Source organism: Apostichopus japonicus, chromosome 22, assembly GCF_037975245.1.
Source record: "Apostichopus japonicus isolate 1M-3 chromosome 22, ASM3797524v1, whole genome shotgun sequence".
Classification (NCBI taxonomy): domain Eukaryota; kingdom Metazoa; phylum Echinodermata; class Holothuroidea; order Aspidochirotida; family Stichopodidae; genus Apostichopus; species Apostichopus japonicus.
This window is the reverse complement of record NC_092582.1, coordinates 17,494,701-17,783,058: the sequence shown is the minus strand read 5'-3', so window position 1 is coordinate 17,783,058 and position 288,358 is coordinate 17,494,701. Positions and strand designations below refer to the sequence as shown.

General features: G+C 38.0%; 11 protein-coding genes, 3 long non-coding RNA genes, 2 other non-coding genes and 1 pseudogene across 30 annotated transcripts; 11 read left to right on the top strand and 6 right to left on the bottom strand.

Moving 5' to 3' along the window:
- Nucleotides 1–1,884: 1,884 nt before the first annotated feature.
- On the bottom strand, nt 1,885–20,944 carry LOC139964266 (glutathione S-transferase theta-1-like). 3 transcript variants are annotated; one of them, XM_071965733.1, is made up of 8 exons: nt 20,805–20,944; nt 18,309–18,428; nt 15,177–15,260; nt 10,740–10,874; nt 9,935–10,016; nt 9,264–9,414; nt 3,260–3,427; nt 1,885–2,231 (listed from the first exon to the last, which is right to left on the bottom strand). In XM_071965733.1, the coding sequence occupies exons 4-8, from the start codon at nt 10,855–10,857 to the stop codon at nt 2,094–2,096; spliced, it is 657 nt and encodes a 218-aa protein (XP_071821834.1). In that variant the 5' UTR covers nt 10,858–10,874; nt 15,177–15,260; nt 18,309–18,428; nt 20,805–20,944; the 3' UTR covers nt 1,885–2,093. The 3 variants fall into 3 exon arrangements, with proteins under 3 accessions (XP_071821834.1, XP_071821833.1, XP_071821835.1); XM_071965732.1 differs by lacking the exons at nt 15,177–15,260; nt 18,309–18,428; nt 20,805–20,944 and adding an exon at nt 12,352–12,504; XM_071965734.1 differs by lacking the exons at nt 15,177–15,260; nt 18,309–18,428; nt 20,805–20,944 and adding an exon at nt 12,352–12,504 and having other exon boundaries at nt 9,264–9,399.
- A 141-nt stretch (nt 20,945–21,085) lies between these two features.
- LOC139964263 (uncharacterized) lies at nt 21,086–29,329 on the top strand. The gene is made up of 2 exons (XM_071965722.1): nt 21,086–21,370; nt 24,138–29,329. The coding sequence occupies exons 1-2, from the start codon at nt 21,344–21,346 to the stop codon at nt 26,076–26,078; spliced, it is 1,968 nt and encodes a 655-aa protein (XP_071821823.1). The 5' UTR covers nt 21,086–21,343; the 3' UTR covers nt 26,079–29,329.
- Nucleotides 29,330–32,834: 3,505 nt separating this feature from the next.
- LOC139964265 (L-fucono-1,5-lactonase-like) lies at nt 32,835–43,677 on the top strand. Of its 7 annotated transcripts, none has more exons than XM_071965725.1 (8): nt 32,835–32,903; nt 33,723–33,805; nt 36,499–36,663; nt 37,586–37,662; nt 37,906–38,063; nt 40,553–40,714; nt 41,765–41,831; nt 42,046–43,677. In XM_071965725.1, exons 2-8 carry the CDS (start codon nt 33,763–33,765, stop codon nt 42,259–42,261), a joined length of 888 nt encoding a protein of 295 aa, XP_071821826.1. In that variant the 5' UTR covers nt 32,835–32,903; nt 33,723–33,762; the 3' UTR covers nt 42,262–43,677. The 7 variants fall into 7 exon arrangements, with proteins under 7 accessions (XP_071821826.1, XP_071821827.1, XP_071821830.1 ...); XM_071965726.1 differs by lacking the exon at nt 32,835–32,903 and adding an exon at nt 32,922–32,974; XM_071965729.1 differs by lacking the exon at nt 32,835–32,903 and adding an exon at nt 32,930–32,952.
- A 489-nt stretch (nt 43,678–44,166) lies between these two features.
- Nucleotides 44,167–55,259, top strand: LOC139964162 (uncharacterized). The gene is made up of 2 exons (XR_011791862.1): nt 44,167–44,310; nt 51,684–55,259. It is a non-coding gene; the product is annotated as an uncharacterized lncRNA (long non-coding RNA).
- A 7,519-nt stretch (nt 55,260–62,778) lies between these two features.
- Nucleotides 62,779–141,092, top strand: LOC139964160 (guanine nucleotide exchange factor VAV3-like). 2 transcript variants are annotated; one of them, XM_071965536.1, is made up of 25 exons: nt 62,779–63,436; nt 96,838–96,954; nt 97,530–97,588; nt 99,970–100,035; nt 100,781–100,913; nt 102,059–102,142; nt 104,631–104,699; nt 106,215–106,415; nt 113,301–113,396; nt 113,958–114,029; nt 116,555–116,628; nt 118,012–118,101; nt 119,164–119,230; nt 122,774–122,794; nt 128,584–128,664; nt 130,356–130,483; nt 132,472–132,573; nt 133,482–133,588; nt 133,897–133,916; nt 134,481–134,596; nt 135,840–135,947; nt 136,311–136,398; nt 137,105–137,192; nt 137,898–138,064; nt 139,106–141,092. In XM_071965536.1, the coding sequence occupies exons 1-25, from the start codon at nt 63,224–63,226 to the stop codon at nt 139,151–139,153; spliced, it is 2,415 nt and encodes an 804-aa protein (XP_071821637.1). In that variant the 5' UTR covers nt 62,779–63,223; the 3' UTR covers nt 139,154–141,092. The 2 variants fall into 2 exon arrangements, with proteins under 2 accessions (XP_071821637.1, XP_071821638.1); XM_071965537.1 differs by lacking the exon at nt 122,774–122,794 and having other exon boundaries at nt 62,784–63,436.
- Nucleotides 139,680–162,823, bottom strand: LOC139964161 (uncharacterized). 5 transcript variants are annotated; one of them, XR_011791858.1, is made up of 31 exons: nt 162,709–162,822; nt 161,560–161,599; nt 160,669–160,722; nt 159,925–159,984; nt 159,109–159,211; nt 158,538–158,641; nt 157,822–157,863; nt 156,968–157,080; nt 156,322–156,398; nt 155,533–155,563; nt 155,042–155,069; nt 154,575–154,618; nt 154,094–154,135; nt 153,010–153,095; nt 152,430–152,481; nt 151,751–151,813; nt 151,219–151,271; nt 150,406–150,453; nt 149,548–149,596; nt 148,635–148,681; nt 147,692–147,760; nt 147,134–147,195; nt 146,581–146,705; nt 146,150–146,179; nt 145,464–145,493; nt 144,876–144,957; nt 144,391–144,431; nt 143,304–143,415; nt 142,595–142,656; nt 140,343–141,356; nt 139,680–140,243 (listed from the first exon to the last, which is right to left on the bottom strand). It is a non-coding gene; the product is annotated as an uncharacterized lncRNA (long non-coding RNA). The 5 variants fall into 5 exon arrangements; XR_011791857.1 differs by lacking the exon at nt 139,680–140,243 and having other exon boundaries at nt 140,825–141,356; nt 158,527–158,641; nt 162,709–162,823; XR_011791859.1 differs by lacking the exons at nt 139,680–140,243; nt 145,464–145,493 and having other exon boundaries at nt 140,825–141,356; nt 162,709–162,823.
- LOC139964417 (small nucleolar RNA SNORD24) lies at nt 155,254–155,331 on the bottom strand. Its single transcript, XR_011791964.1, has one exon. It is a non-coding gene; the product is annotated as a small nucleolar RNA SNORD24 (small nucleolar RNA).
- On the bottom strand, nt 155,888–155,965 carry LOC139964415 (small nucleolar RNA SNORD24). Its single transcript, XR_011791963.1, has one exon. It is a non-coding gene; the product is annotated as a small nucleolar RNA SNORD24 (small nucleolar RNA).
- Nucleotides 162,824–170,176: 7,353 nt separating the features above from the next.
- LOC139963414 (endoplasmic reticulum chaperone BiP-like) lies at nt 170,177–177,253 on the top strand. Its single transcript, XM_071964155.1, has 10 exons — nt 170,177–170,337; nt 170,974–171,145; nt 171,402–171,633; nt 172,048–172,152; nt 172,430–172,572; nt 173,058–173,212; nt 173,877–174,112; nt 174,367–174,604; nt 174,817–174,984; nt 175,353–177,253. The coding sequence occupies exons 2-10, from the start codon at nt 170,985–170,987 to the stop codon at nt 175,925–175,927; spliced, it is 2,013 nt and encodes a 670-aa protein (XP_071820256.1). The 5' UTR covers nt 170,177–170,337; nt 170,974–170,984; the 3' UTR covers nt 175,928–177,253.
- On the bottom strand, nt 176,933–197,088 carry LOC139963415 (glomulin-like). Its single transcript, XM_071964156.1, has 15 exons — nt 196,927–197,088; nt 195,345–195,470; nt 193,398–193,517; nt 192,444–192,543; nt 191,319–191,575; nt 189,850–189,893; nt 189,317–189,455; nt 187,989–188,185; nt 186,866–186,950; nt 185,362–185,493; nt 184,751–184,912; nt 184,005–184,111; nt 182,015–182,205; nt 180,753–180,838; nt 176,933–179,212 (listed from the first exon to the last, which is right to left on the bottom strand). The coding sequence occupies exons 1-15, from the start codon at nt 196,960–196,962 to the stop codon at nt 179,123–179,125; spliced, it is 1,872 nt and encodes a 623-aa protein (XP_071820257.1). The 5' UTR covers nt 196,963–197,088; the 3' UTR covers nt 176,933–179,122.
- Nucleotides 197,089–197,095: 7 nt separating this feature from the next.
- On the top strand, nt 197,096–207,069 carry LOC139963412 (anaphase-promoting complex subunit 2-like). 2 transcript variants are annotated; one of them, XM_071964153.1, is made up of 11 exons: nt 197,096–197,262; nt 197,808–198,038; nt 198,580–199,022; nt 199,664–199,796; nt 199,998–200,295; nt 201,020–201,137; nt 201,875–202,056; nt 202,529–202,902; nt 203,460–203,579; nt 205,132–205,270; nt 205,731–207,069. In XM_071964153.1, exons 2-11 carry the CDS (start codon nt 197,868–197,870, stop codon nt 206,183–206,185), a joined length of 2,433 nt encoding a protein of 810 aa, XP_071820254.1. In that variant the 5' UTR covers nt 197,096–197,262; nt 197,808–197,867; the 3' UTR covers nt 206,186–207,069. The 2 variants fall into 2 exon arrangements, with proteins under 2 accessions (XP_071820254.1, XP_071820255.1); XM_071964154.1 differs by lacking the exon at nt 197,096–197,262 and adding an exon at nt 197,352–197,499.
- Nucleotides 207,070–210,739: 3,670 nt separating this feature from the next.
- Nucleotides 210,740–218,188, top strand: LOC139963763 (dimethylaniline monooxygenase [N-oxide-forming] 2-like). The gene is made up of 7 exons (XM_071964879.1): nt 210,740–211,044; nt 211,851–212,017; nt 212,200–212,488; nt 213,695–213,750; nt 214,517–214,907; nt 216,511–216,755; nt 217,545–218,188. Exons 1-7 carry the CDS (start codon nt 210,930–210,932, stop codon nt 217,854–217,856), a joined length of 1,575 nt encoding a protein of 524 aa, XP_071820980.1. The 5' UTR covers nt 210,740–210,929; the 3' UTR covers nt 217,857–218,188.
- Nucleotides 218,189–231,316: 13,128 nt separating this feature from the next.
- LOC139964291 (uncharacterized) lies at nt 231,317–239,961 on the top strand. The gene is made up of 3 exons (XR_011791939.1): nt 231,317–231,897; nt 233,020–233,269; nt 234,277–239,961. It is a non-coding gene; the product is annotated as an uncharacterized lncRNA (long non-coding RNA).
- Nucleotides 239,962–240,516: 555 nt separating this feature from the next.
- LOC139963761 (flavin-containing monooxygenase 5-like) lies at nt 240,517–250,790 on the top strand. Its single transcript, XM_071964878.1, has 7 exons — nt 240,517–240,745; nt 241,628–241,794; nt 241,968–242,256; nt 247,665–247,720; nt 248,454–248,844; nt 249,330–249,574; nt 250,247–250,790. Exons 1-7 carry the CDS (start codon nt 240,631–240,633, stop codon nt 250,556–250,558), a joined length of 1,575 nt encoding a protein of 524 aa, XP_071820979.1. The 5' UTR covers nt 240,517–240,630; the 3' UTR covers nt 250,559–250,790.
- A 4,752-nt stretch (nt 250,791–255,542) lies between these two features.
- Nucleotides 255,543–255,619, top strand: LOC139964405 (U2 spliceosomal RNA; annotated as a pseudogene).
- Nucleotides 255,620–256,384: 765 nt separating this feature from the next.
- Nucleotides 256,385–261,771, top strand: LOC139963478 (ubiquitin-related modifier 1-like). Its single transcript, XM_071964285.1, has 6 exons — nt 256,385–256,569; nt 257,648–257,718; nt 258,157–258,238; nt 258,737–258,785; nt 259,656–259,747; nt 260,280–261,771. The coding sequence occupies exons 1-5, from the start codon at nt 256,523–256,525 to the stop codon at nt 259,722–259,724; spliced, it is 318 nt and encodes a 105-aa protein (XP_071820386.1). The 5' UTR covers nt 256,385–256,522; the 3' UTR covers nt 259,725–259,747; nt 260,280–261,771.
- Nucleotides 261,772–261,781: 10 nt separating this feature from the next.
- LOC139963477 (syntaxin-binding protein 1-like) lies at nt 261,782–285,388 on the bottom strand. The gene is made up of 17 exons (XM_071964284.1): nt 285,295–285,388; nt 283,301–283,356; nt 281,177–281,258; nt 279,229–279,305; nt 276,680–276,758; nt 275,895–275,998; nt 275,458–275,606; nt 274,724–274,808; nt 273,769–274,001; nt 273,034–273,094; nt 272,383–272,448; nt 271,428–271,647; nt 270,839–270,948; nt 269,905–270,006; nt 268,956–269,047; nt 267,646–267,806; nt 261,782–266,382 (listed from the first exon to the last, which is right to left on the bottom strand). The coding sequence occupies exons 1-17, from the start codon at nt 285,320–285,322 to the stop codon at nt 266,321–266,323; spliced, it is 1,767 nt and encodes a 588-aa protein (XP_071820385.1). The 5' UTR covers nt 285,323–285,388; the 3' UTR covers nt 261,782–266,320.
- Nucleotides 285,389–288,358: the final 2,970 nt, after the last annotated feature.

The following is a 288,358-nucleotide window of genomic DNA, read 5'->3' as shown; positions in this document are numbered from 1 at the left end:
CTATAGACTAGAAGAACTTATTTTTTAACAAACCACAAATATATCCCTATAGTTATACTGCTAAAATACTAGTATGGAAATATGAGAAGCCTCGTTTAAACTGTTCACATTAATTACAACCAATCGGCTGGGGAGAATATAATTAAATCCATTTACGTATGTTATGAAATTCTCTCCCTATATATATATATAGTGCCTGTGAACTGCTTTGTCAAAATTATAATAAATCGGTAGCTTTTGCTTTGGTAAATGCTTTTGTAACAGTCATTGTGCGTTATGTTATAATCTATGAGTTATTACACGAAATGAACAAAACTTTCAGTGCACTTGAAACTTATTTTTCATATGCAAGTCTTCTCTAGAAAATGCAATACAGAAAGGAGCCAAACTATTACATGTGGAGGACACTTAAAAATCAGTTTATTAACACCAGTGACCTTTTGACCTTACAGTGGACGGAATTAACTATTACTAGTATACATAAACGTATATCAATACATTCATTATCATACATGATCAGACGTAACACTATGTTGTTAATTGAAGTAAAGATAGATAACAGATCCAGGGGCGTATCCAGGATTTTCCAATAGGGGGAGCGCCAGGCATGAATGATCGCCGTCCTGGGGGATGGGTCTAAGGGGAGGGGTGTACAATTTTTGCTTTCAAAGAAGGGCTGAAATGCAAAATGGTGTCATATGCATGGGCGGCGATCCGTACTTCCGAGTGGGGGGATATGTCCTTGTTGACTATCTAAGCGTAGCGCCACCATGGGTTGACGCGAAGCGTACAAGAAAATTTTGGGATTAACAAACCCTCTAGATGGCCGGAAACGGCACTTCCCGAGGTTTCCAAGCGGCATATACCCAACTTTAAAATAGGGATGTCATGTCCGAAACATCTCATAATCAGGATCCAAAATACTTTTTTTTTTAATTTCGGGTGTTATTTTGGGAAAATTGCCCTGTCAATCTTGTTTCAGGCGCAACGTTAGAATGTACGAGAGCTCTGTTACATTATTCGATGAAGAAAATGGCCTCATGCAGGCTATTATAGGCCTATACACATGCAATACACAATTACACATAGTTACATTCCTAGGTACCGATTGCTAGGGCATCCAGGTGAAACGTGTATTAAGCATTACCCTGGTTACATGAGATTCTCAGCTGTTCGAGGGAACATGTACGTGTGTAGGCCTTCTATAGGGCCTATATGAATACTATGAGGGTGCATATATGTACTATATCAATACCGTGGGCGCAATAATACATTTTGTTGTTATAGGGCCAATGAAGCCTACAGTCAACTATTTTTGCTTTATAAAGACGCTTTATTTGAAAAGATCGCACTGCGTTTATGGTAGGCGAGAAATGAAGCTAAAAAAGAGCCGTACATTAACGAAGATGCATAAATGTAGGCATGAAAATATTCTTATCCCTGGCATTTGGTGGGGGGGGGGGATATGGTGCATTACATCCCCTCCACCCATTTTCATGGGGGGATATATCCCCCCTCCACCCAGGATCGCCGCCCATGGCCATATGTGATCCATTTTTCGACCTTAATAATAAGCAACATTTCCAGTAAATATGGACACAAAATGCACAATTTAGTATGGCTGGCATGTCATTTAGTGTTTATAGTGATAATACAAACACAATTACTATCTATGTTTCTAAAACTATTATGCCGCCGAACTTCGCCAGAACCTTTTTTGGCAAACAAAAAATAAAGCATACGGGAGGGGGGGGGGGGTTGAGCGATCACCGACATCTCACATAAAGGTCGTCATCAATTTTTTTTTTTTTTTTTTTTGCTAAACTTTTTTTTTTTTTTTGGTGACGGCCAATAGGGGGGGGCGCGCGCCTGTTGCGCCCCCCCCTGGATACGCCCCTGAACAGATCAGATATAACTTTGGTACGATAGGAAACTAAAAAAAATCTTTATAGAGTTGACAAATAGATTTTGTAAGTGTTAGAAAACGAATCAAATGAAACAGCTGCTGGGAAAGACACACATATGAAGTAGCTGAAGGCATTCTCAAACGGGTGTTTGCTAGATAGACCTAAACGATCGCGCAGTAATTCTTTTTACTTCGTTAAAAAATCGTTAAATGGCTTGAAGACTTCGTCGAAATACGGTGTCGCAGCCTTGACCTTGTCGACGAGTGCTTGGGTCTTTGGATGTCCTGCGAGGAAGTCTGTACCACCCATGGCAGCTTGAAGAATCTGGGTAAAAATGTTATAAAAATAAAATATAAATATATATTTTGAAAGCCAATTTTTCGATCAAATGGGATGGCAAGTAATTTTCTGGATTTATAAAAGGGACATTTTTACAGTGTTCTAGAAGGTGAACAGGTGTGTGGTCGAACAGGGTTTTGTAGAATGGAAGAAGAGTCAGTCAGTGACGTCACAGCTAGTTTTGAGGAAAAAAAAGTTACTAATTTCATTACGTAGAAATAACAATCAAACTTCCTTTTAACAAACCGAACTCACTATTTGATATGTCGATAATACTAATATGATGGGTGACCACATATTAATGATGTATTGTAATTCATCATCATTAACCTTGAGTTACTACACTTGAGAAAATGGTTCACAAGAAAGTCCTCAAGTTTGTATACCTTCCGAAGATTTTGACTCTGAACTCTATACGCCACACTGACAATCCTGACCCGCGTAATCTCAACACTGTTACAACCGTGGCCTATTAGCAGGCCCGTGTAAATATTGGATAAAGGAAGTGTAAAAGGGACCGTAATATGGCTGGAGGGACGACATATTAATGATGGAATCGTATTGCATGATAGTACAGTAGTACTAATTAACACTCACAAGATCCACATAATTTTGACAGGTGAGAGCAAGAAAATGGTTAACCAAAGTCCTGAATTTAATGGGCTACAACGCAAAGCCCATTAGTGGGCTACAACGCAGAACCCATAAGTGGGATACAACGCAGAGCCCATAAGTGGGCTACAACGCAGAGCCCATAAGTGGGCTACAACGCAGAGCCCATTACTAGGCTCAGGGAAATGTGTGACGAAGAAGAAAGTATAGTGCCGGTGACAATGTCCCCCGAGCTCCAACCTAACTCTGATAGGTTGCACACTACACTGGCATGGTGTCACTGATTGGATAAATCAGCACCATTGACTTGCCCCTCCCCCCTTTATCTCAAAGATGTCAGGGCCATGGGGTTTGGTACCATCAACTTTGTTAATAATTCATAAAAGAATTAATTCGATTACCTCTGAGATTGCAAACACATCAGCAATACTGACTTTATCTCCAGCGATGCACGACCCATTCTTCAAGAAGTAACCTTCAAATTTGTCCAAGGCCTTATCAAAATCCTCGAGGACTTGTTTCCTATCTTCTTTTGTACATGGTTTTCCACTTGCCATGGGTGTGAGGCCCTGCGTGTAGAACCATATGAAGACAACTTTTGTCACTGTTTACAATCGTGAGGATAATCATGAACAATGACGTCACAAACTCATTCCAACTGTTCGAAGATATTTTGTCGATGATATTAAAATACTTTATAATATTGCAAAGCTGGAAAATTAGTTGAGCATAATGATGTTCGTTATTGCTGTTGTCTTTTGTGGTTGAGGGGTTTCGCAAAATGTTTACAATATAATGAAAGTATACTTTGACAAATTAAACGTTTAGTGATTCCAAGTTTGTGAAGTTCATTTGAACATTTTTAGTTTTGATGTAAATTATCAAAATAATTTCCAGCTTCTAAAGATCGGATGACTCTTAAAGCAGTTGACAGTGTTTCAGTAAACTTAATAAAAGATACAATCTGGACTAGATAGGATCTTCACGACCCACTGTATACGGTTTCTAATGGTTCACAGAATGGTGGAAAAATAAAAGTCTCGATAATCCTTCCGAAGCCAAAAATAACCAGTACTGAATTATCCAATGTAGACAGTTGAAGCAGGCACCTATATCAGTGGCGGATCCAGGATTTCGCCGAAGGGGGGGCCCAGATGGGAAATGCCTAATCGTCGTCCTGGGGGAGGGGTCTAAGGGGAGTGGGTGCCCCCTCCCCTTTGGGAAAATTTCACAAAATATGGAGGTCCTCGGTGCAATCTGGTGCTACTTTTCGTGAAAGTTTGGAGTAAAATTTATTTCCAATAAATCATGTATTCATGGTTTGCCGGGCATATATTTGCAATTTCGAGCAATGAGCTGGGATTTACGTCTTTGGGGAGTAGGTGGTGATGAAAACTACTTTTTACCAGGCTACTCCAGGCCATTTCATCTTGGATGCCCCCTTCCAGATGGAGACTATTGATGCAGTCAGAGTGCCCCTCTCACCTTCACTTTATCAGAATGATGGTGTACTCTTTTTGCAAATTTATTTTACAAAAAATTACACGCACAGTGGCGTAGCTAGGATTTTTTGAGTGGGGGGGGCATGGGGGGCTGTTCTTTCTTGTGGGGGGGGGGCGGAGTTTACTATCTAAGCGGAGCGCCACCTTGGTTGGCGCGGAGCGTACAGAGAAAATTTGAGATTTCAGCACCCCCCAGATCGCAGGAGATGGCACCTGTGAGGCAAAATAGCAACCAAAATGATGTGCAACTTTGGTGACAGAAATGCAAAAAAAGTTTTTTCTCTTTCATGCTGACTGGCCTTGCCAACTCAGCCAGACTTTAAACTTGAGGGAAGTTGGCATCATTTGTCGTTTCAAGCTGTCAAGGCCTTTCTCCCAACTCAAACCCCTGTGGGCTACCGGTAGATTTGCAGGATATGCCCACATGTGGACTTAAATAGCATTAGAGGAAGGGGGTGGAAGACTAACACGCATCGATGTTTCGGTAATGGTCCACATTGATGGCTCGGTGCTTATTAGGCCATTTATTGGGTTTCTTGAGGCAGCTGTCATCAGAATCTGGCTTTTTGTGCCAATCGATGACCGATAACATGTATTGGTATGTAAATTTCTTCTTCATATATCTAGCAACACTCTAAAAACAAATGAGTGGATTTCATTCCATTGGAGTGATCACTCGGCGCACTTCAAATTAAGAGTAAAATTTAACTCTATTGGAGTTAACCCTCACTCCTAATATGAGTGAACAGGCGCGTATCCAGGATTTTCTAACCCGGGGGGCGCGAATTACTATCTAAGCGGAGCGCCACCATCGGTTGGCGCGCAGCGTACAAGAAAATTTCTGGTTTTGATACCACCCAGATCACCGGAAATGGTACTTCTCGGCCTTGAAATGACCAACCAGATGTATTTCCCAATAGTTTTTTTTTCCATCCATAACCTGTTTGAATATTGTCACCAGTCACAAATCATGTTCGACCTCATCGCATGACCTGTGGATAATTGCTTTTGTAGGTGATTCTACGTCGCGGTCCATGCCACGAATCGCCGTCCTGGGGGAGGGGTATAAGGGGAGGGGGTGTCCTCCTCCCCTTTTGATTTTTTTTAGAATCTTGGTGATGCCTACATGTGAAATGGTGGCACTTAGAAAGGCTTTTGACACCAAAAATTTTCTGAGAACTATGCATTTTTTTGTGTGTAACATCAATAAATTGAATAGTAGGTGATAATTCATTCTTTCCCGTGGCATGAAAATGTTCGCTGCTCGCCCCAATGAAAAGAAATAGAGGCTAATTTGAGGTTCAAATGATGCTGTAAAGGAGGTTTTATACTCTATTATGCTAAATGCTTAAGAAATGATGGTTGCTAAGTCAAACTTTAATGCAATTTTTTTTTTTTTTATGTATACTTGACAATTACAATGTGGGTTTTTCGGAAGCTTTCGCGGGTCAGCGGGTTTGGGTGTTAGAATGCGGGTCCAACCCGCGAATTGCGGGTCAGTTGGGAGCTCTGAAATTGCACGAGTAGAAGGAAGTGTGATGAAGAATGATGGTCAGAAATTTTCGACAATTCAGACTCAGTTAATTTATTGGTGTACAAATATTAAAACCTCTTATAACGGCTATTATAAAACTCCGAAACCGGACACTACACACATAGGCGTAAGAGGCGAGGGGTGCAGTCCCTAATTCTCCATGACTAATGTAAAATATAGTTTTGACATAATTGGACCTCCATGCTTTTTCTCCATCTGCATAAGACATTTCGTTGTTTACATTATCATCCCGACGGACCGTACGGTACACGATGGCATGTAATGTAGGCTAACAACCGCTGCTTGCTTATATGATATTGACATCAACATGTTGAACGCGCGCGGAGCGCGCGAAAATTTTTGGTTATATTTTTCGGGCAAGTCGGACAGTTTTGAGGCTGTTCATCCTGGAACGCCATTTTCATGCTCACTGATATGATGTGATATCTGCTGTTTGCTTTACAAATTCGAACACCGGGCGCGTAGCGAGGAATTTGACAAGGGAGAGGTGATGCCTGTAGGCAAAGTATCTAAGTGTTGCGTCACCATAAGTTGGCGCGAAGCGTACAAGAAAAGTTTGGCCGCAAATCCCTCCCAGGTCGCTGGAAATGGCACTACCCAGGACCATTTGTTGGCGCGAAGCGTAAAAGCAAATTTTGCCGGAAATGCCTCCCAGATCGCTGGAAATGACACTTCCCATGCCTTGTAAGTTGCATCTGAGCACTTTCAATTTTGAAATTACTAGCAATATCATAAAAAAAAATATGCTGAAGGGGGGGGGGCGGTCGCCCCCTTCCCGAAATGCGTAATGTTCCCCGACGACACGGTCGAGTTCGAGACCAGCCACAGTTGGTTTCATAACACAATTCTACAATTGTTTAAGGCATATATACACACACACGCGTTATGGTAGACCATATATAGTATATTGATCACGAGTGAGAGAGGGAAAATGGAAACGTCAAAAATGGAGTTGTCGGTGTAAGGGGTAAGATCCGTCACTACGTACCCTGTGTATATAATAGGGATCAGCGCTGTAATGATGTCACTGTTCCTCTTTCTCTTCCCGAGATCTTGGCGTTTTTCTTATCTCCCTCCTTTTCTCCCTTTTCTCTCTTTCTTCTTTTTCCTTTCCCTTCCTTCCTCTCCTCCTCCTCCTCTTTTTTTCCCCCTCTTTTTTCTTTTTTCTTCTCTTTTTTTCTCTCCTCTTTTTCTTACCCGGGGGGCGCGCGCCCCCAACGCCCCCCCCTGGATACGCACCTGGTGAATATAACTCTATTAGGAGTTAAGATTTACTCCAATGGAGTGGAAATTCACTCTTATACCGGAATGTGCTCAGTGATCACTCCCATGGAGTGAAATTCACCTATGTTTTTATCAGTACAGTACAGTGCATATCATCATAGACGTACGTACGTACGTACTACGTACGTTCGTATATCAGACGCACTCGATACCCACGATACGATACGGTCCTGGAGAAACTATTTCCACTCATCATTTTCTAAGGCGATACAGTAGTGAGTATTGAACAGGCACAGCCGCATGTTTGCAGGAAATTCAGAATTCCCAATATTTTATATCTCTACCAGTAGTGAAAATCATGTTTCGACAGTTTCGTGGACATAAAAAGTTGTTTTGTGGAATATTCAATGACATATCAGGGGCGGATGCAGGATTTGTGACAGGGGGGGTCTGACTGGTCCAGCCGCGCCTGAACGTAAGACTATCTAAGCGGAGCGCCATCATCGGTTGGCGCGGAGCGTACAAGAAAATTTTTGGCGTTACAAACCCCCCAGATGGCCGGAAACGGCACTTCCCGAGTATTCTAAGCAGCATGTACCTAGCCTGAAAATGTGGATCTCATGTCTGCAATTTCAGGCCCCCCGTAGCTACGCCACTGATCACGCATGGGGCACTTTCCCTCGAACGCGATAAAAAAAAATCAAAAAAAAAAAAAAAAAAAATCAGGATTTTCAAAAAGGGGGGGCCCGGGCCCCCCGGGCCCCCCCCCTGGATCCGCCCCTGTATATGGGTCGCAAGTCTAAGAAACAAATACAGGCATTCTATTTTGGGGTTGTGCTTACAAAATGGGAGACGTATTGAGGGGGCGGGCGGGGGGCGGGAGGAGGTGAAGAGCATGTACATGACAATCTATAGGTATTAATTACTAGAAACAAATTACTTTACATCTGGGACCGGGCAAGAGCCGGTCGATGTAAGAGAGGTGTTAGGATAATACTACCCCACCCCCACCCCTCAGTATCTAGGGTTCGAGAGTATATATTCTTTGAGTTGAAGTGATTCCATGCTTACCGTAAAGGAGAAAACATAAGATGTTTAATGTGATTTTTTTCTGCATGTTGCAATGTAGCACCAGTTTGTTCATGGATGAAATATGCCATGTAGGCTAATGAATGCAAATGACAGTGATAGCTGTTCAAAAACGTAAAACGCACATAACGTATAGAAAAGGTTGAATTGGAAGCCACCCGGTGTGAAGTTGTAATCCATTAACTCTTTCGAGCTAATCCCACATTCGTGGTCGCAAAAATAACTGCTGCATGGCCTGTTTTTATTTAGCCCCATGATGGTCTGGTCGGCATAGCAATGCATTGGTATGAGATGTGCATACTGTACATAAACCTCTCTGTTAGATAGTAGTACTGTACTAGCAGTGATACCGCGGTTGCTTTCTTCTCGACTTAATCCTTCTTTTATGTTAGGTTTTATGACCGGACAACTATTTTCATATCATAGGACCTTAAAAAGGTGATTATTGCTGAATTGAATATATAATAAAGAAGGTAAGTCAGTGTTCCTTCGATTAGCTTCGTCGAATATCAGTTGGAACTTGAGCTAACTGTTTGTAGAATAGGTCTTTGTATTATATAGTAGTAGCCTAGTCAGATACCTAGTTGTAATCAAGTTACGCGTATAGGCCTAGCCACTACGATGTGCGACCATAGGCTAGGTTTTGCACATGTATTACTGTTTTTACTATTCTGATATAGTCGCATCGACGATCAGCTGTTTTCTCCGAGCAAGGAAAGCTTCGTTGGTTCTGAATATTCACTACAATGCGTTCTCTCATTGGCTTGTTCAAATCAAGAGGCGTGGAGTACATTTTTGGATACTTTCGATCATTAATTTCTTAATTAATTTAAACGTTCTTTTTCATAGTTTGTCAGATAAGTGGCTTAACCAAAAATATTTTTTTTGAACAACATTTTTTTTTGTATTTCCATTTTCGTAAGGCACGGAATTACTTTCAGCTATAACATTAGTATAGTAGTTTGAACTCTTTAGGTCTTTCTTGTTCATTCTCAGTCAAATTATTGATATCTGCGTAATAAATATTCGGTTTACACATTTCATCGTAATATCTAATCCAGCCTTCCTGATGGTGCCATGGTGATAGGACAGGAATTCATCCACTCGGGCCCTCTTCTTGGGGTCGGTAGGGTACCAGTGGTCTGCTGCTTTACCACTGTTAAGAATGTACCTAGCGATAGCCACGCTGTGGCAACAAGAATAAACGTAAAAGTGTAATATAGGACACTTATATATAGAAACCGGTTTGCTCATAACGCGATCAACAACAGAATATGGGGCTGATCCACTATTTGATAAACAATGTGTTTGCCAGTGGGGTCTCTGAAACCGATCTCCATGTAGGGGTCCGAAGTCCTCACCCAAAAAGACTCTCAGACGTCAAATATTCCTTGGTGAAGCATATTTCGACTATAAATTAGGATATATAATTAGGTAGAAAATGCAAGGTTGCGCTAATAACTGTACTTTTTTTTTGCGTGGTTGAAAAGGGTGGAGAGTATACAATCCACTCTGCCCCGCCTGGATACGAGCCTAAAATTACCCACCATATCATTTCTGACCATTCGACGTTTTGACCATTTACCATTCGACGTTTTGACCTCTTATATTAAAGGAAGATGTTAGGCCTATTCAGAACGTCACAACTTTTGATAACTGGAGAATAATATTTCTTGATTTCTGCGATGGATACAAACTAGCTTTACCTCTCTGTAAGAACAAAATCGCCTTGTACCATGACCGGTACATTATTAAACGGATGTGGGAAGTCGGGTTTCTTGTGTTCACCTGCAAAGGAAAGAATTAACCATCAGTGTTTTTTTTTTTTTGTAGGCGATATTTCCAAGAGTCACAAGGAGAAAATCAACGGTGATATACGCGTTCAAAAATACATAAATTGATACATTTTCCAAATGTCTATAGAACGCGATATCCAGGCAAATGGATGACTGAGATGGTGCAGGGCGTGGAAGTGGGGTGCGTGGGGTGGGAGTAGGAGTGGGCGTGACCTCCCACTTCCTGTATATTTTCACCGCCTGTAATGACATCACAACGAAGTGAAAATCTTTCAGTGGTATCAAAATTGTTTGGCGAGAACACTGGTTCCTACCACCCTACTCCCGATTGTCGAGGCTAATATATGCTTATTATGAGACGCTATGTGGATAATCTGTGGTAGGCCTTATTATGTAGTGCCTAATCGTTAACGTTTCTTCAAAGGAACTGTGTCAATGTACAGTAGGGTAATGAATCTTTATAGAAAGGTCAGAGGAAAATAGCTGATTTTTTTAATAAAGGATTGGGGGTGGGGAGGGGGGGTGGATATGGGTAATCCAAGGGTCCTTGAAGTACACTCCCATGTGGGGGGGGGGTGCCGAGGGGTCCTCCCCTAGAATATAAATTTATTGAATAAGTTTAAACTCATGTAGTGCATTCTGAGGTATATTTAGACTATAAATTAGGTAGGTCTATATGATTAGATCGCAAGGTATAGTGCTACTTAATACTCACCCTTGAATATGTCCACATGTTTAACTACATGAGGAGTGTTTGTAGCCTTCAATAGGAGCAGAATGGACCGACACGGCTGGGACACAGCGTGGTGATAGTGGTGAATTTGTTCCGGCATCTTTGAATGTTAATTGACTGCATTGAAAATGACAAAATCAACAGATTAACGTCAAATCTCTGACGTAGTAGCATAATCTGATCGATTCAATATCAGCGTTGTTGTTAATCCCACCTACCCACCACTTCTGTTCCCTTTTGTTTTCACACTAAGTAGTTTATTGTAAGACTTTTAAGGCCATACATGGAAGTCCTCAACGGAAGTACATTGTTATCAAAATAAATTAGTCTGTATTAAGGCTTAGAAGCAAAATTCCATACAGGGATATGTTATGGATGAATAAACAACGAAGTATTAAGCCTTTGAAACTACATAAGTTGCCTGTAAGTTTGATATTGTCTCGACAAGTTGACACAAAACCAATATTTTACTAAACTATCCTTTATGAAAAAAAAAACCCACTTATATTCTAATTAAATCACTTTCTTGCGACACCATGGCTAATCTTAACCCAAAGGGTATTCACCAACTCACACGTCCCATTTTACCTTCTATATACGTAACACATTACTCGGAAGCTCTGTTGTGGTGAAGTACCAGGTTGGTATAGCCTACTAAGGAGTCACGGGAGAGGTATGTATATAGAGAGGCTGGGAACTTACACTGCATGAGGTATTCTACATAAGGTTGCTCCTCGGGCTATCAGTGTATCACGGGCTATCAGTTAACATTAAATATGTATCAAAAGAACCACAATACGCGATATAAGACACTGCATGGTTGTGCACATCATTATAGTATATAAACAAGCTATGCAGGCCTCGTGCACATAACGGTAAATGGAATTGCAGCTCACAAAGTCATTCGTCTACATCATTCGTAAATTTACGACATATGCATGCCACACCCACACCTTACCCACATGCCCACATACCCACACCCATGTATGAGCGGCACCGCAGTTACCAAAACCACATCTGTGTATGGAAATTCGGTCTTCGGTCGGCTTGCGGCTTTGATAAGCCAATGAGGCTTCTTCGCGAGTTCCTGCTTGCAGGAGGATCTAATATACATACATACATTAACCGATCCTAATATAATAACTAAAACGTGCAACGTTAGTTTTACGGAAGTCGGTAAGTACCCTGCATAGCAAATAGTAAACAGGCTTTACTTACAATTCTATCTATCCCATCTAATTAGTTTCTGACACGTTATTCAATCCGAACAAGTACAGTCTTACGTAACCTAGGTTACGTAAGACTGTTTACAATAGTTTACCATACATTAATAAAGATTTCTATGAAAAACAGGTGTTTAATATCATCCAAGAGAGCTCTTTTATTTATTTCCAATTGTTAAATAAATTTTTTGATTGGAGATTTTAAAATTAATGAAACAATTATTGCCTAATATTAACACTTTAAATCTGAATTGATTTAGCCGTGAAGGGCCATTCCCAAAGCTTCTTGGAGACTGGTACCATGTGATAGTGAAGACTATACAATTTCAGACTGACAAATAACTGTTTCAATTTTCAATGTTGCCACTTACCTTGCACCTGTAGTTAAATTCTGAGTCTAGGCAGTTCTACTGTACCTTCTTCTGATGGTGAATGGGAATAGGGGTATACACTTATAGAGGTTTCAGCTTTTATAAGAGGAGGTGCGGGGACCTTTGCTCAAGAGGATTATATAAGTGTGTTAATGAAATGCTGAGTCATGCAGATCTATTAATTATTATTATAAAAATATTTCTGTAAACAATGATACTCTCAGTCGTATAGACATGGTCTATACAGCATTGTTTAGTTTGCTGTCTGCTCTAAGTAGACCTGTTTCCCTGGTGACGCAACCAGGCTATAACTGGTTGATTGTCTAGCTCATTCTACTAGATAAGTAGGCAAAACATATGGTAAGCATAGGCGTACGGGACCATTTCAGTTTTTTTTTGGGGGGGGGGCAGAAACTTTTGTGCCCGAAAGTTCCCGTGACACTATCTAAGCGGAGCGCCACCATCAGTTGGCGCGTAGCGTACAAGAATTTTTTTTGCAAAAATATGCCTCTCACATTGCCGGAAATGGCACTTCTGAGGCCTTGCAAGTTGCATCTAAACATTCTTTATTTCATAATCTCTCACGTTTTAGAAATTTACACTTCCCCAAAAATGTGGTAAATTAGAAGAAGATAAAATGGTAACATCAGTTTGAAGGGGAAAAACAAAACGCTCTCCACGGAATTGTCGGGTAAAAATTTAAAAAAGATTCGGGCAAGCTACTGCATATTTATATATATTTATTTATTTTTTCTCCTCTTAAGCTGCCCGAATTTTCAGGACTTCCGCAGAAAAAAAAAATCAAAGTTTAGACCTCAAATGGTGCTTTCGGTGCATCTATATACTTGAAGAAATTATAAATGGTTAAAATTTATAACCCACACACTGACACTACATTATGCACGTGGCATGATTTGCTGAGTCATGCTGTACCGCATTTTACATATAATGGTGTTTGCCGAAAGTATTGATGTAAATAATGAATGCTCTTATCAGCATTGACATCATCAATAGTTTGTTTATATATCTTCTGTACATGAATATAAAGTGCTTGTTCATGGTCTAGTTGGAACTAAAGCCTGTTTCTTTGGTGATGCACCCAGGCCGATACATGATTAGTTCATGTTGCTCCATTCAAGTAGCAAAGTGCATGAAGGCAAAATTAGGTAAGGCTTTAAAGTATAGATTACATAAGAGAAAGAATAACTTTATTGATCCTTATGAAAGGAAACTACAGTGCTCGCAAGTCAATGAAACATAAAATAATAAGAAGTAAAACTAAATAGAAAGAAAACATGAAAAAGCAGCAGGCTGTTGTACAGAAATGGCAAGAAAGAAAATCTAACGTTTAAAATCAGTATTTTGAATTTTAATAGACTGAGGAATGTAAGATAAAGAATAATGGGGGTTTTGGTAACAGAAGAATGCTGCCTGAGCCTACCACTGGGGGGGGGGGGTTACTTGTCTCACAAGGTGGACATGAAAGGGGTGATTACTGTCAGTCCAAAGGGACCCCAGCTTGCTACGTACAAGGAGTGTCGGTAAACCATAGAAATTGAGCTGAGAAGAGGGCTGACACACTGTATGGCCGTGTGTTTAAGCACAGAAGCCTGGAAATGTAAGTGCTCTCTGCGTTGTATTGCCGCGAAAAGCCAGATCATTTGTACGTCTTTATACATTCATTGTGCATTCGACTTTGAAATTGAATTTTATTTTACCCGTTGTTTCGAAAGAGTATAGTTTACTTTCCACAACAGGGAACTGTTATGACGACCAGAGTGGTAAGCACCATATTCCTGACTTAAGAATCAGCTTTGAATACTTCTTTTTTTTTTGGGCCTCTAATGACTCGAGCAAGTGAGTGTCTTATGCAACTTTTAATGTCTGGAAAGTGTCATTTCCGGTATCCGAGAGGCACATGGCAAACATTGAGATAGTGTCATAGTTGTCCCTGGAAATTGCTGTGAAAAGGCAACCCCCTCCCTCCCCTCCCTTCCCACACACACCTATACTTTGTGTAATACTTCCATATTAGTCTGCATGCAGTTCTCAGTTTAATGTTGATGTTGCAAAGTGGGTAGTATAGTTTATGCAGGAGAACATATCCCACCTTATTAAGTGAGAGTGAGAAAAGTTTGACATATATAATTTACCCCCATTATTAAACCCATAACCTTAATTAAGAGTGCCATGTGTTACTAATTGTAGGGAATATGTTAATGTTGTCAAGGGGAACAAACAAGGCCAGCAGCAACGCCCATGTACCGTGCGCCATCTTTTGAAATCCTCATTTTTCCTTAGGAATTCCTACATTGTAAACAGGACAATGCTCACTTCTTCATCCCATAGTTTTCCGGGGACCATTACTTGGATCCGGGAACCGTGTTGTAACACCCACTGAACACCTGTCTCTGCCTCGACAGATAATGCACTATGCGGCACATCTGATAAAGCCTATAGGGAGTTGCACGACGGTGAGGTCGGTTAATTCGAAATCTGGGAGATGTTGTGTACTTCAAGTATCACCTATTCTGCTCTTGGTTTGTGATACGGTCCGCATGCGCAGTGTAATTAATCAAATTGATAACTTATTAAATATTATAGATCAGGACGTTGTTTCATGATAAATGATGCAAAATGGGTGTATAAATTTGCGCTTTCAGACATGAACACACGCCGAAAAGTCTTGTGCAGTCCAGTGACTAGAATGAAAGTATACTGAAAGCTTACATCACATATGCCGAGACGAACTGCAATATCACGTTTGAATTTGAACGTGTCGGCTAGCGTATTTTTACATATACAGGGCATAGTGAAGTGTATACCTTTCCGTGAGGACGAAATCTCCGTGTACAATCGTAGGTATACTCTGCCAAACGGGTTCGGAAAGTCTGGTTTCTTGTTGTCACCTGTAGGGAAAGGAAATCATTTGTGACTGAATCATAAACGAAAGACACGGGAATAGTTAGTTAGCGCAATAGGTTTCATCGCCCCTCCCATGGCTGTGACGTCAGGAGAGCCCGGATGCATTAGGCTGGGATTTTGAAGTCTTCATTTCCCCTAAATCAGATTATGAAAACGATCATACATTATTCTTTACCACTTGTTTCCCCGGGCCCGGACATGTAGTTCCTCGCCCCCACTCTCTTGTCAGGCGACCCCTCTGCACCCCAAGCAGAATAGGTCTGCCCACTTGCCCATGAGACCGCGTACTTGCGTCTTTTCACTATAACGTAACGGTAATAAGATCGACAAAGCATAATCGAGTCAAATTTAAAACTGTGTCCGTTTTTCATCATCCTGGACGGATTAATGATTTTCGGAAAACCAATCAGGCGCGTATCCAGGATTTTCAAACCCGGGGGGCGCGAATTACTATCTAAGCGGAGCGCCACCATCGGTTGGCGCGCAGCGTACAAGAAAATTTCTTGTTTTGAAACCCCCCAGATCACCGGAAACGGCACTTCTCGGGCTTGAAATGACCAACCAGATGTACACTTTTTGCCTGAGAACCAAGTATTTCCTAATAGTTTTTTTTTTCCATCCATAACCTTTTTGAAGATTGTCAACTCGGCACACATCATGTTCGACCTGATCGCATCTCCTGTGGGTCTTTGCTTTTGTAGGTGATTCTACGTCGCGGCCCACAATACCCGTCAGCCCCACTTTTCAAGGTTTTAAGCCCCATATTTGTTCAGAATTTGAAAATTCACATTTCTGGTGAATAAACTCACTTGAAAACATACCCATAATGTTGTACAAAATTTCATCTATGGACAACCAATATAGAAAAACTTCCTTCAACCCCTAACAGACCGGTCAAAATTGCACGAGTAGAGGGAAGTGTGATGCAGAATGTTGGTCATAAATTTTCTAAACAGACACAGTTAATTTAGTGGTGTAGAAATATTGCAACCTCTTATAACGGCTATTATAAAACTTGGTTGAAGGAAATGAAAAAAATAGCAGATATTTCCGAGAGCGAACACTACACACATAGGCGTAGGAGGCGCGGCTGCAGTGGCGGAGCTAGGGGTATTGGTCAGGAGTGGCGAGAATGGTCTGTAGGGGCGCTTTCGACACTATCTAAGCGGAGCGCCACCACTGGTTGGCGCGTAGCGTACAGAAAATTTTTGAGTAAAGATACTCCCTAGATCGCCGGAAATGACCCTTTCCGGGCCTGGCTAATTTGCAGATAAACGAAGAATAAATAGGTGTCATCGCCAAATTACAGCAACAAAATGTGAGAAATGTCAATAAGTAGATGAGAGCGCAATAAAAAAGTCAATAATCTAGAATAAGTAAAAAGTGGTAAAGAGCCGAAAAAGGCGCCAGCAGTCCATTTGAGTCGGTCAGGGGGGGGGGGGGGCATCGGCCCCCCTGACCGTATGGACGCTCCGCCACTGCGCGGCGGGGGTGCAGCCCCTAATTCGCCATTACTAATGTAAAAGAGAGTTTTGACATAATTGGACCTCCATGCTTTTTATACATCTACATGAGACATGTCGTTGTTTACATTAGCATCCCGCGGTATACTGCGCAATTTGAACGGACCGTACGGTACATGATGGCATGCGATGTAATAACCGATGTTTGCTTATATGATATTGACATGAACACGTTGAACGCGCGCTTCGCGCGCGAAAATGTTTGGTTATTTTTTCAGGCAAGTCGGACAGTTTTGAGGCTTTTCATCCTGGAACGCCAATTTCATGCTTACTGATATGATGTGATATCTGCTGTTTGCGTTACAAATTCGAACAGGCGCGTAGCGAGGAATTTGCCAAGGGAGGGGCGAAGCCTGTAGGCAAATTATCTAAGCGTAGCGTCACCATAGGTTGGCGCGAAGCGTACAAGAAAATTTTGGCCGAAAATGCCTCCCAGATCGCTGGAAATGGCACTACCCAGGACCATTTGTTAGCGCGAAGCGTACAAGCAAGTTTTGGCCGAAAATGTCCCCCAGATCGCTGGAAATGACACTTCCCAGGCCTTGTAAGTTGCCTCTAAGCACTTTCTATTTTGAAATTACTTAGCGATATCATTTAAAAAATGCTGAATGAGGGGGGGGGGGGAGGGCGGGCGGTCGCCCCCATCCCAAAATGCGTCATGTTCCCCGACGACACGGTCGAGTTCGAGACCAGCCACAGTTGGTTTCAGAGCACAATTCTACACACGCGTTATGATAGACCATATATAGTATATATATAGATCATTAGTGAGAGAGGAAAATGGAAACGTCAAAAAATGGAGTTGTCGGTGTAAGGGGTAGGGTGAGTCACACTTTTACGAAATCATTGATCCGTCACTGGCTACCCTTCAGCGCTGTAATGATGTCACTGTTCCTCTTTCTCTTCCCGGTGTCTTCGCGTTTTTCTTTTACTCCCTACTTTTCTCCTTTTTCTCTCTTTCTTCCTTTTCTTTTCCCTTCCTTCCTCTCCTCCTCCTCTTTTTTCCCCTCTTTTTTCTTCTCTTTTTTCTCTCCTCTTTTTCTTACCCGGGGGGCGCGCGCCCCCAACGCCCCCCCCCTGGATACGCACCTGCCAATGGTCTCATTTTTTATTTAAACTGTCTAATAAATGTAAGCAATAGAACACTAATTCTTCATGCATTGTCAGGTTATAAACATGCCCTAAGTGAATCACCCCCAAAATAGTTTTTTTACCTTTCTCTTAAGGAGCTGTACTATAATGGTATTTTATATATACACAATAGTTAGTTCAGTCACTTACAGTGATGAGCTTCTGATTTTAAATGTTTATTGCTCAAAAATATAGAAAAATATATAACGTTTAGAGATAACAACACCAAACAGTTGACGGTGTCATGGGTTATCATGGGGACGGTGTCATGACGGTGTCATGGGGAAGGTATCATGGGTTATCATTATGGAACTCATCATATCTGGTAATCCGTTTGGCGTTACACAGCTTGTTGCAGATGTACTTTAAAAACCTCACCTTTTCTAAAGTTGACATGGTGAACCTCATGTGGAGCATTGGTCAGTTTTAATATCATCAGTACACTCCGGCAGGGCTGTGACAGGCCCACGTGATAATGATGTATATTAGATGGTATAACTGCTGGTAAAAGCAAAGTAATACAATAAATACAATTTAGCTTAAGTGGAATTGAAGGTTCGGTCGTATGGCAAGCCGTTTTAACATTTACCTCGTGCGGAGAAGTGGTTGGTCTGGGGGCAATGTTTACATGGGTACCATGCCATGTGGTACTACTACTACTGCCTGGTGGTATGTCGTGTTGTAGTCGCTCCCTTGCCCTCAAAAGTGCCCTTCCAAATGCATCAGCAGCAGTTTACAACGATTGATTGGCTGGCTGCATTTTCCGAATGTCTAACGTTCAGACTCAGCCTTATAAACATAGCTTTGCTTCATTTGCTAAGGGTAAGTATGGGAGTATGGGGGCATGGCCACAAATAGTTATACGTAACTAGTACGTCTTGCACGTGACTCTATATGTCTCGCACCACAATTAATTGTTCCATTGACTTACACACTAATTTCGTCACTTTCAAGACCTACCAAAGCATAGATAGAAGTTTTCAACTGGTATATCCTACCCACCACGTGATAGCTGAGATCTTGGCCTATCATGGTACTTGCTCCTCTTCCACATCATGACCGTTAAGATTTTGAGCTAGAAGAGGAGCAAGTTTAGCGTACTGAACCCCCACCCTTCCATCTGCTCGTTCGGAGTAATATCAACATTAAACCAAAGATTTTCTAAAATGGTATATATCGCCTTCGATCCTCCCTATTTCCACACCATCTGTACATTTAAATTATGCTCTTTCATATAAAGGCAGAGCAAACGATGACAGTAACTGATAACATGCTTAAACAAGCTTTACCTTAGGTACTTTTACCTCTTTTCTGCCTTTTGAGCGGATGAACACTACTCTAATTGTGGTGCGGTACCTATAATGGTATACAAAGTCGGACTTCGCGGCAAGTACAGTGACGAAATGAGTAAACATACTGATTGACCAATCACATTGCACTTAAGCTTAATCTTATTTCACTTAAGTGAAATAGATTGACCAATCACATTTCACTTAAGCGTAATTCTATTTCACTTATGTTAAATGCAATTTAGCTTAAGTGAAATTGAAAAGCCATTTTCTTAAGTAGAATATGCATTTTGCTTAAGTAGAATTGTATTTTACTTAAGCTTAATTCAATTAAGCTAGCTTAAGCTTGAAGCTTACTTAAGTAAAATACGATATAGGCAAAAACCGTTTGAACTTAAGCTAATATGAATTCCGCTTATACAATTAAGCTTAAGTGAAATGCAATTCTGCTTAAGTGCAATTAATTTCACTTAAGCTTAATTGTATTCTTCTTAAGTGGAATTAATTCTACTTAAGTAGAATAGCAAGGTAAATGTTAAAACGGCTTGCCATACGACCTTCCTGGAAACAACAACCGATCATGTTGTAGGCAGCTACCTCTGTTTTGCCCTTGACAATTGCTAAAGCATCGGGTGCTATGGGGGGGGGGGGCATGTTTTTTTTTAGTAATGGATACAATGCCCCCCCCCTTTTTCCCCACCTTAAACACACACGCACGTCTATGGTTTGCAACACTAATTTAAGGTCTCAAAAGGACTAATCCGTCCCTCCTTTGGTTGCTTAACCATATTTTAGTAATAACATGCACATTTATTGGGCTTTCAAGAGCCACCCATATTTGCCAAGGCTCATGCATGCCTACGTACAGTATCCCCCCCTGTTCCGCAATCTCAATTTGAGAAACAAATCGACGCCCGTGGGACAAAACTTTATATATCTCGCTAGATGTTCGGTAGGCTAACATATAGTTTGCCGCCCAACTTTATTTTTAGAATAAGTTGAGTAATGAAGCGTATTTTACAGGCCCTGTAGACTGCATCCTTTCTACTGGTCCGTTAAGCGATATTATTCAAGCTCACGATGGCATACACCACATGATGTGCTGATGACATACAATAATTGTACTTGATGTTAAAACCATCTCAGCGTTACGAAGGTATTGGTGCCCTCGAATAATAGCATGTGTTGCTTACATATCCACCTGGGCCATCCACAATAACAGTAAATGACTCGAAAACAGCACATATCAGAAATATATGCCACAAAATTGGTGGTATCCGCGAATATTGGGAACAGCCACCAACTGATCGCTGAATACATGTTTTTGTTTCTTCGCATCTTGACTACACAGGGGCGTCGGACCAATATTCCAAAAAATAGGACTAAGAAAACAACAATGGCAAAAAATAGAGAACAAAAGTGAAACATACTTCAAAATGTGTTTCAGAAGCTTAATCTGGTGGCAGGGGTCTTGTTTTCAAGCTCGTGAAGTGCCATTTCCTGCAATCTTGGAGACATTTTTTTCAAAATTTTCTCCATTACGCTACGCGCCAACCATTGTGGCGCGTAGCGTAGTTTGACCTACCAAACGTACGTCCCTCCGATAATTATGATAGATGGCCACACTCTGATCTGCCGTACCAATCCAAAATAGCTTCCGACGCCCCTGTTATACCGCCATATATTTTTCTGGGTGACCGCATCACATAGAAGCATGCGTAGTTGCGCCCCTATGAAGTACAGTGCATACACTGAGTCCATTACGGTAACGACCGTAACGATCAAAATCACAAAGCTACTTAAAAAGTCATTATAAACCGTGTTGTGACTCAGGCTACCCCACTGACACTGACAGATCAAAAGAGAGCGGTATCAGAGCAGGATAAGAACTCTATATCCTGTATGAGGATTATGGATCAGTCAATGTTCCTGAATGTGTAACAAGACATACTATAGAGAATAACTCGATAACTAAATGATACGATATCAATACCATTAAAATATCACAATGAAATTGGCGCCACTCTAGCAAGACGATTATTGCATATAAATTCCGTTTCGTGAATCCTAAGTATTACAGCATATCGTTCTCTTATCATAGCATTGTCATGAAACAGCATTGTTATGGATAACGAAACACTGTTTTCCAAGGTTGGTATCTTCGGTTAATTCATTGCAATGTAAAATTTTTATTCAACCAACTTTAGACAATATTTGGTAATATAGCCTAATAGTAAAACTGCATGTGTCTGATTCGCTACATAGATTACCCAAAGGCTACTGTGGTTAGGCTGCTACAACTAGGCCTGTGTTAGGCAAGGGTCAGCACACGGAGGGGAATTCCACGAGAGAATACCTTTTTCGTGATGGCCTTCAGTATGTTTATGTTAGGGCTATACGTAGCCTAAGTATGATCCACCAAACCTAGCCCTGGCCCATAGCCTTGAATTTATGGCGCAATATGGAGAGATTTCAGTGATTAGAATTTCCATGCAAAATGTTTGTTGTAGATAGACGACACAAGACTGAGACTTATTATTAGCCTTGGAATCTATATTTCCACATTTGGATTACACATTTCTGTTCATCCTGTCAGTAGTTTTACATTTATAAAATTATAGTTCATTGCTTAAAGAACACATTTAATAAACATTTTTTGATTGAGTTTGCGTATAAAAAGTGTCAAACATTGAATTCATAAATAGCCCCCTGCTGCCCCCAAAATAGCCCCTAAAAATTGTCACAGGCTTTTCTTGGGGATGGGGGAGAGAAATTACCCCCAAAAATGTGAAAAAAAGGTGTGAGAACCAGATGCAGAACCACTAGTACTAGCAGCACATCTGCCCATGCAGACCTGTCAAACTGTTTGACCCCAAAATAGGGAGAATAAAATTTTACAGGGCCAAAAAATAGGGAGAATATGGGGAAAATAGGGAGGTTTGTAATTTTCAACTGAAATGATATAAATACTCCTAAATTAGTAGTCTACAGCACCGCTCATGTATAACTGGACATGTGTACACGTACAGGATCGTACAAAAAGTATAAACAAGTACAATCGTGTATAAACTCGTTGACAAACAAATTGCTGCGTAGACACCTCGTATAATCCCTGTACGAGTTTATACGCAGGAAATGCTATTGTGCTCAATGAATAGGGATTAAAGTGGCCAAAAGAATTGGTGAGATGTTTGAAACAGCCGTTTTTTAAATCGTAGTTTAAGACGTGATATTCACCTAGCAGCAAAGAGGACGCAGGTAAAGTGTTTGCCGGCATAGAACTGAACTGTTTTTTGTCGTATACAAATAGCCTGCATGCAAACTACACACATATGGTATGCCGCGCCGCGTATACAAACAAGTTACAACTTGTGTATATATTCACAGTGCACGCCGTACTACTGTACTGTATTCAGGACTCGACCAAGGCCAACGCACAATAACAACCTTGCGCAAAGTCCGAGAACTGACAAAGCAGCCTGCTATTCATGCACAGCACTGTGTCAGTCGTAACTTGTTTATAAACAATCAATCTTTTTTTAGATTACACTTATTACGCGTATAAGCATATAAGACTAACTGTTGGCTATTTTCAGAAATGTCGCAAGTGATGAAATATTAAAAAATCGGGAGAATAGAATATGAAACTGGGAGGCCGGGAGATGCGGGTAAAACCGGGAGTCTCCCGGTAAAACCGGGAGAGTTAACAGGTCTGGCTATGTGCAGTTCATTGCCAGCATGGTGGCTCAGTTTTGACACAAATAAAACTTTGAACTAGCAACTGTTTACATGTTGTGAAAATATTATTTGCTGTAATACTAATAATTCAATAGCAAGCTTTTGCAGTTTTTTAGCAAGATGCATATAAATCTATCGTTTACATATTTTGGCAAAATATTGATGAAAATGTTGGCAATTTTTATAGAAGTATCGTTGTCATCAACGGCGAAGATTTTTTACCTATTATTGTGTAATGTACTCGAAACAAGGGGAATGCATCCACAAGAGCATCCTTTGATGACATTTAGCACCACTTATTTGTCCAAGTGACAGAGTTGTAATGCATTGTAAAACTTGTTATTTGAGGCCATGCAAGTACAGTATATTGTTTTCCTATTGCATGGATTTGTATTGCATCTTAGTTATTGGCCTAGTGGTCTCAGGCTTAGAATTTCACAATTTTGACCACTGGCTTGAAAAAAATATGTACTGGCTAAAATCCAATTCCCATTTGCATGTTCCTTAAAGACTGGAGTTAATCTATTAGGAGATTAACTCCTAGAGACTGGAGTTAATCTGTTGGGACAATCAACTGCATTAAATATTCAAGCAATGTATGGTACTATAGGGTTCATACACATGTATATATATCAATTAATGTGCAGTAATATTATTTTGAAGCTCCTTAAAAAAAAAAACATGCAGTACATTCATCCTCACTTGAACATATTACATTGCAGAAAACCACTTTATTATTATTTTATTATTATTATTACAGTTAGGAAAAATGCGTGGGTGTTGGATTAAAAAGCGACAACGAATTTCTTGTAATCAAACAAGTACAAGCTACAGGATACCGAGAATGAACTTAGGTTTGAGTACAATGTTCGGAGTACAGGTACAAATCAGTCAGTAACACTGTGAGTTACATGACTTTTGCACAGTACGAATATGTGCACAGTACGAATTTGCACAGTACGAATATTGCGCAATACGAATACAGTACGATATGTGCACAGTACGATTTTGCACAGTACGAATATTGCACAATACGAAAACAGTACGAATTTGCACAGTACGAATATGTGAACATGTCCATGAGTACGAGTAGTAGTGCTAACTGACTTTTGACTGCAACAGAATGCAAAAAGAGTTGCATTACTTGTTAAAGTAGCATTTTTTCTTTCTTTTTTAACAGTTTCAAGAACTGTGTAAAACTGTATCACCATCGAGCAAAAGGGAATTAGTCGACAACTCCTGTGCCAAGCTTCAGCAGCATTATGACGTAACAAGCTCTGAATTTCTGAAATCTGAGGAGTTTGAGGTCATACTAAAAAGGCACTTGAACATCCTGAGTGGTGATAATGGAGTCAAGTCCATGTTTAAATGTATCTGGGACCTGAAACAAATCCTGAAGGTACGTGAGAGATCCAAAACCACCACCACCACCACGACGACTGTTCAAAATGGAACAAAGGAGGTAGTAGCAAGCACCAGCCATGACTCATCGCAAACTGAAAGTGACTTTCAGCAGCCTTCTCACTCTAAGGAATCTACCATCAACAACAGGCAGGGGGCAGCACCCGACTCTCAGGATACTTCCAGGAATGATAAAACTCAGAGGAGAATCGAAAAATTGGAAAAGAAACTGGGAAAGCTTCATCGTGCCATTCAGAAGCTCTCAGAGAGAGAGTTGACTCTAGATGAAATGGAAGATGAAAGATCCATACACATCCAGGAGCACAGGCTCAGGAATAGGTTTGTGAAAGGGTGGGACATGCTGTGCAAGTTAAAGAAGATATCAAACTCTGCCGGTCGAGCCAAAGAGGACCGCTTGTTTTATCGTTCTTCAAACTACAGGGAAATCAACGTAAAGATAACGAAACTGATGAACAAACCAGACTATTTCCCAGATTATCAAGACGTGTTAACTGTGATCCAGAAAGCGAACGAAAAGCAAAGCTTAGGAATCGACGAAGTTGAGGTTGGAGTTCTGGCCAGGGAGATCTTTGTGGACATTGGTGGCGAGCTTAAGAAACGCAGACAGGCGGATCTGATTCAAAGTTTTGGGTATGCTGATTTTCAGCGAGCGGAAAATGATCCTGCCAAGGAGAGCGAAGAACTCAGATCGAGACTGCAAGCGAATCAAGAAGTCTCTTCTAAGAAGTTAACAGAGGAGATGGACAAGTTTTCTCAGGAGCAGAAGGTGAGGGAGGCGAGAGGCGAGGACTTAGAAGCAGCGTCGACAGACGAGGAAGAGGAGGAGGAGGAAAATGAAGAGTGGGTGCGGGGAGGAAAGGAAGATGTCGGGAACTGCAACAGCGACCAAGAACAACCGCCCACCAAAAAATTAAAAACTGTCAAGGAGGTCTGTGAAGACGGTACTCATTGCGGGACAGACTCTGAGACCTCGGATCACGATATTGGGAAAGTTTCAGAAGCAGTGGGCAAGGAGGATGTGGAATCAGGAGCATCCGACATCGACATCTTTCTTCAAAACGACGAGACTGAGGCGGTGCTGACTTCAGAAGAAGAGAGCAGTATGGCGGAAGGTGGGGAGGACGGGTACGAGGAAGAGGAGCAGAGTGTCTTGTCGTCAGTGCCGAGTGTCGTCTCACTCTCTGACGACGACATGGAAAGTGAAGAGGATGGCGCAAGTATCATCGAGAATAGAACGGTTGTTAATAATGATATATCCCAAAGTAACAGTGTTCCTTCTTCAGAGTCGGAGAGTGGTGGTGCTAAGGGATTGAACGGTTTCAACCGACACAATGAAACTTCCTCATTGAAAGAATTGGAGGTGGTGGAAGCAGCTCTCTCCTGTAGGGTCGACAACGGTAGGCCCGTCTCTCCACCTGATACTTCAGATAGCGACCCAATCGATAACCTCGGCGTGGAGGGTCTGGTACCAGTCACGGAATGCCACAGCTATGCATTTGTTCAAATCAAGCAGGGCTCTCAGTCTGCCGGAACATCGGGAAACGGAAAGATCGGTAACGGCGAACCGTCTGAAGACAGTAGCGATTACATTGAAATTCTGGACTCAAGTTCACCGAGTCCGCCAGTATCTGGAGGGAAGGACAGTGAGGTTAGATCCCAGTCGGAGTGTGATGTCGTCATCATTTCTGACTCTGATTAAAATACCTCATGGTTCCTCATTTCAGGTTAAAAGGCAAGTGAGAGAGATTGCAGGGTCTCATAACAAGTACAAATATAACATCAAATTTCAAATGACCCAACTATATCTGTGCACAGTTATGCGGTTACTGATCTATATATTTATATGTATATATATATATATGTATATATATATATTTGTATATATATATATATATATATATATTTATATGTATACACATATATGTATATGTATATATATGTGTATATATATTTATGTATATAATATAATATATGTTTCCTTGGTGGTTTGCTAAAAAGGGGAATGTTATAGGTTTGAGGGAAATATCAAAATATCAAGGAGTGTCTTATTAGTGCATTAATAGTCTTCCAATTTTCAAACAGATTCATTGGTAATCTTCGGATGTCAATTGATTGGTACAGGATCGGAAAGCCTTAGTTGTTATGTAACATTTGAGTCCTTTCATAAATTAACTTACACATGGATAAAATCTTACTGCTTCCCTGAAGTATGAATGATTCCTTAATTTATTTGGATTCTGAGAATTGAAGATGTTTTGGCATCTTGAGGACAAATTTGTTCTTTGTATACTGATTCTTGATATTCTGGAAAGTTATGACAGTGTGGGGGTGGGGGATGGTGAGAGGAATAGGGGATGGCCCCACCAGACCCCTTTGACACTCTCTACATGGTAACAGTAACAAGGGTGTCCCGATTTGATTGAATTTGATCATATTTTGAACAGTAGTCTTGTTTGCTGGAGAAGAAAACAACACAAAACCCTGCCAATTACACAAACTATGGATCATGTGTCCGTAAATCAGTATTATAAATTTGTTTTGGCACGTGATAGTGCTTAGGTATTTGAGTAGCAGTTTAACTGGCTCTGAATTTGGTCACATATAAATTAGTATAATTCCTGTGTAAAGAGAGAAACTGCTATTTCATGTTTGCCCTTGTATAGCAATTTGAAATCAATACTGGATAAATTATGCACTGTAAGTGATTCACATATAGGCAAAATTAGAAGAAAATAATGTTATCACATTACTCATATTTACTTGTTTTGGAAATACATCAAGGCTAGGAAGAAATTGATTAGGAGCCATAGCCTCAGTGAGGTCGTTACGTTCCTCGGCCTGAGTCATCACTGCTTGCATTGAGTTGTCCTATACCGTTATGTTCCGAGTATTTTAATGTAGGTTTTTGCTGCCCAATTTCTTGAGTTATGAAAAAGCATTTTTTGCCAAATAACTAAAGTGGGCAAATGTGTTATTGTTGATACACATTCGTTATGGATAAATTTCGGATTTGAATTAGGGATATTCCGATGGCTGAAGTTGATTGCGTAATAAAAATGTTTGAAATTCTATGTATCTTCAGGTCAAAGCCATAGCCTCATAGCATTTTGTATGGCGAAGCTATGAATTTTCTTTCAAATTTGGTGGTATTTGTGAATTTTTGCATCTGGCAACAGCCGAGCGAATGATGTCATTCCGGCAATTTAGAGAGCTCTGGAATAGCTCTTTGTTTTTTTCTACTTAATTTAACTCGCTTCGTCACAGAGGAAGCTAATATTTGTACAAAAAAGTTTCATTTTGATGAAATTTTACTACGTATTGACATTCTTTAGAGCTGAACGAAACATTCCAAATGTATCAGGTTTCAAGGGTTAAATCAACAAGAAGATTATAATACAAAAAAAAAAAAGGAGGAATTGATTTTGGCAAGTTTGCTGTGGGCAAAATTCAAATGAAGTTAATGAACTCCATAACCAGTTACTCTTTTTTCTGTTAATCAATTTTGCTCAATGCACAGTAACAACTTTGAGATGGTTATTTTGTCATAAAATAGTGGAAATTGTAACAAGTCATTTGATTTTGCAGTGGAGTCATTACTACTCATTGCTTCTATTGGGAAAATACTTTTTGAAATATAACTTCACTTTGGAAGTTTCGTGATTTGAGTTATGACTTGTTTCACACTGTAACTTCATAAATCTATATGTTACCAGGTCAAATGTACTCTGCTCAGAGGATTTCCAGAGCCTGTTCAGTCACCTGGGGCGAGTACCTCAAATGGCACCCTTCTTTTGGCCCTTGGCTATAGCCCCACCTGCCCCCCCCCCCCTCTAGTTGTCTTGACCCTGTTAACATATAAAGTAACTTACATGTATGAGTAACTTGAATTCAGATTTGAATCAATGCCCTCTGCTCTTCCTGATTGGGTATCAAGTCCTATACTTGAGTCACTGAGTTTAATATCCTCTATGGGATAAAACTTTCGAAAATTTCAGGAGTAACTTTGACTTTTCATGATTCCTTCCAGCACTGCAACCTAAACGAATCTGTAAGATACCAGGTCAAATGTACCTTTTTTCGAGAGCCATTTCAGGCATCCCTATTTATAGCCTGACCTCCCTCACTGTAGCCTGACCCCCCTCACTATTGCCTGCCCCCCCCCCACCAGACCTGTCCGCCCCCCACCACTTGGTCGGACCTGACCCTATGAACATATAATGTAACTTGTGAACCAAATTTCAATTGGATTTACATATATCCATGATGTATTTTACATGTTTTTTATCTCGGATATGACACTTAGTAAACCATTTAATTTCTGCCATTATCTATTTAATAAAAATGGAGATTGAAAATTGTCATTAAAAAATTGTTTTGAATCTATGTTTTTGAATAGCAAAGATATATATGTATGATCATGTTTTAACCGGTGGTGAGTAAGTTGACAATTACATTAGTGTAGATGTTGTTTTTACTGACAGTTTGACCAACAGTCCAAAACAAATTGTTGGAAAGCAGAATTAACAAATGTTAAAAAAATAACAAAACTTATTAACAGGGAAAATCTATGAATAAACATTAATGCAATGATTAATATTTAATGTTATATAACATATCTGTGTTCTCCGTAGTAAGTGCCTTAACAACTCTGGTGTCATCTAAGTGTATGTCTCAGTTGTATATTTATTTAAAGCAAACTTGTATGTATATTGTGATTCATGCAGATCTTGTATTGACATTTTCATGCTTTGTGACAAGATTTTACAACAAAAATATTGGATTTCATTTGCAGAAAGTATATGTGGTAAGCTGAACTAGCCATTGAATCATTAAACATGGGTACTACAATGATCTGCATACAGCACACTTGTAAAGACTTTTTTTATTAACATGTGAACATTTTTTGTCAGGAATGTTGAAAGATTAAAAATGTGAACATTTTTAGTTTAATCTTCGGATTTGCCTTTTCTTTGGATGCCTTCGGCAACCATTCTTCCTTTGTTTATTGTGGTATATGCAACATGCTTTGATACAGGCCTCAAAGCTATTCCCTGGCTAAAAGCAGGTGGTATTTTTCTCTAGATAATTTCCAGAAAATTTTTATCATTTATGAACTTTGTATGTAAATTGGAAATTTTGAAACTTGTTCCTTGAATTTTTGTTCCTTTTATATTCACCAAATTCCATAGAAAATTAAGCAAAAACAAAGTGGAAATTAGTGCAAGTAAATAGAAAAGAAGTTGACATTTTGGTTAGAGAAAATCAAAATTTTGAGAGAAAATTGTTCATTTCAGGTACAAATTGTGAATTTTTAATTTGTCATGTGAACAATATTTTGAGGCACAATTTAAATTGTTGATATAAACCTAGAAGTCAACAGGCTTAGGGATTCCTTGCTGCATTATATTTGAGAACATTTAATATTAACAGTGCACAAAATGGTCTCGAGACTGAAGCTTTACCTTACTGCTATTACAAGTTACTGCTGTTACAAGCTTTTTAGACTTTGACCTCAAAGGAACCTTAACCCAAGAAAATATTACTATTCTTGTTCTCAGTAAGGTGGACCAATATGTCGAATGTGGGGTTTATTCAAGTTGTACTTTTTGAGCTATCATGTTTACAACCTTCAGACCTTGACCTCTGTCTTTGACCGTTAACGACTTTTGACCGGTACCAAAATGGAAACAATTCTCAACAAGGTGAATCCATATAGGGCCTACCTTGTGTGAAGCTAGTCCAAGCTGTCCTTTAACTAGTAAGTTGTGTTTCTTTACCTTTCAGACACTGACCTCACTTGACTTAAAATGACCTTTGCTCTCCAAAGTCGACTATATGATTCTTCAATGCACCCAATAAGGTACCGTACCACGTATACAGCATATCCAAGGTTTACTTTTCAAATGAGTTTGACCTCTTGTAACCTGCAGAGACCTCTGACTTCTAAAAGATGCAATATGGCACTTACACTCAGTAAGTTGACATCGCTTATCATGTATGACATTCGTCCAAGTTTATATTTTTGGTTTCGATGATGATCGTAACCATTGCATTCATGATGGTGTGTGTGTGTGAGTGCGTTTGTGATGCCCAGCTTGTAAACACGATATCTCAAGAAGGAAAGGTCAGACCAATTTCATACGAGGTGCCACATTGAGTACAAAAGTCTAGTGTTTTTGGTGGAGTTGAAAGGTCATTTGGGGTCACCAGGGGTCAAATTGTGAAAAACTGGAAGCTTGGGCTGACCTCAAATTTAGTGTGTAGAAGATCCACTTTGAGTTAAAGAAGCCTATTGTTTTGAATTTGAATTTATTGTCCACAATCGGAAATTCGGCTTACACAGGTCGTAAACGAAAAAAGCCACAAAAAAAGCAACAGTATATGTATCAATAGACATACAGTAATACAACAAATATACAGCAAGTCCTACAAATAAGAAACTTATCTTCTCACTTCTCACTACCTTACTGGGAACGGGGCTAGCCCGAGCTTTATCGAGCCCCTCGTGAGGTGGGGTTAGGACTATGGAACGCCGAAAGGGCAATGTATTATGTTGTTCACTTCTATGCTGTCTGTTATCATTTTGTTGCCTCGTTTGATGTTGTTCTCTCCTTTATGTTGTTGTCTCCTTCAATGTTGTTGTCTCCTACAATGCTGTTTTCTCCTTTTGATGCTGTTGTCTCCTTCAACGTTGTTGTCTACTCTGAAGCTGTTGGCTCCTTTGATGTTGTTGTCTCCTTTGAACTGGTGGCGCTGTTCACTTTTATGACGTCAAAATACGTATACAAATTCAAAGAATTTAGTGCTTTCAGAACTAGCCAAAGTGTCCGAGAGAGACCGACTAGCCTATATTGTAGGGCTAGGTTATGCGAACAAAATAAAAGCAGAAATGATGGAAATCTCTGTATAAATCGGTGAAGAACCTACGAAAGTCTTTCAACCTAAGAAAAAGAGATATATATGGTCAAGTTACAGACACGGACCTAGCCTAACCGGTGTACAATATAGCCTATAGTATAACCATAGTAGTATTTAGTATATTATTATTAATAAAATATTAGTTAAGGTGCAACTGCAAGGAATGTGAACCATAGTGCGCAGGCCTACCAAGTGAGATGATGGCATTTTGAGCCAGCATGAATTGATCGAGTAACAAAGGTCGAATGTTCTGTATAGACCTACAAAGCCTAATCGATAAGCTGAACTTTCGTAAAAGCTCACCAAAACATACGTTCACTACGAATATTGCTGAACTCTGTATTAGAAAATAATAACAGGAAATGTGAAAAGATATACATGTTGCTTCGATAACTACTAAAAACAGATTGGCTTATTCGAATTCTCGATTACAATTTATAGCTTGAGATCGAGTGTAAAGCCCAGGCTACAAAGGTTGTGCCGCGATGACCGCAAAGCGTTTAGTCAGGCTATACGCAATAACATCTCTGATGCAATATTAGCAAAATACACTGATTGTGGAATTTTTGTTGGCAGCTTGCCAAGAAAAGTTTTACATCAATGTCAAGTAAAATGGTACAGTATAAAGCAGGTGCGGACATTGAGTTGCAACAAATCATTTGCATATTTTGCCAGAGTTGTTGGAACAATTTTACGAACATAAAGTCGGCATATCTGCTAGAATAATACCTTTATTTTAAGGTTTTCCATTTTGTTTGCTTTCAGTTTGGAAACTATGAACGATTTTCTTTTGACTTGAAGGATTTGTTTACGTGACCCCCGCGACAAGTCGTACCACCCAAAATATTGCTTTTCAGAGACGAACAATCTTTTCCCTGCACAGTGCTTTGTCTTTCCAAGGTTGTAAACGTAGACTGTATCGGGAAAGTCCCGGTAGAAAATAGTACGCGTGCGCTACTTGCATGGATGATGTATGCACTTGCCAAAAAAAGCCATTGCCTAGCTGTCGATCGCTGCTCGTGTTCTCTGATGGAGTAATCTATTACAATTGTGTAACTATATTCTCTGTAAGATCGTGGATTTTCTGCGATGTTTTAGCTTTGTCACGGTCTGTACTATATGAACGTGTTAAAAATTTTCGCCGAACATGTAGTCATACAAATACAGAAAATGCAAAATCCTTTGCCAACACTTGCAATCATTAAATTGCGGAAAAAACATGGTATTTCAACTAAGCTTTTTATCGACAATTGCAGTCATTGACAGCAAACGGATGCTACGGGTGTGAAGACTCGCGAAAAAAGAAACGTCTTAATGCATCTCGATAAAATGTATATTTCCAGAGTAATGTCACTTTGATGATCGAGTTGGTATGATGTAGTCAAAACGTCCATTTTCAGATTAGCAATTTTGACGAGGTGTAATTGTTCAGTTCAGTTTATTTTCTCCACATAACCTCATTGAGGTATAAGAGACATGTACACGGTACATTTCAGTAACGATCCAGAGATCTCATGAAAACGTCAAATCACATGTCCCTGCTGGGCTTCCGTACACGTACGAGTGTTCTATCTGGATATATCATGTTTGATCTTTGACAAATTACGTACGCACGTAATCATTCTTTTTATCATGTACCCTTTGAGCTGAGTAATGTACGGATGTGGCTTGTGGAGAGTGAGGCGCACTGAATCTGGTCGACATTAGATTTAGCTGCACATAACTTAGACGGACATGCCTAATGCAAAATGGAGTTTATCAACAATAAACATTAGATTATACCTACTAGTACTAGTACTAGCTTTCATAAGGCCTAGGCTGGCAATGTTCAAAGGCAAACTAGCATGTGAGTTAGGCTAGTAACAAAATTTAAGTTAGGTCTTACTATCAAGTATTACTGCTTATAGTTACTCTAGGCTACTGTAGTACCACTACCAGGTTTGTTATCTGTTTTGTGAATGACTGATGGTACTGTAACTGTTCAGTGAAACCCCAAGGTTTGGATGAGAGCATTATAGCTACATGTATGATATTCTAATATAAACGTTTCAAACTGTGTAACCCTCAGATCCATCCAACCAGTCAATAAGGGTGAATACCTGAAAAAAAAAACTACAGCCAAGAATTAAAAAATGTAATAGGCCTAGCTATAGCTACTGTGTAACCCTCAGATCCATCCAACCAGTCAATTAGGGTGAATACCTGAAGAAAAAAAACTACAGCCAAGAATTAAAAAATGTAATAGGCCTAGCTATAGCTACATTATAGGCTGTACCCATTCTGATATTAGTTTTAGATTTGTCATTGAAGTTCTGTCATTGAAATTTAAATGCATTCATGAACACTGTCAATCTCATTTGCTGATGCAACAATTATCCTTTGTAAGATTCAGTACTTTCAAACAGTTATTATTATTACTTTTCAGTTTGAATTGCATGGATGACCTATAACTACAGAAATCAGAGATGAATTCACTGTTTAGTGCTCCAGTTGTGGATACGCATGTCCGTAAGTGAATAGTAAGCATTGTAAAATATATTTGGAAATAATGATATCTGTATATTTTTGCAATTAGCAAAACCTGTATTGAATTTGAGACTGGTAGCTGCCATAGTTTGGTCAGATGAGTAACATGCATGCAGTGCTGCCAAGTCACCCGCTTTGGGCGGGTGTCACCCGCATTTTCGGGTCGTCTCCCGCCCACCTGTCCGAATCTCCCGCATTTTTGAAGAATCTCCCGCATTATAGGCTCACAGAGTTTTTCCTGTGAAAGTGTATCATTGCTAGCGTGAAATTCATTTTATCACACCAAAATGCGAATTATCTCAGAACCGCCAGGATCGGAAATTACTCAAAGCCGATTGTGCTAAATATGCCCGGCTGAAAGCAACGTTACCTATACGATTCGTGAAAAATAATACCGTTACGACACACGTGAACGCAACAGCGTCCGCGAAGTCATTGAATGCAACCGAATGAAGTACGCGCGCTACTGCCAGAAACTACCGGTAGCTGTTGTACACATGCACACATCACCGCTGTATACCGTAGGCCATGCTGGAGTACTCCGGCCGGGAGGAGTTCAGTTCCTTAGGAATTTGGAATATCACATTCAAATTCAGCTCAGTGCTACTGCCCCAAAATACAGGAAGTGCTGTTTCCTGCCGCGATCAGGGCCGGGTCTGTCATACAACAATGATTTCCCTGATTGTACGCTACGCGCGCCAAACCGGTGGTCGCGCTCCGTCGTCATTTTCCACCTCTAACCTTTTGGCCCCCATCTCAAGTATTGAGGACACAGTGCAAAATTTCAGAGATTTTTTTTATTTCAAGATATTTTTTCCTCTGGAATGAAAAAAATATAGACACAATACAAATATGGAGACAGTATAGATTCAGCTTAGATGACCCGGGAAGTGATGTTTCCGGCCATCTGAGAGGCCGTAAGATCCCAAAATTTTCTTGTACGCTTCGCGCCAACCCATGGTGGCGCTCCGCTTAGATGGTGTACTTATCCAACAGCACCAGACAATTTTCACCCGCCTAAAAAACATCTGACCTTGGCATCTCTGTGCATGTAATATGGTGTCTGTAAATTTACGATAGCAAGGGCATTGTTAATGTTCTTTTAATGGATAGCAGTGATTTAATGAATAGCAACTAGAGTGCAAAGTTACCATACAGGGAATATTTTATCTGGTATAACACTGCTAAATGATGTGCATTGTACAAACTGAGAAAATTACTTCAAAACCGCAACAATGTATAGCAATTTCTGTACTGATGCATACTATTTTCATAGGGAATAAGTATACGGGTGTGAAGACTCGCGCACAAAGAAACGTCTCATGACGGTAATCTGACCTAGTTTCGAATGAGGTGTAACAGAAGTATTAGACACCACCTTATGGTGCAATACCCACAATACAGTGTGCTTAGCAGTGATGGACATCTCAGGTCTAGATAAAAGGTAACAAGGTATCACGTTTCATTACTGTCTGCATTTTGTAGCGACACGAACAAAACGTCACTTGCAAGCAACGGAAAGTTAACTTTTTCAGATGGCCGCACACGGTTTGGGGCGAGTCTTCAATGCCCCTTTAAGTCATGAATGTGATAACTGCTACACAGAATGTAACAATATGTCCTAACTCCTAAGTATTCCCAGAACAAAGTGACGTCATACCAAACTGGGCTGTTTATTACATGACAAATATAGTAACCGGCCTGTACATCGAGTGTTAACATTACGGATCAGACTAACCCTGCACACTCGGGTATTCAACACAGACATCAACACAAGGTCAGTTGTTTCTAAACCTCTGTGCATTTTCATGAGACTCTGTGCTCAGTATCACAATCTGTGCTTGTGATCACTGAAAATAGTCGAGCTTTATTTACTAGAATAAAAAGACAAGAAACCATAAACATTGTGATATGAAGTGCTGAACATGAATGCCTGTACTACAATTCACTCAAAATTACACGTTCCCTTAGCTAAAAAATACTCCTAATACTAGTATTGGTAAATGGTCAATTGCTATACAAGTGCAAGACGTATAGCTGTTTTTTTTTCACACAGGAACCAGAGTATTTTATAAGAGACAAAACTCAGGGACTTCAAAACTGCACTACACATTATAAGTTAAAGGCATTAAAGACTCGCCCCAAACCGTGTGCTGCCCTCTGGAAATTAACTTTCCGTTGCTTGCAAGGGAAATTCTCCTCTTGTTGCTATAAAATGCAGACAGTAATGAAACGTGATACCTCAAGTGTTATCTTTTATCTAGATCTGAGATGTCCACGCTGCTATGTACACTGTGTTGTGGGTATTGACCGTAGCAATAAGTATGGATTGACTGTACACTAGTGTCTAATTACCGACGGTAGCAAGCTGTGTGTATTTTCTGGGATCGATGGTGGTGTCTAACACTTCTGTTACACCTCATTCGAAACTAGGTCAGATTACCGACATGGGACATTTCTTTGTGCGCGAGTCTTCACACCCTTTAAACACTAAATTATTCCTTGTAAAGCTGTGTATGGTGCTTTAGATATTTCTGGTCAACCAAAAATTGTATCCGAAAAGGATTTATGTGGGCTTGTCCCATTTTATCACAATAATTTCATATAGCAGGTCCAATCTTGCCAGGGATTAGGCCTATATGTTCAATAATGTGTCATTTGTCTTGTTTTTGTAGATTTTTGGGACTTGAAGAAATTTCAGTACCAATGGCCAACATCAGAGATAAAAGAACTGTACAGGAATTTTCTACCGGACGATTATCTTGATGCTGTCAAGGAGGTCCCCGATATAAAAAATGCAATATTTGTCCAAGTGCATAATGGCACAATCAAGGAAAATGGTAAACTTTTGCCACTGTCTATATATATATATATATATACATGAATTTCTAATTGTTGAAGTGAATCGGTACGTTATTGTGATGTGATAGCTGGTGACCTGGTTTTAGAGCAGTAGAGTGTATACTCTACAATGGTGCCCCCCCCCCCCCCCGGACTGAAGTACAGGAATTGAAAGTCTGGGAAAAGGTAGGGAAACTGCAAAACCCTCTTTTCTGGGTCATGTAAGTCCAATCTCACCAAGGAGGAAACAGTAAAGGGAATAGGAGACCAATAGTACCCTGTTATACTATCTTGCTCAGTTACGTATGATAAATTATGATATGTCATAAACCGGTGATTGCATAGGTCAACGATGGCAGTCATACCTCAGTGCTTGCTCATAGAACCACAATTAATGTCTAAGAATCTTAATGCTCATTTATAAAGAAATTTAAAAAAGTCAACGGAAGCATTTATCTTTTTGAAATTTCTCGCCACAACCCCCAGTTATGTTGATTAATGTGTAAAATGTATGAAAGATCTCTTAAGAGTAAGAATTTGGGACTTCAAGGAATTTCAGTACCACTGTCAACATTAAGCATGCTAAAAAAATTAGGTAAATTTGAACCTTGAATCGGATAGAGAGACCTAATTTTGACCTTCATTGTGGCACATTTTACGGTCGCTGAATAACTCAAAAAGATTAGGTTCCAAATCAGAAAATTTATAGTTGCTTAATGTGTTTCAAATGGTTTGGTGTTTCCTGCATTGTACTTACTATTACAATTCACAATTATTTTTGATGTTAGTATGGAGGAGTTGTATAGTTTGAGAAGCCTATTTAGACAAGGGAAACTTGTTTTGAAGGATCTTTCTCGTTATTAATGAATATCTAAATCATTGGTAATACCTCCTGATATTGTGATCATCTTCTCTGCACAGATTGGGTGCTGGAGTTTGTCAAATCGCACAAGTGGATTGTGGGAATGGTTGGATGGGTAGATCTCACTGACCCTGATGTAAGTTGCTTCAAATCTCTTTAAATAATAATACTATAACATAAGTTATACAAATAACAACAAAGGGGTAATACCTAAATGAGCTATACTATAACTTGTTCATCTCTGTAAAGTATTTCTACACAACAATCTGCCATACTTGAAATTGCATTATATGTCCAAAACTAATTTCTATATGTATTATGGACTATAATTATTCAATTATATTGAACTAACATACCATTTAATATTCCATACTGACAGGTAGAAGACATTTTAGTGCATTATGCACAGAGTGATCGCTTTTTAGGAGTTCGCCATATCACAGAATTGGAGCCTTCGGATTGGCTGGGCCGAGAAGATGTCCACAGAGGATTGAAACTATTGGAAAAGCATGGTTTGACCTTTGACATCCTGTTAAGGTAATCAATTGTGGTCACACATGATAATTCCTCGCAGAGTAAAGTAATAGTTTATCGGTGGCATAGCCAGCATTCTATTGTTAGGGGGGCAAGAATTTTTTTAAGGGGGGCAACCCTGTGATGGTTGATGGTAGGAATTACCACGAGTGGCATCATTGGTCGCTGAAAATGCACATGGGTTGCTAGCGTTAGTTTGTAATGGTTATACAACCGGCCAAATTATTGGCGCTTATTCTGTAGGACAGTATTGATCAACTGTCTCCGTATGTGAGTATGATGAAGGCCCAAAATGTGTAATATCTTGGTCTGATTACCAAGTTCTGACCTTATATGAAGTATGAACATGAGCCCTGAGGTATGAATAATTGTGATCAGAACTCGAAAAAATGTAAAAAAGAATTATTTTGAATACATCACTGGATTTCATTTGGGGGGGGGGGGCAAAACTGTAGCATAAAGCAAATTTGGAGGGCATTGCCCCCCCCCCCCCCTGGCTACGCCACTGTAGTATACATTGCATTATTCCAAGTTTTCAGCCGGGTTGGAGAAGCAACTAAAGTTAAGACTAGAACAGATTTCCACCTCCTGACTGAGAAGATCAGTGTTATAAAGATGTTTCTGGGAATTTTGTTGGTTTTTGAGAATCTTAAATTTAAGTCTTGATAGGGGAAGCAAACATTTGCTTCCAGATTGGAGATTTCATTCAAGCCTTCCAGGTGTGACCAAGCAGGGGGTGGGGGAAGTGATAACACAACAAGTTTTCTTCCTCATCTCTATCATTTACTACTATCCTGGTGTTAACCGAAGTGAAACCCCTCTCCAAAGCACAACCGGTTCTCTCTCTACAAGGTCATCTCTGACTGGTAGACACTTTAATTGTCATAAAACAATACTACTGACAGTAACCATTGGCAAATGCCATAAATCTTGAGGTTTGACTGGATTTCATATGCTGGTTTTATTTTCTTTTGTTCAGTTAGAATGAGATAATCACAAGGCTAAAAAGAGGGCTCACTTCATAAATTGCAAATAGAAGAGAGGTGGTTAAGAAATATGCTTTATGCAGGTACCTATGTCACACAGGGTTTGTTAGCTTTTAACTTGTAAGGCTTTTGTGTGAGATTTGCGGTTTTTTGGTTACATAAATAGTGGCATTGACAAGTGCAGCCATATCAACATAGAATAAAACATCAAAGTGATATCTTTTTTTTGTATTAACTATTTTAAGGTTATTTGACAGCTTGAGCCTGTCAAACACTTTGCTTTTATTTGGGGAAAAAAAACAGGTCAAAACATTGACTTTCTACACAACAGACAGCAGAACACAAAAGAAAGGAAAATAAACTTACTGAATAGCTTTTCCGACTGATTAATTAGAAGGGAGGTTGTGATAAAGAAAAAAAACAAGTTTCTGGATTCTACAAAAACATTAACAGAGAGTGACTTATGACAAATTGTCTCTGTGGCTTCATATATGTTACTCTCTAGTCTCTATTAATGTATAACACAACATTGTGATCTTAATATCTACCGTGCTATTTCAGTTTTGAGATATTGTAATGCTAGACAGCAACATGGTTTTCAGCTCACTCGGCATAGCCAGTGGCCATCTATCTATATATCCATCCATCTATCTAATCCTTCGATCCATATATCTCTGGGGTGGGCAACCCGCGGGCCACATGCGGCCCGCCAGTGATTTTTGTGGCCAGTGAGATGTCTCAAGAAAAAGGAAACAAATCATCTATTTTACATGATCACAAAAAATGAGGTTCTTAGAATTTATCAGCACTAATGATGCTGTCAGGTAGGCCGATTATCCCCATTAATTATCAACTGTACTGTATCGACAGTATGTTTCTGTGAATACAGATTAAGTACACACACCTATTGCTGGAAAGTTGAAGTTCATATATTTTATATAAAAAAATTAATTTTATGGGATTCATTTTTTTTTTTCATGTTTTTCATGTCCTGCTTCAAATGAAATTTTCTGCCAGTATGAATATCTCGAAGTGTTATAACCGTCAATATTTTTTAGTACAATTGCTTAAAAGCATGAAATAAATTACCATATGTAGACTTATACTGTATCAGTGTTGGAAAATTGTCCCAACAGTCTGTTCTGCTTTCTCAAGAATGCATGAATATTCAACAGGTTTGCCCAGATTAAGGTATTAATGAATTTATGCCCATGAAAAAATCCATAGAGAAATCATATTTCTATTTTTCCCTCTTTGAAAGTCATCTTTTAAGATAATTTTAATATTTACTTCAAATCTCAAGAAACAAGTCTTATGGTCTCTCTCTTCTCAGAATATTAACATTTTTCTAAACATGGATATTTCTAATTGAGGAATTGGAAGTGGTATGGAAAGGGGTTGGAGGAGGGAGGAAGTGTGGTATGGTAGGGGTGGGGGGGGGGAGGTACATGTGTATTCTTCTTGCGTCATACAAGATGTATGTTTTGACACGTTTTCTTCCTTCAGACCACACATGATGGATTTTGTCCCCCAGCTTGCTCCAAAATTTCCCAAATTGAGTTTTATTATCGACCATCTTGCCAAGCCAAAAATAAAGGAGAAAGAAATTGAAGAATGGAAGACGAAGATGACCCTCGCCGCTTCGTATCAAAACGTCTATTGCAAATTGTGAGTGTTGGTTCCTTTCTAATAACACGTCTGGTTTAAACAGCTTGAATTTTTTAAAGGGAAGGTATCTACAGCCTTCGTTATCCTTCAGTGGGTACAGGAGATGGAGGACAGCTATTTTGGAGATCTTTTAAGATACTTTTGTCATTTTGAAGGTAGAATGTCTGGTTGTTCAATACCTTGGCAAAATAATTTTGCTTTGATAAAATTTCATGTTTGACAACTGCATCTGTAATGTTACAGGATGTGATCCTGTTAGGATTTTAAAAGATGAGGTTTAGCAGAATTTTAGGCTTGATATGTCACAGCCACATGAAGAAGAAAACAAGGAGACCTTTGAGTGCTAGTAATGTCCGTACAGCTATTCTGGTGATCAAGATATTCAGGTTGAAAATATGATATTAATGTCCCTGGAAATGCTCCTTTAATGCTTAAGTTATGTTCAGCTTCTCAGTCCCACAAAAAAGTGTTAAACAGCAGGTCTCATTGGATGGCATTCAACACTATATCTCCTAGACTAATATAGAATGGATTAGAAACATGATATCGAGGCCGTAAATTAAAACATTGCATGCTAGACTAAGAATTCAGGCACTTTAATCAATGAAACTCTGTCCTTAAAGCGCAAGTTCTCAAATGTTTTTTTAAATGGAATAGAAATACATCCTGGAAGGAAAGCAGTGCCCTTTAACAGTCTACAACAAATTGAAGTAAGATGTGACATGTTTCTATTGAAATAAAATAAAACTGTTAGCAAACTTCTTATCCACTAGAGAGCCTGTGTAAGAGAATGTGTAAAAGTAAGTTGGCCTGACGTTTCTATCCCACCAGGATCTTCTTCAAATACACATGTTTCTATTGGTATTTGGTATGAATTAGTTAACTAATCAGCTCAGCCATGTCTACAGATATATCAGCTTTTGCTTTGCCATGAGAGCCCTTCCATGTTATATATTTCTCCTTACTTACCTGTCTTCTCTCCACTTTTGCACACTCACTAACTGGTAGTACAACAGCTCATATTTTTTTATTCATTTTTTTTCTTTGCAGATCTGGTATGGTTACTGAAGCAGACTGGGAGAATTGGAGTATTGAAGATCTGAAACCTTATGTGCAGGTAAGAGCTAGCTTTTTCTTTTCTTTTGTTCAATTTCATCATTTTTTTGTATTGAATATTTTGTCTGTTTTACTTGAGTGAACAAACTAGTTGAAAGACAAGTGTTTTATCAAAACCCAAATTTTGGTCTAAATCTAATTTTTGCTAGTGATGATCTATCTGTTCTTGTACAACCCTGCAAACACGACTCTCTTCGTTCTCTTCTACATTGCAGCACTGCGTGAAGGTCTTCGGTGCCGCACGATGCATGTACGGGAGTGATTACCCAGTCTTCTCGCGGACTACTGCCAAATACAAAGATGTCTTCAATGCGTTAGTCAAGTGCCTGGAAGACTGCACCAGTGCAGAAGAAAGGGAGGACATCTTTTGTAATAATGCCGTCAGAATTTATAAGATCAAAGCAGAATTGAATAAAGAAAGTCTTGCTTAATAGTTATTCCGGATCCATTAGTATGAAAATTTAAGTAGTTTCTTGCCATTTTCATAACCTTGTTTTACACTCTTTACCAGATTCACTCAATTAACTATCACAATGATGTTTACAAAGTCAATGACATTTGACCTTATTGTTTCCTTAAAAAAATCACAATTTTCCTGTTGTTAGCCTCATTGTAAGGGTGCCTCCAAGGAGGGGTGTCACCATGGTGTAGAAAATTCCCTAAATTGAGGAAAACTAATGCTCTGTTGGGACTTGCTCTAGAACCCTTTTTTGGTAACCTTTACCATGTTTTTACGAAGTTGCAACAAATCTGTTTACTATTGTCATAAACTGATTTGACTGTGTTTTGTGCAAGAACATGTTCTAAAAGAAATAATCTTGTCAAGTGTAAAGTGAATATCTTTGTTAAGGAGGTCTTGAAAGATACCACAGCACAAGTCAATTTTTGTTTTTATCTCTGTTGGTGTCGTTCACTGACTGTAAGCGATTACATTTCATGTTATTTCTTCCAGGCATAAATATGAGACTACTCATAAAAACTTGACTTTTACAATGAAGCATTCCATTCGTCTGTACGTATTTGTTTTGTAATAAAATACGATATTGAGGAGTTGTTATATGTCGCTTAACTTAACAGTCGGGTCCGGTTGTCACCATCTATCTACCTCAGGAAGAGGGAGGGGTGGGGTGGGGGGTGTGGAGGGATTGCCAAACATTTTTGATTTACTTTAGGTTTTGGACTTATCAGTCCTCACATTTTTTGGTAACTTTTTCATCTTCGTATCCATGTCTTAATAATAATTATTTGTGACTTTCATGATAGCAGAATATGGTGCTTTATAGTATTTTGCAAACATATTCCTTTTCGATTTCTTGATTCGGCTACAAATTTTATTGATGACACATTAAAATTATTGATTACAGAATATGTGATAACTTCCTACATTTTTAGAAATTTGTATGGTAATATATAGGTTTAAACTAAAATATGCTTGCAAATATACTTATTAATAGCTAAAAGGACTATATGGTGATATATACAATGCTAGGAATGCTAAGCTTCCCATAAAAATTTCTTAACCTTCAAGCCAAATTTTACATTACAGATATCTAAGCATTCTCTTTTGGCAATGAGGTGTACTAAATAATCATGCAATCTGGACAATGTACTTTTATGCCAATTTTTTAACAGATGTACTGAAATCGACAGAAAGTCAAATAAACGTTTTTTGAGTATTGGTGTGTATCTTGGTCATGATTTTGTGCTCACAAGTTTCAGTATGATACTGGTAGCATAAACTTAGGAAGCTGGTCTTTGCAGAACTGTCATGTCATCAAGTGATGCTCATCTTTACTTTACTCTATGGTATGTGTACTTGATATTAAACAGTAAATAGTTGAAATTCCTTTCATCAGATACACCAAACAAGAAAAACATTCCAATTGTTTGCTCTTTATATAGATGCATTACACCTTTTTCTGTAGTTGAAAGTGGAATAAATAAATGGTTAAGGGAGCTCCCTCAACTCCTCCTCCAAACCCACCCACTTGCTCTCCATGTTTTCCAACATTCTGTACGTCCTTTCAGTTCTAGGGTACAGAGTGAGTGCAAACACTAGTGATGGTTCAAAAGGGAATTTCCCTTTCCTGAAACTTCACTAGCGTAGAAACTGGTTACATGACAACTTTTTGGAGTATTTCCAAAACGCGCCTTTGCTTTACATATAAAGCCTCTTTTGTTGCCCATGCATGCTTTCCTTTTGCAATTCTTGATGCAATTTCCCACTTTCGAAACGAGTCCTTCGACTTTTGGGAAATTCCCCGACCACAATTGGAAGGTTGGCATTTTGTTCAGCATATAGTTGTGTAGCAATATAACCATACCATGTAGCACAATTAGCTTGGAGATGAACAACAAACACCAATGTACACAGCAACAATAAAATTCGACCGAACATCCAGATTTCCGAAGTAAAGGTCGTAGACGAACAACTTGATGAGATCGTAAAAGAACTGGTTTACTATTCAATTTCTAGTATAGTAAGTTGCCTTTAGCCATATTGCTTTTGTCCTTTTCTGTGTACATACAGCTTGGATTTACAGTACACACTGAGTTCTTGTGTACAAATTACCACTGGCCTATGACTGAGTAGACAGTGCAACTAGTCTAGCCTATAAACAACTACAAGATGCATGATAAGCCTAGCCTAGAAGTAGAACCTATACTAGATCTATGTTCAATTTAAGACCCAGTCCTAATTTACATTGTTACAGCAGCTTCATAGCTTAGTAATGCCAGTCATACCAAACAGTAGCCGTAACCCATTTAAAATCAATTTAAAAATTACCACAACTGGATGCCATTCAGCTATATTTCTGCGGTGGGCTGGAAATTACTTATTTTTTTTGTCTGATAGTGATAGTTTAACTCAGTGTAAAACTATACAAAACTCTTCTGACTTTGAAGCAAGAGCAGCGTACCATACCTAGTGTATTTATACAGTCTTGATCAACTACTGGATACTCAAAACACTAGAAATATGGCCCTTAAATGTCTTACTCTTAGAAAATAATCAATGAACTAAGTTCTATAGCGTATGCACACTACAAATCACAGCTGTACAGAGGGTAATTCACTTTCTAGAAGATGAGAGAACAAATAAGGAAGGAAACAAGGAAGGAGAGGATGACAGGGATTGCCCAAAGAGAGCCAAACTATTCAAATTTATTTTTCATATGCTTTACAGTAGTACATTACAAAATGATAAGAAAATGGTGTTATAACACATACGATGGGCATTAGAAAAACAAGAATGTTTATCAAAGCTAGTGACCGAGAGAAAAAGAGGAGGCCAAACAAAAGAGAGAAGAAAAAAGGAGAAAATATCGAAATCACATAGCAGGGGAAACCTGGCTAGAAAACATTACGGGTAATACTGATTCATTAAGTGTCGTGCAAGTTTTTGTTGAAAAGAACAGACTTTTACAAGATTTAATTACACTGGAATTTCTCCCCAGATTTTACAAAAGTAGCCGTATTGGGTGTTGTGTCGGGTTCATCGCAAACAAATTCTGCTTCTGCTTTTGTTAGATACTCGTTAAAAACCCCTCTCGGGAATCACAATGAGGATGTTGGTGTGCAGCAGTGCTAATAATAATGCGTGGGCAATCTTGTCTTAAACACCTCAAGACTAGGGCTCTCTTTAACAGCCAAGGATTGTGTATTCCAGTCTTTTGTAGTCCTAGGATAGAAACTATACTGAAAAGCATGATGATTATGTGGAATTTGTATATAGCGGCCACGCCTCCCTGGTTTCAAGAAGGGATTAGTCTCGTTTGGGATTGCAATTAGGCCATTAATAAATTGGTAAAAGAGCATAAGTCTGGTCCTTTTCCTTCTTTCTGTGAGGGGTTCCCACTTCAAAGTCTTCAAGATCTCAGTGACGCTGGATTGCCTACGGAAATCCCAAGAGCGTGCTGCCTTCCTTTGAATTTTTTCTATTTTAGTGAGAGAAGGTATTATTAACTAATATACACTGTTTTCAAATTAAAAATATTATAATTGCTATTGTTATGCACTCTAATACAATTGGATATATAACAGGCGGATGTCATACCATTACAATACCCATAAATTATGCTACAAACACAGTACGTATGAATATCACTGACATTTAACAAATTATATTCCCAGTAAAGCAAATTAGTGGAAAAGTGCCATTGATTGCCAGTAAGCAGTTTAATTAATCTATTTTGCAACACAAAATACCAGTGAACTTCACCAGTTAACAAAGGTGATTCACTTGATGCTGCCAGGATAGACAATCATCAATAGTTAAACCTAAATATTTTATACTAGATTAATCATTGATTTCAATTCCATCAAAACCGAAGCTCTCACAACAAGCATGGTGCTTATTGCTGCCATAAAAAGAATGTAGTTGGTTTTAACAACATGTATAAAAGTTAGTTTGTTAGACATTAAACAATTCAGGCTGGCTAAGATAATGTTTAAAGGCATTGAAGACTCGCCCCAAACAGCCTGCCGCCATCTTTAAAAAGTTAACTTTCCGCTGCTTGCAAGCGAAGTTTTTCTCTTGCCGCTACAAAATGCAGACAGTAATGAAACATGATACCTTGTTATCTTTAGCTGGACCTGAGATGTCCATCGCTGTATAGTTTGTACACTGTGCTGTGGGTATTGACCGCAGCTGTATGTCCTGACTGTACACTAGTGTCTAATTACCGGCGGTAGCAATCCATGTGTGTATTTTCTGGGATCAATGGTGGTGTCTAACACTTCTGCTACAGCTCATTCGAAACTAGGTCAGATTACCGGCATTAGGCGTTTCTTTTTGTGCGAGTCTCCACACCCTTTAACTGGATTGAATAGCTTAGTACAATCCTTATCAAAGAGAAATACATAACTATCAGCAGCAAATAGATGGGTTGCAACATTTGAGACAGATCTTTGAATACTATTTACATAGATAAAAAACAACAAGGGTCCGAGAACAGAATCTTAAATAGACATTTAAATAGTGAGAGAAGGTATTCTTAACTAATATACACTGTTTTTTCTCATGCAAGTAGCATGAAAGAATATCATTATGAGAAATTTTCATTAAAAGAATGGAATGATCAACTGTATGAACAGCTCTCTTGAGATCAATGTATAATCCAAGTACATTGTTTCCAATATCAGGGGTTCGAGAAAATTGCGTTCTGGTTTCAAATAAAGCATGACAAGTTGAATGACCTTCTCTGAAGCCAAACTGGTAATCATAAATAGAATGGTTATTGTTTACAAAATGACAAAATATGCTTTTCAACGAAGTTCTCTAAAAGCTTAGTAATGCACAAGAGCAAACTTACCGGTCTGTAATTTTCTGGTAAATTTTGACCCCCCTTTTCAAACAGTGGAATAACTTGAGCAATTTTGAGGGAATTAGGATAAATGCTAGTGAGGAAAACATCATTAAAAATATGAAAACGAACAGGAGCGACTATTTGGGAAACAGATTTTAAGTGTGTGGCTGGAATACCAGCATCTACACCGAGAGCTTTATCAGACTTTAAGGCATCAATGAGTTTCAATACTTTAGGCAACAGGCAAATGTTCATGTTACCATGTGCATGGATAATATTGAATGACACAAAAAGTTGAGTGCCTCAATCAGCTTAAAGGGTGTGAAGACTCGTGCAAAAAGAAACGTCTAATGCCGGTAATCTGACCTAGTTTTCAATGAGGTGTAACAGAAGTGTTAGACACCACCATCGATCCCAGAAAATACACACACAGCTTGCTACTGTCGGTAATTAGACACTAGTTTACAGTCAGTACAAACAGCTGCGGTCAATACCCACAGCACAGTGTACAAATGATATAGTGATGGACATCTCAGGTAGCATACGCCAATTAAAAGCCCCATTGACTTACACACTAAATCACAAAAGTAATGTGGTCTCTAAGTCTAGATAGAAGTTTTCACTAGCTAAACGCTACCCATCACTGGATAGCTGACAAGTTGGCCTTTCATGGCACCATCAATTTTCCGTACCATGACCGTGAAAATTTTTTGCTATCCGAGCCGGAAGTTTTCGTCACTTGTAAACAAACCTCTTCACTCAGTGGTAAACAAATTTCCAACGCTGCTCCTGGGAGGCCTAAAGGGGTCTAAAATTGCCTCAATTGACCCAATTTTCTCACCACATGTACTTCCATTCATGCTCTTCAACATGCAAGCCACAAAAAAATAGATTATGATTGATAACAGGTCACAAAAGATGTTCTCCTGCTGCTTTTTGGCACTTTTCCTGATGGAGAACAATCGAGCCGATTGATATAGACTCTAATAGGAGTATGCCACCTTAACTCATGTCCAGCTAAATATAACAATGTATCACGTTTCATTAATGTCTGCATTTTGTAGCGACAAGAGAAAAACCTCACTTGTCTTCAATGCCTTTACATATTTTAAATTTGATTATTTAAATGCTCTGAAATTACCAAATAAGATTTTATTAAAATATTGCCACTGAACTGAGGATACCTTTAATTTATTGTTACAAACAAAATCACAACGGTACAAATAATTTCTTCACTTGAGTATGCAACAATTGGCTGAAATGGTAGGCAGGTGAGTGGTTACACAAAATCGCACGATTCCAACCCTGGTAGAAGTTGGTGGAGCAATTAAACGAAAATGAGAGCCACGAAACTTGCAAGTCCTTTAATAAAAAATTGCCATCATATATATTAACTTTTCAATATTTATTTATTGTCATTCACTTAGGAAATACTGAGGCTGAATTTGAAGTTTATTACATAAATTTGATTGCAAGATGATAGAGAGTTTCTTGGTTTATATTCGAAATGGAAGTTTTGTGCTTTTGTTGGGCTCATGTTGGATTTTGATTCAACTATCAGGAATTTTTATCAGATTCATAGGTTGTTGTTTTGTTTTAAGTTTTTTGTTTTAAGGATGTTAGCTAACGGAACATCAAAAATGTCAAAAAGACAGTAAAACCAAAAATGAAAATGGATTCTGATCATCATATATTGTGTTTAGCATGATATTTGATGTAATGTTTGTACTGAAATGCATTGCAAGCACCCTGCTTTGCTGAAAGGTACAAGCTTTTAAATGCCAAGTGCTATGTCATTTTGACCTGGAAGCAATGGGACTTGTATAGTTAAGTACTGTAAGTAAATAACAATAATGATCCTTCATGCAATATGATCTGTGTTATTGTTTAAGAGAATGTCAAAACTAACATTTGTTAACAGTGTAAAGGAGCTTCTGTTCTTTAAATGACTACTGTGTGCCCTGTATATATACCACACCACAAACCCCCCCAAAAAACCATTTATTAATTTGATAAATGGCATGTGAAAATATCACAAAGTCGATGTATATAAAGACCTGATTTTGTTCAAACAAATCCAACATTTGTTTTTGGTTCCTTGCTTTAGCAAAAGGAACCTATGCAGTCAGGTTGGCATATGTGTGTGTGTATGTATGTATGTATGTATGTATGTATGTATGTGTGTGTGTGTGTGTGCGTCTGTGACACTTGCTTGGGTACGCTCTATCTCAATAAGGGAATGTTGGATTGAGGCCAAACTTGGACTATAGATCCGCCATATGGAGAAGGTGTGCCCTATTGTTTTTGGTGCCCACAAAGGTCACCAAAGGTCAGTTATGGTCCAAAAACCGAAAATATTAAAACTGCAATAACTCCCAGTGCCAATGTGCGACAAGATTGATATTTTGGGACAAGTTGTGAACTGGGTAGGGGAGCATTTTCAAACTTAACGGTCATGTGATCCGAGGTCACCAAAGGTCGATTAATGATAAAAAACTAGTATTTTTGCAATAACTTGAGAACGAAATGTCTGTTAGGGTTGGGAGTTGCCTCAATGTAATCCAATTGTCGACCCGCATCTGGGTGACCCTTGACCTCAATTTGACCTCTGGTGACCTTTTCGTGTTTTTTGGATTTTTACAGTTTCGATGCTATTTTCAGATGTCAAAGGTACCTTCTGATCATGAATGTCAATAGGTTGACCCCGTGTGACCTTCATGTGCGAAGTTATATGGGGTCAAAGTTTTTCGGTCGGAGTTAGGATGGTTGTACAGACTTTTGGTTTTGTTTTTTGGAATCAGGAGATTAAACTACATCTGAAACCAAGGTCAAAAGGTCAAAGGTCACATTAGAAAAAATGTGCTTATTTTGGGAGGAAACGAGCAAAAAAGATAATGTTTGGTTTTGATGCTAGATTTGGATATCAAAGGTACCTTCCGGTCAAAAATGTCAATTGGTTGACACCCGTGTGACCTTCGTGTGCGAAGTTATACCAGGTCAAAGTTAATTTTCAGACATTTAATGCAACAACTCCCAGTTCCAAGGTGTGACATGGTTGATATTTTTGGACAAGTTGCAAATGGTCTAGGGGAATATTTTCAAACTTAACGGTCATGTGATCCGAGGTCACCAAAGGTCAATTAATGTAAAAAACTAGTATTTTTGCAATAACTTGAGAACCATATGTCTGTTAGGGTTGGGAGTTGCCTCAATGTAATCCAATTGTCGACCCGCATCTGGGTGACCCTTGACCTCAATTTGACCTTTGGTGACCTTTTTAGTGTTTTGTGGATTTTTACAGTTTTGATGCTATTTTCAGATGTCAAAGGTACCTTCTGATCATAAATGTCAATGGGTTGACCCCTGTGTGACCTTCGTGTGCGAAGTTATATGAGGTCAAAGTCAATTTTCAGACATTTAATGCAATAACTCCCAGTTCCAAGGTGTGACAAGGTTGATATTTTTGGAGTAGTTGCAAATGGTATAGGGGAATATTTTCAAACTTAACGGTTATGTGATACAAGGTCACCAAAGGTCAATTAATGATAAAAAACTAGTATTTTTGCGACAACTTGAGAACAAATTGTCCGTTAGGGTTGGAGGTTGCTTCAATGTAATCCAACTGTCGACCCGCATCTGGGTGACCCTTGACCTCAATTTGACCTCTGGTGACCTTTTCGTGTTTTGTGGATTTTTACAGTTTCGATGCTATTTTCAGATGTTAAAGGTACCTTCTGATCATAAATGTCAATGGGTTGACCCCCATTTGACCTTCGTGTGCGAAGTTATTTGAGGTCAAAGTTAATTTTCACACATTTAATGCAATAACTCCCAGTGCCAAGGTGTGACAAGGTTGATTTTTTTGGACAAGTTGTAAATGGTATAGGGGAATATTTTCAAACTTAACGGTCATGTGATCCAAGGTCACCAAAGGTCAGCTAATGTTCAAAAAGTAGTATTATGGGGGGAGAAAAATGGCAAAGAAAAAATGTTTGAATTTTTACAGTCATGCTCTATTTAGGTCTCACCGATCAAAAATGTCAATTGGTTGACCTCCGGGTGACCTTTGTGTGTGAAGTTACATACAAGTTCAAAGTTAATTTTTTCACATTTAATGCAATTAAATCTCAATGCCAAGGTGTGACATGGTTGATATTTTGGGACAAGTTGTGAATGGGGTGGTGGAACATTTTGAAACTTAAAGGTCATGTCATCTGAGGTCACCATTGTTATCATATCTGTTGACATGCTTGTAGGTCTCTTATATTTCTTACATTTGCGACGCCATATTTAGATCTCAAAAGTGCCTTTTGATAAAAAATCCGATCACATTTTGTGATCACAAAAGTGTTGGCTATAGTGTTGGTTACTTTATGGGAACATGTAGGACCACTGGACCACAATTACTTGGACTATTTCAGCCCAATCTTGCTTGATAATATTATGTGTATTGTCATATACCCCAAGCAAGGAACCACAGTGCCCTTGGGCTCTTGTTTAATTTTCTTAATTAACATTGCCCATTTTATTCTTGTCTGTTTTAGGTGGACATGGATTAGCAAAATAGTGTCCTTGAGCAAGAGAGGGAGTGACAGAAAGGAAGAAAAGAATGATGATGAAACATTTAACCACACCCTATGCATGAGAAGCAGACAGAGATTTTCACATCGTGAAGAACTGTTATTCAGCTGAAGTCTCAACTTTCCATCACCATGTAGCTTAATTTCATCTACTCAGGATTCCAACACGTTTTCTTAATGAGCAAGAAAGTTGGAACTGAGACCAGCATCTTCATTAGGAACAGATACAGAGATCCGGCCGTTCTCATACACAGGGACCTACAGAAGAGGTATCCTGAACCTGCTCCCCAAGCGTCATCCGGTCGATTGACCCCAGACACGCACTATCGGTACAGCCGATACGGCAACGAACCGATATTGGTCAGAAAGGAAGGTCGTCACATCACGAAGAGAAACGTTCAACCTGTCCAGTCTGCGATTTGTGTTGTCATGTGAATTGGGGAAATGCAGGCATCTGTTGAAACCGAATATAGAGACCGAAGATGGAGGTGAAGATTAGAGCTGTAGGCAAACACCATGTAGGGTAAATGAGCCTGCCGAAAGTCATGAATGATGTGTAGTAACGATTCCGATCAGTCCTTTACACAATCACCGGTCGTATATATTTTTCCTGATACCTTTGTAAGCACTTCAGTATATACCATGTAACTCTGTCTGCTATTTACTTGTGACACATACAGAAAGATACATAAAATCATCAATCTCAGGTACTTCTTTGTAATTATTTTATAGCACAATGAAAAGATAGATCGGATTTAGGGAGCGTATCCTGTCCCTGTGGAACATCTGGACATTTCAGAAACTAACTTTTTTAAGTATCTGTCCTTTGCTTTTGTTTTATTCTGTCTCTGAAGTAGATCCCTCCAAGATCGAAATGTCAGTCCCTCTAACCTTCATACATTTAAAAATAAATGTTTTCAAAATTAATAATACAATAAAAGGTCCTAAACTTGTCCAAAAATTCTATCTTGGTTAAAAGTAAGTTTTGTCTTGCATCACTAAATTATATGGCAAATTTATCCATAGCACAAAATTATTTTTAATTAGTATCAGGTTTACCGAAAAAAACAAAACAAGAACATTGTTGCGCAAGAAGTCTTCCGCAGTTTTACTTAAATGTCAACAGCCAAGTCAGATTCTTTGGAATTCTGCACGAGATCTGACGACCATGTTGATACAGTTAAACCTGCTCCTGGATACATCAGTTATAAGAAAAGGTCTGGATTATCACCTTCCCCATAGTTTATTTTGAACAGGCTGTACATACTTACAGTTAGGTAATTCCTAACGTGAAATAAAGTAAACTGTGGAATCATGTTACTCGTCTGTTCGTTCATATCAATAATCTGTAACTGTGTACGTACTGTTAGTCAAACTTTTAAAAAATAATGTGAAGATGACACATCATGTTATAGAGAATGGATCTATGTCAGATCTGGATAATTCATGATCCAGATAATGGAGGATAATCCACTAAGGATCATCTAGGTCTTTACTGTACAATTAACATGTTGAGCTGACTGGCTCATCTCTTATGATAAATTGATAGTATGTTAGCCTAGCCAAAATAGCAATAGCAGAACAGATGGCTCATTTGTGGTCACATATGGAAGTATGAAAGGAGCATGTCTGATCTCACAGTAACATTTTAGTGTCAGTTTGTGATGCTTGTTGGTTGGGCAGAACAGGTTGAGGGAAAAAAGTACATGCAAACATGTGTAACAGATTAAAAGTATATCATTAGTGTCAATTTAGTTTCTTATATATATGTAGGTCTATGATGACATTGCATGATAGTATGTGTACAAAAGTGACACTATTTTCTTATCTTAAAGCAGCCAGCTTTGTTTTATATCACTATTAACCTTGCAAAGAGAGATATATATGTAGGTCTGTGACGACATTGCATGATAGTATGTGTATAAAAGTGACAATATTTTCTTATCTTAAAGCAGCCAGCTTTGTTTTATATCACTTTTAACCTTGCTAAGAGATTCACATTACAACTTAACTGGAGCAATTGTCTCTGCAAAACAGTACAAAGTGTTTAGAACTACACCCTAGAGATATAAATTATCCTCAACAATTAATAACAAATACATTATCAAAATTTCAACCCAATTCTCATATGTAAGGTATGCTAAGCCATCTGTTGTTCCAACATCCGTGGAGATATCATAGGGTTTAGGCCAATTGCTTGTGTTGATGTTTCAAATTAAAATAAAAGTCCTCTCCCAAACTGGTAGCTGTGGTAACATTAAAGCAACAGCCTAAAACATACACTGCACAGTATCTTCAAATGTAAATTTGATGGTGAGAGAAGTTATGCTGCAAATTTAAACCTGTTGCTTTAAGCAAGAGAACATGCTACTCTGACCCTGCTACATTATCTTCACTAATTTCACAGTTTATTTTTTATTGTTTTAAATTTAATTTCTCACTGAGGTGTACTAATTATAATGTAAATGATCTTCATTGTTTTTACCACTTTGTTGAGTGGAGAGTGTTATATAGCTTTATAAACGATCACTGCCAAGGTGTTTCTTGCCACTTGTTTCGAACAAGAAAGTATTCTAAGATATTACAATAGCTGCTGCCTTACCATACAGTATCTGAATGACAGGCCGTCTTGTTTTGTTTTTTTGAAAGATTAACAGGGGCACCTGCTTTGATGCTAATGACAGCAGCTGTAATAATAATAAATAATAAATGAGACTTATATAGCGCCAAATCAGTCACTGCTCAAGGCGCTTTACAAAGAAAGTAAATTAATTTACAAAAGAACAAGTGACAAAATGGGTCTTAAGTAAACTTTTGAAAGTAGAAAGTAAGAGACAAAGATCACAATTGACAAACATGTTTATGTTCTTTTTTTTTTTGTATCCTGAAGGCATAAGATATGCAATAAGTTACTAATGGCATAGGGGGAAAAGAAGAAGATGAGGGGTAGGGTGGGCAGGGGGGGGGAGTGGTGAATGGTTGTAAAACTTTTATGTTGTGCAAGGAAGACCTGCTTACTATTTTCCATTTTGTATTCAAGCAAACTGCCTCGACTATTCTTTCACCGTCCTTCCCCTCCCACCCAAGAAGAATAAAAGGACAAACCAAAACGGATATCATGTCAATTGTTGATGATCTGCTACAATAGATGTGCACCTCCTCCTAAAGATTTCTCTGACTCATCCCTATTTTTTGATTGGCTTTATTATTACTAGACAATCAGATAATAATAATAATAAACAGTTCTTATATAGCACAACTTACAATAAAGTCTCGCCATGCCGGTAACAGTAACATTTAACATTTAAGATGACAGTAACATTTAATTAACTTTGTCGCAGTCACAGGCTTTTCAATGTGATGCGTTGGTATATCTATTTCTGTATAGCTTGTACGAGTAAAGAACTTCTGGTCACTGCCTCTGCGGTTTCTGACCTCTGGACACACATAAATGTCCAGTAGGGAGTAACCTCCCTATCTTCTTTTGAATGCATTTTCATTTTCGATTCAGTTGTTTATTTTCATTTTAAATGTGATGTATATAAAGAAATATTCTGCACCGCTTTGCACAGTTATAGCCATCTATATGTACTATATAGCTATGGTAATTGTAACATAACACAACCTTGTTTGCTGAAAAATTGCGAAGTTTTATATATCACAGTTGTAGCATGACCAGAACCTCAATACGTTGGTTTGTTTGTGCCAAGCAAACTTTTGTAAACAATAAATCTTTCATGTCCTGTGTCAACATGAGTAAAGTCAAGACTCAAATTGAGTCAAGTCAAATGAGGACTCGTGAGTCAAGTGAGTTTGTAGTCATGTACGGGGGCATGAGTCATGTCGAGTTGTGTGGCATCCAAGTCGTACCAGTCAAGATAGATTGACCATCCCAACATTTATCATCATAACATTTCTTTTAACATTTGCAATTTTACTTAACCAAACCCTTTAAAAGGTCTTCAGTATTTGCCTTCACTATTATCATGCTATGCATTTCTTAAAGGTATTCAAAGTAATTTCTGGAAGTTACTGACTCTCCTAGGTACACATGAGGAGACAACTAAAGGAAAGAGACAAATAAATGTCTTTGTGGGGAAAAAGTGTTTTGATGGTGGCAGTAAGATGCCTCGTGAACGGTTGATCATGAGCGACCAATATTAGACATTCTAGCGTATTTCGGGCAATTTTGATGACCTCCCTGGCCAACTGGTATTCATCATCACTGCAAAAACCGTATACATCATCACTGCACAAACCGTATTCATCATCACTGCACAAACCGTATTCATCATCACTGCACAAACCGTATTCATCATCACTGCACAAACCGTATTCATCATCACTGCACAAACCGTATTCATCATCACTGCACAAACCGTATTCATCATCACTGCACAAACCGTATTCATCATCACTGCACAAACCGTATTCATCATCACTGCACAAACCTTATTCATCATCACCGCACAAACTTCATTCATCATCACTGCACAAACCGTATTCATGATCACTGCAAAAACCGTATTCATGATCACTGCACAAACCTTATTCATCATCACTGCAAAAACCGTATTCATGATCACTGCACAAACCTTATTCATCATCACCACACAAACTTCATTCATGATCACTGCACAAACCGTATTCATCATCACTGCTCAAACCGTATTCATGATCACTGCTCAAACCGTATTCATCATCACTGCACAAACCTTATTCATGATCACTGCACAAACTTCATTCATGATCACTGCACAAACCGTATACATCATCACTGCAAAAACCGTATTCATCATCACTGCTCAAACCGTATTCATGATCACTGCACAAAACGTATTCATGATCACTGCACAAACTTCATTCATCATCACTGCACAAACCGTATTCATCATCACTGCACAAACCGTATTCATCATCACTGCACAAACCGTATACATCATCACTGCACAAACCGTATACATCATCACTGCACAAACCGTATTCATCATCACTGCACAAACCGTCCAAACACTTATATTTGACTCTTGGTTTTGTTTGATATATATATGTGTGTTTTACGATCCTTGAAAATTGCACACAGAGTGGATGTGCTTTTACATGTGCAATTTCTCTGTATTAACACCTTGTCATTTTAAATTAGCCATTTCATGATTCCAACTGTATAGTGTTTATGTCGGAGTTGCTGGTCAGGTCAAAATGGTGAACACACAAATACTGACCAATTGTAACCATATTTTTGAGTGTAAGTACTCAAGAAAACAAATAGAGTTTTTGACCAAAATGCCCTAATGCATACTTAAACCTTCAGTGCAACATTGTATATTGTTACATTAAGTGACATTCAGCTCAGCTTCGTAGTTCAATGTTTCATGGGCTAATGTAACCAGCCATCTTGGAGTGAGGGGGATGGGGCAGCTAAGGAGGGGCCAGAAGTTCGGACAGAGGAAGGGAGCATATGTTACAGTATAATATTACATACATGCTTTGCATTGGCTATACCCCAGCATAATGGTGGTTCTTTACTATATATATATATATATATATATAGTGTCTAATCCTTTCTGTATTACAATAATACGGACAATTCACAAGTATAACAAGACGTGCACACAATTGGTTTTGTTAACACCACAGCTCTGTTACATTAATTGGTAGATTTAAGTTGCCCTCCCCCCTAATCTTATATAGGGGTATTTGTTAAAATATTTCTGTGAACTTATTAATTGGTGTATCAAAGTTTTCCCTCTCCTATTTTCTCTTCCTTTTTATACTTTTTATTTATTTATTTGAAGGAGGGGATGGGAGGTTGAGAGCAGAGATATCTATCCCATGCACCCCCATCCCTGCCGATTACCCCAAACGCCTCATAACACTGAAGGCAAGTTTTCTCATTAGTCTCTCATGGAATAGTTTAATCGCTCTCCTTATGAACATGTGCAGTTGGCATCATGATATGGCTAATTGTTGTTCGCTTACATATTTTATTAACCATATTTTAAACAGTTTAAATTTTAATTAAAATTTAAGATAAAAAAAAAATGTTATTTCTCTTGTTTTCATTGAATTTGTTGTTAAGTTATTGTTATATTAATTTTTGATGTCTGTTTTTTAAGGGAAATATATGGGTGAGGGGTACATGAAGAAGACCATATTCTGCAAACATGCTTTCTGTTTCATTCATTAGAGGCAACAATTGAATCAACTCTTCAATTATTTTTACCATTAACGGATGAGCCCTTTATGTCTCTCAGAAGTGGTATCAATCCAGTGTCTAAAACCAGAGTGAAGCTACATTGCAATAAATTCTCCCCCGCCCCTCCCCTCCCCCGCCCCACACCTCCCCCCCCCTTCAAAAATCTCATCTGGCAACATTAGCATGGAATCCCATTTTATCAGCTAAAATAAACAGCGTAGTATCTCTTAATTTCGGTCTTGTTTATTCAACAGTTGCAAACCTGGCAGGGGACAATATTGCATCAACTTTAGTCTCTGCCAAGACTAGCTCAACAAAAAAATAGCAACTTGAGTTCAAACTCTGTATAATATATCCATGACCATATCCCTATTTGCAGAATTCCTTACTCAAATAGTAGTGTAAGTGGCATATGCGTTGATGTTGCAACAACAACAACAAGTCCCCAAATTGATATGAGGATTACAATACAAACAATTAGCCCATGACAAAGAGTTTACCGCTTGGTTGATCCGGGTACGAACTTTAACAGCAAATACAATGCTCTTAAAAGCCTCAACACACTTCACTTCCTTTTCGATTTCAGTACCACTATTTATTCTATGCGTACGTGGTAGGTACGGAAATTCGGCAAGTATCCCGTACTTCCTCAAATGAAATGAAGTTTCTTCAAAAACAGATAGCTCAAAACGCTAAAACGTTTCTTCCAGCCAACCGCATGGCTCTAAGTTTTTGCAAACTTAAAAAGACAAGAAACCCGCCGCCTTATCACTTCTTCTCTTAAAGTTTACCAGAAATGCTTATTTGAACCTCTCGTAATGAACAGGATTACGTAACACAAGTTATTGAATCATTTTCCGAGGCACGGGCGTTAAATCTGGGTTGTCACGAACTACTTGGGGCAGAGGGACAGGTGACTTTAAAGACAAACCACGGTTCCTCAATAGGCAAAAACCACAACAATGCCAGTAATGGAATCTTTTTTCAACGATATGACATTTTCTAAAATACAAATTTTCTAAATAATAGGGCAATTTCTATTTACATTTCTTTTAAGGTATATGTCAACAAAAGGGTACATTTTAAATAACAAAGGGGCAATTTTAACCACAAGTGCCCCTGGCTCCTTATTAACAAAACAAAAAATATGAATAGGAACAGTTTTGAGGTTTGTCACAAAACTGGGGAAGGAGAACATTCAACTGTCTATTTACGAAAATGATGACAGTCACTGCAAATATGCAAAAAGTCACCCCCTATAGCCTCTTTAAAAACAACCCCCCCCCCCTCAGCTGAAGATCGAGAAAGATCAAGGGACTGTCATCAAATTATTAGAGGTCAATTACAGGCCTCAGGAGATGGGAAGGGGGTGGGTCCCGGGGCTGCGGTCAATCAGAGGGCCGTGGGAAATATAAAGGACCTGGATAAAGAACTGAGTGTTATTCTAATTTTCATAATATATAAGTTAGTAAAATGAAGAGTGCAAAAACTGGGGCCCGGTGACATTATTGTTCCCCAGGGTTTGAGCTAGCTAGCGCTCGACGTCTCTCGGTGCAGCATTTTTTACTAGCGTGGATTATATCATGTGAATGTGTCTGCTGTTCGAGCATCTGGTTACATTTGTAGCTTTAAAGGGTGTGAAGACTCGCGCAAAAGAAACGTCTAATGCCGGTAATCTGACCTAGATTCGAATGAGGTGTAACAGAAGTGTTAGACATCACCATCGATCCCAGAAAATACGCACACAGCTTGCTACCTTCGATAATTAGACACTAGTGTACAGTCAGTACATACAGCTGCGGTCAATACCCACAGCACAGTGTACAAACGATACAGCGATGGACATCTCAGGTCCAGCTAAAGATAACAAGGTATCACGTTACATTACTGTCTGCATTTTGTAGCGACAACCAGAAAACTTCATTTGCAAGCAACGGAAAGTTAACTTTTTCAGAGTCTTCAATGCCTTTAAAGCACAACTATTTCTCTTTTTTTAATATTTTTCGGCGATGCTTTACCAAACTAAAATTTCATAAATCTGTAGGTCATTTGCTCAGGCGCGTAGCGAGAAATTTGCCAAGGGAGTGGCGAAGCCTGTATACAAACTATCTAAGCCTAGCGCCACCATAATTGGCGCGATGCGTAGAAGAACATTTATGCCGAAAATGCCTCCCAGATCGCTGGAAATGGCACTTCCCAGGCCTTGTAAGTTGCATCTAAGCATTTTCTAATTTGAAATTACTAGCGATATCATAAAAAATACTAAAAATATGCTCGGGGGGGGGGCATGTAATTTCTAATTTAACATTTCTTAGTCCTCAATGTCTGGCAAGCATATAATTATTCGCTTTAGATTTGACCCCCCCCCCTCCCCAAAAAAAAACACCATTGGTCTTCGACGTTTGACTACTTTCAAATATGAAGCACGCCACTACTTGATTACATACCCTTGATTGGCAACAGGGAAATTAAAGAATGTTAGTGAAATATATACGGCTCCTAGCAGTCTGTATATATATCCGCCAAACGTATAAATACCCTGCGTGCATACCACTGCATTATAGCTAATTCCCTTTCTTTATTTGCAGTCCCTCTTACAAGGAACAGCTGTTCTAGGAGTGCCTACCCTCAGAAGCAGCTTAGAGACTCACCAGTCGCAGATCTATCGAAGATACGAAAAAAAGGGTGTAACTAAAACGAATGACAATTGCGTTACACATAACGAATGACAATATGTTGTACACACTAAAAAAAATGCGTTGACTAAAACGAATGACAGTAATGACAGCACAGACATTTGTTTCAACCGGATATCACAGTTCAGACTTCGTGGGTATCTAGATCTAGTAAAGTACGGACAAGATAGAAACGCACCTTATAGTCTGATTTTGAAAAGTAAATTTAACGTCATTTTTCCGATATTAATTGTTAGAAACTAACAATACTATAATCTTGAAACGGCTTCAGTTATCTTTCTATATAAATCTACAGAGGTAAAAAGCACAGCACTCAAGCGCATTCTCACACAAAAACTTTCCCTGTTGTTTCTATCCGTAAATTACACCAAAACCCTGCAACCACGTTATATGCGATTTTACTCAAATCATTTTTGCGCAGAAAACCAATAACCGCATTTAATCCACTCCGTTAATCATTCCATCTCTTCTCAATACTGTCCTTCGTTGTCATTCGGTGTCATTCACGTTGTCATTCGCCTTCATTCGCTGTCATTCGCAAATGATAATTAACCCTGTACAAAGTCAATTGTCATTCGGTCATTCGCTGTCATTCGTTTTAGTTTGTCCCGAAAAAAAAGACAAGGCTGCTCAGTATAGTTCCTTAGTGTATACTTTATCATGCATGACGTACTGCAGAATCACCAGCTGAACCCGGATTTTTAAACTGGAACTCTTAACATTGCCACAGATCAATAAACACATTATTTGACTGTTCGTGTCAAGCACAAGTGACAAAAGTCTGTTCTGCGTGTCCCTATTCCTTTTATACTTGCTTTTATACTCTTGTGGTAAAAAAGGGAGTTGTTATGGAACATAACAACTCCCTGGGTTAACCTACTAAAACAGGTCTTCGACAATTTTTGCCTATAACGTTAGCTTACTGAAGTTAATGGCGGGTTCTGACAAACCACAAGTTATCCTCAGACAATGTGGAGAGTTCACTATAAAGAATAATACCTTCCATAGGCTATCTCAGTGAGGGTGGAAATACTTTGGAATCGGCTTATATTTAAACCACTCGATCGCCGGTTTGAAAATCATGAGTGACTTTTAGGCGAAGTGATTTTTTCTTAATCATTTGGCAAATTTTGAGTGCAAATATGATTACTGATGGCATTTCAGACTATTATGATTGTAAAAGACATCAATCACACAAGCTTCAAAATATGCTAGATTGTAAAATATATCCCGATCATTCATGTTCTGCTCTACATCGTTTTGTGTACTAGGCCTACTGAGACCGCCTAAAACTGGTATACATCCTCTTATTGGAACATCTAAACCCTCAATTGCCAAACTGTCGACTGATTGCATAATAAGTTATGTATTTACTTATGTATATTAGATCCTCCTGCAAGCAGGAACTCGCGAAGAAGCCTATTTGGCTTAACAAAGCTGCAAGCTGACCGAAGTCAGTCTCTCACATTCATATTTAACGTCCATGATTATGAATTGTTAATTGTCAACAACTCTGTAACTCTGTAACTGGACGACATACATTAATCTGGGAGTGACTCGAACCATATAGAGACATCTAAATTTGCTGTTCGGGTTTGGCCCTAAAGTTTCATACAGATGTTGCCTTTGAAAACTTCATTCAACTGACGTGCAACCACCGGGGCATTTTTTCATTGGTGGGAGGGCGTTTTAAGCATGCTGCGACCGCTCAAACTCACCACCCTGTTAAAAGGTTTACAAGATTTTCAATGGCTTTGATAACTTATCGTGTAGGCTACCGTCCATTGACGGCGTAATGTGATTTTTCCAATAGTAGGAGGCTAGAGGTTATCATGTCACAAACTTCTAAATCGGTTCCGTGTTTTCTCGGAGAGTATCGAAGGAATTATCATGCTTGGTTTGCTTGAGATGGTAGTGCTCTCGAAAATTCCCCAACAGTTTTGACTAGAAAAGTTGCAAAAGAATGCAAGCTTGGTTTCGGTGCCAGCTTTCCTCGCATCGTGGGTCGGTCCTTGAAGGCATAAGAAAAATGTTCCTCCAGGATCCTTTTAGAGAAATTAACTCCGAGGTCATTCGAACAAAACCCCGGTGTTGCTATGCTACCACCATCTGAACATCTGAACATTTCCTTGTTGGAACACGAGAAGCAAACATGATTAAGGTGCTGCATGGCTTGTGAAAAGCTTGTCAACATTTCCGTATCCAAATTCGATATGGGCACATGCTCACTTTTCAAACTGCTAGCTCTTGTGAAGTTGTGATCGCGCTGGCAGCCCTCATAACTTTTCCCAAGTGAATCGAGCTACACACTTGGTATGATCACTCAGTCATTGGTTTTTTTCTAGCATCGAAAAAATTTACAAAACGATATATTTAAACAACTAGCCAGAGCGAACGGACCGGAAACATTACAGTTGTAACAAGTGAAATATGTCCCATATGCCTCGTTGATTTTGGCTGTGTGACGTGTTATCATTCTGAGGGTTAGGCTTTTGTCAGTGTGTCAGCTTGCCCGTTTGTCAGCAGCGTTTGCTGCGTTACATTTCGTGCTTAGTACGTTACAGACGTTTGTTATTGCTACTCCTGTGTGAGACAACAATCGTGGACTCAATATGGATGATTGGAAAAAAGCTGCCCAATGGCTTCTCCAGTTAGGGGTGGTGATGCCAGATCACAGGATTATGAGTACTTCTGCGGATACTATTGATCTATTAATGAATTTGAGAGACGGAGTTCTACTATGTCAACTTCTAAATCACCTTCACCCAAGAGCCGTGAATCTTCTGGAAATAAACTACAGTCAAGGCCGTACTCAAATGTCACAGGTACGAACCACGTTAGGCTTCTGCCACTGGAATGCCTAGAACTACATTTCGAAATATATCTTATGAAACCATGAATGTAGCAGCAAATTCAATTTGTTCATGGCAATATTGGCTTGTTGCTATGGTGTTTTAAAATTTAAAAAAAAATCAAATTTGTTGTGTCGTCCCACAAGTTCTTTAGTACGGTGGTGTATTTTTTTTCAATACTGTGTGTTATTTGCCTTACTCTTTTTCAGAATCTTACTTCCTGGTTCGTATTAACAATTTAGCAACTCGGCTAAAGACTATGAGACTTATATTGGTGACAACATGACCCCATTGTAGAAAAAGGCTTTGGAAACAAATGCAAACTTTCGGACCGAAATATGCCCAAGTACTCAGTTGGTTCAATTGTCAGCGAATATGTAAATTTAAAAGAGAGTAAGAAACTGTACTAGCCAGTACAGTAAGCCTAGTCTTTACCATACATAACCTTAGGCCAAATGATTAGGCCTATGTAAGTTCATTTGGGACCCATGCTGCATAGGCAATATTTGATACAAGTTGCCTGTTATTGCAATTTTTAGACTCTTCCATCAAGTTTTGCCCACTTTTACACGCCGCCAAAAATTATTCACTGTTTTGTGAATTGTAGTTATTTTCTCCATCGCTTGTTGCATGAGAATGACATTCTCACTAATCAACCCAATCATCACAGTCCATGAGCGGAGCGACTACCACGCGCCATGAATACAAGTATATTCCTTGAGTCTTCACTGATGTGCTGAAAGAAATAGTCCATCAACACAATAGTGATAAGTTCATGTTAGTGTTTACATCTTTTACTTTTAGTGTTATCTCCTACATTAACTAAATTGGCAAGTGAGTGAGTGAAACAGTCATTACATGCATCAGTGTTCCAACAAATTAGACAACAACAACAAAAAACACTACAAAGGAACAAATAGTTGCTTATTTTATTCTGATCTTATAATTCAGTCAAGTGTCTTGATTTAAATCAAGTTTTGTTAACGAACAAAGAGATCATGTACACAAAAGCAATATTTATCAAAAGCATATGGATTGATAACAATCAATATGTTAACAATCCTCGGTTTTGCTTACCTTTGTTAGCATGTGTTATTTTTCACACCTGTGCATGGTATTAATTATTGATTTTGAAAGCAGTCAGAGTAAAATTCCATATTGTCCACTGGGGGCGAGAGAGATAGTTACTGAACATGTGCTTTATACAAATCTTGTAAAAGTATGAATGTATGAAGGCAAAGGATGGTATGGACATAACCAAGCTTGTCTTTGACTTGATGTCTGATAAGTAGAATGTGAAGTAGAAAAAGCTTTAAAACGTTACTTTTATCAATGTGGACAGATACTGTATGTGTTGCTCATTGCACACAGGTAATATTGCTTACTGTGTACATGCATGTACACACGCATGCAAATTTACATCTGGCAATGGTGAAAGACATCGGTAACAGGTATAAAAGTAAAATTATTTTTCATAAATTCATGTACTAAGAAAGTCCTAATCTGTGTTGCCAAAGTAAATTTATGCAAATCTATACATGTATAAATTATTGATTTTTTAACACAAAGTAGTGCAGTAATTTGTGTACTGTAGAGGAGAGGCTGTTAAAATAATCTAGCATTGAAGAGTTTGTTACTGGCAACTTACGACACATATGCACATTTCCTCCATACCCATATTTATTTTAACCCTGTGACAGCAATAATGTCCACATTTCAGCGCAATAAGCACGCTCTTCCTTAAAGAAAAATCTTGAACATAAAAAATATTTCTCGTCCCACAACATTCTATTTTCTGATTACGAACAAATCTGTATTCTGAGTCAAATTATTCAGTCCTGTTGGTTGGTATAACACCTGCTGTCTTAATTAATGTTAATAGCTCAGCACATACCTAGAGTGTGTATCACAGTACAGAAGTTATCTCTGTCTAACTATGCATATGTACGCATGTACATTTTTCTCTCTGGCTTTGCAAGGTGAGAAAATTAGAACGGAGCTAGAATAGGTTGAACACTTTATTTCCTGCTTAACAAGATTTTCCTTATCTAACAGTACCACTGTTCCTCTCCTTCTCTGTTTGAACTCCTTTTTGTAGCTCTAGCAAAGGTTGTTTAATAACACATTATATGACACTTATTTTGTCTTGTCTGAGCTATAACAGGTAGGATGTGTGATTTTGCCCATAACCCAAATTTCCCAAGTTCAAGCCCATCAAAGTAGTGAACTCCATGTTAAACAGTATGTTGACCTATAACCTACAGTATATATAGCACACAATACCAGTACTGTAGATGTATGTTTCTTAGTGTGCCTTTCCTAACCTCCCAGAGTGTTTTATGCACAGACGCATTTAAATATAAACACATCAGTACATTTAATAACCTTAGATAGTTTTGAGGTAAATAATATTTCTGATACAATTTTTAAAAGCGGAATATAATCTAGACACAACCAGGTGGTGGAATTTTCGTTCAATTCCTAGTGGCAGTTTTGGAGATGTTTTTCAAGAATCATTCCAAGTTGTACCAGAAGTTACCTTAAGTAGCAAACAAGGGAGATGACATAGCTGAAAAAAAAGTTAAAAATAAATACATAATAATAAATAGAACATGTACTTTATGTTCATTGTTATTGGACTGAAGTTGGAACTGTACCTAATTCAAGATCAAAACAGTTGAAGTATAAAATAAAGAATTTAAAGAAAACATCTTTTGACAATGTGCATCTCTGACATCACCTGCCTGCTTTAAAGTTAGCGCATTTGAGTAAATAATATTGCAAAGGTACCCAGTAGTCAAATCTTATCAAAAAGTAATTAATTTAGTTTTGTTTAGTGAAGTTTGATCTCAAATAGTGAAGCAAAAGTCAAACACCTTAACATTTTTTGGGGAAATTTGCTTATAACATGTGTTTTATATATTACTGTACTGTAAGAAAGCCGTCCGACCGACGAAATATGGAGGATTGAATCAAATGCATTACTTACTCATTCAATGACATTCATTTCGAGAAAAAAAATCTCGAAGGATGTCTTACATGTAGTATACGATAATTGCCATCAAATGTTAATTTGAAATGCTGAGCATTTAAGTTACCGTTTGGGTACAAAATGGGAGCACCTTGATCATTAAAATCTGAAAATTTGGCATGTAGAATTGTATGCAAATTCCAATTAGATACTACTTAGTTCCTCTTTTTACAGTCAAAAAAATAAATTTTACCACTGGCATATTCTAGTAAGCATTTACATAGAGCTGCATTTTGCATTGAAATTTCTACTTGACAAAGCCATGTAAACAAATGGTGTATTAGATTCACGTGAAGTATAATACAAGCGTGTCGGTTTCTGTTGCCAGCTTGCGAAGAGTTGCTGGTATATCGGGTGACTTTTACGAGGTGTCGATAATGTCACAGTGCTCAGGCAATTTAATCTGATTCATCTTTTATTACTCAAGTTTTGGATTGCTGACAGGGGTCGGTACTTCAGCGGGATTGTGGACGCATGTACTTCAGTCATTGCTTATCTGTCTCCACTCCAAATAGTGTCGATGCACTCTAACCATCCCGATCATGGATTTAGGTAAGAGTGCTTGTGATACAGGAGATGAAACCCTAATCAATGTAGAACTTGATTTATATTAGAAAATGCCGCTGCAATGCAAGGACTTGTTGGATTCAAGTGGATGAAATATAAATGATGGAAAAAATACAGATTAGTACTTCATGGGAGTAACAGTAATATATTGGAAGATGTGGGGGAGTGGGTGGGTGGGATCGGGGGGGGGGACTGGTATGGCACAGTTCCTGTTTGTTACTAGTTATTGAACAATCACACAAAGACACAAATGGGCAGCACTCCTCTTCCTTAGAACCCTGGACCTGTCCCTTGTAACATTTTATTAGGTTAGGGTACTAGTAGAATCCTCGTTAACTCAAGAATGCTTGGGCACATAAACTCTGTAAAAGTGTAATAATGATATGTAGAAAATCAGATTGAAGGGCGGCAACACAGTGTCAGTTGGTACTTCCAGGAAACTGTCGGAGCAGAGAACTCTAGGTACTATTCATGTATTCACCAATGCAGAAGAGAAGGAGGTCGGAGTTCGTAAGCAGGCTCTTAAATGTCAAGTATCAAATTTCAATTTAAGTTTACATTTTCATTGATAGCTTCCTCTTAGATGAAAAAAATATAAACTTTTGTGTTGATTCAGTGTGGTATGTCTGTGTGTTTGTCTGTGTGTCAGTATGTATGTATGTGTATAGGTAGGTAGGTAGGTATACAGTAGGTAGTCAGGTATGTACACTGTACAGATTGGGGTAAACGCACACATTTGAACAGAGCTGCACATACCCTGGACTTGTGGTCACATTTCGTAGACAAGCATTAGGCAGCAGGTTTCATTGCAGATAGCTATATATGTATAACACTCGATTTTGCTGTGCACACTGCTTGGTAGCTGGCTGTATAAAAGGAACATGTATGCAGTAACTTCCTTGAAATACCTAACGATGTCACTAGACCCTAGTAGTACATCCTTTACTATATAAACATTCCACTTTTATCAAACTGTATAAAGCATTGAGTGGATGTTTATACAGGCGCAAGATAAACCAAGATAGTTCCTCAAGGGATGGCTTTATTCTAACATAAAACTGTTATCTGAACGACAAGGTAAAGGTACAACATTCTGATAATGTGGAAATCCCTCACATGTAGACTGTAGATTCTGAACAGTGATATGGCCATGTATTGAAATGATTGATAATTGATATGATTCCACTAATTTACTGCATTCCTCTTTGACCTGTCTCAATTCTACTTAAACATATATACTTTATATACTTAACTTGAAGTCCCTTTTTCCATCTACCTAGCCTATTTAAGCTGGTTAAGATACAAACTTGCTTCCCGTTCAACCCCATCTTCTCTTCCTTATGAATCAACCAATCACAGTTAACAGCCTATAAGGGTACAAGCAATTTTCTATGTACACTGAAAACTTATATTCAGCTGATGGAAGCCATGTTGTTGCTTTGCAATTGTTGTATGGACATGGCAGCTGGATAGTGATACCCATCTTATGTACATCAGTTTGCAGTGAGATTCAGAAGAACATCTTATTCGCATAGCCATTTGACATGCTGTGTACTCCCTCGTCCCACTCCTTCCCCTTCCCCTTCCCCTTCCCCCTCCCCCTCCCCATTCCCAAAAAAGAAAAAGAATACAAAGAAAGATGTTTGTACCTAAGATGTAGGTTTTCCAGGCTGTGAAGTTAACCATTGATGAAGACTGATACCTAATGAACATCATCTTATTGGTTTCAATTGCTCATGAATCTTATTGAGTACAAGACATGTATAGTGTTTGGTGCTCGTTCAAAGGTTATGTTTTTTTGATTGTCATAGTTTCTTAATGTCTAAAGTTAAACTCTAGTGTAAATTTATCTAAACATGAGAATAGTTTCTACAGTTGTTTAGTTAGATTTAGCTTTTGGGTCATTTGACCTCGATAACTACTTCTACTATATACAGTATGTCATGTACTGACACAGTAACTGTTGCCATCCAAGTAATCGTTACTCACGATATTTGTTACAGAATTGTCAGACAGACAGCGTAACACACTCTGCATTATATACTTCACTCGAAGTCACTTACCTGTCTCCAAACAACAACTGTACTCTACCTGTGCAGTGTCTGGAGCATCTGGTAACCTTCATCATCGCCCTCTACTATAGATGGGCCCATTCCGGTCTACTGCCCTCCTCATTCCACCATCCAAAGTGTCAGGAAACTATTATACTGTAGGTGTACCAGCTAGTGGCCCAGTTCTTATTAAACTCTAAAACTCATCTTTAACTTTTCAGTTGGTCTTGTTCTTCCGTTAGGGCTGACAAAAGTAAGGAGACATACACGCAAATAAAGAAAAGTGCTCTCATTGACCTACTATCTGTCACTTGGTTTAGCCTCTTGTGAGCAAAATCTGTCTCACTTATTGGGTTTGTAGTTTGAAGTAAACATCCTAATCAACCATTTGGGATTTCCATATATCTGTACTGAATTCCATATTAAGTATAAGGTCACGGTCATTTGAAAGGTTGTCTTTGGTGACTGTATCCTTTTGAAGTTCTATCGTTGTGTAAAGATTTTTGTTGTTGTAGTTAATTAAGGTCAAAAACAACTATGAAAGGAAATGGTCATGCTTAAAGCCATTCTCTGCATAAATTGCACGCCTAGAATTTCACAATTATTTTTTATCTGTTTAAGCACTTGCTAAAAAGTACTACTTTGTGCTTAAAAACATCTACCTGCTAAAATCAAGTTTTCAGTGGCGTTTTTCCTGAATATAACAACACAGAAACGGTATAGGCAATAATATCCAGGCTGCAGTCATGGTTTGCTGAATACAGTAAGTGATACTTTATATTGCTCAAGTTAAGGCATCTTTCAAACGAGTAATCAATGAATTTGATTGGCTCTTCAACATCCCCCCCTCCCCCCCCCAAAAAAAATCATACAAGAGTAAGTGTAAATTAACCATATTTTGCAGTTATTGCCAAAAATGCAATTTTGCAAACTTAAGCATATTTTGCAAAATTGGAAAGTTGCAAACTTAAGCAGTTTTGCCAATTTTTCTGAAGACTTTTACTGCCTCCTTTAAAATGAAAGTTGAACCTAGTCAATGAAAATGACTACATACATCCTTTTTAGTACATGTATAAATACTCAAAAAACATGGTAATATGTCCCAAAATCAGCTGAACGATGTTGCTGAAAAAAGGGTTGAATAATTTTAACAAACAGACAGTTCAAGCTGTTTCATGTTGGAAATGTCATAACATAGAATACACATGTCACAACATAGATTAATGTGATCCAGCCTCTATTTTCAAAGATAGTGTCCGTCTTTACCCTCCGTCACACAATCTGTGTGTAAATTAGCACTGTACATTCATTACATGTTGCACAATCATGATCTCCATTCACCCCAAAAAAAGAAGAAATTATTTATTGGGAAGGCAACTAGGTTATGTGAATAATCTATGTGTAATTATTAATTCTGAAAGTAGAATGTGGCTATGTTTTGTTTCTAAAGTTATAATTAGCAATATTTCACTTTCACCGAATTCTCCAATTTCAGTGCTAACATGAAACAGTGCTTGTACTTTGTTGTCTTGCTTTCTTGATTTGGTTCTTGCTCTGAAGGTCAATGTAATTGGCAATTAAGGTATTTACACTTCATTATTTAAAGGCAAGTCCAAGCTATTCTATCCACGAAATCAAATATTAAATTTCATTGGAATAGTGAGTAAATGGTATCATTTTGGAGCTGAATAATTTTTCAATTTTTTTTTTATGGGGGGGGGATGGCGGAAATTAACCATATTCTATTAATTACAGGTTGCTAATTTGCATAATTAAAATATCAGTGTGACGTACAGGACATTTGAAATTTGATCTAACAGCCAGCAGCATGAATCAGTTGAATATTTGTTGTTCCAAACACAAATGTCCCCGTACGTCACAAGTTTGTAGGCTTTTAGGGATGAACAACGTTTCTTTTAGATATTCTGTGAAATTTTTGCCGTTAGTCGACAAAACCTCCCAAATTGTTTTCTAAAATAATGCTTAGCAGCTACAGTAACTACAATTATATAATCAAAGAACCGAATGTGACGTACGGGACAAAACGTGACGTACGGGACAAAATGTGACAGGTGCTTCGATGGTGATTTCTAGCGGAAACATTTTTCCCTTTTCTGGTTAATAGTTTCATGTACATTAAATGGATACTTCAACTGCACTGTGGGCTGTTTAAATTTTGTGCATGGACTGTACTGCGTAGAATCTGATGAAGTCTTAACATGCCCGAAAAGCCAATTTACGTAAACATCATAAGAAATAAAGTATCGACTGATTATCAATCTAGATTTGGATATAAATCTTCCAGGAACCAAGTTGTAGGTGGCAGTAATCTAAATCAGCATCTAAATCCTCAACGTTGACAGTAAATGAAGTAAATTTTTTAGAATGTGGAATCCACAGATTTAATACTAAATATTGTCAACGATGTGGAATCCACAGATTAAATACTAAATATTGTCAACTGTAATGCTGTAATGCTAACTCTGCACCATAGTAGACGTACAGTACAGTAGCTATGTACAGTAGTTCAGATGATAATTGGGAAAGTTTTTCCATCTCATTTTACTAAGCTTCGAACCGGAACATTTTGTAAAGGATTAATTAGTTTCAGTGTTATTTGATGATTTTGTACCAGTGTTTAATAGATAGAGAATATATATTTGAACAGTTTATCATGCTTTCCAGAGGGAAGCTATGGGCTTTATATGACATTGTTTCAACCATGATGTTTTAAGTAGAGTACTAGTACTGTATGTCAGAATATCAGCAAGTAAAGGTCGCACTGTGGGAGTCTTTCCAGAAGGATCTTTTACCTTGAAACATGCATCTACCTATTTGTTCCTCAAAGAGAGGCTCTAAGAGTCATTAATGTACATGGATGTTTAAATGTACGTATATTTATGCAGATTTTTTTTTTGTGCATAATGGTCGTTAACTTGTGCACCAGTTCCCCAACTGGAGCCGCTTTCCCTTTCCCCATCCCCAAATTATGAAATTATTGCACACAACAAACATTGGCATTCTAGGAATAGATCCAAATTCATGTTTTTATTGAAAAGACAAGTTCTTTATAAAGTCATCATCCAGAAATAATAATGTTAAATTTTCATAGTCGATTTGTTTAAGTGGAAAAAAAATGATATATCCCTAAGTATGCACATATCTTGTACGTCACAGGTTTTTTTTATCGATCGTGTTGTCACTGTACCACAATCACTTCACATTTTTTTTATTAATGTCATTTCAACATTGTACTTAAATGTTTAGGCTATACATCAGTGATATAAATGATTGCTGCACTTATACTTTCTGTGTGTTTTTAGCATTGAGGCTTTGAGTGGAAGAAATGAAAAGGGTTTTGTTCATCCTGTATGTCACGCTACATATTAATTTAAAAGATATAAAATTTTATCCAATTCATAGAACGGTATAATGTTATGATTTGTTTTGCCAATAAAGTGTTAGTTATAGCAACCAAAAGAGATTGTGGAATACATCTTTCTCGTAACCTTGACACACGTTTGGATCACTGAAATGTCCCTTTACGTGACAATGCAAATATGGTTAAATAATTGGCAAATATGTTTATAGTTGGTAAGGTAGAAGGGGCAAGTAAGTGTTTTTTGCCATTAAATACCAGAAACCAGGGAGTTTTCTGATAACTTATGAAGAAGGTGAGAAAAGTTTATAGGAATGTTCAAAGATGACTTGGACAAGAAGTTTAGTCTTCACAAATGTATGATAAGGGGGGGGGGGGGGGGGGAAGAGAAAAGAATACTAGGTATTTTTCTGTAGCTGTTCCAGTTTTCATGATATTCACCATTTAAACATATGGTAAATATATGGAATACTCTTTCAAGGCTTCAAATTGGTATTGCCTTGTTATTATATGTCATTTGAGGCCCTTATAAGACCCCCTCCCCCTCCCCGCCCCTCCCCCTCCCCTCCCCCCTCCCCCCTCCCCCTCCCCGCATCATATAATTCCAATTGAGATTTGTGTTGCATCTGAGGAACTGACCTAATGGTCTGTGTATGAGACGTAAAAGTCCTGGTTTTGAGTACGGAACAAACAAATTCCATTAAATGTTAGCTCTTTTATTTTTTAACAGATTCAAATTTCTTAAATTAGCTTTATTTCCTTTGATCAGTATAAAAACTGAACGGTCACTGTAGTGTACAGTAGGTCAGTTCCCAAAGTCATCCTTCCAATTTTAAGGTACTGTAAAGTAGATGGGGAAAATACATACATAGAACGAAGATTGGTACCTGGAAGTGAACACTTGTTTTAATTACAGTCGTATTTAATTCTCCATATTTACTTTGTTCCTCGCTTACCTGTCTCCTCACAACCTTAGCACCCCCTTCTACCATGCCTAGAATGAACTGGTAACCTTTTAACACTGTGCGCCCTCCATGACCGGACCCCCCCCCCCTGGTCTATGCCCTTCATTCTCATTCATTTCTCATTCTTGTGTTTTAACTTTGTTCATCTCTCGCCTTTCTGATCTTTAGTACGTACTTTGCACTATACATGCGCTTTGGTCTACATAGCTAACCAAAATTTGGTAATGTCTGTACCCCCTTTCTACACACTGCTGGGCCATATCCACGCTTGTTCTTCCTTCCTATAATCTGCCACCGGGAAACCCGTGCTCGTGACAATTTTCGTCAAACTCCAAATCATGACGTACAGGCCTACGTTTCACCTACGTGTGCTCTTTGAACAGGAAAGTAAGAGCTGAAAACCCAGCGACTCTGTTTTCTCGCAATCGTGGGTTCACATTTGCACAGTGTCTGGTTTGTGAACAACTTCACTTAGCGATGACCCAGCGTTCTTTGAGCGGCGGTTGTTTACATAAGACTTTGAAGAGATCTTTTACGTTGCCATGGAAGATAACAGAGACGTCCAAATACGGAGGCTGAGCATCTTGGAATCGGCAGCATTCAGTGCAAGTACTTACTGACTGAGGCATTTCAATTAAGAACAGAGCAAGTTTTGCTCGTCTCTTGTTTCCAGATCAGCTAAATTGCAATTTATGATCAAATTCTTGATATATATACATTAGCAGTGTCTTCTGGAGCTTTTTTAGGTCGTAAAGTCAAGTGTGTGAAGTTTATGAAGTGATGCATTTTATCTTTTTTTTGCTGCTCAATCTATTGTGTCACTTGGAAGCAGCATTCTCTATTGTTACTACCAGTATAATGAACAGTACAGAACAATAACAGATGGGGAAGCTAAGAGGCAATTTCACTATTGGCAGTTTTATAGGTTTCATGCCACCTTTGTTTAGACATACAGTAAGGGGTTAGTAATAATGTGTGCCACAGTAATAGTATAAACAATTCGTTTAAGACAAGTGCTGCGGTGTGTCATCCTCACGTGAATATCACGTTGCTGGTTCCCATGGCGACTGATGATCAAAGATCTGCTGCTTTCATCGTTCATGGAAAAGAAGTAAATTTACTTCTGGTCCTCGCTTACCTGTCTCCTCTTAACATCTGTTCTCTTTGCTCCATCTCGTCTAGAGTTGACCCGGTAACTTTTTCTAAATCGCAAGTAGCATCAGAACCCTCCACAAGAGGGAGATCCTTCTTGCGCCCTCAAATGTGAATGAAGGATAAGGATGTCCTATGATAGCTGGTTCCCTACCGCCTCATTCTATCACCCAGAGCAGGTCTCCATGTGTGCTCTAAAGAGCTGTTGGTATCTAGGCGGTTTGTCACTACTTTCTTCCATATTTTACTGCACACTTCAGATGTCGAAGTCCAGGGGAGAACTGCTCCCCAGCATCCTGTCAGATTTTGTTTATGGTCATTTCTATGTTATATTGTAACAATTATTGACAGTTTTGTGCAAATCTGGCATGAAAAGCTCTCCTTTCGTTAACATTTTGGCGGGGGAAAGCTCATTGCTGTAATTGTCATAGACCATAATTTACAAAATTTCAAATATCAGTTTAATATTGAGAGGGACTAAAGTTCCATATGATGCCACTTTTAACTTCAAGAAATACTCTTATGAGCTTGGGGAATCCAAAACGAGCATTGAAATTGAAATTGGAAAACTTTTATTTTTTTCGGTTCAAATTCATGCATGGGATCGGTGGCGCCCTTCTGATTACCTACCTGCCAGTCAATAATAATCCCATAATCCTTCCCCATGTTGAAAAAAACAGACCATTTTTATGACAAAAATTAAAATATTTAGAGGGCTTGAAGTCCATAGGATGCCACTATTAACTTTAAGTAAACACTCTTGTGAGCTTGATGAATCCAAAACGAGCATCGAAATTGAAATTGGAAACTTTTATTTTTTGGTCGATTATTTGGTAAAGCTATAGCCTTATGATTTTATATTATTCTTCGGAAATGCCAAATTTAGCAATATCCTTTTTGTCTTACTTCTAGAAAAACCTCCCTGAATTAATGGTTGGTAGAATGGAAAGGAAAAACTGTAGTCTGTGGGAGCAAAGAGAGAAAAAATTATGAAAATTATGCAAATTTAATCAAAATGTTCTTCTCTCTCCCATAAAAATGTATTATTATTATTATTGTTATGATTATTATTATTTATAACCCCTTACAGTATGAGCCAGATGCTACCATTCTAAATAGCTCTAAACTTACTTTATAACATTAGTGTTGCTAGTGGTATTAGTGGTGGTTGTCGATTGGTACACCTTGGCCTCTTCCCACAGGGAGAAAAGGTATGTGGGGTATCTGCTGACTAATTGTTACTGTTTAATCCAGCTGTTGTAGACAGAGATGCTTTGAGAACTTTTTACAGTTATGGGAAACAAATATTACAGATATTCATAGATAGCTTGGCTTCAGAACACAGGGATAAATGAGTGATTTATCACTGTTGAATGATTTAAAGCTCCAAGTTAAAATTATTTACTTTACTGTGAGGTTGTGGGTAGTGCTAAGATTAACCATAATAAACAAATGAATAATTCCTGATTGGTTGAACAGGTGCAGAGTTCCATTCTTGTTTATGGAGCAGCTCAGCTCTGAGCTATTCTGACTGTGAATGGGGTCTTCCCTCATGGTCATGACACGCTGTATATATATATCCAGGGCTTGGAGACTCCATTTAGCTTTCTAAATATACGTTACGTGGGGTAAATGGATGTAGGCAGTTTGGTTAGCTGTCAAAAGTACTGTCAGTGGGGGAGGAGAGGGGGAGGGTATATGTCTTCCCCCTCACTGGATTTTTATCCATCCAGGGGGGCTTATATATCTGGGGAGAGAGATAAGGCTCCCCCCCCGAAGTATACACGGTTGTGCCCCTGTACCTGTCTCCCGTCGAAAAACTAATATAAGCACTCTTGCTACAGGAATACTGTGATTAGAGTGAATTGGTACAATTTTTAGCACCGTACATCCTTTAGCGACCTGTCAATACCGGGCAATGACACTTAAAATGCTGATTTTGTGAGGAGATAGGTAAGCTTATTGCTTGTAAATATATCCAAAAACACTGTTTTGGAATTTCTGCACTGTAAAAGCAGTGATTTCACTGCCCACAGCTGTTTCTTTACATACGTTACTGTAAAGCACTACAAATCTCCCCCCTTCCCCTTGGTTAATTAATCTAGAGATTAATTTAAGCTGTAGAGATCTCTTTGTTAAAGGAGTTCATTGGGGGCCAAAGGGTAAGAATGTGAACAGTTGTTATTGGTAAGGTAGATAGGAGTGCATAGGTATAGAAGACAGGTTTGTAAATACCAAAACCAGGAAGTTAATGGGGGGTTTCCCAATGGTTTCAAAACTCTTCAGGTCAAAAACAGCCTAAGTGTCTAACATTTGGAGAACAACTTTATACTTTTTCACTCCTGAGAACAGAGTTACCGAGTAGTAAAATGCTACCCCTCTGCAATTTTCTCCGTGCGCATTTGTTGTTTGTAACTACAGCAACAATCTTATAACTGTCATGTTTATTTTAATGCAAGGAGTAAATGTAGAAATGATTCATTTTATATGTTATCAGTTTGCTTCCTAAGCAGTCTTTAAGGAAATGTTTGGGATGTTTGGCAACAGGGTGACACTTACTAAGGTTCCGAAAGTATGTTTTTAGATGGGTCTGTATGTACTAATTAAAGCCGCCTAGGTTGTGATAGTTAATGGTCGTTCTATAAATAGCGTACAGTCATAAACATGTTTGTCATCAAAGCTCACTTTCATTTTCGAAGTCATGAACAACGTTGTGGCATTGTGGCTTGATTTCGCCTTGAAATGTGACATTAAAATCCTATAGCAACATGTACTGACGTAGTTGATTTAGTTTGACTAGTCAATTTTCATTTCGAATATGAAAGTGGAAATTGCAAGATTAGGAAATCTTTTTCGGTATCTCCAGTTTGTCTTTTCAAGTTTAGTAATTTCCCGATCATTTTCTATTTCACTATATAATATGAAACTTTTTCTAATGAAAAAAAAATGAAAATCTTCGTTATAGAAATAAATTTTCGTGTAAAGTAGCATCCGATAACTTTTTGAAAATCAGCATAAAAAAAAAAAAAACCGTTTCCAGAGAGTTCCGGGTATTAATTTAGTCTTTTGAATTTGGGTAGCAATTTTGAAGTTTCTGAAGTTTTTCCACTTAGAATATAATATAGTTCTTGTGTAGAAAAGTGCTGACATTTTTGCTCAGTTCCGTACAAGATTTTTTCGCCGTCAACGAGAAGACGATCAACGACCAAGCTAAACACGCGGGCACAGGTTTCTTACCCTTTTATTTCATACACGTGGAGTGACTGAACCACCATGAAAATTATAAAGAGCAAAAAAAAAGATCAAAACTAACATTAATATACAAACATTTTGGCAAAACATGAAATCATAACATATTACAGAATATGATTTTCCCTTATAAATACCACAAAAGGAATAAACATAACAAATAACAATTTGGTCAAATGAAACACACTATAAAATCAGAAAGTAAAATGGACGACAATTACAGCCTTAATAATAACAACATTCAAACTTGACAATCGTTGCCGGACAAAACTACCACGGACAACGAACAGCGACACACGGGGGGGGGGGTCATTCAGAGGTTTACTGTTTCTTTCTGGAGAATGTACAGAATACCAACAAAAAATGTAATGTAACCTCTGGAAAAATATACTCTTCAAAGATAGTACTTTAACTCAAGATAACCTTACACAATTTAAGCAAAACTAAAAATACACTTAAAGGCAATAAAGATAACAGGCATATGTAGAAAAAGCACATTAAATACAAATCCCCAAAATGTGATGATATTCAAGTAGTCAATTACGAGATACTACCTTCTACCTTATTAGCTGTCAAGGTTGATCAATCTCTGTTGAGATGGGAGAGGCTAGCCCTTGAACCTCGCTCAGTCGTATTTTTGGACAGATTCTGAAATTGTCTTGAAAGTACACTCCGAATGATAGCCGAAGATTTCATTCTGTACATGGTAGTATAAATTAATAAGATAGCAATCATTGATCAAATCCAAGTCAAAAATGCTCATTTAAAACTTTCAAGGTGGTTTTCAGAAAATATAAATTTGGTGTAGCAATTTTGAAGCCTAAGGCTTGTATGCCGCTCATAGTTTGCCACTCATAAAATTCTATCGTTTATATGTTTTAAAACAAAAGGTGCTATATATACATCTTTGCAAAAAACAACATTTTCAACATTTTTGATAGCCATTTTGATACGGAATGAACTTATTCTTTGGGTTTCATTTACATTAATGTAGCTGACAGTATTACAAATACTTGTTCGCTTTGAAATTAAATCTATTGTGTTAACCGTCGGAATTTGAAGAAGGATCAAAACTGGAAATTCTTGAAATAAATAAAATTGGTCCATGAGTCACAAATTCCATGACAATAGCTCAAAACGTTAAAATGCCAGTGCAATCAGTCAGTGTGTGTGTGTTTACAAGGTTACATAAATCTGACTTTACATGAGATCATGGGAAAAAAAAAAAAATGTTGGACAGGAAATAAAACTACAAGTCTCACTCATATCCTGAAAAACAATATTCTTTAAACAATAATGTGTTTGTAAATTTTATCAGCTCTGTTTGTAGATTTGAAAGGGTTTCTATTTACATTATTCCAGTGCAGGTGCTGTGTAAACAATTCAAAAGACCTTTGACATTGTCAGAATTAGCGTTAAGGAATGTTTCTTTATTATGGCAACCGAGTGTTTTGTACCTTAGAATGTACTATTAGAGTATATATACATAATAATATACTATCATGTCCTGTTTCAATTAATGTAACCGGACAATCTTTACTGTCATATATATGTCTAACGAGTAGGGTGGACGCAATATGGGATATTTCATGGATGTATATAACCAAAAGCCACCACCCCCCCCTCCTCATTTTTGGAGTAAATTCCTGTCACAGTGACCTGACTCCATAGTGCATGCACAATGTACCTTCTAAAGGTAGCTAAAATTTACTTCGTTCCCCACTTACCTGTCTCCCCACAACCTATGCACCGCATTCTACCGTGTCTAGAATGCCCTGGTAATCTTTTAACACTGTACACCCTCACTGGCCCAAATGGCCTTCCTTCATTTTTCTACCCACAAAGTGTCTCAATGTGTTTTTCGGAGTTAGAAAAATTTTCGCGAAATTCGCCCGGATTACCTTGGATTTATACTCTAGAAGTTTCCTATCAGGACTTCTGCACTTCCAAGGATCTTTTCCAGCCTGATAAGTATCCTTTTCTTGTAGGGAAGGGTGTTTTTGGGGGCTGTTTTTAGTGTACACTCTCGCCCATGCGTTCGTTTTTTCTTACGTAACGTTTTTAGGGTAACAGGTAGTAGCTCTGCGAGACTACTTCGTTCGTTGCCTATACCGCCGTGTTTACGCGGATAGGCGTATATTTTCGTATGTACATGTTTCAGCTTTTCTTACTTTAAAAGATAATATGTTTTGCTTGTTTCATGTACCTTCGTTACTTCTTACGCTTTTGTGTGGGTTTTCCCCTTGTAGCGTAATTTGTAGCGTTGCCTATACCGCCTTGTTTACGCGGATAGGCATGTTTTTCCGTATGTACATGTGTTTCAGCTTTTCTTACTTAGCATAAGATGTTTTGCTTTCATGTACTTCGTTAATTTTTACGCTTTCAGTGTGGGTTTTCACTTTTGTAGCGTAGTTGTAGCCACGTTCCGATATCTCCTAACTAGTCGAGATAGTCGGCTCGTTTCGTTGTTTTTCATGTTAAGACGGGAGTATCCTTGATTTCATATATTGTTGTATATTTTCATGTTTCCTCCAGTTGTTGCTACGTGCGCTCCCTGAGTCTCATGACTTGGGGTGTACCTCGTAGCCTTGTTCCCCCCTCCGCTGGTTCGCGGTTAGGGGGTTCTCTCCCTTATATACATGTTTCGTCCTTTTTACAAGTTTTTCGATGCAGGTAAGTGGGTCACTCGTAAATATATAAACCAGTAAGTTTTATAATATCAGTGTCATTAAGACTCGTTTGTGCACATCAGTTTCTTATTTCTGACCATCCATTTTCCCCCCAATTAGCCTGGCATAGGTTAATTGAAGAAAAAATACTTCAGTTTTACAAACATCATGACCGGTGCAAATGATATTACCACATAATCGTAATCATCATCATCATCATCATCATATTTTCCCTGGTATGATTCATTGTTTAATTACTAATATAATTAACTGAAATAATTAACCAAATGCCTTGTTTCGAGTTCGTGATCATTTCATTAAATATTGCGGTAACGTCTCTAGGTATCTTCGGCAAACAATATATCAGGAATCAATCAAACACCTGAAATCGATTCATGTCATCGTAGGTATTAATAAATACCCCACTAATACCAGTAGAGAGCACTCGATGCCACAGTGGATTTATGTCACCAGGTGAGTTAAATTCTCAATGTGACGGTTGTTTTCCTCCCTACGAAACCAACCGTCCGACACTGCTCAAGGGATATGGACTAATGTGCTGCGCCAGTACCCTACGGTGAGCTCAAGGAAATCCCTGCGATTTAGCTTTGTACTCTTGGACGGCGACTTTTCCGTGATACGTAATATATACAGTATGCTTAGAGAGACAAGGAAATAGAACCCATTGGTACCTTAGACGTACACAGTGTGAAGCACTTCTTTGGGACTTCTTGGAAGTGTTTAATCTCTATTAGAGTAATACAAAAGGCAGAGGGTATTCAGTTGAGTGATTCACAAACTGGTAATTTAGCAAGGTCACCTTGAGCATTCCAATCGCATGGCCATTTTGTAGGTTTGTGTGTATGGGGGGATTTGATATGTTTGGAAGACTGAATACATAATGCCGATGCAATGTGATGCAACAGTCCCTCCTATCAAGCAGACCTGTTTGAAATAAATACATGTATATATGTACAGTATATATGTAAGTCTGTACGTAGGTCTGTGGCAGGAAGGTCCGGAGTGCGGTCCCTACCTTCGACTGATGAGTCTCGAAAAGGACGGAACTGGTCGTGAATTTTGCTGGTGTATCTTTATTGATTTGAAATATATCTGTCATACCACATGTGACACATTCAGTATCGGTATTTGTATCTATATTTTATAAAAGTTTTACCAAAAGTAAATACTTAGAAAAAGGAACAGAGATGAAACGATTAATACAAAGTTGACAAACATTTGTACTCCTTTCGTCTTTTTTCTAAGAATTTATTTTTTAGAAAAATTTTACATTCAGGAGTAAAACATGGAATATCTTCTTACTTAATGATAGCGAAATTATTTTTTGTTTATTTTGTTATTCCATGGAGTAGAAGAGAGTGTACAGTGAGTAGGTACTTAACTGTAGTTTGTGGTGATGGTTCTTTAAAAGCCTAATTTTTCTGGTATTTACACTTTTGTGATGTGGTTGTTAGTGGTGGAAAGCAGGGGAGAGGGGAAGGGGTGGTGGGGAGTGGAATGGAGATAGATCTAGTATTTCTGTTTTAAACCATTTTGTGAGAATATTTGGTAGCTGCCCGTGTAAATACTGTAGGTAAGATGCCCTAGGTGCCTACCTACTTTTAAGACTGTAGGGAACAAAACTGGTTAATGTAAAGTCTCACAGCTTTTAACTGGGTACTACTGTAGCATATATATCCACATATTAGTTAGAGGACACAGGTATTCTAATAAATTTTGTGATAACTGTCATACCTTTAGTGGCCTTGTGGGATGTGAGTTACAGTGTATGTGCTCAATTGACCTTGGAGCATTTGTTGTGTGTGATTACTATGTGACAGATAATCCTGTACTTTTAACATTTACACAGGTTACTGAAAGTATGCGCCTGTTTAAATTGTGGCCATACCTCTTGTTTAAAGGGACAGATTTCATTCCAAGCACCAAAAGAGAAAAGAAAAAAAAAAAGCATTTTGAAATAATAGTGTGCTCTATATATGTAAACATGGTTCATAGATTTACCAATAAATGTGTTAAGTAAGAAGCAGGACTGGGGAGGCAGAGGCTATTTTGAAGTTTTTATTGGGGGGGGGGGGCACTGGGGTGAGGCTGAGACCAATATTTCTTGAACAGTGTCCTCTGTGCAATAAACACACAGAAGGTAATCAAGGCTTTTATAGAGGCAATGGCACTGAAAAAATGTTGATAATGATTAATATGCTGCAATTATTAGTTGATAGAGATATTCTTTTATCGATATCAATCATTTGGAGTTATTCAGTGCTAATTTTTCAATTTGGCAAAAATGTCAGGGAGGGGGAGGGGGTTGAGAATGGAACAATTTGTTTCCTTTTGTAGGATAGAAAATTAAAGGGGGATGGACAAAAGAAGAAAAAATAATCATTCAAAAGTTAAGGTAAACTACTAGAGAAATTGAGGTAAAATTGACCATAAATTTACTAAAAATCAAAGCAGTGAGTTGTGGGATATATATATAGTACACACTTTAATAAGAAATAATTGTGCCACATACAGGAAACCATCATCATAACAGCTAGCAAGCATCTGGGTGCACAGTACTACAGTATCCTGCATTGCGGTTTGGAGGTTACAATATGTCTGTTAATTCTAAAGTCATCAAATGTCTCAAACTAGAAAATAGTCAAAATCAATGCCAAAGAACTGTTGTTTTTTCAGCTGTAATTAATGATCTGATTTCTCCAAAGTTGTCATTTACAACAAAGTCAGGTGATATGTTAGACATTGATTTAAGGTTTTCAGAATAAATATGGAATTGTCATAGAAGGTGAACATTGTTGTCAGATGGTTAGTGTTAGTTCCACGGGGGGGGGGGAGGTTTAAGGGGGGAGGGACTTGTACTATTTGGCAGGAGAGGCTGTCTGGTTCCATAGTAAGGAGAAAAGTTGGAGGAGAGGTGAAACAAGAATAGCAAAAAAAAAGAGAAAAAAAAGGGTTTTACACAAATATCTTGAATTTGATGTAATGAAGTAGTTTCATCTTTACTTCGCTCCCTCGTTTACCTGTCTCTTCACAACGAACAGCACTCTCATTCTTAAATATCCAAACCCTGGTTAGTTTTAGTGGAAAGAAAATTAAGGTCCCTGAAAGATTTTCTGTTTTCTTTAGTTGATCCTCTCAAAAACTTCAAAACAGAAATTATTTTATATAGGCAGAAACCTAAAAAGGTTTGCAAATGAAAATTTAATTGTGGGACACAAAATTATTGTTGTCCACTGTCCAGTGACAGGTACTGACTAATCTTGGGATCTAAAATATTGGATATCGGTTAATCTATTAGCGGATATTGACAAATATCAGAACAGTCAATCTCATGGTCAGAATGACGCTCACTGGCAACCAAACATAGGTAATTATCAAAGTATAATATTTCTTTCATTTTTGAAGGATGTCAAAATTAAAATAAATTCAATGAAAAAACAAAACAAAAACCGAAACATAGAAATTGATTTGTGAACAGTCTCCATGGAGTTGCTGAGTATTACTACTCATTTAAAGAGTCAGAGATTCAGTCTTATCAATAAATCTTGATGCCACTTATGTCATCTCATGAATGTCACATCTCAGCTGCTAAAAATACTTCTTCCAATAATTGCCTTTCTCCTCTTCTCCAAGACAGAGAGTGAGAGAGAGAGAGAGAGAGAGGCAGACTGCTTCAAGTGGCCGACTTTGAGCAGAATCATATTGATTCTATCAGGAGCATCTCTTACAGGTTAATCTAGCCGTTACAAAATTCAATCAGGATTCTTAAATTGAACTAATATTCTTGATTGAATCAGCAATAGTGTGTACCGTGGGATAAGAGTCAGGCTGCTGCTGCTGCTTCATGCGATGTCAGTTTCCTGAGAGATGGTGTAATCAAGAAAACCTTTGCAGTGGTTGAAGCATGAGAAGGAATCTGTGGGCTGTTGGACGTCAATTCAGTGACCGGACTGTGTAGCGTAGATGATGCTAGAAAGTATTCTAGATTCATGGTTCACATGCGGTCTGGAATACAGGCCAGGTTTGGGGGAAAAATAAGGGAAAAGGAAAAACCTCTTTACTAGCCCTTGAAAGTCCTTGAATTTTAGTCTGGGGAAGAGTGAGGAGGCAAAATCCTCATTTAAATACTTTTTCTCATATATGGCTTTCGTGAGGAAGCTTGGTGTTTAATGAGATGTGAGATAAAGTTAGAAGTATATTACCAAGCTGTGGTGAAGAGTTATGGCTACAGCTCATGTTTGAGGTTCATTGATTGCCTTCCTACCCCTCCCCCCTACCCGCTGTACGGAACTAAAAAAAAAAACGGTTAGCATAGGTTACATTTTGCAAGTGTTACGATCGTGTGGCCTACTGTAGGTAGTGTAACATTAGGCCTTCATTAGTGTGTAGGCTGCATTAGTAAACTGTAACAGACATGTTTTAGTCAGATTGTGAAAAAAGACTGGAATTTCACTAATTGATTCAAAATGTGGGAACTATGAAAATGATGCCAGACCTAATATTTGGTGGATTAGTATTGTGGAGATATATGATGATGATGTTTAGTTTTCATCATAAATCCCTCTTCTCCCCTCTCCCCCGCCCCTCCCTTTGCAATGAATGAATGAATTGGCAAACAACTGTTTACACATGCTCATTTGCAGTATTTTTAGTAAATTATGGGAACTTATTTCAAGACTTTGATGCAGATCTGTGTAGTAAAGTGTTGTTGTACTGTAAAGAAAACGTTATACCTCATTTGGTCGAGTGCTGTTGTTTGATTTCACCATGTGAACCCACTACGAACAAATATTATTTAAAGATTTTGTAACTTGTGTACATATTCTGCCCCTATGCTTTGTTTATGCCAGGGAATGCCCCTCTATACCCATTGTTACTATTTCCTTGTGTGTGTTCACAGATTAAACAAACTTCATATCAGTGTTATAATAGTCAAAGAATATACCAAACAAACCCACATACCTAGCATCCTTTTACACTGTATAAACAGCCATGTCATCAGCCTTGTCCCCAAATCTGCTAGAAATTCAAAATTATGCTCAGATTTCAACAATCACTTTTATTGTCATCTTTGACATATTTGACCATACTGAGACATGTAAAATAACTAATATAGCACCCTCTTCTATGTTTGGTAATGATACAAAGGATCAGCTCTTCTAGCAAAGAACTGTACTTTTGGAAAACAAATTTCAGGGTGATAATCTTTTAGTCCAATTTATAACCTGTGCAGGTGAGGGCTTAATTAGGGAGCGGTTGCATACTCTCCCTGAAATAATTAATTAAAAACTGGATTTAAAAGAAGAGGACTCAAGCACAAACTATTCTGTTGACAATAAGAAGATAAAAGAAAAAATATTGAAGTTGGTTTCCTTGGGGAATTACTTCCTGACATATAATCCTTTCTTTTTGTCCGTTCACTCTCCAGATGTGTGTCTTTTCAAAAAGTAAAAATACGTCTTAAAAGTAATGTAGCTTTTAATATAGATGTATGGCAAAGCCAAGGGAGGTATTAATTTAAGTGCATACTTTTCACCATTTTTATTACAACTCTGGTAAGCCTGAAGTGCATATAAATCTATGTAGGTGGCCACAAAATAAAAGGGGGGGGGGGGAAGGGAATCCCCCCATAAATGGAGTTACCTACACAAATAGGTACAAAGGGTGACAATTTTATTGCTTTTAGAGGTTGACAGCCTTTAGTTATGGTAAATGACAAAGCTTCTGTGGCTTACGGTCTTGGTTTTTTAATAATTAGTCGTGTAGTTTTGTGACCACAATTACTTTGTATAAACTGCTTAAAGGCAAGTTACACTGTACGTAGAATAGTTATATAAACACACAGTATATCTCATGCCAGTCCACTGCAGTCCATTATAAGTAGGGTTCTTATTGTATGGACAGTTTTTCAAAAGGAACCTGCTGTATTTTGTCACTTTTCAAGGTCAAATGTAATTCAAGGAATTTCTAATTTTGGTAGGTGATTTGAAGACCCTTGCATTTGACTTTCTTTAACCAGTGCAGTTTAGTGGGCTTCTCTTTTATCAGTCGGCTTTCCCAGCTATCTAGAAACATAAACTGCCTTCATGCCATATATTGCCAGTCCGCTTATACTATAACAAGAATTGAGGAGCCCAATTTGAAGTGAAGTGGGGGAGGGCAGGGGGAGGGAGGGAGGGATGGGGGAGGGTTTTGGACAATTTGTTTTTAACTCTGTCTTTTGTGAAGTCAAAAGCAAAGATGCTCATCAAAGCTTTATAAAGACTATTTTTTTGCTGAAAACATTTTAGACTTGCTGGGAGTGGGAAAGTGGGTATATCCCCCCCCTCTCTCAGCTCGGCCATTGCTATACACATTTTTCACTTGTTCTTTTGTTAACTAATTTGCTTTCTTTGTAAAGCTCCTTGAGCAGTGACTTTTGTCTACTGATTTGGCGCTATATAAGTCTCATTTATTATTATTATTATTATTATTCATACTTACCTTGAAGCATCTAATGTTACATGAATTCTCTTTTCAAAATCTTCAATTCAGCATACTATATTACAAAGGGTCTGTGAGTGATGTTACACAGGGAGGCTGTTCATGCAATACAATCCAAACACAAAACAATCTACTTTAAAACCATAATTCATGAAAATTTGAGTAAACACCTTGGATTACCACTTCAAAGGGTATTGGTAAAACCTAATCCAAGAACCTTGGACTATGCATCTTATGCCATATAAACTAGCTTATCTATTAATAAACAGCAACTTCTGAGTGGATGCTATGTGAAACATAGTGTGTAATATAGTTGTGTCTTATATAGGGTATTCATGCTTTCTCAAGGGTCAGGTCAAGGTCAAGAGGTACAAAACAATGGCACCTCATCACACATATGTTCAGTTTAGAGCAGATATACATACAGTAGGAAAGGGATAACGTATAATTTTCTCTCCATTAAGTATGCTTACCTGTCTATTCACAACCTCAGCACACACTCTCTACCTAGAGTGAACTGCTAACTAACCAGTTTAGCATTGTACACACTTAGCAGGTGTTCACCAGTCCCAGACCCCTCCTCATTCTACTACCCAAAGTAAGTGAAGCAGTGCTTTTTGGTTCCTTGCTTTAGCAAAAGGAACCTATGCAGTCAGGTTGGCGTGTGTGTGTGTGTGTGTGTGTGTGTGTGTCTGTGTGTGCATCTGTGACACTTTCTTGGGTACGCTCTATCTCAATAAGGGAAAGTTGGATTGAGGCCAAACTTGGACTATAGATCCACCATATGGAGAAGGTGTGCCCTATTGTTTTTGGTGCCCACAAAGGTCACCAAAGGTCAGTTATGGTCAAAAAACCGAACATATTAAAACTGCAATAACTCCCAGTGCCAATGTGCGACAAGGTTGATATTTTGGGAAAAGTTGTGAACTGGTTAGGGGAACATTTTCAAACTTAACGGTCATGTGATCCGAGGTCACCAAAGGTCAATGAATGATAAAAAACTAGTATTTTTGCGATAACTTGAGAACGAAATGTCCGTTAGGGTTGGGAGTTGGTCCAATGTTATCCAATTGTCGACCCGCATCTGGGTGACCCTTGACCTCAATTTGACCTCTGGTGACCTTTACGTGTTTTTGGGGATTTTTACAGTTTTGATGCTATTTTCAGATGTCAAAGGTACCTTCTGATCATAAATGTCAATGAGTTGACCCCGTGTGACCTTTATGTGCGAAGTTATATGGGGTCAAAGTTTTTCGGTCGGAGTTAGGATGGTTGTACAGACTTTTCGTTTTGTTTTTTGGAATCAGGAGATTAAACTACATCTAAAACCAAGGTCAAAAGGTCAAAGGTCACATTAGAAAAAATGTGCTTATTTTGGGAGGAAACGAGCAAAAAAGAAAATGTTTGGTTTTGATGCTAGATTTGGATATCAAAGGTACCTTTCGATCAAAAATGTCAATTGGTTGACACCCATGTGACCTTCGTGTGCGAAGTTATACAAGGTCAAAGTTAATTTTCAGACATTTAATGCAACAACTCCCAGTTCCAAGGTGTGAAATGGTTGATATTTTTGGACAAGTTGCAAATGGTATAGGGAAATATTTTCAAACTTAACGGTCATGTGATCCGAGGTCACCAAAGGTCAATTAATGTCAAAAAACTAGTATTTTGGGGGTAGAAAATGGGCAAAGAAAAAAATGTTTGAATTTTTATAGTTTGATGCTCTAATTTAGGTCTCATCAATCAAAAATGTCAATAAGTTGACCCAAGGTGACCTTTGTATGTTAAGTTATATGAGGTCAAAGTTAATTTTCAGACATTTAGTGTAATAACTCCCAGTGCCAAGGTGTTACACAGTTGATATTTTGAGACAAGTTGCAAATGGTATAGGGGAATATTTTCAAACTTAACGGTCATGTGATCCGAGGTCACCAAAGGTCAATTAATGATAAAAAACTAGTATTTATGCAATAACTTGAGAACAATATGTCCATTAGGGTTGGGAGTTGCTTCAATGTAATCCAATTGTCGACCCACATCTGGGTGACCCTTGACCTCAATTTGACCTCTGGTGACCTTTTTAGTGTTTTGTGGATTTTTACAGTTTCGATGCTATTTTCAGATGTTAAAGGTAGCTTCTGATCATAAATGTCAATAGGTTGACCCCCGTGTGACCTTCGTGTGCGAAGTTATATGAGGTCAAAGTTAATTTTCAGACATTTAATGCAATAACTCCCAGTTCCAAGGTGTGACAAGGTTGATATTTTTGGAGTAGTTGCAAATGGAATAGGGGAATATTTTCAAACTTAACAGTTATGTGATCCGAGGTCACCAAAGGTCAATTAATGATAAAAAACTAGTATTTTTGCAATAACTTGAGAACAAATTGTCCGTTAGAGTTGGGAGTTGCTTCAATGAAATCCAATTGTCGACCCGCATCTGGGTGACCCTTGACCTCAATTTGACCTCTGGTGACCTTTTCGTGTTTTGTGGATTTTTTACAGTTTCGATGCTATTTTCAGATGTTAAAGGTACCTTCTGATCATAAATGTCAATGGGTTGACCCCTGTGTGACCTTCGTGTGCGAAGTTATATGAGGTCAAAGTTAATTTTCAGACATTTAATGCAATAACTCCCAGTTCCAAGGTGTGACAAGGTTGATATTTTTGGAGTAGTTGCAAATGGAATAGGGGAATATTTTCAAACTTAACAGTTATGTGATCCGAGGTCACCAAAGGTCAATTAATGATAAAAAACTAGTATTTATGCGATAACTTGAGAACAATATGTCCATTAGGGTTGGGAGTTGCTTCAATGTAATCCAATTGTCGACCCACATCTGGGTGACCCTTGACCTCAATTTGACCTCTGGTGACCTTTTTAGTGTTTTGTGGATTTTTACAGTTTCGATGCTATTTTCAGATGTTAAAGGTAGCTTCTGATCATAAATGTCAATAGGTTGACCCCCGTGTGACCTTCGTGTGCGAAGTTATATGAGGTCAAAGTTAATTTTCAGACATTTAATGCAATAACTCCCAGTTCCAAGGTGTGACAAGGTTGATATTTTTGGAGTAGTTGCAAATGGAATAGGGGAATATTTTCAAACTTAACAGTTATGTGATCCGAGGTCACCAAAGGTCAATTAATGATAAAAAACTAGTATTTTTGCAATAACTTGAGAACAAATTGTCCGTTAGAGTTGGGAGTTGCTTCAATGAAATCCAATTGTCGACCCGCATCTGGGTGACCCTTGACCTCAATTTGACCTCTGGTGACCTTTTCGTGTTTTGTGGATTTTTTACAGTTTCGATGCTATTTTCAGATGTTAAAGGTACCTTCTGATCATAAATGTCAATGGGTTGACCCCTGTGTGACCTTCGTGTGCGAAGTTATATGAGGTCAAAGTTAATTTTCAGACATTTAATGCAATAACTCACAGTTCCAAGTTGTGACGAGGTTGATATATTTGGAGTAGTTGCAAATGGTATAGGGGAATATTTTCAAACTTAACGGTCATGTGATACAAGGTCACAAAAGGTCAGCTAATGTTAAAAAAGTAGTATTATGGGGGGAGAAAATGGGCAAAGAAAAAATGTTTGAATTTTTACAGTCATGCTCTATTTAGGTCTCACCGATCAAAAATGTCAATTGGTTGACCTCCGGGTGACCTTTGTGTGTGAAGTTACATACAAGTTCAAAGTTAATTTTTTGACATTTAATGCAATTAAATCTCAATGCCAAGGTGTGACATGGTTGATATTTTGGGACAAGTTGTGAATGGGGTGGTGGAACATTTTGAAACTTAAAGGTCATGTCATCTGAGGTCACCATTGTTATCATATCTGTTTACACGCTTGTAGGTCTCTTATATTTCTTACATTTTCGACGCCATATTTAGATCTCAAAAGTGGCTTTTAATAAAAAATCCGATCACATTTTGTGATCACAAAAGTGTTGGCTATAGTGTTGGTTACTTTATGGGAACATGTAGGACCACAATTACTTGGACTATTTCAGCCCAATCTTGCTTGATAATATTATGTGTATTGTCATATACCCCAAGCAAGGAACCACAGTGCCCTTGGGCTCTTGTTGTTTTTGTTCGGACTTTTCACCTGTTCAGAAGCAAGAAAGTTTCCAGACAATGGGTAATCGACGATTAGCTAATCAGATCACAGGGAATATGGAAAAAGCATCAATGACTATTTTTAGCAAGAAAATCTCTGTGATGGAATTGTTGTTAACTCTGTAACCTTGCCCTTGATCGTTATGATTCATTTGTTTCCAAACAAATTCAATCATCAGTAGGATTGTTAGAAATTTTGGTTTTTTAGAGAAGTTGTGGTTCTTTTTGAAAAAAAAAGGAAAGAAAGATGTTCATTCGAAAATGTGCTTTGATATGTTTTGCCTAGGCTAGCTGTGAGTCTGTGTACTTTCTCAAAAGAAAATTGTTTCTCAAAAGAAAATTTTGCGTCTGCCAATTTGAAGAGTTTGCGTCCCTGGCGAAAAGATTGCGTCCCGGATGCAGAATCCTGCATTGGTAACCATGCTGCCTCATTCGAGACTTATCGACCAACCCTGAGTGACAGACGCTCCAAGAGCCATGCCTAGAAGGAATATAAAATATGCAGAGGTAGTCATATTAGCAGCATCACTGGATGCACGCAATCATCAAAGCAGGCGAAACATGATCCGAGAAAGAACTTCATTCCGGTACTCAGAAACGCAGCTCAACTCTCCAGTGGTGCTGCTGAAGAAGATGCATAAATCATTTACACGAATTGAAGCATACTTAAGAATCACAGTCGTTCAGTGGTGTCTTTTTTACTCGGTTTGGGTGTTCCATTCTGGTGCCATTACCACCCCCAGTATAAAACTGGGGGTGGTAATGGCAGAAGTTCCAGCTAAGGGGGAGGGGGGTATGTTTCAATTAGATTCAGCTCAGGAAACAGTGGATCAAGACAGTAAACTTGGAATTGTGATCCTCACAGAATTTGAAGAATCTTACTAAAGAGCAATTTAAAAAATATTTTTTTTAATAGTTAACGCTGTCTTAAATTGCAAACCTCCTGATTGGTTCGTGGAATATTTGGTTTTGGAAACTTGAATGTATACGATGTGTTTACCAGCTCCGTAGGTATGGCAACATGGTGGGTAAAAATGTTAAGGAAGAATGTAAAATCACACACTGTGGCTGGAGTGCAAAACCTGAAATACTTTTTCATAGGTTATTATTGCAGACCTTCTGGTAGTTTTTCTTCATTCGATCAAGTCATTTTCCCATCTAGCTAACTTGCAAAATTTTTTGGTTACTTTTACGCAATTTACCCTTTTTTTTCTCCCCTCCCTCCTCCCTCCCTCGGCACCAACTCACTTGTGGATTGCTGTCCCCATTTTCTTCCTTCTGCATTTGCAGCAAGATTTTCATCTGCTCTAAGCTAATTAATTCTTTAGTTTGCCTGCTATTTCTATTGTACAATGATGAACACAGCAGTTGCCAAAAAACATAAACAAGAAACATAAAAACAACAAACAAACAAAACAAACAAAAACAACAAAAGTCAAAGCAATAATAATCAGCAGATGCAGTAGATCCAGTAACTAGGCAACACTCAGCGCAGGGATTTTGCTTCCCTAAGTGTAAAAAGAACCCTTCATGGAGACATCTTATATGAACTTGCAGATTGTACCTTCTCGTGAGTTTTTAGAAGACTCACCCCACCCCCTTCCCCCCCCCTTTGTCATCTTCCCCCACTTGTGATTTCCATCCAAACACTACTAGTATCTTTTTCTTATGTACACTTGTCACCAATCTATACAAGGTTAATTTGTGTAAAAGGTCAACACACACCACTAAATGAAACTAATATCAAGCATGTTTGATGGTGAACTTGTACTTAGCACACAAGCTAAATTTGACACCCCATTGAAGTCAATTAAATCCTACTCTCGGAGGTCTCATTTTTATTGGTTAATTACAGGCACCCATACCGCTTTACTTCAGTTATTAAGTTGACCTTTCATTCCACGGTCTCCATGGAGTTCCATATCCGTCGTCCATTGACATCGTCCATGTGGATCGTAGCATGTAGCTGAAGGTGATAGGATGATCAATGAGCCACCGCTGGTAGTCAACTCAACTTAAAAGCTGCACAGCATTAATAGTTTAGAATAGCTATGAGCTAACATTGGTAGTGCATCTCCTCGGTCATCTCAACTTAAAAGCTGCACAGCGTTACTGTAGTTTAGAATAGAGATGAGCTACCATTGGTAGTGAAGCTCCATGGTCAACTCAACTTAGTAGCTGCACAGCATAGTTTAGAATAGAGATGAGCTACTATTGGTAGTGCATCTCCTCGGTTAACTCAACTTAGAAGCTGCACAGCATAGTTTAGAATAGAGATGAGCTACTATTGGTAGTGCATCTCCTAGGTTAACTCAACTTAGTAGCTGCACAGCATAGTTTAGAATAGATATGAGCTACCACTGTTAGTGCGTCTCATTCGTGAACTTAAAGCTATCCAGTATATTTCACAGGCCTCGAAATTTCAGGCTGTTGACTGGCTAAATGCCAGTGAATTAAGCCGTTTGCCCACTTCGCCAGTAAATGCACTGACATAAATACGCACTGGCATGATAAGTGGGTTAACAACTAAACAATCGACAAGATTTCCTTACCTAACATAATCGACTTATTTCACTGCTTTTATTTTGCAGCAAACGTTTCCAGTCATGTAGCTTAGGTAAATGGGAAAGTGCATATATATGGAAAGATAAAATCCCCAAACCAGGAACTTTTCCCTGAGAATCTTGTTGGGTGGGTCTCTGTATGGTTTCGTAAGTTCCAAGTATTAATGTTGGAACATTTGTGCAAGATACAAGAAAGCCTGTTGTCATGGTGAGGAGATGTTACCTTGGTTAATCAGCCTTGGTCGTAAATTTTTGCTTGTAACATCAATTAATAGATTTAGTTGATAAAATTATTCATTTTCTTTTAGTTAAATTTGTTCCAACTTTCCTGGAAATATATGTTCACTGCAGATAATTTGGGTAAATCTAGTTCCGCATACTATCACAGAACCCCTTTTGGCACCCAGATATTATTACCGCAGAAAATTAATTAGTCGCATCTTTGTGTAACTCTAGCAGACTTTTGCATCATCGTGCCTAAACATTTATCAATACAGTCTCTTCCCTGAAGAAATATAATACAGCGTAGTGTCGTGAGTTCGAATATTATTGAAAACCAAATTAGAGAAATATGACAAAGAAAAAGAAGGAATTAGATATTAAAGGAGAAATAGAAAAGTCAAACATTAAGATCTGACTTTGCGTCACCTTTTTCGATCCTTCAGAATTTAGTAGAGACGATTGTCGGTGCTGCAGCTGGATGCTGACCATTTGATGAGTGTATTAATCTGCTATGAAAGGACCCGCAGAAATATGCATAGTTGCATATATTTTAGTGTAGGCTTTGTGCGAAGAATAAAATGCCTGTGGCACTCTTAATTAATTCAGTATGCATAGAGCTGGTAATTACACCGCATGATTAATCTAGCATAACACCTCACGGCTAGTGCTTGTTCACATCAGCACAGAGCTGGAATATTTGCGAGCACTAGCTCAAATGAATGCTACATTTTAGACTGTAAAATTGGACAGAAGAATCTACAAATTGTTTCTCAACAAGTCAGAAGAATGTGCTCAGAGAAACAGAAACAGGGACGCCGTCGTTAAGTGTGTTTCTCGAGGATGTGTATCGAGAAGAATCTTGAGTAATTCATTTTTAGTGTCAGAGTACTTTTATTTTCTGCGACGATAATTGTCGGATCAGACACATTAGTAGCAGCTGTGTATCTCTTGGAGCTCAGTGTGGTACTGTAGTTAATTATGGAGTAATTAGAGTCTGTTTAGAGTGAGGAACAAGTCAGTCACCTTTTTGATTGATGAATTGTAATCATGTTCTTAGAAGAAAAAAGAAAAACACACACACACAGTCACACACATACACACAAGAAATGTCTAGGAAAATGTAGACAAATTTTTGTGTGTTGCTGTAATGGGATTCCAACATTCCAATGTAATTTGGTGTAATTTATAACACAGAAAGTGGCAGGGAAGGGATTTCTCTTTAAATTCCTTTTTTTTTTGTGTGTACAGAGACAAGTAAATGGATGTAAGGAAACTGGCTGGGATATTAGAAAGAAGAAGAAGAATAAAAAAAAAACCTTTGGCCTTTCCAAGATAAAAAGAAAACAACTGATCGAAAACACTATAGCAAGCACAGCTATGACATCACTCTTGTTTGCTTCGAAAGGTCTATTTTGTTACAAATTGACAATTTCAGCGAAATAGATCACTATTTAGCAAAAACAGTCAAGTACATGTAAGGAAATGGGATTGCAAATTTCACCCAAGATACTGAACGATTGTTGACTGTTGACGATTCTGTCGAGCAAGCCATCGCATACTTCCCTCTTTATATACGAAAGAAAACTCCCAATATAAACAAATATATAAATACGTACAAATATACTGTCCCGAGAAATGATCTTCAGTTCTTTGTAATCCTATCCCACGCTTGATAATTGTTTCCTGCAAAGAATCACTTACAAGGCTACATATCTATATATATACTCTATGGTGCAAATTAAACCTGGCTGAGTGGTGCAATATGTGTTTACTTAGATATGATTAATGCCATATCATCATATTGTACATATGAACAGACGTGACATTCATTTGTGATAAGAATTGTCAACTACTTTTTTTTTTAAATTGTCAAAACTTTTCAATGGCAGAAAGGTCTAACCCATGCCGTAGTTATTCGGTCTGTTCGCAATTTTTTTTTTTTTTTGCGACACCAGTGTTGTCATAAAGTTGGAATAGACACTATATTAGTTTGGCTTCGTTCCTCAGATTACCTCTCTCCTATACATACCATGCCTTCAAACTGCTGTGCCCTGGTGACTTCATTGCTCAAGTGTCCATTCGTAAAACATTTAATACAGTATATATGTTTTTGGTAGAGATTTTGCACCGTAAAATGTCCTGTTGGTATTTTTTTGTCCCCTGGGAAGTATCGTTGCTTATAATTAATCAAAGCACAGATTTTTCTGGGGGGAGGGCGGGGGGGGGGGATGTGATCTAAGAAATGTAATCATGAAAACAGGCTAAAAGTTAAAGTAGACTCAAGTCCTGCTTTAGTTTCTGATACGAAGAACAATTTTCCAAGATCAATGAAGTCTGATTTATGTGCAAAAAGAAGGAGAAAAGCATACATAGCGAAGGGGTTTCTAGAGTTGTAGAGAGGCAAGCACATAGTTCAATTATTTTGTTTTGGTACTGCATCATCGGGTTTGTGCATTTTGTCGTACAAAAAGCAAAGTTGTCTTTGTATTATAATGTTTATTAACATACTATGAAATCAGTTAGTATCATCTCTTCTGCATGTACGGAATTTTGATTTTGGAGTAGTATTTTGGTCAAACCCTCCTGTTTAAAAAAAAAAAATTATATGGATATTAAATTCTATTTAGAATGCGGAAAAACAGTGTGCAATTTTTGTTTATTTTCGGTACGTTAAACAGAATAAGCTCTTTAATGGAGAAATTCTACAGTCTTTAATGACTTGCCTCTTCCACTCCCCATCAAGGGGGGGGGGTGGGGGGAGTGGGAGGGGATTTTGTATATTCAGTGTACTAAGATGGTCATTGCATGATCATACATGTCACTTGAAACCTGGATGAAATTTGTTTCATTCCCTCTTATATTCTTATTTTTCTCTCTTCTCTTTCTCTTTGACAGTTTCTGTGCATCAGAAACATCAGAATATTCCTCCAAGCATGTTCGACAGTCTTCAATATAGGACAAGAAGATCTTTTTGAGCCTATGTGGCTTTATGAGGCCACCAACTTCAAGATGGTTAGTGAACACTTGTGTTTGTACATGGGTGTATGCGTGTGTGTATGTATGTGCCTAATATTGAAATGGAAAAATTGAAGTTTGCAATTAGTGTCATTCATAAAGATAGGGACAGTTTGAGACACTTACTTGGTATCTGGTCAACCAGATTGGAGGACATACTTTATATGAGATAATCATGATATATATGTATGTATGTATGTATGTGTGTATGTATACGTGTGTCTATGTATGTATGGGTGAAGGTATGTATGTATGTATGTATGTATGTATGTACCTAATATTTTATTTGATATAATCATGATATATACCAATTATTGCTGTATTGTGATGTATGAGGATGAGCAGATTGTTGAAAATTTGAAACTTATTTGTTCCTTCAACTACCTACAGTATTCTGCATTTAAGTCAAATAAATACAAAACCATATTGCAATTTATTTTTAATTATTTTTTATAGGTATGACTTTAGTCATTTATGTATTTATGTACTGAGTGTTTCATGTAAATAACCCATGAAATCTCTTGTCAGGTTTTAGACTTGATCTTATGAAAGTCTTTGTTTTGTTTCTGTAGGTTCTCCAAACTCTTTCAAAGCTGTCTAACACTAGATTTGCCATAGACAAGGGAGCACGGTGAGTTCCTCTATGTATTAAGCTATATATACATATATATATATATATATATATATATATATATATATATATATATATATATACATATACATATATATATCTATCTATCTATATGCATTCTATTTTGTGGTAATCACAGGTTACTTCGAAACGATCAAAAAACGATCGGTTTGAAAAGGTCTTCTGTAAAACAGTTGAGCTACAAGTATTTGAAAGTTCTTTTCTGGGGGTATTAGCAGACACCAAGGAAAATATAACTTATAAAACACATTTCCAAAGTTTCGGTGATAGAAACCGCTTTCATAGTCACGCATCATAAACTATTGTTTACCTTTTGAGCATGAACGAAGCACCTTTGTTTGAAAACCATTGTTCTCGACAAATATCAAAAAAATAGACACACACACTGACTTTTTGTGTGCAAAAAGGTTGTTAACTGGCAGTACACAGTGCAAGGTCGGTTTGTCTGAAAGGTGCTTTCTTTGAAACTTTAAAGAAAAATGCTGTCTTGAAATAGAGTGTTTGTCCCCAATTAACAGTCACCTGTTCATGAGTACAGTTATGTCAACATGTGCAGATGAATAATAACAATATTCTACACACAGAGACATTCTTTCTTTGTTCCCTGTACATGAATTTGACCTTCTCGAGTGATGTATCACATGAACTTCCTGCTCAGTCTGTTTTTGTATACATTATGCTGTGGATACAGTACTGCTCCCAATGCATGGACTGCCAATCGTGCCAAAAAGAATTTTGCTTTTGCTTTTTGCTTTTAGCTAACTTAAAGGTATGCTGTATTGGTCCCAAACATGCTAGATATTCAAATATGGTCACCTTTGGTCAAACTTCTTAACCTGTTTTTATTACAACCTTCGAGGAATATTTTTCTCACCGGGTGATTCAGTCATCTTGTGTGTATCTTAAAAATTGTCTGAGAACAATTTGGAGAGCGAAGATCTCCAGGGAAGTACTTTGTTGAAAACTTCTAGCAAATATCGCGTGCTATAATTTGGGGCTAATACAGGCTTTTAAATGCCCAGTCTTCATCATGTTCTGTATTGCACTCCTATCTTACCCGCCTCTTCTGCCTGATCCATATGGTGGTGACAGATAAACACCCCACCCCACCCCTTCTGACCCACCTCTGGGTCGGCTCCTACTTATGCCACATTGGAGTCCATCATTTGTGACCTCAGAAGTAGGTCAAAATTGGGCCTACTTCTGAAAGTTTACTAACTCTGTAAACTGGTGAGAGCAGGCAGTGCAATAGTAGTGAGGTGAGATTGGTAACTATTAGTAGCTTGTCAATATCCAAACCAGTCAGGGTTTGGGATGTCCATCAGTTTGGACTGTAGTAATACTTCCTGATTTCTGAATTTTGAGAGAGTAACTGGACCTTTTGAAATACTTAGAACCCTTGATATAAGGACTTTGTTAGATTTCAGGAAACTGTTTCCTCAATGTCAACTTGTTTGAATACCAGTAATGATTGTTAATTGTGGTATACCTCAGTCTGACATTCCATAAATTCTTTCTTTCTTTTCGCTTGGAAAAACCGTTGAAAATTAGTACTACATATAATTACTATGAAATTTTTTTTTCTTTTAAACTTCTTGAAGCATGTAGCTTGGAAAGTGAAAATAGGTGATAGCAACTAACCTTTCCGTGAACCCAAGGCGTGAAATTTAGCCTATTCTCTGAAGCTTAATTTCACATCATTCTCGTTCCGTTTATTATTGTGCGTGAGTGTTGAAATTAGATTTGACGGAAATGGTGTGCGTTCCTATAAAAGCACTCGCTTGAGATCGTATGTACAGAGGTTTTTTTTTTTTTTTTTTTAAAGCCAGGTTGGTGACATGTCTTGAATATTCATATAGTCATTGATAACAATGACTATATGAATATTCAAAGAGCTGACCTCATTGTAATTGTTTGTACAAAACGGTTCAACCCTTTGAAAGTTGAAGTAAAAACCCTGATGAAAACCAATCAAAAAAAAATCAAAAACAAACAAACTAACAATTATGAAAATGCTTTTAGAATTGTGTTTTACACAACAGTCCTCTTGTTGTTGTTTTTTTTTTATGTATATAAACAGCAGCAGTGGATGCTAATGGAGCTTTGTACTTTAAGTTTAGTCTATCCAAATAATCACGGTGTGTTTTTAATGTGCTAAAGTAGTTCTTTCTTTTTGTCCCGGAATGATTCATTTATTTGCAGTGAAGCTCATGAGATGAATTTGTACATTTTTAAGCTGTTGTGAACTTAAACTTGTATGATGAAATAAAGATAGTATTAAAATTTGTCATACCCTGTAATTCTATGAAGTACAAAAATTAAATTTTTATGATATTTTTATTATTTTTCCACATGTGCAGGCCTTTCTATCTAGGAGAAGAGAGGATAGACGATGACATATACGGTGGCCTCGGAGATGACATGGAGTAAGTCAATTCTTGGCTTTTGGATATTGAGAAATTATGAAATCACATACCTCTCTCCACACATCTGCGCAATCCACATGTTAGACTGTGTGAATGAAACTTATTCTTAGGTTTGATCCAATATTACTTGTTAATTGGTGGACTGATTAATGTTAATGCAGTCTGTATGTTTTTCTTGTGTTGTTAAGCACAATTAAACATATCAGAAAATGCTCAATTTTTTTTTGGGACCCTGATAAAATAGAAGAATTAATTCTTTTAGCTCACATTGTTCAATAAATCCCTCCCCTCCCCTCCTCTCTCCCACCCCCCCCCCGCAGGGGTTACGAAGCACTAACAACAAATTTCCTTAAAAGAAAAAGTTTGTCCGTTGATGCTTTATAGGAGGTAACAAAAGTCTTTCATTGGCTAATGGGGTGGGTGTAGTGGGAAAGGTTAAAAAATAATGTTTTAAAGCCATTGGGGAAATGTCAAATACCTGGGTGCCAAGTTGCTTACCTGGTGTAAAAAATTTAATCTACTCGCTTTCAGTAATAGAACTGGGTACTAAAGAGAAAAAAAGGTCCACAGAGGTTTTGAAACCTATTACTCCTTTAACCTGCTTTTACGTATACTCTCCAACCACCCCACCCCCTCCCTACCTCCCTCCCTCTCTCTCTCCCTCCCTCCCTCCCCACTCTGAATTTTAATTGATATGCAATGAAAGTCTCATGGTCCAATTCTGTTTTATTTTTTTATCTTTTAGTAAAGTGGAAGATATCTACAGTACGACCGACGATATATACGCACCCATTCAGGAGGAGGCAATAGATGAAGACATATACGATGATCTGGTCAGCGTGACCAAGAGGGGAGGGATCATGCCAACCCAAGAAGCGGTGAGTTTATCTGGCCCCTGGATGTGCCATTTTGGTCATCCATTTTTCGTCATCAATCTACGAGCGACGTAAGCCACCGTCTCGTCCGAGAACGACTGCTCACTTCAAACCCATTTTTTTCTCTCGTCACTTTTATCGGAAGTATACGTAACGTCATCACAGAGACTCGACATGGATATCAAATTCCTAATACAAAGAAGCAGCTAATGCTAGCATAATCTTGATAACGCAGGGTAGCTACGCTTCTGATAAACAGATCGCTCGCAAAAAAGCCGAGACGAGTCTTCCTCCTTCGATCCCCTGTGATTGATGAAACCTCTGACATTCAGAGGGTAATTTTCTTGAAAAAAAATTGAAATGGAATTTATTGCATGGAAAATAGACTGCTAGTGTTTTTATTTAAGCAACATTTTTGAGGGTTTGCTCAGAATTTGTTTTCTAACTCACTTTGTATGAGAAAAGTTCTGACAAAAAAAAACAAAAAACTTTACAGATGAATGATTATAACTCTGTCAGTACACTGTTGCACAAACATGTTTTCATGTTAATATAAACCACATAAAAAATAGGCAGATTGGGAAGATTTTTCTAATATTTGACTTGGAAAAAATGGAACAGAACACTTGAGATGCCATTATGACCAAAGGGACTAAAAGCTTAAATCCTTGGTGCATTTAATTTTCAACTGTCTGTCGTATTGAATTGGCAGTAGTTCTTGTGGTTTCATAACCAAACAAATGGGTAAGGTATGGAATCACTCCAGATAACAATTAACTTATGCTAAGACTGTGAAGGTTTGAAGAAGAAAATAATCTCATCAGAACATTTTGTTTTACGCTCCAAAAATTGAATCATTAGCCTCTGGCAACTCAGGTGTGTTTTCAATTAGTTCTATTAATCTTATCCATCTCATTCTTAAGAGTGAGTACGTTAAAGAGCGTATGAAATATAACAAGGCTTCGTCGAGGTGTCCTCAAGTTTTCTAACCACATAATTGTCAGAGTGGAAAAAGCTTGCCTCCACCTTCATCAATTAAATACTCGTGATTGAGTAGTTCTGGTTTTTATCTCGACATTTTTTTTCTTTATGGTCCTCCTCGAAAAACTAATGATCCGTTTGACAATTCTCTCTCCCTGCACGCACAGCCGACGGAAAGAAGAGACTACTGCTTAAACGAAATCTCCGAAACGGAAGGGAAGTACGTGGAGGCGCTGACTATGATCAAAAATGTAAGTATATGATTACGAGATCACAACGGTTATAGAAATCCATCCGCCTTGCTCTCTCTCTCTCTCTCTCTCTCTCTCTCTCTCGAGAGATTTTAGGAACGAGGGGGGGGAACCAATCCCTGAAATAGACGTCTCGCTTGAAATTATCACCAAAGTTAGAGTTTGAACACTACTACAGGAATCAGGGGTGGCCTGAGATCATGATAAATGATCTTTGTAACTTCCAACTTGTTCCCTCACATATATATTAGCATTCTGTCGACATCCCGTACTCACGAAATTGCCGATAAATGTTTTTATTCAGTAAAAATAGCGAAAGAATTTACAGCTAGAACGGGCTTGTAACCCAGAGGTTAGCCAATTCGATTCCCGTTTTTGGAAGTTAATTTCTTTGTTCTTTTCCATGGTCTAGCATAGTTTTTCTTTGACTTGTGTAATAATGTAGTAATAATATGTAATAATATTGTAATAATATGTAATTGTGTAATAATATGTGTAATAATATAGATATATATATATTTTGTGTAATTGTATCACACTTCCTTTTGACCATATACCACCGAGTGAGGTAACACCAATTAACTTCTGGGTAAAACATGCTAAAACTAGAGTGTGTAAATTGTGAGGAGACAGGTAAAAAAGAGGAAGCAAAAGTACATAAAACCAAAAGCAAGAAAGGTAAATTGGGAATTTTCCTGGTGGTTCACCCATAAATCAAAGTAGGTAGGGCCAGTGCTTCTTCAATTTACAACACACTTGCTTGCTAGGATAATTAGCATTATCCTTTCAAACTTTTCTGAAGTCCTATTTTGCCCTTTACCCTCTTCTTGGATTACCCTTTGACCCTTGGATTACCCTTGTCTTGGATACGTCACCATCCTTCTTGTAATCGGTGGCTTTCAATTTAGCTTTTTCATCTTTTTATTTTCTATCATTCTATTGCCTTGGGAATGGTATCATTATATTGTAAAACTTCTGTGGTCATCAGCTATTTAATAATAAATGGAAGTGATATATATATTTATTGTGTTAGGGTTAAACATGCTTGTTTAATAAATAGAACTTGTAAACACTGCAGCTAATGTTCAAGAAAGGGTTTCTCCCCTTCTTTAGAGTTCATTATTTATACTACGTGTAGGTGGTCAGAGGCCATTCTCTGTATATTAATAGTGTAAAATTGTGGGAAGCAATACCTCTCTTTACAAATCAAAAACAAAAATTGTCCTATGATTGAACCAACTTCAAACTCCTAAGATGACAGTCAAACTATCTTAGGGAATAAATGAATGATGCAGAATGTTTTTTTGTTTTTTTTGTTTCGCTAAACAACGTCCAGCTTTGATGGAGAAAACAGAAATCTTTCACGCCTGGAAATTCAGTTTGGCGTCAAGGCTGTTTGACATTTGCATTTTTCACGAGTCATCAAATTGAAAAAACATCATCTCTAAGTCAGTTCAGCCGAGAGGATTTCCAAGGCCATTACAGAAGAGTAATAGGACCATACAGTCTTCATGCATTAATTACCATCTCCTCTGTCTGGCCTGCTTTGTGCATTTTGAGAGAGTTGCTAATTAGCTAAATTGAAAATCCCTGTTACCTATAAAATGTGCACTTCAGGAGGAAAAGCAAAAAAACTGAATATTATCAGGTGTGTAAATGGAATATTAGGGAATGGTTTGGCTGATGTCTAGTGTGAGAACTACTCTCATTACTCTTGCTCTGTGAAATATTGTGAGTTTTATTGTACTTTCATTCATCCAGAGTCATCTAATAGCATAAAAAGTATTTTTCTCCAGTCCCCCCAACTTTGCCTACGGTAAAATGTCTGTGGAATAGAAAGCTTGGTTTAAAAACTCTTTTTTCGTTTGTGTGTGCTTATGAAAGCAAAAAGAATCTTCGGAACGATTTGTGTGTATCTATGTTTGACGTCATGGCCTGTGAGCTCTCGGAAAGACAAGGTGGTTGAACTTCATGCTTGGTGTGTGGCTCCAACATAGTAGTGAGTTCAAGAGCCCTCGTGTTTTCTTTGGCAGTTAAAGGTCATTTGAGGTCATGAGAAGTCAAAGTCTGCAAACTTTGTAAACCCTATAAAATGCAAAGGAAAATCCCTTGATGAACTTTGTACTTTGGCCCAATTTTTATCCATCTTACAAAAGTACAAGAACTCTATTGTTTTTTGGTAGAGGTCAAAGGTCACTTAAGGGTCATCAGAGGTCAATGTCCAAAAACTTTGCGAGCTCAATAACTTTCAAAATTAAAACTTGGATGGGCTTCATTCATGGCATGGAGATTCATCTTATTGAGTAGCAGAACTCTATTGTTATCAGTTTAGGGTGAGAGGTCATTCGAGATGAAAACTTGAAAATGTTGCGTGCAGTGTTACATTAAAATGTTCTCACAAATTTAATACTTTGCAAGGAATCACTCCGAGTGTTGGCTCTCCGGTTTAGAATGTTTTTGTTATCAATCCTTTGTTTTACCCCTACAGGAGTTCATAAGCCCTCTGAAATTAGCTATAACCAGAGAAGACAAGGATAAGATATTTTGTAATATTGAGGTAAGCTACTCTGTTTGATGGTGTTAAATAATATTTTTTTAATTGCTTTTTTTTAATGTTATATAAGGAGAATTGGAGTTGAGGTTGAAGAAGGGGGGTGGGGGGGTAGGGGAAGCAGAAATGTATCGCCTTGTTTTGCCTTGCGGAAAGTATTGCCTTGAGAAAAGTGTTTTATCACCCCAAAGGTGTCTCGATTCGTGCGCAGTGGAAGGGGTCGGGAGAGACTTCTTTAATTTGACTCCGGTTCAATACTGTAGCTAGTTACAAGTGTTATTGGGGATATTGCTTTGTTGGTTTCTCAAACTATGGCAAATGATACTTTCAAAATTTATAACTAAAGATCCTTCTTTACCCATTTTCACCTTACTCTCACTTTTCTTTAGAGCTAGATCTGGGTTGATGTTTCATTACCAGAGAGTTGATTGAAGAATTAATTAATTAATTGTTGGGCAGGGGTTAACTGTTGATGATAAGAAAGGGAGGGGAAGGATAGGGGTGGGTGGGGAGGGAGTTTCATTTATTATTTATTTATTTTTGTTGTGAAATTTAAGAAGAATTTCATCAGATTCATATCTTATAAGTCAGGGTTGTCCAACCTACGGCCCGCAGGCCACAGTCCGGCCCGCCGCAGGGTTGCGTCCGGCCCGCCAGAGAGGCTCTTCGGTGTGAAATTTAGTGAGCAGATTCATTGATAAAAATTTGAAGCCATATAATCAATCATTCGAACCTTCTGGGTCCAAAAAAAAAACTTCATACAGGTCAGTTTGTATGTTTGTATGGCACTCTCTCAGCGGAGGGGAGGGGAGGGGGGCCGGCTGGACTGTTTTATCAGGAAGGAAAATAAGTTAGAGCGCTCCACGCGCAGTGCTCACATTTTGTTGCCTTAGGCTTCGCGCAAAAAGTCGAAAAATCAAGCGAAGGGTTCATACGGCCCCCTACTTCATCATGATCATTCCATGTGGCCCTCCTCTGCAAAAGGTTGGACAACCCTGTTATAAGTGAACCCCATAATATCTGTGCTGTACTCTGACTTTAAAATTACGTGCAATTTGATAATGGCTTAAAAGGTTAAAGGTTTTTTTTTGCATCTGGGTGGCTAGTTTACCAATCCTCCCACACATTACTGAAACTTAGATTAAAATAGATCAAACTTGAGAAATCATCACAAATGTGTTCACCAAGCGAAGGATAATAATTTAGTAATAAAAAAAGAGAATAGATTCATAAATGCCGACTCTTTTTACATCGTTTTTAGGACATGTAAGACAAGAGCCAAAGTGTAAATATTTCTAACATTTTAGACACTTCAAATTTTGAAATGATCTTTCATCAGACAGTGTAAAGTTGTTTACATTCTTTTAGTATTGATTGATAATTCAAAAAATTAAAAAAAAAATTAAAAAAAAAAAATTCAAATAGAATACTGTGATTGAGTTCGAAAACAAATTGAAAAGCAACAGTCGACATTTTCTTATTTTTTGATCCTAAATTAAATTTGTCTTTTTGTCATTCCAGGAGTTGCTCAAAGTCCACAGTGAAATGTACGACAAGATACAGGACTGCTTCTTCAAGAAGACACCCACCATTGGATCCATCTTCATCAACTTCCGAGACAAACTCTTGATCTACGGCGAGTACGTATCCAAGCTCACAGCCGCCCAGGACCACATCGACATTCTCTGCTCACGAGACTTGAAGCTAAGGAATTTGATCGAGGTAAGACACGAATGTTACTTTTTCATGAATGCATGCATTATCGTGATATTTGCACGTGGATGGATAAATAGAGTATCGAGGACATGCCTTCCCTTAGATTGTTGATTGTGGGAACTGTGAATCGCACTATAACAATTTAATACCCTTGTTGTGCATTCAATCTCGACGGTCTTGTGAAACGATTTTCTTTCTACGTTTTTGGTACTGTCGTGTAGCAGAGAATCACGCAATTATGGTGATGCACTGTTTTTTGCCAGATTTTTTTGGCCCATTCACAAGTGATTAAAGGAACGAAAAATTCAAACAAAACATTGATTTGGAAACAACACCATCAAAACGTTAGTCGGACTCATGCACAGACAGATGTATTGACATTTCCGTGCACAAGTTTGCATAAAGTTATATGCCGGGTAACATGCTTTATGTCGTCAGTCAAGCAGAGGGCGCCCTTGGAGGGACACATGTCATTAATACCAATTGAGTCAATAATTCCAGGCGAAAGTTCACTGTAAGTGAAGGCTACAGTTGGCACGCCGCTTCCGTTGGCGCACGTGTGCGATTAATATTTTGATCGGGATGTTTTGTTTTCTAAGCACTGGACACCGTCATCGTGTGACTGTTAAACAGGAACAAAATTTTGGACAAAAGTACACAAATAATAACGAAAAGAAATTATAAAGAAAGAATTTATAATGGGGCGTTTAAAAGGGCAACTTTCTTAACTGTCGGCGTTTATGAAAATATATCATGATAAGCATCAGTCTTCACCAACTGTACAGGCGTGACATGTTCATGAATTATTCATGAGGGGCACATAAGTCTATTTTCATCGGCACTTTCTTTCTTGAGTGTGTGTGTCGTCTAGCCACCTCGCTAGCAGCTTACAGATAGACTCGAACTTATAGCTTGGCTGGTTTGGAAAGTTTTATTGTCAGTTATTATATGTTGAACAAAACTTCAAAATTCCAAGAAACTTCACCACAAAAGCTACGAAAGAACTTTTCCAAACTGTTTGTCCGGACACCTGTGTAACAATTGATCATACTGCTTCCCTGAACAGGGCTGCTTGTGACATGTCGATTCAATGCCTTCTCCCTTTTGAAAAGTTGCTAAAGGTATTGGGTACTTTTATATCTCGTGGGTGGAGTCGGTTTCATAAGCAATGAGTTAAATCCAAAATATAGTTACCAGAGATTCCCTTGTACTCAAGGGGGCGGGGTGGGTGGGTGGGAGGGAACACTGCAGGGAGACAGCAATAACAGAAGTTCCTATATTTTGCTGATACTGCGTACCCGTGCGTACAGCGTACCTTTTTTCTTCTGATCAGCTCATATTCGTGAGTCATAAAAAGGATGACGTCAAACGCACAAAATTAATTTTGACCATTTAAGAAACACTCCTATGGGTCCACGTTGTATTTTTAAGTGATTCAGTTATTGAGAAATGACCCTTTGAACAAGCTGAGGATCATGAAATAAAACGGCTGGACTGCATAGTCTAACATGTCAGAGAGCATTAGGTCAGTTCCTCAGATACAACACAAAACTAGATTGGAAATACATGAGACTGTTATGGCCTCAAGCAACGGCATGTTTTCAAAGGTATTTCTCATTTGTCAAGGGGATGAAAATGGTGTAGAATAACGATGTCCAAGGGTTGTGCATTTTTTTTCTGTAGGAAGTTAAAAGAAATAAAAAAACAGTCTGCAAAACAAAATAATTCTAGAAAATGACATGTGTAGAAGGATTCTTCAGAGTCAACAAGATTTGTGATTTTTGCCTCAAAACTAAGAAGAAATAGTCACAAAATTTGCTATAATTTCTGTATGTTTCCAAACTATCTCTACCAGTCCATAAAATATGAATTGCTAAATGGATAAAAAAAAAAATTGGGATGGTATAAGATCATTTTGCTGTTTTTTGTTTGGTATTTCCTTTGAACAGTTTGTATTATTGTCCATTTAACTAAAAATTGACATTTAAAGATTCATATTTTAGATAATACATTCTAAGTATAGTCAAATCCTATTGCACTTGTCAGTGCATAGTTAAGAACCCATTCAAATTCTGTACTTGGCTTCGAAACCGTTGTCAGAAACCTCAAGTCACTCCGTTTCTCAAGTAGTTTTTTAACGCCAACCTCTTTGAAATGTCCAATATGAAGTGCATTTTGTATTCTCCCCCCACACCACCACCCCCGAGGAAATTAAAACACTCTGTCTTTGTTGGAAACAGAGAGAGAGAGAGAGATTCGCATTGCCTCTCCATGTCAAGTGAGATGGAAAAACCATTTCATTGGACGACAGGAATTAAGTAGAACAAGGGTCCTTTGGAGTAAAAAGGGTTTTGTTGATGTAATAGGAGGGAAGATCTCTCACCTCAGTTGTGTCAAATTGTCATCTGTGATGTAACGAACACTATTGTGCTTCACATAGCAATATGGGCGATCCTGGCTTAATGAATTGAATTCTTAATGTATGAAACCCTCGTACTTAGACAAGAGGCAGTTGAATTTTTACTCAGCTGCTCAAACAATCAAATTTATCAGCTTTGATTTTTTTTTTTTCGTTATCTTGTTTGAAGAAATTATGGAACAATATTGACAATAGTCCAAAGGTGAAAAGTAATAGTAAAATGAATGCAGCAGAAGGAATCATTCATTATTTAATTTGATGATTAAATAATTTCACTAAATGAACGGAACTGTAGCGGTTTGAAAGCTGAATAATTATTTACCGTTTTTGGGTCTCGAGAGTTATACCGCATTGTGTACAGTGTGACCACGGCAAAGATCTAAATCAAACTCTATAGGTTGTTTACTTGCATGTAAATTTTCATGTCACAAAAATAGTTTGTTGAGGACTTCCGCTCCCCCCCAATATTGTGTTTACATTGCAGACATCAAAGGAGTTCAATTATTCTGAGTTGTAAAAAAATAACTGATTCTTATCAAAAGGTTGGAGTTGATGAAAGGGAGACAATAATAGATGGAATGGGGGGGGGGGGGATTGGGAGGTAGGGCATAGGTAGTTGTCACCGGGTGTAAAATGTGAGTGCAGTATGAGAGACAGGACAGAAGGGGTTGTGTCATAGGGCAAATTCAAAAGAAGGGGGATGGAGGACGGAATTTAGGGAGAGGATTGTTAGTTGTTCCTTGTGGACTTCAATTATAAATTCTTATAGCTACAGTATCATGTACATGCCGTTGGGTTACCATGTTACCAATGCATTCCTTTCTTCTATGTAAACACTTTGCAAGTTGGATTGACAATAGTCTTTACAGGTGAGTTTTATTGGTGGTGTTTTGTGGCCCTGTTGAGTGTTGACCTGTTTGGTTGGACTCTTGTCATTTTATCATTCTTAAATTGCTTAGATTGCCATTGTGCCACTATTGGTGCTATATAATCGTGTTGAAGAACTTTGCAATTTTCTGTGTCATTTCACCGCCTACTTTTACACTGTTGCCAGGCCTCACCACAAAGTACTGTCCAAATTTTCTTGAATGTCCCCCCCCAAAAATTGGGGGTGGGGGAGGGGGAGGGGAGGAACATTAAAATGTCAAAGGAAAAGACTTTGTTCAGTTTTGTCTCATTTGGACTTGAATCTCATGTTCAAACATTTTTTGGTTGCTAACATTTTGTCGTCATTTGTTAACTATCGATTAATTAATAATTAACCGTAATATTGGAGAGTGAAAAAGAGGTAAAGACCCTACGTTTGTGAAAATTGCTAATTCTCTTTTCGTCAAAACGTTGCATGCCTTAACATGTCGATACATCGGGATGAAAAGTGTCCATGAAAGATGATGTTTGGGAACCGGCAGTCGTAATTGTCAAAATGCTGTATTCATATCGTCAAAAATATTGCAGACCGTATTAGCAAAATCATTGTACAGTATTAATTTCAACATATTGAACAAAAGGTGTGAAGTCATCACTTTACTCTTTAATTAGATCCATTTTACCCTTTTTTTGTGTCTGTGTTATATCAGTAGCGCACTATTTGGTGCACAAAGCTATCGACAGAGTTTCAAACACTGCTTTCCGTCGTTCGTATTTGATTTTGTGCACTGGCGAACAATTTGTTCGTTGCTCTTACCTGCCCCCTCCAACCCCCCCCCCCCATTTGTAGGAGTCGGCAATTTGGTGGTGATCTGATACCATTCTACAGCTGTGGAAGAGTTTTTATTTTTTTGGGGGGGAAAAAAAAAAATTGGAAAATGATGGAAGTGTGTCTTTAAGCCAGCTGTCACCCATCTTTGATCACGCTACAACAGATGGATGACATTGCTTCTCTATGTACCGTTTATTCTCTTATTCTTGTGACCTTTATGCTGAACTGCTGCTAGGTGAAGTATTTCGAATGACTGGTTTGGAGGGAGGGAAAGGGAGATGGGAGGAGGGGTATGAACAAACTTAATGTGCTCCCAGCGTTCCTCACCCCTGTCTTTGTCATCACTGGTAAATTATTCATGCAAATTTTTGTGTTGCCCAGTTGACATTCAGTGGATGCATGAAGTTGGCTTTTTAAATTTAACTGACGGAGCAGTCCTGATTCAGATACTAGCTTGCAATTATCGAATCCTCTATTCAAAGAGTGTCTTACACGATATCTTTACTTTCGTGCCTCTCTCTTTCACCTTGTTTCCTAAACTTGTATACGCACTCCGATCTATATTAGAGACCCTAATCCTAGGCTGAGAACCTAGATTTTATGATCCAGAAAATGAGTGTCATTGAAAGTTAGGAGCAGTCACAGAAACAGAAATTACCGTTTCATTATCTGGAAAAAATACAGGATATTACACGAGTAGTGGCTGCAGCCCTGTTCATAATTAATGACATAAATACTTGGTTGGCAAGAAGCAGCCAAACGAGGTACAAGCTGTGAAAAATAGCAGTTTTCTTTCTCAGGTGTGCAAGCCACATCTTGTGAAATATTCAAAATCAGTAGCCTTGCTTTCATCCTTTGCATAATCAGTGTTCATCTCAGCATGTGGAGGTAGGAGAGAAATAGGGAAATTTGAAGGGGGAAAAAAAATGCAATATTCTATGTACCTCTTGTTTTCAGAGATGGTTAGTTTCAAATTAGCAGGGTAACATGGAACTGGTAAATACTGTAGATAGATGTGCTGTAATGGTGCATAAATGCACCATAGATGGTGTCAATATGGATTTAAGCTGGTCTTTGTTGGCGTATAATGGACGCATATGCCTGGTAATGGTGTAGATATTATAAAGTGTTATAGCACACACATGTGCTGGGGAGGGGGGTTATAGATGTGCAATTACGGTGCATATGTGTCGTACTGCTATATGTGTGTGGTAATGATGATATAAATGATGTGATCAAGGGGTGCTGGTTTAAACGCTTCGTTACAGTCCTGATGTGTGGTGTTGGGGTTTATGGGCAGTTACTATCTGTTGCTATGCATATGTGGTTTATTGCTGTACACATATGATGTACATTTGTGGTGCCTAAATACAGTACTGGTATTAGATGTGCAATTACAGTGCAGATATTAGGTATCGATGCTATTGCTGTAAACAGTTACTATGGGATGTATTGTACTGATGTGTTATGAACTATCATAGTGCATAAACAGAGTCCTCCTGCTGCGTTGCTGTGAAATACTAGTATAAGGTGAGCCTTAATGGTGTACACATGGGATACTTGGTGTGTGTAATACTGCATAGATGTGCCTTTATGGTGCACACATGGGATATTTGATGTGCAAAATACTGTGTAGATGTGCCTTTATGGTGCCCACATGGGGAATGTGATGTTTGTATAATAATGTATAGATGTGCCTTTATGTTGCACACATGGGATATATGTAATACTGTATAGATGTGCCTTTATGTTGCACACATGGGTTATTTGATGTGTGTAATACTGTATAGATGTGCCTACATGGTGCACACATGGGATATTTGATGTATGTAATACTGTATAGATGTGCCTTTATGTTGCACACATGGGTTATTTGATGTGTGTAATACTGTATAGATGTGCCTTTATGTTGCACACATGGGTTATTTGATGTGTGTAATACTGTATAGATGTGCCTACATGGTGCACACATGGGATATTTGGTGGATGTAATACTGTATCGATGTGCCTTTATGTTGCACACATGGGTTATTTGATGTGTGTAATACTGTATAGATGTGCCTTTATGTTGCACACATGGGTTATTTGATGTGTGTAATACTGTATAGATGTGCCTACATGGTGCACACATGGGATATTTGGTGGATGTAATACTGTATCGATGTGCCTTTATGTTGCACACATTGGATATTTGTTGGGCACAGTACAAATGTCTAAATCATTTGTCGATGGTAAATTTTAGCCACAGCATTTTTCAAGTTTCTACGACCCAGGCGAACCAAAGTAATGAGAAAACATGACAATTTTAGCATAATGAAAATGTGTTGTCATTATTTAGACTTGATTAATTTCCTGGTCTTCTATGTGAAGGATTTTCAAACCCGAAATTAATATATCTCCCAAATGCTCGAATTTCTTCTTCAGGTGAGTTGTTTATCAGAAGCTCTGAAATGACACAAGGTCTCCATTAATTCTTTATCACATATTCTGATGGTGATGGTTAAGTTTTCTTTTTGTTTGTGGGTGGAAGGGGAGGGGAGGAGATTTTGGGTTTTAGCTCATTGGGAAGTGTCTCTTTCGTATATCAAGGTTAGCAATGAGGGTTGGGTTTTTTTTTCTCTCTGCTTTGATGCCCGATGTAAACGTAACATAATTGTACCAACGGTGGAGCTCATCGTTTAGAATCTTATCCGTGTGTCTGGCATGCTGTGAGTTGAATAAGACTTTCGTTTTTACTGTAAACCAGTAAAATGTTTCTGTGCTTTCATTGCAGAAATGTCAAGAGAAGGCCAATGGTAACCGCTTCAACCTCCGATCGTTACTGAGTTTACCTATGCAGAGGATGCTCAAGTACCATTTGCTCTTTGTGGTGAGGAAAATAATGATTATCTCTCAAGCAACAAATCGCTCTATCATATGTGCAGTGATTTCTTCTTTTTGACTTTACTTTGCTAAACTTTTTTTAGTCTTCGATTGTCAAACTTAAAGACTTGGGATCATGGACTCATTACAGAATTGCTCTTGAGTAGCAGCTGTCATTCTGGGGTTTACACTTCAAGTCAAACACTCTTCTTCGAGTGCTTTCCCATTACTAATTTTGACATGCTTAGATCAACTGGATAAACTTTACTTGCGGCAAAACTCAAAGCAGAAGAAGACGTTTTTTTGCAAAGGGAATAATCGTTTATACTTGTTAATGCTACTCGTTTCCTAGGCGATAGGGCATTGGTCAGCATGTCTATTATCAAAGCAGAAAAATTTGTTCCTTCTGCGTTATGAAACATGTTGGTTGCTTGTTGCTTGCAACATTCCCCTATATCCCAATTGTAGTATTTTGTACATTTCCTATACATTAGGTCTGTCTAATTATGTCTGTTTTTCGTAAATGTTGCAATCATTTTTCGTGGATGGCACCTGCTTTTCATTTCAGGAACTAAACAAACGAACGAATGACAACCATCCAGAGAAAGATGAGATTTTTAAGGCTTTGCAAGCTATGAAGGTGAGTAATTCAGAGATGTCAAGGGCCTAGTAGAAGAAAGAACTGAACCAAGTTGTTTTTGTTACCTTTCTTAACTGTAGTTTTGATGAAAGTTTTAGTTAATGAGCTGTGCATTATCTGAGAGAGAGAGAAAAGATAGGTGCTGTTGGTGTCCTTGTGAAGCTACAGTGCCAGTGTGTACTGCTGGTATCCTTGTGCAGCTACAGAACCAGTGTGTGCTGCTGGTGTCCTTGTGCAGCTACAGAACTAGTATGTGCTGTTTGTGTCCTTGTGAAGCTACAGACCATTGTGTGATGTTGGTGTTCTTGTGCAGCTACAGAACCAGTGTGTGATGTTGGTGTCCTTGTGCAGCTACAGAACTAGTGTGTGCTGCTGGTGTTCTTGTGCAGCTACAGAACTAGTGCGTGCTGCTTGGTGTCCTTGTGCAGCTACTGAACAAGTGTGTGATGTTGGTGTCCTTGTGCAGCTACAGAACTAGTGTGTGCTGTTGGTGTTCTTGTGCAGCTACAGAACTAGTGTGTGATGTTGGTGTCCTTGTGCAGCTACTGAACAAGTGTGTGATGTTGGTGTCCTTGTGCAGCTACAGAACTAGTGGGTGCTGCTGGTGTTCTTGTGCAGCTACAGAACTAGTATGTGCTGTTTGTGTCCTTGTGAAGCTACAGACCAGTGTGTGCTGTTGGTGTCCTTGTGCAGCTACAGAACTAGTGCGTGCTGCTTGGTGTCCTTGTGCAGCTACTGAACAAGTGTGTGATGTTGGTGTCCTTGTGCAGCTACAGAACTAGTGTGTGCTGTTGGTGTTCTTGCGCAGCTACAGAACTAGTTTGTGCTGTTTGGTGTCCTTGTGCAGCTAACGAACAAGTGTGAGATGTTGGTGTCCTTGTGCAACTACAGAACTAGTGTGTGCTGTTTGGTGTCCTTGTGCAGCTAACGAAGCAGTGTGGGATGTTGGTGTCCTTGTGCAACTACAGAACTAGTGTGTGCTGTTTGGTGTCCTTGTGAAGCTACAGAACTAGTGTGTGCTGTTGGTGTCCTTGTGCAGCTAACAAACCAGTGTGGGATGTTGGTGTCCTTGTGCAACTACAGAACTAGTGTGTGCTGTTTGGTGTCCTTGTGCAGCTAACAAACCTGTGTGTGATGTTGGTGTCCTTGTGCAACTACAGAACTAGTGTGTGCTGTTGGTGTCTTTTTGCAGCTAACGAACCAGTGTGTGCTGTTGGTGTCCTTGTGCAGCTAACGAACCAGTGTGGGATGTTGGTGTCCTTGTGCAACTACAGAACTAGTATGTGCTGTTTGGTGTCCTTGTGCAGCTAACGAACTAGTGTGAGATGTTGGTGTCCTTGTGCAACTACAGAACTAGTGTGTGCTGTTGGTGTCTTTGTGCAGCTAACGAACTAGTGTGTGCTGTTGGTGTCCTTGTGCAGCTAACGAACCAGTGTGGGATGTTGGTGTCCTTGTGCAACTACAGAACTAGTGTGTGCTGTTTGGTGTCCTTGTGCAGCTAACGAACCAGTGTGTGATGTTGGTGTCCTTGTGAAGCTACAGACCATTGTGTGCTGTTGGTGTCCTTGTGAAGCTACAGAACTAGTGTGTGCTGTTGGTGTCCTTGTGCAGCTAATGAACTAGTGTGTGCTGTTGGTGTCCTTGTGCAGCTACTGAACAAATGTAGGATGATAGTGTCAGTGCGTAGCTACACAGCAAATGTGTACTGCTGGTGTCTTTGTTCAGCTACAGAACAAGTGTGTGATACTGGTGTAATTGTGTGTTACTCAGGAAATGTTGAACAACAGGCACTGGTTAAGTAAGTTAGTTACTGGGCAGAAAAATAATCCCAACTTTGGTTCAACTCTGTTGGCAAATTTCTCAATAATGAACAGAGAAATGGAAAGGATAAGGAAAAAAGGAGGCAAAAACAAAGAAGGAAATGAAAAAGAAAAAGTTTGGGATAATTCTGCAATTGAATCAAACTATTACCATGTCTGAGGAGACTCTGTTGGCAAATTTCTCAATAATGAACAAACAGTAGAAAGAGAAATGGAAAGGAAAAGGCAAAAAGGAGGCAAAAAGAAAGAAGGAAATGAAAAAGAAAAAGTTTGGGATATTTCTGCAATTGAATTAAAACCATTACCATGTCTGAGGAGACATGGTTGCTGCTTCTTGGAAGTCAAATGTGTTCTGGAAGTGATGACTAGACAACAGTACCATGCACAATGATATGTCTTTTAGCAGAAACTAATATAAACTATAATATCCTATATTAATACTGACTTCCTATACCTATCCTACACTATATCCTATACCTATCCTATCCTACACTGACATCCTATATGAATTGAAGAATATGTACAACTATACAGATTTTGAAAAAATGAAAATCGGTGAGAATTTTTGGCCGACAAATGTTTTGAAACTATCGATTAGTGACTTGCAAATGCTGATAGACAAGAACTTAAGAAAGTAGATTATTTTATAGTTTATCGAGACGTTATGTGTTTTTTGTTTTTGTTTTTGTTTTTTCATTTTCCCAGGATTTATCAGACTTTTGCAATGAAGTGAAGAGAGATTATGAACAGTTGGAAACTCTGCAACAAATTCAGAAGAGGTCAGTCAGCAAGCTAAGAAATTCAAAACAAATTCAATTTTTCACTTTCCCATTATCATCGTCATCATCATGATCATTGTAGGGGTCCTTGCATTTCAATGAGAGGTATCGATAGGAAGTTTTGTTTACATTTCTTAACCTTAACGAAGAAAGGAAAACCTAATAAAATATAGTTGCAACGCCTAATTACCCATAAAAACATATCAGCCAAAACACCAAACCCAAACACCTTATATAACACAGATCCCTACATGATACTAATAACCCCTTGAACTGTTAAAATTAATTGTAACTTGATACCCACCCTCAAAGTCAAATGTGTCACACACAAACTTGTAATACATTAATTAGTACAACACTATCACACTTGCATTACAACAGACCCACAACAGAACAAGATCAATGCAAAGACCTCAAAATATCACAACTGAATCATCACGTGCCCTTAATAAACAACATTGGCTCTTAACAGCATGGCAAGCAAATCACCTTGAATAAATTACACTTTAATAAGAGACAATACGTAAATAGCCTCCCTGCTAATAAATTACGAATGAATGCATGACTAAAAGTCAGGCTCCTGAAAGCTAAAAAAGTAATCTTTAAAAACAAATGAAACCCCACACTATAACTAGTCCCAACCTGGAAAAAATGCCACTTGAATACCCTTGTGCTTTATAAAGAGAACCAGTGAAAAATAAGATCTTTAAGCTCCAACCCCGCACTAAAAAGTAACTCTGCCGTAATGCACGATGAAGGACGTTTCTAAAACAACACCGGAGTGCAAATCCAATAAAGCACAAGTTAACACTAGGTTAGCACTAAACATGTGAACACTGCAGTAGCCTAAGCAAGTTAATCCTTACCACAGGAACCCAAACAGTTAGCATAACTCTAAAAGCTAAGAGAAGGGTAACCTAAAAATACCCTTAGATAAACACATTCATCCCAGAAACATTAACAATAATAAATAAACTATAGATAAACATTACCTACCAACACAACTTCAAACAACCCGTTACACTGCCGCAAAACAGCAAGCTGTGAAGCCAGCACTATTTATCTATCATAATGGCCGAACGATTTTTGACCCCCCACGGTTCCCTAACAGGAGGGCGCTATTGCAGAATTCTACAAAACTGTAAAGTGAACATAAATTTGGTATCAACCATCATCATCATCATCATCATCATCATCTTTTTTTTTTTCTTTAATATTTGTGAAGACTATTATCAACATTTGTATTTACTAATTTCAATTGATTCTTTTAAATCTTTGTGATGTTTTTTCTGTATCAACTTTCCAAAATATTTTCTCACAGTGCTCTTTCTAATTTCTGCCATATCTTTGGAATTAAACTTTGTTTTTTTTCACCCCCCTCAGTCTTGTCAACTACAATCAGAGTCCAGTCACTGAACTGGGGCGTCTCCATCTTGATGGGGAGCTGAAGATTAGAATCAATGCCCGGAAGGCGTAAGTTACCAGACGAAAAAAAAAAAAAAGAAGGAAAATAGAAAAATGCTCTTAACCCGGAAAGGGGGTAAAAGTTTGTGTGGGAGGGGGCAGGGAGGGGGGGCAGGAGGGGGAATTGAATTGTAGAAAAAGACAATGTTTGAACATGTAAAAATAAATTGCAGATCTTACAAAAAGTCTTCAAAACTACAGAACTACAATACAACAAAATAACAATAAATATATAATGTGCAGTTAACATTACAAGTAGTCTATATAAAGCAAACTGATCATCTCCCTCAGTGGCCTTAGGATAGGGTAACCATCATTTTATCTGAAGAAATGAAGAGAAAGATGTCACGACCTGGAGAAGGGGTATAGGTCTAAGTACAGGCTGCCGCCACCCTCTCCACAATTAATTTATGATTTTTTTAATAAAAATTTTTTAAATGATTTTCAATGCTACCTTCATCAAAATGGTGCCAGATTTATTTAATTAAAAATGAAATACGCCTCATCAGATTAGAACGGTTAAAGGACTGCTTTTATTGACAATCTGCCTTTCCATTTTAAAATTGGATTCAAGCAGAAGACCAAATCATTGTTGAGACTTGTTTGTGTATGTATATTAGATCCTCCTGCAAGCAGGAACTCGCGAAGAAGCCCCATTGGCTTATCAAAGCCGCAAGCTGACCGAAGTCAGTCTCTTACATTCATATTTAACGTCCATGATTATGAATTGTTAATTGTCAACAACTCTGTAACTGGACGACATACATTAATCTGGGAGTGACTCGAACCAGGGACCTTATGATTGAAAGGCACCGGCGTGTTAACCACTTGAGCTACTTTGCCACTGAGCTTTACTACCTGAAAATTCTGCAACTTTTGGGGAAATTGTGGAAATCCCCTTAAATATTCACAACAAGATAAATAGACGAAATAGAAAAGAGCGCAAAGTCTAGTAAATTCTGAATGACTGGTTAATACCACTCACTTACTACCTCAGGATAAATAGTTCAAATTGCCATGTCTGTAAGATATTTTTTGCTTCATTTGGTTCTCTCTGTTTTTTCCTTACAGACCTACTGGTGCAGCTCAGAAATCCTGTTTTCTGTTTGACAAAGCTTTGCTGGTGTGCAAAGGAAGGGTAAGTCAAGTTACAAGTTTCAATCTGGGCTAAAAGTTCTTCTTTTTTTTAACACTTTGTAGCTAAATAGAATTCTCTTTCGGGTAAATCATTTTTTTGTGGGTTTCTGTTTTTGGACTTGGCTAACAACATCTTGCAAGGTTTAAAGGATTGCAGATGGAAGCCCTCTTTGTTTCAAGTCAGATAATACTCTCCCCCCCATCCCCCCGCCCTCAGCTTACCCCCTACCCACCCCTTCCCTTCCCCCCTGTTTTTTATTTTTATATTTGAAGTCACTCTTTAGTTGAGTTAGTGCTTATTTTGGGAGTCTTATGTAGAGCACAGAATCATATTTTGGTGGAAAGTTTGTTATCTTGGTACTCTTGGAGGGCAATTTGCATCTAACAGCTTTAAAGTTGCTTGAAATTCACTGCTCAAAAGGTGTAAGGAAAAAAATAATTAATAATAATAATTATAAATAAGAAAAAAGTGGTGATGGCTTTGCTTTAACATCCACAGTATTCATACAATATATTACTACTCTCTATGGTATTATGAATATGCCTGGTATTGGTGGTTATGTTTGTTGATTTATGTGGGGGGGGGTGGAGGTAGCCTTATATGTGTCTGCCACACAGGGGGAGCCTTATAACCTTGTTATGGTAGTGACTTGATGAATTATGTTTCCATCAAATGGACAAACGTTAAAATTGGCAAGATTGAACCACACTCCAGTTCTTGATATCAACTTGCTTTAAAGAAAATTGGGATTAGTGGAAAGCAAGGGGGGGGGTGAGGGCTCTCAGTTGTAGTCGTTTGAGACTTTTTAATTAATTAATTCAAAATGGTTAATCTTCAAGTTCACAGAGGCATTGTAAACTGATCGTAGGAATTTTGGTGAAATTGAAGAGAAATGAAAAGAAAAGAATATAGAATTCAAAAAAAAAAAAAAAAATCCTCAAGATTATTGGAGCAATGGTTGGAAATGAACTAAAATTGTGCAAAATTTTGTACTGAAATCTCACACAGCCTCTTGAAGATAGTTTGTTGCCTTTCATTACTGAATTAAAATCAGTCTAGATATTTACCATAAACAATTCCTTGTTTGTACTGTTATGTCACATATGAATCAATTTATCAATTGAGAATATCCATTTATTCTCATTTCATCCCCCCTCCTCCAATAAATGAAAAGTTGGTTGTTATCAAAACTTTAAATGAAGTTACCCTAAATCTTGTCTTCAGATTAAATGAACCTGCTGGAAGTTGCTGTAGGTGGTGAATTTTTTAAAATTTATTTTGAAAGATGAATAATTTCAAACTAGGTGTATTGATCTTCTTGTGGTACAAAATGAACAAAAGCAAACACAAAGTATGACTCTGTATTGGGAACAAACTATAAATATTTAACTCTAAGCTTTGTGTGGAGGGAAAGGTCACGTTGTAACACAAGACGTTTCTCAGAAATGCTCGCGTTAACTTCGGCAGTGTGTCCCAACTTTTCTTGTTCCTTAATTTCTTGCATCGGTCTGGCCATAGTCGAAACTGAATATTTTGTACATCATTAGTTGTCAACAGAGCAAAGTTCCCACCACAGATATAGAAATAGAAATGAACTTATATATTTTTTATGATGATTATTAATCTTGGTTTATTGGGTAATGTACAGTTGATTAATTTCAGCGACCAAGAAAGTGAAACTGATATGATAAGTTCAGAAGAAATGTCAAAGATAATTAAGCATAAATTCTTGATTGAAATTTTTGTTGAGCTTACCGTCGTCTGATGTCAGATTTGATGATCCCCGTTATTCTGTCCGTCCTCTCGGAAGTGTCAGTCATAACCAGCATATATCTATTTCCTCCCCACCTAATTAATTAATTAATTAATTAATTAATTAATGCGAGTCGCCATCCTTGGGCATGATGCATTAATATGTATAAACCTTTTTTCGAAACCATTTTCAGCTTGCATTTCTATGTATATCAATGTATTATTTATCCTTCCGTGTAGAATCTTGTTATTAAACACACTATAATCATTTGTTATAATTGGTTGAAGTATTTCTTGTAGCTGTAGATGAAAAATGGATTTTACAGGCAACAAAAGTTTTATTATCTCATCTGATTTCATTGATGCATATTGAGTACAAGTATGAAGTAAGAAACAAAAAAAAGAAAAAAGGAGGTGGGCCGAAGAAGAAACAAGGGTAGGAGAAAATACAATTGTATTTCTTTGTGGTAACATGAAAATGGGTAGGAATTCCAAAATTGCATCGATTGTTTTAAGCCCTGTTTTGACTCTCAAATTGTTGATAAACTTGATTAAATGTATCACAAAAGTTTGTCACATATTTCAATTTAAGAAGATCACTTTCATAACGTGAGTAGACATAGAATGTTTCAGACGAGGTCAGAGGTCAACAAAAGCGAGAAAAGATAAAAAAAATGCTTTGTCATGCTTTGTTTTCAAGGGACATGACTACTGGAGGAAAATTCCCAGATATTAAATCACATTCAATTTTTTTTCAAAATTTGAAAGATTTGTTATCGTGTGTCAAAATCATTTACCCTTGAAGTTAGAAGGAACTTATGGAGGCTCAGTTATTACAGCATCAGATCTGAGTTGCTAGTAGTAGTGCAGTCATGAACTTGCAAAACCACCGTTTTTGGTTTCGATGATAATCGTAACCTTTGCATCCATGATGGCGTGTGTGTGTGTCCATTTGTGACGCCCAGCTTTTAAACACGATATCTCAAGAAGGGAAGCTTTGGCAGACCTCATATTTGGTGTGTAGAAGTAACCACATTGAGTACAAGAGGCCTATTGTTTTTGGTGGAGGTCAATCAGAGGTCAAATTTTGAAAACCTTGTAAACACGATACCTCAATATTGGAAAAGCTTGGGCAGATCTCATACGTAGTATGAAGGTGTATAACATTGAGTACAAGAAGCCGATTGATTTTGGTGGAGGTCAAAGGTCATTTGGGTACAACAGGTCAAATCGTGAAAGCCTTATGAACATGATATTTCAAGAAGGGAACCACATGGACAGATCTCATATTTGGTTTGTAGATGTACCATATCAAATTTAAGGATTCATGAAGAAAACTGCTCATGTTACATCATCGAAACCACAATGCATTTTTGCATTCCGGTCTATAATTTTTACCCGTAAATTTCGGTCACTTTCGGACATTACCAAAATTTGTCCTCTTGCAGAATTTATTCGACAATTTATCTTTTGTTCTGGAACAACCCTGGAAGAAAGGAAATTAAAAATGAAATCCAAATATTCCCCGCCCCCCCAAAAAAACTGTAGTTTTACGATCGTCCTAGGTACAGTTTTTGTCCCCCCCCTAAAAAAAAAATACCCCTCTGGGTAAATGGTGTGAACTCTCTCAGCCAGAAATGTGTGTTTAATTTATCTATTAAACCTGTCTGCTGCTTTTACCATGGCTATATTATATCTAACATCTCAGTGGTATAGTCGTGAAAAGGTCCTTGACTTACAGCATCATCATTCCTTAGTCCATTAGTCTCTGTCATTTTTTCCCCTCACTAGCTGAATGTGGAGAAACTCTGGGTAGGTAGTACAACCCATTCCCTTTAACCCTGCTCCTCCCTACCATCTGCTTGCTTTTTCATTAATTTGTTTTTTTTTCGTTGGGGCGGTTTTTTTGTACATTCAATTTGCCTGCTCTTCACACTGTTTTCTAAACTGGTCAGGATTCCTGTGGCAACCAAAAGTTTTAGTTTTTGTTTTGTCTTTGCAAAATAGAGAACTATGCATTTGACATGGAGTGATTCGGTAAATGATAGTCACATATACACAATGTTTTTGCAGAATCAGATATTAGATGGAAACCATAAGTTTGCATCGTTAGAAAAATTTGAAAGTCATACGAAAAAACCTGTGGGTTTGTCTACTGTGATTTTACTCGAAAAATAAATATCAATATTTATTTTTCGTTCCTTTCCTTCTCGTTTCCCCCTTACCCATTTCATCAATCTTCCATATCATAATTCTCACTCGTGAAGAGCTCATAAAGAAAAATGATGAACAGTTTTTGAAACATTGCATGAGGACAAAAAAATCTTTTCATATCTTAGTCACGTTTTTGTTCGAAAGAAAGTTCGAGAAAATTGCACTAAAAATTCAGAAATTATCAATTTTTTATCCACACCTGTTTTAGCTGTCTCCACCCGGTCATGTCACACTTTCAAATTTACGTTCGATGGCACCTTGATGATTAACATTTCAGAATGGCCGCAGGAATCCTGACATTTATCATTTTCTTCACCATGTGTAATACATAATCCTCCCAGTTTATTTGTGTATTTAATCCTTTTAACTTAGGTTCAACCCTAATTGACACTTGTTGTTTGTTTTTCTCGTCGTACAAGTTTGCTACTACACGTTTTGTACACTCACAATTGCATGTGAAGGAAGGAGGAGTTTAAACACTTAACTTCAGAACTGGACGACCTATTTTGTTTATTCGTTGGGTCTCAAAATTACGTATCACATAAACTCAAGACAGCCATGATTACTACGTCATCACATATTTTACATTGAGGCAGAGAAACCCTGCCTAGTAACCAACATCTGACCTTTGAAGCCTTTTGCAGGGAAGAGTATAGAGAGGGGGAACGGAGGGTGTGAGGGAGGGAGAGGGAAGGGAGGGAGGGAGGGAGATCATCCAATTAAGTACAATGAAAACAATATCATAATCTCAAACCAGAGAATGTTTTCTTTTTGGAAATCGATTGGGCATCGAGATCATTTTGTGTAAGATACAGAGGGCATCAAATTCATGATGAGACATATATCAAATTCTGTTAGCTTTGCCAGATGTCATTTCTATCAAAACCCACCAAAAAACGTTGTCAACCAACAGAAGCAGGTTTCTGTCCACTTCTTGTCGTTGGTATATTCTCCAACCCATGTAATACTTAAACATTGCATCCTATAAAACTAATAAAAATGTTAATGACAATGCCCCCCCCCACCCCCCAGACAGCATTAGCTTCCTCTAACGTATGCCTTATCCGAACCTTTTAAGAAAGAGTGTTTGCATAGGTGAGAATTAAGGGTATATTAGCTATGGAAACGAAACCCGCCCATGTGTAGTTTCTATCCAAATGGCATCCCATGGTTAGTAAGTGAGTTAAGTATTCTTATCTTTGTTGCTATAGCAACGATATCACCAAATAGCTACCTGAGTAGACTGCATGATTTGTGTGCATCTCCTATATAACATCTATGCACAAAAATATGACTGGCAGCATGGCTGGCTGTGCTTGTGACACGTTCACATCGAAAATTTGTCCAATGAAAAGACATCCTTTGTGACAGATCTGTCACCCGATGTAAAAATAGTAGACTCTGTGAATTAATTGTTGCCGTTCTTTTTTCTTCTGTGGGACTGTCCTATGTCTTTCTCTGTGGCCTATTTATTGTTGCGACGTTGCAACGTACTGTCACAGTGTGACCTATATGTATGAAAATACCCATTTATTCACCATTCCTCATATTCTCTGCTTTCACAGCTTTAACAGACTATATCGTTGCTCCTTTAACAAACTTACTCTGCATAACAGACTAACTGTGTTGTTTTCCCTCACGCTGAAAGCGAACACATTTCAATCAATAGTGTGAGGTTGTTCGTTTCCTGGTGCATAGAAATGCATCTAACATCGTGTCAGTGTTTTGTTGTCTTAATACCAAGTTATATCTATTAGCCCTGCACCTCAAACTGGCAACACTATATGCTTCTGAGAATTGGCTTCAGAGAATTGGCTTTCGGTCCGATAGGGTGTAACCCAATTTGTTGTCTATAGTAAATCGTAAATTGTAAAAGTGTGCTCAAGCAGAAGAATGAGGCGTGTCAAGTTTGAATTGCTTTCCATGAAGTTATTAAATTCTTTGAAATGATATTGTAGTATCAAAACTGATCATGAGTATCAAATATAACAAAATTATGATAGTTTTTTCAGTCAACAAAGGACCTCAGATTGTTTGATCATTTAATAACAATGGTCTGAAATTAATAATAGTGATGTAAATGAGAACAGGAAACATATTGAATATCTAACGACAATTGCTGTGCACTACTGCTTTAACTGTGTACTGTTATAGCTACTAATATCACATGTTATTCCTAACCCTCTGTGTGTTCCCACCTTCCATTCTGCATGCATGACAAAACGATGCTTATTTGTCAGATTTCTTGGGGAAAAAAATAATATGTAACTTCATCATTATCTTAATTTTCTTCATAACAGTCATTTGTTCTTATGTTCAGCATTACTGTTTAAAAGATACTCGTTTTAAGGAAGTTTATTTGTACAAAGTTAAAAAATTTCCATTCTGGATAGACAGTATTGTATTGTGAAGCATTTATTGTGCATATTTTGATATTTTAAATGCAATCTCATCTCAGGGATGAAGATCAGAAAGATTAATTATAAGAGAAATTGACTTTTTGTAGTACTTTGATCAGATCCAAATTCTCTTTGGTAAAATATTATCTTTTTTTGGAAGTAATGTTTCTTTTGATTTTTTGGGGGGTTTTCATAAACAAGACAGCTATATATGAATGTATATATATATATATATATATACAACTACATATAATACATGCAATTACATACATAAAACATATACATACATAATAAACATACATAACATACATACATACATACATACTAAGTACTAATGTTTTGTAACAAAATATATTTGTGTGGCATGTCCAATGGTAGGATTGGGATGTAACATGGACATAACTTGCTGAAGGAATCTTGCTCACATTCCTCCTTCCTTGTTCCTACACAAAGTATTTACCCAAGGTCAAGTTTTGAATTGCACTGGCATAAAAGTAGCGCTCACATGTTTGTTCTAAGTTGGCTGTAATTCACCACACACCTTGCATTTGTTGGCATATAAAGCTGTTTCTTTAACGACACAAATTTTTTGAAAATCTGTTCTACGGTTCAAAGAGTCTTGTAGGTGACTGTGTTCTGTGTGTAGTAGACTGTAGTCAACCTAAAGACCATATTGCAATATATATATATACTTAGTCAATAAAGACTGTCAAAAGTTTGGATATGGATAGTATCATTGCTGCATGCAGTCGTTTGACACATCTGACTTGAAATCAGAAATGATGGGCAAATATTTTCTGAATTGGGAGGGGTCGGGGTGCGGTTGGAAGGAGGAGACAGGTGGGTTGAGGATATCTGAATGGTAGTGTTTTTTGCTCAGGTTAGTGTACTTGTTATATTGTCACAAGAGCAAAGGGAGAAGTTTGGTTAAGTATAGGGTAAAGATAGTCCTACATAAAATGTATCACTCCAAATTTAGAGAACTTTTACAAATGTGCATCTGAACATTATGTACATTATGAGCATGAATGTTCAAGCATTAAAGAAACACATCACTGTGGCTTGTGTGACTTTATGGCTAGCATTTTAAAAGCATTCTCCACTGATGAAAGAGGGACATCTCCTAAGCATACTGGTAAAAATTTGTATTCGTTTTGTACCCAAAGTGAACTTGAAGCAAACAGGTGTGACCTCATAGCTGAATACTAACAATTTTTTTTTTGTTCATGTTGAAATGTACATCAAATATTTTTCTTCAATTTTGGGATGCATTATTAAACGTGGGATGCATTTTTAAACGCGGGATGCCTTGACAAATGCATCCAGATATGTATACAATTAATGCAAGTGCACTACAGTCATTGGAGTTAATATTGTTTTAACCTTCACATCCCCTTAGACAAAAGTGCAACCCTATCCAATCCTGACGGCCAGACAACATTAAAAGTGAAAAAAAAGAAGAAAAAAGTAAAGAAAGAAAGCAAGTTGCTGTCGATATGGAACTTTGAAACTACACGTGTTTGCATCAAGGTAGCATATGCCTATGAAATGTCCCATTGACCTATACAATAAATAATGAAAGTAATGTGGTCTCTGAGTGTAGATAAAAGTTCTCACTAGCTAAACGCTACCCATCACCGGATAGCTGACAAAATGGCCTTCCATGGTACCGTCAATGTTCCATATCATGACCGTGCAAATTCATTGCTATGAGAGCCGGAAGTTTTTGTCACTTGTAAAACAAACCTCTTAATCTAAGTATCTAAGTAGTAAACAATATCCATACACCTGAGAGGCCTGAATGGGTCTAAAATTGCCTCATTTGGCCTCATGTTTTGCACCACATGTACTTCAATTCATGCTCTTCAATACCAAGCCATACACCAATTGATAACATATCAAAAACGATTGGGCGGATTGATATAGACTCTTATAAGAGTAGGGACACCTTTTAAGGTTCACTTGTGGTACCAACTGTAATAATTTCAAGTTTTCACAACATCTCAAAAACACTAAAAATCCAATATTAGGAATGGCACGCAAACATTTCACTACGATGCAATAGTATATGTATATTTGTTCTACTTTTATTAGTAAATTTAGCACTGGGCTGTCCTTTATGCATAGTTCATCAATAATTGAAGGCAAATCATAGAAGTGGGCAAATTTTCTGTTATTTTGGGGGGTTTCCTGTTTTTTTGTTTGGGTTTTCTTGGTTTGAGTTAATTTTCTTTTGATAATCTTATTTTCTGTCCTGTTTTTCCAATTCTTTTGTTTCACTTTTGCAGAAACTCACCTGAAGTGAATTTTAAATATTGTCTCCCAATAAAAAAAGTATACTTTGGTGCATTAAAGCATAATATATATTGGTTGATTGTTTTTATTTTTAAATTTGTGGCATCTTCTATATATTTTAAGATAATTATGATGAAAATAATTGAAGTTGAAGCTGTTAAGATCCAAAATGTGTTTCTTTTTTTATTTTAGAAGTTAAGAAAAGTTTTAAAAGAGCATGACCATTTTTGGCAAAATTTAAAAACTGTACTCTATAGCTCTGTTGTTAAACTGTATCAACTTCAATAAAAGAGAGAGAGGGGGGGGGGTGGGTAAAAATGAAGTAAGTGTTTTTTGAGGATTTTTCCCACAAACCATCCTGTTGCAAAACACAGTTTGTGCTAGGCTTTTGGAGTAAATAAGCAGTGCAGTAAAACCAGCGTTGTAACAACTCAAACACAGACACTCACGCAGACACGTACATTTAAATATCACGAATAAACGAAAAAGCAGGATTAATTGATAAGATTTTACTTGCGTGATATAATATCATAGATATTAGATGAAGCTTTTTACACCTTGGAAAGGATCATTTTTTAATTCCATTATGATTTATGTAAGAATTTTGTGGTCGTTTGTCACAAGTACTCTTATTGATTGATTGGGTTTTATGGACTGATTGATTGATTTAAATGATTTATTTTATTCTCTCAGGGTATGGAAACACACGATTTCCAATACTCCATAGAACTGGAGCACTATGACGTGGAGGAACTACCGAAAGGAAGAGGGAAGGTAGGTACTTTTTTCGTCACCTCGGTGTTAACAATCGATATAATTTTTCGCCATTCATCTCTAGAACTGACTTAAAAAGTTTCCATTCGGAGATTTTCTTTATATGTAGCCGCTTATAATTCCAGCGACACGACGCATAACTGGAAGTGAATGTTCAGTCAAACGCTGCTTGGAATTGAATGAAGTGAGAATTACCCAGCACTTGTTTTCACTGACTCTGAATTTGGATGATGTGGTCTCCATCTGGATGTGTACAAGAGTATTTCTTCCTCTGTTCTGATCTGGCTTTACCCTCATGATTATGTTTAAATATGGAAATCTGATTTTCGCCTGCCATCATTAGAATTTTGGTCTGGGCGTTTTTTGTTTTTTGTTTTGTTTATTCCTTGCGGGAGGCAAAAAGGACCTATGCAATGGTGATGGCATGTATGTATGTCTGACAGTAACACTTGCTTGAAAACACGGTAACTCAAAAGTTAGCTTTATACTTGGTGTGTGGATCCATCTTATTCAGTACAAGAACACTAGTGTTCTCTGTGAAGTTCAATGGCCATTTGGGGTCAACAGAGGTCGAAGTCTGAAAACTGTTAGTTACCTGAAGGGCTCTATAGGTCTTCACCAAAACATACCTGACATCCAGGTAATGAAATCTGCTTCAGAGTTCATACTGGTGGTTTAAACGTGCACTCAAAGGGTATCTCCCTCTGAGCTTCAAGGAGTCAACAGGTTATCTCAAATCGTGGAAAACTTTGCCATTTCTCAAAAATATTTTCACAGTATACAAACAATGTCATATATACCTCTAAATAACAATTTCATGTGAATTGCTAGCTCAAAGTTGGTCAAATGTGTCTATATATTTCACATAGAAAACTGTTCTCTCTGGATATTGAAACATTTTTGTTTAAAATTCTATACAGTAAAATCCTCCAAAATGACATGGTTAATACCCCACAAGTTACTTCTACAAATCTTTTCTGATTCTCACTTAATTCTTGGACAAATGTAACTCACTTGCTCTACATTAGTCAGATAGTTACAGTATTTTGAATTTTGAACAAATTGTTTGGCAAGTAATCACAAAGCTAACTGGGTTTCTGGTATTTATTTTCCCCCGCAAGGTTTGTCCATGTTTACGTTGTTGTGTGTGCTGTAATGTTTTGCCAGTTGTCCATTCACAATTTGTTCGGCAAATCCTCAATCTGTCTGTCACACCCTCATCGGGGGAATTCCATGAGACCGAAGGTCCGCGAAACCAAATTTCCGCGAACATATGATCCGAGAGACCGATGGTCTGTGAGACCGATGGTCTGTGTAGACCGATGGTCTATACATGGTCCATCGATAGGCGTAACTAGACTTTTTCATTAGAGGGGCTTCAGAGCAGGTCAAGGAGATTGACAAGGGGGGCAATATTGTTTAAATAGGGTATCGCTATATCTAATTATTAAGTTATATTGTATTCTCATATTTCATTTGGGGGAGGGGGGGGGCAAGACTTTTGAGAGAGATACTTGTCTTTACCACTATTATAGGCCTTGCAATAGTTCGGTCTTGCGGACCTCGGTCTCGAAGACCTTCGGTGTCGTGGACCTTCGGTCGTGGCCTGTAACCCCCTCATCTCCCATATGTTTCGGCAGGTCTTTGTTAATAAAGAGTCTAAACCTGACCCCTTACTCTTCTGCCCCCAGTGGAGTTACTGCTTCTATCTACAGCCCTCCAGTGGTGCTGCCGGTGCAACAGAACTCAACAGCTATGAAGTAGCCACCAAAACCTTAGAAATGATGAATAAATGGGTCAGTGCCATCATGATGTCCAAGTAAGTACAGACATTTCAACAACAACAAAAATAGAAGCAGGTTTACTGGTCCAGAGTAGAACAAAAGGAAGGTGACCACTGGAAAACATTGTAAAACATTCTGTAATGAATGTGATACACACATTCATCATTGGGTACTCAGTGATACCAATGTATTACATTCTTTGATATCATTAGTGGGTTACATCTCTATGTACCGACGTCTCTATGTTCCGACGTCTCTATGCTCCGACAAAAAGAAAAAAATTGTGACAATTTTGTTTATCAAAAAAATTGTTTGTACCAAGAAAACAAGTTTTCAGACCCCAATATTTTGGGACCAACTTTTTTTGGACCAAAATCCCCCCCCCCCCAAAAAGAAAATGGTAGGCCTACTTAACACATTTTATTCGAATATATTCGAACATTTGTCCAAAAACGATTTTGGTCCCAAAAAATTTGAGTACCAAAAATATTTGTCTCAAAAAATTTGGTCCAAAAAATGTTGGTCCAAAAAAAATTAGTCCCAAAAAAATTGGGGTCACAAAACTACTTTTCTTGGTACAAACAAATTTTTGGATACAAAAAAAATTGCTCAGAATTTTTTCTTTTTGTTGGAACATAGAGACATCGGAACAGGGATGTCACCCATTAGTGTAATGTCACTGGGCAGTTGAAACTTTGATGATATCAGTTTGTATTCTGCAGTGCCATCAACAGATATGGTACATTACCATTTTCGTCGAAAATCTTTCTGACGAAGCAAAACCATCGATGAGATAACTTAAGTCACATAATAATCACAGAGTACGTAAGTCTCTTTCAAGCAGTCGTTTTAACACAATGAGATCAATATCCAATGGTTGTGTCTTGTAAATCTCCATTGATCAAAACAAAGAACGACTGGAATTAAGCCTAATGCCAAACTTTCAAAACTTCACACACAAGCACTGATCGTAGTTGATGTGTTCACAACAAGCACTACAAACCACAAGTACAAGTACTACAACAAGCATATTGTGGAAAATTGCTCACATCGCATTGCAGAATCCAGAATGTTTCTAAACAGAAAAGCAGTTATCCAAAACGAAAGGAAAATTTAAATGGATATGGCCTCAAAAAAGAGGCAATCACAACGATTTTACTCCACACTACGTCATCTGAAAAATAAATTTACCAGGTATAGCCTACTACTAGTACTACTACTAATTGGCTAAGCCTATCCTAGTAGGCCTACTGTACTGACATTAAGCCAGAATAGGCTAGGCTGCTGAGATCAACGTAGCTTTCATTGATCATAGAAGATAACATTAAGGATTTGGAAACAGGTGAGTTATGAAAGCAGTGTGAATAAAAATTTCAAAAGCAGTCGGTGGTTTGCATTCATATTGGAAAAGTATAGCCTACAGGTAGGCTACACTTGTATGTAGGCCTACTGTTAGGATATGACTAGGAGGAGTGTATGACAACATGAATTCAAAGTGGCCCTGTTAGGACCTCGGGCTATGATAAGTTTGTGTGTGTACTGTAGGGCCAACATTTATGTAATAGTTTATAGAAAGCCAAGTAGCAATCTCTGCATGGACTCTATATGTCATGCTGCTGGTGGCATCTCTGCACCAGTTGATACTCTGTGTTATCAATGTGTGTTCTTTAATATAATCGGTGTGATATGTCAGCAGTAAATAGTTTCATAATATCAGTTTGGATTCTTTGGATGCCATCAGTGGAAGATTCCTTCACCTAGCTCAGTTCACTATACCTCCTGTAAAACCCAATTAAAGTTTAATATCAGAAAGATAGCTGAAAACTTTTCAAAACGACCAATCTTTGGAATTCTACTGATTTCAGAATCATAATATTTCAAGCTTACTGATTTCGGTGTAATCAAATGTCGTGTATCATTTTATTTTAAGGGTTTCCCATCATGTTTAGTTGCAGTAGTTTTTGGAACAAAATCAAACTTTAATATTCTTTTCCTCGTTTCACTTCCTATGTTTCCTACACAGGGAGAATATCTCTCCACCAAACAATACCCATCACCAGTACGTCTACCACTCCTTCCCACATATGAAAGCCACCTACTGTGCAGTCTGCAAGAAACTGCTCAGGTACGTATAGTAAGAATGATCACTGAAGTCTTTCAGTGTGAGACCGCCCAAAAATGATGTGGGGGGGGGGCGGGGAAGAGTGGGTGAGAGGGTAGGAAATTATTTAAGTTTTTGGAAAGTTACCCAAGTTATATGTAATTTAATGCAACTTGTAGAGTAGGATTTTGCACTTGATGACTACAATCAAGTTGACAAACACCATTTTTATCAGGTATATCACCTGTAAGGCAAACCATGTACGCCTGGAATCCCATGCATGATGTCACCAACGTTTAGTGATTTTGCAGTGATGACATTCCGTAGTACAATGACAATGAGAAATAATTATACAGAATGAAAGTTGAAGTAGCAGTTGGCTGAATTCAAATAGTTATTCTGCAGGTAATCCCCCCCGCCCCCAGCACTTGCAGGCGCTAGTATGGCCAGCGCTAGTACTACACAAAATGTACAACAAACGTTAGGCTATAGACTTATACTGCCAGTATTGCCTAGCCTAACTTAATTCTTAAATATAAAGTCAGAGGCCTCGACGTCGTGCGTGGGATTCTGGGCTCACATGGTGTTCTTCACCTGTACCAGTTTTCCAAGTGGAATCATTCATTCAGTATTCATTAAAAAAAAACAAAAAAACATGCCTCATGATCCTTTACTAGTCATTGCCAGTGATAGTAGGAGTTTGTCTCTGCCAATTTCAATTTGTCCTGCTTTTGACATCAAATGGACAGTTTGTCAAGAGGGTAACTCTTACCCCCCCCCCCCCCCCCCCCAACCCACCTTGTCCCATTAATCCTGTCATATTCTGTCCAGGTCATAGATTCCAACAATCCATTATGCATAATTTCTCTCATATAAAAAAAAGATATTCCAACTTATTAATTTTTTCCCCCCATTTCCTTTCCATCCAATAGGGGGATGTTAAACCAAGGCTACAAGTGTTCTGACTGCCAGATCCCTGTTCATAAGGAATGTATCAGGTCCAGTGAGGAGATCAAGTGTCAAAGTCTGAGGTCCAAAAGTGAGTAGTGATAGTTGTGTAGTTAAGTGTAACAACACTTAAAATGTGTTTGTGTGGAATTGAAGGTTATGCAGTAACAAGTTTCATTATTTATATTGTGAAAAAAACTGGCATTTGAACTTTGTAACTAGGAAGATTTGTAAGCCTCGTGCATCATCGTTCCACTTGCTATTATTTTCCCCTACATGTAACTATTTGTTAACACCTAAGTGTATCCACCTATTTCCTACTTTTCACATGTAAAGCAATAAAAGTTAGAAATATTTTGGTAAATCTTCTAAATATTATGATTTTTGTTTTATTTTCAGAAAAAGAAGTAGTACGAACGGTATGACTTGCTTTAAGTATCATTTCTCATCTTTATTTTTTCCTTCCTTCTTTCTTACTTTGTCAAAACATGTACTTGGATAGTATGTGGGCAGCAGACAACCTTTATAAATTCTGTTAGTAATAATTGTAGTAAACACCTACTTCAAGTTGGTTGGTGTCTGTAGAACTATTGTTATACATCATCTTAATCACTAAGGCCCAATACTTAAAAAGCAAGTCCCTAAAGCATATTAGAGACAAATTCTGAGGTATTTTTGCCTCATTTTGGTGTAATGAAATTAATCTCAAGACAACATTGTTAAGGTGGCTGTAATATTGAGAAAGTTAAATGAATTTGAGCACTTTGTTTTAGGGTTACTGTTTTAGGGAATTGTTTTAGGGTTATTGCAAATCTTATCAGCAAACTTGCAGCAGCCCCCCCCCCCCCCCGCCCTTTCTGGTAGATTGTTCTCCAAAACCATAAATACATTAACATTTTTTTGTTTAGTTAACCCTTGGTTCGGCTAGTACATTTTAAGATAGCTTTCAAACTGTTCTTTCTTTGGGCTGTCATCTATTTCAGAGCTACGAACAGTCAGGACTGCTTATGAAACAGCCCAATGGTTTTCCAGCTAGAGCAGACACCCGGGCCATACCTCTACCTGTCCCTGCTCGTGAAAATCTGTCCAGTAGACCATGGTCAGTCAATACCAGCTTCTTTTTGCTTTTAACCGAATGCGTCCTTCAAAACATTTAACGACTCTTTTTGTACTTCTGTCCTTTGACTTCAATCTCTCTGTCTTGCCTTTCTCGTACACTGTTTCACTTTTGCATGCTGCAATAACAGAACAGAACAAGATGTATTCTGTCAAAGCAATTCTAGAAAGAAAACATGACATGTTGAAATCTTTTCTCTTTGTCAAAATTTAATTGTTTAATCGTTTGGTTTATTTTCGCTCGTAAACTTAAAAGTTAACAGGGACAGCTTCTACGGATTTGGGAGAATGTAATACAGGCATTGATTACTGGCTAGAGCCTAAACATGATGCAGGTAAATTGTTCATGATATTGTGATATATGAAAGGCAAAAGGTAACATTGTGACCAGGTTTTGTGGCAAATACATTATTGTGTAACCATGTGTTACAAGCCAATGCAAGGTGGCCAGATTTTCTCAATTTCATGGGACGGTTCAAGATTTTCTGTACCATCACTAAATTAAAAGTGTCCCCAGGAATTATGTCCTGTCCTGAAAATTCCTAAATTTGATGGGAGGGGGGGGGGGATGAGTGGGGAGGGAAACCCTTGAAAAAAGTTTTCACTCTTTTGGCCCTCCATATTTAGAAACAGCTTGAACATTTAACTGTGATTGTTTAAAATAACAGATATGTATAGTTTAATCATGGCTCACAGATAAAAGCAACCTTGATCATTCAGTAATTTATAGCCCTGTAAATTCACATGGAAAACATTAATGTATACACTTTGTGAGTAAATAATGTGACTCAGTGACAAAATTCCCTTCAGGTATGTTTAGCATTGGAATTAAATCTTGGTTTATACAATGCTACAACAGAACCCCAGTATTTTATAAGAAACAAACTTCTGAGCCTTCAAACCAGCAACACCACATCTTGAACACTAAAGTATTCCCTAACTTGGCCCAAATGCTGATGACCTTCAAGCATAGAAATTATATCCGTTTGTCTTTGATGAAAATCTCACTCATGGAAAACGATGCTTGTGATAGTCGACGATAACAGCTCTGAATATTAAACAAACTGAAGTGGTTTTGTAGCTCTTTCAAGGGATAGTTTCAGATATTTCAAATGCTGTTCAGTTCTTTACATCTTTATATTTATCACCAACCATGACATGTTGATGAAAAAGCTGCTATGGGTCCAGTTTGGGAAAAATAATTTCTACCCTTGACTCCCCACCAGGTACCAAGAAGGCATCGATAGAGATAGGGCTCGAGAAATCTTGGAGAATTCACCAACAGGTACTTTCATAATTCGATTTCGAGACAACAAGTACGCCCTGAGTCTGAAGTAAGTATACCATTTTTTTGTGTCTATCCTAAGCTTGTGTCGCTCTGCCTGTTAAGGAGAGGGGGGATGAAGAAAGGGAAGTCCCCTAGTAACGTTGATACTGTCATTAAGTGATACTTCAGAATCTGCAACACAGATTAAAATAAAATATAAAATTAAAAAAAATCCCAAATCCAAAAAAATCAGAAATAAAAATTCTCTGTAGCCGAAACATCTGAACTTAGTTAAAAATAAATGATGTATTTTGCTTTTTTTTTTCATTTTACGTTTGCTCTCTTGATGCCATCACATATGCAATACAACTTTTTTGTTACCATGGAAACTCCTTGATTTAAAGTGTGTCTGCTCCTGGTCATTTCACAGATTCGATGGTGTGAAGCACATGAGGATCATTTCAACTCCTTCCCAGGGTTACTATCTCCAAGAAAGCACGACATTTAACACAATTGAGGTAACTTTATGTAATATAATAATAATAATAGTTGCTTTTTATATAGCGCTTTATACCAGCGATAGGTCTCAAAGCGCTTTACAGACGTTATAGTACCCCTGGTCAATGATAACCTGTCCCAGAGACAATCCCTCCAGTCGGCAGCAGCTATATACTGCGCCCAATTACAAGTTACCTCACAGATACCCATTTAACCCCTGGGTGGAGAGAGGCAAGTGAGATAAAGCATCTTGCCCAAGGACACAACGTAATGAACTAGGCAGGAATCAAACCAGCAATCCTTGGATGAGTTCGACGCCTTAGCCAATTGGCCACCACGCTCTCAAGCTCTGTCAAGTATTAACATTAGAAAGTGTTGTTTCTATCCGTTTACGCGATTTAATTGGATTTGTCATTAATTTCTGGTTGTTGACATTTTTATACATGTCGTTTTGCTGTCTTCTAACTTCTGATTCAGTGTCATATTTTGAATGAAATGGGCAGAGAATTGTTTGTGCCATTTGGGGTAAGATGTTCTGTCTCTGTTGCAGGCCATGCATAGTAAAGGCAGTATATCTGGGAAAAGCCTGATTTAGTGGGAGGGGGTGGGGGGGGGGTAGAAACATTTAATAGTTCTGTGAGAGGGGGCATTGGTGTCTAGCCATTTACCTGATATTGTTGGATTGTCATTAATAGTTACATAATCAATTGTTCTTTACTTTCACAGGCACTGGTGGAATACTACAAGCAGCATCCCCTCAATGAAGTATTTAACAATGTCAACACGGTTCTAGCCATTCCTTTTAGAAACTTCGGTAAGTTCAGAATTTACATGATTGTACAATTCTTGGTGTGTTGATATGTTAAGTGGATTGCAACACTTTTAGGGGTCGAATAAAACCATTTTGCAACCAAGCATCCGTAATCATTTAAATTTCTCATGGGGTTGGCGGGGGAGGGGTACTTCCTGCATGCCCCTTCCCACTCCCCATGAAACATAATGTCAATCAGCATTGTTAATTACTTCAGTGGTTGAGCTGTATTCTGCCTAGCAAAACAGTTACTATAGAACAGCTACTGCAGGGGTGGGCAACCAACGGCCCGTGGGCCACATGCGGCCTGCCAGTGATATTTTTGCGGCCCGTGAGATGAAAAAAGATCAACATTTTTTACATCATCACTAAAAACGAGCTAGCTGCTCAGAATTTATCGGCACTAATGATGCTGTCAGGTAGGCCTATTATCCCCTTTAATTATCAACTGTACTGTATTGACATTATGTTTTTGTGCAACAGATTAAGTACACACACCTATTGCTTGAAAGTCCTCGGAATCAAAGGTTTGAAATCAACAGCAGGTTGTTGCTTAGGTGCGGCTCAGTCAATTATTACACTCCTTATATCTGGCCCATTCATTCAAAATGGTTGCCCACCCCTAAGCTACTGAATAGCTTAGGCAGAACAGACTTCTTGTAGAAAGTTTCAACTTTCAACATGTCAAATTTGATTTTCAATTTTCAGAAACAGATCAGATTCAGAACAAGAACTTCATTGCCCTTGCCCGGGCGCTTTATGATTTCTCAGCAAGAGACATTCGTGAACTGTCACTACAGAAGGGAGACTTAGTCCAGGTGACCATCAGGCCCCCGTCTGACCGAGGATGGTGGAAAGGAAGACTGCATAGCAAAGTTAGTCAGATTTATCTATCGTTCAAAAATATAATTTATCGTGAATCTTATTTATCTGTTGTATAATAACTTCCGTCCAATGCGACCTGTTCCTCTTACCATAGAGGCGGGGAGCAGGGGGGGCAGACTGCCCCCCCAAATTTCCAGGGGACAAGAAATTCGGGCAAAAGTCCTGAAAAATTCGGGCAGCCTAAGAAGAGAAAATATATTTATATATATATATATATAGGCCTATATATATAGGCCTATATATATAGGCCTATATATATAGGCCTATATATAAATATGCAGTAGCTTGCCCGAATCTTTTCAAATTTTTGCCCGACAATTCCATGATTTTCTTTATTTAGCATCATGATGCCCGAATATTTCCGTGTAACACCAGCGTAAGCGCAGCTCATCTGGGCTACCACGCTTTTTGCACGATCAAATTTTTTTCTAACTAGTCAACTGTGTACCTGGGACATCCCCGACATGAGTGTATATAAGAAACATTTTCTTTTTCATGGATGGTGGGGGGGGGGGGAATGCCTACAAGCCTAGAAGTACAGGTTTATCATATTCTTTGTTATATTTTTTGTGAGACAAATTGCAGTCTCACCCGACACAGCGACATTATCCCGCCTTCGTGTTGTTGAACAATGTATGTTTTTCTGGAGTTAGCTGAGTACTGTGTTAAAATAATAAATACGGTAACTAAATAGGAGCTTAAAAAATATACTGTCCTATTTTTCCACTTCAAAGTGATGTTACCATTTTTTCTTCTAATTTACCAAATTTTTGGGGAAGTGTAAATTTCTAAAATGTGAGATTATAAAATAAAGAATGTTTAGATGCAACTTGCAAGGCCTCAGAAGTGCCGTTTCCGGCAATCTGAGAGGCATTTATTGCCATTTCTCTTGTACGCTACGCGCCAACCAATGGTGGCGCTCCGCTTAGATAGTGTCACAGGAACTTTCGGGCACAAAAAAATTCTGCCCCCCCAAACTGAAATGGTCCCGTACGCCAATGCCTCTTACCTGTTTTTCTTACTTCTTTTAGGAGGGGTATTTCCCAGCCTCTTATGTAGAAGTCATCAACGGTCAATGAGAACACAGAATAACGACAAACCAGCTGAACGCGGTATTTATTCCTGGACTTGAGCAAACCAATTCTTTCAGATACCTTCCTTGTTTAATACATCGATTTCAACTTCAGCAGAATTGTGTACATGTCGGCAACCAAGGATGGATGGATGGATGTGATGGCAAGAAATTTGCGATAAGGAAAATCACAGATGGTATTTAGTAGCGGATAGGATTACCACTTTACATCTAAAAACTGATGGGAATGATTCAAAGACATGAATTATTTTTAACTGGTTCCACTATTTACCTTGCAGAGCTCCAGTGGATCTGCCCATTCAGACTTGACAAAATTCATCACACTATTAATGTTTTGTAATAGAATGTTAAGAACAGGTATTACTCATGCAGGGGATTGTAAATAATTTGCACCAAAATAACTACATATATTGTTTCAAGCAGTACACAGGAAGAAGTCGTATTACTATTCCACAATTCTAACAGTTGTAAAAACTATGTATCGAAATGTATAGCATAGATTCGCCTGTGAAATTGGACTTTGGAAAATTCTGCCTAGAGAATGTTCTATGATTATGATTCTCATTTCCTTGAACTCAAATACTTTGTACACAAGTCTTTAAAATTGTGACATGGTGTGATAAAGACCTCATTCAAAGTACTGGACATGAAGGGGAAGGGGGTCTTTGTTGTTCCCAGGTGACTGCAGTTTTGTCAAATGTGAACTTTTATCTGAATGTTAAGTAATGTTATTGGGATTTAAGTTACGTCCTTAAAAATGTTATTCCAATGAAAATGTGAAAAGTGCAAGAGAATGCCAGACGCAAGACTGGTATGCTTAAAGGGTGTGAAGACTCGCGCAAAAAGAAACGTCTAATGCCAGTAATCTGACCTAGTTTCGAATGAGGTGTAACATAAATTTAAGACACCACAATTGATCCCAGAAAATACAGTTTGCATATACCATCAGTAATTAGACACTAGTGTACAGTTAGTACTTACATCTGCGGTCAATACCCACAGCAGTGTTCAAACAATATAGCGGTGGACATCTCAGGTCCAGCTTAAGAAAACAAGGTACCACGTTTCATTACTGTCTGCATTTTGTACCGACAAGAGAAAAACTTTACTTGCAAGCAACGGAAAGCTAACTTTTTCAGAGTGCGGTTTGGGGCAAGTCCTCAATGCCTTTAAGCCAAGCATTTGTAGCATATCCTGCATCATTGTGTCAATGAAAGTGATTGTGACCAATCTCATCTTGTAGTGTGTTTACCACACAAAAACTTGTAAAATTGCACTTAATTATAATACAAATACAGCTCAAAAATTACTAACACAGCAAAAATTTGTATCCAGATACCATTTTTATTATCCATTTCCCATTATAGATAAAAGCATTTCATCACGTAAACACAATGTGTCCGTACATAAATCCTTCCTTTATATGCACCTTTTTTCAATACTACAATCATCACTTGTAAATATCATCTCATAGGTAAGATGTGTATAGAGAGAGATCTATTTGAAATGAGAAGAATCTGACAGCGAAACACTTCCCACTTTGGACCACTCATTCACTGCTGTCGAAAATTCAGGGTGGGAAGTTAGGGCTTCCATTTGATCTCGCTTAAACCTTTTGTTGAAAGTGAATTAATGCTATTATATATTTTTGTATAAAATAAATAAAATTGTATTATCGGTTGGTGCGATTTTTTTTTAGTCTAGGCAAAATCAGCATTTGGAAATTTCCTAAGTTTTGCAGGGAATGAACCAATTCTTGAAAGTATGTAATGAGGATATGTATTTATCATTTTTTTTTGTTCAAATAGTTGTATCATTTTGCAAGTGCCTGTATCTAGAACATATCACTCAATTTATGAGGACTCACATTTAATCCTTTTATTTTGATACTTGTGGAGTTTAAATATTAAATACAGTCAAATTAATGTTTACATTCTTTCCTTATTTCAAGCAAGGTAACATGTAAAAGTTCACTCGTCTCATTTCGTCACCACAACAGATGTGGGATTCTAGAGTCCATTTTCTAGTTTGCACAAAATCAGTAATTGGTTGCTAACACCATCTTGCAATTAGACATCTTGACGTCTCAATAAGCTTGTTGAATGCTCGATGATGGTATAATAGTATAACTCTTGTGTGCCACTGGTTGTTATATTCATGAAGTCCTCTTGAAATTTTTCAGGATCCAACTGGAGGGGAGAAAAATGGAAGAGGTTAATATTCAGTTTAAGCAGGACATGTAAACTCCCCCTGCCCTCCCACCAAGGGTTAATCGTTCAAGCAACTTTAATAATGCCCAGAACCGACATCAGGGGAATATAATCAACAAGGCAAATTCAGTAAGAAGGTTCAAATTGCGTGATATATGGATCCTCATCATTTGTCATGGCTCTGGAAAGTTACTGCAACTATAACACTCTCCTGAATTTTTTTCCACCAATGCCAGAACCAACAAGAAAACCAAGAGGTTTTGAGATTCCTTGGCATCTAAATATTACTGTAGGTTCATTGTGTACACTTCGTTCCGACCTTTTATGAATATTAATGTAGCATCAACACAAATGTTGTTCCTTGCTATCAGCTCAAGTTTGATGAACAAATTGATATTTTAAAGAATTTGCTTTAAGCTCTACCACTCATTAATATTCATGCCCCCTCATTAATAGTATTGGGGTAGAATTCCGACTTGCAGCTGGAAGGTTAGGGGTTCGACTCCTGGCCGGGTCATACTGAAGATTTGTTGAAAATCACTCTTAGCCCCGCCCACTCATTAATATTCATATTAGCACCAAAATAAATAGGGATCGTCTACCCATGATGGGTAACCTATGTACCAAGAATGAGATCAATCCACCTTGGGATTGCTGAGAAAACCTAATTTCAAGCTTTTTTGCAAAAAACAACACTTAGCCCCGCCCCTCATGAATAATAATGAGATTGGACAAACTGTCACCATATTCATATAGAGGACTTTCCTCTTGTACCACCAAACTAAGTTCCATGAAAATTGAACTTACGGTTGCGAAGATATTGACATTTGTTGAAAATCACTCTAAGCCCCGCCCACTCATTAATATTCATGATATTAGCACCAAAATAAATAGGGATCGTCTACTCATGATGGGTAACCTATGTACCAAGTATGAGATCAATCTACCTTGGGATTGCTGAGAAAACCTAATTTCAAGCTTGGCGTCACACAGACACACACACACATACACACGCAGTCATGACCGCATAGATTCCTACGGCTACCGCCAAGGAATCAAAAATCAAAGTAAGTTGGAATGACAACTTTATCCCCACCAATCTCAGTATCAAATCTCAACAGAAGAAATGATCATCAAACAATATCAATGTTCCTTATAACAACAGGCACCCAAGTAAACATATCTATGAAAAGAAAATGTAATAGAATACCCCTTACCTGAATCAATGGCCACTAATTTTAATTTCCTATGAAGTCCTCTTGAAACTTTCAGGATCCAACTAGAGGGAAAAAATTGGAAGAGGTTAATATTCAATTTTAAGCAGACATGTAAATACAAGGCATACTTGTAACCCTTGATTGTAACCCTTGGGACCTATAAAACTCGCCCTGCCCTCCTTCAAGGATTAATCATTTAAACATCTTTATTAATGCCCAGACTGACATCAGGGAATGTAATCATCAAGAGTATTAATTCCCAATAAACTTAATAGCTAATAATTAAGTTTCTTGACTCATGCAGAAAACATTTTGAACTCCACTCATGCTATTAACCATAGCCTAGTGCATCACCACATGTGGGAACAGGCCAGCTTACCATCATGTGTGAAAAGTGATTAAATTTATGCCAGGTCACTGCTCTAAACTTGACAAAGACACGATGGGCATTCTCAGAAATTCTTTGTATTTGGTTCGATTCATTAATGGCAATTTTCCTCAACAATATCAGTAGAGGGAGCCAGATTTCATCATAGAATACCACAAAGTCTCGTCATTTAAATAAAATCTCAGAAAATATATGTTACTTTTACTTAATCCCATTTAGTAGGAATCGTCTTTCACCATGGCCTTTGACTAGTTATTTACTAAGATCATGAATTATTACTTGCCATGATCACAAAGCAATGTTGCTTGCTTATAAACTAACCTTCCTTTTCGCCATCTCATATTCCATCTTGGTGCAATGCCTTCAATGAAATTCTTAAGTAGAAGGGACGGATCAACTGCCACAGGTGTGCAAGTTAAGGGCGGAGAATCATCTGAGGGAAAAGAACAGAGAACAATATTTATCTTTATTGCAGTGTTTACATACACCTGCACTGAGTGCATTTATGGATCAGACGGACAGGACTGAAGCAATTGTTAAAGCAGCATTTTGCGTCCTTTTCTATGGTATTTCTCAACCTCACTGATGCCACAACAACATACATAACTAGCTTATCTATTCAAATCTTACTTCAAATGGTGGCCTAAAAGTCGAAAAATTTACAACTTTTTCTCGAATTTATTTTCCATTGAGATCCAAATAAACCTCGCCCATCATATGAATATTTTAAAGCTACGAAAGTCACTGGCAAATACTTAGTAAACAACATGCTTGATTTGTGTAGATTGTCTATGGCAGTTGTACCAGGGAGCTGTTAGAGACCAGCTCGCTGGTTGTACCAAGTTACCAACTCAACGTTTTGAATCTATTTTTTATCAACGGCTCATAACTACACCTGCATCTCTGATTGGTTGAATTCAAACTGGTAGGTTGGGGGAAATGTATGCGGTTAATATTAAATGTGTAAATTGACTGATTTATCCAAATCAATGGACTTCAAAAAAGTGGAAAACGTCAACACAACGCAAAATGCTGCTTTAAGAAAGGAGAGACTAGTGAAGACCTTAAATAATCCTAACATATCCTTATTGTTTAACAAAGTGGTCTTTTAAAGCAGTAGTAAACCATTTATCCATGTGACATTCCACTGACTCAGACATCATAACCATCATTGAAGGCAGAAACCCTCTCTGGTGGAATCTGCAGATGATAAATAACATCATCATCGTCAGTGAAATTAAAGATCTGATGGGTGAAACTGCCCTAATAGTGCTACAATAAACACTTCCATAAGCTGCTACCAAAATAAAAAACCCAAACAAGGTAGCTGTCATAGCCATTAACTTCTGTATCACAATCGTGTAAATATTCCTTCTTGCCGCCCTCTTCCTGGTTCTATTTTTCTTACCTTTGCAACATGCTCCACTACCATAGATATCACCATCATACCTGCAGAAAGGAAAATCATACTTCAAGATTATTTTCAGCTCTGCACTATCAAATAAAATTCAAAGCAGATATATGGCATTCAACTGGTTTGAAACTGACATCCTTGTATCAGTTATATCATGACATCCTTGTATCAGTTATATCATCTTATGATTACTTGCCATCTTAAACCAAGTTACATTTACATTTCAGCCTGCTTGTAAAATATTCATCAATGTCAAGAAGTCCAAAGCTCAGACATCCAAGGAAGGTACTTTCACCCTCATAGAGGAACTTATTCCTCTCTGGTGAAAAGGGAATAAATATCATCACAGCTGAGGACATTGTAACCCCAACCCCCCTCACCACAAATTAAGTACAAAAACATCTACCCTGACAAGCGACAAACTTTAGTGGACTATAACACTAGCAATTATTTTTTTTGTTAAATTAAAATATACTCACAAAGATAATCTGGTTAATTAGGTCCAGAACATCTCCCATCGGTTGTAGACTTTACCAGGAGCATCCTCTCTAGCAGACTTGCCTGTGAAAATAATAAAAGGATCTTATTTCAAAATCAGTTTTTGGCCTGGTCAAAGCCAGTCACTAAAAACAAAGTTAACTTTAGCCCACGTCCTCTTCACTTGCCAAAAATCTCATTATACGGCCCTTAAATATTCTTCAAATACCAAAATGAAACTCCATCATGGAGGAGAAATTCCGAAACTTGCAGTATACTAAAATTTTGAATCAAGAGGTGGGGGGAGAAGAGAAGTTGAGGTGGGTGGAAAATGGGTGAAAGTAGGCAACAGAGTATCTGTAAGTTACATTTTGAAAGCTCTCAGAGACCATATATATATAATCAGGGTTACTCATACGGTAATTCCAGCTTAAATATGGTGTATCATCATGGAGCAATATTTGAGTCAGTCACTTAGTAGAAGAGCTGGTGTGTTGGTAGGTGGGGTATTTGGTTCAGAAATCGATGATAGAAACTAGAAAGTTGATGAAGAGACCTACTTCTTGTAATTTCCTACGAAATGAACGTACCTTGTTTATCTTACTGATCTCCAACTGGACCTGGTTGTACAAAAAAAAATCAGCAAGGCTCATTACAAATAGGTTATACAATATTATGTTAAAATGTTACATATTGTTTAAGAAAATTTCATAATCTTGTCACAAATACGAACGTCACTTTTAATGTCCAGTAATTGATTTTTGAAATATCAATACATCTTACAGACTTGGAACATGCAAGTCAAGGAACCAAAGATTCCAAAAGATTCTGCATACCAAAATGATAACTTTAGTATGGAGAATTTTCGAAAATTTGCAGTATACTAAAATTTGGATTCAAGTTGGGGAGTAAAGGAGTGGGACCACAGAGTATCTGTAAGTGACATTTTGAAAGCTCTCAGAGACCATATATATATAATCAGGGTTTACTCATACGGTAATTCCAGCTTAAATATGGTGTATCATCATCTGAATCAGTCAGTCAGTCTTGTTCCTTACTCTGTGTTTGTGCCTCTTTTGAACAGCTGCAGGATTTATTCAAAGCACATTGCCAGGGGATTCTTTACCAAGGCGGCATGTAAGCAACAGCTAACTTAGTCAAAAGAGTTGGTGGGTGGTTGGTAGGAGGGGGGGTACTTGGTTCAGAAATTGATGATAGAAACTAGAAAGTTCATGAAGAGACCTACTTCTTGTAAATTGCTACGAAATGAACTTACCTCGTTCATCTCATCTATCTCCAACTGGACCTAGTTGTACAAAAAAAATCAGCAAGACTCATTACAAATAGGTTATGAAATATTATGTTAGAATATAACGTATTTTTAAAGAAATTTTCATAATCTTGTCACAAATGTGAACGTCAATTTCACTGTCCAGTTATTAAGTTGTGAAATATCAATACATCTTACAGACGTGTATCACTAAAGTCCACCAAAGCTGATCATGAAGTTGCTTTTCTCATTTCATCTGATAAAACTTGTCTCATATCACAACAAGCAGACTTGAACCAGTACGGCACAGTACCACCAAGCCCTTCTTGCATGTCATGAGTTTAATCTGGCACCTGGTGAACACACGAGATACCACCAAAAGATATCCCAGTTGCTTTGTAGTGCTTTACCACATAATATAGTAGAAAGTTATTTACCTTCATTAATTTCAATCCAGCTAGGCACCAAAAAAAATCCTCACAATGGATCATCTTGACAATGTAGGGATGCTGCAAGACAATAGAATATTGCCAAGTGCTTTCTCATCCATCTCCAACTGGACCTGTCGTACATAAAAATATCAGTAGGTTATTAGCAAGACTCATTACAAATTGGTTTTACAATATTATGTTAAAATATGTATTGTTTAAGAAATTTTCAAAATCTTGTCTCAAATGTGAACGCCACGTTTGCTGTCCAGTACATGATTTTCAAATATCAATACATCAATACATCTAACAGACTTGAATGACAAAAGTCCAAGAACCAAAGCCGATTTTTACAGCCTGCGATCAGGTAATTTCCATTTCATCCGATAAAACTTGTCTCATACCACAACAAGCAGACTTGAACCAGTACGGCACAGTACCACCAAGCCCTTCTTGCATGTCATGAGTTTAATCTGGCACCTGGTGAACACACAAGATACCACCAAAAGATATCCCAGTTGCTTTGTAGTGCTTACCACTAAATCAATAGAAATAAATTTACCTTCAATCCAGTAAGGAACCCAAAGAAACCTCACTATTAAAAATCTTGACAACGTAGGGATGCTGCAAGACAATAGAATATTGACAAATGCTTTAATGAACATTAAGTTTCATGATCAGCTTCCTCAAAAAAGGCTCAAGGTAGCAAGCAATAATTGAGAGAAACACAACTTAATACCCAAAATACTGTCCTACTGCTTTCAACTATTACAACTACTCCACCCTACTAGTAACACCCCCTCCAGCCCAAAGACAAATCATACAAAACAAGGAGCTTATTTTTTAAACAAATGTTGTATGATCCATATTACGACAGATAAGCATGTAAAACTGCAAATCTGCCCTGCATGGATCAGTTAATCTCGCACTTAATGAACACAGAAATTCTATTAGGGAAAATTCCAGCTCTCATTAGGGCTAGTATTACCAACAGGTTTAAACATTTAAATTTCTTGCTTCTTTAGTGAAACTGCCTGTACCTTTGACCAAAATCGTCAGGTTCGTAAATAATATTGTTAATGTTTGTTAGCACTAACAATGAGGAAGGATTCCAACTTACCAAGCTGTTGTTACTCTGTCAAAATGCCTTTTAACATGTGCCACAGCATTAAAGCCTGTTATATCCAATCTACCAAAAAAAAGAAAAGAATTTCAAGTTAAAACAGTCTTATCTGATAAAACAGATCACTTTGATTTTAAAGCAAGAGAATGCACTTCAAGCTATAAACCAAAATTGAAAACCCTGCAAAAGGAAATCAGTGGTTTTCGATTGAATTGCAATGTTATACTAACATGAACACCACAACATTTCTTAATGAACTTTAATACAAATATCTTTTTATTGAGGTCATGTCAAACTTCAACTATCAAAGCCCACAAAATAAAATCATAGTATGGCTGAGATGACAAATGCTAGGCTTGTTACATCTGCTCTAGTATAAAAAAAAATTATAGAAATTTTAAGTCCAAATATCAGACAAAACTGATGGAAGACATTTCTACTAATTCATTAATTATGAAATAATTATAGACAAAAGTTTGCACCATAATGATCAGCTCAGATTGTGTTTGGCTTATGAGGAGAGCGACCCCCTCAAAGAGTTTTATCAGCATCTAGCGATAAGACGGGGAAAGAAGACTTTCAAATCTGAATCATCATTGCCGATCTGTGCTCACAAGGTAATAGATATATAAGCTATGACCTTTTAAGTTAGGAAATGTTGCTTTAATATTCCATGCAAGTGCCTAAACATGGTACAAATTCCTTTGTCTAAGTAACACATTTTCTGAGTATAAACAGGTCACACTGCTTCAATCGATAGCATCATGAAACAGGCCACTTGTGTCTCCCCATTGTAATACACATGATAAATACCGACTGACAGCTGTTACATTTAAACATATGATGCAACATATCAAAACAGTTGCTCTTTTCTATAAATAAGTTTGGTCCGCTATAATCCAAGACATCACATGATGCAGGTTGAGTTGTTATTACGTACCATTAAGCAAGGACAGCAAAGGTTTGATGAGGGCGCATCTACAAGTTCTGAAATGACAAATAAATACATGTATTTTATGACATGCTTGAACAGATTGACCAGTGCTAGAATACTTCCATTCACAAAATATTTAGTTGGGAGTGGGGGGGGGGGGGGTAGATGAACTTATTAAAATGGTCCAACCAATTCTTCTTTCTTTTCCTTCAAGAGCAAGACTGGTTTCAATACAAGAACCTTACCTGCCAGTGACATGGAAATAACTGATGAAAATACAAATTGAGAGAATCAACTAAGCTTTGAGACTGTATTTTGGGAACAATGAAGGAATCATTGTGTCAATCTTAAACAGTAACATTGCTTTGCAGGAAATATCAAAATACTTTTACCATACGGGGGTGGGGAAGAAGAAACTTCCCAAGATATTGCCTCATGTATGTATTAGTTTTTTTTTCAGGATGTGCAGCATCAAAAGTGGCATGAACAATGCCTATCTTACATCTAAACATAATGTGAGAACAAGATTTTAATGACGTTATGGCTATCAATGTGATATGGATCAGACAGCACCAGTTATGATCAGCTCAGATTGTGTTTGGCTTATGAGGAGAGCGACCCCCTCAAAGAGTTTTATCAGCATCTAGCGATAAGACGGGGAAAGAAGACTTTCAGATCTGAATCATCATTGCCGATCGGTGCTCCATTTCACATCTCACTAAACTACAGGTTTCATTACAAATTTGCCTATTGCAAACATGACTCGCTTCATACTCTAGCTCAAAATATAATGTACCCCACTCTTAAGCGTTTTCAACGGTTATTGTTGTTCATGCTGGCATTGTGCAAATCAATGTCATTTTCTCTTTAAGGAAGAAAAGTTGACTGCCAATTCCCAAAGACCATCAGTCTAACTCACCCAAAACCAAAGTCAGCCGGTAACTGGTCCAAGATTTGTGCAAATCCATCTGGAATAGAAACAAAATTTGAAAACCTTAGCGACAATACCAAATTTGAATTATATTCAAGAGGAACAAGCTGTAATCTCATTTTGTAATATGAATGCTGGCCTACAATTGATTTCCAACAAACCCCCAAAAAAAATATCATGATCTTCCAAACATTCCAATATATTTTACTACCCGCAAGGAAACCTTAGTGACAATAGCAAATTTGAGTATTTTAAAGCTATATTCTCATATTGTAATTTAAATGCTTGCCTACAATTAATTTCCAACAAACCTTAAAATAATATCAAGTTGAATTTCCAAACATTCCAATAACAATTTTTACTACCCACAAGTTAACTTATTGCTCCATGTTGGGTTATAAGATTGTATGCATCAGAGTTGGTTGCACAATCATCCAATTTATGTTAAATCAATTTGTCATTTAACTTGATTAAACTTGATCGATGCTACTCCCATCAGAACATTCAAAGCAGTTTATCAGCAAAAGTCCCTTAGGGCTTATTCTGATCTGATGCCAGCTGCTTGAATAATCATCACATAAAGGAAGAGCCATCAAATTCATCTTCCATCGAACCCCCCCCCAACCCCCTTCAGTCCACAAACTGTGGAGTATAACCCAAAGTGGGTCACTATAGTTCTTGACAAGTCCAGGGTATTTCCTATAAGGGCAGAACTTGTGGAACTGCAATAATGCTTTGTCGTGGGCAATTACATCTGCAGATCCCTGTCCTAAAATGTCATATATGAATCCATCTTATAAAGTTCATTCATCAAGTTATTTCATTTGAGACTGTTGCAACTCTTACCTCCAAACCGTGAGTCTTCAGATGCATCTTATTTTCATGTATGTGTACCTGTCATGAGAAGAGATATATAAAGTTACACTAACTGCTGTCCATGAATGTGCATTTTATTTTCCTCGAAATGTAATATATGTAGATAAATGAGTATCACACATCAGTATGACTAAAAGTAATCCTGTTAAATTTTAAGAAAAGTAATGAAGCAACAATTCTAAGTAACAAATTGAGATGGACTATGCCCTGTCGAAATGATGGGATGGCAGAGAGAACTGATGCCAACGTTGTTGGACAGAACTAAAATCGTCACACAATCATGCAACGTCTAGTTTGATGCTATTGCAGGTATAGATTAAATGCTCAAGCAAGAAACCTCACAAACATAAAACATGCCTACTTGATGCTCCCAAAATGAGGCATTGGATTGCAGTTGAAACTATTTAAAATTATTTTGTAAACAAGTGTCTGTGAACACATTAAATAAAACCTCAAATGCATTCCATAATCTATGGAAACCCCCTTGACATCAAAAGTTACTTGGTAGGGGGGAACAGGGGAAGAGGAGATCACTTTTCATGTCCCTTAGTCTCTCAGTGGCATTTATAAGTGACATCAGTATTATCAGATAGCAAATACTCAAAGCCTTCATCATTGAAACAGGAACATCGCAGAGATAAACACACCACTTTTCCAGACGTTGCCAGTCAAGCAAAAGATGTTCAGAGTTTGTTTATTTTATAGAAGCATGCAATGTCTTATAATTCGTACTCTCTGTAAACCTGCTCTAATTCTTTTCTTGACAAAAACAAAATGTCCTACCTCTTTCTTGTTGATTCCTCCTCCCAATGCTGGATATCATGGACTGGACCTTCCTGCAAAAGCATTACACAAAATATGAAAACAGATTACAATGTGTCCAATTTTGCAAGCGGTGCAGTTTCAATTGAAATCAGTGACATTTAAGCACTTTTATATAAAAAGTATCCCTAAAATGCCATTTAATTGTATACTGCTCTTCCCCATTCCTTCTATAAAAATATTAGTTTTCTTTAAGCAGCCCCCAACCCCCAAATGATTAATAAGAGACCAGCAGTGAACATCAGATAGAGCTAATTGCTGTCAACATTAAAAGCCAAACTGCAAAAATGGCTTCAGCAACGGATGAGTGTAATATCATCATTTGTTCACTCTGCTAGAAAATCTCTTGGGAAATTATATACTTTGTGAAGGATATGCCAAAGAAGCGTTTTCTTTTTTCTTTAAAGTGAAATGCACTTTCTATCAGAAAAACCCTGTTCAACCAGTTAAGGAATCAGTGATCAGGTGTGTAATATGGAGGCAAAATACTTACCATTTGAATACGGAAAGCTAGCAAGCTTGCTCTTCCAACTTTTCCAGTGATCCAAAGTTGTATCTATATAAAAACAGTTAAAGTAAAGGCATGAAGGAATTTCAAATATCCAAATAGTTCAGTGAATCAAAGAAGTATTCTGCGGAATTTTGATCATGAAAGTGATAAACAAAGATTTGTCGTAAGTGGACAAACACAAAGACATATTTAACTTATTGACTTATCTCTAAATGAGACTAACTTATTGACCTATCTCTTAACAAGATTCTTGTACAGTTATCTCTTTGCAGTGTCTCCAATCATAACCCATTTATTTGTCAAGTATCATGTCCTCAGAGTTGGTGGATCTTGAATCATCCGAATCATATGGATCACTCGAATTTTTTTATCATCATCGGATACGAATAACTTGAAAATAAATCAACTACAACGACTGGACCACCCTTGGATTAATTGCAGTGCACATGATACATCTGGCTGTGATTAATCCAAGGAATGCAACAAGAAAATGTAAACAAGAAAAATATTTCAATTGCCGATGGTCCATTAGGCACATTTAAACATGCATTGATTGATCATTTGCCAATTGTCTGTCAGGCACACCTAAACATGTATTGATTGATACATTAAGCTTCTACAAAAGAGACTCGATTGCTTGATGCCTTTTAGTACTACTTACCACTTGAACTCCTCGTTAGAAGCGATGCATAATATCTCTCAAGATCCAGTGCCTATACATAAATAAAAACAGGAATACAATTGACTGGTGGCTAAAACACATCCATCGATTGAAACAATGAATCTAAACAATATTAATTAAGTATCGTTCCCTCAGAGTTGGTGGAAATTGAATCATCCTATTCATATGGATCACTCGTGTTGATTATCTCATCATCGGATACGATACAAGCCCTTTAAAATATACCTGGATAACCATGTTGATCATGTGCCAAAAGAAACATGCACTGTGGTCTGCCTGGCTTACAAACACAAATTTAACACATGCCAACTTTACTTGGAATCCTTAAACTGTTACAGCATCCCTATCAATGTTACAATTCTCCTTCCCAGCATGATTGTAAGGTGTTGGATCACTAGAGAGTCCTGCTACCAACTCATCCCTAACCTCCACTTATTAACACCTTTCATCACCTCCACTAAGTAACACCCCTTATCACCCCCATCCAGCCCTGGTCTAACAATAATCATTTTACATCATTGCACTTAGAAATCTACATTAGATAAAGCCATCAACTTACAATAAGAGTTTTCACCGCTTCTAGCTCAAAACCACTTCTATTTACGATTCCGCTGGTATTCATAGATCCTGCATTCCAGGATACAGCTGTGGAATTTGTGAATGAAGGAAATAATAATTTAAAAAACAGGGAAGATAGAATAGCCATCAAAGTACCAAGAAAACAGTAATATGCCTTAACTCAGATAGCATTTCCAGTTTTATGTGAGAACTGATCAAATCTCTACATCAGCTCCTCAAATGTGGTTGAATTTTGTCCCAATTATTCATAAGTGATTTTTAAAATGCCAGGTGCAGCAAGGGCAGACATCCCAAAAATACACTCCTAGATTAACTACGTTGTACCCAATGGCAATACAAATTTATGCATCCATTTTCACCAATTGTTGGTAAATGCTTTGTCCATAAAAATGCTAATTAGGACCCCTTTGAAGTTCCTGCCTACATATAACTAGATGTGCAGATGAATGATACCTTCTCACCAAGGGAGACCACTGCGTCATTCAATTAACCTCAGATAGGAGCGAAAGACCATCAATTGTTATCAGGAAGCAATTGCAATATCATCATAGGTTAGAGATACAGTGTTAGTAGCGGAAGCTACTGAAGGTTACACATGCACATCAGTGGTTAAAAAATTAGCTTTGGCAGTTGACCCAGGTTATGAAGTCAAAAAGACTTTAATGGGACCAACAGAAGGCAAACATACTGGCACTTGCAGCAAAGAGAAAAGAAACTTCTGCCGGGATGGGATTAGAACTAGCAGTCTTAGATAACTTAATTAGATAATTACTTACTAGGCTTAGCATGTTAAAAGTTAAAAGCATAAAACATTTGAATAAAATAGTAATATTAATGGTTATGTAGGATAATATATTTCACCTAACATTTACTGATGTAGTTGTCCAAGGATACTTATGTCGTGGTAAGAGTCATGTTCTTAGCACCTCACGATTCAGTAACATACATATAGCAGCTGGTGTATTACAAGCTTAATAAGCAAGTATGCACAGTTGGTTACATGTTGTGTTTATAACGCAATGGAAATGTAAAGAGATATGCAGGAGTTAAAAAACAAACAATACCTTAACATGCCAGATTTGGAATTGGTTCCATTCGAAGGACATCTGAAGAATGAAAGAGAGAAACTGGTAGTAACTTTGTAAATGTTGCAAATGAAAAATTGCCTAATGTAAAGCTGCCATTTTTACCACCGGGCCAGTCAATGCGAAACATGCAATGCATACTGCAAGAGCTTCACAGTGAAACTTGGAAAGGGACACAAAGGAATGTCTTCTGCTTAATAGTAGCCCAGGGTAGAATGGTGAACTACTGCCAATTGACTTTTCATGCAAAATGTAATATACTTTTTGTACGATTGGCAAGTTGTGTTAACACAGTGTCATATTTTATTACGAAATGAAGATTAAACAGTCTCAGAATTTGCTTACATCTCCCTCATGATTAATATCGGACGGAGAAGGGTTAGAGCATTCATCATGGACTGCGGGGACAAGGAACAGAGCTTGAATGTAAGACAAACTTAAGCAGTCAAACAGCACTTACCTCTCAAAGATGGATCAAAGTACCACGTCACCATCCAGAGGCATCTAAAGAAAATCGAAAAATTATTTTAAATATTAAATCTTCTGGTAAATGACAAAATTTATCAATCTACTACCGTGCGCAACTATTAACAAGAGACTCAAGATAAAAAGGGTGCCAGGTCTGGATCTTTCCCTCAGAAATAGCCATGAATGCGTGGTAATTTTTGGCCAACTAGTTATCACCTCATTGGAAGAGGTACGGCCATTTTTTCTTCAAGATATTAACTCCTCTGCACCAGCATTTACGTTAAAGCAAGTTGACCAAAGAGAACTCAGATAATGCAAGTCATCTTCAAAACTGCCATATGCAGTTCAGAAACTCTAGTCTGTATTGCAAGTCATCATTGTTCCAAGGCCAATTATGAACTTAAATCATAACTTTTAGACAATAAGGTAATAAAATAAAAGCATCGACCATTTACTCACCAACTGTGGCTCAAGAATCCATGGAAAACTGCAAGGTAGTGTAAAAAGTCAAATCAATGTTAAAACATGTCATCCCAATGTTAAACATGTAATGTTCTGAATATGTCTCTGACCCAAATCAACGTTTCTTAAGGAATATTGAGCACCTTTAATGGGTAAGGCTAGAAGATTAAATTGGAAACACTTTCAACATGATAGGGATAGTTTACTCTTGCTTCAGCGATCTTGGTGTATTGCGAGTCATCATACAGCCGTGCTGCTCAAGAGTAGCAAATCAGTCATCATTAACAAGAGTAAAAACTATCTCAATGCTAATTAAACATGGTACTTACAATGATAAACACCATTAGCTCCTTACATGGTTCTAACGGTTCCAACTATATGGACAATGCCACGCATGGTACCCACAATGCACAACAAGATTAGTACACACATTGTACCTACAATAAGCACAATTAGAGCCTGGTTACAAATCAGTGGATAATATTTACCTGTAAAGTGATTTATCTCCAAACGATGGATCTAGAGGAGAGAATCAAAATATTATTGTTAGGATATATGGAAAACTTGTAACAGCTATTCAGTTCCAAACTAAAATGCGTAACTACCAAACAAAGACTATTAACCATTATAGAAATTTATTCATTATGATGCATATGCTAGCTCCTCACCTTCCCTATTCTCAAAAGACTCTTACAGCAGATTACTTATTTGTGGCAATATTGAAAACACAAAACCAATCCTACATTCTTTTCAGAGTGCAGAGACAGTATTGTGCTCCTATGGGATGTTGGGGGGGGGGGGGGGGACTGGGTAATGCAGAGAGATACAGACTTGGTTTACTCTTGCTTCAGCGATCTTGGTGAATTGCGAGTCATCATACAGCCATGCTGCTCAAGAGTAGCAAATAATTCATCATTAACAAGAGTAAAACAGTCTGTATCTTCTCTTAGCGACACTTTTCGTCCACCGTCCCAATGAATCTTGGAATTGCCCCTTCCCTCTTCACTTGCTATGTAAATTACCAGCTACTGTCTCCCAAGCCCAACCCACACATCAACTACTAGGTTACACAGCCCTTACATCTTGGGTACGGTACCAATAAAGTATTGCATGGATACCTACAAGCAAGTTCAACATATATTATCCACATACAATGGCTTAAGTACAGAGGAAACTGTTTCATAGACTCCTTGGAGCCCCATTTCAGTTATCTCTTTTTAAAGACACCAATAGGAAGCAAATAAACTTTCTCCAGTACAGCAAAAAAAGTTGCCTACCTTTGCATATCCTCACATCTATGCACTCTTGAACAGCTTATTATAAAGGTGGCCTGGAAAGTCTTCTTCTTATAAATCTGTAGGAATTGAAAGCAAAATTTGGCTCAAAATCTGCAGAGAAGTAGTCAATGGCTCGCGTTATCAGACTTTATATCATTTCGGAATAAAACTGCAGCAAGATTGGTGTGGATCAGGCTAGATTTTAACAGCACAGGCATAAATGCCCTAAGTCCCGTCTTGAATTTAGGAGTCATCATTTCCACACCATTGCTATCTAGAGTATCTTTACAGCCAATCTTTCTAATATATACAGAGCTTCTAGGACTACTCTGCAAGTAGATAAAGAAATTCCATGGGCTTGAGATTTGGGATACTTTTCATATCATGCTTAAGTTGTGAATGATTCTCTCTCCAGGCCTGGAATTGATTTTCAAACTGGCCTTCGTTGGTTCTCGTATGACAAGCTTCTAATTCACTTCAAAAAGATGATACTAACAACTACACCACATGATATTTACCTAATATCAAACAATATAAATGCCAGTACATACAACAGAATATTCTGGTCTGTTCCTTTATCTTTCCTAATTCCTCCATCTCTTTAGGCATCTCTCACCCCACCCTCCCTTAGAAAAATTTTGCTTACCAGAAATGAATCACTTCTCTAGTCTCCATTGTCATTAATAAGACCATATTTCACCGAAAATGGCTGACGAGCCGCCTTCTACATTGTTCCTCACCGGACTTCTAAGTTGTCATCTATTGGGAGATGAAATAAACAAAAACATCTCAATCTCAATATTTCCTAGTAATCTCAGATAAACAGTGGTAACTTAACAAACTCATCCATCAATCCAATCCCTCCTTACATCCTAGTTATTTTACTTGATAAGAACAATCAGCTGACATAACAATACGAAACTATTTGTTCAAAGTGAAGGTCTTCCATGCTATGAAACCAACAATCTTACCTAGAAATATGTTAACTAGTTGTAGAGCTCTCAAGACTCATTGTTGAAGTACAATGGAGGCTAGTGTATTCAGTCACAGCATATATCTTGAATTTTACACAATATCTCAAACCTAAAATATCTTCTACAATCACCACTACCTTATCTAAGTTGACCAGCTTAATTAGAGCTGTGCTTTCCTATCCAGAAACCAAATAAATGTGCATCTGATGTTAAGAAATGCTTAAGTTCCTCACAAACGAGCAGAAATATCTAATAAAAATTTAGCTTTTACTTAAGGTTGACAGGCTTTATTTAACAGTGTCAGCCCTACGTTATCATGACCTGACATAGCCACTGTTCAGATATTAGCAATCGCTAATTTTCAACAAGATTGTTCTGAAGGGATGTCAGAAAATATGAGTTATATCATCATAACAATGGCTTGACAGGATAACATGAAACCACTGGATAAAATGAGTTACATTCATCTCCAGTTATATTTGTAAACCTCAAATTTTTAATAGTGCAAGGTGTTTACGCTTCTTACCGTTGACCACCAACATTGCCAGTCCAGACTTCTACTTCCAATCTAGGGGGAAAAAGACAAGTTTCATTAGCTTTGTGATGAGATTTAACAAATTTTCTTCCCCAATGTTTGTCTTACCCAATGCTTGTCCTCCAATGTTTATTTACAAAAGTTATCTTCAAACCAGGTATTTCAAATCAGTTTACCCTTATGCTGGAAAATGGATCACATGTAAGAAACAACAATAGGTGGGGAATGTTTTCAACTGATAACCACCCATTTAGCAGTTATCTTCTGTAAGATACTTTTCCTTTGTGAACCCTCAAACCTGTGGATATATTTGAGGAATCATAACTTGCAAACAGTTCCTTCAGGATGCTTCTAGAAAGCCATTTTATTCTAATTGGGAGATGAGGATCAGTCCGCTCGTCGCTAAACAAAGTACTGAAGTCAACAAAATATAATCTGACGAATGACAGTCATCATTTCCTCAAATGAGAAAAAATATAGCAAATACCAAAAAAAGCAATCTGGAAAAATTTACAAGGACCAAAATCTCACCCCTTCCCTACTTCAGCATGGCATTAGACTACAAAGGCTAACTTGAATATGATTATTTACAACGAAAACTACTTCCAAATGGTATTGAAACAAATCAACACGTCTGCTCTTGTCCATTCTACAAGGCGGCTGTATAATGTAACACAAGTTGCCTTGAATTATTACCTCTTACTCACAAATTCTCTCTCATTGTAGCTTCACTGGCCCTGCGGATACACCAGAGACCCAGACGATGACCCGTTATGCTTCCAGTCTTCTCCAGGTCACTCTGTACATGTTTCTGTGGATCAACAAAATGCAAAGAAAATAAGAAACCAAACCCAAAAACATTCCACTATTATTATGTCCTGTTCATAAATTACAACAGATGATGGGAATAAATCAGTCCGCCCTAGAACCAACAACAGCGACCAAACCGAATTGTGGTTGTTCATTGATCACAAGGACCTCTGATAAAACTAGCTTGGATCATCATCTTTATTCCCAATCTAATCAAAGATATAAACAACTTTCATCGACTGAACTTTAAAGTCTTCAATTAAACAGACTCACCAGAAGATCTGAATAGAGTTGTCATCCTTCAAGATTGAAAACTATCAGTCTTGAAGGTAATTACTGCATAAAATAAATGCAGTTAAGTGCAAGTCTTAAAATAATCTGTCGATATTCATTTAAGTGAACGACTAAGGAAGGTTAGGGGGCGAGGGTAATGTCACCTCTGTTTAAGTAGAGATTACAAATTCTTACCTGAATCAAGAAAGATTCCAACTCCAATGCTTTCATGGTTATGGCAGAGAATTTGTCAAAGGAAGCTGCTGCTACATGCTTGCCTCCTCCAAAATGGTCTATTCTGTAAATAATTGTAAAAGAAACAGATTATAACGGGTCTGCAAAGGTAGAATCATTCTGTTGAGAATATGTAACCTTTAAATATGATTTTCCTAGTTATCTTCAACCTTGCAAGGAACCATCAGCTGGCATAACAATACCAAACTATTCTTCTACTACTATGATCACCTCTCAGATAACAGCAAATAATGGGAATAAATCAGATCGCCCTAGAACCAACAACAGCGACCAAACCGAATTGTGGTTGTTCATTGATCACAAGGACCTCTGATAAAACTAGTGTGTATCATCATCTTTATTCCCATTGAGTGCACGACAGCATGAACAAAACAAACTGAACGCATGATTCAAGGTTTCAACTTGGCAATTTACGATAAATAAACATCAACAGTTCAAAATTTAAGTACACAGAACATCCAATTTTCAACTGTTATTACCTGTTATTAAATGGAGAGCAAACTAAAGATCTCCTTACTAGTCAGAAAAATCAGATATAATTTTATCTAACCAGCATTTTGGGAACACATATTCAGTTTCATCCAAACCTGATGGGGGTAAACAGGGTCTTACTTCTATCTGTGTAAGAATTAAACCAGAATTGAAGCCAAAAGATGCTTTGACTCTACTCTGATTGCCAGCTATGTACAGACTACAAAAGCTTAATTTGAAGAGGACTTACAGGAACGGAGAAGCCTTGTTCTACTGGTCACTTACCATTTCAGATGATGACCTCTTCTGATAGCTTCACGACCATCTTCCCCAACGCTGCTGGTCCTATGAAGAACAAATAGTCAGATTCACATAAAAATGGGTGTTTTTCCGTTCCTTACAGAACCCAGGCTAGTACTAAGCACATCTGCCAACTGCTTCTATTTGTCCAATCTCAAACTTAACCATGCAGTGATGACTAGAATTTGGTGAGTTAACTTTGACAGTATTTGAAATGCAATTTGCACAGTTGAGCTAATGCATTGTATTGGTTATGTGATCTCAGCAATGCCGTCAAATGAGATATAGATCAAACTACATATGTTAGCATCTGAAAGCTTTTTGAAGAATTATGACCTTGGGACAAAATACCAAGACTGATTACCGCCAAAACACGATTTCAGAGACTCTGAATGGCCAATTGTTGCTCAGATAAATTAGACTTTTTTTCAGCAGTTTATCTCTGATAAGGGGTATCTTATATCATCATAGCAACAATCATGGAACACATTCAAAGCTCTGAAAACAGGTGGCACTCTTTATACTTGTTCTATATAAGAATGACACTAATCCAACTGTCCATTAATAATGCAATCTACAGGGACAGGCGATGCAATTAGTGAAAACTTGGACTAAGGGGCGGGCTATGTGGGTAAGGTCTGCTACCGTAACTAATATCAGGATTATTTAAGATTTAAGTGTAAATAAGATTAAAATTAAACCAATTTCCAGTTGGAAGATACCACCTACCTTCATGTTCTTCCAATATCTTCCGATTTGATTTCAAGACCTCCATGTGTGAAACTGCAAAGTATAAAGGAAAGAAAATTGGAATAGTGGCAGGCTTTCACAAAATGTTCATGTCAGCAGCTCTTGAGATTGAGTTTTTTTAACACATCTTGGGGAAGTCAACAAAGTTACAACTTGTTGGATGTTTCAAAGCAATACATTCAATGCCAGGAAAGAATATATCTTTTTGAGTACTATGCATTGAGGAAAAAATGCTACACCAATGAAAAGGTCAAGTAAACTGTAAAGGGATGCTACTTTTCTTTGATGAGAGACTGTCTTAAAATATGTCTACAGGCCTTTTAATACCTAAAATTTACATGCCAGACCAAATAAGTGAACAATTGAAAAAAATAATTATAAAGTCTGTCACACCTGATGCATCAGTGTAAACTTTTTCTCAGATCATTAATCATCAGCTGTCCCTATCTAAGAAGTGTTTCATCATTTGCAACAGGTTATGACAGAAAGCTACTCAGTGGAACACATCTTTTTTATTATCAGAATGCCTTATTTATATATAAGATGTGTAAAATTCAACCCTTTGCTATCAAGGCAATGCAAAACAAATTGAATAGATGGGACGAATTGCAGAGTTTCACATTAAATCACAACTGAGGTCTAATTGGGGAAAAGAGAAGTCAGAACAAAAATCCAACAAAATGAGGAGTGGGAGAGGGGTTGGTGTACCTTTGTCAAAGCACAAATCTGAAACCTGTCATAACAACAAAGGTGAGGGTGTGGCAGCATATGAATTCAAAGTAGGATTAAACAAAACCAAAGAGCATGCTAGGTAACAAATTTCTGTGAACAATTAATTGTTTTTATGGTTCTTACGCTAGGCCTACTCACCTTTCAAAACTGCTTGATGGAAAGTCAACATCTGTGAAGCCTGAAGAGAACAAAGATTAGCCAGGTTAGAACCTTTATTGAATGTTCTGGTTAGATTTTCTTAGTGCAATCATGTTATGCCTTATGGTGCTTTTGATCTAGAGGCAAATGTCAAATTCCTCAAAAATAAAATTTTCAACTGCTTAATTGCATAAAGCACATGGGATATGATTAGTTAATTTTAATATGTAAAATTTTCTTAGTCTTATAATCAGTACAGGCATGCAAATTAAATTGTTCCGTCTGGGCTAGACCTAGGCCCCTAGTAATAATTATCTAGGCCTAGCCTACCTCAGTACCAGTTACTCGGACTAGGCCTAGGCTAGGTCAGCGAAATCATTGCATCAGACCTATCGATCCGTCCTTTACGTTTTTTTCATGGTTTGTCAAAAGGAACATAGTCATCCTTTGCAAAATTCGCAGTGACCCAGTCGAAGTTCAATTGATGGAGCGGCGATAAGCAAGAGTTGTAGTTACAACAAACAAGACTTTCAGCTTAGGCCGGGTGCCTAACACACGGATTAATGAGGCCACGAGGTACACACGCCTAACAAGCAACACAACTTACTTAAATAGGAAAATAAATCGTGATATATTGAAGTATGCAAGCATAAATTTCGTTACCAATCATGTTAACCACCTTTGTGAAAACAACTGTAGTAAAACACTAAGGCTAAGTAAAGAAACGTGCCTCGAAAGCGGGTGGCAGATTCCGGGACTCGGTGGCTATACACGAGGTGAACACGCCTAACATGCATGTTAAGCTACCTTAGTTTGCTTAAATAAATTGCAAAAAAGGATCGTCGAAGTCGTCATAAATAGAAATATGCAGGCAAAAGTTAACCAATCGTGTAAACCTGTTGGAATATGGAAGGCTAAGTAAAGAAACTTGCCTCGAAAATCGGTAGCGGATTCCGGGACTCGGGAGCTATACACGAGGTACACACGCCTAACAAGTAACATTAACTTAAACTCACGTAGCTTACTTAAATTGGAAAAAGGATCGCAGTATGTTCGTTACCAATCATGTAAACCTGTAAATTAGGAAACTAACAAGACCTTTGTGAAAACAACTGTAGTAAAAAACGAACACTAGTTGAAAAAACTTGCCTCGAAAAAGGGTGGCGGATTCCGGGACTCTGGAGCTGAGCGTGCTCACGTCTTTACTCTTGGAGGTCCACGTGCAGAAAGAACGTTTGATTTCTATCTTGCCTATATTATCACCATTGAACTGCACACATCTCCTTTGGGGTGATCAAACAACAGCAACGTGACAGCGAAAAGTGCAAATAGATGTCGCTGTTTAAAAATTACAAGTCTAGCACCAGAATAGTATTGACCAAGTCGTTTGTTAGACTCTTTTCCTCACGTGCATACATGACTGTAAGTCCGTACATGCCTATCACCATAGGCGTAGGAGGCAAGGGGGGGGGGGGGGCTGGGGGGCTGCAACCCCCCAACCAAAAATATTTATGTAAATTTGGGCAATATGCTGAGAATTTTTTCGGCACCCACTTGAAAAAATTGCAATGATGTATGGCTAAAGGAAATCAATAGTTAAAAGAAAAATGTCCTTGGTAATTAAAATAAAGTTCTAAGCTTGCTTGACTAGTATGCCATTAAAAAAATTAAGACAGTTTGGACATAATTGGCCATCCATGCTTTTTCTCCATCTACATAAGATATTTCGTTGTTTACATTAGCAACCTGGGGTATACTGTGCAACTTTCACGGACCGTACAATGGCATGTGATGTAATAACCGATGCATGTCTATATGATATGTACATTAACACGTTGAATGCCCCCCCCCCCCAATCAAATTGGGCTCTTACGCCTATGCCTATCACGAACGCAATGGCGTCGCCAAGGGCAGGCCTGGTGGGGGGATCGGGGGAACACGTGCCCTCCCCTAAAAAATCGTGCCCTGCCCAGGTGCCCCCGATGCGATTTGTAGTGTTAAAAAACATACTCAAACAAAATCTTTGTTTACAAGACGAAACGTATTATGTTCCATCAGTAAAACTATTTTCCACCGACCATTACAATAACAAGTTGTTGTCTCACTAACAAGGTCACAGAGGCCCGCTACTACTACCCTGTATGAATTTAGTTTCAACACTCTTATTTGAAAACATTATCAAAGCAATAGGGATAATTTCCATTTTACTTTTCTAAACTTGTTTATCCGATTTGTAGTTTTTACTTCAAATTGTGACGTAAAAATTGAGAGAAAAAGAAATTATTATGATGTATGAAACGAACCAAACTATAATTTGATTACAATTTGACACTATCTAACACAATGATCCAGTTACTTGCAATTGAAGGATTAGCAATGCCTTGGAGCACAGAGGGGCGTAGGAAACCCCGTATGCTTCGGGAGGGGGGGGGGAGGAGCTGATACCCTAGAATAAATCCAAGGGGGCACAACATGGAAATATACTACTTCAGTGTACGGTGACGAGTGCCCGAAGATACTTCTTCATCGACGGTATAGACACGAGACCAAGCACCGTTTATCTGATACCGAATCTGCGACATCTGAGGGGGTTCAAGATTAGTATGGGTAGCGGATACCCACACCATTGACAGATAGTTACACCAGGGAGTTGTACCAAAACAACTCCCTGGTTATACATCTTTCCATGCAGCAAACGTTTTTACGTCATGTTCGAATGAAGGGTATGAATTAAGGGCAATAATATATACAGATCACCCTGGCGATGGTTACAAGATGGCGGTCAAACCAGGCGTATAGGAATAGGGGGAGGGGATGGTGCACAGGGACGGGAGTGGCGATTTCTACCCCTCCTACACTAACCCACATTTCTACGTAGGAATTCATTCCATGGCGAACTTGGTTGCTAGGTTATTCAGCTGATTCACTCGAAATTAGCCAAAAATAATCCCAGGCCGAATCTTGTTATAGTTTAATATATAATATCATTATTATTGAAGTATCTTGGAATAAGGCATATTAATATAATACCTAACTGAAAAACGTACTGCTTAATTATATCCTGTCGGGCGCGCGTTAACAAAAGATAAATCTACGGGAAAAGTGGTTTCTGATAGTTCACTGTACTCCGGAACTCGAATCCTTTATAGACATTGTTGTTATTCAACAAGTTAGCTTTTATGAATGTGTAGTCAGTATACAGGTGAGCCATTTCCGCCATTTTTATTAAGTAAGTTCAAATGCTAGGCTTTGACGGTATCATAGTGCGGTCTCATTTATCCGATGGTATATCACGGTCCAATACCATGTTGGAAAGTCGTAAATATAGGCTATGTCATTCTTTCTAATCGTTTGATTATGTGTTGGAAAGATATCTTATGTTTTACATATACGACACGGTCTGTCTCTGTTAGAGTAGCAGCTCCCTGGTCTCTGTGATGTTTCAGTAGGTGGTTGGCAAACTCTGTATGCGACGTCTTCTTTTCAGCTTCACCATCCCCAGAATGAAGTTTCAGTTTCTTTGTTGTATACCCAAGAAGGAAAAGGATCTAAAAGGAATACACTCTTGTGCCCTCACATTTGGCTCGATCGAGACTATATAGGCACGTTTTGCTGGAGGATCACCACTCGGAGGTCTTCCTCTTGGTCGTTTAGGAGGAGGTGCACCCGCTCCAAACACTCTCCATAGCTATAACGGACAGTGTTAAGGTTGTCAGATAATTATACTACACGAACGTGCAATTTAGGTATAGTGGTGCTGAGATGGGTATACACACATGATCGTATAGTGTGTACATTATCCTACGCACAACGTCTATAGAAACTTTTCGGCAACTTGGTTTTCCGAGCTTGGTAACCCAATATCCGCGCATGGACACTGAATTAATTGTACGCCTCCGACCAAAAATCACGATATCTGGCCTTTTAAATTTCAACATTCATGCGACTGTCACTGTTGTATCATAAATCCACGGTGTGATTGCCCTTTAACATTATGATAATTAATTATTCAGATTAGCCACGTTAACTTTGCTTTTAATGATTTCTTAGAAATGTAAAGTTGCTGGGGGCAGGGGGGGGGGGGGTTGGGTGAGGTCAGTGAGGCAACGGCCTAACGGCAAAGCATGCATAGGAGAAGGTTCGGAAAAGTATAGTGAAAAAAGAATATGTTCTCCGTTTCATAATGAACTGGTACCGCTTTGTTTTAATTATTTTATTGAACACGGTCAGTAAAATTGAGTAATGTGCATTGTCCCATAGAATATGCTTATACAATGTATTATCGATGTCGATGCACTCTCACTAACCTTACGGTATTCAGCAATTTATTCAGTTTGTTGACGTAAATTGGTTAGTGCATATTTTCCTACTTGTCCATATATTGGTTATAGGTACCATAACACAATTAGGTAAGTGTATGTTGGCGTGATATGGCTAACCATTGTCAGAAAATAGTCCTAAAGTTACCTACTGTGCGTGGGCTGTGCGGTGATTTTGTGGCATTTTTTGAGCCATCATCATTCTTTTTTCATGCTAGGATGTTGAAGAGGATGAAACAAACGACTGGTGGTCTAATAATCTGGAGGATTGAAGGTGACTTAATTAAGGTATTTTAGAAAATCTTGGGTGAAACAAGAAGATTCTGCAGCGACAGCTGGCAGATGGGTTGGGGAGAAGCCCTATGCTAACTAGTATTTGTGCTCTTCTAAGCCAAAATAGAAACGATGGCATGGTGGCAAATGTTGAAGTGTGCTGTAGTAGCCCAAGCCATTAGCTCTCTCATATGGTGGGATAGAACATATCAGTTGAAAACTTCAATCTATGCTTTATCGGCCTTGGACAGTGACGAGTTTAGTGTGTCAGTCAATGGGAGAGCAATCAATAGTGGTACGGCACTCATTTCGACCCATACATTCACACTGGAGAGAACTGATACTGTGATTGTATGAATTAAAAAAGATGGCGCTATAACAGAATAGAGACATGATTTTTGTAAGCGTTTACTTCCACTGTTTGTTGTCGATTTAATTAAAGTACTTGGTACTCGCTCAGGGCGAGTACTTTACAAGTATTTACATGAAAAACTACTTATTTAAAAGTGAATTAACAGCATGAAACTGCATAATTTTCCCGATCCTTTTGGCATTCCATTGTATTACCCAGGCTATAATTGTCATGTAGGGGTACGCCTCTGTCCCAGCATGCAGTATCATACTGTAAGTTGTCTAATGTATTACAACTTAAACGTATAACTGATCATCATCATCATCAGGTTTAGAACATCGACCCCATTGACTACAGTGAAAACAATTCTTTTCCGAGCCAGACAAAATTGCAGTTGAAAAAATGAAAAAATGAGTTTTGTTAACCGCTCTACAATTCCATGTACTATCCATTATCACAATCGTCTAAGTCCCCGCGGTACGCGGTTACACTTCCAGGCCGAAGCATTGGTGCATGCACACAACATAACCGACCCGCAGTTATAATAGTTCCATTTATCTGTTTGAGCGTTGAAAAAAAACAACACGTTCACAGCTGTGAGATATGTCAGAAGAATAAAATACCCGAGAGGCGTTTTTCTTAGCTATGTGAAAAGCGGCATAATAAAATTAATTGTAAAGTGTTATGCCTACGTGGTATAACTTCTGTTGATAGAACTGGTTAAGTTATGCCAATTACAATATTAATTAACTCTTGTCATTCTGCATGACTGTTCGCTATGTTGAACGTCATAATGATCAGGGGCGTAGCGAGCGGGGGGGGGGGGGTGTGGGGGGGGGGTGTCACACCCCCAATAATTTGGTCGCTGTCGGCAAATTTTGGGTCTGTCGGCAAAAGGAGAAAAGGTGAAGAGAGCGGAAGGGAAAGAAAGAAGGAAAGCTGAATAGAAAAAGGAGAACGGGAGCTTCTTCCGTGCCAAATTTGACTTAAAATATGCACCAGATTGCATCTAAGGACGTTCAAACTAATTTTTCCAAAGGGGAGGGGTAGACCCCCTACCCTTAGACCCATCCCCCATTTCAGTCACCACTTCCAGATCCGTCGGCAAATCAAATTTGACTTAAAATATGCACCAGATTGCATCTAAGGACGTTTCAAAACCAAAAAATTGCCAAAGGGGAGGGGGACACCCCCTCCCCTTAGACCCCTCCCCCATTTCAGTCACCACTTCCAGATCCGTCGGCAAATCAAATTTGACTTAAAATATGCACCAGATTGCATCTAAGGACGTTTCAAAACTAAAACTTTTCCAAAGGGGAGGGGGACACCACCTCCCCTTAGACCCATCCCCCATTTCAGTCACCACTTCCAGATCCGTCGGCAAATCAAATTTGACTTAAAATATGCACCAGATTGCATCTAAGGACGTTTCAAACTAAAAAATTTCCAAAGGGGAGGGGTCTAAGGTGAGGGGATTGCATCTAAGGACGTTTCAAAACTAAAAATTAGACCCCTCCCCCATTTCAGTCACCACTTCCAGATCCGTCGGCAAATCAAATTTGACTTAAAATATGCACCAGATTGCATCTAAGGACGTTTCAAAACTAAAACTTTTCCAAAGGGGAGGGGGACACCACCTCCCCTTAGACCCCTCCCCCATTTCAGTCACCACTTCCAGATCCGTCGGCAAATCAAATTTGACTTAAAATATGCACCAGATTGCATCTAAGGACGTTTCAAAACTAAAAAATTGCCAAAGGGGAGGGGCACACCCCTCCCCTTAGACCCCTCCCCCATTTCAGTCACCACTTCCAGATCCGTCGGCAAATCAAATTTGACTTAAAATATGCACCAGATTGCATCTAAGGACGTTTCAAAACTAAAAAATTGCCAAAGGGGAGGGGACACCCCCTCCCCTTAGACCCCTCCCCCATTTCAGTCACCACTTCCAGATCCGTCGGCAAATCAAATTCTCCACACCCCCCCCAACAAAAAACCCTTCGCTACGCCCCTGATAACGATGGCACTTTGTTTCCAATCTTATGCTGACGTGTCATTTTATTGGAGTTAAAAATCTATCTGCTAGGCAATCCGTATTACTAACTATAATTAGACCTTACACACTAGAGCTAGGCTAAATTAAAGCTTACCAATCGGCGGACAAGTGACATGACTGTTTCTGTGTACAACATATATTGCTATAGTATCACGGTTAAAGTTCCCGTGCCAAATTCATCTACTCTCTCCATTTGCCGGATTCATAATAGGGGGAAAAGGGGGAATTGTCCGGGCCTCCTGCCAGAGCTGGAGCCCCCTCTATGCAAACGCATAATAATTAAAAAAAAATAAAAATATTATTATTTTTTTTACATTGTAATTTGTTTTACATAATAAGCTAATCTACTTGGAGTTTTTGCTTGCATATATTTACATGTATACATGTATTTAATTCAGATTTAGGCCTTTAACTCATATAACCTTTCTCGATATATAACTAGCCTATATATAACTTATCAGTTCCAATAACACGCAATAAAGTGACTTTGATGTGTAAATTTGCAAGGTCATTTGCAGTGTATTTAAATTTCTGTGTATGAGAGGCCCACCGAACTTCAAGTGCCCCGGGCCTCCAAGGTACGTCTAAATCCGGCACTGACTGTACCCATGGCGTCATAAAGAAGATACAATCTGCGAGTAGTTAAAGGCATGGGCTCCAATTTTCGGTCCGTAAGTGGAACACTGGCATCCTACTCCGGCCACTCTACTGCCTTATTTCATGAGTGATCCTCTCCTTCCACACCGTTCAAATGTCATATCGGAATTCAAGTGAGCGCCACACCGTCATCTAAATTTAATATGGCATATATGTTTTTATGTCATAATTCGTTCATTAGGGTTCAGCGAGTAATTGCTTTTAAGAGAATGCTATAAGTGTATTTTCTTGGACACTATGTAGGATATGCCATACACACACACACACACATATATATTTATATAGTCTCCCGACACGTATACATTGTTCCCCCTCACCAACTTTCTGTACACTCATGCACATAGATTAGACGCACCCAAACCAAACTGAATGTTAATTTTTTTGAAGTAAACAAAAAGTGAACCAAACGAAATGATTCAGTCAGATATATTTGGATCTGGTTCAGTTTTTACATAAAATTGCTCGCCATGAACTGATTGAAGTAATATCGTCGTAAATTGTCGGATTTTGTTCATAAAAAAAAATACAGTTAACAAACTTGTATGTATAGCACTTTTACGAAAAAAAAGATATTTAGCAATGAATTATCTTCGAATCACAATTTTGACTAGTAATCCTTACTGAGCATACTTCCCCGATTCTCTGGAAATAAAATGACCTATGTTCTTCTCACATTCCACTATGACGATTGCATATTGTTCTTGCATCACTCACTACCTATGAAATAATTTTCGTCACCTATTGGTGATGTTTCAGCGAACTGGGTATCTCGGAATGTAATTCAACGTGTACTTCGATGAACTTCCTTGAAAAGAACTGACGAGCTCTTTCGTAACATACATATTCACACTAACTTTACTACGTGTTATAAGCTTCCACCAATCGAGAAAGGCCAAATTGCCTCCTGCCAGCCAATCGGAGAAGAACACGCTCACTGAATGGCGAGTAAAAAGTAACCATGTGCATATCATTACTCACACATTTCTTTCGGCAAAACACGTAGCAGAAGCACAAATTTTCGAATAGAAAATAATTTAAAGATTCGCGAGGTTATCATAGCGATTCATCATCCATCATATTAAAAAATCACAAAGAAAATCACTTTAGAAAAGACAACTTCGGTGAGTATCATGACATGTCTGTCGAGATATTTCCAAAATTTCCACCTATTAATTTGACTTGTAGCCTAACCATGTTTCATATGCGTCAGTTTGTAGCCTAAGCTGTCACCGGCACTTTTAGCCAATGCACTCGTTTAAACTAGGACTAGTGGATTTGGATTAACGTTAGGGATTGTCGAATTTATATGAAGGCCTACCGTTACTTAAGTGTTATTCAATATTAGAGGCCCTTGTGGCTGGACAATGAAAATGTGTGGTATTACGTTTTATAGCCTTACAAAGTTACAACTTACAGTAAGCTTAGTCTCTAAAGTTAGTGGTCTTGCACAGTTCAGTGGCCTCAACATAATCTAGTCTAGCGAGTTGCAGATTATATGTGACGCCTATGTCAATATTGCATAGCCAAGGTAACATTGCCACTCAAATAGGCCAGATAATGTGAAGGCCTGACTTAAAAGAAATTAGCCTAGGCTTAGCCACCCTTTCATTATGATTCTCATATTTTGAGATGATGAAATATTATAATTGATTGGACCTAGCTTCTAACCCCTCCCACTATTTTGTCAAAAACTGTCAATGACAGCCTGATAAAAATAAAGAAAAGCATGTTTCAATGATTTCCTCTTTTGTTAACAGATTAACTCATCATGAAGAGACATATGTTGATAGCGTTTCTTTTTGTATCAGCCATCTTGGCTGTGCAATATGCAAGAGCAGATGATGATGACGACGAAGAGGAGGAGGGAGAGGCGAAGAAAGATGATATTGGAACAGTAATTGGCATTGATCTTGGAACAACTTATTCATGGTAAGAAGTCCTATTCAAAACCTTCTAGTCTGAGAGCTACCATAAAAGTTTGGTCTAGTTTGTATCAAGTTTTGTAAATCATTCTTTCAAAAATGTTCCCCTTATCCCTTGTGAAGAATGTGTGGACATCTGTCTTGTCAGTGACTCTTCTGTTTTATCCTTTTTTTATTTCCTTTCCACATCTGTGTTTGCTGTGTAATCAGTATTGGCGTCATGATTTAATTTACTGACCACTCAAGATTTTTGTATTTTTCAGTGTTGGAGTTTTCAAGGGAGGAAGAGTAGAGATCATAGCTAACGACCAAGGTAACAGAATTACACCGTCCTACGTCGCCTTTACGGCAGAGGGAGAGCGTCTCATTGGGGATGCTGCCAAGAATCAGCTCACAAGCAATCCAGAAAACACAGTTTTTGATGCCAAACGGCTAATCGGGCGCAACTGGGACGATCCTGCCGTACAGAAAGATATCAAGTATCTCCCATTCAAGGTAATTGAATACAAATTTTTGGACTTAATTTAACTCCCTGACTACAACTATATGTGTAATGGAGAAGAACGACACCCAAGAACCACTCTCAGAAGATCAGATTCCTTCAATTTTTTAAAGAAATATGGTGGTTTGTTACCATATCCATACTGTTACTCTTTGATGATTATTACTCAATAAATCTGTGGCTCGTTCTACAATCTCTCCACCTCGGTTGACAATTTATGATATCACAACTCGATAAAATGAAAACAACCTTTTTAACCAATTTTGAAAATATTAATTGTTGGCCGGTTGTTTTCAGTACGAGTTGGTTATTGTTACAAAGAATTGAAATTATTGCAAATTTTTTTAAGACATAAGAAGTTTGGAAGGGTGTTAAAGGTAACGTTTGTAATTGTTGTCAATTTGCAGGTCATCAAGAAGAACGACAAACCTCATATCGAGGTCGATGTCAAAGGAAAGAGGCAACTTTTCGCCGCTGAAGAAATCAGTGCAATGGTGCTTGTTAAGATGAAGGTAAGTGTTTTGATGTTAGTTAAAATCACAAGTCGTTATTTTCACGTGGATGTTAAATGTGGTCAAAAATGAACGCTGTGAATAAATGACGTAGATAAGTCTTTAGTCGTACCGAACCTACCAAGTACTATTCGAATCAGAACTTCAGTTGGCCATTAACAATAAAAGCTAAGTACTGACCAACATTGTCATGGGATAGGGTACACAACACAAGATATGTATACATCAAAGTCAGGGAATTATTTTTAAAGTATGTACTCTTCTTCACTGGTTTCAGGAAACTGCTGAAGCCTATTTGGGCCATTCCATCACCCATGCTGTGGTCACCGTACCAGCTTACTTTAATGACGCTCAGAGACAGGCCACCAAGGACGCAGGAGTGATCGCTGGACTCAACGTCATGAGGATCATCAACGAACCGTAAGTGAAATAAATGTAAAAGTTCTCTCCAAAAAGTTGGAAATACCGGATGGCAGACATTTTCAGAAAAAATATTAAATGCTTGTGAAGAATGCATCCAATTAATTTTGAGATTCGGGGCTCGTTTTTGGTAATGAACGATTCAAAAGAAGATTGTTCCAGCCTATAAAAGCAAAAAAAACTGCACGAAAATTATAAAATTGAAGGAATTTTAATATTTATTAAAGTAATGCATTTTGGTTGGATAACCAACTGGAAAAAGCAGGTTTGATGGTGATAGCTTACATTGCATGTGTTTTCATTTGAAAGTGACTCTGGGTAGATCTTTGATTGGGTATTAAATGACGATTGATTTCCCTATACAAAGTGTTTCAACATGGTATACATTTCCTTTATGATAAATTTGATTCAGTTGAAAAAGAGCGATGAAAAAGATTTGCAGTCTATTGTAACCGTTCTGTTTTTTTTTTTATCGCAATCCACAGTACCGCTGCTGCCATTGCCTATGGTATGGATAAAAAGGAGGGAGAACGGAACATCCTGGTATTTGATCTCGGTGGTGGTACCTTCGATGTATCTCTCCTGACCATTGATAACGGTGTCTTTGAAGTGGTGTCTACCAATGGTGATACCCATCTCGGTAAGTAAATGGTGTCTCAACCGAGTAGAGTAGAACATTCATTCGACGTGGTCATATTACACCTCCTTCCAGTTTTACTTAGTCACTTTAGTAAACTGCTTTCCTTCTTACTGCTCCTGTATCAACTGGATGCATGATTTTGAATTTGAGAGTTTTTACATGTTGTAATATCTTGAGAAAAAGAACATGATTGCAGCATAAATTTACTAGAATAGTCTGACAGAAATCTATCCAATTGTAAACTCTATGGTAGTTTGCTACATCATTGAAGATTAACTTGTTTATGTTTCCAAATGCAATGTACTTTGTTTTCTTATCAAAGAGGGAAAATATGTTAACAAGCCTGTGTGTGTCGATGGCTATCATGGCAATTGGCATAAGGCCTTTGGAGAAGATTGCGCTAGGATCATAGAAATGTCAGACCTCTCAACTTACAATGTAAAAACAGTAGGTACTTCAGTGAGAAACGATGATGTTGAAAATCTACCTCATCAAAAGAATCAAGAAAGGGAGTGGAGATGGGGGAGGGAAGGAAAAGGGGAGTGAGTATGGGAAGGGAGAGGAAGGGTAGTGGAACCCTCCTTCCCACTCCTCCATTACAGATCTGAATGAATGTGGTATATCTTTCATGTTATAATACCTTCCTATTTGTTTTGTCAATCAGGTGGTGAGGACTTTGACCAGAGAGTGATGGAGCACTTCCTTAAACTGTACAAGAAGAAGACCGGCAAAGACGTACGTAAAGACAACCGAGCCGTCCAGAAGCTCCGACGTGAAGTAGAGAAGGCCAAGAGGGCCCTCAGTAGCCAACATCAGGCCCGTGTAGAAATTGAATCATTCTTCGATGGAGAGGACTTCTCAGAGACTCTTACCAGGGCCAAATTTGAGGAACTGAACATGGTGAGTGCTATACACTTCATTATAGGCCCAGGCCAGAGAGGTGCTGATCTCTCTACCAACTTGTGGTCTTTGAAAGGGTTATTGGGGGGGGGAACAATTTTGCCCTCCCTAAGAGGGCTGAGGAAATAGAGAAGGGTGTGGTGCAGAGGTTGTTAGTGGAAGGGTTGTTTCAGACATAAAACCTCTAAAGTCATGATTTAGCATTGTGGTGACATTGAGATCATAGTTCTTGATTTTTTTTATCTCCACCGCAGGAACTTTTCAGATCTACCCTGAAACCAGTCAAACAGGTCATCGATGACGCTGAAATGGATAAAAGTGAGGTCGACGAGATTGTCCTCGTTGGCGGCTCCACTCGTATTCCCAAGGTGCAACAGCTCGTAAAGGGACACTTCGATGGTAAAGAGCCCTCCAGGGGTATCAACCCAGATGAAGCTGTGGCTTATGGTGCAGCAGTACAGGGAGGCGTGCTCAGTGGTGAAGCAGAAACAAGTAAGTTGAGATGTGGTTTTCTGACTGTTTGCGTAGGTGTATGTTTCTGTAGAGGGAGGGGGTGGTTGGGGGCCGGGGGAGAAAAACTAACTACTATTTCTGTTTTCTCAAATTGTGCCCATTAGAGGCAAGTGATGAACTTTTGCATATTTAACATATAACACAGAAGAATTTGTAATTAATGGGTTTTTTTTGTTGATTTTTTCGTATAGGTGATCTCGTCCTCTTGGATGTCAATCCTCTTACCCTTGGAATTGAAACCGTCGGCGGTGTGATGACCAAGCTGATCGGAAGAAATACCGTCGTTCCAACAAAGAAATCCCAGATCTTTTCCACGGCAGCTGATAACCAGCCCACCGTCACCATCCAAGTATTTGAAGGTAAGCTACGTGTCAGTGATTTACAATAGTGCGGCGTTGTAAGATGTACCGGTCGGTTTGTAGCCGTACTGTCACAACAGTTGCTCTGTCATCAGAGATGCGGGGTGTCAACGACCAAGATTCAATGGTAGTCAAGATCTACTTAAAAGGGTGGTGTTCATTTGGTGTACAAGTTGCTCAGTTGGTTCTGTTATCTGAAATGACACCAAAAATCGGTCATCCGTGTTTAGAGTAGTTTTTCTGGACACTAGTGGATTTGATGTCTTGGATGCATGATAGGATGTGTGGTTAGGTTTGATCAATAGTGATTTCATGCATTGTCTGAACTGATTATTTACTGGCCATTTATATTTTTCTTACTCCCACAGGCGAAAGACCCATGACCAAAGATAACCATCTGTTGGGTAAATTTGACCTGAACGGCATCCCTCCAGCCCCACGTGGCGTACCACAGATCGAAGTCACCTTTGAGATCGACGTCAACGGCATCCTCAGGGTATCTGCCGAGGACAAGGGCACCGGCAACAAGGAGAAAATCACCATCACCAACGACCAAAACAGACTCACCCCCGAAGACATCGAGAAGATGGTAGCCGACGCGGAGAAATTCGCCGAGGAGGACAAGATCGTGAAAGAGAGAGTGGAAGCCAGGAATGACCTGGAAGGGTTCGCGTACTCGCTGAAGAACCAACTCAAAGACGAGGAGAAACTGGGCGGCAAACTCTCGGAAGAGGAGAAGGAGACGATAGAGAAAGCGGTGGACGAACAGATCGAGTGGCTGGATGCAAACCAAGACGCAGACAAGGAAGATTATGAAGAACATAAGAAAGAATTAGAAGAAATAGTGCAACCGATCGTCAGTAAATTATACGACGGAGCCGATGGCGCCGCTCCGGAGGGTGGGGAAGAGGAGGAGTACGACGAGGACCACGATGAACTTTGAGAAGGGTGGGGCTATGGACAGTCCAAGATTAGAGACTATAAGTGGACGGGCCATTCCGGGGCTTGAAAATCACACCATCATAGAAAGTATTGACCGAGAGCGAAGGCAATGCCAAGCTAAAATGTAAAGTTTGAAGAGTGAAAAAAAAAATGTAAAAATGAAAAAAAAAAAAAGCCTTCCATTGTTTTTTAAGTTTAAGATTTTCTTAAAGTGGTGAGGTTTGTTGAAACAAACATGGTTTTGTGCAGTTACTGTTCCAGTGAAACTCGAAATTGATATATCTTGTGTAAATTTCACCAAAAAAAAGAAATCATGTTTTGTTTATCCAGACACTTTATAAAGGTTTACATTGACTAACTTGTATTCAGTAAATCCAATTTGCAGAGTAGAGGTCAAAAGGAGGGCATTTTTTTTTTTTTTTTATTCTTCAAATTTCCAAGAATTTTTAGTTTTTGCAAATGGAGGACGAATTTTTGAGTTTGGTGTGATTTACCTGGAAATGTGCGTGGAACCGTAAAAGAGGGAAAAAGGTGAGAGGAAAAGTCGGTATGAAGAAATATGTATGGCTCGATGGTTGTGGTTGAGATTTATATAGGGGAGTGACACTCTTCAATTGGGTGGGGGGGGGGGGCCTTTTAGAGGGTTTTGGGTTGTCCTAATGTCGCTAACATCTTTTGCTATCATTATGAAAAGAATTCACATTCTCTCGTCAGAAATATGAAACTATTATGAAATGCAACATGACAGTTGAAAATGTGACAGCAAATAATTCATTTTTTATCAGAGTTTATTGAGCTAATTGGTACACAGGGAAACATGTTCAGGGGAAGCTTTGTTGGAAGAGGGGGGGGGGGTGGGTGTGTCCTGTTGGATATTTCAAAGGGAAAACATGTCTTTCTTATGCCATCTCCTTGTGAAAGATTAAATATTTAGGACATTTGTATTACATTTAAAAAAGATCTAGATCTTGTTTATTCCATCATTTGTTGCAATTGCCAGTCTTTGTTTAACCTTTTTACATGTCAAATTGGAAGGTCAAAAACCTAATTTTTCCTTCCATCCGTAAATTCATGGCCTTTGTCAAGTTGGTTAATCATTTGATCTATGGGACAGTTTAGGGACGACAGGTTTCACACCCTTCACTGTGGTTTTTTCCCTGTTTCACTGGTTTGCACCTGTCTTAGTTTGTATAAAAAGAATAAAATTGGTATATGTTGTAAGTTATGCAGGTGTGTGTGTATGTGTGTATTTGTACACTCACGAGTATTCCAGCGAGTCTTTAGTGGGAATGACTCAATAAAAGTATTTTCAGAAAGAAAAAAAGGATTTGCTTGTTATTTCATCACATTTGTTTTGTTTTGTTTAAACAAATTTTTATTTCCAAATAACATTTACAAGAATGACATCCATTAGATAGATTAGATGGCTTTATTGAAAGTATGCAGCATTCATCGCTAAGTAATATTCCCCATATATTGCTGGATCCAACTATGATAGTTCCCATGATGGAGCAAATAGTTAAGAACACATGAACCATACCGGGTACCTGGTGTACAGGGGTAAATTTCACTCAGTATCACCTAGCCAAATGCATCACATAGCAAAATGCGTGTAAACATAATCAAATTGCTTAACTACACAAAAGCAGCGTTTCCATATAATTAACCAAATTAAGACCTATAAATTGCCCTCTAACATATAACCAATGTCAAAGATTGCTTAATTTTCCTAGAAAACAGGAAAGATACTACATACCATAAACCCTAAAAAAAAAAATCACAATCCATTCTTGGTCTATGCATTCATAAAGGTTATGAGTGTTAAGGTGACCGGAAGTCCCATTTCAAGTGCTATCAACATGGAAAAAAAGTGTGACCCGATTGTATGTTATACAGCGGGAATAGCCTGAAATTTTTGTTTGTTCATCCCTTCGTAGAAACAGCGTGAATATAAGCCGTGATGTTTTACAGATCATTTGATACATCATAGCCAGTAATTCACAAGGAAATTATTTGGAGATTAAATAATGGAGTTTGCATTAACGGCATTGGATGTTTAATCTTTTTCTCTGAATGAGTACATGTTCCAAACTGAGGCATTTGACCATTATCTCCGAAACATAGAGCCATCAAAACTAAGAGCAGACCCTCAAAATCTCTCTCCCTCCCCCACTTTCTCTTAATGTACAGCCTGCAGGTAAGTCTTACTCTTGATGTAAACAAGATAGGGTCAAAATCTACATCACATCCCCGGATTAATGTACATGGCCATCCGTGTTCAAATTCCCATAAGCAATTTATTACGATCATCCTCCAAGCTTTTTGCCATAAGTGTGATATTGAATTTTCTGATACAGACACTCCATAAACGTCTAAAACTATCTTGGAATGCCAGGACCTCCAGCAAAGTACAGTTGCATTTTTAAACTTTTTAAATCATCAGGCTTAAGACACAGTTCGTTAAAACTCACCTCTTACATTATTGCACAATACAACCCCACACGATGAGATTCAAAAACCAAAACATGACATCTTCTCACATATGAAGTGTTTATTTAGTTTCACAATGAAAAAAAAGGACAGTCTCTGCATGTCCACAAGATTACTTTACATGTTAAAATATGAGCACATTGCTGAAAACAAGCGCAATACACACCTGATGTTTTCCCCTTACAATTTTGGGAATCATCGTTAGTACAGTATTCCAAGCTACATGCGACCATTTCATCTTGTCAGGAAAGGCGCAACCACTTCTTTTGTCCGGGAGGGGGGCTCAGATGCCGTGTAATCAAGGGGATGTGTCTCAGGGGTGACCCCTCCACTTTTTTTGTTAAAATGGAGTGTGCTTAGATGTAAACTGGTGCTATATTTGCAACTTTTGATACAAATGTTGAATTTCTGACTGTTGGTACTGTACATACATGTTATATTTTTTATGTATGTACACTTCAAAGTTTTGTAATATACTGGCTGGCTGAACCCGGCCGCCCACTTTTTTCATGGGGGAGAGGGAGGGAGAGGATAAAGCCCCCCCTCTCAGAAGTATATGTGGTTACGCCCTGGGATGTCAGGCAACCTCTCAATGTACTTCAGCACCATCAAGCAATGTCTTACACAAAGAGAAAACGAGTCTCAATAATTGTCTTCTCTACAGTTGGTTATCCAACAATTCATTTCTCCTCATGTAGGAACTGGGTCATCTTGTTGACTGAGCTGAAATTATTTCATTTACTCTTCCCAACAGGCTTTGCATCAGGTCAAAGGTGAACTGTGCAGAAGTGAGCACCTAGCAAATAGGGGAAAAATATATGATAATAATCATGATAGTAATTATAATAATACTACTACTACTACTACTACTAATAATAATAATAATAAATACATCTAAAACTGGCAAAACTGAGGGTGTCTCTTATTAACATGTTTATTTGATTCATCTTTGGTATATTGAGTAAATTCTAAATAACTTTAACATGCATATAGGAAATTGTTGTACATTTTTTGCTAAAACTTTAGCAAAGACTAAAGCATTGAAATTTTCAGAGTAGTTCAGCATGTGTTAAACTTCCTAAATTTTCTCAGACCATATGCAGAGTTCAGAATAAAGCATTAATGTGATCTTTCAACTAATAGTGTAGAATTTCTTTTTTTTGTCTTCCTCTTAAGTTTCAATTTTCTCAATTCTTTCAATTCATTTAATTCACATTGTCTTTAAGTTGAAACATCCTTCTAAGCATCTGTATCCATGCAAAGTTCAGTAAGAGTTTGTTGTGTGTTCTACAAAGCTATCAGGCAACCAATGATATTGTCTATTAAAGGAATACTTGCAGAAGAGGCAGGCAAACATATTTCACATTCATTGGGGGAAAAACACAGTCTCGTTCTCATGATCATCCTAACTCTAGAAATTGTTGCTCGGTTGGGACTTTCTATTTTTGCCCAGATAAACTCTTCCTTACTCCATTTGGCCCATGATGTTAAAGAGGTGTGTGGGTTTCAAATCTTCACTTTCCGTTTGCAATCTACTTCTTTGAATTATCCTCGATATGTGACACGACTGGAATGAACTCTAAATTCAACACATTCGCCAACTATAAATTTGTTGTAATTCAATTTCCTGTTTGAGAGACAAGATGGGTTTAAAATCGTGTCTTTCTGCTGTCATTTTTGCGCTGTGTGTGATGACATAGTTTCACTAGGAGGGGAAATCTCATTGCTTCCCTTTCTGTTTTCTTCTTCTTGATGGTAAAAGTTACATTCTGAAGGTAATAGTTCGGATTTTCGACCAGGTTTAACTTTTTTATCGTTACTTTGAGATTTATTTAGTTGTTTCCCAGCACAGCAGTGCACACAGTTTTCTGTAGTTGTTGTGCTTATAAGCCTTTATTATTATTTATAGTTAGCAGGATCACTGCTACTGCTGAACACTCAGCAAGACTTGGTTCGACAGGGATACCAATATTTGGTAACATTACAATACTTCGTTATTTTATCAACAAATCTTTCAACATTACCTCTAACCTCTACCAAAACAAAATAAATAATTGTGTGTAGCCAAATATGAAGGAAAAACAAATTCAAGCATTTGTGGCTCTCTGATGTAAACTTTAGACTTGTTCAAGTTGCACGAACGGCAAATTGGGTTGTCCGAAAAAAAAAAGTTGCAAAATAACAATGACCAATATGTAAGAGAGCTGAGGTGGTCTTGGGCTACCAGACTACCATTAAATGCTTGGCCTGTAAATACCATATTACTGTGGGACATATTTGGTAACCATGGTTATTACATGGTCATTAGCATCTCGAGCTAAAAACAAAGGACTTACTTGCATTTGCTGCTCAAAAGGCATTTTACTGATTTCTTGCCCTCCAACCGAGACTGATACATTGTCAGCATCTTTAGCTCTCCTCGCTGAAAAGCAAAAAAAAAAAAAAACAAAGAAAGATAGATTTCCATTTTCATAAACAACTTATAACTGATGACATAATTTTTAGCATGAGCATACTTGTTTGGGACATTTTTTCTCATTTTTGGTTTTCCCTCTGATACCACACCAGAATCTAAAACAATAAGTTTTACTTGTAGAGCTCTAGGATATTAATGGAGGAGTCTGGATGAAGCTATATGGTAATTGTAGAAGCTCCAGTCATATTTATTGAGGTTTTGACAGTCGAAAGGTTCGCTGTCATAAATCTCATCAGATTCCAAATTTCGGATTGGGCGAAGCTGTCATTTTTGTTTGTTTTATAACCACTAGAAGGAACCATTTTCACATTTCCTTAATCAGAAACAGTGTTATATGTAGAAAAAGTCCAAATGCTTGGTAGACTTGTAAATTATGATTCAAGCACACATGGAACTTATGATGGAAAACAAGAATTGTAAAAAAATAAGTAAAGACAAAAATATCCTGACTATTAAAAGGATATTTCAATCTTTCCTTTTCCACATTTGAATTGAGACGATGATTTGACTTTATAAAAGACATCTTAAACATTATCTACTCATTGAATAATTTTTGTATTATGGTTCTGCCATATTATGAGCATTGTATCACTGTTTCCTTTCCCAGTTCTGGTAAACCCCTTTGTGTGTGATTTTGCTATGTGTTTTCTTGATGTTTTCTTTTCTCTATATAAAATTTAATTTTCTTGTTTTACTTTGTGAGGGACCAGACTCGAAAAGTTATTTCACTTCTGGTCCTGCTCCTTCATTGTGATTTAATGACAGGAAGAGACGTGACAAATCACAGAAACAATTCTACAGCCATTAGGCATGTCCCTGTATAATGACTTAAAGATCACTTGAAACAGCTCAGAGGAAGATGATGTAAGCTGGCAAAACCTTATCCCCAAAACCTCATGACTGGATACCAGCAAAAGTCCAGGGTTGACCAATGCTTGGTTCATATTTCTTCACAGGTACTCATTAATGTTTACATATTATACATATTTTGTATTAAAAACTTATGCATATGATTTATATTCCAAATCACTTTGATGGACAATCATAGCTAAATTGAGAGAACACTTTCTTTAACAACAAATGAAACATTAAATATCTGTCAAAAACCAATATTGAATTTACCTCTCTTCTTCTCGTCCACGAGTTCTTCCTCTCGCTGTTTATAGTGCATCTTGGAGAGCTCCAGCCCAGTTATCAGCTCACTCAAATAACCTTTATCTATCAGCTCCAGCATCGACCAAACGCCCGTCAAATCACTCTTTTTAGAGTCCCGTAGCAGTAAGTACCTCAGAAAGTTTAGTGCTGCTATGATTCTGAGGGGGAATAAGAAGAAAGAGATAATTATCTCCATTTTCAAACAGACACATCGATACCAAGCCGTAGGATGGAAGTCGACTCAGTAATAACAAGTTTGCCTCAGTAAAGAACAAGTTTGCCTCAGTAAATAACAAGTTTGCCTCAGTAAATAACAAGTTTGCCTCAGTATGTAACAAGTTTTCCTAGTAAATCAAGACTTTGACTCAGTCAAAAACTAATTTCCCTCAGTAAAAAAAGGAGTTTGTCTCAGAAATTAATGAGTTTGCAATAGTACATAAGGAGTCTGCCTTAGCAAATAACAAGTTTCACTCAGTAAATAAATGATTTGCCTCTAGTCAAAAACTAGATTCCCTCAGTAAATAATGAAATTGCCTTAGTAAATAAAGAATTTGCCTCAGTCAATAATGAATTTGCCTCAGTAAATAATGAGTTTGTCTCATTAAATAATGAATTTGCCTCAGAAATAATGAGTTTTTTGCCTCAGTAAATAAAGAATTAGCCTCAGTAAATGAAGAATTTCCCTCAACTCAAAAACTAGCTCCCCTCAGCAAATAATGAATTTGTCTCAGAAAATAATGAGTTTGCCTCAGAAATAATGACTTTGCCTCAGTAAATAAAGAATTTGCCTCAACTCAAAAACTAGCTCCCCTCAGCAAATAATGAGTTTGTCTCAGAAAATGATGAATTCGCCTCAAAAATAATGAGTTTGCCTCAGTAAATGAAGAATTTGCCTCAACTCAAAAAATAGCTCCCCTCAGCAAATAATGAGTTTGTCTCAGAAAATAATGAGTTTGCCTCAGAAATAATGAGTTTTCCTCAGTAAATAAAGAATTTGCCTCAAGTCAAAAACAAGCTCCCCTCAGCAAATAATGAGTTTGTCTCCGAAAATAATGAGTTTGCCTCAGAAATAATGAGTTTGCCTCAGTAAATAAAGAATTTGCCTCAAGTCAAAAACTAGTTTGCCTCAGTAAATAATGAGTTTGTCTCAGAAAATAATGAGTTTGCCTCAGAAATAAAAAGTTTGTATCAGTTAATAAAGAATTTTCCTCAGTTAAAAGCTAGTTTCCCTCATTAAATAAAGAATTTGCCTCAGTAAATAAATGAGTGTGCCTCAATAAATAACCAGTTTCAGATGATGATCGCAAACCATGCAGATATAAACAGATAATGAGCTTCAATAACAGATTTCAGAGAGAGGATCCTATGAATGAAACTGCACTTGCAGTTTTCGGTCTGAATTTTTAAATATATTGACTGCATCTAAATGTGTTTTTAACTTCAGCACAATTCCATTTTGCTGCCACCTACACAAGAAGTACTAACTTTACAATAATTTGTCACCATATCTGGTTTCCAACTATCTGTGGCAGACAAATTGGTATTAAATCGAACCACCAGACTGTGACAAATTTCATCTCGATACCAGTTAATACTGTTTTAACACTTTGCTGAACTGCCATTTAGATGCATGGAATAATTTAGTGTAGTAATTCAGAGGTTTATAAATTTTGTTTATCAAATAGTACTCAAAAATAGTATCATACCATTGCACTGTATATATCTTTGCATTCGCATATCAAATTTACCACTTTGCAAGGTATTTTGCTACACAATACTGCATAAACCGTTACAAAAATCCTACAGAGAACACCATCTTCAGCCAGCTCAAAAAAAACAAAGTCCATCCCCTTGTGTGCCAGAAACACAGCAAAAGCTTCCTTGCCCCTCAATAAGACTTGAGATAAAATGAAAAAAAAAATTCTCATCAAGAAATTCAGCTCTCTGTGATACATACTTGTCTGATTCTTCTAAGAGATCTGTTTGACTGCCGTTAGGAAGGTGAAAAATAGACGGCAATATCTGACGAAGATGACTGCCGACGAACCACTCGTTATTAACATTCTGCTATATAAGAAAAATAGATATGAGAGAAGGAATTTCTAAGTGATGAGGATATCCACAATACATCGCATCTATTTATTTCAATTTCACATTTGGCATTTATGATGGAAAATGTTACAATTGAATTAATTGAATTATTCAATTGAATTATTCAATTGAATGATTCAATTGAATTATTTTATTCAATTATTCAATTCAATTATTATATTCGATTGAATTATTCAATAGAAACAATTTATTATTTAAGAATTGTTATAGAAACAAGAATTATTCAATTGAATTATTCAATTGAATGATTATATTCAATTGAATTATTCAATAGAAACAATTGAATTATTCAATTGTTCTTATTCCAACATTGAAGAACTGAATATAAATCTCACCAGGAGGTTATGTAAGGAATTATTCAAGAATTTTTATAGAAACAAGAATTATTCAATTGAATTATTCAATTGAATTATTCAATAGACACAATTAAATTATTCAATTGTTCTTAATCCAACATTTAAGAACTGAATATAAATCTAACCAGGCAGGTTAAGTTTATGTTTCTCTCCCCATCAATTGAAGAAACAAATTTACCCTTGGACTATACCCTAAGAAGTCAGTGGACTGAACAGATATGATGAATTATCTCACCTGCTGAAGCGTCAGATGTACGTAATCTTTTATCCGACCAATCAGGAAACCTTTGACCCCGCTGTGTTCAGCCGACTTCAAGAGGACAGTGACCAATCGATACCGACCCTTCCAGTCAAATTTATCCATGTAAACTGGTAAAATCCGGACCGATTTTTGCCGCTGTTGCGAAGAGAGAAGTAGAAAGAAGATACAACGCATTAACCCAGCCGTCTAATTCACCAAATTCTGAAAAACAGACTCAGCAGCATTTTCGGATCATGTATCTATATTTTTTTATTTTAACACCAGGCTACCATATGATAATTGACTTGAAACAAGTGTTTAAAGTCACAAATTAACAGTTCTCAAAAGCTTTGAATGTTTGAAGTATTTGCTCAGTTTTTGTGGGAGATTTTGTCAAGCCTTATACGAATTAAAGGTATAAGCGAGTTTTTCTGTGGGAACATGTACAATAAATTTCGACAGATAACTTGGAATCATGGAAAGATGTGTGCAGGGGAAGAGGGGCAGGAAGGGGGAAGGGATACTCGGCCATTGCATAAAATAAAGGACAGAATTGTGCAACTAATAATTTCATAAGTAATTTTCTCATTTGGGAATGTACTTACCAATGCTTCTGAAGTGTGTCTCACCATGATGTTGATTAAAGTCTCCGGGAGTTTCATGTAAATATCATCTTGTAGTAGATTGCTGCAAATAGTCAGGTCATCAATTTGATCCATTAAGGTATGCAGAAGTTCCTAGAAAGGAAAGAAATGCTTAAAATGTGACCTTAGGCCCAATATTAGTCTTGATATGTCATGGAAAGCAGAAACAAAAACCTCTTGAATGTATATGCATTGTAAACATGTTATTTAAGGTAAATAAAATCATAGTATGTGTTAGAAGTATTACACTTTAATGGATGATCCCAGATTTTTTAAGGGGAATTTCTCAAAAATTAAAAGTGTACTAGAACCTTCAACAAGCCTCCACCAGAGTTTTCATCCCCGGACTACCACTTTATATGCGGACCCCCTAACAAACTAGGCTATAAAGATATAAATATGATAAAAACATAAGGAGAATTACGTGACTGGTGAAGTTTGAGTGTGGCGTTTCAGTGACATTATAGAATGAAGCAAGGATTTTGTATCTTTTATATTGCTTGGGAGTGAATTTCAGAGGATCATATGCTAATGGACCACTGCCCACGCTAAGGGATATCATGTAGTCCGAAAGGAAGGGTATGTCTTTGTGATAGTACTGTATGCCTACTTACAGTACTGAAAGAAAAGACTTAGGTTGACAGGAAGGCTGTCTTTATGTGATATGTTTCCTGTCACTACTACTAGAGATGAATTAGGTCTACAGGAAGGCTGTGTTAATGTGATATGTTTCCTGTAACTACTACAAGGGTCGAATTAGTGTCACAGGAAGACTGTGATAATGTGATAGCTGTTTACCTATCTAACATGGCAAAGATAGTTTAGTCTGGTAAGATTCTGATAAGTGAACAGGATCAATTTGTTTTTGTAATAGCAGTACTGGCTCATAGGCTGATGGGTACAATATATTCCTAATGTGACAGATATAGTCTGCCAGTATTGAAATAGATTATATATTCATTCTCACAGGATGGGTGTGTTTGAGTGATCATAGTGGGCTTACTAGCAGCACTGAAATAGGCAAAGTAGGCTCACATTGTGGGTACTTTATTGTCCTAATGTGGATTAAGATGACATAATATTGAGCGATATTATGCAACCTGATCTGAGGCTCCAAAAGTCCTTTACTAGAAAGGTTTCCATCCCTCACCAGCAAGATACTCTAGTGAATAAGGCTAACAGTTTTGGTGAAAAGTGGAACATTGTAATGTATCTTAGTAATGAAAAGCAACCAGGGGTATTAATACCAACAAGACCCACACAGAGTATGCTTTTCGCCTTAAACAAACCTTTTCGTATTCAGTATGAAGCTCAGATGGCATCTAAGAACAGAGTTATGTTTCACTGGCTTGCTGACGGACACTGGGATGCAATGCAATCGGGATATTCTGAACATGTTTCACAGGTTCAAGGACCAGGAAGAAAGTATTCTCTATATTACATGAGTAGTTTGCATCAAACTTACCAGTCCTTTAAATAAGGCTGGTTCCTCGGTCTTCTTTAGCAGAGTAGCGATATGTATCTTATGAAGGGCTAAGAGATAATCCGCACTATTAAAAGAATAATAATATAAATAAATAAATATATAGAAAAATAAATATATATATTTTTTGTCCATCTCATTTATTCACCATTATTAAACATGTATATGATACATCGATTATATTTAGAGTTCTGATAACAACATAGGTATGTCATCTGAATGATACAAAGGAATTATTAACATAATGCAAAAATTGATTCTGAATTGAGTATTTCTTCTTCTCCTCTTATACCGAAATATATGTATACATATCCAGAAAAACAAACCAACAGTGAATACAAAACTCACGCTTACACATGCGCAAAAGGTACATACACATACAAATACCCACACATACACATACAAAAATAAATAAATAAATAAATAAATAAACAAACAAATAAATAAATAAATTCTGATATTCATCTTTAAAATCAATCAATCTATGTTTTTTTAGGTTTATATAGCACATCATAGGAATGAGAAATATGTTTGTGTATATCGATATCATATTTTGTATTGAAATAATTTTGATTAATTTTTGAAGATTGACCTCCTAATTCTATAAAGTACAGTTTGTTTGTTATTTTCTAGACAACTTTTGTATAAAACTGTATTACTCATTACTTGCTTCACTTTCCTTGTTTTTGTTTTAAAAAGGTTAACAGTTTTGATGTTCAAACTCAAACAGTTAGCAAGCAATTAACCTGATGATTGTATTCAATTTTACCCAAAAAATGATAATCATATCCAAAACACAAAAGTGCCTCCCAATAATTTCACAGTGATTGAGTTGGTTAATTATTTGATACAAAATCATTCCAAGAACCTATTTAATGCATTGGGGGATTCAGAATTTATGGAAAAATGTAAGGAATGGTTGTGATGAGTCCTGACATTTTACACAACCTATGTATAAACTGTTTTGAGGAAATTTGATTTATTTAGCAGTTTTAATGTTCCCCAACCCCCCCAACCCCCATCCCCCCCCCCCCAAAAATGACTACTCACTGATTCCATCTAGTGACATATGATCATAATATATAACATTGTTACTTTGTTTTACCTGTAGATAGAGGGTACCCTTGCATCTGCCAGGCCTACAGACTGTGTGATGTATGCTAAGTTACTGATGCCGAGTATTGATAACTGGCATTGGTCTTCCTCGGCCTCAAGAGAACCGACTTCTTCGTATTCTTGCTGAGAGTTGGATTTATATGAAAATAATGAACTGAAACTGACACGCATATCAGCTAGATAGCTCTGAGAAGGAAAGGAAGAGGAAGAGATGGTAATTTAAATATGTTGTTATAAAACAGTCGTCTTTGGTTATCACCAGAAAGCTGGCTGGGTTTGTGATTCCTTGCCATATTAAATTTGCTCAAAGGTCCACATATCTGACTTATGTAGAGCAAGTGAGTTAAATTTGTCCAAGAATTAAGTGAGAACCAGATAAAATCAGAGATGTCAGTTGTGGGCAACAACCAATTATATCACTGGTAAGGATTTTACCATATGGAGTTTGTATTCCAGAGATGTTTCAATATCCAGAAAGAACAGTCTTCCTATGTGAAAATATGGACACAAAGATGTTCTACATATGATCAAATGGACATCTTCTTTTACCCAATTTTGGGCTAGCAGTTCATTTCTGCCACCAACCATCCCTTTAATGATCGTTAATAACGAAAGAGAGTTACATGACATTGTTTATTAACTTTGAAATATTTTCACAACTTAATGTCAAAGCCAAAGTCATCTAGTATAAATCACAGAGAGTAAGGCCAATTTTGAGACCATTTGTACCAGACTGGTAGATACATCTTTGCACTAGCATAGCAATACACTATATAGAAATGCACTAGTACAGCAATGCACTAGTATAGCAATACAATAGTATAGCAATGTACTAGTATAGCAATACACTAGTACAGCGATGCACTAGTACAGCGATGCACTAGTATGTCAGCGATACACTAGTATAGCAATGCACTAATACAGCAATGCACTAGTACAGCGATGCACTAGTACAGCGATGCACTAGTATGTCAGCGATACACTAGTATAGCAATGCACTAATACAGCAATGCACTAGTACAGCGATGCACTTGTACAGCGATGCACTAGTACAACGATGCACTAATACAGCAATGCACTAATACAGCGATGCACTAGTACAGCGATGCACTTGTACAGCGATGCACTAGTAGAGCGATGCACTAGTACAGCGATACACTAGTAGAGTGATGCACTAGTATAGTGATACACTAGTATAGCAATACACTAGTATAGCAATACGACTAGTTTGCATAGCATAGCATTTTGCGATGCGATACGGGATATATTATCGCCTGAATGACCTCTGACCTCTAACTTGAAATGAAATCTACTCACTAGTATCTGTTTCATGCAAGTACAGAATCCTGATTCATAGCTGGTTTTCTCTCCATCTGGGATCTTGTCAACTTCTTGTTGGAGTAACAGGAAGTCAACCTCCACGAATGCTAACGGATACTCCATTAATCTCAACAAGCTGAGGGTAGAGGTAAAACAAAGTGTGTTACATATCCGTTACACATGGTCAGTGTTTCCTGATCTAGGAACATCAGCTTCGACATACAATGTCTGTGGTCGGCGCAATTCATCAAAATCAAGCCCGTCGCAGAATTAAAACTATCAGTTTTTAGTGATGGTCTTCTAGATCATACAGGCATTTGAAAAAGACATTTCTGAAAGAAGTAACACAATAATCACTGGGCTGTCAGTGTATGTAAAATACATCCACATTACCATACTTATGTATTCATAACAAACACATCAGGAGATTTAAAAAAGAAAATTTCTGATTAAAATACACTGCATCTAATTTTTTTCTCTTTAGATTGAAAATTTTGGAAAGTTACACACAAAAAACGCTTGGAACTTACAATCTTTGGATTTCATCTCGAATCTTCAGAGTACTTCTGAATTTCTGTAAGAGAGAGAAGCCAGCATTTAGTATAATATGTCTAAGGTAAAGGGTCATAGCTAAATCTGCATCGCACATGCTTTTGTCAGAGAGGGACATTTGGTGAATTATAGCATCACTCCAAAATGACCTGCTTTTCCAATTTTGTGATCTGATTAAACACGTCAAAATATGAACTAGAAAACGTTTAGTGGTTACCATGCCCAAACGTATTCATAGTGAGGTAAGCCTAACATGTTAATATATACGTCAACTTGTGCACACCAAATGTTAACTAATGCGGTAACATATGAAGAAAGGTATCAGGAATCAGTTATCATGTTGACAAAGCATCAATCATTTAATTTACTGGTAAGGATTTACAGTATAGAATTTGTATTCCCTTTCCTAATGCAAATCCCTTTAAGATTTGTTATCATAGACTGAGAGCCCACAATAGAGTGTTTACATGCACAGGGAAATATTTTGAAATCCTACTAGTCATCTGGTATGAATCACAAAACAAATTGCCAATTTTTGGATACCAATTGAGATAACCTTTTGACCCCTTGAGCCAGGTTTTTTTACCATTTGAAATAACCTGTTGACCCCTTGAAGCTCAGAGGGTAAAACTGGACAAGGCCCATTTGAGTGTGATAAAAGGAATAATACATATCAACTTTCCTATCCTTGAACTTTTTTGGATGACTGTCTGTTCTGTTAGATACTTATAGAGCCCCTTCATAAAACTAAGTGAAAGGAGTGTTAGCTCAGTGTTTAAAGCCGGTGCCTTTCAATCATAAGGTTCAGAGTTCGAGTCACTCCAAGATTAATGTATGTCGTCCTGTTACTCATTTATTGACAATTGACAATTCATTATCATGGATGTTAAAATATGAATCTAAGAGACTGACTTCGGTGAGCTTGCGGCTTTGATAAGCCAATGATGGCTTCTTCGCGAGTTCCTACTTGCAGGAGGATCTAAAATACCTACAACTTAGCTGAACCGAAGTTGACCAAACTATGTTCACCAAAAGAAAATCATACCATTGGAGAATTGACAGATTTATTGTAGCTCTAACTTTGGAGTTATATGTAAAAGGTTTTCAGACTTTGACACCTGTTGACCTCTAACTATGTCAATCATGGGGCATCTATCGTCCAAATATGACATTGATTCAACTTTCGGTTGCTGAGATATCAAGTTTACAAGCTATTTTTGACTATTTCCCATTAAACCCCTCCTCCCCCACAACTCATGAATATTAATGAGGTCAAGTTGTTGCGAGAGCATATACTAACTACATATCTACATCACCATGTATTTTTGGCAAGTACAATTTTAAATGTAAAGCCCAACGTTTGTATCACTATTATCCACTTTAAAAATTTGACACAATATGCAGCTTTGTAACCTAAACATTTCAACAATTGTAAATATTTCCTAACTTTTCTGCTTGTTAAGTCATCTTCCTCCATCTTGGCCACGGCGTCTCTGACTTCAAAGACGAACGGGCTGACAAACTCGACGAGGTCGACGCAGGTCTCCTCCAGCTGTTGATATTCCTCGTCTTGAATGAGGAGCCGCTTCTGTTTCCTGTCCAGGCCGTCGTACTGCGGTAGCGGTATCGCCTCCATGCAGGCGTGCAGCTGTTCCAGGGCTTGCTCCATGTAGAGATCCTTAGATGAACCAAACTTTGTGAGAACTGGAAAGAGATAGATTGCAATGATGGAAATTAGTTTTATCTGTTGTACAGATAAATAAAACAAAGAGCTTAATTTGCGTTCTGCATCACTGATGGTACGTTGCAACCTACAAGGCAATGAGATAAGTTTTGCATCATTTCTTGTAATATTTTTAATCAGATTGCAACTTATGCTATTTTTCTGGCAAGTTCAGATGAAAGAAATGGGACATTTAATTAAAAAATAGTTGGGAATATATCAACCAAACATAGTTGAGCATCTGAAGTAGCCAGAGTGCGTGTCCATGTGGTGAAGTACAAGGCTGAAAAAGACCCATTGGGCCCACCGAGATGACTCACAGAGGTATTTCATCAATAGTCACCATATTGGTATCACAGAAGAAAAAAACTTCACTAAGTCACCCTTCAAAACTGGAAAAAAATTAGTCTTTTAAAAATTGCATTACAAAAGATTAGGATCATAAAATATAGCGTTCAAATGGAATGGTACGAAACACTAACAATTTTGGTATCGTAAGAAGTATTAATTATCAATTATGTGCATTGGGCCTTCAAATGGTTACCCAAATACGTGGAACAGTGTCCAAGTTAGTAGTGTATGATCATATTCGAAATGATTGTAACTTTCTTTTCAAATTTTTCAAACCAACCGTAACTGTCTCAGACAAGTGATCACCTCTTAAATAAGTTTCATCTAACTTTAATAGGCGGTTATCTTATGATAACATACAATACATAGGTATCCATGAGTCCTGTTAAGACCTTTGGAGTAGCTAAGAACATCAAACACTGTTTTCATCAATCTTCACCAAATTCTCCACATTTCATTGACACGCACACAGACGAGGAAAACAGACACAATAATTACCTGTCTGCAGGGGACGGAAAAACAGTCTTGCAACCGCAGAGTCTAAGAATTGGTCAAGCTGCTCCAATAGGCCGATGAATATCTCCTTTGCTTTACCAACCTGTACATTTGGCGAAAAGGAGAAAAAAAGAAAAGAAAAGGGGGTCGAGATGATACCAACATTAAATATGAAACATTATCAAAAGAATATGGGGAGCTTCCTGGTACAGCTGTTAGTTTGTGTTTACGATGTAATCATGTAAAATCTGATAAATATAAAAAAATGATCAGGTTTATACATTTATTTTGTAAGTGTTTACACAACCAAGGGTGAAAGTAAGCAACCATCAGCAGTCAAATGGCCTCCCTAACCTGCCATACAACTACAATACATCTCAGAGAAAATGTACTGTGAGCCACTTTTCATATCTAGGAATGCCCATGCCATAAACCACACTCAGAGACAACCTTTTTATGAAGCAAAATGTAAACATTCAAAGAGAAGCAAACATGAAACGTACATGTAAGTTGCAACCCTTTCTATCGTATTATAGCTCTGTACATCAAAGGGAATGGATGATTGATGAGAAAATGCCAAAAATGGCCCCTTGTTACATTCCAGCGGCTCCTTGGACCAGCAAAAGGTCTCACAGATAGAGGCCCCTGGTCCTGGAGTCTGTAATTTCACTCCTGGTTATTTCCCAAGTTCTTAATTTTTACTTTGAGTCTGCCTATCACTCTATCAAAAGAGTCAGATCTGGTTTGTAGACTTGTGAAGTGTTCATACGGTTACATCAATTCAGTAATGAAATGAAACTCAATGCTTTACAGATATATTGGAAATACTCCATATATAAATAAAAATTGAAACTTTGAGCATTGTCATTTGTTAATATTGTCTTTAATATTATGCTTTAAGTTTCCTGATATGCAGGAAAGACAAAGTAACAGTATGAGATGACACAAACGTCTGACCTCCACTATCCTCTCTATGATAAAGATACAGTCCACGTTGGTGTCTGCCTCATCGCTATGGTCTACCAGGTGGCTTCCAATGGTTGTTAGCAAATCCCATGCTATGGAATGGATGAATGCCTGAAGGAAACAGAAGGTATTGATACTTTTATTTATTGATTGACACAGGTTTGTCTGACTATTCCACCAGTGGCAATGAAAAAGTTGAGGGGGCAAATGCATGATAAGCCCCCCCAATATTTACCAAGGCTCCGAAACGTGCATCTGCCCATTTTTCAATGCATACTTGTCGATCTGTCCGATGCACATGTATACTATATAGGTGTAATAATTTTAGTAAATGCTGGGGGGACTGCTGATAATTGATTGTCTGTATCATGCCTCATCGTATATTAGTGTTTTAAATAAGAGTGTAATAAGCTAAACGCTACACTCATCAAAATTTGCGTTTACACTACGAGTACACGCAAGGCGTGGAACATGGCTCTATGTTTAAACACAATCAATTATTAAACGAACAAAAACACAATATTAGCATTTCACCTGCACTGTATACATGCATTCGTGACAGTGCTTGGTTCATAGAAATTTGTTGGCAACTGCACATGGTTTTGGAATTACCCATTTGTTGACATAAAGAAATACTTTCTGTTTTTTCTTATGACATTTATTTAATTATTGCATTTAATTGCAAGTAGGAATTTACTAGTCTAAAACGTCTTTGCGAGTACACTACGAGTCATAGCTACTCTCTTAAAATGCCATTGAATATACAAATTACAATGTTTTTACAGATTTTTAGGTGCAATCTGAGAAATTGCAGGCTTGAGACCCATATTTTAGGGCTAGGTATTCGCAGCATACAACACTCGGGAAGTGCCGTTTCCGGCCATCTGGGGGTTTAAAAAACCGAAAATTTTCTTGTACGCTCCGCCCCAACCGATGGTGGCGCTCCGCTTAGATAGTCTCCACACATAAGTGACACATTAGCCCCCCAATAATTTTCCCGTTCCGTCGCGCCTGTATTACACTAATACTGAAAAATGTGGAATAAATTGAATGACAATCAAAACAATTATCATAAAAATATAATAAAATCATAGCTTACTTAAATATTCAGTTATAAATGTTTATGATAACATTCCATGCTTTAGAAAACAATTATGCAAGCAGAAAATGAAAAAAAAAAAAAGGTAATAAAACTATTGCTAAGAATATAGCCAAACTGAGAAGCAGTACGTCTTCCCTCAATAGTTTTTTTTTCTTCTGTGGCAATCAAGTTTTGTAACTTCATTTCAAAACAAGCCAGTAGGTAAATGCAAATTGAAATATAGTTGGTATTTTGCTACTAGTTAGCTGTACAACTTAATATTGGTTGTAAAATATCTCCTCATGAAATTAATCTCATAATTTCTTATTACAAATTTAAAAAAGTCAGCTTCTTTGCAGTTTGCTGTCTACTTTGGTCCAACTTCTCATTGACTATGATGAACACACATATATTACAGGATGAACGAAAACAGGAAACTAACAACCTACTTCCCTTGAAAAACAGTCTTTTAAGAGCGAAATTATATGTAGAAATAGCAATGGCCTTTAAAGCTGTAGTTTGTACTAGTTCTGAACTGTTAACCATGTAATATTTGACCCTCCGGTGACCTTAGATGTATCTATGTGGGTAACAACCATAAATTAACTGCTATTGATTAAGTTTCGAGTGATACTTTGGTTAGTCCTGCACAGAAGAATTTTTGTCCCACAAATGTTACGTAATACTTTATTGTTCATACGTGCAAACTACGTCTACTTGTGAGGCAAGCTTGTGGTGGACCAAAATAGCTGTTTGTAAATGTTTTTCATTCTCACATACATAGTATTTACAAAAAAGAATATTATGGCAAACTTTATGCAAACTGCAGCTGCTACTTCACTTGTTATTTTTTGTACCTTATTATCTTCATTCAACACTATAGACTTAAGAACATCTGATTGTTGATTAGCCAAAACCTCTTTGGCTGAGGAAAGAAAAGCATGGCTGTCCTCTTCATTGACTTCAACAGTTTGTTGGCATCTCTGTTGTGAAGTACAAAAACAAAAAAGAAAGAAGAATGGTTTCATGCGCAGAAACTCTTAAGTAAATGTAGCGTATGTGGTTCTTTAACAGGTGGGTTACAGTATACCCTCATGCTTTGTAATATTAGAGTAACCCAGCTGGGCAAGCCCCTAGTCATTCAAGACTAAGTTTTCTGTTAAGATAGAAACTTTTAGTGCCAGTGGTATGCAAGGTGTGGGAGGGGGGGGGGGGGGGAGAGAATAGAGGGACTATGGCCCTACACAACATAAGTGGAGGGAAATGGTTCAGTCAGGTGATTTTTACATTTAGGTGGGGAACAATTAGACCCGATCTCCAGGATTAAAATCTCTCCTTTCAATCTCACTCAAGAGTATTTATAAATACCACAACTTTGCATTTAAACCTCATTATAGAAATACTTTATAGTCTAATTTGTCTCATAATGCACCACTTGATGTCAAATATCTCATCTGTTTCTGGGGGGAAGTTGTGTCAAATTTTATGGAAACATGTTGCTTAAAGCCTAGGCCTAAATTATGGACCAACATGCCTGAGACCCAAGTAGGTTTACACTATTTGCAGTCCAGTCTCATGGGAATTTTCCTCAGATTTCATGTACTGGCACTGCATTATTCCTAAATTTGAAAAGCAAAAATGCCTGTTTCTAAATTCTATACTGTATTACAGAAACATGGGCATTTGCTTCAATTATCATTCTTGAAACATAGCACCAACAAACATTGAGTTTTCAAATTCCCAACTGTCCCTTAAAGATCTGCTTTATTGGCTCCAATTATAACAAGCTATAACTAGGAGAGTTTTGAGATTACATAATCGACCTGCCACGGTCGTAAATCGACCTCAGTCTGTACAATTAGCCTGCATAGATTCTTAACACCATTAGGCTACTTGTGTAAACACTGTGTGGAAATATGTTCATGTCTACAGTTTACTTGATCATACAGCGTTCACACAAAGACCCTCATTCAAGAAAAGTTAAGTGACAGGCGTTGCAGACTAATTGGTAAAAAGAGTTCATTTTATGACCAAGGTAGGTCGATTACGAAATCGCAAGACGCTTTTCCATGATGGCGCTATAGTTGGGGTATATACAACAGACCTTTAAAACATAAATTGTTGATACTTCTCTTAGATATCAACAGTGGGTTAAATATCATGTCCCAGAATTTCTTTTGAAAAAAAAATCTTAAGTGCAAATGGAATAGGCCTAGGCCTATAGCCTATATCCTACTGTAACAACTTGCCCCTGACTCCGCCTGAGGCTTGAATTTCAGTTTCGCGTAACTAGGCTTAGGACATAGACTAGTATACCCGCTTATGTGTCACACTGATTCGTAAGAGAAATATTTTATACATAAGGCACTGCAATTGCTTTTACACTATGATGTTTACCAAAAATAGGTCCAAAAGCTTCTTGTAACATTATATACTCACGTATTTGTCAACGATGTTCAACGAAACGCCTGCCATTTGCCTGTTCTAGGTGTGCAGGAACTTTCTGCTTAAGCACAACGTGAAATCTGACAGAAATGTCAGCCCTTTTCTGATTGGTCCCATCAAAGATTGAACAATTAATTTACGAATCACCGTTTGGCATACGAGCTACTGGAAGCTAAACGAAAACGTACCCTGTCGCGCTGAAAGTGAAACTTCAAAGTACAGTATTTCAGACAGCAAACTATTTTCAATCATGTCAATGTTTCTTCGAATGTGGCCATAATAAACCTTTGCACAGCTACAATTGACACGGTTGATATTATGGGATGATAGGTAACCTAAACTTCATTTCTCATCAAGAGGTCTAAGTTTGGCCTATTGTAACTATAGTCTGTAGCCTAGGCTTAATCCATAAACAGTCAGATGTTATTGTACTGTACCTGAAACATCGACCTTCCAGTTCCACTACTTTAGTGCTAGAACTTGTAGAACTAGAACTTAGTAATACTTGTGTGACAGGGAAGGACAATCCTGCTCGAGCTGTGAAAAGAACAGCTCCCGCAGGATAAGGTAGTACTTGTGCCCTGTAATTGTACTAATCTTGAGAAACTTTTGGAAGGTGAAGCCAACTAGTTCACTCAAACACTGGTTAACTGTTTGATTTTTGCAATGCATACTTATGCCCAACGATGAAACAGATGTCAATTGTATTTGTTGTCTTGCCAGTACAACATAAGTACAACATAAGTAACATTTCTTAGTTCTACAAAATGGTTTCTTGGCAGAACAAACTGAACTATTGAATAACAGGCCTAGCACTTGTGTCATGCTATTATTCATTTCCAAATGCTCTTAACTCTTTTAACATTCTTTTTCAGGACTGCACCAAAGTTTTATATGATTTTCAGAAGTTGATTTTAGTAAACAAGATTACCACCATGATGGGAGAACTGGAAGAATTGCAATCTCTACTTCACCAACCACTGGAGGAGGAGTACCTTCCAGAGATTAAAGATTGGTTCCTCAGTATTCTTCGGAGAGATATATTAGCAAACATTGGACCTTCCTTCTGGGAATTGATTTCGTCGAATACTGAACAAAGTGAAGAGGTGAGGTCATCTTGTTGTTGAAAAAATTCAATTTACCATGATTTAACATGTTGTAGAATTTACTCTGTGTGTGTTGCCATGGTTATATGAGATCCGTCAATTAGAAAGTATGGTTTGTGCACTACATGTTTGGCAAGCTACACATGCAGACCTCGAAATTCTCGTTTTGTATTGGCTAAAAATGCTAGTGGATTTGTGCCAGTAGAAAAAGAGGCACCGCTAGTAAAAATAGAAAATAAACACATAAATGAAAGTTGGTTACCAATTGTCAGTCAATAAATCAACATGAGTTCTGTATCTAAGATATGCCCTGTATTACTGCTTAAGCAAATATTACAATCCCAAGTTATAGTACTACAGTACTTAACTAAATGTGTGTTGTGATGCAGGAGAATACCAGTGAGGAACTTGATTTTAGCCAGTAGATATTTGAAGCCCTTGACTTTTTTAGCAATTGGTTAAAATTGTGAAATTCTAGGCCTGACATGATCAGCACAGAACTGCTTTCTCTGTTTCAAAATCCAATTGTCAATTTTTTCAGGAAGATGTTTCTGGTTTTGTTTCTGCCATGAATGTGCTCTTTGCAAAACTTCGACCCTACATGGACGTTGCGGATCATCTCAGTAAGAAACGAGAACTGTTTGAGGAAATGAAACCAAGCGATGATGCGACCGGCTTCCAGGTGAAAGTTCAAACTGTAATCAGGGCCCTGCTTCTCCATCGCACCACAGCAAAGTTTCAAAGCTGCGTGCAGGGATTTTACCGGAAAGCATTTTGGTCCTTTCATGGCAACAAACCGTCAAATTCGAGCACTATCTTAAACAATTCGGATGGAGCAATTAGCAACAGCTCGGATGTGAAAATGGATGAGACTTTAGATGAGGAAGAAAATAGTGTTTGGGAAACCAAAGGAACTGGAGATAATATCATGGAGGGATACGGCTCTAATATAACTGAACATTTTCACCGAATTAATAAAAATTTGTGAGTAGTGGTTAGTGATATGTTATATGATATAACATTAAACCTATCCTTAATTTAATTATATAACTAAAAGTTCATAAGATGGTAGGAACATGCTGTAATACAATTTTCTTGTTAATTATAGTTGTCATTGGTGGCCCATATGGGTGTCCCATTGCTTTCAGCCATAGCTTTATTCCTTTAAAACATGTGTACTTCACAATTTTGATTTCATCTCATCAATGGTGTTGGTGGTTTGTCCAATGCTTATCATGCAGTATTTGATTTAAAACTGTTTTTGACTTCTCCTTGAGAATACTTTTATTTAGGTATTTCCCTTTACCCTGCTTATTTTCACCGTTGCTTTATACTTCCCATATCAAATACATCATTTAGGTGATTTGTACCGGTCATGAATTCAGAATAAAGTTTGATTAACGAACCTATACTGAGCTTTACAGAATATTAAACTTATTCATACTGCTCAATAAATGCCCAATAAATATAAGATTGGTTAATATATTATATGATTCTTCATAGATATCAAAGAAAGGATTGATGTATACTGCCCAAACAGAATATTAAATTGTACTCATACTGCCCACATCAAACATAAGATCGCTCGCACTCACTTGCATTGCTGAAATACTGATATTTCCCAGATACACCACAGGCCTTTTGGAGAGGGTTTGTGGAGAAGCTGTGACATCCATCATCCATGTTAGGATCGAAGAGTTTGTGGAGGAGAGATGTAAAGGAGAGTTTGAACAATCTTTCATTAAGGATCTTGAACAGGTATATTCAACATCCTACATTCCTACATTTTGCTTCTTATTTTTTTATTAAAATTTTGGTATTTGTTAGTTTTCTTTTTCTTATTGAGAATGCTCTCATTAGATTCTAATCTGTGTGGATTGCAAAGTGATGTGATCGTTGCGAGTAGCTTTGCGTACAGTATATTTAGATCTTACTTTCATAAATTTAACCATTCTGCAGTGGCTGAACACTCAGGTGATGGGATGGCTGAGAACTATCTTTGACGGTGACCAAGGAGAGACGTCATCCGGGCAATCTTCATCCCAAACTCTCTCAAAGTGGAATGAACGATTAACTTATTTCCTCTATCAGACGTATGCCAAACTTAGAATACGAGAGTTATTTAACATCATCGTGGAATATCCAGACAGTCATCCTGCTCTGGAAGATTTAAAGGAAAGCCTGCGAAAGACGGATCTGAGATCACGTCTTATACAGTCGTTGAGGGTTGCCATGGAGACAAGACTACTTCACCCCGGTATGGTTAAGTATATCTTTCTCGACCTGATGGTCCCCCTGGTTTACAAGCTTCTTCCTCCTCAAGTCACTGGTTATTTTGCTCTTTGAGTTGTGAGAAGATATTTTCCTCTTTGGGTCTCTTCGATGGCCATGTTTGCCATACCTATTAAGTTTGTGTCCAACTTAGATTGTTACCCGATACTAATTACCGTTTTCTTTGTGCCTATTTTGAGCCCAGGTGAGGGCTTCTAACGTTGCGAATACTAATTGCCTTTTTATTGCCCATTTTAGTCCACTGTAGCGTTTTCTGAGAATTCTTGAGAGCCATTTTTGGTGTAATCTTTTGAGCTTTTGTAATGGTTATCAACAGCTGCTTTTGTAAGGCCTTTGCAAATTCTGGCAACAGCCCTTGTTTACTGCAATCTGGGCTGGTCCAAAGCTCATTGCCAATGTTTGAGGGTTCTTGGCTTTTTACCTGTTATTTGGGACCTACTGTTATAGACTTACCATAGTATTTGGGACTTACTGTTATAAACCTACCATGTTATTTTGGACCTACTGTTATAGACCTACCATGTTATTGGGACCTACTGTAAGTGTTATAAACCTTTCAGATGGAATACCTGCATGTTACTCTCTATTTACCACTGCTGTTATTGTATATCTGACATAATTAATTCAATAGTTCTGTCTTCTTTCGCTCAAGTATTATTTTAAATCTGTCTGTTTCTTCTATATTTTAGGTGTTAATACATCGGACATCTTAACCCAGTATGTATCATCCATCAGGGCTTTACAAGTATTGGATTCCACAGGTGTGATCTTAGAACTAGTCTGTGAACCAGTTAGAAGTTATCTAAGGTATGAAGAAATTTGATATGCTGTGATCTTTAATGTTTTGTTGTTTTTATTTAAATTGCCTAAAACTTTTCCTAGAGTAGGGGAAGGACAAAACTAATTCAGACAATGGAGAGAGAGAAATTATGATATAAATATGAAGTTATGTATCTGGTGGGGCTCTTTCTTTCTTAAAAACCTATTACTTCTCATTTTAAATCTTTCTCTATTGCAGCCCTAGGAATCCCGATATTCTGAAAAGTCTCCCTACATCTTCTGTCAGTGTCAGTGTGTACAATGGTAATAAGGATAGTTCCTAAGCAAAGAATAATGACAGTTTTCCTCTTACAATTCTTTGGATAAAATTCACTCTAACCTTATCACTGTAGATGTACAGATTTTTGGAAGTAGTAGTTCCGTTAGAAGTAAAATCAAAATCAAAATCAAATAAAACTGTTAGCAAACTGCAATATCCACTAGAGAGCCTGTGTAGGAGAATGTGTAAAAGTAAGTTGGCCTGACATTTCTATCCTAGCAGGATCTTCTTCAAAGGCTAAATGACAAGTAACAGTAACAGAAGGGACAAAACCACGCACAGAATACAGACAGGTTAATGAGCATGGTGTACACAAAGAGATGGATGTAAGGGGATTAGTAGACAAGGGATGGAGAGAAGAAAGAAAGAAACCAACAGGGGAAGAGGAGAGGTAGGAGATAAACAGTGGAGAAGCAAACGACTCGTTACTTTTTTGCTATTCCAGAACGAGAGATGACACGGTACGTTGCATCGTCTCCAGCCTGACCGACGAAGGCAACAGCGATCTCGCCGATGAGTTAGCTAAATCAAATCCATTGAATATTCATGAAGGTCAGGGGGCAGATGATGGTGAAGAGGAAGGGGATCCATTCAAGTGGGAACCCGATCCGGTCGATGCCGATCCAGGTTTGTCGAATAGATTTGTCGTTGGTTTATAAGGAGGCTTACCTTTCTTTTCATTTTCCTTTCTAATAAAGAGCTCCTCAGTAGGTTTTATTTCATACAATTCAATAGAATTAAGAGGATTCTGTAAGTATGAATGTCTGATCAAGAGGTGAAAGAATTAACTGTTTTACACTTTCACAGCTGCCACTCCCAGACGATGGATATTTATATTGAGGAGCGAACTGATTGTAATCCACAATTGAACAACAACTATCAACAGATATTTTAGATTAAGGACCCCCTCTCTCCCCTCACCCCCCCATTCACACCACTCCCCTCTCTTCCCATTCCCTTTCTACATGCTTCTTGAAGATTACTTGTTACTTTGACAAGAGACATGTGTATCTACATATTACCATCAAGTAAACCAAGGAGCAAACATGGGAACTTATTTTCTTTATTTTGTGTTAATGTCTCTGTTAAACATATTCAGGTCAAAAGTTGAGCAGTCAGAGGTCATCTGACATCCTCAGCATGCTGGTCAACATTTACGGAAGCCGGGAGCTGTTCGTCAACGAGTACCGCAGCCTCCTGGCCGACAGGATATTAACGCACTTCAACTTCGACACCGACAGAGAGGTCCGAAACTTGGAGCTCCTGAAACTCCGCTTTGGCGAGTCACAACTCCACCACTGCGAGGTGATGTTGAAGGATGTGGCCGATTCGAGGAGGTGCAACGCCAACATCAAATCGGCCAAGGGAGGGAAGAAGGATGTCGACGACAAGGAGAATAAAGAAGAGACTCAAGAACAAGAGGAAGAAGACGAAAATGTAGATGACGACCTACCGGACGGAGGAAAGAGAGAGGTACGGAGATTTCATCCCCGAAAAAATGTATACTCTCCGAAACTTTTATGTGTTCTTCTCAAGAAAAGAAACGTTACCTTTGATTTATAGCTTTCGATGAGTTACTCTGTTATAAGCCCGGTACGTAATCTAGATGGGGAATTTGGTGCCAGAGCTTTATAGTGTTCAGGTTTTGCGATGCTTCCCTCCATGATTTCTTCGTTTGTGGTTTTGTGCGCATTCTATGTAACATGTTAATGCAATAGGCACCCTCTTTTTAAGATGTTGCTTAGAAATGCACCAATTTCAATGGAACAGAAAAATATAATTGCTGCTGACAGACTTAACTCGACCCTTTGATGTTAAAGGAAAACGTCTTACTATGTCCAACTGTATCGTAATAAAATAAAACTGATTTCAATTTTTCATAAACAAATGGAGCTCCTTGGCCAGTTTTGGAACTTATCTTCTTGATTTGACAAAAAAAAATAACTAAGTAATTCTTGTTGCAGAATAGTCAAGTAATGAACATTACCGTTAGTAATTCTTTAATTATTTTTCTGTTTTTCATTTTTCAGAACCTCGATTTCAAAGCAATGATCTTATCCGCACAATTCTGGCCGAACCTTAAAGAGGAGAAACTCTCTCTTCATAGTAAAGTACAAACTCAGTTGGATAAATACACAAAGTCCTATGAGGTGAGTCTGTACAGGTCCTTCACTGAAAACAGTCATCAGTGCAGGCTGTATTTCAATATCATTCTTTAGCTTTCTGAGTGGTTACAACGGTTTTATATATCAGCCCAAAATGTGCATAGTACCATGTTTAGTTCCCAGCGCCTCAGGAGGAACCCCCTGAAGTCTTTAGGAAGCATTCCATTTGTATACAGAGATTAACCATGGAGTAATGGGGTTTTTCATCTCGTTAATTCATGCCTTGGCCCTCGGCCCTCCCCTCACTCAGTCTGAGGGAAACAGTTTTACTAGGCACTGTGTCAAGGAAGGGAAAGCTGTAGCAACTGCCAAAATCCTGCTCAGCTAAGATGAATTAATATCAAAATATGGATCATATCACAAAATATACAGTATTGTGTGAAAGTGCAAAGCATACAAAATTACATCCTTTGCAGCCTGACAGCAGGATTCTGCTTGCCCACCCCACCCCCCCCAACCCTCCCCTCAGTGTCCTACTTTTGACACAGTGACTTAACAACAATTAATTTTTCTCATTATATTCAATAATTCCTTGATAGTAATTACCTAATATCTGTTAAAATGCAGGTAAAATAATGTAAGCAAGAAACATTAAAATAACAGTCAACTGGCTGTTCGGTGCCACTTTGTTTCTGTGACTACTGAGGGAAACTGAGAATATCTGTTTCCATACATATTACTACTTAAATCAAGTTCTAAATGGTACCTTAAAAGACCCGTAGATAAACTTGTTCTTTCCTTTAAAGTTTACACAACTTGGCTTACATCCAGTCCATGCAGGCAAGCTCAATGATAGATATCCGGTCCACACTTCTTTACAACCTCCCTGCCCAGTACAAACAAACAGTCATGTTTAATTTACATTTGCCATATGGGCAGAAAGATCAGATGAACTTAATAATATAAAATAATGAAAATAAGAAAATTAAAATATAAAATTAAAAAATGCTGCTGCCATATGGCCTTGCTTTCAGAATATCATTGGAGCAGGTGTTAGAAAGTCATTTACGTGGGAATTTTTATTGCCAGTACCGTATGGTTTAAACTGTGTTTTAATGCATTCAATGATGCCAGACTGTATGCTCATTTGAAGCTCTGTTTGTGATAATGGAGTCGTAGGGATGGGGTGTATAGTACTCTTCTGCTCCCAAAATGATCATTTTTAGAGTACATTTCAATATGAGGGCTTAAGTTAGCAGTTTTGACATCCAAATATGGCAGGAGATAGAGATATCAGATGTAACCCCACTTTTAGTGCGGCTGGGTCTTGCAAAGTCGTGCAAAAGCCACCAACAAATCAGAACCAAGACTCATTTAGTAAGCCATGAAGCACAAGTCATGCAAATGAAGAAAATTTGAAATATGTCTGGGACATAAAATTGGCTGTCTTTTACCGCACTACCCTCCCCCACTATCCTCCCCCACTATCCTCCCCCACTACCCTTCTTCTTTTCATGTGCTGTCAAGCAGTTCCTGAATATGCCAATGTTTTGCATATCAGATGTTTTTACTTTCTAAGGTTTCTGTCTTTTGATAGGCTCTCAAGGCCACCAGGACTCTATTTTGGAAGCCAAACCTGGGGCAAGTAACCCTTGAGCTGGAATTGAAGGACCGTACAGTTTCCCTGGCTGTCTCTCCACTCCATGCTACCATCATTATGCACTTTGAAGAGAAAGGTATGGCAGCAGTGTCGTTGCTAGAGGGCCGATGGGGGGGGGGGGGTGTGAGGGGTGTTCACCTGTGCAGTCGGCAAAATAGGGAAAGTAAAGAGGAAAAAGAGGGAAGGAGAGAGGAAAAGAAGAGAAAGAATGAAAGGAAAAGAGAATAAAAGAGGGCGAGAGAAAAGAGAGGCAGTGGCATACTAAGCAGAGGGCGGGGTGGGGGACAGTCTGCCCTGGCTACCAGTCAGGGGGGTGCCTAGCCCCAGCCCCCGAAATATTAATAGAAGAAGAAAAGTAAAATATGGTTTGATAGTTTTACAGTCTCTGACCTTCATTTCAGAGTACTGTATGTATGAATAGAACGGTTCAATTAATTATTGCCGAGCAGCACTCGTATGTTATGCACAGCCATGTAATCCATATGGCTACCAGCATAAGTTTTGACTACGTCTCGTGTTCTTTTTCTTCGTCTCAGAGAAATGGACGATCCAGGAATTAAGTGGAGTGATGCAAGTCCCAAGTACCACTCTGAGGAGGAAGATAGCCTTCTGGCAGAGTCAGGGTCTCCTGAAGGAGGACCCGACGGACTGCTTCACGCTGGTGGAGGAGGACAGCGGGAGGGGGAGCAAAGAGGGAGCGGACGAGGTCATCATCGAGAGCGACGACGAGACGGAGTCAGCGACCGCCTCGACCCAGTCGCAGACTTTACACGTCTTCTGGTCTTACATCGAGGGAATGCTGACCAACCTGAACAGTCTCCCCATAGAGAGGATACACGCCATGCTGAAGATGTTCGCCATGCCGGGACCGGCGACCTCGGAGATCTCCGAACACGAACTCAAACTGTTTCTGGACAAGAAGGTCAAGGAACAAGAACTGATCTTTTCGGGTGGATTTTATAAATTACCAAAGGCGGACGGTCAACTGTGAGATCTGGACGTAGTAGTTTATTTGACCGTGTAGCCATTTTGCGTCACTCGTCCGCGATGTTCAGGATCGACAAAGAAAACCGGAAAGACAGAATGAGATAAGATGTGTTTTGTGGCAGGAGCAATTCCCCTGTTGTGGCACCATGAACACCCTGCAAAATATTAGCCTTACCCACCATGGAGGTCACCCTCTTTTGTGGGGAGTTTAACATTGGATATTTCGGTGTATTGTGGAGCCCTTTTTTGGGATTTAGGGAGCACCGTCTTGGAATCTTGCTAACCACTAAACCCTCTCACTCCTCCCCCAACCTATGCCAAGAAAATGCACCTTCCCTGAATTTGTTTCCTTTAAAAGAGTATATGTTCTTTCATTTACCTATTGCTAACAGGGTACAGTATTTTCCCGCTTTCATAGAAATATGAAAAATGACAAAAAGCATATTTTACTTTGCTTCATACTGGCCAAGCCATATTACGTTCACATATAATTGGAAACACTTGAATAGTCTGAATGAGAAGCGAATTATGTAGTTAGAAAACATCTGTTATGTCTCTGATTAATGATGTATTTATCCATTATAAAACAATTATGTATCTCACAGGTACATGCAAAGTAATGTTTCCTTTTGTAGGACCGTGAAGTTGCCGACTCAGTTCACCGTGTCACCATTTCAATGTACATTTCAATGTACGTTTATCTTTCCTTGCAAGGGTCGAGTTGTGGTATTTCCATATTGTGGCCAGTGCAAGCGTACATTGCAGTTATGAACTAATGAGGAGGGGCAGAAAGGTATAGGAGACATTAGGAGGTTGGAAGAGGGATCATGTGAAATGTTGCAGAGATCAAAGTGGAGATTGTATTAAATTAATAATTAAAATACACCCTTTTTGTCTTTTCATTCCTTGTTCACCTCTTCACACATGATCATTAAGTCCACTCCATGATAACTGGTCACCCGAAATAGCTGCCAGTCTTAACAAAACATCGCTGTAAACTCCACGTGGAGGAACACAGTACCGGCGCTGCCCCTATGCACCCACCAACAGAAACCAGAAGTTAAACCTCTCATTATAATTAGACATATAATAGACTGGCCCATTGAACATCACATCACAAACATTTAAATGTAAACATTTCGGTGAAAAAGCAAGAAAACACTAAACCTATGTCACAAAATATATATTTTTTCGAAGTGGCGCGCTATATTAACTGAGTCGCTAAAATCATGGGGACCATGGGAAACTGCCCACCCTGACCATACCTATAAGAGGAGCCCGATAGGAATCAAGCCCAGGACTCGGGGAAGGGGGGGGGGGGCTTATGCCTGTCTATCCAGTCCTAAACTGGTATTTCAACATGGACACTGTCACATTGCATACTTTTCTACAGTTGGCCATAGGTGGTTGAGAGTGTGGGGCAGAAGAAAGTGGTTAGTGGTGGTTATGAGGGGTGGTGATTTAATGGCATCGAGGTTAATGGGATGGGGGTTGTAAACTTTCTAACCAATTGAATGTGACATGGTTTTTCAACTATACCAAATGATGCAGTAAGCTATTACAGATTCCTTGATAAACCAGTGATGTTTCTGAAGATTATTTTATTGGCCTCACACAGTCACACTCTCCCCTGCTATGGAACATGTATTAAAACAGTATTCCCTTATCCTACAAGGCATACTATACGTTCACGTGTACAGCTACATGAATTGGTCAAGGAAGGTCGTTTGTTAGTCATAGTATTACTTTAGTGGGAAATACACTACAATATATATACCATCGCCTACACCACAGTGGTAGCTGGCTATTAAAGCATAGGCGTACGGGACCTTTTCTGTTTGGGGGGGGGGGCAGAACTTTTTGTGCCCGAAAGTTCCCGTGACACTATCTAAACGGAGCGCCACCATCGGTCGGCGCGTAGCGCACAAGAAAATTTTTGGCAAACAATGCCTCTCAGATTGCCGGAAACGGCACTTCTGAGCAAGGGCGTAGGAACCGCGAGGCTCCGCGAGTCAGAAAACCCCTTTTTCATTTCCAAATGAGAAAAAAATTTCATTTGGAGCACCAAATTGCATCTATAAGGCCAGGTGAAAATGCAAAATTATTTACAAAATGGATTGGGTGTTGAAGTATGCTATTTTGCACCAAATTGCATGTGAGGCAAACTGGAAATGCAAAAAAATTACAAAGGGGAGGGGAACACCCCCTCCCCTTAGACCCCTCCCCAGGCCGGCCATCAGTCTTTAGCCCTCCCACTCAAAAGTACCTTCCTACGCTACTGCTTCTGAGGCCTTGCAAGTTGCATCTAAACATTCTTTATTTTATAATCTCACGTTTTAGAAATTTACACTTCCCCAAAAATTTGGTAAATTAGAAAACGAAAAACAGGTAACATCACTTTGAAGGGGAAAAATGGGACAGTATATTTTTTAAGCTCCTATTTAGTTACCTTATTTATTATTTTAACACAGTACTCAGCTACCTCCAGGAATACATACATTGTTCAACGACACGTAGGCGGGATCATGTCGCTGTGTCCGGGTGAGACTGCAATTTGTCTCACAAAAAAGTATAAAATATAACAAAGAATATGATAAACCTGCACTCCCCCTCCCCCCACCATCCATGAAAAAGAAAATGTTTCTTATAAACACTCATGTTGGGGATGTCCAGGTCAAGGGCGGCGGAAGCACTTTTAATCTGGGGGGGGGGGGGGCACCGACATCAAAGGGCACTTTGCAGAAATTCGATTGGACTGATGCAGCCTTATATTTAGTACCCTTTATAACTCTTATTGCATTATCATATTTGTGTATACACATCATTCCATCAACGCCCCCCCCCCCCCTTAAAGGAAAATATGCATACTAGCACTGCACTGGGAAACCAAGAACAAGTTTTCTTTTGAGACAAAATGAGGTGAAATCATGCTAGTTGCTAATGTAGGAATCTTCCGAATTAGAGTTTTTTTTCTTGTTAAAAAGCTTAACAAAATTTTTCCATTCGAAATAGCTTTGAGTTTGCCCACAGAAATTCATTAAAATTCACGGGCTTAGCCAGGATTTGCAAAGTTGTATGCACGACTGTCTGAGCGGAGCGCCGCCATCGGTTGGCGCGGAGCGTACTATAAAATTTTTGGTTTTACAAACCCCTCAGATGGCCGGAAACGGCCCTTCCCGAGTGTTCATTCTGGTTCCCTGGCCTCTTGCTAACTTGAGGCACCTCAATTTTTATGTAGAAAAAAGGCACATTTTTAACCTGAGGCAAAGTGGGGGGCACGTGCCCCCTGTGCCCCCGGTTCCGCCACCCTTGTTCCAGGTAAACAATTGACTAGAAAAAAATTGATCGTGCAAAAAGCGTGGTAGCCCAGATGAACTGCGCTTACGGTGGTGTTACACGGAAATATTCGGGCATCATGATGCTAAATAAAGAAAATCATAGAATTGTCGGGCAAAAATTTGAAAAAGATTCGGGCAAGCTACTGCATATATATATATATATATATATATGTATATATATATATTTATATATATATATAGCCAATATATAATATATATATTTCCAGAGGACAAGAAATTCGGGCAAAAGTCCTGAAAAATTCGGGCAGCCTAAGAGGAGAAAAAAAAAATATATATATATTTGTTCTCCTCTTAGGCTGCCCGAATTTTTCAGGACTTTTGCCCGAATTTCTTGTCCTCTGGAAATTTGGACTGCCCCCCTGCCCCCCGCCTCGTACGCCTATGTATTAAAGGCCAGATCAGTACATAGTCTCCGCGATACTTCGGATAATCATCGGGAATCTACCGGAAAATTATGTGTGGGATGTAGCACTACAACCCACCAATTACTAGCGTTTCAGATTCAATCGTATGGATTATTATTACATATCCCGGATATATCTTGGAACTGCAAGTTCGAGTACCCTGGACCGACGCACAAGGAGGGTTAAAGAACAGAACTATTATTAGAGGTTAATAGTAGTATTGCTATTATTAACTAGACCTCTAAAGATGTAGGCCCTACATCCGTGATCCAACATGCCAGTTAAATCCATCGACTTTTCCTTAGCTCCACGGTAAAGCCTCGAACTCAGTGCACGAGTTCTACGAAGCATAGCTCGATCCTTCACACCAGTTGGGGTGCGAGGGAGGGTAACTATAACTTCCCCTTAATCTTCTTAATCCCCCGAAGTCCTTGTTATAACCGGTCAATCGCCTCTACAGGCTTCGTTGCCAACTGTTTTCCTTCGGGTTAAAACTTGTTACAAAGAATTTAATTTCAACACTATGGCCGATCGTCCCAATCTTGTTTTCTTGTTACAATGCCGCTGCGATACAAAGATTTGAAATGTATTCATTTTATTTGAATCTTCAGGGTTCAAAGGTAGATTCTGAGCACGTATTGTAGGAATGGGGTTTGAAAAGAACACAAAAGGCTTATTAAACCCCTTACCACGTATATGTGGAATATTATTCTTTATATTGTATATCTTTACTCGGGCATATGGTCAAATGATACGTTGGTATTACATGTATTATTTCACGTAGGCCTATATATATAGGTGTGCTTCGGAAAACAGCCATATGGTAATCTACCAGCATTTGTGATCTATATATGATTCCCTTTCCGTAATGAACTTGTATATCTTGTGTCTATAGGGTAGCGTGCAGATAGAACTTTACAGCGACCTCATTTCACATAAAGCCCTTTTCACTTCATATAGTGCAATACCAACGGTAGCCTGAGAAATGGTCGTACGACGAGTATGTGTGATTGGGGCAGGGGTCAGCGGGTTAGTGGCAATAAAAAGTTGTCTCGAAGAAGGCCTGGAACCAGTCTGTTTCGATAAAAATGAAGATATTGGTAAGTAGACCAAAGAAAAAAAATCTCCATTTTTGCATTTTGTTCTTGGTAACTTTTATTCTATCTCAAAGAAAAAGTAATGATGTAGTCGGCCTATCTTACCTTACGAAAGGGACCAACTGGTCAATTGGTACCATATTTTAGACTGCCTCCCCGCTCCCCACCCATATTTTTTTTTATTATAATGAACTCACCCGATATGATCTCTGCGATATACCACCGTTCTGCGAACCCCATCGCGCAATCGTCAAAGTAGGAGATTGTTCCCTTTCGGGCTCGTCGTAGCATATCGTGAAGTTTCTTCTTGAAAACCTGTGCAGTGAAATCCCACCAGAACACAGAAATGATGTGGTATCAATGTCCCATTAGTAACAGGTTGTGATAGCTTATGCTGCATGCGCGCAGAGTAACATGCAAAAGTGATTGAACAAAGTTTATTTCACGACACTGATATGTTTTTCAAATTATCATTTATGGGATTATGGCAACCAGTAAGCACAATTTATGGTATGATTCTGTTAAGCTTAAAAAAACAGGAGAGGAAAGTTCAGGAGGGACCTACAGTTCCAACCAAGGATCCTATGTTAAAAAACAACTAAAAACAGATCTGATCAAATCCATTTTGTAATTCCGATATAACGGTTAAACTGAGTAAAGCATTCTTAAATCCATTGGCATCTACGTAAACACAATTCCATTCGCATACAACTCCAGGAGAAATAATGTTTCTTCTACAAAGGATATTTAAATGATCAAGTTTGACGAGTGAGGGTATGTTTATTCATGTTTTGTTTTGTTTTAACTAGGTGGGGTATGGATATTTCGGGATGAAACCGACTCAAATCCCGGTTCTGCTCTTTATGACTGCGTGGTGACTAACTCCAGCCGACAGATGATGTGTTACAGTGACTTCTCATTCCCCAGAGACACCCCTCCTTACATTCCTGGGAAAGCTCTCCTCAAGTACTACCAGGTAAGCCCCTTTTCAATTTAACCAGGGGGGGGGGAGGGCGGAGGGGGTGGGAAGGGGTGATCAGTGTTGACCTCAAATATGCTAGAAAGTCAAATAATGGTTGCAAATAATGGTCCAACTTCGTCAAGATCCAATATACGTGAGTGAATAACCAACCTCTGTACATATTTTCATATTTCAAGGACTACGCCGAACACTTCAGACTCCGACCACATATCCAATTTCACAGCACCGTTACTCGTGTTGAAAAGACCGAAGATTTCGCTAAGACTGGACAATGGCGAGTAACGGTCCTACATGAAGGGGAGGAGACGGTACATGTATTTGACGCTATCATGCCGTGTACTGGGTTTTTCAGCATAATCAATTACCCAATGTATCCTGGGCAAGACGAGTTCCAGGGTACCGTCATTCACAGTAACGAATACAGAGGTAACAAGCACGTGACAGGGAAAAATGTCGTTGTGGTAGGTGAGTTTACTTTGTTTCCTTGACGGGTCTTAGCAAGTAAATTCAATTTAATGGAACTTATTGAAAGCCAATGATTCTTCCCCTTAAATTTAAAATAGGCTTATATAGGGGTCTGCGGTATATATCGGTATATATTGTTAAAAATGTGCATCGTTACGCACGACCAAATGAACCAAGCCCATAGAAAACCAAGTCATATTGTTGTTACTACATGAACCGTTTGGCGTTCGATGAACATGAAAATATATAAGACATCGCATGATTTTGATGTGACGTGACATCGTAACATGGGACTGGTGTTAATGTTATGTAATGCGATGTGAAATTAAGTGATGTGATGTGTATGACTTGACGGGATTTGTCGAGACGTGATTGGGTTTGATTTGATGTGACGTAATATGACGCGGTATGACGTGCTTATGATAAATAATAATGTGTGATGTACCGTGATATGCTAGCTACTAGGATCATATGTAGGTTTGAAAGCCATTAATAACCACGCGGTAGGTCCATTTGTGTACCAATATATATATATATATATATATATATATATATATATGTATATATATATATATATATATATATATATATATATATATATATATATATATGTATGTTTATATATATATATATATATGTTTATATATATATATATATATATATATATATGATACAATACGATACACTTTAATTAATTACATTAAATATGGCATCTGCACTGAGTAAAAAGGAATCAGTATTTAACTTGAATGTGACAGTAAAGGCTCTATAATAATGAACGATACAGTAAGATCTCCCAATGTGTGTTTTTCATAGTGGAAACCATGAAATGATATATAAATATTGTTTTCAAACGTTCATTTAGCGTTTTTAATCAGCTGAACAAGTCTTTGGTTTGAGAGCAGAGGCGACGGAAGAGGGCTCATTCTGGAGAAAGGGAGAAGGTGGAGGGGTGGGTTGGGGGAGGGATATCTCCGACTCGGCCTATATTGGACTTGGTCTCGATTTAATTTTATACTCTGACTCTGGATACGACTACAGCCGGCTTGGATATGACAATTATTGTGAGCTTTTCATGTCATTTTTCGGCAATGCAATAGAAGTCAAGCTTGGCCTATATAAGCTTTTTACAAATTTGTTATACTTTATAGTCCCTTTGATACCTCCATGTCTTTGAATTGGATATATTTTACTGCTTCTCTACAGGTGGGTCTCACTCGGCAGGAGACATTTCAGTAGATGCTAGTCTCACTGCAAAACAGGTAATGTAAAAAAAAATAAAACATAGGCAGAATGAACAATATTTGTTTCAATACCGGCAAAAAAAATAAATAAATAAAAAAATAAAAAACGAAATGAATGGCCCAGGAAATGAAAATAAATAAATCACTTAGTCGAGTTTGACATATGTGTAGGTATACCTATGTGAATAAAAGAAAGTCTTTATAATTTGTTTTTCGTTTGGTAAGTCAAGGGTCGTACTGGTCAATATATATATATATTTGCGGAGGTCAACCGCCTGTAAACGAGATAACTCAAGAAATTGTGCCTTCGTTGAAATTTGCAATAACGATGTCATTCCAACTTAGCGAGAAAGGGGGGGGGGGGGAGGGGGCCTGGTTGGTTTTGGAGGAACCTGAAGACCGCTCGAGGTCTACGTATGAAAATGGTCTTAACACAATCACTCCACTCACTTTACTTCCGAAATCTTACTTATATATGCAGTTCCTTTGAAGTAAGTTGCTGTCAGGTGATAACTATTGGCCTGGGAAGTAGACTCCCCCCCCCCCCCCCCCCCCCGTCTTATAGATCAAATAGAGATTCAGTCTTGTACAAACAGGATTAAAGAGAGTGAACATAAGTAAAATAAACATAAACTAAACAGAAAATTGAAAAAGGTTATTAGCAGGACTGTAATAGTTGAAGATAAAGCTGTGTGAATTGCATAATCATCACTCCAAAACGTGACTGCTTCCCAGATATACAGTTACTTTGCAACCTTGTTCATTTTCTAAACCCCACCGGCAGGTTTATCTCAGTATGAGAAAGGGAACGTGGGTTATTACCAGAAGTGGTCCAGGTGGCTGGCCAAGAGATTTGTTCATGAACCGACGCATTAATTTCCTCTTACCAGAATGGTATCGCCGAAACGCTATGAAGAAAGAATTATTTTCCAAAATGAACATGGATAACTTAGGATTACGTTGCGATCGGGAATTATTTTGTTCCGAGGTAATGGTTAATGACCTCATCCAGAGCAGGATCTTTTGCGGTAAAGTCAAGGCCAAGACCGGAATCGACCATTTCACGAAGACGGGGATCGTCTTCACAGACGGGACTGAAGTCGACGCTGATGTTGTCATTTTTGCTACAGGATATAAATTGCGCGCACCTTACTTGGACACCTCCATTATCCAAGGTGGGTTGATTTATTTGTGTGTGCGTGTGCGTGTGCGTGTGTGTACAGAATGTAATAGAATAATAGAGTACCAAATTTTAGAATAATGACGTGGTGAAAATGTTTAGGATGATCTTTTTAATCGTTGCATCTTACTCCAAGAATAACAGGCGCGGCGGAACGGAAAAATTATTGGGGGGCTAATGTGTGGAGACTATCTAAGCGGAGCGCCACCATCGGTTGGCGCGGAGCGTACAAGAAAATTTTGGGTTTTTCAAACCCCCAGATGGCCGGAAACGGCACTTCCCGAGTGTTTTATGCTGCGAATACCTAGCCCTAAAATATGGGTCTCAAGCCTGCAATTTCTCAGATTGCACGTAAAGTAAAACATTGTAATTTGTATATTCGATGGTGTTTTAAGAGAGTAGCTATTACTCGTAGTGTACTCGCAAAGACGTTTTTGAGTGTAGTAAGGGCAGTGGCGGAGCTAGGGGTATTGGTCAGGGGGGGGGGGGGCAAGAATGGTCTGTAGGGGCGCTTTCGACACTATCTAAGCGGAGCGCCACCACAGGTTGGCGCGGAGCGGACAGAAAATTTTTGAGTAAAGTTACTCCCTAGATTGCAGGAAATGACCCTTTCCGGGCCTTGCTAATTTGCAGATAAACGGAGATTAAATAGGTGTCGTCGCCATTTTGTCGGAAAATTACACCAACAGAATATGACAAATGTCAATAGGTATATGAGAGCGCAATAAAATAGTCAATAATCGCGAATAAGTTAAAAGTAGTGAAAAGCTGAAAAGGGCGCCAGCAGTCCATTTGAGTCCGTAAGGAGGGGGGGGGGGGGATCCGCCCTGACTGTATATATGGACGCTCCGCCACTAAGTAAGGGGATGTTGGAGAACTGGCTGAAATGAGGCAAGTCATTGGCCTAAGACGAAGTTGTGTTACGCTTACCGGTACTCACACTCACTGCTTCCACTTTTCACCCACGGGAAGACGCGGCTGGGGTGACAATGTGGTCTATAGCTAGGGGACGGGCCGAGGGACCAGGGTCCCCCAACAATTACTAAAATTATTACACCTATATAGTATACGTGTGCATCGGACAGATCGAAAAGTATGCATTGAAAAATGGGCAGATGCACGTTTCGGAGCCTTGGTAAATATTGGGGGGGGGGGCTTATCATGCATTTGTCCCCTCAACTTTTTCATTGGGGGGGGGGGCTGAGCCCCCCAAGCCCCCCCGGTTCCGCCGCCACTGAAGAATAATATAAAGAAAATGTTTCACCTTTAACCAGCTTCATATTTACCTAAGTTACGAGAAGTTTGGACATTTGTCATAATGATTTTGTTTGCCTTAATCAGTGCGTTAGACTTTTTTTCAAGAGTGTCTGCCAGTTGACCAAATGTGTTATTTGGAAGCACTCTACAACTCCATAGGTACAGTTTGGTGGGAGAAAGGATGGGTGTAAGTGGATCGGACGGGTGGGGGGGGGGGGACATAACATCATATGTTAACTGTACATACAAAATAATGAAATGTTACACTCTAAAAGCAGTTATCATACTATACGTAGTCGAAACCTCAATTCAATGTTCAAGTGTTTTCTTTCTTGATACAGAAGAGTTGAAGGACCTCGAACTTTACAAATACGTCTTCCCAGCTCGACTTGAACACGCAACTTGTGCCTGTATTGGATTCATGATGACCGTCGGGGCCCACGGTCCCGCTTTCGAGCTACAGTCCAGATGGGCAGTGCAGGTATTTAAGGGCAATTGCAGCCTACCACCGATCCCTAAAATGCTAGGCGAGATCCGATTCGTCAGGCAGATGGTCTATAATAGATACGGAAAACATATCATATTTGTAAGTTATTTTTAAATCATATGTTATTTACGTATTTTATAAGTAATACTGCAATAGTAATAAATACTGCTTTTAAGGTTGGATACTGGGCGGTGAGGTGAGCCCGGGGTTGGGGTGGATGGTAGGGTACGTTGGAAAGGACTTTTGTTGTCCTCATATAATCAAGTTGCTCGTTTTGCTTTCATTATCAATATTCACAGAGAGAATATTGAGTTATTAAAGATTGTTGACATATTGCCAATAGTTGTAAGAATATACAGTATAAAAGAAGAAACGAATGAACATGGACAATTAGTATATCGTTATTAATAACAAAGTTGACCCATGCACCTCATTGTCACAGTTAGGCTTAGATTTGCCGGTATATCCGATGGCCTCATGTGCTATTTCCATGAAAAAAAGAACGCAATTTCTTCGCATACTTCCTTCATACAAAAAAGAAAAAGAAAAAAGACTCCATTTCCTATGGGTATATGCGAGCGGAGGTGTGGAATCTTGGCTGGGGCTACGTGATATCTTTACTTGCTTGACTTTACGTTTACTTAGCACTTAGACTTTAACCACCGACTGTTTGTAAAATGACATATGTTTATATGTATATATATATACAAATAATTGAAGTCGTAATAAGTAATATATATATATATATATATATATATATATATATATATATATATATATATATATAAATGAAAACGCCTTTGTCGTTTACCTCCAGTCCATTAACAAATATATAGCCTATATATATATATATATATATATATATTCCTGTTATTTATCTTGTCACAGATACCACCGATTCCATACCAAGATTCTTTGGCAGCTCAAATCGGAGCACTGCCGAGCTTTAAGCGATATCTTTTCACCGACCCAGCCCTAGCTTTTCGCATCTTGTTCGGACCGGCTCTTCCTTGCTCATACCGATTGGTCGGGCCACACCCATGGAAAGGAGCCCGTAGCGCCATAATGGAGGTCTGGGACGTCTACAGTAAAGCCACACGGACACGTGACGTCGGGAAGCCGAAACCAAATTATTGGCCACTGCCTCTGCAAGTTGCTGTATTGTTAGCTCTCGTGGCTCTTCTCATATTTGCTACATGAGATAGGAAGCTTATTGAGCTGTTAACGCATATTAGAAAAAAAAGAGAGAAAATTTCACACTTGAACTATAAATATCGAATTAGACTAACAGTTAGGTACAGATGGCCAAAAAAAAAAAAAAAAAAAAAAAAAAAAAAAAAAAAAAAAAAATGAGAGTACAGTTCATAAATATGTAAGTTGAATGTGGAGTACGACCTGAACAGTTACAACATTCTTGAAACATTGTACATGTACATGCACAAGTTTGCATCTAAGCACCGGCCTCTTTAACTAAAACTCCCCAAATTACTCCCCTCCACACCGATCATAACTTACCTCTCCCCCATAACAAATTAAAAAATTGAAAGGAAAATAGTTGCCTGGTTCCACGTGTAGTTCATTTGGTTTTAGATAACTTTTACATTTGATTTAATCAGTATTGATATGGTTGTATATATACGGTACATTTTAACCTTTTAATATGGTATTATTTGGTATATATATATATAATTGAAATGGTAGTGAGTTGGAAAAATCATTTTATATATATATATATATATATATATATATATATATATATATATATATATATATGTTCTGTTCAAAGTATCTCTTTCGAGATCCGGCTTTAGGAATCACAAATGATTTTCGAGTTGGTTAGCATCATGTTTGATCTCTAGAGTAAGGCAAAATATGTCACCAAAAACAGAACTAGTATTGTTCGATACAGGTGACAAACGCCTACAGTGGAATTACGATCTTCCTTACCGGTTTCGAACCTCTGGACATACAATCAGCGTCCATAGCCTAGTGGTTAGGGTGTCCGCGTACAGAGCGGGAGGCCCGTGGTTCGAATCCCGGTGGAGGCTGGAAGTTTTTTCACTGTTCTTGATTTTCCAACTCATTACGATTTTCATATATATATATATATATATATATATATATATATATATATATGAAAGGAAAATAGTCTAGAATTTGCGACTGGCGAGCAAAAAATGCATTACGCTCGACATTTTGGCGAGTGGCTCATTCGCTCACTGCCTTTATACGATAGGCCTACTATCAACTTGTGAGCCAATCAACAAAGGCCTATTGCCTTAATGTTACCCATCACAGTAGAATTATCAAGTGCACTGTTACAAGTAGGTCCTAAGGAACAGCTCTGTTCCCCAACTCGAAACTAATTTGATACTAATCGACTAAATGATGCACGATAGGTGTAACCAAACTGGAAAACTACAAACTAAAATAAATGCTTAACGACAACTCAAACAGGGGTAACGCATGAATATCATGTTTTAAACACTTTTGACGAAGCACAATTTAAATAGATCGTTTTTGCTGTAAACAACTTACAGTTACACTAAACCGCGATATCCTAAGTTAGGCCATACTACCTAGGCTTATATCACACAAACACTTTGCGAGAAAAAACGGCGAGTAAATTTAACGTTTTTGGCGAGTAGAATTTTAGACTCGGTCGCCAGTTGGCGAGTAGTTTTAAAATTTTTGTCGAGGCCTAATATATATATATATATATATATTACATATTTTCTATCGTGTGAAGGTATCAAAAGTGTTTGAATTGTGCAGGTAATCCTTATAGTTGAATATTAACTTCTTTCTCTTTTAAATTATTACACAGAATATAAGAAGAATTCATATTTCTGTTGCATTCATAGGTTTTATCCGTTAATATTTTTGAAGCATATGTTTACCAGAAAATGAAAGTAACTGTCAGCCTGTCGACATATAATCGTAACGAAGATTAAAGAAAATTACCAAAATATTAACAGATAAAAAATTTCCACCACCCCCCATTGGGGGGAGGGGAGAGGGGAATCAAAGTGTGCAAGAAAGGGAGAACTATCTCAAAATGCTACAGCTTTCTAATACTTTACCCAATGAAATTGAATTCCTCTCCAACATGTATGTTTGTGCCTCATTATCATCACTATATCAGTGGACATTAAATATCTAAAGAGATGAAAATTTCTGAGCTAAAGTTCACAGGACCCAACCAGCGTTTAGAACAGTGCTCACCCCCCCCCCCCCCAATCACCTCTCATCATCAGTTAGGTTCAAATGGTGCTATCAGGTGAGTATTTACATTCAACCGAGGAAAACATGTACCACTGCTATGGGTATATATCCCAGCACCACCCCCCCCTCTTTCAACCTTTTCTCCAACCTAATACAAAGTATGTATCAGCACAACCTGGCATTTAGAGCTACTTATAAATACCTAATTTATAGTCTGAAAATACCATGAAAATTGGTCTTTACGCCCCCTCCCTCCGCCCGCCCCCCCCAAACTTCGAAATTCTGCGCACGCGACTGTCCTAGAATACATTCCGGAAAATTAATTTTTCGCTCTGACATGCAGGGGCGGCGATTTGTTTCAAATATTAGGGGGGACATTTGCTTGGATGCAGGCGAATTACTATCAAAGCGGAGCGCCACCACCGGTTGGCGCGCAGCGTACAAGAAAATTTCTGGTTTTGATAGCCCCCCAGATCACCGGAAAAGGCACTTCTCGGGCTTGAAAATGACCAACCAGATGTACACTTTTGCCTGAGAACCGAGTTTTTCCCAATAGTTTTTTTTCATTCATAACCTTTTTTAAGATTGTCACCAGTCACACATCATCGCATCTCCTGTGGATCATTGCTTTTGTAGGTAATTCTACGTAACGCCCCACAATACCCGTCAGCCCCACTTTTCAAGGTTTGAAGCCCGTTATTTGTTCAGAATTTGAATTATAAATTCACTTCAAAACATATCCATAATGTTGCACAAAATTTCATCTATGGACAACCAATATAGAAAAACCCCCTTCAACCCCTAACAGACCGGTCAAAATTACACGAATAGAGGAAAGTATGATGAAGAATACGTTGGTCAAGGAATTTTCGAAAATTCAGACATAGTTAATTTATTGGCGTACAAATATTAAAACCTCTTATAACGGCTACTATAAAACTTCGATATCATAAAAAATACCCCAAAATATGCTCGCTCCTCCCCCCCACCCCCTTGGCTACGCGCCTGCGGTTAGAAATCTTGTAGGAAACAAGCCAAATGGAAACCCAGTGAACCCATATCGATGTGGATCATATGTATGATTGTACGTACTAACACTCATACACAAGAGATGTACAGACATTATGATAATAATCATGAGTGACAACATGCTATACGGTCACAGGTCACAGAAACGACCACGAAGAGTCATTTACCTCATGCAGCATGTGTTGGATGAAGTTTTAGCCACCGCCAAATATGATTTGGATAAATAATCTCACGCATTATTTTCTATTTATAGCCACACACAAAAATTATGCCACCGATGTTGGGGGAGGGGGATATTAGATGCTACCGTATATCCCCACCTAAAATATTGGATATATATAAATATGTATATATATACATATACATATATATATATATATATATATATATATATATATATATATATATATATATATATATATATCCAATATGGGTAATCCAATTATGGTTGCTACAGTAAGGTGACCATATTTTCCTGACTGGAATCGGGGACATTTATTGCGTGACTGATATCGGGGAGGGGTCTAAGGGGAGGGGGGCCCCTCCCCTTTGAAAAATTTTCAAGTGCATAAGGTGCTTAGATGTAAAATGGTTATACTTAATAGCACTATTTAAATCAATTTTATTTTCAAAAATGTAGCTTTTTCTTAGATGAAATTCACTAACTTTACGTGGTTCTTTAAGAGCTTGTGAGTTGCTCATGCTCACACTATAAGTGTCGTGTCGCCGTAGTTGCCAATTATGCGGTCGAAAGAGTGCTAGGCTAGATCGATCTAGCTTTTTTTTTAACAGTGTTTCCACTTTACACTGGCCCACCTGTTCCGTTCTGCGACTGCTCACTTGACTAAATTTGTTTCTACAATTATTTTACTAATAATGTGGGATATTTTCGAAATTCCTGAAAATTTTGACGAATCGGGGACATTTTCGGGGACACTTGTTCATCGGAGACAGCACACTGTAATCGGGGACTGTCCCCGAAAATCGGGGACGTCTGGTCACCTTATGCTACAGCCCTATTTTCCTTTTTTATCGGCAAACCAAATTTCATTACGGATGCGGTCCGTCTAGCTATTCATTTCGAAGAAAAAGTAAAAGCTACTTTCGGTCATATATAGTAATAAATTGTGACACGGTTAGACAGGCGCCTTGAGAGGAACTTGCCAAGGGAGGGGCGAATCTTGTAGGCAAACTAGCTAAGCATAGCGCCACCATGAGTTGGCGCGAAGCGCAAAAGAAAATTTTGACCGAAAGTGCCTCCCAGATCGCTGGAAATGGCACTTCCCAGGCCTTTAAGTTGCATCTAAGCATTTTCTATTTTGAAATTACTAGCGACATCATAATAAAATACAAAAAATATGCTAAAAAAACAAACTATGCCACCAAATATTGGGGGGATATTAGATACCAGATATCCCCCCACCTAAAATATTGGGTGGGGGGACATGTCCCCCCGTCCCCCCATGATCGCCGCCCATACTGACATGTATTTTCGTGCTATGAGAAACAAGTAGTCTCAGAAACGTTGCAGCATTGGTAGCTTGGACACCGCTTATAGGGTCCGCAGATGTATTTCACGAAGTACAATAAGCGTTATAAGTCCTCTCGAAATGGCTAGCAGACGGGGAAAAAATACTATATGAAAATACTGTAACCTCGGGGCTTCGCCGAACCTCTGTGAATTAAAGGAATTGTCTGGTGGAAGAGTTTGATACATTGTCCTTGTATTTATTATTTTTCTCTTTCCAACCATGTAAAAATTGTCTCCATTCGACGTTTTCTTCTTGTAGAAATCTGGTTTTCAAATTCACCAGTGTCTCACCAAAAGTACCGTTTGTTCGAACGCATTAATATGGTGATTGACGTAGTGCTTGCAAATAGGCAAAACAGGCGACTTGAAGATAGCACTCCCATTTCCGCAACAAATACACTCTCACGTTGGTACACGCACAGGTGACCTGCTATTACATACTCGTAAAATTAAACGAGACCATAGGTTGAAGTTTGATTGAGATTCTACTGAGACATTACACGAACGAAGGGATGATTTGAGATTGTATAATTTAGGATTAGCCTTAGTTTTTAAAGTTACCATATGCGATTGAACACCACGAACTTCTGGGAGGAAAAATTATGTGATAATAATCCTGCATGAGAATGCATTAGATGGGAGGGCAAGTAATCCCTTCGTTCGTGTAATGTCTCAGTAGAATCTCAATCAAACTTCAACCTATGGTCTCGTTTAATTTTACGATTCTACTTCCCCATTACATTTCACTACGAAATTACCAGGTGGCATACTCCTTATTAGAGTCTATATCAATCCGCTCGATTGTTCCCCTTCAGGAAAAGTGCCAAATAGCAGCAGGAGAACATCTTTTATGACCTGTTATCATTCATAATCTCGTTTTTTGTGGCTTGCATGTTGAAGAGCATGAATGGAAGTACATGTGGTGAGAAAATTGGGTCAATTGAGGCAATTTTAGACCCCTTTAGGCCTCCCAGGAGCAGCGTAGGAAATTAGTTTACCACTGAGTGAAGAGGTTTGTTTACAAGTGACGAAAACTTCCGGCTCGGATAGCAAAAAATCTACATGGTCATGATACAAAAAATTGATAGTGCCATGAAAGGCCAACTTGTCAGCTATCCGGTGATGGGTAGCGTTTAGCTAGCGAAAACTTCTATCTAGACTTAGAGACCACATTACTTTTGTGATTTAGTGTGTAAGTCAATGGGGCTTTTAATGGGCGTATGCTACCAACAGGCCTCCTCTGTGAAGCTACCGGAAGTTACTGTCCGCCATGTTTGTTCACCCAAGAAGAGCGATACGGTCCACTGATTTGTATGCTAGCGATATTTGAACGTTGATTTAATGGCTGTTTTCTTGTAGACAGAAAGTATCCAAAGACAAGAGAAGCGGCGCTGATATTTGGTGTGTGTCACTGAGGTGGGGGGAGGTGGTCGGGAGACGTGCCCCCGTACTCAATATTAGATTGATTTTTTATTGCGGTCAATTGACTAACTAAAATGAGGGTTGCAAAAGCAGATCAATATGGACAACTCAAAAGCCTTTCCGATTATATTCTTGGTTGAAAGCAGCATTGAGGGGTTGGTGTGGCGGGGGGGGGGGGGGGAGGGGGCCCCAAAATTCGAAGTTTTCAAACAGTTGTAGTCTCAGAGCAACCTCTTGAGTCAGAAACTGTGGTATTTCATGTTTATGCTATAATGCTATTGTTTTTACTGGTTGGGTGCTTGCACAGTTGCTAAGAAAAGTATAATGGCAAGAACTTCACATTTCATAATCTGAAAACATTACAGTAGAGGTCAGAGAAATGGTTTGGTTTAAAACATTATGAAACTTATACAAAAGAATTAAAGAAATCATGACTCTTACAAAAAGCATACTGGAAATGTAATATTATTTCCTTACTCTGGACCATGGAAGTCAGTGAAATTACTTCTGGTGTGAGAAAATAATATAAAAGTGGTGAACAAGAATGTCAGGAAGAGCCTCATGTATATTAATTGCAAGTATGACAGACAAGAACAAAGCATAATTACAATTAAAAAGTAAACAAGAAACAACTGATCTCACTGATGCTTAAACAAAATTAGTTTTGACATTTGCTTCCGGACTTTTGCCCCAGTGATTTTTCTGTCTCTTGTTTTCCCAGATGAAATAATTTGATTCTGCAATAAGAACATGCTGCCATTTTTACGAGGTTGTGGATGTGGTTGTCGTCAACTGCAGTCTCAAACTGGTGTGTGTACAGTTCTGGAAACAAGTCCATGTGAATTGTGTTGTTCAAAACAGCCATGGAAACAGCTACTGAAATTCTAGGACCTTGCGGTAGACGTCCACTTGTTGTTTTCAGGAGGCGTTGAAAACACTTCTCTGTTTCCAAGCAAACAGTAATAATACTCGGTGATGCTTTCTGGAGGCCACCATTGTCTTATGCAAACAAACTTATGACAGCTACCATCTGTTGTTTTGAGTGCATTTGTACATGCCATACAATAAATTATCTTTCCCATCATTCGAACCACGTAACCAGCAATGTAACTAACTGTAGCCTCTTTGTACAGGAAACTGTCTCAAAATTTGGTGCATCAGCATAGTCATGGTCATTCTGTGATGGCTGTCGGTTGATCATGTCATACTTGCGTGCTATGCTCATCGTTGATTGAGAAGTACCTGCAGTACTGTCAACGGGCAGAATGGAAGTACAATCCATGATGCCACAGTTACCACTACCGTTCTTTACCTGATGTCGCATTAACAGACGCTTGTAAGTTGCCTGAAACTGCCGAGCTGTGGGATTATTGTTAAATCCTCCACTTGAACGTACAGCTGCAAAGAAAAGTTCAATATGGTCTTGGCTGAACTTGTAAGTGAGAAGATACTTCATGGGAGCACCCACGCTATCTATCAGTTCAGAAAATAACTTTTTAATGCTGTGTATGCTCGCAGCAAAACCACTGAAGGCAGTCTTTCTTGGTCCCTGGTACATTGGAGTCCCAGCGCCATCCTTTAAACCCATCAGAAACGTTGTTGCATTATGCAAGATTTTCTCCCATCTGTCCTTATTGGTTTTCTTCATGGGTGCTTTGAAACCATTGCCGAGAGGGTTGCGACTGTTTAGAACGTCGAATGCCCTATCTATGTGCCTGAGAAATTCAATTGTTGCCTCACATCTCATGAACTGAGGCAGTTTGAGTTCTTTGTCACAAAACTCAATGGCATCTGCAACACTAGCACTGAAAACCTGGGCAGCAAGATTCACCTTCATCTTTTGCTTTTTCCATTGCATGTGAGCATTCCTCAACTTATTTCCAAGTCTGAGACCTTCTGTTCTTTGCAGCTTGTTGAGTTCCTCTATATACTGCCATCTAACAGTTCGTCCATCACTGGTTCTGAAAAGGCCTCCCTCAGCAAAAGAATTTCGAAGGAGCTTCAGCATATGACACACATCAAGAATGATATGAACTCTTTGAGTTTCATCAGCTGGATGGGGAAAGCATGGGTCCATGCCACTGATGTTCAGTTTTGCCCCCAAATGCCGCATCATCGCAAAATGACACGAAGGCCCATCACAAGTTAGTGACACTGCACGAACACCGACATCATGAAGCTTCTGCAGACACTGGTTGATGAGATTTGCTCGTTCTTCCCCGCTCATTCCATTGATGAGGAAATAGCCTAGAGGTATCTTCCACGACTGGTCTGCTGATACAGCCATTAATACCAAGGCATCTTTGGCAACTGGTGCTGAATCGTCAGAGTTGCCACTGCCAATGTCAACGTAACCATGGAATTGCCCATGTGCATATTCCACATGCTTCCGTATAGCTACTTCATCTAGCATCACAGCACACACAGTCTCCTTTCCTTTGGCCCTATTGTCCTTTCTTTTTGCTTCGAGAGCTGCAAACGCTGGTTTGGCGAAGCCATGTGCTCCATCTATACTGCTATACCATGCTCTTATTTGACCAGGACTCTATTTTGGAAGCCAAACCTGGGGCAAGTAACCCTTGAGCTGGAATTGAAGGACCGTATAGTTTCCCTGGCTATCTCTCCACTACATGCTACCATCATTATGCACTTTGAAGAGAAAGGTAAGGCAGCAGGGCCATAGTTAGATGGGAGGGGGGTGGTGAGGAGGGTTCACCCATGTAGTCGGCAAAGTGAATGAAAGAGGAGAGAGAATAAAGAGGGAAGGAGAGAGTAAAGGAAGAGATGGAATGAAGGGAAAAGAGAAGAGAGGCAGAGGCATACTAAGCAGAGGGTGGGTGGGGACAGTCTGCCCCTCAGTACCAGTCATGCCCAGCCCCTAAAAAACCTAACAAATGAAAAAAAGTTAAATGAATTATGATTTATGGGGGTGACAAAGGAAGGGTCCTCCCGGGTGCCAACTATTCTAGGTACGCCATTGAAGAGAGGGAGGGAGCCAGAGAAAGATTAAAGAAAGGGGGAGGGGTGGATGGTGGTTCAGGGAGGAGAGGAGATTGGAATGTAGAAGATAGACAACTCCCTGTTTCCTTTACAACTCAAATGCCAATAGTACAGGTCAAGGTTTAGCACCATTTTATAACAAAACTACCATAAACTTCATCATTTTCAAGATAAATCATGACACATTGTGATATGTTAATGGATGTGAGGGGGCCAGGGGAGGGGGATATCAAACTAATTGGTATTGGGGTAGGGAAGGCGGATGGGGGAGGAAGGAATGTGTTTGAGAGATTTCCAGTCTCTGACCTTCATTTCAGAGTACTGTATGTATGAATAGAACGGATCAATTAATTATTGCCGAGCAGCACTCGTACGTTATGCACAGCCATGTAATCCATATGGTTACCAGCTTAAGTTCTGATTACACCGCGTGTTCTTTTTTTCGTCTCAAAAATGGACGATCCAGGAATTGAGTGGAGTGATGCAAGTCCCAAGTACCACTCTGAGGAGGAAGATAGCCTTCTGGCAGGGTCAGGGTCTCCTGAAGGAGGACCCGACGGACTGCTTCACGCTGGTGGAGGAGGACAACGGGGGGGGGGGGCAAAGAGGGAGCGCACGAGGTCATCATCGAGAGCGATGACGAGACAGAGTCCGCGACCGCCTCCACCAAGTCGCAGATGTTACACGTCTTCTGGTCTTACATCGAGGGAATGTTGACCAACCTGAACAGTCTCCCCATAGAGAGGATACACGCCATGCTGAAGATGTTCGCCATGCCGGGACCGGCGACCTCGGAGATCTCCGAACATGAACTCAAACTGTTTCTGGACAAGAAGGTCAAGGAACAAGAACTGATCTTTTCGGGTGGATTTTATAACTTACCAAAGGCGGACGGTCAACTGTGAGATCTGGACGTAGTAGTTTATTTTACCGTGTAGCCATTTTGTATCACTCGTCCGCAATGTTCGGATCGACAAAGAAGACTCGAAAGTCTCGAAAGACAGAATGAGATGAGATCTGCTTGTGATTCCCTGTCATGGCACCAAGAACACCTTAACAAATAATACTTATACCCACCATGGAGGTCACCGTTTTTAGTGGGGAGTTTAACATTGGATATTTCGGTGTATTGTGGAGCCCCTTTATTGGGGAGTTAGGGAGCACCGTCTTGCTCTACTGCTAAACACTAAATCTTCTCACTTCTACCCCAACCTATGCCAAGAAAATGTGACCTTCCGTGAATTCCCTTAAAGAGTAACATGTTCTTTCATTTACCTATTGCTTACAGGGTACAGTACTTTCCCGCTTTCATAGAAATATGAAAAATTAAAAAAGCATATTTTACTTTGCTTCATACTGGACAAGCCATATAACAATTGGAAACGCTTGAATAGTCTAAATGAGAAGCGAATTATGTAGTTAGAAAACATCTGGTATGTTCGCGATTAATGACGCATTGGGCTTTAAATCCATTACAAAACAATTATGTATCCCACAGGTACATGAAACGTAATATTTCCTTTTGTAGGATCCTGAAGTTGCCAACTAAGTTTACCGTATCACCATTTTGTATCAGTTTTGAGCTAATGAGGATGAGCAAAAATATATTATAGGAGACATTTGGAGGTTGGAAGAGGGAACATGTGAAATGTTGCAGAGATCAAAGTGGAGATTGTATTAAATTAATAATTAAAATACACACTTTTTGTCTTTTCATTCCTTGTTAAAACTTGTTATAAAGAATTTAATTTCAACACTATGGCCTCGTTCCAATCTTGTTTTGTTGTTCCAGGGAGTTGGTTGTTCCATTAATGCCGCTGCAATACAAAGATTTGAAATGTATTCATTTTATTTGAATATTGCGGGTTTAAAGGTAGATTCTAGGCACGTATTGTAGGAATGGGGTTCGAAAAGAACACAAAGGTTTATTAAAGCCCTAATCACGTACATGCACGATCGCGGATGCGATGACCCGTGAGTTTGTTTTGGTTTTCACCCAGTTTGGATAGAAATGAGTAACAATAAACGCAGACAGCTCCTAATATTATAACCTGCGTGAACAGTGAAGCAGTCTAATGTGAAACTACGGTTAATAAATGTATTTATTACATTTACATGTTTTATATAGGCGTATGAGTTTCATTGTTAGCTCCTATATCAGTGTCCCAAAGTGTTAACCAGGAATATTGAGGCACAGTCCCCTACACGGCTCACCTACTCAGCTCATTCCCCCTCCCCGCCACAAGTAGGTCCCTTTTTGGCATGAATTGCAGATTATGATAACACAAACCTAACAATTAATTTACATCTACCTTCCCCATCAGGGCTATACGGCTGCCATCAGCATGCCCTATAGGTGCTTTAATGTCTTCAATTATACCATGAAGAAAGCAAGGCTTATAAAGTAACATAAAGTCCTATAGCTTACTCGGGCTACAAGGTGATTTCAAGTGAATAATGTTTTTTTTCCTTCTAATTTCCTTTTTTTCCCCCTTTTTTTTTGAAGTGTAGCCTAAATTTCTAAACATGACTTAAAAAGCCTGGGAAATGCATTTCCTGCAATCTGGGAGGTATACTTCGCACATTGTTCTTGCTACGTAACGCGCCAACCGATGACGACGCATGCGTAGATAGTGTCATGATGGTTCCTTTTAGGAAATGGCCCACCCAATACAAATTTCTTAAACTAGGCCCTGGTATATGCGAACATAAAAACAGGTTTATGTAACATTTTGGACGATACATAAAGTTTTACGAGGTTCCTCAACGCCCCCCCCCCCCCACCTAGAGATTCTACCCAGGCTACGGCCGTGAAATATCTTTAAGTTATAGGTTTTTTATGATTCCGATAAAGTGACTGTGCCCAGATACCCAATAGTGCTTTTAAAATGTACTTATGACACCATGTGTGCATGTTGTAGGCTACACATCTGTATAACAAGATGATTTTATTCTTGTGTGCAAGACTGATAATGGAAAACAGAATCTGTCAAAAATAGTATTAATAACAAAATCGCGCATTTTGTAAGCATCACAGATATATAGGGCCTATATGCAGTTTTTGTGTTTGTCAATTAATGTAGTTGTGTTCAAATAATAATGCGGCTTGACGCATGGGCAAACAACATTAATTAAGTGTTAACTGTGTTTCTTTCATTACATTTCTTACCTCATTGCGATTTTGCTTGTAATTTTTAATTTGTCGAAATAAGGGTGCTGCCAATCTCGACCTCTATTAGGAAAAATAACGTCCCTTACAGCAGTTACAATTTCACACTGCAACATTCTTCCACCAAAATAAGGAACATGAACGATTTAAATTATTCGAACACCTTAAAACATAGAAGACACTATCTCATGTATACTAGATTCAAAAGGACTAGTTACTGTCTAATAATGAAAAGAAGTTATTTTAGCTGTATATATCTAACTACTACTTAATTTTGGAACATAACATACGTCATCATATTAATGTGATTGAACCTGTCGAAACTGAAAAAACCCCAACAAACAATGTGATTTAGGTCGTCATAATGGGCATCTTTTGTGAATTTTTTAATATAATGAGATACATAATACGGCTTTAATGAAAAGTATCACATCATGGTCCTCCATATTTTCCCTGCCCCCTAATTATTCATGATCCATGGAGATGTAATCCCTGAAGCCCCTTCCGTTCGACCACCCACGGAGTATATACAATATATTGGGCGATGTTAGGCCTTAACACAATTTGGTCGCGGCAATAGCTCAATGGTAACAGTTTGGAAAGAAGGGCCCTATACAACACTCGAAACAGGTTATTGGTCCAGTGACTTGTTACAAACAACATACATGGTGCTCGATTCCATATCTTCCTTAGGCTGATTTCGTAGTAAAGAGTAAAAGATATGGTTACGAGATTCGTTGTAATGTTGTATGTAAAAAAAATGAAACGTTAATTTATTCCTTATGATAACGATGCGGTCCCCGCTGGCCAAACACTATACCATGACATTTTGCTAATAACTATTGCTCTACTTCGACATTGTTTTTCGATGTCTTTTCACACGTATGCTTGCGGCACGCGCCTAATAACATTACTTCCAGTTAATTTATATGTACATACATACATACATACATACATGCATACATAGATACATACATATATATATATATATATATGCCTATATATATATAGGCCTATATATATATATATAGGCCTATATATATAGGCCTATTTATATAGGCCTATCTATATAGGCCTATCTATATAGGCCTATATATATATATATATATATATATATATATATATATATATATATATATATATATATATATATATATATATATATATATATATATAGTTTCTCCTCTTAGGCTGCCCGAATTTTTCAGGACTTTTGCCCGAATTTCTTGTCCTCTGGGAATTTGTTTTTTAAGACTGCCCCCCGCATCGTACGCCTATGGCCGAGGTCAATGGATCGTTTGAGGGTTCAAATTGTGAAAACCATGTTTTACACAATATTTCAAAAGGACAGATGTCATATTTAGTATGTTGATGTATCACAATTAGTAAAAGAAACCTGTTGTTGAGGTCGTCATCATTTCAGGATAGCCTGATATTGCAAATTTATTGTTTGTCACATCACACTGCTTTACTAAGTTGTACACCCTAACTATAAATTTTGTCAGATTCATGAAAAAAACTGCTCATGTTACATCATTGAATTAATGCTATTTGAAAGAAGTATGTGGCATTGCTCACAATATTGCTAGTAATATGAGTAATATTATAATAATATTCCCAAGGAATTTTCTGTGCTATGATAGCTGAAGGAGAGAGGGAATCCCTTACACTGGCCAAGTGGCGAGTTTTTCAAAATATTTTCGTAAGGCCTATATTTTTACAGTTCATGGTTCAGTAAGTTTCCAGTGTGCTATGATTGTGTTCTTTGCTTTGATTCAACAGATATCTGTTTGCAACAGTTTTTCTTCAAGTTCCACGAAGCAGTTGTATGACCAATTGAAGAAACTCAAAAAGTTTGAAGTACAGTAAGTGTTAAATATTTCATTAAAGTGGGATTATATGCACTCCATAATCATGCAGTTACTGATACCAACCTCAGTGGTATACATTGGCAGTTACAAGCAAAATTTTGTAGTGCTTAAGCAACTCTCAAAATTCAAGCAGAAACAAATATTGATAAATATTAATGATAAAGGTGCTCTACCTGTTACCTATCATCATCGCTCGGCCAAACGCTCTTAGATGTTTCGCTACTTGTTGCAAACTTTTGTTGTGCTATATAGTAATGATATGTATACTTTCAATGGTTAGCACTGCATTTAAAGGAACATTTTTTTGAAAAATGGGATCCAGTCCTTCTGGTCATATCATTGTTTGTAAGTTTATCGCCCTAAGCCTTGCCTTGTCATGAATTTTACTTTCTGTGATTGAGTGCTTGAACTGTTGGCCCGTCCTGCTAGAAAATTTGAATCTAACACTGACTTACGTCGAGACGTGACCTTAGTGCTGCACATAGGTCACACTTGATCAGATCTCACTCTGAGCTTGGCCTTGATACAATACACAGGAATGAGTACAGACTTCAATAGGCTATCAACTTGCCATACTGTATATCTGAATGCTCGAATGCTCAAGGAGGATCAAGCAGACCCCACAAATGAGGTGATCAACTTGCTAGTCTGAATCTCACATGCTCAAGTAGGACGAGACCTACAAGGGCGATCAACTTGCCATAGTTTGCATTCTCGCATGCTCAAGGATGATCAGACCCTACAATTTGGGTGATCATCGTCCTATAGTATAAATTATTGCATTAAGGAGGATCAGACCCACAAGGGCGAACAACATGCTAGTCTGAATATACTCCATACATGTTCACAGTGGATCAGACCCACAATCGGGGGATCAATTTGCTACAGTCTGAATGCTCGCATGCTCATGGAGGATCAGATCTGCATTTGTGGCAATAAAACAATATTGCTAGTCTGAATGCTTCAACTTGTTATTACCGAATGCTGCAACATACATTAATTTGAAGTACCCATTCGTAATGATTGCTGAAATCATGTTTCACAGTAATATTTACTTTCTATTTAATTTCTGTAACTTTGAAGCAATGCTTACTATTCATGCGTCCTTTTCTGCAGGCTGAATTACCTCAATGACGTTCTTGTCTCTCATGCTGTGGACCATCTCTACCACCTTGTCACAGGTTGCACCGAAACAGAAGCTGAAGCAGCCTGTAGTCAACTGCGCAAAAGCTTACCAAAGTAATGATCCTGATGCACAATTATCTTTTCAATATGATATGTGGTGTAAACATGTACTTTTTTAGCTTGAATGTGGCTGCTTATTAACTTCTCTATTCAGTCAATAATTTTTAACTTTTACGTATAGGTATAGGCTAGAAAGAGATTTCAAAATTATTTCAAATTGTGTCTGAAAAACCCCATCTCCAGACAATTAGACCAAAAAGAGCAGGGTTTAATTGGAGGTAAAGATCAACTTATCTTGGACCTTGCTGTTACCTAATCCGACTGCTATGGTCATAAAATGACCGCTGTTAAAAAATAATACTTGAAGGTTGAGTTCTTTATTCTTCTGTGGTCCTGTAGAAGTTGATACTAAATTGCATTGTGGTATTCCTTTATTTATTTATATTTGGTTTAGTAAATAAGTTCCAGGAGGGCGATATATGTTCCATTCATTATCAAAGTTCAGTCCCAAAATATGTTGTTTCCATCCGTTCCTTCCTTACTTCTGACTGTTCAGTTCACTATAGAATCCTTTGCCAATGTCCTAACTCAGTAGGTTACTTTTTACGAATCTCGATCACCCTTCCTTAATGTACCAATCCTTTCTATTAAATTCCCTTCTGTTCTCTACCCCTACCATGTGTTAACTGTTTTTCCTATCTCACTCCCAGAGTATCAATACACATATGTCCTTTGTTCCAAAGAAGGTTTTCACACCACGGAGGTCTGTTTTTACCTCCATGTTCACACTTAATTACCCTCTGAGTCATCCTTTTTCCATCAATGACCCTGTGGTTACCTAGCAACCCAGATAGATCAAGTAGCGATTTATACCCCCTTTGACTTAGTGTGCACTGTAAGTGCTTTACCATTGAAATATGTGCAGTACCAAAAATTCAACAATATAGGGCAATGTAAATCTCTATGAAAATACACTAAGTAAGAGCATACAGTCTTATATGTATATAACTTTATCTGCACATCTGGATAGACTCTATGTCCAGTTATATCTGGCTTTATATCTTTATTAGGCCAGATAAAACTTGATATGCCTATCTGGATTGACTCTATATCCAGTTATATCTGGCTTTATATGGCCATATCATTAACTTCTCTATTCAGTCAATAATTTTTAACTTTTACGTATAGGTATAGGTTGGTGCCAAGGGTCAGAGCATTTCACCAGGATAGGAAGGGAGGCCATCCAAGCTGAATATGATGAGGTTGGAGATGATCAGGTGTTTGAGTATAACAACCAGTGGTTAAGACAAGAACTTGATAATTTATGATAAAACGGTTTCTTTCTTTCATGCATATCGTTATTGTTTGTCCCCCAACCCTTACTCAAAATCCATATATGGCCCATATATGACAATTTGTATCTGGCCCATATCTGTGCCTTATATGGAATTTATATCTGGCCATATCAAGAATTGGGCAGATATAACTTGATATAAGATAAAGGCCATATCTGCCTTAGATAAAACTTTATATGGGTCACTTTTTATCTGGACCAGATATGGTCCATATATGGCAAATCCATATCCAGCCCACATATGGCAAATCCATATCTGGCGCATATATGGCACATCCACATCTGGCCCATTAATTAGAAATCTATATCTGGCCCATATATGGCAAATCCATATCTGGCCCATTACTTAGAAATCCATATCTGGCTCATATATGCCACATCCATATATTGCCCTTGGCAAATCCATTACTGTCTCATATCATGACAAATCCAGATTGAACTAGTTAAAAAAATGGCTTCATCTGTGCCAGAACTTCACCTGGCGATGTAAAGAAATATAATTTGAAACCAAATAAGGGCAATATATGGCGAAGATAAAGCAACTCTTTATTTACTGCTTAATTATCTGGCCATTAATTACATTTCCTGTTTGATCCATCAGCAGGTATTTTTCGTTTTCTTGTTTCACCTTACCCACAGTATGTCCAAGCCTTTACAAATAAAAAAACTAATATTAAAATGGGTCTTCTGTTCAAACGATTATTGAGGCAATATGACGGTCAGAACAAAAATACATGGTTAAGAGAATAAAATATCCTGGCATGATAAAATGCTCCACGAATAAATTGGCACTTGAAAGCCTGCTTCATGACAAAATGCCCATCACTCTGCCGTCTCTAGGCTGTCTTCAGTCTCTGCAAGGTCTGCGAGTTCTTTCATCGACACAATTTTCAAAACAATGACGAAGACATAAAGTTGGGATTACTTTATTCCCAGCACATTCCAAACCCAATTGTGTACATAACTTTCTTCTGACACATAGTTTTATTTATGACTCACAATGCTTCCAACTAGAAAGAGATTTCAAAATTATTTCAAATTGTGTCTGAAAAACCCCATCTCCAGACAATTAGACCAAAAAGAGCAGGGTTTAATTGGAGGTAAAGATCAACTTATCTTGGACCTTGCTGTTACCTAATCCGACTGCTATGGTCATAAAATGACCGCTGTTAAAAAATAATACTTGAAGGTTGAGTTCTTTATTCTTCTGTGGTCCTGTAGAAGTTGATACTAAATTGCATTGTGGTATTCCTTTATTTATTTATATTTGGTTTAGTAAATAAGTTCCAGGAGGGCGATATATGTTCCATTCATTATCAAAGTTCAGTCCCAAAATATGTTGTTTCCATCCGTTCCTTCCTTACTTCTGACTGTTCAGTTCACTATAGAATCCTTTGCCAATGTCCTAACTCAGTAGGTTACTTTTTACGAATCTCGATCACCCTTCCTTAATGTACCAATCCTTTCTATTAAATTCCCTTCTGTTCTCTACCCCTACCATGTGTTAACTGTTTTTCCTATCTCACTCCCAGAGTATCAATACACATATGTCCTTTGTTCCAAAGAAGGTTTTCACACCACGGAGGTCTGTTTTTACCTCCATGTTCACACTTAATTACCCTCTGAGTCATCCTTTTTCCATCAATGACCCTGTGGTTACCTAGCAACCCAGATAGATCAAGTAGCGATTTATACCCCCTTTGACTTAGTGTGCACTGTAAGTGCTTTACCATTGAAATATGTGCAGTACCAAAAATTCAACAATATAGGGCAATGTAAATCTCTATGAAAATACACTAAGTAAGAGCATACAGTCTTATATGTATATAACTTTATCTGCACATCTGGATAGACTCTATGTCCAGTTATATCTGGCTTTATATCTTTATTAGGCCAGATAAAACTTGATATGCCTATCTGGATTGACTCTATATCCAGTTATATCTGGCTTTATATGGCCATATCAAACTTGATATGCATATCTGGCTTACACGTATATCAAGATATATCTGGCTTTATATGGCCATATCAAACTTGATATGGATATCTGGCTTACAATTATATCAAGATATATCTGGCTATATATGGCCAGATAAAATGTTATCTGCATATCTGGATTGACTCTATATCCAGTTATATCTGGCTTTATATGGTCATATCAAACTTGATATGGATATCTGGATTACAGTTATACCAAGATATAAATAGCTTTATATGGCCATATCAAACTTTATATGCATATCTGGATTGACTCTACACCCAGTTATATCTGGCTTTATATTGCCATATCAAAATTGATATGCATATCTGGCTTACACGTATATCAAGATATATCTGGCTTTATATGGCCATATCAAACTTGATATGGATATCTGGCTTACAATTATATCAAGATATATCTGGCTTTATATGGCCATATCAAACTTGATATGGATATCTGACTTACAATTATATCAAGATATATCTGGCTTTATATGGCCATATCAAACTTGATATGGATATCTGGCCTACAATTATATCAAGATATATCTGGCTTTATATGGCCATATCAAACTTGATATGGATATCTGGCTTACAATTATATCAAGATATATCTGGCTTTATATGGCCATATCAAACTTGATATGGATATCTGGCTTACAATTATATCAAGATATATCTGGCTTTATATGGCCATATCAAACTTGATATGGATATCTGACTTACAATTATATCAAGATATATCTGGCTTTATATGGCCATATCAAACTTTATCTATCCAGATATAGCCAGATATAAAACCAGATATGGAATTTGAGTAAGGGCACCCCCACTGATAGACAATTCCAGAAAAAAAATCTCGCCTAAAGTTTAAGTATGTTTATATGTGCAAGATAGATTAAAAACAGCAAGCAACAAAAAACAAAACAAAGCACAAATGCCGTCAGATAGCACATTTTGGAACCGGCAAAAAGTGTCCTTATATTAAGCAATATTTAATTTACACATTCCCTCTGTTCAAACCACACTAGATTGGTTTCAATTCAATACATTACCCCCCCCCCCTCTCACACACACACTTCCTCCCCCTCCATATATATCAAAGGGCTTGTCTCCCCCTGGCAAGGAGAAAAATGTGCACACAATTAGTATACTGAATATAATTAGTATTTCTATTATCTTATAATGCATAAGTAATGTCATAATAGGTTGAATCAAGAGCAATGTTCCCAGAGAACTCCAGTCAGAATGATGGTATAAGTAAATCCTGGGATTGTTTTTGTTGATTGTGAAGTTCAAAGGACTCTAAGGTGACAAAATTCTAACAAAAGTCTCACATAACAAGCATATATTTTACCACACGTAGAAATTAAGTTGTTCTATTAGTAGTTGTAATCTATAAACTCATGTGTCACATCCAGGACAGTAAATGGCAGTTAGTTCGTCTTTCCTCAGGTAAATGGAATTTTTACATTCATCATCTAATTTTTAAAATTCTGTTCTGCTATGCTTTGCTTTGGTCTCGAATAGGTACTAATTAACAGAAAACTGGCTAAAACAAGCAGAACAATTATCTTTCCAAGATGAGGGAAGCTAGCTTACTTGATATAGCACACATTCATTGTTAGTTCTAAGCATAAACTTAGAGTCGTGACGGTATGGGTTAGAAAAAAATGATTTGTCATATTGCGTCATCTCAATATCAATGCTTTATTTGTTTGCTGATTTAATAAACCTATGCGTTAATACTTGTGTGTGCGGTATGACACCTGGCTTCAAACATGCTATCTCAAGAAGGGAAGCTTGGAAAATGTAAGATTTGGTACGTATGTGAATCATATTGATTATATCCTATATTTTTGGGGTGGATGTCAAAGGGTAAACAGGGTTCACGTTGTGAAAACCTTGTAAAAATTATAAGTTCAAGAAAGGAAGCTGAACAGATATCATATTTAGTCTGTAAGTATACCACATGGCCAAAAGAGGCCTTTGTTATTGTGGAGATTAACAGTGGTCAAATTTTGTAAACCTTTCAAACTTGATATCTCAAGATGAGGAAGCTGGAAGAAATCTCATATTTACTGTAGTATGTATCTCATTGAGTGAGTACAAGCAGGCTATCAGTGGTCATTTGTGTCAGCATCTGTCAGAATATTTATATAATATAAGAATATTTATTTTAGAAGAATATTTATTTAATGTCAAAGGAAAAGGTGAGCCAAATATGTAGACAAATGCAAGAGAAATGTTAACTGATACCAAGTTGTCTGAATTGTGTACAAATATGATTTCACTGGCTTCAGCTTGCATTTCCCAATTAGCCCTAATTCATTTTTTTTTCTTTTCCAACATTTGAACAATAGTCATTGAGATACTTTGACTAACACTAAACAATCTGAGTGTAGTAGAACTGGTTCTCACACAGCCTCCTTTCCCAGTATTTATGTTAAGCCTGATACTTAGTGTGACCAGCAGCATGTCATTTGAAGGTAGTCTGTATAGGCCACAAAGTTGTATTGTGGCATCAAGAAGCACTATCCTTGAGGTCTTTATAATCTCCAAATTTTTCTCAGACATTTTAAAAGAACATGCAAAAGGACAGAATGTCCCAGTGAGGTCAATTTCCTACAGGTGGTACAAAAACAGTTTAATAATTTTGACCATATGTGACCATATTTTAGTATCTGGCATATTTGAAGCCAATGCAACATAACTTTCAGCTGATTTTTGTTGAAAATAAATGATATAGCTTAGAGGCCTTTATGCCCATTAACAATACATCGTAGCAGCAGACGTTTTTGGTGTTTATCAATACCAGTTGTGCATGGTGACATATTCGTTTGGAAATACCATCTAATGAATAATGCACTGCCTGACTGTGCAGGCAATATATCATGATTCGATCGTTGACATGTCATGAACACACGAAAACACCCTACACAAACCCTCTGCTCCTATACCATATGGTTTATATTGCTTCCCAAGTACCATTTCCAACCAGCTAGGCATTGCCCAATCTTTAAATATATCACATGAAAAGGAATTCACAGGCACGTATTTTCACCATAGTTCACATTCACAGCCTGTCGATAATTGGATTAACAGTAGTCTACCTTTAATTGATTGCCTGACCAACAAATACTGCTAGGCTACAACTGTGGACACCAAAGCATGGTTTACTTTGATTTATGTAACCTTTTTTTCCATGTGAATGTCATTTTGTCTTGATATCCCCAAGATTTCAAATGTTACTAGATGTGAGGCTATCTGTTATTGTCAATGGTTGTCAAGCATTAGTATTAAAAGTAGAAGGGAAATTGGATGATTTTTATAAAACAAAGTATTTGAAACAGCTTGTACTAACAATAAAGAAACAGATACAGTTGTTCTATGTCACAATAGACGTAGGATGTTGCACGAGTCTTGCAGCACTTTTGTCATTTTATAGAAATGTATTTATCTTATGCAGCAAAGAACATGAAGGAGAATTAAATTTGCAATAAATTTTAAATTAAATTGATATTTCCATTCATTTGTGTCTGTCCAATAGTATCATGCAAGAAATCATAAATGACCATATATTTTAGCCGTTCATCATGTAGTGGAATTGGTCTAAAGTTCCTCTCTAAATCCTGAAATTAAAATGAAAAGGCATACTCCAAAGAAGCCTTGCTGTCCTGATGTTTTTGCACTACGTTTCCATGCAGAAGAGCTTGTAGGACACATTTGTCCGTGCTATTCTCTCATCCTGTCCGCGCGGACAGTAAATCACCACACACGGACGTTTTTTCCTAGTTAATAGTGTCCGTTCGGACAGATAATACTGTCCGCCGGACACAATTCCTCCCAGAGAAAGTTGTCCTACGGACACAATTCCCGTGGAATAGTGTCCGTGAGACACCCGGACACTATTCCCTGTCACACCGTCACAACAATCTTGATCTAACGATATCACTCAATAAACCAGAGCAATCTTATTCACCCTGACGTCTTACTATTTATTCTTAATAATATAAACCCAAGAACAATAAACTTCGGAAAACAGCCATACGGTAGTCTACCAGCATTTGTGATCTATGATTCCCTTTCCGTAATGAACTTGTATATCTTGTGTCTATAGGGTAGCGTGCAGATAGAACTTTACAGCGACTTCATTTGACATAAAGCCCTTTTCACTTCATAGTGCAATACCAACGGTAGCCTGAGAAATGGTCGTACGACGAGTATGTGTGATTGGGGCAGGGGTCAGTGGGTTAGTGGCAATAAAAAGTTGTCTCGAAGAAGGCCTGGAACCAGTCTGTTTCGATAAAAATGAAGATATTGGTAAGTAGACCAAAGGGGGAAAAAACCTCCTTTATTGCATTTTGTTCTTGGTAACTTTTATTCTATCTCAAAGAAAAAGTAATGATGTAGCCGGCCTATCTTACCTTACGAAAGGGGCCAACTGGTCAATTGGTATCATATTTTAGACTGCCTCCCCGCTCTCCACCCATTTTTTAATTTTTTTATTATTATAATGAACTCACCCGATTATATTCTCTGATGTGTTATACTACCGTGCTGCGAACCCCATCGCGCAATCGTCAATGTAGGAGATTGTTCCCTTTCGGGCTCGTCGTAGCATGTCGTGAAGTTTCTTCTTGAATACCTGTGCAGTGAAATCCCACCAGAACACAGAAAGGATGTGGTATCAATGTCCCTTTAGTAACATCAGAACACAGAATGAATGTGGTATCAATGTTTCCGTTAGTAACACATGGTGATAGCTTATGCTGCATGCGCGCAGAGTAACATGGAAAAGTGATCGAACAAAGTTGATTTCACGACACTGATATGTTATTAAAATTATAATTTATGGCAACTAGTAAGCACAATTTAAAGTATGATTCTGTTTAGATTAAAAAACAGGAGAGAAAAGTTCAGGAGGGACCTACAGTTCCAACCAAAGACCACATGATAAAAAAACAACTAAACACAGATCTAATCAAATTCATTTTGCAATTCCCAATATAACGGTTAAACTGAGTAAAGCATTCTGAAATCCATTGGCATCTCTTGAAAGGACAACCGACTCTACGTAAACACATTCCATTCGCATACAACTCCAGGAGAAACAATGTTTCTTCTACAAAGGATATTTAAATGATCAAGTTTGACGAATGAGGGTATGTTTATTCATGTTTTGTTTTGTTTTGTTTTAACCAGGTGGGGTATGGATATTTCGGGATGAAACCGACTCAAATCCCGGTTCTGCTCTTTATGACTGCGTGGTGACTAACTCCAGCCGACAGATGATGTGTTACAGTGACTTCTCATTCCCCAGAGACACCCCTCCTTTCATTCCTGGGAAAGCTCTCCTCAAGTACTACCAGGTTAGCCCCTTTTCAATTTAAACGGGGGGGGGGGGAGGAGGGGGAGGGTGATCAGTGTTGACCTCAAATATGCTAGAAAGTCAAATAATGGTTGCAAATAATGGTCCAACTTCGTCAAGATCCTATATACGTGAGTGAATAACCAACCTCTGTACATATATTTATATTTCAAGGACTACGCCGAACACTTCAGACTCAGACCACATATCCAATTTCACAGCACCGTTACTCGTGTTGAAAAGACCGAAGATTTCGCTAAGACTGGACAATGGCGAGTAACGGTCCTACATGAAGGGGAGGAGACGGTACATGTATTTGACGCTATCATGCCGTGTACTGGGTTTTTCAGCATAATCAATTACCCAATGTATCCTGGGCAAGACGAGTTCAAGGGTACCGTGTTTCACAGCAACGAATACAGAGGTAACGAACACATGGCAGGGAAAAATGTCGTTGTTGTAGGTGAGTTTACTTTGTTTCCTTGACGGGTCTTAGCAAGTAAATTCGATTAAATGGGACTTATTGAAAGCCAATGATTCTTCCCTTTAACATTTCATATATATACAATTTTTTTTATAGTAATAGTACTTTGCGGTAAACATCGGTATATATCGGTATATATAGATAGATATATATTAGGGTGTCCGCGTACAAAGCGGGAGGCCCGGGTTCGAATCCCGGTGGAGGCTGGAAGTTTTTTCACTGTTCTAGATTTTCCTTCTCATATATATATATATATATATATATATATATATATATATATATATATATATATATATATATATATATATATATATATATATATATATATATATATATATTAACCGGTGCTATGGCCGAGTGGATAAAGGCGGTGGCATTTGAAGCAATGAGGCTTAGCAATCGGGAGGTTCGGGGTTCGATTCCCGGCCGGGTCATAGTAAGGGTTTGATATATATATATATATATATATGTATATATATATATATATATATATATATATATATATATATATATATAGGAATAACGGAAAAACTGTTAAACAACTATGCTGCATTTAGAGAAAGGCTGGATCTCGAGTGAGATACAATAATTGAATTAGGTAAGTGATTGGAAATAAAACAGCCAATGTTTGGTTTTTGCAGAGCTTTCGAGCAAAACTAGCTCTTCTTCAGTGCATGATCACCGAAAGTGACAAGGAGTAGCAGGAATTGAAACTATTTTATAGAGAAGATGTCGGCATGGTTGTAAAGGCAAAGCGACGTACAGATTTCTGCTGAATTGAGCAGAAGTTTTAGAAATTCGGATTATTTTCATCCGCGTCGGATTATTTTAATCTGATTCCGTCGTAATTGTAAAGGAATTGTTTAGGTTTATCTGGGACGGCAAATCGTTTAAACAGAATGGTGCCGTGGTCTTTAGGTTTAGTTCCCAGAAATTTTCTTTCGCTTTCCTAGATTTATCTGTCCAAGAATCGTTCTGGTCAATGGCAATAACACGCAAATTCTCGATTGAATGATTTTGGAGATTGAAGTGATTTGCAACAGGTTGGTAGATGTTTTTTTGTTTTGATCGCCGATCTATGTTGTGTCATTCTCATTCTGAGAGTGCTTTTTGACTCTCCAATGTATTGTAAGTTACAAATATTGCAGTAGATGAGGTAAATGACATATTTGGATAGGCAGTTAATTTTGTGCCGAATTTGGAACGTGCGTTTGGTTTGGTTGCTCTGAAAGGCCCCGGTCGAATCGACAAGTAAGCACGTTTTGCAATTTTGTGTACAGGGCGATGATCCTGTAGTTTCTGTTTTGCTTTCCCCTAATGGGGTGTCATCCCGAAAGGATGCCCGAACTAAGATATCCCGTAGGTTGCTGGGTCTATTAAAACCGATGACAGGTATTTCTGGGAAAACTGATTTCAGGCGTTCGGTGCCTTGAAGTAGGTGAAAATTCTTCTGAATGATATTGGCCAGTGGTGGGAGACCAGGGTGGTATTCAGTAACCAATGGTACCCTTTTGGAACTGGTTTGACGAGTTTTGTACGTCAATGTTTCGGTACGGGGTTTGCCTTTAGCCTTTTTGATGGCATTTTCAATAGTACCCCGAAAATACTGTCTGTTTAGGAGGTGTTGTGACAGTTCTTTAGTGCGTGAATCAAAATCGACTTCAAAGGAGCAAATGCGTCGAATGCGCAACGCTTGACTGTACGGAATATTTTTGGTACAGTGACGTGGATGGCAACTGCTTGGTAAGAGGTAGTTGTGCTTGTTCGTGGGTTTATTGAACAAGTCTGTTTTGAGTGAACCATTTTGTACGGTCACAGTGGTGTCCAGGAAGTGAACGCCATGTCCAGAAAAATCAGCAGTGAATTTGATAGTGTGATGAAACGAGTTTATGTCATCAATGAAGAGTTTTAGATTTGCCTCACCATGGGTCCATTTCATAAAGATATCGTCAATGTAACGTAACCACGTGTGTGGTTTCAAGTTTTGTCGAGATAGAAATTCTTTCTCGAGGTTTCCCATAAAGATGTTGGCAAAAGACGGTGCCATTTTGGTACCCATTGCGGTGCCATGAATTTGGAGGTAGTGTTTGTTGCCAAATACCAGATTATTGTTGGTCAAGATAAGTTGCATTAATTCGGCCAATTCTTTCTTCGTGGGGGTTTTGCCACGTTTCGGTTTGAATGCTTTTGTGCAGGCCGAAATGCCCTCTTCGTTAGGGATATTTGTGTATAACGAAGACACATCCAAGGTAACTAGCAGAGTTGATAAGTGAAGATTTTTTATTTCCCCAATTTTCCGGATGAAATCCGTAGTGTCCTGCACATAGGACGGTAGGGCCGAAACAAGAGGTTGGATGAGGAGATCCACGAATTTGGAATTTTTTTTCAGTCGCTCTACCATTACCCGATATTATGGGCCTCCCGGGATTGCCTTCTTTGTGAATTTTAGGCAGAAAATAAAAGCGACCAGGTTTTGGGTCTTTTTCCAAGAGGTTTTGGCCTAACTTGCGGTCAATGGAACCGTTAGAGACTATCTTTTGGATGACTCTTTTCACGTTTTGTGTGATTTCTTGAGTAGGATCAGAATCTAGGAGTTTGTAGTGTTGAGGGTTGCCGAGTAGTCTGTTTGCTTCCTCTCTGTAGAATTGTTTGCCCATAGCGACAATTGCAGAACCCTTGTCGGCTGGCTTGATGACAATGTCATCGCGCTTCCGGAGTTCATGATTGGCCTGTCTCTCAGTTTTGTTGAGATTGTCGCGGAAGTCTGGGGCGGAGGTCTGTGTTTTAACATCCTCTTCAATGGCCGAAATAAATGATTCAAGAGGCGCACAATGGGCCTTGGGTGGATTCCACGAGCTTTTTGGCTTAAAAGTCATATATATATATATATATATATATATATATATATATATATATATATATATATATATATATATATATATATATATATATATATATATATATAATATTGCACTCCGACTCTTATAACATTCCATATATATATATATATATATATATATATATATATATATATATATATATATATATATATATATATATATATATATATATATATATATATATAATATTGCACGCCGACTCTTATAACATTCCATTTTACTAATCTCGCATCGATTAACACCAACGGTGTACTTCCAATCAGAATCAGCTCGTCTGTATATATTGCCCCAATAATTAACACCATTGTCTGCAGACTAGGGCTTAAAGGATTCGGGTGTTCTGCTAAATATATGAAGCAAAAAGGACAAACCGCGATCGAGCGTGTCGAATTTGTAACAGAATAGATTGCTATTAATAAGACGCCTGCATCGTAGACGACCCGTGCGATATGGCCTTCAGATATAGGCCTATACTTCGTCTCGTAAATCGTACCCACATTTGTTACTTTATTTCCGGTTTAGTTCTTTTTTCTGTTCTAATATACGCAAACCGTACCGGCTTTTGTTACTTTTATCTTCTCATAAACTCATATATCAGCAAATTGGGTTACGCTGGTAAGCATATGAAAATTATCATGGAAAGACCCTTCATTGTTAGTGAATCCGTTCATAGGTAGTAGGTACCATATTTGTATGTATGTATTGTAGATCCTCCCGCAAGCACGAACTCGCGAAGAAGCCAAGCTGACCGAAGTCAGTCTCTTCGATTCATATTTAACGTCCATGCTTATGCATTGTCAATTGTCAACAACTCTGTAACTGGACGACATACATTAATCTTGGATTGAATCGAACTGGGGACCTTATGATTGGAAGGCATACACCGGCGTTAACCGCTGAGCTAACACTCATTAATATTAGTTTTCTTTAGTTGTCATTTCCAATAAACTGCCATAAAGGGTAAACAAAAGACGTAAACAAAGCAATAATAAATATAAAAAGAAAGAATGTGCTTTTCCCGGTTTAGGTTTTGATTTTTTTTTGTTACTTTTATTTTCTCATAAACTCATGCAAATTGGGTTACCCTGGTAATCATGAATATTACCATGGAAAGACACTTCATTGTTAGTGGCTCCGTTCATAGGTACCATGTGAGTTTTCGTTCGCTGTCATTGCCAACGAACTGCCATAAAGAGAAAAAAAAGACGTAAACAAGCAAAAATAAATATAGATTAGGAAATATATGTCTTCTAGAACTATGAGCACATTGGTTCATTCATTCATTCATTCATTCATAGCCATTTGGATAATTGCAATAGTTTGCTCCATGGTATTCCAGGGTATCTGATTCAGAGACTGTAACGTCTGCAGAACAGCGCAGCCAGGCTTGTTGTAGACTGCTATGACTTCAACACACCATCGTTGAGTATCCTCCATTCTTTGCACTGGTTGCCTGTTGAATTCAGAATTAAGTTTAAAGTACTGCTCCTGGTGTATAAGTGCATTCACGGAATGGCACCCGCCTATTTGTCAGACGATATGTCCTTCCAGGTCAATACTCGTTATACCTTGCGTTCTAGCAATACACTCACTCTCACTGTTCCCAGAACTAAACTGAAAACCTATGGCGACCGTGCCTTTCCATCAGCCGGGCCCAAGCTCTGGAATGGTCTGCCCATATCTGTGCGGAGTTCTCCCACTCTCAGTCAGTTTAAGTCTTGCTTGAAGACTCATTTTTTTTTTCAAGTTGGCGTTCTATTAGGGTTGTACAGCGCTATTGAATACTTCGTAGATTTTAGCGCTTTATAAGTTAATTTAGTATTTATTTATTATTATTAAAGAAAGAAATATGCTTTTCCCGGTTTAGTTCATTTTTTTAAATGATTTTTTAAAGGTTTTTTTTAGTTGTTTTTGTTTTGTGTGTTGGCCTACAGCCTATTTAGTATACTAGTAACCAATACGACACGATAAACTTTAATTACTTTAAATATGGCATCTGCACTGAGTAAAAAGGAAACATTATTTTACCTTGTATGTGACAGTAAAAGCTCAATAATAATGAACGATAGAGTGAGATCTCCCAATGTGTGTTTTTCATAGAAAGGAAACCATGAAATGAAATATAAATATTGTTTATTCAGCTGAAAATGTCTTTGGTTTGAGAGCTGAGGTGACGGAAGAGGGCTCATTCTGGAGAAAGGAAGAAGGCGGAGGGGTGGGGTGGGTGGGGGGGGGGATATCTCCGACTCGGCCTGTGTTGGACTTGGACTCGATTTAATTTTATACTCTGACTCTGGATACGACTACAGCCAGCTTGGATATGACAATTATTGTGCGTTTTCCAAGTGTTTTTTTTTTTTTAATTTTTCGGCAATGCAATAGAAGGCAAGCTTGGCCTACATAAGCTTTTCCCAATTGCTTATACTTTATAGTCCCTTTGATACTTCCATGTCTTTGAATTGGATATATTTTACTGCTTCTCTACAGGTGGGTCTCACTCGGCCGGAGACATTTCAGTAGATGCTAGTCTCACTGCTAAACAGGTAATGTAAAAAAAATAAACCTAGGCAGAATGAACAATTTTTGTTTCAATACCGGCAAAAATAAAATAAAATATGAATGAATGAATGGCCCAGGAAGTGAAAATAAATAAATAACTTAGTCGAGTTTGACATATGTGTAGGTATACCTCTGTGAATAAAAAGAAAGTCTTTATAATTTGTTTTTCGTTTGGTAGGTCAATGGTCATACTGGTCAATATAGATATATTTGCGGAGGTCAACCGCCTGTGAACGAGATAATTCAAGAAATTGTGCCTTCGTTGAAATTTGCAATAACGATGTCATTCCAACTTAGCGAGAAGGGGGGGGGGGGGACCTGGTTGGTTTTGGAGGAACCTCAAGACCTAAGGTCAACGTATGAAAATGGTCTTAACACAATCACTGCACTCACTTTACTTCCGAAATCTTACTCATATATGCAGTTCCTTTGAAGTAAGTTGCTGTCAGGTGATATCTATTGGCTTGGGAAGTAGACTCCCCCGTCCTTATCCATCAAATAGAGATTCAGTCTTATACAAACAGGATTAAAGAGAGTGAAAATAAGTAAAATAAATATATACTAATAGAAAATTGAAAAAGGTTATTAGCAGGACTGTAATAGTAGTTGTCATGAAGATAAAGCTGGGTGAATTGCATAATCATCACTCCAAAACGTGACTGCTTCACAGATATAGTTACTTTGAAACCTTGTTAATTTTCTAATCCCCACCGGCAGGTTTATCTCAGTATGAGAAAGGGAACGTGGGTAATTACCAGAAGTGGTCCAGGTGGCTGGCCAGGAGATTTGTACATGAACCGACGCATTAATTTCCTCTTACCAGAATGGTATCGCCGAAACGCTATGAAGAAAGATTTATTGTCCAAAATAAACGTGGATAACTTAGGATTACGTTGCGATCGGGAATTATTTTGTTCCGAGGTAATGGTTAATGACCTCATCCAGAGCAGCATCTTTTGCGGTAAAGTCAAGACCAAGACCGGAATCGACCATTTCACGAAGACGGGGATCGTCTTCACAGACGGGACTGAAGTCGACGCTGATGTTGTCATTTTTGCTACAGGATATAAATTGCGCGCACCTTACTTGGACACCTCCATTGTCCAAGGTGGGTTGATTTATTTGTGTGTGTGTGCGCAGAAAGTAATATAACAATAGAGTTTCAAATTTTAGAATAATGTCGTGGTGAAAATGTTTAGGATGATCTTTCTAATCGTAATATAAAGAAAATGTTTCACTTTTAACCAGCTCTATATTTACTTAAGTAACTTACAGTGGTCGAGAAGTTTGGATGTCTGTCATAATGATTTTGTTTGCCTTAATCAGTGCGTTAGACTTTTTTTCAAGAGTGTCTGCCAGTTCACCAATTGTGTTATTTGGAAGCACTCTACATCTCCCTCCATAGGTACAGTTGGTGGGTGGAAGGATGGGTATAAGTGGATTGGACGGGTGGGGGGGGGGGGGGTGGGGACATAACACCATATGTTAACTGTGCATACAAAATAATGAAATGTTACACTCTAAAAGCAGTTATCATACTATACGTAGTCGAAACCTCGATTCAATGTTCAAGTGTTTTCTTTCTTGATACAGAAGAGTTGAAGGACCTCGAACTTTACAAATATGTGTTCCCACCTCGACTTGAACACGCAACTTGTGCCTGTATTGGATTCATGATGACCATTGGGGCCCACGGTCCCGCTTTCGAGCTACAGTCCAGATGGGCAGTGCAGGTATTTAAGGGCAACTGTAGCCTACCACCGATCCCTAAAATGCTCGGCGAGATCCGATTCGTCAGGCAGATGATCTATAATAGATACGGAAAACATATCATATTTGTAAGTTTAGTTTGAAATCATTTCTTATTTACGTATTTTGTAAATAATACTGCAATAGTAATAATTACTGCTCGATTGGTTGGATAGAGGCGGTGGGTGAGTCCTGGGTTGGGGTGGATGGTAGGGTACGTTGGGTGGGATGGGGGAAAGAAGGACCTTTGTTGTTCTCGTAATCAAGTGACTCGTTTTGCTTTCATTATCGATATTTACAGAGAGAATATCTTGAGTTATTAAAGATTGTTGACATATTGCCAATAGTTGTAAGAATATACAGTATAAAAGAAGAAATGGATGAACATGGACAATTAGCATATCGTTATTAATTACAAAGTTGTTCCATTCACCTCATTGTCACAGTTAGGCTTAGATTTACCGGTATGTCCAATGGCCTCATGTGCTGTTTCCATGACCAAAAGAACACAAATTTTTCGCATAATTCCTTCATACCAAAAACAAAAAGAAAAACGACTCCATTTCCAACGTGTATTTGCGAGCGGAGGTGTGGAAACTTGGCTGGGGATACATGATATGTTTACTTTCTTGACTTTACGAAACAAAATATATATATTTGACGACTTTAACCACCGACTGTGTGTATATATATATTATATATATATATATATATATAAATATATATTTATATATATATTCCTGTTATTTATTTTGTCACAGATACCGCCTATTCCATACCAAGATTCTTTGGCAGCTCAAATTGGAGCACTGCCGAGCTTTAAGCGATATCTTTTCACCGACCCAGCCCTAGCTTTTCGCATCTTGTTCGGACCGGCTCTTCCTTGCTCATACCGATTGGTCGGACCACACCCATGGAAAGGAGCCCGTAGCGCCATTATGGGGGTCTGGGACATCTACAGTAATGCCACACGGACACGTGACGTTGGGAAGCCGAAACCAAATTATTGGCCACTGCCTCTGCAAGTTGCTGTATTGTTAGCTCTCGTGGCTCTACTCATATTTGCTACATGAGTTTGGGAGATTATTGAGCTGTATACGTATCTTAAAAAAGGGGGAATTTCACACTTGAACTATAAATATCGAATTAGACTTACAGTTAGATACAGAATGAAAAAAAAAATCCAAAGGGAGTTTTAATTATAACGTTATTGCAAAGCCAGCCAATCAAGTGATCGATCCCATCTCACCATTGACAGACAGATATATTAACAAAATGAGAGTTCCGCGTGTGGTTCATTTGGTTTTAGATCTATCTATCTATCTATCTATCTATCTATCTATCTATCTATCTATCTATCTATCTATCTATCTATCTATCTATCTATCTATCTATCTATCTATCTATCTATCTATCTATCTATCTATCTATCTATCTATCTATCTATCTATCTATCTATCTATCTATCTATCTATCTATCTATCTATCTATCTATCTATCTATCTATCTATCTATCTATCTATCTATCTATCTATCTATCTATCTATCTATCTATCTATCTATCTATCTATCTATCTATCTATCTATCTATCTATCTATCTATCTATCTATCTATCTATCTATCTATCTATCTATCTATCTATCTATCTATCTATCTATCTATCTATCTATCTATCTATCTATCTATCTATCTATCTATCTATCTATCTATCTATCTATCTATCTATCTATCTATCTATCTATCTATCTATCTATCTATCTATCTATCTATCTATCTATCTATCTATCTATCTATCTATCTATCTATCTATCTATCTATCTATCTATCTATCTATCTATCTATCTATCTATCTATCTATCTATCTATCTATCTATCTATCTATCTATCTATCTATCTATCTATCTATCTATCTATCTATCTATCTATCTATCTATCTATCTATCTATCTATCTATCTATCTATCTATCTATCTATCTATCTATCTATCTATCTATCTATCTATCTATCTATCTATCTATCTATCTATCTATCTATCTATCTATCTATCTATCTATCTATCTATCTATCTATCTATCTATCTATCTATCTATCTATCTATCTATCTATCTATCTATCTATCTATCTATCTATCTATCTATCTATCTATCTATCTATCTATCTATCTATCTATCTATCTATCTATCTATCTATCTATCTATCTATCTATCTATCTATCTATCTATCTATCTATCTATCTATCTATCTATCTATCTATCTATCTATCTATCTATCTATCTATCTATCTATCTATCTATCTATCTATCTATCTATCTATCTATCTATCTATCTATCTATCTATCTATCTATCTATCTATCTATCTATCTATCTATCTATCTATCTATCTATCTATCTATCTATCTATCTATCTATCTATCTATCTATCTATCTATCTATCTATCTATCTATCTATCTATCTATCTATCTATCTATCTATCTATCTATCTATCTATCTATCTATCTATCTATCTATCTATCTATCTATCTATCTATCTATCTATCTATCTATCTATCTATCTATCTATCTATCTATCTATCTATCTATCTATCTATCTATCTATCTATCTATCTATCTATCTATCTATCTATCTATCTATCTATCTATCTATATATATATATATACATACATACATACATACATACATGTATGACATATTTTCTATCGTGTGAAGGTACTGGACGTTTTTGAATTGTGCAGGTAATCCATATAGTTGAATATTAACATATCGCATTTTTTCTTTCCTCTAGTTTTTTCTTTCTCTTTTAAATTATTACACAGAATTGAAGAAGGATTCATATTTCAGTTGCATGCATGGGTTATATCGGTTAATATTTTTGAAGCATATATTTGCCAAAAAATGAAAGTAACTGTCAGTGCCGATATCTAATCGTAACGAAGATAATGAAAATCACCATAATATTAACAGATAAAACAATTTCCACCACCCCCCCAAAGTGGGGGGGGGGGGAGAGGGGAATCAAAGTATGCAAGAAGGGAGAACTATCTCAAAATGCTACAGCTTTCTAATACATTTCTCAATGAAAATTGAATTCCTCTCCAACATGTATGTTTGTGCTTCATTATCATCACTATATCAGTGGACATTAAATATCTAAAAAGGTGAAAATGTCTGAGCTAAAGTTCACAGGACCCCCACAAGCGCTTAGAAAAGTGCTCCCCCCATCACCTCCCATCGTCAATCTGTAAATAGTTCTATCAGGTGAGTATTTACATTCAAGCGAGGAAAACATGTACCACTGATATGGATGTACATCCCCGCCCCATGCCCGCCTCCTTCCCCCTCCCACACCCTTTCTCCAACCTCATAGAAAGTATGTATCAGAACAACCTTGCATTTAGAGCTACTTATAAATATCTAATTTATAGTCTAAACATACCTCATAATACACCATTTCATGTCTAAATGTTAATAAAAAAAATAGGTGACCATGGAAATTGGTCTATATCCTCCCCCCCCCCCAAACTTCGAAATACTGCGCACGCGACTGTACTAAAATACATTCCGAAAAATGAATTTCTCTCCCTCTGACATGTATTTTCGTGCTATGAGGAAACATGAAGTCTCAGAAACGTTGCAGCATTGGTAGCTTCGCTCCATGGAGACCGCTTTGGGTCCGGAGATGTATTCTACGGAGTAAAATAATTGTAATTCATCCTCTCGAAATGGCTAGCAGACGGGAAAAAATTACTATATGAAAATACTGTAACTTCGGGGCTTCGCCGAACCTTTGCAATTAAGAATAACAGTGAACACAATTTGAACTAGAACTGCATTTGCCTGCAAATACGCAGTATTGTAGTGCGTGTGGAGTGCTTGCAGTATATATCAGGACTAACTGGTCGGTTGTTCATGGTATTATTAATTAAAAAACTTCACCAGATGAAACAAACAGCACACATCAACGAATCACAGCAAAATGGCCAAATTTCGCTAACGGAAACACACGGAGAAAACTCGACTGTTCGGATGGGAAGGTTATAGGATGAAGCTGAAATTTATCAACTTGCCGGCTTCTTCATACTAGACACACTGGGATAACGTATTTTGGGAACAGGGACATTTGCGTATATGTATATAGACACGATTCTCTATCTGGCTTTAACATATAACGTTAGAAAAAGAGAACAAGTTAAGGAAGGAATTTGCAAGTTTAGAATGAACATCATCATTGCGAACAATCTCAAGATCGGCAACCTATACCTAGACGTACCATTGTCGGTACCAATGAGGGGTGGGTGAGGTGATTGGAGCATGGGAGGGGTTGCATTCCCCCCCCCCCCCTCCGAATCAGGATACTTGTCTCCCTAATCCCCTTCCCAGCAGGTTACCGGTATAAAAAAAACTAATCACGACTCACACGCTTACCCTTAAAATTCTGCAACCCCATACTGTAGGCAGGCTACGTTATCATAACTTTTTTAAACCTAATTTCGTTATTATGAGAAAGCTATATGACATGAAATAGTGGAAATTATAACAACATGGGAGATAAACACTGCATGATATCTGTATAGGCATTACTTTGGGAACCATTGTTAAGTCGATTCACATCTGTCTTCTCCAAAGTTTATAAGGATGACAATATATATGTATAAAAAAATTAAGTTTGATATGTTGCAGAGCGTTAAAGATCACTTTTATCAGTTCATATAATATTTCTATACCACTTTTAATTTTCTTCTTTATGGAATGGCTCCTTTAAAAACATCGGAGGAACGACCATTTAAATGACGGAACAACTTACTCTAAAATATAGACGAAATTATAGATCAGAGGTCAGTTTGGGAGCGGCGGGAAGGGGAGGGGGAGGGGTGATCATTAGAAAGGAATGGTATTTTTCTTAGCTACGTGGTTATATATATTCTGTGTAACAGCCTTGATTAATTTGATGATAAAATAACTCTCAATATATTGAAGCATGAAACTTTATAATTCAATGAACTGCACGATACGCACAAGAATATGATCCCACCTGTTGAATCTCTTATGCGGGTGTGGGATGGGGCGGGGGGGGGGGTTCGTCCTTCAACCTCTATAAATGACACTATTCCATGTATTATGCACTGTTTAGTGCAAAGTAATTTGCAGTGACATCAACAGGATTGGATACTAAACATTTGGTATACAAAAACTTAGTGCAAAGCTCATATAAGTATATACCCATTATCCATGTCATTTGACATAATGGTTTAAAAATACCACAGTGCTGCTTACTTGAAACTTGCTTTGAATATAATAAATAGTAATGGAAGAGTGTCTAATTATTAAAGGATCTTTGACCAAAAAAAAATATTGGCAGATTGTTAAGGCATGACCTATGATCCCACCGAAAACAACAAAATCGTTGTACTTATTAGGCTATATGGAAGCTTATATGTCATGTATCTGGTCAGTCAACATTACCGTTCTTCAGATATCACACTTCGCCGGCTTGGCTGTAATATTGTCTTGAAAAATGTATGGCACCTACTTATAAGGTTCAAGAGCTTGCATGCTGTAAAACACGAAAGAATCTCACGAGAGATAACAACAATCAGAGGTATAGTATGCCTGTTATATATATATATATATATATATATATATATATATATATATATAGTACAGTTTCTATTCACCCTAGAATGTATTCACCGTGGAATGTTTAGTATCTTTATGTTGACATGTTGTACAAATGTATATCATGACATATGTGATTCCAATGATGTCGATTAGCAACACAAAGGGCAATGGCTTATGCATCATGTACCGCAACATCACAGTCTATGTAATGATCACTGGGCCGATGTAGTGACACCACGGCTACGAAGGGTTAAATAATTACAACTCCCTCGATAAATCTGGGCAGAAACTTAAGAAAGATTTTTAAATTAAGATGTCGTACTGTATATTGGTAGCATTTTCAATTTAATGGAATATATTCAATGTAAATCATTAAAGGTGCATGGTAGCTATTTACCTCATGATCGTCGGGCAAACATGGATTGCGATATTGATTACTCGCTTCTCGGCCTTTTGGCTAAGATCATGTGTAGTATCTGTTCCCTTTCGAGGGGAATGGCGATGCACACCCGACGATGATCACACAGTCACAGTCCCGATGCAAGGGGACTGGGGTTGAGAGCGAATCAGCCGTTCGGTTGTTTGGTTTTCGTGCCCAGGTTCTTTCCTGGGCGACTTTTTCTTAAAAAGGATCTTGATTACTCTGACAGTATATCCAACTGACTGTCGGTTATATACACAAGTATGTATTAACCCGGTCAGTTGCAGTAATATTAGTTAACTTATTAGGGCTTTAAATATGTTTAAAGCCAAGGGCGTAGAACCGGGGGGGGGCTGGGGGCGCCAGCCCCCAGTGAAAAAATATGGAGGGCGGAATTATCATTCCGCCCCCCCCCGCTTCGCAAGTCAGAAAACCCCTTTTTCATTTCCAAATGAGAAAAAATCTCATTTGGAGCACCAAATTGCATCTAAGGCCAGGTGAAAATGCAAAATTATATACAAAATGGAGTGGGTGGGTTGAAGTGTGCTATATTGCACCAAATTGCAACTGAAGCCACCTGGAAATTCCAAAAAATTCCAAAGGGGAGGGGGACACCCCCTCCCCTTAGACCCCTCCCCCAGGTCGGCCATCAGTCTTCAGCCCCCCACTCAAAAGTACCTTCCTACGCCACTGTTTAAAAGCCCTTTGCAGTATGTAAACCTTTATCTACTTGCAGAAAGATAATACGGTACACTTGTCAACATCAATTGGATAACGACTGCAACAGTCGACACTGGTCACAACAAACGTGTCTGAAGAGTTTTTTTTTACATCGGTGCACCAGGTTACAAAATTATAACTAGTATGAGTTGCGCAAAACATTTGGGTTCTAACTGTTACTTACTGTACTGTATAAAATATGCCTTCTTCATACCAAGGTTCAGACAGAAGTCTTAATACGTTATAAATATAATCATCGACCAAGAAAAAGGAATTATGGCAGAAAGCAGTCAGCAACACATAGATATCCACGTGGAATTTAGGTTGGTTGTACAGTTTGAAATGTGGCTTGAAATGTGTCATGTAACCGAAAGTTACTTAGCCTACTCGTCGTTGTACTTTGAATAGGCTAGCAATATCTGATACTAGTAATACTATACTAGTACTACTGTATCCAGTGATAGGCCTGGGCCTAAGTGAAGCCTTACTGTATATTAGTTGATACGATCTATCCTTCATTACAACTATAAGTGAAGCCTGTGCTTCGTAGGAAGCCTACGTTAGACTAACTCATGGGTGCTCCCAATGGTAGGCCTATTCAATATTTATAATGCCCTAGCTAGGCCTAGGCCTAGGCTCATTATAGTTATACAGTAGCATGGAGGGCTCATAATTGACGCAAGGATTTGATCAACGATGTCTATCAAGGAAAAATCCAAATCATTCAACTGTATGTGTTTTTCATATGTTTAGTTCCTCCAAAATGTTATGATCTCAAAATATTTAAGGTTATGTGCTTTGAGCAGAATTTGACCACAAAATGTCTGCCGTATCAAGTTCTTTCATACCCCTAAATTGACACATGCGTTGATAAGCTAACTGTAGTGTAGGCTTTAGTAAACACCCATTGACTTTAGATGCTGTTTGCTATGCTCTGAGCCTCTTAGCTCAGACAGGTCAGGTCCCAGAGAGTAGCGTTTTCATATTGAGGTAATGTTGGTTATTTTTAGGGTGTAAGATTTCCAAATGTCCAAAAATTGTGCAAAACTGGGGGGAGGGTGTTAAAAGCTTAAAAAGTTCCACAATTTAGTCGGCAAATAGCTGAAATGGATTCAAACTCATGAAATATGTAATTCTGTTTGACTGCAAAAAGTTTAGGTAGTCTGCTGTATCGCTGCTAGTAATAATTGAAGGTGCGTCAATTATGGGGGTGCGTCAATTATGAAGCCTTTACTATATACTTAGCATGATGATAGCAAGACGATGGGGGAAAGCATTAATACAGCAACATGCAACATTTTATGTAAATCCAATAAAAGAAATACAACTTGATTAAAACTATATTCATTTGTGCAGAAACTGGCAAATACAAAGTATATTCACTTTCCTTTCCATTTTCAGTGGTGGAGCGGAGTTACTTTTCGACAAAGTTAAGGAGCATGAAGTGAAGTTGTCCCATGACAACAATCCTTGTAAGTGTATTGGTAGGCCTAGAAACTATATGAACTGTTACTAAACATCTTGCCATGATGTCACAATTTTTTTTCTGGCAACCTTACAACAAATATTTAACTAGACATCAGATGCAAATGATTAAAGATATTCAGAATTAGTCCAACCTTGGCATCAAGTGAGGAGAAGAGAGTGGTTGGAATCAACCAAAGAAGAAAGAGTAGGGCAATGCACTGGTACTGTACCACCAGTAGCCTACCACAGTCATATTGTGTTAATATCCATATTGTGATGTACAGTCATTATAGGTCTTGGACTATTTAGTATTTACATCATTATGCAGTCAAAGTACATTTTATTATTTTAATTTGAATGTACATTAACTAAATCATTTTAATAAAGAGTCCAACCAAACTGTGTGTTATATTTTCTTTATACTTCAACCCTCCTGTTGACAGGGACCATTAGGAAACTTCTAGTCTGGATCAAAGAAAATCTTTTGAAGGAAAGACCGGAATTATTTGTTCAAGAAGACACAGTGTGAGTCAATGTTAAAAGTATCAGCATAAATGTCAAAGAGTCATAAATTAGAAAATGTTTGAAAGGACTCTAACTGTTATGCATGGAATGTTAATCTTCATATATTACTTTTTGTTTTTATTTCTTTTTAAAAAAGTTTAAATTTACTTCATGAGAGTCATATATGTAAAGTGTCTGTTAAAGGAGTACGTAGGTTTGTTTAAATTTAAATTTAAAATTAACAAGTAAAAATGGAAATCTTATGAGTCACCGAAATGCAATTTGATCTCTGCAAGTTTTCTTCAACTGCAGTGAAACTACTGTCAGTGCAATCACATTTAAATGATATCTACTTTAAAATATTTCACTAAGATATGATTGAAATAATTAACAAACGAAACAAATGTACATATATTTATATAGCTCCATTACCCTAAGTTGTTGGAATACATGTTGTGTGTCATATTTCTGGCTGTTTAATATACTTTGCATAACTTTGTATCATAATTTTGTTTATAGGAGGCCTGGAATTCTCATCCTAGTTAATGATGCTGATTGGGAGCTTGTCGTAAGTACTGAGATAATTACTTCATTGTATTAGGGGACAAAACAATTCATTCAACAGTTAATTGTAACAGGTTTGATTGCAAAGTTCTGGTGTGAAATCTTGAAACAAATAGTTGCATTACACAGTGTAACTAGATGTCCAGAGTTTGATGAACATTGTTTAAGGTAACCATATTGCTTCGAAGAAATTCCATGATCTTGATATGGATCACTGCATGGTTCAAGCGAAGGGTGGAAAACTGATGACTGCTTTAGTGTTTTGATGCTTCGTGGATAATGATCAAATAACACTTCATGAAAGATAAAAAAAAATCTAATTCCAAAGATGTGAAGGTATCATTAAGTGTAAAAAGATGTTTTCCATTTGAATTACAAGATAAATATCATTATTGAACAGAAAATGCTATCAAACAGTCACAGCTTACATTTTGAAATGGTTTCTACGAATGGAAGGCCAAACAGGTAAACTTGAAATTATTAAGGATCTTTTCACAAATTTAAGGGACAGTACATATAAAAATCCATTACATTCAGGGCATACTTTGAATCTGAAATCGGGGATGTTTGGACCACCTTTATCAAACTGAGAGCAGCCCTCTCTTGTTTGTTTGCAAGAGTTATCAGCAATGTCTTTGCTTCTATCTGTAAATGTGCCTAAAGTTTCACAATTTTTTCATCAAAAGTTTTAATTTTAAATTTTTATATCGCCCAAAAAGTTTCCAGAGAGGACAAAACTATAGCTTGTTTTACTTTAGGGGATTAAAACACTATGTGATCAGAGCTGAACAAACTTTTGACTGTAAATGAAATTTGGATCTCCTGTGCTGATGACTTTTCTCTCTCTTCCTCTCTCTCTCTCTCTATCCTGTAGGGAGAACTGGAGTATGAAATTCAAAACAAGGATCGTATAGTCTTTATTTCAACGTTACATGGAGGGTGAAGATTTAACAGGATGGACTTAAGGTACGAGATTAATATTGATAGTTTTGATATGCTGTAGATCGTCAACCAAACAAAAAGCTTGTATCAGTCTCGGTTGTATTTCTAGACAACAATTTAATCTTTGAGAAATGACCCTTTTTAAACAGTTGCAGTTCATCAATTAAAGTGACTGAACTATAAAGTCTAATGTACACACCGTTGGATCAGTTCCTCAGGTGCAACTCAAAACTCAATGAGGGATCATTGTAAGACTTTTCTGGCCTCAAATGATAAGTAATTTACAATGTAGCACAAAATTTAGTCAAAGACAAATGGGAACTGGATGTCATACATGAAGGGATGCTCATTAAAGACTGGACCGAGGAGCTGATGTCATCATCAATGTAGCCTTAATGGAAGCATTCCAGAGATTAAAAGCATATTTCAAAGTAAAGGTGGACATCTTGAAAATTGGAATAGCTAGAAAAACCATTGATGGCACTTGAATGTTGTCTATATTTTTTCCCTTGGAATATAACATATATTAATTCTGCTTAATGTTATTCTTTAACAGGACAGCCGATGCCTGTGAGTGGAGGTTCAGTTCTGGCCTGTTTCACTCTTGTTGGCTTGAAGAGGCTACATTACTTTGGAGGAAAAAACATCTTACTCATGGCAGAAAATTCACGCTTTTGCCACTAAATCTCATTGGAAGTTTAGCTACTATTGGAGTAAAACTGTGTATTTTCAGGTGCGTTTAGTAGATGCTAATGACCTCCATGTTTTGTCAAAAGAACCATATAGTATAAGCAGACTCGCTCGTATCAACAGACTCAAATATAATAGGGATGCAGTCTGCAAGTCTCATGGTTTGGTCTATGGGACTGGTAATATATTGTAGACAAGGTTTCCCCTAGGATTTCTTGTGTGAGAGGCGAAAACTGGTTTTTCGACACTGAAGAACATGAGAATACATAAGGGTGGTGGGGGGGGGGTGGGGACAGCATGGTCACCCGGAAAAGTTTGTTAAACATCCTAATGTCAATCATCCTAAAAATGAATTTGGTCAAAATGCTATGTTAAATAGGCAGAAGAACTTTCATTTGTTGCTAGTATTTAGTGTTCACAGCCAATTTTTCAATGTCGGATGATGGCAAGGGTTAAAGCAATTGGATTGCAATCATTGCATTTTTTATTCCTTCTCTGAAACAGTGAGGCGCCGATGTCGGTAATATTTTTGTGAGGCGGTCGCAAAAAACAGAGGGGGCCACCTCACAAAATGAATACCAGGGGGAAACCCTGGTAAATAAAGAACTACTAGAGTAGAGGGCAAGGACATACGATTTGAATTTCTAGCATATTGCGGGTGCTACAAATAATGATAACTTTAATAGTTTCTCGACATGGTTGGAGAAGGGTTTGAATCTACTGGAATAGAGGGAAAGGACATAACGACATAGCAGCAATGGTGGTGATAGATTAAACATTGAAAAGAAAATAGAACATGATAATCTGAGATTACATCGATTTTATTTATTGTCACCAACGTGTACAGTGAAACATCTAAATGTTTTTTATATAATTTAAATATTTAGTATAAACATCAAAGCTAGATAAATTTGTTGCTATCTTGTAAGTACATACATCGACCTGATCCCATGAATTCCTTATTTTTTTTTCATTTCCCGTCTTCATTCTCGTGATTGGGAATATTATACTAGTGGATCCAGCTTGAGAGACAATAACAATCATGAGGATAAGTAGATTAAATTATTAAATTTGCATGATGAAACAAAACAATCAATCAAAGATAGGTGATATTTTTTCGGCAATTATCAAAAGCATGAATGGTAAAGAGTATATGGTGGATGGTGTTAGTGACATGCTAATAATTAACAACATTTTCTTCCCTTCATTAACGATTCAAATGGCTCAAATTTTTCAACGGCTTTCTTCTACTTTTCAAGATTTTTTTTTTTTTTCAATGTCATGTGGTAAAAGATGCGAGCACTAGTATAAAAATAACAATTAAAGTTCTGCTTGTTTAATTGTCAAACATAAATGTAGATTTACCAATTGTATTTTTTTTTTTATTGTACTTATTGTATGTTCTATTCCGATTCCTACTGCATCACCAATATCCTAAAATGATTTACTATATTGCACAATTATTGGATCAAAACAACACTTAGAAATTTACTTACCATCCAAGTTTAAAACAATCAACACTTTTACGTGCATCATATGTTTTTCTGACATGTAGCAAAATGATCACCTAAATTTTTTGCATACTTCTACTTCCGAGAAACATTAATTTCCATACAACTTTTCTCAATTTGAACTACTGGTAGGGCGAGGGAAAAGGGTGATGTAGAATATGGGGTGGGTGGGTGGGTGGGTAGCTAGCAATATAGTAAGTAAACTGCAAACTGATAACAATGCGCAATGTCGAAACCTTAAAACATTTGCCCCAATGATTATCAATTCAACATATTTAGTAATACCAGGGGTAACATTTCTTTGGTGACACATGAAAAATGTCTGACAAACTGAGGTTAATTCTGAATTTGATGCGTTAAATTGTGCTCTTCTTATTTGTTTTTACTTTCTTCTTCTTCTTCCTTTTGTTTGGGGGGAAGGGTAGGTAGTCGTTACCTATTGGCATCTCAGTAGCACCAGACTATCATCAAAATCTGATATATCCCTGTTATCATTGATTCTAAAAAGAAACTGCACCTTTGGTGGGATGCTTTCAAATAAGCCAAGACATTTATTCAAAACAGATCTTGAGAAGAAAAGTCCTCAGCTTTAAAAAATAACATATGAAACAGATTTAGGATCCTAAAGATATCATATGAAAGGATGATACTAAACACTACCTCGACAGCCATTCAAAGGGAAAACAAAAGGCAAAAGGCCCCCCCCCCCCAAAAAAAAAAAGTGGGAATAAGATGTCAACAGTAGGCAGTGATTGGGGTTGAAACACTAAATGAATACATGTTTTTACATTTCTTAGACCTAGACCAATTCGCACTTCTCAAGATAAGTTTACACGGTCAACTACTGATATACAAACACAAGTGAATCTCACTTAATGCTCCCCTGTTCCCAACACTTATTGCCATATTAAAATTAGCATAACCCCACCGGTAACCTCTGCCACAGGCCATGTACAACGTTAACAAAAAAGAACCCTCTGCACATGCAAATATATATAGTTATTGTAACAAATCTTTGATTATTAAAAAGTTTTCAACAATTGATGGACACTAACAATATACCATAAGCTGTAAGCACTATCACAAAATATCTCGCTAACCCTATGTTTTTGATTAATAGTATAAGAAATGTTGTCGTTTTATACTTGTATGTGCTGACATGTTATTAATGATGCAGTTTCGATCGTTCTATTTTCCGCAAAAAGCCATTCTTTTTCATAAAATATATAAAATGAAAACCAAAATAATGACAAAAGTATGAATTTGTCAATTCTCAGAAATGAAAGCACATACAATTTAATGGGCTGCAAGGATATATAATATGATCAAATTAAGCCCATTTCGTGCTGGAAATCTACATTACGAAGAAACTGACTTTACACCAATTTCTTTTCTAAAGATTATTAAACTATGGAGTAAGAATTGTTCACACTCGTTAAATCGTTCAGTTAGAACTCGTCAAACAGGCCATGTCACAGAGTAACAACTGTAAGATCGACAACCCACCCGTAAAATGCGTAAATCAACACTGGATATTTCATACGAGACATGAAATTTGATACAGAAAACCTTTGACATTTCTTTGCACACAAACAATAACCCTTGCTTGACCTTTCGTATGTCATAGTCATAAGCAGGCCATTCATGTTCGGATTCTAAATCAATCGACGCATGCTAGATCAACCATGTGATTTCATGCAAAGTTTTATTTCCAACTAAGCACACTAAAATGGCTTGTGAAATACTGAAACTCTGTAATATTTTAGCAAAATGGAACTTTGACTACTCGGTCTCAACCAATTGTGCAAAGGAACGAGCTGCTTTTTCACAGTGCTTTCACAGCGTGTACAATTGTAATTCACGATTTTAAGTTTGTCTCAGTTTACCTGACCTGCAACTACAACATGACACACATGTATATCTGAAAGCACGAACATGGCCTTTTCTTCAACCGTGACACCTACTTACGCCCCCCCCCCCCCACCTCTTACTCCTATTCTAATTTCCTTCGTCTGTAGGCTATATTTCTATAACACATATATCAGGCACATTTAAGCTTCTTCCCCCACAAAGACATCTGTTAAATGACAACGAAAACAAATATAATGTATTGCTTTTCAATTTTTACCCAATGATAAACCTGGGACAAACTTAAATATCAATTTCAGTTTTCTCTAAATTACTAACTATTTACAACCAATTTTTTTTATAATAATTTTTCCTAATATTTTTCTCCTTTTCTGCTTTCTATCCTACATTTTACTTAAAATGATACACTAAATATCAACACCAGCAGCCTTTAGACATAATATGCTTTCTTGTAGACCTTTTACCTGTAATATCATTTACAACAATATGAATATTCAAATCTTTGAACTGATTCTGTTTTGTGCAGCTAAATTACATTCGATCGATATATTGGCGGCAGCAAACATATTCAAACACTGTAAATCCTTTAGGTATGTTTACAGGACACACTGACTTTAATGTAAAAGAATGAAAATGAAGACGCTCATCATTGTTTTGTTTATCTGTAGAGGCTACCGTGACGCTGACAAAATGTCTGACAACTACAAAAATGCCCATTTCTAATTTCATGATTATTTATGAGTCATCACAACTGACCCAGCCTGTTGCGGACAATTTTTTCTATACTGTAGTGTTATGTCCCGCTTCAGAGCACTCGTATTGTCAGTACGAGCAGTATGAATATCATGTTTCTATCAGATCGAGGTTAGGAACTGTTTGTACTGACAATATCAGTGCTTTGAGAGCATGATATTGGAGTAGAGTTTAGACAGGTTAGGAAACAGGCTGTTTAGACAGCATTAGGATATTGTCCCAACTGGCTGACCCAGCCAGTTGGTATAATTTCCAAGTGCTAATACCACTTTATACTGTCCTGTCATATCATGACATATACTGACAGTACAAACAGTTCCTAACCTTTAAATTCTGACAGAAACAAGGACATTCATACTACTCATACTGTCAGTATGAGTGCTTTGAAGCAGGGCATGAAAGTACAGTATAGAGAGAATTGTCTCAAATTGTGAATTTACATTGTGTAACATTTTCCAGTTAATATAAGACATTTAAACTGCTTAAAACCAGGTCTTCAGAGAGAATGCAACATTTATCAATTTCTTCACATAAAAATCAGTGTGTCCCTATTTGTTTAAGAAGAAAATTGCAAATAAGGAGAAGTTAAGCTGGAGAACATATTACTGCTGATAACTGATTCTCTAAGGAAAATAAAATGTTAAAGCCATCATATTGTTTGCTTCCGCTTAAAAGTTATTTTCATCATCGAGATATATAGTACCATGTGTGCGATAGATTTTGAATGAAAGGTGCCTGCCAAAGAGAATCACACACGTTGCCTGTCTTAGTTAAATTATTCCACCCCTTTGTGCTTTTTTTTCACAAAATATGTATCTCTTATTCCACAAAATATGTATCTATCTGTCCATTAGTGGGTGCCTCTGTCATCTACTAAAAGGCTCAAGAAAAATACCATTTTAGTTTAGATTGTCACCAGCACAAACATGCACTAAACTATTTTTCCCCCTTTTTTTCAGAGGACAGATCTAACAATTCAGCCTCAAATTTGCCTGTATCTTATGGAAACATTAAGGTGCCATCCAAATGTAAAGATGTTTTGTAAATAAAGCAGCGATTTTCAGGAAGTTGATTAATCATGCAGTTAATATACTAACAATTGCAACAAAATGAAAAAAAAAAATCTGAAAAATCCAAATAAAAGTGATGAATTCAACATTGTGAGCTGCCCAAATTATTATTGATAAATTTGAACAATTTGCAGCCAAATGATAAAACTGATCACTTAGCAAATCTCAGCCATTCAATATTTCGCAGCAAAATGACCAGTTACGGCAAAATTCCAGAAAAAAAGATCTTTACATTTGAATGGCACCTTAACTCTCCCATAGTGTCTATCCTTTTGCACACAAAAACCAGCCACATGTGCAGTAATAGGTCCTTCTACCTTAACTTCCAAATGCAATTTACTTATTAAACTGAGCCATTGATCCATCAAATGACATCATTCTTGAAAACCCATAAAATAGAAAATGCAGACCAATTTTACAATTTTTCTGTCATAAATTTCAGAATGGCTCTTTTTTTCATTTTCCAAAATTTAAAATTACAAACAATACATCTGTAAATAGATTTATATACAAGCATATGGAAGTTAAACAATGTACAAAGAAAAAGGTACACAAATAATTTTTTTTGTTTTTTTCGTTGGAGTTTTTCTTGACAGCGGTATAACCATGAACAATTGTGTACGGATTAACATCATATGATCATCACTATGAGGAATGGATTAGCCTAATACCTTCTTCGGTCTCTCCAGATATCACCCCGATGTCTAACTCTCCAGATCGCGAACATCGCTCAGGAATGCCTCTGGCGTCAACAGGTGTGTGGAGCCTTGAAAATTAAAGAGAGAACAAACCGCTGACAAACCACTGACAAACTGTTCATCTACTGTATTGGAATACATATCTAAGTTATACAGCCTGAAATTTCGATTTTGATTATTTCCAAAGGAAAAAAAAACGAAAAGAATAACGAAAACAGACCGAGGAGGACGACATTTAAAGTAGACGGACAACTTAATTGGACCACAGAACAAAAAAGAAAAGAGTCAAATTGGTGACAGAACGAAGGACAGTGAGATGAAATTGAAGCAGGAGATGCCTAGAAACCTGCAAAAATTACTTAAATTTCAGTATTTAAAATCAAGAGAATCATCAGTGACTCCCAATTATAACGAGGTTGCAAAGACCGGATATCTCGTTTTCTTCAGAGATGCATATTTATTTGATTTCATGAGATTTGCATCCGCTCTTCGACATCTTCACGATGCAGGAAAAGGTAAAAGGTTACAATGAAACACCAATGAAAGGAATGGCTGTGCATATTGTAGAGATCTAGTGAGTAACTTTCCCCTTGTATCAATCCAGGCAATATGGTAGAAAGTGCCTACCCAATGCACAAATGAAAGGAATGACCTCGCATATTGTAAAGATATTGTGAGTGAATTTCCCCTTGTACCAATCCAGGCAATTAGGTAGTGCCTACCCAATGCTAGTCTCATATATTTATCAAAGTCATTTGTTTCACGACAGACCCTTTTAAGAAAGTAATGACAACATACTTGGATGTGAAGGTCAGAGGAGAGGATCTCGGATAACTGCTCCCAACTTCATGAAAATGAGACAGTATGCTACACGGGAACCTATCTATTGTTAACCCCATGTACTGTTTAAAGTTAGTTACTTGACAGCTGCAAATCCCCATTAAGAAGTCCACATTTCCAACCACCCCTCAACTCCCCACCCCCTCAACTCCCCCCCTGCCTACCTTGCTTTCATCCACTAGTACCAGAGAGCCACCCATGTACCTCTAACTATTATTTACTGTCCTACTGAACACTCTACCTCAACTTCTCCACATACACACACACCTTACACACAGCAAGAATGTAAATACCTACCGACGTAAACTTTCACATCTCCAACCCCCCCCTCACCTCCCTCAACCCACCCCCACTGCCTACCTTGCTTTCATCGACTAGTGCCAGAGAGCCACCCATGTACCTCTAACTATTATTTACTGTCCTACTGAACACTCTACCTCAACTTCTCCACATACACACACACCTTACACAGCAAGAATGTAAATACCTACCGACGTAAACTTCCCAGTTCTTCTTGGAGCTCTCCTTGGAGACCTCTGCAGCAGCCCTCATCTCAGAGTAGCTAACCCCTCCCAGTACGAATACGATGAGACGAGGCCCACTCTTCCTGTCCAGGGTATTCTTGTCTTTGTGCCAGTGGCCATACCGAGCACTGAGATTGAAGAACGGTAAACGTTAACGTATACAATGACAGGGATGTGCCCAGGATTTCCTGAGTGCCGGGTATACTGATCACTGTCCTGGGGGAGGGGTCTAAGGGGAGGGGTGACATTTTTCGATCTTTGAAGTTGTATACAGAGCTAGTGTAGTTTGAGACTGCATGCTGCAGATTAAAGCCACGCCTACTCCATATCTCCGCACCTGTGTTTACGTGAATTTGACAAATGGGGGGAATCGAGGATACATGTGGCCCAATTTATGTTGAATATAATGTTACGGATGTCGGGATTTGAGATGATAATAGTGCTGGGCGGGATTCACAATTTTTAAGACAGTGCTGGGCGGTAATTTTTAGTGCTGGGCGAGGCCACCCAGTGCGGGCACATCCCTGCAAAGATTCTGTCCTATGTAGAACTTACCAGACATGTGGGCAAATGTGTTCATTTGCATAGAGTCTATCATGCTCAAATTTATTGCTTATAAGATAGAAACTGGGTCTGTCTTCTACAGCTCAGCTTGGGGACAGTTTTCTAAATACTTGTACTTCTCTGTCCCATTTTCAAAGCACTTGAACTGACAGTATCAATATCTCCTTTCTCTTAATTAGTGTTAAGCTTCAAAGTGCTCAAATCCTTTCAAATCCTGAAAATATTATATGGCTGCCTGTTTCTTAACACTTCCCTTAAAAACCGAACGGCTTCTTTCGAATAAAATAATCTCCTCGAAAATAGAATAGATGGATTCTCCAACCGATGTACGGCCACTTTTCACAAATAAAAAAGAATAACATTCTTTTGACACATTTTACATCATTCTTCAAATTCAGAACTATACACACATATTTGAAACACAAATTTCCCGATGGAAATTCTACATGTTTCATTTCTAGCCTATACTCCTTTAGTCAAACCCCTAAAGCACAGAAGAAATAGTGACCTTTCAATAAATATATACAATGATGACTTTGTATGGCGCTTACCCGACAGTCAGCTTTCACAGTCGATAAATTTTGGAAACCTTTCATACTTTGATGATCATGATGTATTTTTTTTATGTTGTTGTTTGTTTAAGACTTGCTCTTTAAAACAGCTTGACATCTGGAAATAAGTTACCATTGCCCAATTTAAGAGCGAAGACTCACCTTCTTGCCGCAGCCCCTCCGTAGGAAGTAGAGTTGGTTCTGCCCGACAGATACGGGTACAGCTTGGCATCGAGGGTGTCGCTGATGGCGTACTATCGACAGACAGACACACAAAAAGTTTACTTAAAATCAGACACGGGGGGGGGGGGGGGGGGAAATGAAACATTTCTATCCAGCACAAACATCAGCCTGTACACAGCAGTGTACACTGAGTAAGAAAAAGTTTACATAAATCAGGCGCTGGTGTAAATGAAACATTTATGTAACGGCTCGATGCCCAGAATTAAGCCTGTAAGTTAACTAATGTGTGCTGCATTTCAGGAATTTGCCAGTAGAAACTTGATATTTGCCAGCTTCATATTCTAAGCACTTTTTTTTTTAAACCAGTGGCTAAAAGTGTGAAATTTCAGGCCAGACAATACTGAAAAAAAAATGGTGGAGGGGGGGGGGAAGGGACCAATGAAAAACTCATCCAATATATAATATGTGTTTTTACAAAAGTGACAGAAGGTATCAACAAAATGTGTAAACTAACAGGAGGCACATGAAAATACTCAGGAAGTTATTCTCAAATCTTACCGGTTTTATCTTACTGGTTTCGAATTAAGTCGAGAAATAATCCACACAAGAAACGAACGAAGTAGTCACTTTAATTGGTAGAATGAGAAGGAAGGGCATTGACCGGAGGGGCAAGTACTAAAGGGCACACAGTTTTAAAAGGTTACCAGTTCGTTATAGGCATGGTAAAACGAGAGTGCTTAAGTCGTGGGTGGACAGGTAAGCGAGGAGCAAAGTAAATTTAAAAATTCTTAAACTCTTATCAAGCTCACCTCCATGAGATCTTTCAGTACTAATGTCCATCTTGACAGTTGGTAAGTGAGGGTAGTAAGGTTGTGGGGAGACAGGTAAGCAAGTAAATTTATATTTCTTAATCTTTTATCAAACTTACTTCCATGAGATCTTTGATGACTGGCGTCCATCTTGACAGCTGGTATGTGTTTTCTGTGATACGCTCCTTACGTTCCACCTGCCTGGGACGCCTGGCCTTCGACTACGGACAAAGGAATAAATACTTGCTTTAAATTCCAGGCTTTGAAAACCAAAATCCAATGTTGTAGTAGTTTGTCTGATATTATTATTTTTTTTAAGACCAAACATATCAAACATAATTGGTATGTAAATAATGTTGTAAACTGATGACCTCTCTGTACAGTACATATGAATTCAAATTCACCTTGTTTTTAAATTCTTACTTACTTCTTAGTAATTTATTATGTATACATCTGGATCTCATCTGGATATGTCATTGAAATTTCAAAATAAGATTTCACAAAAACTATGAAATATATTCTTCTTCAAAATATGATTTGATAACCAAATTCTAATGTTCTAGTAGTTTTTCTGCTGTTTAATTTTTTTTTTTTTAGGGCCAAACATATCAAACATCATTGGTATGTCTGATGTTGTAAAATGATGACCTATTTTGTACAATACATATGAATTCAAAGTAACTTTTTTTTTTACTTCTTAGTAATTTTATGATGTATACTAGAACTCCTAAGGCTCTGATCTGAATTGTCATTGATGTTTCAAAAATTGATGTTACAAAAATATGAAACATTATCTTCTTCAAAGAGCACATGCTTCATGCACATGGGGATTAAGAGAGCTTCAAATCTGGTGTGGACATAACAAGCATAAAAACACATCTATTTGCTGTTTAAGAGATTCAATCCAAGAGAGATATATTGAACTGACACAGTGTTGCATGCACAGAAAGCAAACTGACAAACTCAAAGCAACAACTTTTTCAGTTTTTTATTCAACAGTTGTCAATGTTTACTAATCAAAAAAGTAATTATAATGGAACATATCTAACTTACATCTTGGAATATTTGGACTCCGAGAAGTTTCATATTGGTCACTATCGGTCGTTCTGGCTCCGGAATCTGGGCGTGTTGGATCAACTTGCTCAAGTTCTCTTCGCTAATACCTTCATGGGAAGAAAGAAACAGAATCCTCTTACTATCTATGGTTACCTGGACAAAATAGAAGCCACAACTCACACATGACCAGCGAGAACAGACCATATCGTTGTGTCTTGTTTAACCAAATTGTGGAGTAACTTTATTTATCATTCGGGTAATCTATCAGGCACCTTTGACTTCCACCCAAAATAATACGGTTTTTGTACTCACTATAAGACAGACACATGCCAAATATGAGCTGTGATGTAACCTATCGTGGGATATTATACAATAGGGTTCTTGTACTCGTTATGTGGAAGCCATGTGCCATATATGAGAACTGCAGAGGTTACCCTATCTTGAGATATGGTGTTTACAACTAGGGTGTCACATACAAACACAGGGGTGGGTGTGTTTTATATTCTCACTGAGGATCCCATTGTTTTTTCCATTTTTCAATTTGTTTTATCAAAATGAGAAAAATTTGCTATGCAGTAAAGCCTACCGTTTCTTCCGACTATGTAGAGGAGGATGATACGAATCTTATCGTAGGGTGATATTTTCTGGTTGAGGAGGATGGGTACAATGTTCCTCATCTGGTCTCGGATTTTGTCCCCCTCTGCGTCCGTACCGACAGCGAGGTCCTGCTCCACCTGGCAGAGTTTGTCCACGCCATTCTGGAACTGCTTCATGCAATCTTCCGCCAGACGGAGTTGAGTTGAATACTGCGGGAGTTAACAAACAGAAGAGCCCACGTGTTGATCGGGACTTTGTTGGTCGAGAGACCGTGTCGGCAACAACGGAAAGTACGGTTTAACTTAACTTAAGTAGCAGTATCGTGATAAGTTGGACACGGTGGCCCTGTGTTACCAATCTCAGAATCGCATCTTCAAAGCCGAGATCGATTTTGCAGCAATGAAAGGGAAAACGGGGTGACTAATGGGTTTGTGGCCAGATGCCAAAAAGTTTTACGTAACAAAGCTCGCTGACCGCTTGTGTAGATGTTTTAAGTTACGGTCCTTGAAATTTTTTATTTACAGAACTTCTGATAAGCATCCAAACTTCATTCAGATGTACGGATTTTGGGCTTACCCCCCAACCCCCTCCCCCCACTTTTCAAGGCCTTACAACACCTAGAAAAGAGATATTTTCTTTCCCCCTCTTCTAAGGACCAGACTTTTCTCACTTTCCAGACCGCACGGTAACCATGTCTTAGGTTATGCGCTCCACCAAGTCAGTGTTCTAGACCTCCATTGAGAATCCTGTTCTACCAAATTGATTGTTAACCAAAGATTCCATTTCCACAGAGTGGTCATAGCATACTTCAGTACTGGTTTTTCTCTCAAAAACCAATTTTTACCAATCTTTGAGCCAACAACCCAAATCAGTTATCATTTTTCAGCTAGCAGTAAAGGAATGAAAATCGATCAAATTTTTGGTCCCCTGCCCCCTTGACTTACCCCTCGAAGAACTTTTTGATACTGTGGCATTCTCTTCATCATCATGGAGAGTTCTCTCATTGTTGCCTGCAGTTAAGAAATAGAAAAAAAAGGTCACAAAAAAAAAAAAAATGTTATTGCTGATAATTTGGCAAACTTTTTTACCAAGTCTGGCAAACTGGCACATCCTTGAGAAAAAGAGGGGCAAATGTACAAATGAAAATGTAGGTCAAAAGTGGTCAAATATATGGGGGGAAAAATCAGTACAGCAATAGGCATGTTGCGACATTTTTTCACGCTCATAGTTCATAACTAAATATATGACTGTGTGAAATCCCAAAAGTGAATATTTATAAAGAACACACTTTTTTTTCAGGATGTGCTGTGAATTTGGTCCTTGAGATGGGACACAAAAAAATCCCCCAATTTTACTATTTTTTATTATAATCGCTGGTGGATAAAAAACAAGGATATAACACTTTCACAGCAATTGGCTGCACATATAAACTACACGTTAAAAAGTAATATTACGAAAGTAGATAAACGTAAAAGTTTTGATGAAAAACGTAGGAACTAAAGGCATGAACACCTTTTACAGCATCTACAAACTCACACAAATATCCATACGGCATAAAAAGCGTGCTCGAAGAAATTATTGAGGCTCGTACAAACCTTATCACCTGAACCCATCTTCTTCTCTTTTGCAAATTTCTTCAGCTTGCTGGTGATTTGTCTGTATGTAACAAAATAAAACAAGAATACATCATCACAGGGACAAGAAGCTTACAAAGTGATTCCTATTTGCATAAGAAATCTGATCCACTTTTCCAACGCAGAGTAACATTTGCTGTGATTTCCACTTAAACTAACAATGAAACATTGGTCTTATACGGTCATTGGTATAGCCCACAAATATGCTAGAAAGTCACAGCTAGAAAATCTGATACGTTCATATACTACTAGTTGTTTATTAACGATTACAATACACACGTTGACACTCGAGAACTACGCTCATACACTACAGTTGTTACTTAAGATTACAGTACATATGTTGACACTTGAGAACTACGTTCATATACTAGTTGTTTATTTAAGTTTACGGTACACACGTTGACACTCGAGAACTACGTCTACACTACAGTTGTTACTTAAGATTACAGTACATACGTTGACACTTGAGAACTACGTTCATATACTAGTTGTTTATTAAAGTTTACGGTACACACGTTGACACTTGAGAACTACGTCTACACTACAGTTGTTACTTAAGATTACAGTACATACGTTGACACTTGAGAACTACATTCATATACTACAGTTGTTTATTAAAGTTTACGGTACACACGTTGACACTTGAGAACTACGTTTATACACTACAGTTGTTTTACTAAAGATTACAGTACATACGTTGACACTTGTGCGATATGTTGATGGCGGAGTGATGTCCAGAGTTCGTCGTTCTCATCCAACAGGACTTCAGTCTCCGGTCCCGTATTGTCGGATTCGTACCGGTAGACATCGTTCTCGATTGAGAGGAGATCGTAAGCCATGGCCTGATAGGTCAGCTCGTGAAGCAGCGGTGAAACTACATCAAAGCCACGGTCAATGACAATCAATTGTGAGCGATGTTTCTCGGGACCCTACGGACAAAACAGGAAACGATCCCTTGATATTACTCTCTGATGCAGTTAATGCAGTTAATACTGACTGATGGTGACATCACGGAGCAATCCTTTGAAAATTCCACAGCATTCAGAAAGGAGAGTACAGAAGAATCATTATGAATGACATCTCACACCCCTTCCTCCGTGCCCCCCCCTCCCCTTCCACTCAATGAAATGGCTATTTAAGGATTACTACCAACTAAGAACTGAATTGATACAGCACAGGACTTCCATAAGGTCACCAGTTTGAATTCCTATGATATCCCAGTCAGTTTTAAAACTATCTTCCCTTCTGGTTTCTAGGTTGTGCTGAATGGAACTGGGGCAGGGGTAGGGAGAAATGATCACTGGTCACACATTGAACAAGATAAGTGGGTGGCAGGGTGGCAGCCCCTAGCGAAGGAACGGTCATTACACAGATTGCCACAGACATAAGCACTTGACACCTCATTTGGCAAAGCACACGATTTGTACTTATGAGGTCACCTCTGCAAATCTGTCTCGAGCCAAAAGGTTCCATGCTTTTCAAAGGTTCCCCGATAACATACAAAACATGGTGAAAATGATGCTTTAAACGATGTCATATTTATCAACAACCCTTAGTGTCTTTGAACCTTGATCAGGTGGCGGCTCCAAATTTAGAATGCCGCCATCATTGATGTAGGAATATTTTGCAATGTCAGCAGAATGGATCTTACCTCTCCCATTGTGGGTTCGTCTGCTTTGTATGCGTCTAGTTTGCTTTGAATTGCTTGTGCGACTTCCAGGTTCTTGTCGCATTCGCTGATGGTGATAAAAAACAAAATGGAGGCATCAAGTGTTAACTTCACCAACAACAAAACATTATTGTCTTACTACAAGTAAGTCGTGTCACACTCTTCAAGTTATTAACTTAAAAATTTTTCATCTGCAACACAAAACCACATTTGCTAAATGGATGGAGACTGCAGGTATTGTATTATGTCCCCCCTCCCCCTTCCTACCTCAACAGTCGTGTCACCCTCTTGAAGTTATTAAATTAAAAAGATTTCATCTGTAACACAAAACCACATTTGGTAAATGGATGTAGACCGCAGGTACTGTCTCATATTGTCCCCTTCCAACCTCCCCAGTGGTGTCAACCTCTTGAAGTTATTAAATTAAAAAGTTTTCATCTGCAACACAAAACCACATTTGGTACTTGGATGGAGACCGCAGGTATTGTCTCATATGTACCCCCCCCTTCCTACCTCCCCTGTGGTGTCACCCTCTGGAGTTATTAACTTAAAATGTTTTCATAGACAACTTGTTTGGGGTACTACTGTCTGTTGTGTTGCTGCCTTACTGACTTATTCCTTTAATTCTCTTTGTACGTCAAGATTTAATTTGCAAAAGCATCTTGAATCAAAAAGGATGATGCAGTACCTCTTTTGTTTTAATGTATTTTTGTTACCTTCGATAACGAATGGCTGGATACTCTCCAAGAGTTGCACATATTGTGGCGATCTGCTCTGCGATACGCTCTATCATGCCGGCCCTCTGCTGAGTGCGAGATGCACTGAAGAAAATGTTGAAGCTTTCGGGTGAATCCAGAGAGAAAACCTAGGAGGGAGAGCAGAGAGAGAAAGAGAGAGAGGGACAAAAAAACCTGAGATTATAACACAAAATTTAAAAAGAGAATATAAAAATTCTCTGGAATTAAACACATAATAACTGGTGACTTTCTGTTGTACTCTTCTAACTGGTTTGAATGTTTCCTGGCTGTGGGGAGGGAGGGGGGTGGGGGGCAAGTAAATGTTTGAGAATTAAGTGACCATTTATTGGAATTTCTAGCATATATGGGGGACAAATACATGCCAAAATTAATTATACAAGATTCTGTTTTCCTACCTGTGACTCATATGGAAGGAATGCAATGTTGATCTCTTTCAGCGTCTTGATGTACTTGGAGGCAGCACTCTTGCATACCTCGCTAAACAGCTGATCAGAGCAAGCTGAACCAGCGAGGGGGAAGGAAAGGGAAAAACATTAAATTGAAAACTTACATCGAGGCAGCAATCAATCAATCAATCAGTAGAGATTTATATAACGCCAAAGTCAACATAAATTGTTCAAAGGCGCTATTAGCCTTGGTCATTGGTAACTAGTCACACCTACACACCAAAGTGAGCGCAATTCAATCAATCTCTCCTGGGGCACCACAACCACGTTTCCCCAGGGGGAATTCCCATAGGGTGCTGCCAGAAATGGGCGCATGCAACTATATTTACAAGTTACCTCGCAAGTCCCCATTTATACACCTGCGTGAAGAGAGGCAATGGAGATAAAGTGCCTTGCCCAAAGGACACAAGGCAATGATCTGGCCAGGGCTGGAACCTGTAATCCCTTAACCACAACGCCCTCAAAGCTCTCTTGCATATTTCGCTAAACAGCTGATCAGAATGAGCTGGTCTGCACGTTCACATGTTACACAAATTTTGTAAAATAGACGAAGGCTCGTTAATGTACCTTTTGTGTCTTCCTTGCATACCTGGACAGAATGGTAACATGAGGGCAGCGACATACTGTACATACTGTACAGTAACACATCCCAACTGTGTTTAATATCGGAACTTCCTTTTCGGTTAAGTCTGTGCGGACTTACTATGACGATAAAGTAGAGAAACAACTCTTACCTCCCGTGAAAAATACATGGGCTACCTTGTACTGTGGGTTTAGAGGCTCCTTAAAGTCGTTGACTAATATGTTCACAGACTGTTGACAAGAATCGAGAGAATAAAATATATAAATATAAATATATAAATATACTGCCATCATTCTGAATTTGAAGTAGCTTCAAAACATTTAGAAGCATCTGTGCAGAAAACCTAAATACATTCACTGAGCCATGACCAGTCTTCTCCATGGATACCGGCCATTATACATATTACAATTATTATTCTATATTTATTTAATAGCTCATATTTAATAGCTCCATGCTCATTAACCTGTCAGTATTCTGTGCGTGTTTTTGTCCCTTCTGTTACTGCTACTTGTCATTTAGCCTCTGAAATGTCAGGCCAACTTACTTTGACACATTCTCTTACACAGGCTCTCTAGTGGATAAACAGTTTGCTAACAGTTTTATTTTATTTTGATATTCTACATTTATTTAGGCAGAACTACAGCAAGACAAATTCCACAGGTCAAATATAACACTGAATTTTACTGTACACTGTACCGGTGTACACCACACCGCACCGCAAGCCTGGAGACCACTGTACACAACAAGGTACAGTACTGTACGCTACAATGTAAACTGTACACAACAAGGTACAGTGCTGTAAGCTACGATGTAAACTGTACACAACAAGGTACAGTACTGTAAGCTACAATGTAAACTGTACACAACAAGGTACAGTACTGTACGATACAATGTAAACTGTACACAACAAGGTACAGTACAGTACTGTAAGCTACGATGTAAAACTGTACACAACAAGGTACAGTACTGTAAGCTACAATGTAAACTGTACACAACAAGGTACAGTACTGTAAGCTACAATGTAAACTGTACACAACAAGGTACAGTACTGTAAGCTACGATGTAAACTGTACACAACAAGGTACAGTACTGTAAGCTACGATGTAAACTGTACACAACAAGGTACAGTACTGTAAGCTACAATGTAAACTGTACACAACAAGGTACAGTACTGTACGCTACAATGTAAACTGTACACAACAAGGTACAGTACTGTACGCTACGATGTAAACTGTACACAACAAGGTACAGTACTGTAAGCTACGATGTAAACTGTACACAACAAGGTACAGTACTGTAAGCTACGATGTAAACTGTACACAACACGGTACAGTACTGTAAGCTACGATGTAAACTGTACACAACAAGGTACAGTACTGTAAGCTACAATGTAAACTGTACACAACACGGTACAGTACTGTACGCTACGATGTAAACTGTACACAACAAGGTACAGTACTGTAAGCTACGATGTAAACTGTACACAACAAGGTACAGTACTGTAAGCTACGATGTAAACTGTACACAGCAAGGTACAGTACTGTAAGCTACAATGTAAACTATACACAACAAGGTACAGTACTGTACGCTACGATGTAAACTGTACACAACAAGGTACAGTACTGTACGCTACGATGTAAACTGTACACAACAAGGTACAGTACTGTACGCTACAATGTAAACTGTACACAACAAGGTACAGTACTGTACGCTACGATGTAAACTGTACACAACAAGGAACAGTACTGTACGCTACGATGTAAACTGTACACAACAAGGTACAGTACTGTACGCTACGATGTAACTGTACACAGCAAGGTACAGTACTGTAAGCTACATACAATATATATATACAAACAAAAAGGGCATGACCTGTAAAGAAAGGTTTGTTGACAGTTTCTGGTCGTTTGTTGTCTGTGATGATTATGATTGATTGTTAAACCTGTAATTTTGAGTTGAGTTGACTGTGCAACATTTTGGGTGGTAAGGTAGACTACATTAACTGTGTTGCATGGTCCCTGATAGACACTGTTTAGTTACTGTGTTTCAAAGTCAAAATTGTAACCACTTTCGTTATTAAATACAATAGTCTCCAAAGCCTTAATTAAAACAGTTAAAAATTGTTACAGTGTAACAAGGGCAAATCGATCTTATATTCCGAGGGACTTTCAGGAAAAACTTCATTTTCCAGAATTTTTAAATAGTAAAAACTAGAAGTATGGGCACTTTTTCCCTTGCTTTTGGAGTTTTGACTCGAGCCCTAAGTTGCAAGTATAAATGTACCTCATGATGGCAGAATTTTATGTTACTAATTTAATAAATGATGTATTTGAAGGAACAACCTAGACCACAGAGCAAAATCAGAGAGATCTTCAATACTATTGCAAATTAAAAGAACCTTTGTACTCTTTAAACATCGCAAAGTTACTGTATGTACCATCGCACAATGTAGAATGGTCACAGGAAAGAGAAATGTCGCATGGAAATGTTATCCATTTTCTTATAGTCCACCAAAAAGTCACATCAGGAATGACGGCATTACGCAACTATTTATGTCTCGCACTAAAAACAAGTACATTTAAAATTGTGCGACAAAGAAAATGTTGGCATTGAATTTAACCGTCAATAAACGTGCATATCGACATTATTTCTGATGGTAGCGAACATTTCCCTGCCACAGGAGTCGGGGACGTGACATACCTTCTCAATCGGTTGGATAAGATAAATAGCTTCGACGTTTCTCAACGGTTCTCTCTTCTTCATCAAATCCTCCACCACTGAATGAAAACAAATCCAGAAAAGAAATAATGTCACTAAGCTACGAAGTCTTGTCTCGTTTTTGTCCATTCATGAGACAGAGAAAAGTCAGGAAGATCGGGTATCGGGAAAAGAAGTATGGAAGGGCTACATACAGGAGTATAAAGTTGTGGATTGGATATGAACATGATTATGGCAGTATGGCATGTAATATAATTGATCAAATAACAGAAAGAAAGTGGGAAGATTAACTCTCCAAATTATGATTTGAGTTGATATAGTACATACAGTACACTGCTAGGTTATGCTTACCAGCCTGTGCTGACACCACGCCCTGCATGTACGTGGGTGGGCCTTTTTATTTTGATAGATTTGGAGATACAAAGGAACCTACTTGAGACACTACTTGATATTATGCTTGAGTCCTGACAAACAATCAGCATATCAAAGTTTTACATGTGAATGCTTCTCCTTACTCTCCTTATGATTAAAGGTACAAGAACTTACTGTATATCAGGGTTTCCCTAACTTTATCCCCCCAAGAACCCCCTGTGGATGTCAGAGTTGTACACGAACCCCCAACTTTTTCGAGACACGATCTGAGTCATTATTATATACACATAACAGTGCTTCGTAAAAGATCAAGTTCATAGTTCAGTAATTTATCACATGCACGGTAAGATACTACTTTGGCAACATATGCTTATGGAAAGTGAAAACAGTTTGTCGATAGGTACGACTTTTGTACATTACTAAATTATATGATATATCAGATTTTAGTTCAACAGAAAGTACTCTAGTTTTGACTTTCAGAAACGTCTTATGAACCCCCTGGGATGGAGTCACGCACCCCTGGGGGTTCATGCACCCCAGTTAGGGAGCCCCTGCTGTAGATACTTCTTGAATAGAAAGATATGTCATATTAATAATGATGACAAATATGACACATGGCAAATCGGATACATTATGTTGAAGGTGAACATCTCAATTGCAACTACAGTAGCATACTTTTCTTGTCCTTTTGAAGCGCCCACCCATCCCCCTCACCCCCACCCAACAAAAGAAGCAAAAACATGCAAAGTTGCAAACAGTGAAAATTAGAGAAATTGTAAGATGATACACTCATCACAGCTGTAACAACTCACATCCAAACTGAACATATCTGATTAGAGTCATTTTGTTTCTTGATATTTAGTGTTTCAAGGGACAACTCATTTACACCTCTGGTTACATTCAGGTACAAAGAAGCAGGTGAAGACTAGACCTTCATACAAAATCAACAATAAAGTATAAAACCACAAATATATATATGTCAAAAGATGGTTAAATTGCCTAGAGTTCATTGTTCCAAATTAAACAGTCAACAATGGTTTGTTTCTCTTTTCTCTCCCGTTTAATCCTTTCCACAATATTTCTGCTTTAGCAAGATACTATTAAGAATATACATTCTGTAATCCACCGACAATACTACTACACAAAATATTTGCCTTCTTAATTTGGCTGAATACGAGAAAATAATTTATGCGGTTGTTCTCAATGATTGTAAAGTATCAAATTATGTTAAGGAGGATGGGGGGGGGGGGTTGGGGGAGGGGTTTGCAGGCCAAAGTAAACAGTGTAACGTAGAGACTTTTATTGCATCACACTATTTGACAAATACCTATAGTACAAATACCTACAGTATAGTACTTGCAAGTCAGTCAGTCAAAGATGGAGCTGTTCCTAAATTACTGTACAAACGAGTGTTGGAACATGGTTAATCCTTGGTTGCTTGCAGAATGCTACTAATTGTCAGGGACGGGTGGAGTGTTTAATTAGGTTTGGGTGGTACAGTCTTGTTAATTACTGTTAATTATCATTTCATAATTAATATCTCCCTTCCGTGACTTACGTGTGATACCGGCTTCTGTGATGGTCTTCATCTTGCAACATGATGAAATTATTCTCATGCTGAGATTGTCCACCACCAACACCTAGAGACAAAAAATAGGACAGATGTGTTACTATGGTGACTGGACGTAATTCTCTGCATATATCTAGACATACAGTAGAGTCCACATATATACTAATTTACATGTACAGTTGGCACTTACCACAGGACAGGACAACATGACTAAGCTTTTTTTCTCTCTCATTGTATCAGCCCTTTTGCATGTCAACACATACTGATTGTACAGTTGGATGGATAGATCTGTGGAATTTACACTGCACCTTGGCTGTGCTGTAAAGGTGCATAGTGTGGCTTCAATACTAATTTCCATATGAATATATAGTCTGCATGTCTGCAATTTAGACACAGTATAACCATAGTGTGAGTTGCGAGGAACCAGGTAAGCGAAGAAGCAATGTGAACACAATGTTAATGGGTTTTCTATCTTTTTTACTGTGTAATCAGTTTTTCCATGGAAAATCATTAAGTCTCAACTAAAGTGTAATAATGTAACCCATTCCAATTTGAATGTACAGGACCAAGTACTGTTACCAGGAATTTAAAAGTTGTTTCCTTTGCAAATGCTTGAGTGCGCTCAGCAAAACATGCGTCCCTACAGTCCATGAAAACATAGACTTTAAAATAACTCTACTAGTACCGCACTGTACTTAGTTAATATAATGACTTGTGCGCAACGGAAGCCTATAGGGATAGGTCTATAATGTGCACACGAAAAGAAAAAAATCAAATGATGAAAGCTGTAAGTAGTATACTACTGTCAAATTTTAAAGCAGGAAATTTATTTTGCCAATCAGATCACAGGAAATTTGGAAATGTATCATTGACTATATTTAGCATGAAAATCTCTGTAATGGAAATGCTGTTAACTCTGTACTTTGGGGTTGGAAGAAATTTTGGCTCTTTCGAGAAGTTTTTTCCAAAAGAAAGAAAGATGTTCATTCAAAATTGTGTTTTGTAATGTTTTGCATAGGCCTAGCTGTGAGTGTGTGTACTTGGGGTTTGTTCCCCCCCCCCTGAAAAAAAAGTTTGTGCCTGCAGCCACTGGCTAAAAGATTGGGTCCCAGACGCAGTCTTGCGTTCATAATACAGGGTTTTTGTTAAGAAATGAAGTAGGTGGGTCAAGTTGAAAAGTAGGCGGGACTGTCTGTATGCGGACATGGGGGAGGGGTCTAAGGGGAGGGAGTCCCCCTCCCCTTTGCCGGAAAATTGCAATTTAAAAAGTCTCTAGATGCAAAATGGTGCAATATACAGTTGTTTGGTCAATGATATTGCCCCCTCCCAATCACCCCTTTCTTCTGTCCCATTTTTCTTTTTTTCTCCTGATTTTTTTTATTAACACTCGGGTCATGGAGCCTAGGGAGGTAGCTATGCCACTGAACCGAACTTAGCAAGGGTGTGACGCACTTGCTGCATTAAATGAAGTGCGATCATAACAAAATCATCATAGGTCTACGGTACCTACAAAGTGAGTACGATTTTACTGCCAAAAAATACCCAACTAGGTCTGTGATAGAACCTTCTGTTTTTTATTCAGCTTTTATCTCTGTTGAGCAACAATTTGTATGTCAAGAGAAGCCCTTTGCCTACCTCTACTCTCACCCACCCCTCGGCCTCATCTCCTCGACCATACTACTAATGTTCAACTTCTTGTAGTTTTTACCAACAGTTAACTGCTGTTACAGTTTCAATCACACTTGACCTGGTTGTGGGTATTTATTCCTCTCGATTTTTTTCGTCATTTTTTTTTTAAATTTAAATTTAAATTTAATTTTTTTTTTTTTTTTTTTTTTTTTTTTTTTTACTGAGCGTTGCAAAGTAGCCGGGTCATGTACATGCAGTAAGCAGGTCATTTGACCCGGGTCCCGGCTACTAACGAAAACCCTGCAATAATGCTGAGATAACCTGTAAAATGCTTTGTGCAATCTAGTGCCGAGTGTATTGCATTTTCCGTTTGCCAAAGCTAAATTTCTGCTCGCCGATGGCGAGTTTGTGACCCATTTATAATACGAATGTCTTTAAAAGAGTTAACCACTGAACAGAAAAAATGAAGAATAAGCTACTCACCCTCCATTTGCTACTTTTTTTGTCAGCCAAGGGGTAAAGAACATCCCTTAGTATACCTTAATGGGGAAAAATAAAAAAAAACAGAAACATAAAATGAAACCAATATTGTCAGCCTTGAAGTATCAAAATGGATATAATTTGCATTTCTTAATATCCCTGCCATTACTGGACCAAACTGTTTAAAAGTTGAGAAGGTTGCAAACATTGAGAGAGATGATTTCTTTCTGAATGTGGGCAAAAAACTTTTGAACACAAATATAAACTGCATCATAGTAAGTGATATCCACATAGTAAATGTTAACATTTTACTTCAAAATGTTATCTTATTCATTACTTTTGCATTAAAATGATCTTAGAAAAAAAAAGGGACAGAAAATTCTTAAATTAACTTTAATTTATATGACTACATAATATACCTATACTGTATTAGTTGTAGCTCATTGGCACCCACCAGGACTCTAAAGGAGTTCTGCACTCCAGAGCACAAATTGTGAACCAGAGAATAGCTAATTATGATGCTAATTGTGCGAAACTGGAACTCGTTGCAAAATAATCACAGGGAACTTTCTTTTAATACTTCCTCAAATATTTAAAATGCATGTGCAAGTATTATCATTCATCAAAGGCTCTGCAACCTCCATAGTTTTTTTGACATCTGACACATCAAAAAGCTACCCCCCCCCAGAGTTACCTGCACATATTGAAACCTCATTCAGAGAATACTGTGCATTAAATCAAGAATGTTCCAAATGCAGAGTATCCAGGCTACAACTTGAGCCGAAGAGTTAAATGATCTGAAGTGATTTCTGGTTATTATGTCTGTAGTGTAGTTACAGAAGGGGGAACAACATTTTACTGATTTACAGTAGGCTCTTTGTGATACACACATACATAATCCTCATATGACAGATTGCATTGTAAAACAACACTGGTTTATTAGCAGACTGCACACTTTGTGGGTTAGTGTGTACTGTTCTTTTCCAACAATCGACTATAACTGTAACAAATGTTAACAACTAAGAATACAAAAGTAACATTGGGAAGTTTAAATATTTAATCTAACCTGCAAGAAACATTATGGAGTACTTTTCATCACTATCGTGTACTTATTATTTTTGAGTTAGTTTGCTTAAATATTAATTGAACTGTTTTGTGTTATATAAAGAAAGAAAGAATATCCCCAAGTTATACAATGCCACAGGTCCAGGGACCATGTTTAACTCCTCAAAGAACAACCACATGGATTTTCAGTTGTATTTCACTCATTAGTCGTATATGCACAATGCACAAATTAACTTATGGCCTAACTTAAGCTGGCCTAGGATAATTAACTCAAAAGTATGACTAATAAACTTAAAAGTCTGAAGCACATCATCAACCTCACAATGCTACAAGTTTAGCAATGCAGACCATGAGCAGCTAGCCAGTAGCCTAACTTGTGCGCCCATAATACCAGTAGTAACTAATACAAAGTTAGGGGAAACACTAGGCCTATGTCGACATAGGCCCTGCCTTAGACTAGAGATAGTCTATAGGCCTATGTACCTAAGTTACTTTGCTATGACTTAGCTATAGACACACGGTTCTTAAACTAGAAAGCTCAATCTTATGGTGAAGTGTGATAACCAGTGCCCTAACATCCCTAAAGTGAGGGCTGCGCATCACTTTCCTGGGACAAACTTTAGGTTAGGCTTGGTCATAAGTTACGAAGCTAGAACTTGTAGAAGGCCTAGGTTTACAACAATCCTATAGTATATTATCGGCCTAACAGCGGTTGTACTATACATAGGCCCATTAGTATTACGCACTGTGATCGATATCTCATGTACGATACACAAATTGCGAACTATAACTGCGTTATTCCCAACTTAAAAACTAGCTGGCTAGTGATTTACGAAGAACTGTTTCAATTTCACAATTAACATGGGATGTAAAATTTCATTTTTCAACTGTCATGAATGGTATATTGCCTGGCAGAGTATTGTAAAACTTACGTTGCTCGACCACCGCCTTCAGCGCCATCTTTACTTGTACGATTTCTTGGCGTCTAATGCATTATGGGATTGATATTATTAAAATCCACTGCATTGCACTAAGGTCATTTCAACAATCGTATCATAGGCAGTTCTTATTTGTAATACTTTCGAGTGACGTCAAGCAATGAATCGACCTAAATTGTGGCGTATGCGATGTTGCTTCTGCAAATAGGACATGAGGGCTTTACGATCGATTTTATGACTCATTAATATGAAATGGGAATAAGTTACTTCCCAATGATGGATTCAGTAACGTTGGCTCACGGCTTACAGAGTTGATTATATATAGGCTATGAAGATCTAGCCAAAAAGTCGTTCTTCTAAGTGCCAAATTAGCAGCGCACAGTTTCGGCACGGAGTTACTTTAGTCATAATGGCTACATGTTATCCGTTTGATTTTGGCAGAAAAAAAATTGACATGGAAAGTAAACATCTCCACGAGACACCGAACTTTCACAGATTATGTTTAAATTTCGTCATGACATGCAACATTCCTATGTAAGGACGACCGACTTAGGTCTATAGGCAATAACTATAAAGTCGAGAGCCAACTTTGAAACCTTAGTATGAAAAAAAAAAAAAAAAAACATTCTGTGATAAAAGTATTAAAATTTCAATATATGATAAAGAGTATAGATAAGAGAGTTGGCAATTTTGTGATAAGACTTTGAAGTTTCGATGTAAATGTTGACATTTTCAAAACAAAATTGTGTAAAGTGTAAAATTAAGACAAAGTTAGCCAATTTGTGAAAATGTGATGGGTTCGAAATCAATAGTCGACTGTTGAGATAAAAAGTTGAAATGTCCCACCCGGGCTTCCAAAGCATGTACAAAAATTCATATGGGGCTGACTCCCCAAACCCTTGACTTTTGCTCTTAAAGCTTCCTACGTCACTTTAATGTATCGTGGTTACACAAATTAATTGATCCACTTAATGAGGATATTTTATCCTTTCATATCCTTTGGGTGCACATGCACGAAAACATGTACTGGAAAACTTACACCACTGAAGTTGAAGCCTATATGCATAATCCTTGTTACACTAAACGGGGCGGGCGGGCGGTGGGGGGGGGGGGGTTGGTGAGCAGGCAGGCAGGTACCGTGTTTTTACAAGTCTTCGGATTGCTACAAACTCTGGCAGCTTCCCCCATATACGTATGCATATTTAATAAATATATAGGCTATATATAGGCAATATGTATAGACAATATATATAGGCTATAGATATATGTCTATTTATATATAGGCAATATGTAAATAAATATATGTGAATATATATATATATATATATATATATATATATATATATATATATATATATATATATATATAGGCCTATACTAGTTATGTAGTGTCATACAGAATGTCTATACAAGCATCATACTTGCACACATTTGTCGCCACAGAAGATCGTATATACCAGCAAGACGGGACAAAAACAAATTGAATTCGCTAACTGGTAATATATATTGTTGTCAGTATATCGCGATCTACTGTGGGTGTGCATTATCATATTTACTTTGTGAACAAAAGACCCTTTTGACATTTACCTTCAAAGGCAAAGGCCATTAAACTTACACCCACGGCCAACAAATTGCAAATTGCAAACAAATAGCTAAGTTGACTGCTTGCTTAACGATTCTTGCGCTATTTGTTCTGCTGCAAGCCTGTATACCTGCGTGTACGCTCCGAGTTTAGAGTGTTTATGCTGCTAAACAATATGATACCATCATGATCGTGCACATGCAGCCCAGGGGCGTACGTACGGAGTAGATGTGGGTACGTGTGATCCCCACATCCGCTCCCCGCCAATGAATATCAAAAGTCGATATATCATGAAAATCAAAATTGAAGCTAACCTCTACGTGGTCTCAGTCCAATGAATGAAATCGTAAAACAACCAGAATGTTATTATAACCAGAACTAGCTGTTACAATAGAAATGGCCCGAACCACCATTTTGATACAATAACACTATGGTATGATAAACACAGGTCAGTCTACTGTACGTGGCTATACACCAAAAAAAAAAATGTTTTCAAGGTTTTCAGGCCTCGACAAATATTTTTTATATTATCGACAAATATAAGTTTGGTGACGGTGACTAAAATGTACTCGCCAAATTTCACTCGCCATTAGGCCTATATGATTGCTGTTCAAGTTTCCATAGTACAGATCTACAGCATCAAATACTTTCTGTAAAAAAAAAAAGATTAGGCACTTAGGCAGATGTATGGTGCTACGTAATTTCACATTGGAAAATTATGTTTCTGTGCAGTATGAAATTTAACCCTTTTCCACCAAAAGTAAGTGATGAACAAAGTAAAACATGACACGGTATCATAAATAAGCAGCTAGGCCTACTGTATAGTGTCTCAAACAATTAAAAATACAACATCTGTAAACTTATAGCTTGGCTTCTGTTACATTAGGGTTCCTCTATTTTACTAGGCATATACTATACAGTAACTAGGCCTATGTGTGCGGGAGTCCTGAATCTATACAGTAACCTCACTGCTACTTTGAACTGCTGCTCGATTAGAGCGACTTCGTACATTTTCCCAATTACTTATCTTGTCTTTTAGCTGCAGATTGATGCGCGAAAAATATATCGTTATTACTCCATTACACTGCCTAAATGAAAGCGATCTTTTACGCAATAAAAATCTGAGGTTGTGAGAGCTTCTATCTTCCAAAAATTCTAGCAGCAACAACTCAGCAAACTTGTCTCAAAACTCCTTAAATTGTTCTATACTTTGCAAATTATGACTGATAGCCAGTAGGAAAATTGCCTTAAGAAATAATTAAGGAGATGTTTTGCCATCTTAAATGTATTGGTATTCTGACTTGTATTATTCACGTTGTTGTGTTAACGAACCCTATTCTATATACCCAACCGTTGTTGGCCTAGACAACATAACATTGTTCACAGGCCTAGCCAGGTTTGTTCAAGTTGTCCCATAATCATAAACGTGACGAAAGTTATGCTGAAACTGGTGGAAGAGACTACCCAAATTGAGAT

Bases quoted from the DNA above. Each gene is read 5' to 3' on its own strand.
- LOC139963477 (XM_071964284.1), bottom strand. From the start codon at position 285,322: ATGGCGCTGAAGGCGGTGGTCGAGCAAC. The intron at 279,306-281,176 runs GTAAGTCACGGA...GTTTTCATTCAG, and splicing joins CACAGAAGCCGGTATCACAC to TGGTGGAGGATTTGATGAAG. The intron at 270,007-270,838 runs GTAAGTTAGATA...CTTTGTCCGTAG, and splicing joins GAGTCCAAATATTCCAAGAT to TCGAAGGCCAGGCGTCCCAG.
- LOC139964265 (XM_071965725.1), top strand. From the start codon at position 33,763: ATGAATTCACTGTTTAGTGCTCCAGTTGTGGATACGCATGTCC. The intron at 33,806-36,498 runs GTAAGTGAATAG...TTGTTTTTGTAG, and splicing joins AGTTGTGGATACGCATGTCC to ATTTTTGGGACTTGAAGAAA. The intron at 38,064-40,552 runs GTAATCAATTGT...TTCTTCCTTCAG, and splicing joins ACCTTTGACATCCTGTTAAG to ACCACACATGATGGATTTTG.
- LOC139963415 (XM_071964156.1), bottom strand. From the start codon at position 196,962: ATGGCAGGCGTTTCGTTGAACATCGTTGACAAATAC. The intron at 192,544-193,397 runs GTCAGACGTTTG...CCAAATGTACAG, and splicing joins TCATAGAGAGGATAGTGGAG to GTTGGTAAAGCAAAGGAGAT. The intron at 191,576-192,443 runs GTAATTATTGTG...ATCTCTTTCCAG, and splicing joins TTTCCGTCCCCTGCAGACAG to TTCTCACAAAGTTTGGTTCA.
- LOC139963763 (XM_071964879.1), top strand. From the start codon at position 210,930: ATGGTCGTACGACGAGTATGTGTGATTGGGGCAGGGGTCAGCGGGTTA. The intron at 212,018-212,199 runs GTAAGCCCCTTT...TCATATTTCAAG, and splicing joins CTCTCCTCAAGTACTACCAG to GACTACGCCGAACACTTCAG. The intron at 212,489-213,694 runs GTGAGTTTACTT...GCTTCTCTACAG, and splicing joins GAAAAATGTCGTTGTGGTAG to GTGGGTCTCACTCGGCAGGA.
- LOC139964160 (XM_071965536.1), top strand. From the start codon at position 63,224: ATGGATGATTGGAAAAAAGCTGCCCAATGGCTTCTCCAGTTAGGGGTG. The intron at 114,030-116,554 runs GTGAGTAATTCA...TCATTTTCCCAG, and splicing joins AGGCTTTGCAAGCTATGAAG to GATTTATCAGACTTTTGCAA. The intron at 135,948-136,310 runs GTAAGTATACCA...GTCATTTCACAG, and splicing joins AAGTACGCCCTGAGTCTGAA to ATTCGATGGTGTGAAGCACA.
- LOC139963412 (XM_071964153.1), top strand. From the start codon at position 197,868: ATGATGGGAGAACTGGAAGAATTGCAATCTCTACTTCACCAACCACTG. The intron at 203,580-205,131 runs GTGAGTCTGTAC...GTCTTTTGATAG, and splicing joins AATACACAAAGTCCTATGAG to GCTCTCAAGGCCACCAGGAC. The intron at 205,271-205,730 runs GTATGGCAGCAG...TCTTCGTCTCAG, and splicing joins TATGCACTTTGAAGAGAAAG to AGAAATGGACGATCCAGGAA.
- LOC139963761 (XM_071964878.1), top strand. From the start codon at position 240,631: ATGGTCGTACGACGAGTATGTGTGATTGGGGCAGGGGTCAGTGGGTTA. The intron at 242,257-247,664 runs GTGAGTTTACTT...GCTTCTCTACAG, and splicing joins GAAAAATGTCGTTGTTGTAG to GTGGGTCTCACTCGGCCGGA. The intron at 248,845-249,329 runs GTGGGTTGATTT...TTCTTGATACAG, and splicing joins GGACACCTCCATTGTCCAAG to AAGAGTTGAAGGACCTCGAA.
- LOC139963478 (XM_071964285.1), top strand. From the start codon at position 256,523: ATGGCAGAAAGCAGTCAGCAACACATAGATATCCACGTGGAATTTAG. The intron at 257,719-258,156 runs GTAAGTGTATTG...TCCTGTTGACAG, and splicing joins GTCCCATGACAACAATCCTT to GGACCATTAGGAAACTTCTA. The intron at 258,786-259,655 runs GTAAGTACTGAG...TCTATCCTGTAG, and splicing joins ATGCTGATTGGGAGCTTGTC to GGAGAACTGGAGTATGAAAT.
- LOC139963414 (XM_071964155.1), top strand. From the start codon at position 170,985: ATGAAGAGACATATGTTGATAGCGTTTCTTTTTGTATCAGCCATCTTG. The intron at 171,146-171,401 runs GTAAGAAGTCCT...TGTATTTTTCAG, and splicing joins CTTGGAACAACTTATTCATG to TGTTGGAGTTTTCAAGGGAG. The intron at 174,605-174,816 runs GTAAGTTGAGAT...TTTTTCGTATAG, and splicing joins CAGTGGTGAAGCAGAAACAA to GTGATCTCGTCCTCTTGGAT.
- LOC139964266 (XM_071965733.1), bottom strand. From the start codon at position 10,857: ATGCCGGAACAAATTCACCACTATCACCACGCTGTGTCCCAGCCGTGT. The intron at 10,017-10,739 runs GTGAGTATTAAG...TTTCCTTTGCAG, and splicing joins ACATGTGGACATATTCAAGG to GTGAACACAAGAAACCCGAC. The intron at 3,428-9,263 runs GTAAACCGAATA...TTCTACACGCAG, and splicing joins TAGATATTACGATGAAATGT to GGCCTCACACCCATGGCAAG.
- LOC139964263 (XM_071965722.1), top strand. From the start codon at position 21,344: ATGGATAACGAAACACTGTTTTCCAAG. The intron at 21,371-24,137 runs GTTGGTATCTTC...CTTTTTTAACAG, and splicing joins ACGAAACACTGTTTTCCAAG to TTTCAAGAACTGTGTAAAAC.